This window comes from Mobula birostris, chromosome 6, assembly GCF_030028105.1.
Source record: "Mobula birostris isolate sMobBir1 chromosome 6, sMobBir1.hap1, whole genome shotgun sequence".
Taxonomy (NCBI): domain Eukaryota; kingdom Metazoa; phylum Chordata; class Chondrichthyes; order Myliobatiformes; family Myliobatidae; genus Mobula; species Mobula birostris.
The window spans coordinates 1,211,666-1,468,485 of record NC_092375.1 but is presented as its reverse complement, the minus strand read 5'-3'; the positions used below and the strand labels follow the sequence as shown (position 1 = coordinate 1,468,485).

General features: G+C 44.6%; 3 protein-coding genes across 8 annotated transcripts in view; all 3 read left to right on the top strand.

The window, feature by feature from the left end:
• Nucleotides 1-48,624, top strand: part of hsf2bp (heat shock transcription factor 2 binding protein) — a 98,370-nt gene extending 49,746 nt beyond the window's left edge. The window contains exons 8-11 of the mRNA XM_072262174.1: nucleotides 5,403-5,544; nucleotides 21,706-21,823; nucleotides 28,498-28,601; nucleotides 48,422-48,624. Coding sequence (XP_072118275.1) covers nucleotides 5,403-5,544; nucleotides 21,706-21,823; nucleotides 28,498-28,601; nucleotides 48,422-48,624 — 567 coding nt within the window. The remainder of the gene's footprint in view (nucleotides 1-5,402; nucleotides 5,545-21,705; nucleotides 21,824-28,497; nucleotides 28,602-48,421) is intronic.
• A 64,170-nt stretch (nucleotides 48,625-112,794) lies between these two features.
• sik1 (salt-inducible kinase 1) lies at nucleotides 112,795-140,375 on the top strand. 3 transcript variants are annotated; one of them, XM_072259808.1, is made up of 12 exons: nucleotides 112,797-113,069; nucleotides 113,237-113,353; nucleotides 119,671-119,734; nucleotides 122,397-122,558; nucleotides 123,690-123,814; nucleotides 123,890-124,013; nucleotides 127,544-127,761; nucleotides 129,281-129,433; nucleotides 135,446-136,037; nucleotides 137,970-138,112; nucleotides 138,339-138,412; nucleotides 139,259-140,375. In XM_072259808.1, the coding sequence occupies exons 1-12, from the start codon at nucleotides 112,836-112,838 to the stop codon at nucleotides 139,509-139,511; spliced, it is 2,259 nt and encodes a 752-aa protein (XP_072115909.1). In that variant the 5' UTR covers nucleotides 112,797-112,835; the 3' UTR covers nucleotides 139,512-140,375. The 3 variants fall into 3 exon arrangements, with proteins under 3 accessions (XP_072115911.1, XP_072115910.1, XP_072115909.1); XM_072259809.1 differs by lacking the exon at nucleotides 129,281-129,433 and having other exon boundaries at nucleotides 112,796-113,069; XM_072259810.1 differs by lacking the exons at nucleotides 137,970-138,112; nucleotides 138,339-138,412 and having other exon boundaries at nucleotides 112,795-113,069; nucleotides 139,259-139,435.
• A 14,774-nt stretch (nucleotides 140,376-155,149) lies between these two features.
• u2af1 (U2 small nuclear RNA auxiliary factor 1) lies at nucleotides 155,150-236,928 on the top strand. Of its 4 annotated transcripts, none has more exons than XM_072259805.1 (9): nucleotides 155,150-155,256; nucleotides 178,170-178,257; nucleotides 187,168-187,234; nucleotides 199,276-199,325; nucleotides 202,117-202,215; nucleotides 210,248-210,381; nucleotides 226,223-226,315; nucleotides 229,408-229,491; nucleotides 235,155-236,928. In XM_072259805.1, the coding sequence occupies exons 1-9, from the start codon at nucleotides 155,213-155,215 to the stop codon at nucleotides 235,282-235,284; spliced, it is 789 nt and encodes a 262-aa protein (XP_072115906.1). In that variant the 5' UTR covers nucleotides 155,150-155,212; the 3' UTR covers nucleotides 235,285-236,928. The 4 variants fall into 4 exon arrangements, with proteins under 4 accessions (XP_072115906.1, XP_072115908.1, XP_072115904.1 ...); XM_072259803.1 differs by lacking the exon at nucleotides 187,168-187,234 and adding an exon at nucleotides 188,140-188,206 and having other exon boundaries at nucleotides 155,151-155,256; XM_072259807.1 differs by lacking the exon at nucleotides 229,408-229,491.
• The last annotated feature ends 19,892 nt before the right edge of the window (nucleotides 236,929-256,820 follow it).

Below are 256,820 nucleotides of genomic sequence, written 5' to 3'. Positions count from 1 at the left end.
TGTTTTTTTTCTATATTATGTATTGCATTGAACTGCTGCTGCTAAGTTAACAAATTTCATGACACATGCCAGTAATAATAAACCTAATTCTGATTCTGAAAGGAGTTAACAAAAATGGTCAGCTTAGTACACGTCTACAGTGCAGAGTCTGCATCTTCCAACTACAGTGTATTCCCCAGTATACCCAATTGTGGGAAGTCACTTAAGGACAGGCCTGTGCGAATTGGACAGCATTTTTTGGATTTTGAGTTTAATCATGAATCTGGGGTTTGCCTGAATTTTCTACAACAACACCACCATTATCCTGAAAAAACAACCTGGAAAGTCAAGACTAATCAGCACCTGAGCAGAGAGAAGCAGCTTTCAAATTTTGAAATGATGACCTTCCTTGAGAATCCATCAGCTTCACAGCAGCAATTTCTGGCCTGATGTTTATTGGGAGTGTGGAATGAGCTGATGGCAGAAATAGTGGATGTGGATTCGATTTCAACATTTAATAACATACCCACAGATTTGGCCTCCACTGCAGTCTGCAGCAGAGCATTCCACAGAGTCACCACTCTCTGACTGAAAAAACATCCTCTTTACCTCTGTTCTGAAAGGTCGCCCCCTCAATTTTGAGGCTGTGCCCGCTAGTTCTGGATAGCCCCACCGTAGGAAACATCCTCTCCTCATCCATCGATCTAGTCCTTTCAACATTTGGTAGGTTTCCATGTGATCCCTCCGCATCCTTCTAAATTCCAGTGAGTACGGGCCCAAAGCTGCCAAATGCTTCTCATATGTTTACCCCTTCTTTCCCGGAATCATCCTCGTGAACCTCCTCTGGACTCTCTCCAATCACCACATATCCTTTCTGAGATATGGAGCCCAAAACTGTTGACAATACTCCAAGTGCAGCCTGACTAGTGTCATATAAAGTCTCAACATTATCTCCTTGCTCTTATATTCTATTCCCTTGAAATAAATGGCAACATTGCATTTCCCTTCATTACCACAGACTCAACCTGTAAACTGACTTTCTGGGAGTTTTGCACGAGGACTCCTAAGTCTCTCTGCACCTCTGGTGTTTGAACCTTTCTTCCATTTAGGTAATAGTCTGCACTATTGTTCCTTTTAATGAAATGTGTTTTTATATATTTCCCAACACTGTATTCCATTTGCCACTTTTTTGCCCATTCCTTCAATTTGTCTAAGTCCTGCTGCAATCACATTGCTTCCTCAGCACTACCTACCCCTCCACCTATTTTGTAACATCCACAAACTTTGCCACAAAGCCATCAATTCCATTATCCAAATCATTGACAAACAATGTGAAAAGTAGTGGTCCCAATACCAACTCCTGAGGAACAGTACTAGTCTCTGGCAGCCAACCAGAAAAGGCCACTTTTATTCCTACTCACTGCCTCCTGCCTGTCAGCCATTCTTCTATCCATGCGAGTATCTTTCCTGTAACACCATAGGATCTTATCTTGTTCAGCAGCTTCATGTGTGGCACCTTATCAAATGCCTTCTGAAAATTGAAGTAAATGACATCTACTGCCTCTCCTTTGTCCACCCTGCTTGTTACTTCTTTTCTCAGCACATTACTACATTAAAAGACCCTATTGTATCGGCCTCTACCACCGTCACTGGCAGTGCATTCCACACACCCACCACACTCTGTGTGAAAAACTTACCTCTGGCATCCTCCCTGTACCTACTTGAAGCACCTTAAAACTGTGCCCCTTTGTGGTAGCCATTTCAGCCCTGGGAAAAAGCCTCTGGTTATCAACCTGGTCAATGCCTCTCATCATCTTATACACTTCTATCAGGTCACCTCTCATACTCCGTCGCTCCAAAGAGAAAAGTTCATTCAACCTATTCTCATAAGGCATACTGTCCAATCCAGGCTACATCCTTGTCAACCTCCTCTGCACTCTCACTATAATATCCACATCCTACCTGTAGTGAGGTGACCAGAACTGAACAGAGTACTCCAAGTACTGTCTAACTATGGTCTTATATAGCTGTAACATTAACTCCTGGCTCTTGAACTCAATCTCACAGTTGATGAAGGCCAACACACCATATGCCTTCTTAATAACCCTGTCAACCTGCACAGCAGGTTGTCCAATAGACACAGACCCCAAAATCTTGCTGATCCTCCACACTGCCAAGAGTCTTACCATTAATATTATATCCTGCCTTCAAAATTGACCTACTGAAATGAACCACTTCACACTTACCTGGGTTGAACTCCATCTGACACTTCTCAGCCCAGTTCTGCATCCTATCGATGTTGCACTATAACCTCTGACAACCCCCCAGACTATTCACAACACCCCCAACTTTTGTATCATCAGCAAACTTACTAACCCACCCTTCTACTTCTTCATCCAGGTTATTTATAAAAATCACAAAAAAGAGGGGTCCCAGAACAGATCCCTGTGGAACACCACTGGTCACCATCCTCCATGCAGAATATGTACCATCTGCAACAACTCTATGCCTTCTGTGGCAAGCCAATTCTCGATCCACGCAGCAAGGTCTCCTTGGATCCCATGCCTCAATACTTTCTGAATGAGCCTTGCATGTGGAACCTTATCAAATGCCTTACTGAAATCCATATACACTGCATCCACTGTTCTACCTTCATCAATCTGTTTTGTTACATTCTCAAAGAATTCAATCAGGCTCGTAAGGCACGACCTGCCCTTGACAAAGCCATGCTGACTATCCCTAATCAGGTTATGTCTCTCCAAAATGCTCATAGATCCTGCCTCTTCTCCAACAACTTGCCGACCACTGAAGTAAGACTCCCTGGTCTATAACTTCCTTGGTTATCTCTACTCCAGGGGAACAATGTTTGCAACCTTCCAATCCTCTGGTACTTCTCTCATCCCTATTGATGACGCAAAGATCATCGTCAGAGGCTCAGCAATCTCTTCCCTCGCTTCCCACAGTATAGGCATCCGTTAGTCTCATGAGACCATGGATTTGTGCCTTGGAAGGTTTCCAGGGCGCAGGCCTGGGCAAGGTTGTATGGAAGACCAGCAGTTGCCCATGCTGCAAGTCTCCCCTCTCCACGCCACCGATGTTGTCCAAGAGAAAGGCATTAGGACCCATACAGCTTGGCACTAGTGTTGTTGCAGGGCTATGTGTGGTTAAGTGCCTTGCTCAAGGACACACACGCTGCCTCAGCCAAGGCTAAAACTAGCGACCTTCAATAGACAATAGGTGCAGAAGTAGACCATTCGGCCCTTTGAGCCTGCACCGCTATTCTGAGATCATGGCTGATCATCTACTATCAATACCCAGTTCCTGCCTTGTCCCCATAACCCTTGATTCCCCTATCCATAAGATACCTATCTAGCTCCTTCTTGAAAGCATCCAGAGAATTGGCCTCATTTATTATGTTTTTTTTTCTCTGCTAGATTATGTATTGCATTGAACTGCTGCTGCTAAGTTAACACATTTCACGTCACATGCCGGTGATAATAAATCTGATTCTGATTCTGATTCTGAGACTCTGGAGGTCTCCCAGAATTTCCACACCTTCCACACAGAACAAAGCACAGCCACTGGAGCCATTCTTATTGCTCTATCTATACACTTACAGAAGAATGAGCAAGAAAAAGCTTATCAGATACTTAAGTCGCCCAAGCCTGTTGTCACGTACCCCGTGATGGGTTAAAGAACCAGCAGAAATAGAAAACACTACGGAGTCCAGTATTGCTATTAACTAATAATATTTATTAGTAACTACACAATACAGTAATATAAATGTAGATAAATCAAACAGGTTAGCAATGATTATATATAAGTCAGTGTGGAATATGTATATGAAAACCAAGCTTCTTCAAGTCTAGGGGTAAATAGATAGTCTTATGATGATGAGTAAAGTTCAGTTCAGTTCGTGGTGTTGAGTTGAGTAGTGATGGAGAGAGAGAGAGAGAGAGGGAGAGATTTGAATCTTCAGGTGAGCTGACACCGTCGATCTTCCCGTTGTCCTCCGAAATCCTTTAAAAGTCACCGACTGTGACTTCAACAAAGGGGACCGGTTTTCTGTGGTGGAGCTATCAACTCAGGCAAGTGTGGACACATGGACAACTCCCCACCGGTCAATCCCTTTTCCTCACTGCAAGAGCCACTGATCGATCCTCCAAAAACCCACTTTTCCTGTGGGCACAACAAAGCTCATTCAGTGTCCAAAAAACATGTGCCTGAGGTCTGTATCATCTGACCTCCTAATTATCTCACTGAACTGAGTACCAACTGTCATTCAAATAACTCCTCCTTCCTTTGGCTGTGTAAGAAATGTACAAGCAGGCAAATGTCCTTGGAAGTATAAACATGGCTGCCGAAAAACCATAACATCGATTGTCCATCAAATAACGCCGCCCTCGGTCACCATAGCGACTTACGAGCTGCTTGATGCTCTCTCTCTCTCTAACTCAGCAGAAATCCAAAAGGTCCTCATGCCTTAAAGTGACAGTCCAAAAATTAATCTTCCTCTCTCTCTCTCGCTCTGTATCTCTCTTTTCAAAACAATATATTGGTGTTAACTAACTCTTTCTCTCTCTTCAAAAGCACAGTTCATAGGGGTAATTCAGCACCCCGTCACACTGTCATCGCCCAAAGTCAAAAGTCTCCCACTCTAACACTGGTCCACTCCAACAATGGCCACTCCACTTGCCCCTGCCTCCTTTTTTTGAAAATTGCTAATGAATCCCAAACCCAAACTCCGTTTGGCCCCTGTTCAAGCTCTGAAAAATGGCTATGAAGCGCTGATTTTTAAAGCCCCCTCATGGACCTGTGTGAAGACATTTTTACTTTTCGCCTCCAAGCTCCGATTGGCCGCTGTTGAAGCTCCATACAAAGGGTAGTGGGTTAATGGAACAAGCTGCCAGACGAGGTGGTAGGAATGAGTACAATTAAAATTTTTAAAATGTGTTAATACTGATACTTGGTCTGGGAAGGATGTGGGCAGATGAGTTCAGTGTAGGTAAGCCAACAGGCCCTGAAAGGGCCTGTCTCTGCACTATATGACTCTGTAAGATGCATTTATCTAATTACTTCTCAGTAACTGATAAGACCATAATACTTCACTGGCGACCTTGGTGGCTTTTGTGACATCTTTCTTAGTAAATGACTTGATCATGCCAACAGCCACTAACTGTCTCACATCATGGACAGCAAAGCGACCAAGAGGTGGATGTTCAGAAAAGCTCTCGACACAAATGGGCTTAGTTGGCATTATGTATGCTGTATAAACTGATAATCTCATAAAGATCACGGAAATTATTTTCTGCATTTATGGCACCTTCTTTAAGCTAACTGTAAAACTTTATGAAATATTTTTAAATCATTGGCATTGGTGCAATCTATTGTCTGATCTACATGTTAAACTCTTTCTTGAACAGAATAAAGCAGAGAAGTTTTTCACTATTGTGGCACAGACATTAGAGAGTTTCGTGAAATCTACAGATGAGAATTTCAAGGAAGACTATGATCTGGATACAGATGAAAACCGGTTTGTTCTGGCGTTGGCAGGAATTGTAACAAGTAAGTTTAAATTCTTGGTCCAAATGAATGTGTTGTACACATTTTAAATTCATATTCCAATTTCTTAATTTTCCACTCAGCCAGTAGTTAAAGTACACTAGTGTTGAGATTCCTGGAGAAAAATGATACACGGGCTAGAGGTCTGAATTAGAAACAGAAAAAGGTGGATAATGTACACATGTCACATGTCACAGGTCCCGTTGTAACCTCTGACAGCCCTCCACACTATGCACAACACCCCCAACCTTTGTGCCATCAGCAAATTTACTAACCCATCCCTCCACTTCCTCATCCAGGTCATTTATAAACCACTGACTCACTGGCCTATAATTTCCTGGGCTATCCCTACTCCCTTTCTTGAATAAGGGAACAACATCTGTAACCCTCCAATCCTCTGGAACCTCTCCCGTCCCTATTGATGATGCAAAGATCATCGCTGGAGGCTCAGCAATCTCCTCCCTCGCCTCCCACAGTAGCCTGGGGTCATTGTGGCTATCCCTCGAGGTCAAGGATGATGGTCTTCGTTCTGAAGAAGTGGCCCACAGAGTGAAGACGTCTGTGTGTGTATTATTTAACATGTACTTGATATTGCACTCCAAAAAGCACACGATACTTCACAAATCAACCAACTGATTCCAATGGCATGGAAACCACGATGATTGGAACTGATGGATTTGTTGCAGCCTTCATCCGCCTTCACTGCCATTGAGTTAAAAGTAACTTCGTCTGCCTGTTCCACCATTGAACCTGGGGTACATCTCATCCGGTCCTGGTGACTTATCCAACTTGATGTTTTCCAAAAGCTCCAGCACATCCTCTTTCTTAATATCCACATTCATGGGTTAGGGATGAAATGTGTAAAGTTTCGTAGAAACACGAGGTGTGCCCAAGCTTGAATTCAATGTTTAAGTTTAGATACAGTAGGTACTTAGATGGCAGGGGTATGGAGGGCAAACATCCTGGTCCAGGTTGATGGGATCAGGCAATTTAAATAGCTCAGCATGGATGAGATGAGCTGAAGGGCCTGTTCATGCTGTACTTTTCTATGACTTTAAATAATCATTAAGTCAGGCAGCCACTTGGAAGGGAAAAACAGAACTTGTGTTCCAGATTTATGGCCTTACACAAACTTTTCAGATACTGAGTGACATTGATAGGATGCAAAATGGGCTGAGAAGTGGCAGATGGAGTTCAACCCAGATAAGTGTGAGGTGGTTCATTTTGGTAGGTCAAATATGATGGCAGAATGCAGTATTAATGGTAAGACTCTTGGCAGTGTGGAGGATCAGAGGGATCTTGGGTCCGAGTCCATAGGACACTCAAAGCTGCTATGCAAGTTGACTCTGTGGTTAAGAAGGCATATGGTGCATTGGCCTTCATCAATTGTGGGATTGAGTTTAAGAGCCGAGAGGTAATGTTGCAGCTATATAGGACCCTGGTCAGACCACCCTTGGAGTACTGTGCTCAATTCTGGTCACCACACTATAGGAAGGACTTGAAAACCATAGAAAGGGTGCAGAGGAGATTTACAAGAACGTTGCCTGGATTGGGGAGCATGGCTTATAAGAATAGGTTGAGTGAACTCGTCCTTTTCTCCTTGGAGCGACGGAGGATGACAGATGACCTGATAGAGGTGTACAAGATAGTGAGAGGTATTGATCGTGTGGATAGTCAGAGGCTTTTCCCCAGGGCTGAAATGGCTAGCACGAGAGGGCATAGTTTTAAGGTGCTTGGAAGTAGGTACAGCAGAGATATCAGGGGTATGTTTTTAACGCAGAAAGTGGTGAGCGCATGGAATGGGCTTCTGGCGGCGGAGGTGGAGGCGGAAACGATAGGGTCTTTTAAGAGACTCCTGGATGGCTACATGGAGCTTAGAAAAATAGAAGGCTATGAGTAACCCTAGGTAGTTCTAAGGTAAGGACGTGTTCGGCACAGCTTTGTGGGCCAAAGGGTCTGTATTGTGCTGTATGTTTTCTATGTTTCTATGAGCTCTAGATGTAATCCCACCCAACTTCAGTGGGGGAAAAAACCTGCTTGCAATTACCCGATCTATACCCCTCATAATTTTGTGTACCTCAATCAAATCTCCATTAAAAATTCTACGTTCCAAAGAATAAAGTCCTAACCTGTTCAGTCTTTCCTTGTAACCCCTCTGTCCCAGCAACGTACTTCGAAATTTTCACTGTATTCTTTCAACCTTAAGTCAGTATGGTTTCCTTAAGGGAAAATCTTGCCTGGCAAATCTGTTGGAATTCTTTGAAGAAATAACAACCAGGATAGATAAAGGAGAATCGGTAGATGTTGTGTAATCGAATTTTCAGAAGACCTTTGACAAGGTGCCACACGTGAGGCTGCTATGGTATTACAGGAAAGGTTCTAGCATGGGTAAAGAAGTGATTGATTGGCAGGAGGCAAAGAGTGGGAATAAAGGGAGCCTTTTCTGTTTGGCTGCCTATGACTAGTGGTGTTCCACAGGGGTCTGTGTTGGGACCACTTCTTTTCACATTATATGTCAATGATTTGGATCAAGGCATTGATGGCTTTGTGGCCAGATAAGTGGAGGGGCAGGTAGCATTGAGGAGGAAGAGAGGCTACAAAAGGACTTGGACAGATGAAGTGAATGGTCAAAGAAGTGGCAGATGGAATACAGTGACGGGCAGTGTATGGTCATGCACTTTGGTAGAAGTAAAAGAGCAGATGAAATAAAAGCATAGACAGTTCTCCAAATGGAGAGAAAATTCAAAAAATCAGAGATGGAGGGGTAGGTAGTGCTGAGGAAGTGACTCAATTGCAGCAGGACAGACAAATTGGAAGAATGGACAAAAAAGTGGCAGATGTTATAGTGTCAGGAAATGGAAATGTATGATAATGCATTTTGGTAAAAGGAACTATAATGCTGAGTATTCTCCAAATGAGGAGAACATTCAAACACTGGAGGTGGAGGGACTTAGGAGTCCTTGTGCAAGACCCCCAGAAGGTTAATTCACAGGTTGAGTCTCTGGTAAAGAAGGCAAATGCAATGTTGGCTTTCATTTCAGGGGGAATAGAATATGAAAGTAAGGAGATAATGCTGGCCCTTTATAAGACATTAGTCAGGCCACACTTAGAGTATTGTCATCAGTTTTGGACCCCATGTATCAGAAAGAATGTGTTGTCATTGAATAGAGTCCAGAGGAGGTTCATGAGGAGAGTCCAGAGGATGATTCTGCGAATGAAGGGGTTAACTTACAAGGAGCATTTGGCAGCTTTGGGCCTGTACTCACTGGAATTTAGAAGAATGCAGGGGATTTCATTGAAACCTACTGAATGTTGAAAGGGCTAGATAGGATGGACATGGAGAGGATGTTTCCTTTGCTGAAGGCATAGCTTCAAAATTGAGGGGCGACACTTTAGAACAGAGGTAAGGAGGAATATTTTTAGCCAGAGGGTAGTAAGTCTGTGGAATTCTCCGTCACAGACTGAAGTGGAAGGCAAGTCTATGTGTATATTTAAGGCGGAAGTTGATCATTTCCTGATCAATCAGGGCATCAAAAGATATGGCGAGAGGCAGGTGTATGAGGTTGAGTGGGATCCAGGATCAGCCATGATGGAATGGCGTTGCAGACCCGATGGGCTGAATGGCCTAATTCTGCTTCCATGTCTTATTGACCATAAGATATAGGAGCAGAACTAGGCCATTTAGCCCATTGTGTCCACTCCACCATTTCATCATGGCTAATCCATTTTACTTCTCAGTCCCAATCTCCTGCCTTCCCCCTGTATTCCTTCATGCTCTGAACAACCTATGCCTTAAATATACATGAAGAGTTGGCCTCCACAGCTGCACAGACTTGGCGTCACCATTGCCTTATACATTCTTGCTTTTACATATTAGTCCACTTGAAATGAATGCCTTCCTCACCACAGACTCAACCTGCAAATTAACTTTCAGGGCATCCTGCACGAGTACTCCCAAACCTCCTTTTGCCTCAGATTTTTGTATTTTCTCTCCATTTAGAAAATAATCAGCCCTTTCGTTTTTTCTACCAAAGTGAATGAACATAACTTCCCGACACTGTACTCTATCTACCACTTCTTTGCCTATTCTTCTAATCTGTCTAATTCCTTCTGTGGCCTCTTTCTATTTCCTCAAAACTACCTGCCCCTCCACCTATTTTCATATTTTCTGCAAACTTTACCACAAACCATTAATTCCATCATCCAAATCATTAACATGTAATGTAAAAAGAATCAGTCGCAACACAGACCCTTGTGGAACATCACTAGTCACTGGCAGCCAGCCAGAAAAAGCTGCCTTTATTCCCACTGTTCGCCTCCTGCCAACCAGCCACTGCTTTGTCCATCACAGAATCTTTTCTGTAAAAACCGTGAGCTTGTAGCTTGTTAAGCAACCTCATGTGTGGCACCTTGTCAAAGGCCTTCTGAAAATCAAAGTACACAACATCAACCAACTCTCCTTTGTCTATCCTGTTTGTTCTTTCTTCAAAGAATTCTAACAGATTTGTAGGCAAGATTTTCTCTTGAGGAAACCATGTTATAAACTATAGTCTATTTTATCACCTGCCTCCAAGTACCCAGAAACCACATCCTTAACAATCAATTCCAACATCTTCCCAATCACTGAGGTCAGACTAACTGGCCAATAATTTTCTTTCTTCTGCCGCTCTCCCTTCTTGAAGAGTGGTAACATTTGCAATTTTCCAATCTCCCGGAACCATTCCAGAATCTAGTGATCTTGAAAGATAAAACCATACCATACCATAGAAACCATAGAAACTACAGCACAGAAACAGGCCTTTTGGCCCTTCTTGGCTGTGCCAAACCATTTTCTGCCTAGTCCCACTGACCTGCACACGGACCACATCCCTCCATACACCTCCCATCCGTCCAATCTGTCCAATTTATTCTTAAGTGTTAAAAAAGAACCCGCATTTACCACCTCGTCTGGCAGCTCATTCCATACTCCCACCACTCTCTGTGTGAAGAAGCCCAGCCTAATGTTCCCTTTAAACTTTTCCCCCCTCACCCTAAACCCATGTCCTCTGGCTTTTTTCTCCCCTTGCCTCAGCCTGCTTGCATTCACTCTATCTATACCCATCATAATTTTATATACCTCTATCAAATCTCCCCTCATTCTTCTGCGCTCCAGGGAATAAAGTCCTAACCTATTCAACCTTTCTCTGTAACTGAGTTTCTCAAGTCCCGGCAACGTCCTTGTAAACCTTCTCTGCACTCTTTCAACCTTATTAATATCTTTCCTGTAATTTGGTGACCAAAACTGAACACAATACTCCAGATTCGGCCTCACCAATGCCTTATACAACCTCATCATAACATTCCAGCTCTTATACACAATACTTTGATTAATAAAGGCCAATGTACCAAAAGCTCTCTTTACGACCCTATCTACCTGTGACACCACTTTTAGGGAATTTTGTATCTGTATTCCCAGATCCCTCTGTTCCACTGCACTCCTCAGTGCCTTACCATTAACCCTGTATGTTCTACCTTGGTTTCTCCTTCCAACGTGCAATACCTCACACTTGTCTGTATTAAACTCCATCTGCCATTTTTCAGCCCATTTTTCCAGCTGGTCCAAGTCCCTCTGCAGGCTCTGAAAACCTTCCTCACTGTCTACTACACCTCCAATCTTTGTATCATCAGCAAATTTGCTGATCCAGTTTACCACATTATCATCCAGATCATTGATATAGATGACAAATAACAATGGACCCAGCACTGATACCCGTGGCACACCACTAGTCACAGGCTACCACTCTTTGTCTTCTTCCATTGAGCCAACGTCTAATCCAATTTACCACCTCTCCATGTATACCTAGCAACTGAATTTTCCTAACTAACCTCCCATGCTTACTAATTCCTGTACAGTATCTTCAGCTACTTTTTTCAGAACACTAGGGTCTACACCATCTGGTCCAGGTGACTTATCTACCCTCAGAACTTTCAGTTTCCCATGAACCCATCCCAGGGCAGGTACTCAGGATGTGCACAGCACAGCTGGCAGGTGTGTTTACAGACATTTTTAATTTCTCCCTCTCCCTGCTTCAAAACATCCATCATTGTTCCCGTACCTAAAAGACCGAGGTAACATGTCTGACTGACTGGCATCTTGTTGCACTCACCTCAATAATAAGCAAATGCTTTGAGAGGCTTGTCGAGGACGACATCTGCAGCATGCTACCACCCACACAGCTGATCAACAGATGATACAATAACCACAGCTCTACAAACCGTCCTTGCACATCTGGAGAAGAAGAATAAGTAGAATGCTGTTCTTGGGCTACAGTTCAGCATTCAACACCATAATTCGCTCCAAGCTCAACAAAAAGTTCAGAGGCCTCGGCCTTCACCCTGCCATGTATAGCTGAGTCCTGGACTTCCTGTAAGATCACTGGCAGGTTGTAAGAGTGGGCTCCCTCACCTCTGCCCCTCTGGCCCTCAACACATGTGCCCCTCAGGGCTGTGTCCTAAGTCCCCCCATGACTGTGTTGCCACCCATAGCTCCAATCTGCTAATTAAATTTGCTGATGACACTACTTTGATTGGCCTGATCTCAAATAATAATAACAAAAAATAAGAGACATCTTGGGAATCAAAGTTGGTGGTGAAAACATCAATAATTTCAGATCTCCGGATGACATTGTCTTAATTGCAAGTACGGAGGAAGAACTACAAAACTTAATTGATATAGTCATTGAAGAAAGTGCAAAGATGGGTCTATCTATCAATTGCAAAAAGACAATGTATGGTGATATCCAAAAAGAAGGAGAATCCTATCTGCAGGCTGAAAATAAACGGGGAAGACATAAAACAAGTACAGAGCTTTTGCTCCTTAGGAAGCTGGGTGACATCAGATGGCAGGTGCGACATGAACATCAAGAGAGGAATAGGGATGGCAAAAGACACCCTTACGAGATTGAAGATTATACTGACCCTAACACTAAACTAAGCATGACAACCCGCCTCAGAGTACTGAAATGTTATGTTTATCCAGTTATGTTATATGGCTCAGAATGTTGGACAATATCTAGTAACATGAGGAAACGAATTGTAGCAGCAGAGATGTGGTTTTTGAGGAGAATGCAAAGAATATTGTGGATGAAACAAATATCTAATGAGGATGTCATGAACAGAGAAAACACAAAAAGAGAAATAATGTATGAGATCATGAAAAGGCAACGTAACTTCATCGGACATGTGATTAGGAAAGAGGAGTTAAAAGATTGAAGGGAAGAAAGCAAGAGGAAGGCAAAGACAAATGATGATGGAGACAGCAGCCAGAGAACTGGAAATGAATACTAATGAATTGATCCACTTGACCTGAAACAGGAGTGTGTGGGCCATGGCAGTCAAAGCTCAATCTGAGCATGGCACCTGATGATGATGATGATAATGAATCTCAAGTAATAACGAGGCAGCCTACAGGAAGAAGTCATCACCCAGACACAGTGGTGTCAAGAAAACAACCTCTTCCTCAATGTTGCAAAAACAAAGGAGCTGGTTGTGGACTACAGGAGGAATGGAGACAAGCTAACCCCTATTGACATCAATGGATCTGGGGTTGAGAGGGTAAATAGCTTTAAGTTCGTCGGCATACACATCACCAAAGATCTCACGTGGTCTGTACATACCAACTGTGTGGTGAAAAAGGCACAACAGTGCCTCTTTCACCTCAGACAGTTGAAGAAGTTTCTAAGAAACTTCAAATCCAAAGAACTTTCTACAGGGGCATAACTGAGAGCATCCTGACTGGCTGCATCATTGCCTGGTATGGAAACTGTACTTCCCTCAATCGCAGGTCTCTGCAGGGAGTGGTGCAGACAGCCCTGCACGCCTGTAGATATGAACATCCCACTATTCAGGACATTTACAAAAACAGGTGCATAAAAAGGGCCCGAAGGATCATTGGGGACCTAAGTCACCCCAACTACAAACTGTTCCAGCTACTACCATCTGCAGCATAAAAGCCAGGGCCAACAGGCTCTGAGACAGCTTCTCTCACCAGATTGTCAGACTGATTAATTCACACTGATACAATTGTATTTCTGTGTTATATTGACTGTCCTGTTGTATATACTATTTATTACAAATTACTATAAACTGCACATTGCATATTTAGACGGAGACATAACGTAAAGATTTTTACTCATGTACGTGAAGAATGTAAGAAAGTCAATTCAATTCAATTCAACCTTCTCCCTAATAATGGCAACTTCATATCGTTCATCACTGCTGACCTCTGTAGCTTCCACCATGTTGCTAGTGTCTTCCACAGTGAAGACTGATTCAGTTCTTGTGCCACTTCCTTGTCCCCTAATACTACCTCTCCAGCATCGTTTTCTAGTGGTCCGATATCCACTCTTGCCTCTCTTTTGCACGATGTATCTGTAGAAGCTTTTGGTTTCCTCTTTAATATTATTGGCCTGCCTACTTTCGTATTTCATCTTTAGCTCCTTAATTACTTTTTTAGTTGTCTTCTGTTGCTATTCTAAAGCTTCCCAATCCTTTAAAGTCCCTCGAAGGTTTGGTCTATTATATGGCCTCTCTTTGGCTTTTATGTTGGCTTTGACTTCTCTTGTTAGCCACAGATGTGTCATTTTGCCTTTAGAATACTTTTCCTCTTTGGGATGTTTATATCCTGTGCCTCCTGAATTGCTTCCAGAATTTCCAGCCATTGCTGCTCTGCCGTCATCCCTAACTTCTTCTCAGATTTCAACGTGAATTTGATCATATTAAAAGGTTCTTTTACCTTTAACTCTCTAATCAATTCCGGTTCATTACACAACACCCAATCCAGAATAGCTGATCCCCTAGTAGTCTCAATCATGAGCTACTCTAAAAAGCCACCTTGTAGGCATTTTAGAAATCCCCCCTCTTCGAATCCAGCACCAACCTGATTTTCCAATCTATCTGCATATTGAAATCCCCATGACTATTGTAACATTGCCCTTTTGGCATGCGTTTTCGAACTCCCCTTGTAATTTGTAGACCACATCCTTACTACTGTTTAAGGATCTGTATATAACTCCCATCAGGGTCTTTTTACCCTTGAAATTCCTTAGCTCGATCCACAAAAATTCAACACCTCCTGACCATATGTCACCCCTTTCCACTTATTTGATTTCATTTTTTACCAACAGGGCAGCGCTGCCCCCTCTGCCTTCCTGCCTGTCCTTTCGATACAATGTGTATTCTTGTACATTCAGCTCCCAGCTATAATCTTCTTTCAGCCACATTGTACATGCCAATCTCTAGCTCTATTACAGGTTCATCAATCTTATTCTGAATAATCTTCACATTCAGATATAACACCTTCAGTGCTGTATTCACCCTTTTCAACTTTGTCCGCCTTTCACGTTGCAACTCATCCCGTTGACTGTAATTTTGCCCTATCATCAGCTTCTCCTTGGAAAAGAGTACAGTCGATGTTTTAGGCCAAGACCCTTCAGCAGGACTGGAGAAAAAAAGGTGCATATTTGTACCAGTGACATAGGTAGGAAAAGGGAAGAAGTCCTGAAAAGAGACTACAGGGAGTTAGGAAGGAAGCTGAGAAGCAGGACCACAAAGGTAGTAATCTCGGGTTACTGCCTGTGCCACGCGACAGTGAGTATAGGAATAGAATGAGGTGGAGGATAAATGCGTGGCTGAGAGATTGGAGCAGGGGGCAGGGATTCAGATTTCTGGATCATTGGGACCTCTTTTGGGGCAGGTGTGGCCTGTACAAAAGGGACGGGTTGCACTTGAATCCCAGGGGGATCAATATCCTGGCAGGGAGGTTTACTAAGGCTACTGGGGAGAGTTTAAACTAGAATTGTTGGGGAGTGGGAACCGAACTGAAGAGACTGGGGAAGAGGCGGTTGGCTCACAAGATTAATAAAGGCCAATGTACCAAAAGCTCTCTTTACGACCCTATCTACCTGTGACGCCACTTTTAGGGAATTTTGTATCTGTATTCCCAGATCCCTCTGTTCCACTGCACTCTTCAGTGCCTTACCATTAACCCTGTATGTTCTACCTTGGTTTGCCCTTCCAATGTGCAATACCTCACACTTGTCTGTATTAAACTCCATCTGCCATTTTTCAGCCCATTTCTCCAGCTGGTCCAAGTCCCTCTGCGGGCTCTGAAAACCTTCCTCACTATCTACTACACCTCCAATCTTTGTATCATCAGCAAATTTGCTGATCCAATTTACCACATTATCATCCAGATCATGGATATAGATGACAAATAACAATGGACCCAGCACTGATCCCTGTGGCACACCACTAGTCACAGGCCTCCACTCGGAGAAGCAATTCTCTACTACCACTCTTTGGCTTCTTCCATCGAGCCAATGTCTAATCCAATTTACCACCTCTCCATGTATACCTAGCGACTGAATTTTCCTAACTAACCTCCCATGCGGGACCTTGTCAAAGGCCTTACTGAAGTCCATGTAGACAATATCCACTGCCTTCCCTTCATCCACTTTCCTGGTATCCTCCTCGAAAAACTCCAATAGATTGGTCAAACATGACCTGCCACGCACAAAGCCATGTTAACTCTCCCTAATAAGTCCCTGCCTATCCAAATGCCTGTAGATTCTGTCTCTTGGTACTCCCTCCAATAACTTACCTACTACCAACGTTAAACTTAACAGCCTATAATTTCCTGGATTACTTTTCGATCCTTTTTTAAACAACGGAACAACATGAGCCACTCTCCAATCCTCCGGCACCTCACCTGTAGACAGCGACATTTTAAATATTTCTGCCAGGGCCCCTGCAATTTCAACACCAGTCTCCTTCAAGGTCCGAGGGAACACCCTGTCAGGTCCTGGGGATTTATCCACTTTAATTTTCCTCAAGACAGCAAGGACCTCCTCCTTTTCAATCTGTACAGTTTCCATGATCTCAGTACTTGCTTCCCCTAATTTCATAGACTTCATGCCAGTTTCCTTAGTAAATACAGACGCAAAAAACCTATTTAAGATCTCCGTCATTTCCTTTGGTTCCGCACATAGGCGACCACTCTGATCTACAAGAGGACCAATTTTATCCCTTACAATCCTTTTGCTCTTAATATACCTGTAAAAGCTCTTTGGATTATCCTTCACTTTGACTGCCAATGCAACCTCATGTCTTCTTTTAGCCCTCCTGGTTTCTTTCTTAAGTATTTTCTTGCACTTCTTATACTCCTCAAGCACCTTATTTACTCCCTGCTTCCTATACATGTCATACAACTCCCTCTTCTTCTTTATCAGAGTTGCAATATCCCTTGAGAACCAAGGTTCCTTATTCCTATTCACTTTGCCTTTAATCCTGACAGGAACATACAAATTCTGCACTCTCAAAATTTTTCCTTTGAAGGCTTCCCACCTACCGATCACATCCTTGCCAGAGAACAACCTGTCCCAATCCACGCTTTTTAGATCCTTTCTCATTTCTTCAAATTTGGCCTTCTTCCAGTTCAGAACCTCAACCCTAGGACCAGATCTATCCTTGTCCATGATGAAGTTGAAACTAATGGTGTTATGATCACTGGAACCAAAGTGCTCCCCTACACAGACTTCCGTCACTTGTCCTAACTCATTTCCTAACAGGAGATCCAATATTGCATCCCCTGTAGTTGGTCCCTCTATATATTGATTTAGAAAACTTTCCTGAACACATTTTACAAACTCTAAACCATTTAGACTCCTAACAGTATGGGAGTCCCGATCAATATATGGAAAATTAAAATCCCCTACCACCACAACTTTATGTTTCCTGCAGTTGCTTGCTATTTCCCTGCAGATTTGCTCTTCCAATTCTCGTTGACTATTGGGTGGTCTGTAATACAATCCCACTAATGTGGCCATACCTTTCCTGCTTCTCAGCTCCACCCATAAGGACTCAGTAGACAAGCCCTCTAATCTGTCCTGCCTGAGCACTGCTGTAATATTTTCCCTAACAAGCAATGCTACTCCCCCACCTTTCATTCCTCTGCCTCGATCACATCTGAAACATCGGAACCCTGGAATATTAAGCTGCCAATCCTGCCCCTCCTGTAGCCAAGTTTCAATAATTGCTATAACGTCATAATTCCTCGTGTCAATCCACGCCCTCAACTCATCCGCCTTCCCCGCAATACCCCTAGCATTGAAATATATACAGCTCAGAAGATTTTTACCACCATTCACAACCTTTCTATTAGCGGATTTGCTTGAACTTTTAACAACATTTATTTTCACCCCAGCCACACTGTCAGCTCTGGCACACTGGTTCCCATCCCCCTGCAAATCTAGTTTAAAGCCTCCCCAATAGCACTAACAAACCTCCCACGGTTGTACTATTTAGCTATTTGAGTATTTCTTCATTTTTGGAATACACATGTCCTGCACCTTCCTCATTTTTCCCAGAAACTCACACCATTGCTGCTCTGCTGACATCCCTGCCAGCAGCTCCTTCTAGTTTACTTTGGCCAACTCCTCTCATACCACTGTCATTTCCCTCACCCCACTGAAATACTGCAACATCAGACTTTACTTTCTCCATATAAATTTCAAGTTGAACTGAATCATATTGTGATCACTGGTTCCTAAGGGTTCTTTTACCTCCAACTCCCTAATTGCCACTGGTTCATTACACAACACCCAATCCAGTATAGCTGATCCCCCTAGGAGGCTCAACAATAAACTGCTCTAAAAAGGCATCTCTTAGGCTTTCAACAAACTCACTCTCTTGAGATGCATTACCAACCTGATTTTTCCAATCGATCTGCATGTTAAAATCTCCCAAGACTATCGTAACATTGCCCTTTTGATATGTCTTTTGTATTCCTGTTGTCATCTATGGTCCACCTCCCAGCCACTGTTGGGAGGCCTGTATATTACCGCTGTTGGGGTCCTTTTACCCTTGTAGTTTCTGAACTCAACCCACAAGGATTCAACATCTTCTGATCCTATGTCACATCTTTCTACTGATTTGAAGTCATTACCAGTGGAGCCAAGCCTCCCCCTCTGCCTACCTTCTTATCCCTCTGATGCAATGTGTAACCTTGGACATTCAGCTTCCAACAACAGCTATTCTTCAGCCATGATTCAGTGACGGCCACAACATTGTACCTAGCAACCTAATATTGCAACAAGGTCATCCACCTTATTTCTTATGCTACGCGCATTTAGTTACAACACGAGTACCGTATTTGCTACCCTTTTTGATTTTGGTACTGATACTCACTCTGTTGCCTGTGACCATGTCCCATCATCTGCCTGACCTTCTTGACAGTCTGACTGCACGCTATCTTTACTTTTCTATAGATGCTGCCTGGCCTTCTGAGTTCCTCCAGCATTTCTACTTCTGCTTTTGTGTGTGTTACTTGGATTTCCAGCATCTGCAGATTTTCTCTTGTTTCTGATCAGCCTCTCCTTGCTAGGAGTCTCAGTACATATTGCCTCGGTAAACCAACTACCTCGTCTTCAGCACTATCATTCCAGTTCCCATCCCCCTGCCAAATTAGTTGAAACCCATCCGAACAACTCTAGCAAACCTGGCCATAAGGACATTGGACCCCTTTGGATTCAGGTGTAACACATCTGCTTTGTACAGATCATACCTTCCCCGGAAGAGATCCAAATGATCCTTAAATCTGAATCTCTGCCCTCTGCATCAAGTCCTCAGCCGCACATTCACCTGCCAAAAGAAGGTAGCTTGATGGTTCTGGGTATGCACTCACTGGAATTTAGAAGGATGGGGGGGGGGGGAATCTTATTGAAACCGTTTCAATGTTGAAGGGCCTAGACAGAGTAGATGTGGAACGGATGTTTCCCATAGTGAGAGATGTGGAGAAATTTCTTTAGCCAGAGGGTGGTGAATCTGTGGAATTGATACCACAGGCAACTGTGGAGACCAGGTCATTGGGTGTATTTAAGGTAGAGCTTGATAGGTTCTTGATTGGACATGGCATCAAAGGTTATGGGGAGAGGGGCTAAGAAAGGGAAACAGGATCAGCCATGATTGAATAGCAGAGCAGACTCGATGGGGAAATGATCTAATTCTGCTGGTACGTCTTATGGTCAAATCATCCTATTCTTACCCTCACTGGCACATGGCATAGGCAGCAATCTAGACATTACTACTCTGGAGTAGTAATCTCATCTTTCTACCTAGCTCCCTAAAATCACTCTTCAGGACCTCAGCTTGGCTATCTATATCATTGGTGCCAATTATCAAGACTTCTGGCTGCTCATCCTTGCCCTTGAGAATGCCATGGACACTATCCTGTCAAGGAGGCAACATACCATCTGGGTGTCTCTATTGCTCCCACAGAACCAAGTCTCTTTTCCTCAGACTAAGGAATCTCCTATCAACACTGCAGTCCTCTTCACCGCTCTGCTCTTCTGAGCCACAGCGCTACGCTCAGTGCCAGAGAGCTAGTCACTTTGGTTCCCTCCTGGTCGGTCTTCCCCACTCAACAGTATCATAAGTGGTATAATTATTATCAAGGGGAATGGCCACAGATGTACTCTGGACTGGCTGCGCATCTCCCGTCCTTCTCCTGAAAGTCACCCATTTACCTATCTCCTGCCCCCTAGGGATGACTTCCTCCCTGTAGCTCTGTATGAGTTGAAGGGCATCAAGCTGCAGCTCCAGTTCCTTACTACGTTCTTTCAGGAGCTGCAACTCGGTGCACCTGGTGCAGATGTGTTCATCTGGCTGTCTGCCAGACTTCCCACATCCCACATCCCACAGAGTACAAAGCACTGCCTCTGGAGCCATTCTCAGTATGCCCTAATAGATGAGGGATGAACAAATAAGAATGGAGAGAGAGAGTAACTTACAAGATACATTACCTCACCCAAGCATGATCTCGCCTTAGTCTGGTGAGCCAAAGCCACTCTGAAGACTGGCACACTGCAAAAGAATGGCCGCTCAAAGCTCTGCTTTTCAAATCTTGAACGCGGACCTGACCTAAAGGTAGCTCTTTTTACGCCTGCCTCTTGGTGATTGGTTACTCCTCAACTCAGAGATACTGCATAAAACTCTGCCTTTAAAATCTTGATCACATCCTGATTAAAAGGTAGCTCTTTATACGCACCCCTGACGTGGATTGTCCAACTCATAATTTCATCTACTTGTCCATACCCTGAGCTCATCTGCCTTCCCTACAATACTCCTTGCATTGAAGTATACACAGATTAGGACATTAGTCACTTCATGCTCAATCCTTTGATTCCAGACTTTGAGATCTTAACAACATCTGTCTCCACAACCTCTCCACCATCTGTTCAGGCAATCTGGTTCCCATCCCCCTACATCTGTAGTTTATACCTGCCCCATGCAGCTCTTGCAAACCTTCTCGCTAGGATATTAGTACCCTTCCAGTTCAGGTGCAAACCATCTCTTCTGTATAGGTCTCACCTTCCCTGGAATTGAGCTCAATGATCCAAAAATCTGAAGACCTCCCTTCTGCACCAACTCCTTAGCCACATGTTAAATTCTATGATCTTCCTATTCCTGGCTTCACTCACACATGTCACGGGTCGCAATCCTGAGATCACAACTCTGGAGGTCCTGTCCTTTAAGGTAGCACCTAATTCCATGAACTCACTTTACAAAACCTTGTCATTCTTCCTACCTGTCATTGGTACCTACCTGGACCATGACTTCTGGCTGCATACCCTCCCACTTAAGAATGTTACAGACATTCCAAGATGTCCCAGACCCTGGCACCTGCTGGGCAACATATCATCTGGAGATCTTGTTCTCATCCACAGAAGTGATAATCTATTATATTTTTGAAATTCCCAACCAGTTTGTCACAGAAATGTTGTGTACAGCATCACAGTCAGGTGGAGTTTGGTAACCTGTGGAATGCTTTTGCTGATTTTGACTCCTAATTCCTGCTTGTTAATGAGGATGACTTACAGCCTGATTTTACATTTTCCTCTTATGCCATTTAAAAATTGTACTATTGTCAGTTTTCCTCTGCCACCACCTCTCACCCTTACCCCAGCCCCAGAGTACGATTGGTGGCAAGAGTTCAGGCAGGATCACAGACCTGTGCATGCAAGTACTTCATCTTCCAACATAATTCTGATCGAGACTGAATAGGCAGTTTCTTCTGTTCTGTGTTAATCTGCTTACTGCTGCATGTGAGATTTTGTTTTGTAATTGCAGATATAGCTGCTGTGGCCTATGGCCGGGAGTTCCTGGTTAATTCTTCCCAGATCCTATTGGAGAAACTGCTACAGCTCCTGGCTGAGATGAAAGCTGGTCTCTGCACAAAGCTCAAAGTGTGAGTCTTGGAGAAAAGCAAAGGAACTGACTTCCCAAGCAGAAAAGAAAACCCATCTATTGTGGAAGGGCTCATTCTTATAGAGTTGTACAGCATGGCAGGCCCTATGTCCAACTGCTCCATGCCATCCTAGATTCCCATTTACCCATGTCTGACCTTGTCTCTCTAAACCTGTCCAAATACCTATTAAATATTGTTAATGTGCCTACCTCTAACACTTTATCCATATAGATCACTCATTGGGTAAAACAGTTGTACCTTTACTTCCCATTAAACCTCTCTCTTCTCACCTTAAACCTGTGCCAACGTGAGAAAAAGACTGTGCACATTGAAGTTATACTCATGAATTTATACACCTCTGTAAGATCAATCATAATTCTCCTACACTTAACGTGAGAAAAGTCCCAATCTGCTCAACCTCTCTCCAAAACTCACGTCCCAGAAAAATTCTTGTAAATTTCCTCTGCATTCTTTCCAGCTTAGTTGCAGCTTTCCTACATCAGGGCAAACAAAACTGAACACAATACAAAGTGCAGCCTTATGAGTATTTTGTACAACGGTGACCTAACATCCGAACTTCTATACTCTGATTCCTAAGAATAAGATTGATGACGGCCAGGGTGCCAAAAGCCTTCTTCACCACTCTGTGTACCTGCAAGGCCACTTAGCTGTACTTCTGAGTCCCTCTGTTCCACAACACTCCCCAGGGCCTTGCCGTTCTCTATGAAAGTTGCAGACTCATTAATAGATCGGCTGGTTGTCCACTTTTGAGGAGCCATGTAAGTCAGCATTGCTTCCTTAAGGGGGATTCTTGCTGACAAATCTATTGGAATTCTTTGAAGAAATAACAGCAGGGTAAGCAAAGCACAATCGGGGGATGTTGTGTACTTGATGTTCGAAGGCCTTTGACAAGGTGCTACACATGAGGCTGCTTAACAAGTTAAGAACCATGGTATTACAGGCAGGATATTACCATGGTTAGAGCATTGGCTGATCAGCAGGAGGCAAAGATTGGGACTAAAGAGGGTTTTTTTCTGATTGGCTGCCAGTGACAAATGGCTTTCAACGAGGGTCTGTGTTGGAACAGCTTCTTTTTATGTGATATGTCAAATGATTTGAATGACGGAATTGATGGCTTTGTGGCCAAGTTTGCAGACGATAAGAAGGTAGGTGGAGGGGCAAGTAGTTTTGAGGAAACTGAGAGGCTACAGGACTTAGACAGATTAGGAGAATGGGCAAAGAAGTGGCAGATGGAATAAAGTGTGGAGAAGGGTATGGTCACGTACTCTAGTAGAAGAAATAAAAGACTATTTTCTAAATGAGAATTTTAAAAATCTGAGGTGCAAAGGGACTTGGGAGTCCTCTTGGAGGATTCCCTAAAGGTAAATTTGCAGGTTGAGTCAGTGGTAAGGAAGGCAAATGCAATGTTAGCATTCATTTTGAGTGGACTAGAATATAAAAGCAAGGATATAATGTTGAGAGACTGATTTGTCTTCCCAAAGGTTTTAGGTGTGCTTCACTGTCGAGAAGCTGAATGCAGATCAACCCACAGCTGCAGAATGTTCCTTAGGGGATGGTAACTGCATGACACCAAGTCTTATTGGGCTGAATGTCCAGCCACCATTCACCAACCCGTTACTGGTCAGGAATGTCTGCACCCTGCACTTTTCCCCCAGCCTTACTTATCCTGTCAAACCACTACAGCCAGTGAGCATTTGTGCATGGCGTGGCTCATGGTACCAACCCTTCCCTGCACTGCTCACATCAGCAGCATTTCCCCAGTTCAACATAGAGCATTACAGCATGGTACTGTACAGGTCCTTCTCACATCAGCACCATTTCCCCAGTTCAACATAGAGCATTACAGCACAGTACTGTACAGGTCCTTCAGAACACCACCCCTGGCAGTGTGTTACATGCACCCACCACTCTCTGTTTAAAAAAAGTATACCCCCCGCCCCCCATATTTTCCTTCAATCATAATAAAATTATACTTGCTGGTAAGACCATAAGATATAGGAGGAGAATTAGGCCATTCAGCCCATCGAGTCTGCTCTGCCATTCCATCATGGCTGATCCCAGATCCCACTCAACCCCATACACCTGCCTTCTTGCCATGTCCTTTAATGACCAATCAGGAAGCTATCAACTTCCGCCGTAAGTATACCCACGGACCTGGCCTACACAGCAGTCTGTAGCAGAGCATTCCACAGATTGCCAGCCCTCTATTTTGAGGCTGTGTCCTCTAGTTGTGGATCCCCCCGCCCCCCACCACAAGAAACATCACATCCACCCAACTAGTCCTTTCAACATTTGGTAGGTTTCAATGAGGTTCCCTCGCATTCGGCTAAATTCCCGTGAGTACAGGCCCAAAGCTGCCAAATGCGCCTCCTATGTTAACCCCTTTATTCCTGGAATCACCCTCGTGAACCTCCTCTGGACTGTTTCCAGTGACAACACGTGAGATAGATTGTGAGGTAGGTATATCACATCCGGAATTATTTCCACTTAGCGGACGATTTCCTTCCATGCTGCTCTGACGTTTTGTGAAATCGCGTACGAGGCAAGTTACAACAGTGGTTTGCCATTGCCTCCTGCTGGGTGAGTTTTTTTTAAGAGAACACCAGCTCTTACCGGGAGCCAGCTGGATTCGAACTCGGGACCTCTCGCCCCGAAGTCCAGCACTGATGCCACTATGCCACCATCCGGCCTTTTCTGAGATATGGGGCCCAAAACTGATGAAAATACTCAAGTGTGGCCTGACTGGTGTCTGATAGAGGCTCAGGATTATCTCCTTGTTTTTATGTTCTATTCCCCTTGAAATAAATGCCAATATTGCATTTGCCTTCTTTACCACAGACTCAACCTGTAAATTAACCTATTGGGAGTCTTGCACAAGAACTCCTAAGTCCCTCTGCATCACTGATATTTGAATCTTCTCTCCATTTAGACAACAGTATCACTATTGTTCCTTTTTCCAAAATGCATTATCATACATTTCCCAACACTGTATTCCATCTGCCACTTTTTTTGCCCATTCTTCTAATTTGTCTAAACCCTGCTGCAATTGCATTGCTTCCTCAGCACTACCTACCCCTTCACCTATCTTCATATAATCCACAAACTTTGCCACAAAGCCATTATCTAAATTCCATTATCTAAATCATTGACAAACAATGTGAAAAGCAGTGGTCCCAATACTGTTCTCTGAGATTCACCACTAGTGTCCAGCAGCCAACCAGAAAGGGCCTCTTTTATTCCCACTCGCTGCCTCTTGCCTGTCAGCCATTCATATCCATGCCAGTATCTTTCCTGTAACGCCATAGGATTTTATATTGTTAGGGAGCCTCATGTGTGGTACCTTATCAAATGCCTTCTGAAAATCCAAGTAAATGACATCCATTGACTCTCTTTTGCCCTTGCTACTTGGTACCCCCTCAAAGAATTCTAACAGACATGTCAAGCAAGTTTTCCCTTTACAGAAGCCATGCTGACTTTAACTCAATCTCCAAGTACCTTGAAACCTCACCTTTAATAATAGACTCTAACCAACCACTGAGGTTAAGCTAACTGGCCTATTCTACACTGTTCTTTGCATTTCTGGTTAGATGCTAACTGCATTTCATTGGCTTTGTATCTGTACTTGGCACAATGACAAAGTTGAATCTAATCAATAATTTCCTTTCTTTTGCCTTCCTTCTTAAGGAGTGGAGTGACACTTGCAATCTTCCAGTCCTCCAAGGACCATGCCCGAATCAGGTGATTCTTGAAAGATCATGACAAATACATCCGTTATCTCTTCAGCAACCTCTCTCAGGACTCTGGGATGTAGTCCATGTGACTTATGCATCTTAAGACCTTTGAGTTTGCCTTGCACTCTTTCCTTTGTAATAGCAATAGCATTCACTCCTACTCCCTGACACTCATAGACCTCTGGCACACCATTAGTGTCTTCCACAATGAAGACAGGTGCAAAGTACCCATTAAATTTATCTGCCATTTCCTTGTTTCCCATTACTGAGTTTCCTGAGTGAGGGAATCAATGGAGACAGCAGATTTATAATCTGCTGGAGAAACTCAATGGGTCGAGCAGCATTTGTGAAGGTTTTGTCACATACATCAAGGTACAATGAAAAGCTCTTGTTGCATGTCATCCAGACAGATCATTCCTTACATCAGCACATCAAGACAGTAAAATGAACAACAGATTGTAGCATGGAGTGTTAAGAGTTACTAAGAAAGTGCAGTGCAAGCAAAGAAGGTAGACTGGGAGATGAGAGTGCAAGAGTTCATCCTTTAGCATATAGGGTCCAATCATGTCTGATTACAGGATGATAGAAGATGTCCTTAAATGTCTGTAATCAAAACTCTGCATCAGGACTCCTTAGGGTGATATTTTCAATCAGAATGTCAAACAATACAGCGCAGGAGCAGGTCCTTCAGTCCACAATGATGTGTACCAGCTGAACTAATTAAATTAATCAGATGTCCAACTGAACTAATCCCTCCTGCTTACACAAAATCCATATCCTTCCATTCTCTGCACATTCATGCGCCTATCTAGCCTCTTGTCTGTATTGTATTTGCCTCCACCACCTCCCATAGTAGTGCATTCCAGGCACCCACTATTCTCCATGGAAAAAAACAACTTCCCTACAATTTCCTTTGAAATTACCCCCTCGCCTAAAATGCATGCCCTCTGGTATTAGATACTGTCTGTCTGCTTTATCTCTGCCTCTCATAATCTTATAAACCTCTATCATGTCTCCTCTCAGCCTCCACCACTGCAGAGAAATCAACCCAAGAACACTGAACCTAACCCTAACCTCAGTAAATGACAGAAAAATCTCTTAAAAAGATGATAAATAGATACATTTAGTTCCTTGGTTCCAAAACGGTTTCATCATCAGATATTCGGTTTGCTTTGGGTAACAAAGGCTAGTTCAAGTTCAAGCTAATTGTTGGTCACTCGTACATGAAAACCCATAGATGTAGTCAAACAAAACGGTGTTCCTCTGGGGCCAAAGTGCAAAACGCAGAGCCAATAGTCACACACAACACAGAGCACATATAATTATGATAGCAGTAATCATACAGTCACAAAAGTAATAATAAAGCCCAAGTCCCTGAGTGTTATGTCTTGTAGATTGATGGTGCATGGGATGTTCCATTACTATCAAGAAACTCACTTTCTCAGTAACTCTTAACATTCCATACTAGCAACTTGCTAGTGGGATTGATGTTCTTCATATCGAGGAGTATCTTGCTATCATAAAAAAACTGGTAAAGGACAAACAATTGTACCTTTGACCCAGAGAGGCCACTGCGACCAAGCCCGCTGAAATTGTGTAGAAGGTCTAATAGATACAGTAAATCCTGGCTTGATCTTCCTGTGGCTACAGGGATCCCAACTCCTGAGAAACTTGGGATGCTGGTGCAGGACTGACACAATTATACAAGAAGGAGTAGACCATTTTCCCATCAAACCTGCCCTGACAATAATGTCATGGCTGATCTGTGCTGGCCTCAATTCCCCTTTTGTGTCAGTTCCCTATAACATTCAATTTCACAATATTTAAAATATTTATCTATCTACACTTTCTGGCCTCCAACACACTAAGGACAGAGAGTCACGATCCCAAGAGAAGTTTCTAGGTACCACAGATTTAAATAACTGGTTCCTTGCATCTATGCCTCCTTGTTCACAACTCTCATACACTAATGAAAACACATTAACATTACTTTAGCAAGCCTTAGACTTTTTTATATTTGAACGATGTCACACCTTGAACTTCTAAACTCCAAGTAATACAGACCCACACCATATTACCCCTGTTGAAAGGAGACCCCTATCATCTAGAAACGAGGCTGATGAATCTCCTGGACTGCTGCAGTGCTATTATATCCTCTTTAGGTAAGGGGAGAGAAACAATGAACAGTATTCTGGAAGTGGCCTCACCAATACCCTGTACAACTGTGACAAAACTTACTTCTAAACAACAACTTTGCATTAAAGTTCAAAATGCTGTTTTCCTTTTTAACTGCCTGTTACATGTGCTAACCTTTTTGTGATTCATTCACAAGAACCCCTCAACCCCTCTGAACTTCACTCACTTACAGTCTCTCTCCATTTTGATAATAATCTACCTTTTGTTTCCTCTTGCAATGTTCAGATTGTTCATTAATTCTGGTTCAGATAAACATTTTCCTGTGGATATTGCAGAGACACACATTACCTTGGAAATACTGCTGAGAAGATCTGCATGCCTCTGATGGAGACATAGTCCTGATATAGATGGTGCTTGAGCTACTGAGTTCCTCCAGCAGATTATATCTTGCTCCATATCAGTGAGGTTCCTTGAAGGAAATTTATAGGTGACTCCCTGTGGATAAATGGACCATAAAGGTGTGGCTGGGAGTATAATCCATTGATTCCGCCAATAATAAGAACATCTGCATCCTCATCCTCTCAGGATTCCCAGCCATGCCACCCTACTTCAAGTAGCTGTTCGCTCTTCAAATGGTTGGACTGGGTTCAGCGGTTTTTTTGGTGTGATGTCTGAACTGAAATTTCTTTTGCTGCCTATGAAAGGAGCAGTCAAAAAAAGTACAAAAGGTTACATTGATTAATGTTGTGGATAAGGGTTTAATGGGAAAATCTTGATCTCTCCTAGACTAATATTGATGTGTTTATACAATGTGAGTATTAACCTGAAAGGCCTGCAGTACATCAGCAAGAATCCAGGCTTCATCCCTTTGTTGGCCTGTCTTCTGGAAGGTATGTTTTAGACTTGACTGTAGCCATTCACCATGCAGTTTGGGCTTAACATAAATAGCCAATGTGTAGTCTTCATTTGGTGTGATTACAGTTGGAATGTACTTCAGGGATATTTGATAAGTTGGCAGTTGGCCTATTTGAGACTAAAGAAACTGATTAAAAATATTTTGCCCACAAACACCATTTCGAATGCAGAAAAATTAGCAGCTAGGGTTATACAGTACACAAACGGGCCCTTTGGCCCAACTCATCCATGCTGAGCAAGGTGTCTAGCTTGTGTTTGGCCCGTATCCTTCTAATCCTTTCCGTGCAACACCAATTATCTTTTAAAAATTAACTGTGCTCACCTCTACACCTTCCTGTAGCAGTTCATTCCATTTACCCACCACCCTCTGGTGAAAAAGTTGTCCCTTGGGTCCCCTTTAAATCTGTCTGCTCTCTCCTTCAGTTTCTAGTTTTAGACTCCCCTACATAGGAAAAAGACTGATCATATCACTGACTTTCATCATTTTATAAACCTGTAAGTCTCCTTTGCTCACATAAAAACAGTCCTGACCTATCTGCTCCCTCTTTTCACTTGAACTGCAGGTCTCTTTGTCCTGCGACACTTCCAAGGGTCACTGTCAGTGCTCTGCATTGCCGTAACTTCCCAATTTGCACCACCTCACAGTTTTCTGAGTTAAATTCCACCTGTGATTCCCTTGCCCACTTATCCAAATGATCTAGACCCTGTTGCAGCCTTAGACAATCACAGCCTTATTCACTGTCCATCACACCATCTGCAGACTTACTAATCATGCCATCTACACACTCATGCAAATTGTCAACAATGTTTCTATCATACTCTATTCAAGCCTCGTGCTTATCTTCATTCATCCGCTTTGCCTGTTAGGCTTCTTGCATTAAAACAAATGGTGTGGTTTATCAAACCTTCCACATTTCCTGTCCTGCATTAAAACAAATAGTATGGCCTATCATATCAGACCTTACTCACTCCCTATCCTGTCTACACAACTTGTTTTCTTTAACTGCTTGATTTGCCTCAACATCCTCATCAGCCCCTCTACTTATGTCCACTGCCAGACTACTTTAAACCTTCCTGTGTTGCTCCAGCCAGTCATCTCATCAGGATATTGGTGCCCTCCAGTTCAGGTACAACTTGCTGATGATGCCATCTACATCCTCTTATACAGTTCACCTCCTCTCCAGAAGGGATCCCAAACATTCAAGAACCGGAATCCCTCCCTCCTGCATCAGCTTCTCAGCCACATCCTTCATCTGTGCTTCCCTTATTCTCCATAAGACACAGGAGTAGAACGAGGCCATTCAGCCCTTCAAGTCTGCTCCACCATTTCATCGTGGCTGATCCTAGATCCCACTCAACCAAATACACCTCCCTTAACATAGAAACAGAAACATAGAAAACATACAGCACAATACAGGCCCACTGGCCCACAAAGCTGTGCCAAACATGTCCCTACCTTAGAACTACCTAGGCTTTACCCATAGCCCTCTATTTTTCTAAGCTCCATGTAGCCATCCAGGAGTCTCTTAAAAGACCCTATCGTATCTGCCTCCACCACCGCTGCCAGCAACTCATTCCACGCACTCACCACTCTCTGCGTAAAAAACTTACCCGACATCCTCTGTATCTACTTCCAAGCACATTAAAACTATGCCCTCTCGTGCTAACCATTTCAGCCCCGAGGAAAAGCCTCTGACTATCCACACGATCAATATTTCTCATTATCTATCAAGTCACCTCTCATCCTCCGTCACTCCAAGGAGAAAAGGCCGAGTTCACTCAACCTGTTCTCACAAGGCATGCTCCCCAATCCAGGCAACATCCTTGTAAATCTTCTCTGCACCCTTTCTATGGTTTCCACATCCTTCCTATAGTGAGGTGACCAGAATTGAGCACAGTACTCTCCCCATATCCTTCGACACCCTGACCAATCAGGAAACGATCATCTTCTGCCTTTAGTATATCCATGGACTTGGTCTCCATCACAGTTTGTGGGAAAGCATTCCACAGATTCACCACTCTGGCTAAAAAAATTCCTCCTTTCCTCTGTTCTAAAAGGTTGCCCCTTAATTTTGAGGTTGTACCCTCTAGTTCTGGATACCCCCACCATAGGAAACATCATCTCCACATCCACCCTTTCTAGTCCATTCAACATTTGGTGGGTTTCAATGAGATCCCCACACATTCTGCAAAATTCCAGTAAGTACAGGCCTAAAGCTGCCAAATACTCCTCATATGTTAACCCCTTCTTTCCCAGAATCATCCTCATGAACCCCCTCTGGACTCTGTCCAATGACAACATTCTTTCTGAGATTTGTGGCCCAAAACTGTTGATAATACTCGCCAAGTGTGACCTGACTAGTGTATTATAAAGGCTGTGCATTATCTCCTTGCTTTTATACTCTATTCCTCTTGAAATAAATGCAAACATTGCATTTGCCTTCTTTACCACAGACTCAACCTGTAAATTATCCGTCTGGGAGTATTGCACAGGACTACTAAGTCTCTCTGATGTTTGAACCTTCTCCCCATTTAGACAATAGTCTACAAAATAATTCATTTTATTAACATGCATTATCATACATTTCCCAACACTGTATTCTCTCTGCCACATTTTTGCCTGTTCTTCCAATTTGTCTTAAGTTCTGCTGCAATTGCATTGCTTCCTCAGCACTACCTACCCCTCCACTTATCTTTGTATCATCTGCAAACTTTGCCACAAAGCCATCAATTCCATTACCCAAATCATTGACAAACAATGTGAAAAGTAGTGGTCCCAGTGCTGCCCCTGAGGAGCATGACTAGTCACTGGCAGCCAACCAGAAAAGGCCCCTTTTATTCCCACTAGCTGCCTCCTGCCTGTCAGCCATTCCTCTTATCTATGCCAGTATCTTTCCTGTAATGCCATAAGATTTTATTTTGTTAAGCAGCCTCATCTGTGGTGCCCAACCATAAACTGTTTCATCTGCTTCCGTCTGACAAATAGTACCGCAGCATTAAAGCCAGGACCAACAGGCTGTGGGACAACTTCTTTCTATAAGTCATTAGACATAAATTCACATGTCTGTATATTGTAACAGAATCAATTCAAAAATTCAATTGAATGCCATCTGAAAATCCGGGTAAATCATATCCACTGCCTCTCCTTTACCCACTCTGCTTGTTACTTCCTCGAAGAACTCTAATAGATTTGTCAGCCTAGATTTCTCTTTACAGAAACCTCATCCTTAATAATAGACTCCAATACCTTCCCAAACACTGAGGTTAGGCTAACTGGCCAATAATTTCCTTTCTTTTACCTTCCTCCCTTCTTAAGGAGTGGAGTGACATTTGCCATCTTCCAGTCCTCAAGTGATTCTTGAAAGATCATGACCAATGCATCCATTATCTCTTCAGCAACCTCTTTCAGGAACTGGGATGTAGTCCATCTGGTACAGGTGACATATCCACCTTAAGACCTTTGAGTTTTCCCATCAACTACAACTATTTCCTTTGTAATAGCAATGGCACTCACTCCTGCTCCCTGGCACTCATGGAGCTCTGGCACACTGCTAGTGTCTTCCAGAATGAAGACAGATGCAAAGTACCCATTCAGTTCATCTGCCATTTCTTTGTCCCCCATTACTACCTCACCAGCATCATTTTCCAGTGGTCCAACATAACTGGAAGAATACCTCTGGCTAGTTTGCTCTCATATTTTATCATTCCCCTTCTTATAGCTTTTTTAGTTGTCTTTTGTTCGATTTTAAAAGCTTCCCAATCATCCAGTTTTCCACTCACGTTTGCTACCCTTTCCTAGGCTTTTATGCAGTCCCTAATTTATCTTGTCAGCCACGGTTGCCTACACTGGCCATTTGAGAACTATTTCTGTGGGACATATCTATCCTGCACCTTGTGAACTACTCCCAGAAACTTCAGCCATCTTTGCTCTGCCGTCATCCCTGGCAGTACCCTCCTCCAAACCACTTCGGTAAGCTCTTCTCTCGTGCCTCGGTAATTCCCTTTATTCCATTCTGATACTGTATAAGTGTCTTGTACCTCTCCCTCTCAAATTGCCATATGGATTCAATCATATTATTGCCTCCTAAGGGTTCCTTTACATTAAGCTCCCTAATAAGATCTGGCTTATTACAAACACCCAGTCGAAGATAGCCTTTCCCCAAGTAGGCTCAGGCACAAGCTACTCTACAAAGCCACCTCATTCGCATTCAACAAATTTCCTCTCTTGCGATCCGACACCAACCTGATTTTCCAATCCCCTTCCATATTGAAGTCCCCCATTAGGATTGTGTCATTACCCTTATTACAGTACATGTCCTTTCCAGCTCCCTTTGCAACCTCAACCCTATATCTTGGCTATTTTTTGGAGACCTATATATGACTCCCATACTGGTTTTTTTTTACCCTTGCAGTTTCTTAACTCCACCCACGAAGAGTCAACATTCTCTGACCCTATGTCACTCTTTGTAAAGATGTAATCCTATCTCTTACCAACAGAGCCACACCACCGCTTATGCCTTCCTGCCTGTCCTTTAAATACAAGGTATATTCTTTGATGTTAATCTCCCAACTATGGCCTTTTTCAGCCCACAACATCATACCGACCGACCTCTAATTGTGCCATGAGTTTGTCACCTTTTTCTGAATACTACACACATATAAATACAGCACCTTCAGTCGTGCATTCTTCGCCCTTTTGAATTTTGCCTCTGTGGTACAAATTAACTCTTTGCTCTGTCTGCATTTGTACCCAGTCATTGGCTTGTCCTTCCTTACATTCATGTTACACCCATCATCTACTTGTAAACCTGCTGGCTGATCCTCAGCTCTATCATACTGGTTCCCATCCCCCTGCCATATTAGTTTAAACCATTCCCAACGGCTCTAGTAAACCTGCTCGCAAGAATATCGCACTCCTTGGATTCAAGTGCGACCGATCCTTTTGTATACGTCCCACCTGCTCTAGAAGAGGTCCCAATTATCCAGAAATATGAATCCCTGACCCCTGCTCCAATTCTTCAGCCACACATTTATCTGCCATCTCATTCTATTCCTATCCTCACTGTTGCGTGGCACAAGCAGCAATCCCGAGATTACTCCCCTTGAGGTCCTGCTTCTCAGCTTCGTAACTCCCTGTATTCAACAGCACAACCGCTGTTGCTTCTCCCAGGTAGATTGTCTCACCCAACAGTACTCGGAATACTTATTGTTGAGAGGGACGGCCACAGGGGTGCTCTTCTCTGTCTGATGTTCTCTCATTTATCTGTCCCAGCTATCCTTGGGGTGACTACCTCCCTGTAGCTCCTGCCTATCACTGCTTCACTTTCTTCAACAAGCCAAAGATCACTGAACTGCAGCTCTAGTTCCCTAACACGGTCTCTGAGGAGCTGTAGCTTGATGCAGTTGTGGCCATCGGGAAGGCTGGAAGTCTCCTGGAAATCCCACACCTGACATCCAGAACAGAACACTAGCTCTGTAGACATACCCTCTATTCTCTCAAGATTTAAATAAGAAATAAGGAATGAACTTACCTGCTTACTTTGCCTTTGCCTGTTCTCGCTGAAGCCTTACTACTCTGCCTCGGACTACTCCAATGAGGACCGCTCCCACAATGACCACACCGCTAGGCGGTACCTCTCTTTTATAGAGACTGGGTTTTTAAAGCTCTTTGCCAGACCTGCGTAGGAATACTTCTGCTGTGTCTGCACAGTTCGCCAATCAAGATTAAATTAATTCAAAAGTAGAAATGGGAGTCCAAAATGTGAACCTAATCATCAAGTTTAGTTTGAGCAAGGCTTGCACCTATCACGTGGTAACATGATGATGTATACAATTAACGATTTTTACATGCAACCCTTAATTATTTAAATGAACAAGAATGCTTAGTCAAGCAATATATATACAAAATTACTCAAATATTATTGAAATATCAGATACACAATACTGACCCTCAGCAGTGTGTGGCACTGGTAGTGATCGAGAGATTACAGCCCCCTCCCCGCAGGGTCCTGATTTTGAACCTTCTAACTCCATCTATCAGAATCAGAATCAGGTTTATTATCACCGGCATGTGACGTGAAATCTGTTAACTTAACAGCAGCAGTTCAATGCAATATGTAATCTAGCAGAGAGAAAAATTAATAGTAAGTAAAATAAAACATAATAAATAAACATGGGGACTGGGGAAAGTGGGTGAAGGGGAAGGATCAGAATCAGGTTTATTATCACCGGCATGTGACGTGAAATTTGTTAACTTAACAGCAGCAGTTCAATGCAATATGTAATCTAGCAGAGAGAGAGAAAAATAATAATGGAAACATAGAAAACCTACAGCACAATACAGGCCCTTCGGCCCACAAAGCTGTGCTGAACATGCAGTTAGCATAGAACTACCTAGGCTTACCCAGAGGCCTCTACTTTTCTAAGCTCCATCCAGGAGTGTCTTAAGAGGCCCTATTGTTTCCACCTCCATTACCGCTGCCAGCAGCCCATTCCATGCAGTCACCACTCTCTGCGTAAAAAACTTACCCCTGACATCTCCTCTGTACCTACTTCCAAGCACCTTAAGACTGTGCCCTCTCGTGCTAGCCATTTCAGCCCTGGGAAAAAAGCCTCTGACTATCCACACAATCAATGCCTCTCACTATCTTGTACACCTCTATCAGGTCACCTCTCATCCTCCATAGCTCCAAGGAGAAAAGGCCGAGTTCACTCAACCTATTCTCATAAGGCATGCTCCTCAATCCAGGCAACATCCTTGTAAATCTCCTCTGCACCCTTTCTATGGTTTCCACATCCTTCCTATAGTGAGGTGACCAGGACTGAGCACAGTACTCCAAGTGGGGTCTGACCAGGGTCCTATATAGCTGCAGCATTACCTCTCAGCTCTTAAACTCAATCTCACGATAATACCTGGATAATAATAATAATAAACAAGTAAATCAATTACATATATTGAATAGATTTTTTTAAAACATGCAGAAACAGAAATACTGTATATTAAAAAAAAGTCAGGTAGTGTCCAAAGATTCAATGTCCATTTAGGAATTGGATGGCAGAGGGGAAGAAGCTGTTCCTGAATCGCTGAGTGGGTGCCTTCAGGCTTCTGTACCTCCTACTTGATGGTAACAGTGGGAAAAGGGCATGCCCTGGGTGCTGGAGGTCCTTAATAATGGACGCTGCCTTTCCGAGATATTGCTCCCTAAAGATGTCCATGGTGCTTTGTAGGCTAGTACCCAAGATGGAGCTGACTAGATTTACAACCCTCTGCAGCTTCTTTCGGTCCTTTGCAGTAGCACCCCCCCCCCAATACCAGACAGTGATGCAGCCTGTCAGGATGCTCTCCACGGTACAACCATAGAAGTTTTTGAGTGTATTTGGTGACATACCAAATCTCTTCAAACTCTTAATAAAGTATAGCCAGTGTCTTGCCTTCTTTATAACTACATCGATATGTTGGGACCAGGTTAGATCCTCAGAGATCTTGACACCCAATAACTTGAAACTGCTTACTCTCTCCACTTCTGATCCCTCGATGAGGCATCCCTTTATTCATTCATCCCCATTGCTATTGATGTTGTTGGTACATCTGAAATGTTCCCAAGGGTAAGTTTCTGTACTTGGTTAAAAAGTTTACATCAAACAGGAAGTCAAAGCATTCTGCAGGTGGGGAACACTGCAGAAGTTCAAGCTCAGATTTAATTTCTATTCAACCATGCACATGCATACAGCTAACTGAAAGATTGTTCCTCTGGGGCCAAGATGCGAGACCCAGTACTGTATATAAGAGTCACTCACAGCACACATAATTACAATCCAGCATACACTCACAAAATAATATTAGCAGAAGTCCAAGTGGCATAGCCTGAAGATTGTTGGTTCATGGGATGTTGTCCTGGAGCCACAGTTCTGCAAGAACAAGCATGGAGCCGTCTCATCTGACACTGGGTCAGCCTCAGATGAAGGCAGTCCAGCTTATCTTTCAGGGAGTGACACTGGAGAGCAGCACTGATAAGAGATTCGGCCTGCAGGGTCCATCGCCCCCCCCCCCAACCTAGCACAGATTTCAGTGCGTCCACCATGCTTTCCTTCTCTCCCACACAGCCTCTGGTGCTTCCTCTCCTGGATGTCTGTAACAAGTGATGCTGCAGCATGAGGGCCTGGTCTGTGCCACAACCAAGTCCACGCAGTTACCCTGCTGTCGGTCTTGCCAATGAACTAGACTTGCAGTATTTTCTGTTACCAATATCCAACAGTCTTATTATCACAAGGAAAAAAAAACACTTTAAGACAAACATCTGCGATATTTTTAGAGCCCAAGATGCTGCTGTAAAAAGTATGTCACTGTCTTACCAGAAGAATGTTATTGGGATGAATTTAAAAGTATGGAGTGGAGTAACAAAATGAAGGTTCAGAAGATGGGGTTCATCTTCATTGTGAGACCAAATGAATGTGCTGTGTTCTGCTCCCAACTCTGTTGGGACTTAGTTTAAATGTGCTGAGTGAGCTACGATATGAGTTCTTAACATTTTCAGCAGGGTATTATTTGACAGTAGTAAATGCAGGAAAAGTATTATCAGTTGGTGTGTGAATATTACATAAAGTACGTGCGTAAGTAGCAATCTGTCACCCTAGAAAACAGCTGCAGATAATCCTTTAAGAGCTAATTGTAGGATGATTAAAAAGCCTTTCTGAGACTTGGAAAGGCTGAGTTGTGGTGAAGATTCTGGCTTGTGTAATCTTCTCTCTTCAGCTCCAGTTTGTGTTGACGTCAAACACTGTACTCTGCCACATAATCCACGGTAAAGCAGGAAAGACAAGCTCAGCAGATGACTCAACACATTGTTTATACTTTTATAGCTCTTTCTACTTTCTCAGGCAGTAAAGTCATAGGATAATATCTCCAGTACATTTCATTTTATATTTATTCAAGTAAGGAGTTCATGTCCATAAATAAAAAAGAATCAGGCAGTTTTCTTTTATTTTGTGCCCTGCTTATTCCCATTTTCATTATGCAAGAAAATATGGTCAATATCCAACAATTGTGCTGTACAATTCAGGAGTATGAGACATAGGAACAAGATTAGGCCATTTGGCCCATCAAGTCTGCTCTGCCATCTCATCATGGCTGATCCAATTTTCCTCTCAGCCCTAATCTCCTGCCTTCTCCCCACATCCCTTCATGCCCTGACCAATCAAGAATCTGTTCACCTCTGCCTTAAATATGCATAAAGACTTGGCCTCCACAACTACCTGTGGCAAAGAATTCCACAGATAAGACCTTAAGACATAGGAGCAAAATTAGGCCATTCAGCCCAAGTCTGCTCTGCCATTCCATCATGGCTGATCCCAGATCCCACTCAACCCCATACATATGCCTTCTTGCCATGTCCTTTGATGCCCTGACCAAACAGAAAATGATCAAGTTTCGCATTAAATATATGTACGGACTTGGTTTCCACTGCAGTCTGTAGCAGAGCACTCCACAGATTTACTACTGTCTGGATTTAAAGAAACTTCCTCCTTACCTCTGTTCTGAAGGGTTGCCCCTCAATTTTGAGGCTGTGCCCTCTAGTTCTGGATATCCCCACCACAGGAAACATCCTCTCCACACCAACCCTATCTAATCCTTTCAACATTCGGTAGGTTTCAATGAGATGCCCCCCCCCCACTCTTCTAAATTCCAGTGAGTACAGGCCCAAAGCTGCTCAAACGCTCCTCATATGTTAACCCCTTCATTCCCAGAATCATCCTTGTGAACCTGCTCTGGACTGTCAAATGACAACACATCCTTTCTGAGATATGGGGCCCAAAACTGTTGACAGTACTCTGTGTGGCCTGACTAGTGTCTTATAAAGACTCAGCTTATCTCCTTGCTTTTATATTCTATTCTCTTTGAAATAAATGCCAACATTGCATTTTGCCTTCTTTACCACAGACTCAACCTGTAAATTAACCTGGGTGTCTTGCACGAGGACTCTGAAGTCCCTCTGCATGTCTGATGTTTGAACTTTCTTCCCATTTAGATAATAGTATTGATCCTTTTACAAAACTGCATTATCATACATTCCATTTCCTGACACTATAACATCTGACACTTTTTTTGCTCATATTCATACTTCCAATTTGTCCAAGTCCTGCTGCAGTCACATTGCTTCCTCAGCACTACCTACCCCTCCACCTATCTTCATATTATCCATGAACTTTGCCACAAAGCTATCAGTTCCATTATCCAAATCATTGACAAACAATGTGAAAAGCAGCAGTCTCGATACTGACCCCTGAGGAACACCACTAGTCACTGGCAGCCAACCAGAAAAGGCCCCTTGTATTTCCACTGGCTGTCTCCTGCCTGTCAGCCATTCCTCAATCCATGCCAGTATCTTGCCTGTAACGCCATAGGATGTTATCTTGTAAGCAGTCTCATGTGTGACACCTTATCAAATGCCTTCTGAAAATCCAAGTAAATGACATCCATTGCCTCTCCTTCGTCCACCCTACTTGTTACTGCCTCAAAGAACTTTAACAGATTTGTAAGGCAAGATTTCTCTTGATAGAAACCATGCTGACTTTGACTCATTTCATCATTAGTCTCCAAGTACCCCGAAACCTTATCCTTAATAATATACTCCAGCAACCACTGAGGTTAGGCTAACTGGCCTATAATGTCCTTTCATTTGCCTTCCTCCCTTCTTACAGAGTGGAGTGACACTTGCAATTTTCCAGTTCTCCAGGACCATGCCCGAATCAAATGATGCTTGAAAGATCATGACCAATGCATCTCTCATCTCTTCAGCAACCTCTTTCTGAACTCTTGGATGTATTCCATCTGACCCAGATGACTAATCTACCTTAAGACCTTTGAGTTTGCCTTGCCCTTTTCCCTTTTTAATAGCAATGACACTCACTCCTGCTCTGACACTCAGGGTCCCCTGACACACTGCTAGTATCTTCCACAATGAAGACAGATGCAAAGTACCCATGAAGTTCATCTGCCATTTCTTTGTCCCCCATTACTACCTCACCAGCAATATCTTCCAGTGAACCACTATCAACGCTCACCTCACTTTTACACTTTATAGAGAGATGCACCACTCTATTGCTTTTCCATCAGTCTTCACTGTGGAAGATACTAGCAGTGTGCCAGATGTTGAGGGGTGTGAAGGAAGGGAAATGAGTGCATTACAATTACAATCAGCTCTTTCGCCTTACTGATGTTGAGTGCCAGGTTGTTGCTGATTGTGAACTTCAGGAACGGTAAGACGAAGGAAAACATACCAATCCTCATAGAGGGATCTTGTGGAGAGAGTGAGCAGTTTCAAATTCCTGGGTGTCAAGATCTCTGAGGACCTAACCTGGTCCCAACATATCGCTGCAGATATAAAGAAGGCAAGACAGCGGCTATACTTCATTCGGAACTTGAAGAGATTTGGTCCATCAACAAAACACTCAAAAACTTCTATAGGTGTACCGTGGAGAGCATTCTGACAGGCTGCATCACTTCCTGGTATGGTATGGTGAGGGGTGAGGGGGGCAGTGGATAGTGCTACTGCACAGGACAGAAAGGAGCTGCAGAGGGTCATAAACTTAGCCGGCTCCATTTTGGGTACTAGCCTACAGAAAGGCAGCATCCATTATTAAGGACCCCCAGCACCCAGGGCATACCCTTTTCTCATTGTTACCATCAGATAGGAGGTACAGAAGCCTGAAAGCACACACTCAGCAATTCAGGAACAGCTTCTTCCCCTCTGCCATCCGATTCTGAATCTGATATAGAAACATGGGAAACCTACAGCACAATACAGGCCCTTCAGCCCACAAAGCTGTGCCGAACATGTTCCTACCTTAGAAATTACCTAGTGTTTCCAATAGCCCTCTATTTTTCTAAGCTCCATGTACCTACCTAGGAGTCTCTTAAAAGACCCTATTGTATCTGCCTCGACCACTGTCACCAATAGCCCATTCCATGCACTCACCACTCTCTGTGTAAAAACCTTATCCCTGACATCTCCTCTGTACCTGCTCCAAGCACCTTAAAACTGTGCCCTCTCATGCTGCCATTTCAGCCCTGGGGAAAAAGCCTCTGACTATCCACACGATCAATGCCTGTCATCACCTTATACACCTCTATCAGGTCACCTCTCATCCTCCATCGCCCCAAGGGGAAAAGGTTGAGTTCACTCAACCTATTCTCAAAAGGCATGCTCCCCAATCCAGGCAACATCTTCAAGTACCCTGAGACCTTATCCTTACTTGACTCCAACATCTTCCCAACCACTGAGGCCAGACTAACTGGCCTATAGTTTCCTTTCTTCTGCCCCTCTCCCTACTTGAAGAGTGGAGTGACGTTTGCAATTTCTAGTCTTCCAGAACCATTCCACAATCTAGTGATTCTTGAAAGATCATTTCTAATGCCTCCACAATCTCTTCAGCTATCTCCTTCAGAACTCTGAGGTGTACAACATCTGGTCCAGGTATCTATCTTCAGACTTTTCAGTTTCCCAAGAACCTTTTCTCTCTAGTAATGTTAACTTCACACAGTTCACAAACCCGACACCTGGAACTTCCACCATACTGCTAGTGTCTTCCACAGTGTAGACTAATGCAAAATACTTAGTCAGTTCATTTGCCATTTCCTTGTTCCCTATTACTACCTTTCCAGCATCATTTTCCAGTGGTTTGATATCTGCACTTGCCTCTCGTTTAAACTTCATGTATCTGAAGAAACTTTTGGTATCCACTTTAATATTATTGGCTAGCTTCTCTTTTATGTTCCATCTTTACCTTCTTAATTACTTTTTTAGTTGCCTTCTGTTGGTTTTTAATTGATTCCCAATCCTCTATCTTGCCATTAATTTTTGCTCTATTATATGCCCTCTCTTTGGCTTTTATGTTGATTTTGTCTTCTCTTGTTAGCCACAGTTGTGTCATCTTGCCTTTAAAATACTTTTTCCTCTTTGGGATGTATACAGTATATCAATAGTGCAGATTATTATCAAAATGGGGAGAAGGTTCAAACATCGGGGACTTGGGAGTCCTTGTGCAAGACTCCTAGAAGGTTAATTTACAGGTTGAATCTGTAGTAAAGGCAAATGAAATGTTGGCGTTTATTTCAGGGAGAATAGACTGTAAAAGCAAGGAGATAATGCTGAGTCTTTATAAGACAGAAGTCAGGCCGCATTTAAGAGTATTGTCAACAGCTTTGGGGCCCATATCTCAGAAAGGTTGTATTGTCATTGGAGAGAGTCCAGAGAAGGTTCACAAGGATGATTCTAGGAATGAAGGGGTTAACATATGGAGCATTTGCCAGCTTTGGGCCTGTACTCACTGGAATTTAGAAGAATGTGGGAGGATCTCTTTGAAACTTACCGGATGTTGGAACGACTAGATAAGGTGGCGGTGGTTAGGTTGTTTCCTGTGGTGGGGGTATCCAGAACTAGAGGGCACATTCTCAAAATTGAGGGACGACCCTTTAGAACACAGGTAAGGAGGAATTTTTTTAGCCAGAGAGTAGTGAATCTGTGGAATGCTCTGCCACAGACTGCGGTGGAGGCCAAGTCCGTGGATATATTTAAGGTGAAAGTTGATAGTTTCTTGATCAGTCAGGGCATCAAAGGACATGACGAGAAGCCAGGAATATGGGTTTGAGTGGGATGTGGGATCAGCCATGATGGAATAGCGGAGTAGACTCGATGGGCTGAATGGCCTAATTCTGCTTCTATGTCTTACAGTCTTATGGATGTGAAGCTGAGGCTTTATAAGGCACTGCTGAGGCCTCACCTTGGTATTGTGAACAGTTTTGGGCTTCTTATCAAAGAAAAGATGTGCCTGCATTAGAGAGGGTTCAGAGGAGGTTCACAAGGATGATTCTGGAAATGAAAGTGCATCATATGAGGAACGTTTGATGCCTCTGGGCCAGTACTCACTGAAACTTAGAAGGATGAGGGGGATATCATTGAAACCTTCTGAATGTTGAAAGGCCTAGACAGAGTAGTTATGGATAGGGTGTTTCCCATGGTGGGGGAGACTAGGACAAGAGGGCACAGTTTCCATTTAGAGGGGCATTCATTTAAAACAGAGATGTGGGGAAATTTCTTTAGCCAGAGGGTGGTGAATTTGTGGAATTTGTTCCAACAAGCAGCTGTGGAGGCCGGGTCGTTGGGTGGATTTAAGGTGGAGATTGATAGGTTCTTGATTGGCTACGGTATCAAAGGTTATGGGGAGAAGGGCGGGGAGTGAGGCTGAGGAGGGGAAGAAAGGATCAGCCGTGATTGAATGGTGGAGTAGGTTCAATGGGCCAAATGGCCTCATTCTGCTCCTACGTCTTATGGTACTTAAAAGCTTCCCAATCCACTAACTTCCCGCTAATTTTAGATCTAATATACACCTTCTCTTTGGCTTTTATGTTGGCTTTGACTTCTCTTGTTAGCTATGATTATGTCATCTTGCCTTTAGAATACTTCTTCCTCTTTGGGCTGTATATATCCTTTGCCTTCTGAATTGCTTCCAGAAATCCAGCCACTGCTGTTCTGCCATCATCCTTGCCAGTGTTCTTTACCATTCACTCCACTGTAATACTGATACATTTGACTTTATCTTCTCCTCTAATTTTCAGGGCCAATTTGATCATATTACGGTCACTTGCCCCTCAAGGTTCTTTGACCTTAAGATCTGTAGTCAATTCCAGTTCATTGCACAACACCCAATTCAGAATAGCTGATGCCGTAGTGGGCTCAACCACAAACTGCACTAAAAAGCTATTCGTAGGCACTTTAGAACATCCCCACCAACCTGATTTTCCCAATCTGCCTGCATATTGAAATCCCCCATCACTATTGTAACATTGCTGTTTCGGTATGCATTTTCTTTCTCCCCTTGTAACTTGTAGACCACATCCTTACTACTGATTGGGGTCTGTATATAACTCTCATCAGGATCTCTTAACCCTTGCAGTTCCTTAGCTCTATCCACAAAGTTTCAACACCTTCTGACCCTATGTCACCTTTTTCTAATTATTTGATTTCGTTTTTTTTTACCAAGAGCAACACCATCTCTGCTGCCTTCCTGCATGTCTTTTCGATACAATGTGTATCCTTTGATATGAAGTTCCCAGTTACGTATAATTTTCTTTCAGCCATGATTCAGTGATGCCTACAACATCAAACATGCAAATCTGTAACTGTGCTACAAGTTCATCGACCTTATTCTGTATACTATGCACATTCAAGGGTCAGACACCCTGAGCCAATAGACTGGTCCTGGACTTATTTTCCATCTGGCATAGTTTGCATTTTGTTGTTTGATTGTTTGTGGTTTTTGTATTGATATATTTAGCTCTATTCTTGGTTGGTGCGGCTGTAACGAAACCCAATTTCCCTCGGGATCAATAGAAACATAGAAAATAGGTGCAGGAGTAGGCCATTCGGCCCTTCGAGCCTGCACCGCCATTTATTATGATCATGGCTGATCATCCAACTCAGAACCCCGCCCCAGCCTTCCCTTCATACCCCCTGACCCCCGTAGCCACAAGGGCCATATCTAACTTAAATATAGCCAATGAACTGGCCTCAACTGTTTCCTGTGGCAGAGAATTCCACAGATTCACCACTCTCTATGTGAAGAAGTTTTTCCTAATCTCGGTCCTAAAAGGCTTCCCCTTTATCCTCAAACTGTGACCCCTCGTTCTGGACTTCCCCAACATCGGGAACAATCTTCCTGCATCTAGCCTGTCCAATCCCTTTAGGATTTTATACGTTTCAATCAGATCCCCCCTCAATCTTCTAAATTCCAACGAGTATAAGCCTAGTTCATCCAGTCTTTCATCATATGAAACTCCTGCCATCCCAGGAATCAATCTGGTGAACCTTCTTTGTACTCCCTCTATGGCAAGGATGTCTTTCCTCAGATTAGGGGACCAAAACTGCACACAATACTCCAGGTGTGGTCTCACCAAGGCCTTGTACAACTGCAGTAGTACCTCCCTGCTCCTGTACTCGCATCCTCTTGCTATAAATGCCAGCATACCATTTGTCTTTTTCACCGCCTGCTGTACCTGCATGCCCACTTTCAATGACTGGTGTATAATGACACCCGGGTCTCGTTGCACCTCCCCTTTTCCTAATTGGCCACCATTCAGATAATAATCTGTTTTCCTAGTTTTGCCACCAAAGTGGATAACTTCACATTTATCCACATTAAATTGCATCTGCCATGAATTTGCCCACTCACCGAACCTATCCAAGTCACCCTGCATCCTCTTAGCATCCTCCTGACAGCTAACACTGCCGCCCAGCTTCGTGTCATCCGCAAACTTGGAGATGCTGCATTTAATTCCCTCATCCAAGTCATTAATATATATATTGTAAACAACTGGGGTCCCAGCACTGAGCCTTGCAGTACCCAACTAGTCACTGCCTGCCATTCTGAAAAGGTCCCGTTTATTTCCACTCTTTGTTTCCTGTCTGCCAACCAATTCCCTATCCACATCAATACCTTACCCCCAATACCGTGTGCTTTAAGTTTGCACACTAATCTCCTGTGTGGGACCTTGTCAAAAGCCTTTTGAAAATCCAAATATACCACATCCACTGGTTCTCCCCTATCCACTCTACTAGTTACATCCTCAAAAAATTCTATGAGATTCGTCAGACATGATTTTCCTTTCATAAATCCATGCTGACTTTGTCCGATGATTTCACCACTTTCCAAATGTGCTGTTATCACACCTTTGATAACTGACTCTAGCAGTTTCCCCACCAGCGATGTTAGGCTAACCGGTCTATAATTCCCTGGTTTCTCTCTCCCTCCTTTTTTAAAAAGTGGGGTTACATTAGCCACCCTCCAATCCTCAGGAACTAGTGCAGAATCTAAAGAGTTTTGAAAAATTATCACTAATGCATCCACTATTTCTTGGGCTACTTCCTTAAGCACTCTGGGATGCAGACCATCTGGCCCTGGGGATTTATCTGCCTTTAATCCCTTCAATTTACCTAACACCACTTCCCTACTAACATGTATTTCCCTCAGTTCCTCCATCTCACTGGACCCTCTGTCCCCTACTATTTCCAGAAGATTATTTATGTCCTCCTTAGCGAAGACAGAACCAAAGTAGTTATTCAATTGGTCTACCATGTCCTTGCTCCCCATAATCAATTCACCTGTTTCTGTCTGTAGGGGACCTACATTTGCCTTAACCAATCTTTTTCTTTTCACATATCTATAAAAGCTTTTACTGTCAGTTTTTATGTTCCCTGCCAGTTTTCTCTCATAATCTTTTTTCCCCTTGCTAATTAAGCCCTTTGTCCTCCTCTGCTGAACTCTAAATTTCTCCCAGTCCTCAGGTGAGCCACTTTTTCTGGCTAATTTGTATGCTTCTTCTTTGGAATTGATACTATCCCTAATTTCCCTTGTCAGCCACGGGTGCACTACCTTCCTTGATTTATTCTTTTGCCAAACTGGGATGAACAATTGTTGTAGTTCATCCATGCGATCTTTAAATGCTTGCCATTGCATATCCACCGTCAACCCTTTAAGTGTCATTTGCCAGTCTATCTTAGCTAATTCACGCCTCATACCTTCAAAGTTACCCTTCTTTATGTTCAGAACCTTTGTTTCTGAATTAACTATGTCACTCCCCATCTTAATGAAGAATTCCACTATATTATGGTCACTCTTACCCAAGGGGCCTCTCACGACAAGATTGCTAATTAACCCTTCCTCATTGCTCAATACCCAGTCTAGAATAGCCTGCTCTCTAGTTGGTTCCTCGACATGTTGGTTCAAAAAACCATCCCGCATACATTCCAAGAAATCCTCTTCCTCAGCACCCTTACCAATTTGGTTCAGCCAATCTACATATCGATTGAAGTCACCCATTATAACTGCTGTTCCTTTATTGCACACATTTCTAATTTCCTGTTTAATACCATCCCCAACCTCACTACTACTGTCAGGTGGCCTGTACACAACTCCCACCAGTGTTTTCTGCCCCTTAGTGTTATGCAGCTCCACCCATATCGATTCCACATCCTCCCGACTTATGTCCTTCCTTTCTATTGCGTTAATCTCCTCTCTAACCAGCAACGCCACCCCACCTCCTTTTCTTTCATGTCTATCCCTCCTGAATATTGAATAGCCCTGAATGTTGAGCTCCCATCCTTGGTCACCCTGGAGCCATGTCTCTGTGATCCCAACTATATCATATTCATTAATAACAATCTGCACTTTTAATTCATCCACCTTGTTACGAATGCTCCTGGCATTGACACACAAAGCCTTCAGGCTCGCTTTTACAACTCTCTTAGCCCTTATACCATTATGTTGAAAAGTGGCCCTTTTTGATGCTTGCCCTGGATTTGTCGGCCTGCCACTTTTACTTTTCACCTTACTACTTCTTGCTTCTACCCTCACTTTACACACATCTGCCTCTCTGCACTTGTTCCCATTCCCCTGTTGTGAACTAACCTCCTCTCGCCTAGCCTCTTTAATTTGATTCCCACCCCCCAACCATTCTAGTTTAAAGTCACAGATAAAGTATATCTGTCTATCAAATATAATACTTTCAGTCCTGTATTCACCATTTTCTATTTTGTCCACCTTTTACGTTGCAACTCATCCTGTTGACTGCAATTTTGCCCTATCAACAGCCTTTCCTCACTGCACGTTGCCTCTGTTTATAAACCAGGTACCTCATCTTCAGCACTGTCATCTGCCTTTCCTACGATACTTCTTGCACTGAAATATAAGCAGCTTATACTAGTCGCACCATGCTCAACCTTTTGATTTCTAACTTTGTCTAAGATCTTATCAAAATCTGCCTCCACAACCTCTCCACTAACTGTTCAGGAACTCTGGTTCCCGTCCACCTGCAACTCTCGTTTAAACCCCATTAACGTAAAGCCCCTCTAGTTCAGGTGCAAAGCATCCCTTCTGTACAGGTCCCACCTTCCCTGGAAGAGAGTCAAATCTTATCCCCTCCCTCCTACACCAACTCCTTAGTCACATATTAAACTGTATAACCTTCCTAGTTCTGGCTTCACTAGCACGTGGCACTGGTAGCATTCCTGAGATCACAACCATGGAGGTCCTACCTTTTAATTAGCATCTAACCCCCTGATTTCCCTATGCAGAACCTCGTCACTCATCCTACCCATGTCATTGGTACCTTCATGGACCGCGACTTCTGGCTCACACTTAAGAATGCTGAGGACTTGATCCTGGCACCCAGGAGGCAACATACCATCTGGGAATCTCGTTCTCACCCACAGAACCTCGTGTCAGCTCCCCTAACTAACAAATCCCCTATTAACACAGCGTGCCTCTTCTCCCCACCACCACTCTTCCCTTCTGTTGGTCTGGCAGTCCTGAACTTTATCCTGAAACCAAAACTTTCTCCACACACCTAAAATGCATCCGTAAGTTCCAAATTTACTCCTTGTGTCCAGACTGAGAGCTTACACAGCCAGTCACTGATGAAATTGCCATCATTCCTTATGTTGGCAGGTTTCCTTCTTGGCATCTTTGCTCGGTGATGTTTTAGGTGCTGAGCTTTCTTGTTTGTACCAGAGGACAATTAATCTAACATTGTTAGGGTCTGGAGTCACACATAGATTAAATGGGGTAATACCAGATTTCTCCAGCTAATATTGACAATCTTGAGCTTAAGCAATAGTTGATCAGTTTTGTGGCCAATGTTACTGATGCAAATTTTATTGGCTTGTTTTAACTTTCTTCAGTATTTGCTGTGATGTTACTGTAGTGCAGTATGTGATGTAGTAACCACCCCACTGTTTATTAGATCCAGATGCAGAGGTCTGCCTTCAAGTTCTGCGCCTCATTCAATCTCTGATCCTTGAGCCAGAAATTTTCTCCAAAGTGAAAGCCCAGATTCATCAATCACTACCGCAGCACCGCATTCGAGAACTTACCAATAACCGTAACCCCAATCTCCGCAGCATAGCAAGTGAACTTCTTGAAGACATGAAGATGCTTAACTTTTAAGTACGGATGGTCTTTCTTCTACTAGTGGATTTTGTTGCAGAATTTATTTGTGTTTGAACATGTTATTTTGTGTACGTGAGACAAGAAGAGTGCACCTGAGTTTCATTTGACAGGATGCAAAATTAGGTAATGGTGTCATGAGTAGATGTCATATTGCGTAGCCTAAATAACAATTCCCCAGTCATGCAATGCGGTCTTGGATTACAAGAGTGGTTCCTTTAGATTCCTAACAGTTCCTGTCCTGAATCACATGTTCAGTAATCACTGGATCAGTGGTTTCTACTCTGTAATGGCATTTCTGAGGTACAGGAATATATAAACTGCATTGTTTGTGAAGATGAGAGACATGCAGAGTAACAAATGTATGTTTGACCTGTACAATTGTGCTCTGATAACAAAGAAATTTCCATCCCAGTGAATGACATACTCAAACAGTACAACTGTCCATTTGGACTCTGTATCATCCACTGCAGTGTTTGGTCTTCAGCTTTCTGCTTGTCTGTGATGAGTTGAAGTTTTACAGTAGCAGGGATGTGTATGAAGCCCCTCATTCTTCTGAATGTATCTTTCACTACGGGTGTAGCTAGCTGATGTGTAGCACATCAGTTTTGTAATTCCCCTTTCAGAATTAATTGTGGTTACATTTGTGTGGTTCCTACTGAAGTAATTATAGATTTTTGGTTTCTGTTTGTTTAATAAAAGTTTGAAATAGTTTTTTAATTCGATCTCAATCTCCAATTGATGCTCAAGTACTCGCTCTGGATAAAAGTCAGGCCGGAATGTTGGTCCCAGCAACTGACAAAACTTCATCAAAGTTGCTGGTGAACGCAGCAGGCCAGGCAGCATCTCTAGGAAGAGGTACTGTCGACATTTCAGGCCGAGACCCTTTGTCAGGACTAACTAAACGAAGTCCTGACGAAGGGTCTCGGCCTGAAACGTCGACTGTACCTCTTCCTAGAGATGCTGCCTGGCCTGCTGCGTTCACCAGCTACTTTGATGTGTGTTGCTTGAATTTCCAGCATCTTCAGAATTCCTCGTGTTTGGGTGACAAAACATCAGAAGGATTTGTGCCATTGGAGACACAGGGTTAGAAGCTGTGTGGTTCCAGAGTTCTGCATCATTTGATGTAGCACTGGATGATTCTACCCATTCAGTCACTGGCCTGTTGGAATAACTTACCCACCAACTCCTGCCCTTAGTCTAATACTCTTCCTAGCAGCCTATAGTGTGTTTCAGAATGCATTTATACATTAGTTCACATATTTACCCATCAGGAAGTGGGAGTTCCTCTAGGTGCCACTAAATCTGAATCCATATTTATTAACCATTCCTTTCAACAGTGGTACCTATAGTGTTGATAGAATGTAGAGCAGAGGGTCAGGAGCCCCACTACCACAATCCGCTGCCTCTAAACTTTCACCAGATCCTTCAAGCGGTAGGCAGACCATTTCACGGCAGCTTATAGAGTCACAAAGCACCCTAAATAGACAAAAGGTAGATTCAAGTGACTAAGAGGAAAGAGGATATCTGATAACTTCACATGTCATGGACCACTAAAGCACAGAAAAAAGTTCTTGGTTGAACTGTTATTCTGCCTAGTCCCATTGCCCTGCACCTGGACTGTAGTTCATACCCCTCCCATCCATGTACTTATCCAGATTTCTCCACTTCCACTGGCAGCTTGTTCCATACCCTCACCACCCTCTTGAATGAAGAAGTTCCCTTTTTATCCTTAACCTATGACCTCCAGTTCTAGTCCCACTCAACTTCAGTGGAAAAAGCTTGCTTGCATTTACCCTATCTATATCTCTCATAATTTTGTATACCTTTGTCAAATCTCCCTTCGATTTTCTATGTTCCTGGGAATGAAGTCCGAACCTATTTGACCATTCCCTATAACTCAAGTCATCAAATCCTGGCAACCTCCTTCTAAATTTTCTCTGCATGCTTTCAATCTTATTGATATATTTACTGCAGGTAGGTGACCAGAACTACACACAATACTTCAAATTAGACCTCACCAACATCCTATACAACTTCAGCATAATATCAGTACTTTGATTTCTGAAGGCCAATATGCCAAAAGCTCTCTTTACAACCCTATCTACCTATGGCACCACTTTCAATGAATTATAGACCTGTATTCCCGGATCACATTCCACAGTGCCCTGCTGCTCATTGTGTAAGATCTACCTTGGCTGGCCCTACTGAAATGCAACACTTCACACTTGTCTGCATTATATTCCAACTCCCATTTTTCAGCCCATTTTCCCGGCTGGTCCAGGTCACGCTCCTAGCTTTGGCAGTCTTCCTCACTGTTCACCATCCCCAATCTTGGTGTCATCCCCAAATTTGCAAAATACAAAATACAAAACTGCTATAGAATGGAAATGGAAAAAATCTTTTCTTAGTTTTCTGTCCTTCATTGTATACCAGTGCATTTCCCAATAACATGTTAGAACTTTCTTTAATTTCTTATGTAGCAGCTTAGCATGGACCTTCTATAAGTGCACTATGTTATACAAAGATGCTATTACAGCTCAGGGCATTGGAGATACAGAATTCTGGACCCATCTGTAAGGGGTTTCCTCGTGACCTCTGACAGTCCGAAGGTGTACCAGTTAGTGGGTTAATTGGAATAGGGTTAAAGGTGCAGGTTGCTGGGCAGTGAAGCTCAGTGTGCTGGAAGGTCTTGTTCTGTGCTGTATCTCTAAATTAATAAACAGAACAGCACAGCAACAGCCCCTGTATCAAACATAATGCCAAATTAAACTAACTCCATCTTCTATATATGTTGGTGAGACCCGACGCAGACTGGGAGATCGTTTTGCTGAACACCTATGCTCTATCCGCCAGAGAAAGCAGGATCTCCCAGTGGCCACACATTTTAATTCCACATCCCATTCCCATTCTGATATGTTTGTCCACGACCTCCTCTACTGTCAAGATGAAGCCACACTCAGGTTGGAGGAACAACGCCTTATATTCTGTCTGGGTAGCCTCCAACCTGATGGCATGAACATTGACTTCTCTAACTTCCGCTAATGCCCCACCTGCCCCTTGTACCCCATCCGTTCTTTATTTATATACACACACATTCTTTCTCTCTCTCTTCTTTTTCTACCTCTGTCTATATCCTTTGCCCATCCTCTGTGTTCCCCCCCCTCCCCCTTTTCCTTCTCCCCGGACCTCCTGTCCCATGATCCTCTCATATCCCCTTTGCCAATCACCTATCCAGCTCTTGGCTCCATCCCTCCCTCTCCTGTCTTCTCCTATCATTTTGGATCTCTCCCTCCCCCTCCCACTTCCAAATCTCTTACTAGCTCTTCCTTCAGTTAGTCCTGACGAAGGGTCTCGGCCTGAAACGTCAACTGTACCTCTTCCTAGAGATGCTGCCTGGCCTGCTGCGTTCACCAGCAACTTTGATGTGTGTTGCTTGAATTTCCAGCATCTGCAGAATTCCCCGTGTTTACGTTTTTAACTCCATTTTCCTGCATGTGATTCATATCCCTCCATTCCCAGCATGTACCTCCCTCTGTAATTGGATCCTCGACTTCCTAACCAGAAGACCACAGACCGTGAGGATTGGTGGTAACATATCCTCCTCGCTGACAATCAACACTGGCGCACCTCTGGGGTGTGTGCTTAGCCCACTGCTCTACTCTCTATATACACATGTCTGTGTGGCTAGGCATAGCTCAAACACCATCTACAAATTTGCTGACGATACAACCATTGATGGTAGAATCTCAGGTGGTGACGAGAGGGCGTACAGGAGTGAGATATGCCAACTAATGGAGTGGTGCCGCAGCAACAACCTGGCACTCAATGTCAGTAAGACGAAAGAGCTGATTATGGACTTCAGGAAGGGTAGGATGAAGGAACACATACCAATCCTCATAGAGGGATCAGAAGTGGAGAGAGTGAACAGCTTCAAGTTCCTGGGCGTCAAGATCTCTGAGGATCTAACCTGGTACCAACATATTGATGTAGTCATAAAGAAGGTAAGACAGCGGCTATACTTTATTCGGAGTTTGAAGAGATTTAATATGTCAACAAATACACTCAAAAACTTCTATAGTTGTACCATGGACAGCATTACCATAGAACCATAGAAACTACAGCACATAAACAGGCCCTTTGGCCCTTCTTGGCTGTGCCGAACCATTTTCTGCCTAGTCCCACTGACCAGCACACGGACCATATCCCTCCATACACCTCCCATCCATGTATCTGTCCAATTTATTCTTAAATGTTAAAAAAGAACCCACATTTACCACCTTGTCTGGCAGTTCATTCCATACTCCCACCACTCTCTGTGTGAAGAAGCCCCCCCTAATGTTCCCTTTAAACTTCTCCCCCCTCACCCTTAACCCATGTCCTCTGGTTTTTTTCTCCCCTTGCCTCAGTGGAAAAAGCCTGCTTGCATTCACTCTATCTATACCCATCATAATTTTATATACCTCTATCAAATCTCCCATCATTCTTCTATGCTCCAGGGAATAAAGTCCTAACCTATTCAACCTTTCTCTGTAACTGAGTTTCTCAAGTCCCGGCAACATCCTTGTAAACCTTCTCTGCACTCTTTCAACCTTATTTATATCCTTCCTGTAATTTGGTGACCAAAACTGAACACAATACTCCAGATTCGGCCTCACCAATGCCTTATACAACCTCATCATAATATTCCAGCTCTTATACTCAATACTTTGATTAATAAAGGCCAATGTACCAAAAGCTCTCTTTACGACCCTATCTACCTGTGACGACACTTTTAGGGAATTTTGTATCTGTATTCCCAGATCCCTCTGTTCCACTGCACTCCTCAGTGCCTTACCATTAACCCTGTATGTTCTACGTTGGTTTGTCCTTCCAACGTGCAATACCTCACACTTGTCAGTATTAAACTCCATCTGCCATTTTTCAGCCCATTTTTCTAGCTGGTCCAAGTCCCTCTGCAGGCTCTGAAAACCTTCCTCACTGTCTACTACACCTCCAATCTTTGTATCATCAGCAAACTTGCTGATCCGATTTACCACATTATCATCCAGATCATTGATATAGATGACAAATAACAATGGACCCAGCACTGATCCCTGTGGCACACCACTAGTCACAGGCCTCCACTCAGAGAAGCAATTCTCTACCACCACTCTCTGGCTTCTTCCATCGAGCCAATGTCTAATCCAATTTACCACCTCTCCATGTATACCTAGCGACTGAATTTTCCTAACTAACCTCCCATGCGGGACCTTGTCAAAGGCCTTACTGAAGTCCATGTAGACAATATCCACTGCCTTCCCTTCATCCACTTTCCTGGTAACCTCCTCGAAAAACTCCAACAGATTGGTCAAACATGACCTACCACGCACAAAGCCATGTTGACTCTCCCTAATAAGCCCCTGTCTATCCAAATGCTTGTAGATTCTGTCTCTTAGTACTCCCTCCAATAACTTACCTACTACTGACGTTAAACTCACCGGCCTGTAATTTCCCGGATTACTTTTCGATCCTTTTTTAAACAACGGAACAACATGAGCCACTCTCCAATCCTCCAGTAGACAGCGACATTTTAAATATTTCTGCTAGGGCCCCCACAATTCTGACAGGCTGCATCACTGTCTAGTATGAGGGGCTACTGCACAGGACTGAAAGAAGCTGCAGAAGGTTGTAAATCTAGTCAGCTCCATCTTGGGCACTAGCCTACAAAGTACCAAGGACATCTTTAGGGACTGTTGTCTCAGAAAGGCAGTGTCCATTATTAAGGACCTCCAGCACCCAGGGCATGCCCTTTTCTCACTGTTACCATCAGGTAGGAGGTACAGAAGCCTGAAGGCACAAACTCAGTGATTCAAGAACAGCTTCTTCCTTCTGCCATCCGATTCCTAAATGAACATTGAATCTTTGGACACTACCTCACTTTTTTTAATATACAATATTTCTGTTTTTGCACATTTTTAAAAAATCTATTCAATATACATAATTGATTTACTTGTTTATTTATTATTATTATTTTTCTCTCTCTCTGCTAGATTATGTATGGCATTGAACTGCTGCTGCTAAGTTAACACATTTCACGTCACATGCCAGTGATAGTAAACCTGATTCTGATGTTCACGTGTCTGAATAAATGTCTCTTAAACGATGCCATCGTATCTGCTTCTACCACATCCCCTTGCAACATGTTCCAGGTGCCTATTGCTCATTGTGTGGAAAAAAACCAATCCACACGTCACCTTTAAACTTCCTCCCTCTCACCTTAAACTTATGCCCTCTGGTATCTGACATTTCCACCCTGGGAAAAAGATTCTATCTACCCTGTCTATGTTCCTTGATGTTTATATAGTTGTACCGGGTTGCCCCTCAATCTACGACTCCCCAGAGAAAACAATCCAAATTAGTCCAACTTCTCCTTCTGGCTAATATGCTGTAATACAGTCAGTCTCAGTTCAGTGGTGGGTGCAGGCAGGAGGCAGGAGGCATGAAGGCCGGTAACCGCAGGAAGCAGCAGTCCCATGCTCAGAGGTCTGTGTGGGTCAGGAGGGCAAGGCCCAGCGTTCAAAGCCCTGTGCTTGTTGAGTTTTGGGTCTAGGCCCAAAGGTCAAAATCCCGTAACTGGCGAGGCCCAATGTCTCCATGTCCAGAGACAAAGACTAGGGGGGCAGCCTGTTATGGAGTTGGAGGCATATGGGGGAAGGGCTTGTTTTGCTGATGAACATTGGAACATTATAAGGCATGCTACATTGGCACCATAATGTGATATGTGTGGACACTTGCAGGCTGCCCAGTCTTCGGGTTGTGTTGTTTGCATACTTAAGACCATAAGATAAAGGAGCAGAAGTAGGCCATTCGGCCCATCGAGTCTGCTCTGCCATTTTATCATGAGCTGATCCATTTTCTCCTATTTAGTCCCACTCCCCTGCCTTCTCACCATAACCTTTGATGCCCTGGCTACTCAGATACCTATCAATCTCTGCCTTAAATACACCCAATGACTTGGCCTCCACTGCTGCCCGTGGCAACAAATTCCATAGATTCACCACCCTCTGACTAAAAAAGTTTCTTCGCATTTCTGTTCTGAAAGGGTGCCCTTCAATCCTTAACTCGTGCCCTCTTGTACTAGACTCCCCCATCATGGGAAACAACTTTGCCACATCCACTCTGTCCACGCCTTTTAACATTTGAAATGTTTCTATGAGGTCTCCCTCATTCTTCTAAACTCCAAGGAATACAGTCCAAGAGCGGACAAACATTCCTCATATGTTAACCCTCTCATTCCTGGAATCATTCTAGTGAATCTTCTCTGTACCCTCTCCAACGTCAGCACATCCTTTCTTAAATAAGGACACCAAAACTGCCCACAGTACTCCAAGTGAGGTCTCACCAGCGCCTTATAGAGCCTCAACATCACATCCCTGCTCCTATACTCTATTCCTCTAGAAATGAATGCCAACATTGCATTCGCCTTCTTCACTACTGACTCAACCTGGAGGTTAACTTTAAGGGTATCCTGTACGAGGACTCCCAGGTCTCGTTGCATCTCAGAACTTTGAATTCTTTCCCTATTTAAATAATAGTCTGCCCGTTTATTTTTTCTGCCAAAGTGCATAACTATACACTTTCCAACATTGTACTTCATTTGCCACTTCTCTGCCCATTCTTCCAATCTATCCAAGTCTCTCTGCAGACTCTCCGTTTCCTCAGCACTACCGGCCCCTCCACCTATCTTCGTATCGTCAGCAAACTTAGCCACAAAGCCATCTATTCCATAATCCAAATCGTTGATGTACAATGTAAAAAGAAGCGGCCCCAACACCGATCCCTGCGGAACACCTATGTTGTATATGTAATAAATCTGAATCTGAATCAAGGTAAATGTAAAGCCCCTCCAAAACCTCCACACCCTTCCTGCCATTGGGCGACCAGAAATGAATACAAAACTCCAGATGTGGCCTTACCAAAGCTTCATATGTGCTGAGTACATGATTGATGGAGGCGAGCATGCTGCCCACATTCTTTACCACTCTGTCTACCAGTGCTGCCACTTTAAGGGAACTGTGGATGCACCCCAACATCACTCTGTACATCAATGTTCTTAAGCATCCTGCCATTTACTGTGTATTTTCTTGCATAATTCTTTGAAAGTGGTGTCACAGGGTCATGAAGAGAGCTTTTGGCACATTGGCTTTCATAAATCATAGCACTGAGTACTGGAGATGGGATGTTATGTTGAAGTTATATAATACGTCGGTAAGGCCTAATTTAGAATATTGTATACATTTCTGGTCACCTACCCACAAGAAATATGTAAATAAGATTGAAAGAGTACAGAGAAAATTTACAAGGATGTAGCCAGGAGTTGAGGTTGAATAGGTAAGACTTTATTCCCTGGAGTGTAAGAGAATGGGGGAGATTAGATAGAGTTAACCAAAATTGTGAAGGTTTTTCCCTATGAGGTTGAGTGAGACCACAACAAGAGGTCATGGGTTAAGGATGAAAGGTAAAATATTTAAGGTGAACGTGCGGGAGAACTTCTTCACTCAGGGTGGTGAGAGTGTGAAATGAGCTGTCAACAGAAGTGGTGGGTACAGGTTCAATTTCAAAACTTTAAAAGAAATTTGGATAGATACATGAATGGGAGAGGTATGGAGAGTGCTGGTCCAGGTACAGGTTGAGGGGACGAGGCAGAATAAGTTTGACATGGACGAGATGGGCTGTGGGGCCTGTTTCTGTGCTGTAGTACTCTATGACTCCATTTAACCTCTCAGAATATAACAATGTGCAGCAGGGAGATTTGGAGGGAGTGGCTCTGAGACCCCATCTTCACTATGGATGCTGTGAAATCCTGCTTCAGAAAAACATCCGTCTTGCCACTGGTATCTTCCCCCAGCTCCTTCACGCTCAGCACCATTCAGGAAATGTCACGGCTCATTATCTTGTAATGTCTGTAACCATGGAGGGGTGGAGCTGAGGGAGATGCCACTGTCGGGGCAGTATGGGCTGATAGTGCCATTCTCACAGAAGCAGTACTGAGGGACAACCACACAGTCAGAACAACAATACTGAGATCCTGCCACACTATCAGAGGGGCGGTACTGAATGAAGGTCACATTGTGGGAGGCAGTCCTGAAGGAGGGTCACATTGTGGGAGGGTGGTCCTGAGGGAGGGTCACACTGTGGGAGGAGTGGTCCTGAGGGAAGGTCACATTATGGGAGGGGTGGTACTGAGAGAGGGTCACATTATGGAAGGTGGTGGTACTGAGGGAGGGTCACGCCATGGGAGGGGTGGTACTGAGGGAGGGTCACACTGTGGGAGGGGTGGTACTGAGAGAGGGTCACATTATGGGAGTGGTGGTACTGAGAGAGGGTCACATTGTGGAAGGTGGTGGTACTGAGGGAGGGTGGTACTGAGAGAGGGTCACATTATGGAAGGTGGTGGTACTGAGGGAGGGGTGGTACTGAGGGAGGGTCACATTGTGGGAGGGTCACACTGTGGGAGGGGTGGTACTAAGGGAGGGTCACACTGTGGGAGGGTGGTACTGAGAGAGGGTCACATTATGGAAGGTGGTGGTACTGAGGGAGGGTCACGCCATGGGAGGGGTGGTACTGAGGGAGGGTCACACTGTGGGAGGGGTGGTACTGAGGGAGGGTCACACTGTGGGAGGGGTGGTACTGAGAGAGGGTCACATTGTGGAAGGTGGTGGTACTGAGGGAGGGGTGGTACTGAGGGAGGGTCACACAGTGGGAGGGGTGGTCCTGAGGGAGGGTCACATTATGGAGGGTGGGACTCAGAGACGGACTATACTGAGAGAAGGTCACTGGGAGTTGGTTCTTTTCAATATTTTTATTGATATTATGTAGATTACATGAATACAAATACAAGATTTATAAGGATACAAGTAAATAATACGAATTACATTACATTTAAATCACAGTAATATGATCACAGTATCTCATATTCCAAAACAATCATGTATAAAAAAAGATTGAATTATGAAATGAAATAGAATAAAATAATCGTATTTTATTTAAAAATATCTCCCCCCCCCCATTACCAAAATGAGCTGGTTGGTAAAAAAGGAAAAAGAGAAATACCTTACCATTTGATATTATAATAATAATGGCTCAGATCCATACTTTAATTACAGTTCAAAGATTGTGAAAATAATTCAGAAAGGGTCCCCATAACATTAGAAAATCATGTTTAGAATCAGAAATCGAACAACGAATCTTCTCTAGATCAAGGCACAACATAACGTCAGATAGCCATTGAACATGAGTGGGCGGGGCAGGCTCCTTCCACTTGAGCAAGATCACCCTCCTGGCTATAAGAGACATAAGGGCCAATACCCGCAAATTAGATGGCTTCAACTTTGTAGTACTATCCTCAACATTACCAAACAAGGCAGTCAAACGATTGGGCTTGAAGCTGACATTGAAACGTCCAGAAAATGTTTGAAATACATCTCTCCAGAATTTTTCAAGGCTCAGACATGTCCAAAACATATGAATTACTGTGGCCACTCCATTAGTGCATCTATCATAGTAAGGGGAAATATCTGCGTAGAAACGGGAAAGCTTATCTCTAGATATATGAACTCTATGTACCACTTTGAATTGTAATAAAAAATGACGAGCACATAATGATGAAGAATTAATCAATTTTAAAATAATCTTCCAGCTCTCTTCAGATATAAAAATCTGTAAATCCTTTTCCCAGTCTCCTTTAATTTTATCTAAAGAGACCTTTTTCAGTCCCAACAGTAGACCATAAATGTAAGATATTGAACCATTATCAAAGGGATTCAGATTAAAAATTGTATCTATTATGTTCTGGTCTGGACTTGTAGGAAATGTAAGTAATTGAGCTCTTAAAAAATCTCTAATCTGTAAGTATTGAAAAAAGTGAGTGTTGGAAAGATTAAATTTTGTTGAAAGTTGCACAAAAGAAGAGAGATTCCCTCCATCAAACTAATCTTGAAATCGTTTAATACCCAATCTGTCCCATTCTTTAAAAGATGAGTCAATTATACATGGTTTGAAAAAACAATTAGAAAATATGGGACTTGAGAGGGAGAATCTCAATAAACCAAAATGTTTTCTGAACTGTAACCAAATCCTCAATGTATGTTTAACCACTACATTGTCAATTAGTTTAGTTAGAGATAAAGGATGCGAGGATCCAAGTAAAGAAATAATGGAAATTTTATAACAGATTTGACTTCCAAAGAAACCCATATTGGGCAATTCTCATAGTTAATGTAATATATCCAGAACGTAATATTTTGTATATTAACTGTCCAATAATATAACCTAAAATTGGGTAAGGCAAATCCTCCGTTCTGTTTGGTTTTTTGAAGGTGAGCTTTATTTATAACGAGGTTTTTTATTCTTACATAGATAGGAAGAAAGAATTGAATCCAAAGAGTCAAAAAAAGATTTGGGAATAAAAACAGGCACAGCTTGGAAAAGGTATATAAATTTCGGTAAAATATTCATTTTAATAGAATTGATTCGGCCAATCAGTGATAAAGAGAGAGGCAACCAATTAGAAAGTGTTTTTTTAACATAATTCAATAAACTTAAAAAAATTTCCTTAAATAAATCTTTATAATTCTTAGTAATTGTTACTCCTAAATACGTAACTTGTTTTCTTAGAATTTTAAAAGGAAGGTTAATATCAGTTGGTACTAAATTGTTCAAAGGAAACAGTTCACTCTTCTGCAAATTTAATTTATATCCTGAGAACTGACTAAAATTAGTCAGTAAATGGAACACAAATGGTAAGGAGGTAGTCATCGATGGTCGTGGCGATCCCGCGAGGTCGAGGATGATGGTCTTCATTCTGAAGAAGTGGCCCACAGAGTGAAGATGCCTGTGCGTGTATTTGTTTAACATGTACTTGATGTTGCACTCCAAGAAGCACACGATACTTCACAAATCAACCAACTGATTCCAATGGCATGGAAACCACGATGATTGGAGCTGATGGATTTGTTGCAGCCTTCATCCGCCTTCACAGCCGTTGAGTTCAAAGTAACTTCATCCGCCTGTTCCACCGTTGAGGTCTTGGTTGGATTGTTCTTTGTCAGGGACCTCACCCTCGACCTTACCGCCATGGGTGACCCTACCAGGAGCATAGCTCCAGATGCATTGCTCTCGGGATCACAGGACCACACAAGCTTCTCCACCACGACAAGGTGACAATCCACGGAGAAGAAGGAGGTTGTAACATTAGATATAAAAATCAATAAGTCATCAGCATAGAGTGACACTTTTTGAATAGTACCTCTCCGTAAAATACCAGTGATCTCTTTAGACTCTCGAAAAGCAATTGCTAAGGGTTCTAATACCAAATCAAAAAGCAGAGGGCTCAAATGGCAACCTTGTCTAGTTCCACGTTGAAGTTTAAAGGGTTTAGAATTCTGAAAATTAGGAAGAACCCGAGCGGAGGGAGATAAATAAAGTAATTTAATCCAATGAATAAAATTAGGTCCAAAATTAAATTTTTCTAAGGATGTAAATAGAAAGTTCCATTCAACTCTGTCGAAAGCCTTCTCCGCATCCAAAGATATCACACATTCCGATATTTCCTTAGATAGAGAGTACATAACATTTAACAAACAGCATATATTAAAATGGGAATAGCGATTTTTAATAAATCCTGTCTGATAATCTGAAACTATAGAAGATATAATATTTTCAAGTCTGCGAGCCAACACTTTAGATAAAATTTTAGTATCAAAATTGAGTAAAGAGATAGGTCTGTACGAAGAACGTTCAGTAGGATTCTTATTCCTTTTGAGGATGAGCAAAATGGAAGCTTTGTAAAAAGACTGCGGTAGTCTTCCTACCTTAAAGGAATCTTTAAGGGTAGAACATAACTGTAGTATAATCAAGGAGGAAAACGCCTTATAAAACTCTCCGGAGAATCCTTCGGGTCCTGGGGATTTCCCAGAATGCAATGCTCAAATAGCCTGAGCAATTTCCTCCTGGGAATGGGTTGATCCAATTGCCTACGATCATCTAACGAAAGATCAGGAATATTTAAATGATCTAAACAATTATTCATTGCAATATTATCATTAACAGAGTCAGAACTATACAATTTAGAATAAAATTCCCTAAAAATGTCATTAATTTCAAGGTGGTCAGTTGTCATATCCCCATTAATTTTACGTATTTCTTTAATTTGCCACTTGGCTATAAATGGCTTCAATTGATTAGCCAGTAGCTTACCGGTTTTATCTCCGTGAATATAAAATTGACTTCTTTCTTTTAAAAGTTGGCTTTCAATTGGATACGTTAAAAGATCATATTTAGTTTTAGTTTCAATACATCTCCTATATGTTTCAGGATCATGTACCAAAGCATATTTAAGCTCCAGTTGTTTTAACTGATTGGCTAATTAATTGCTGTCTTTGTTAGTTTTTTTAATGATGTTTGCAGTATAAGAAGGAGTTGGGCTGGACTCGAGGTGGCTGAGTTGGCTTGACTGGAAGCTGGCTGTGTTTTGCTTGATGCGTGAGTGTGTTTTGGAACCTGTTGAGGGAAAGAGAGTGGGGAAGGAACGGAAATTGCTGGGAGGGGGTTGTGTGGGTACGGTAATGGTGGACAAGATAAGAGGCGGGGTTGAGGGAAAGAAAGTGGAGAAGGAGAGGGATAGAGACTTGGGACCAGAGGTAGGCAGCTGGGGAGAGGTGGATTATTGTGAAGGGAAAAATAAAGGGAATAAGGAGGTAGTGAGGGGTTGGATGAATAAAAACCAAGACAAAGGGAATAAAAGAATAAGAAATGATAGTGGAGAAAGCTCTGAAAGAGAGGAAGATGAACAAGCTCAGAGAGGAGGTGTTGTCATAATTAGGTTTAATGAGAAGGCTCAGGGACATATGAAGAAAATTAACCCATTTGTGCTAACAACAACTCTGACAAATAAGATAGGGGAAATAGTATTTGCAAAAGTCCTTAATGATGGCAACTTATTGGTAAGATGTGCGAATGAGGAACAACTTGAGAAAGCACTCAAGCTAAAAGAGATAGGAAAATGCAAGGTGGGATACACTGGGAGGGTGGGAGAACAAATTAGTAGTTGTAAAGGAGTGATCATGGGGATACCAATGAGTATAAATATGGAGGAGATAAAGAGGAATATCAAAGGAGGGAAAGTAATGAATGTTCAAAGACTGAAAACAACAAAGGAGGGAGTGAAAAAGGAAAGTGAATCAGTATTGATTGAATTTGCAGAAGAAAGAGTGCCAAGGAAGGTGTTCCTGGGTTTCATGAGTTACCCAGTAAGGGTGTATGTGCCAAAGCCACTGAGGTGCTATAATTGTCAAAGGTTTGGACACGTGGCTAAAAACTGTAAAAGGCAGAGGAGATGTGCTAGATGTGGGGGTGATCATGAATATGGAAAGTGTGGAACAGGAGTTCAACCAAAATGCTGCAATTGTGGAGGAGCTCATAATGTTGCATATAGTGGGTGTGTGGTTGTGAGACGGGAGACTAAAATTCAAGAAATAAGAGTGAAAAGAAAGATCACTTATGCAGAAGCTGTAAGAATGTCAAGAGAACAGAATAATGTTCCTAATGAACAGGGAGCAATAGGGATACGAGAGATGCAACAAAGAACAAATGACAGGATTTATGTAGACAAAAAGGCTCTAGTAACATTCATTGTAGGAGTGATTAATAGTACTGCTGAGGCAAAATCAAAAAGTGACAAAATTCAGCTGGTGGTAAAAGCAGCAGTAAACCATTTAGGGTTAGTAGGACTGACATGGGAGGAAGTGAGGGAGAACCTCAGTAATCAGTCAAGCCAGGAAGTGTCATGTGTTGGTTAATACTAATTATGGTGATTCTTTTACAATGGAATTCAAGGAGCTTACTGGCCAATAGCCAGGAATTCAAGCACTTTATTAAAGAAATGGTTGTAAAACCGGATGTAGTGTGTATTCAGGAAACTTGGTTGAAACCAACTTTAGATTTTGTGGTATATGGGTATACAATGATAAGGAAAGATAGAAATCTAGGGGGAGGAGGGGGTTGTGCTATGTTAATCAAGCAAGGTATACCATATAGGGTACTGGAAAAAGGAGATGATCAGGAATACATAGTGGTGGAAGTGTGGGAGAGGGGGGAGGGAGTGGTTATAATTAACTACTACAATCCCTGTAAAAGGTTGGATTTGGACAGCCTATTAAAGATACAAGGACAAAACAGACATAAGGTAGTGTGGTGTGCAGATTTCAATGCTCATAGCACAATATGGGGGGATCAGATTACAGATCCAAATGGAAAGGTAATTGAAGATTTGATGGAAGAAAGGGATTTGGTGTGTATGAATGATGGTAGCGGCACAAGGATAGATATAACAACAGGAACTGAGTCAGTGTTAGATATTACGTTAGTGTTTAATACCTTGGCTGGCATTAGTAACTGGGGAGTTTGGACTGCTTCAACAGTAGGCAGTGATCACTACCCAGTTTTGTGTTCAGTGGGTGAAAGAGTTGAAGTAAGACCAGGTGGCGGAACCCCAAAGTGGGTGTTTGAAAAAGCTGATTGGGGTAAGTTCCAGAAGTTGAGTGAAGAAGGGTTGACAAAGATTGATATTTCTGGAAATGTAGATGAATTAAACAGTCAGGTGACTTCAGCAATTATCATGGCAGCAGAAGGATCTATACCTAGGAGTAAAAATAGGATGAATAGAAAACTGGTACCATGGTGGACAGAGGAATGTTGTCAGGCTGTAAAAAACAGAAATAGAGCATTCAGGCTAGTTAAAAGAACCCATAATATGCAGCATTTGGTTCAATATAAGAAAGCACAGGCAGTGGTGAGAAGAACTATACGTCAAGCTAAAAGGGCAAGTTGAAGGAGTTTTTGCGACAAGGTAGGAAGAACAACACCTGTGGGAGAGATATGGGGAATGATTAAGAGGATGGGAGGAGATAGAAGGGAATGGGAATATCCAGTAATGATATCTGAGGAGGAAACTGCAGTCTCCAGTAGGCAAAAGGCTGAGGTCATGGCCAAGTCATTTGTACTGATACACAGTTCAGAAAATTTGTCTGAAGAAGGGAGAAGAAGAAGGGAAAGAATAATGAGCCAACACCCAGGTGTGTTAAGCAGGAGGGAAGGAACAGATGATATAATTGATGATCCATTTACATTAGCAGAAATGGTGAGAGCAATAAAGAGATCGAGACCAACCTCCCCAGGGAAAGATCTGATATGCTCTGTGATGCTAAAAAATCTAGGAGAAGGAGCGCTCTTGAAGTTGCTGTATTTTTATAACAGAGTGTGGGAGGAGGGAAGATTACCAAGTGCATGGAAAGAAGCAGTAGTAATTCCAATAAGGAAGCCTGGCAAGGATCTGTCAAAACCCACTAGCTACAGACCAATTGCATTAACATCAAGTATATGTAAGATAATGGAAAGGATGATAACAGAAAGGTTATCATATGAGCTTGAGAAAAGGGGAATGCTGGCAAGTTATCAGAGTGGTTTTAGAAAGGGAAGGAATTCCATGGACTCAGTGATTATGTTAGAGACTGAAATAAGGAAGGCCCAGGCAAATAGAGAGTCAGTAGTGGCAGTGTTCTTTGACATTGAAAAAGCCTATGATATGATGTGGAAGGAAGGATTATTAATTAAACTGCACAAGATGGGGGTTGGTGGGAGAGTTTTTAATTGGATTAAAGATTTTTTGTTTGGTAGAAAAATTCAAGTTCGGATTGGATCAGAATTATCAAAACAGTACATAGTGGAAAATGGCACACCTCAAGGTAGTGTGATTAGCCCATTACTTTTCATCATTATGATCAATGATGTCTTCACAAAGGTACCAGTGGATATAGGTAGGTCACTGTTTGCGGATGATGGGGCCTTGTGGAAAAGAGGCAGGAACATGGACTATATAATCAGGAAACTACAAGAAGCAATTGATGAAGTGGTGGAGTAGGGTTATGATTGGGGATGTAGATTTTCAGTAGATAAAACTCAAACTGTATTTTTTACCAGGAAAAGGGTTGAGGTAGGGAAGAAGTTAAGGATGTATGGGGTTGAATTAGAAAGGGTTGCATCATTTAAATTTCTGGGAGTTATATTTGATTCATGATTAACATGGGCAGACCATATCAGGAAAGTTGAGGAGAAATGTAAAAAAGTAATAAATGTGATGAGATGTTTGACTGGTAGGGAATGGGGAGCAAGTTGTTCAGCTTTGAAGAGAATGTATGTGGCTTTAGTAAGATCTGTATTGGATTATGGAAATATAGTATATGGATCAGCAGCTAGGTCTGTTATAAGGAAACTAGATGTGATTCAGGCTCAGGCCTTGAGAGTGTGCAGTGGGGCTTTTAAAATGTCACCAGTGTCAGCCCTACAGGTAGAAATGGGAATAATGCCTTTGGAACTAAGAAGGATGCAACTGATGGCAAACTACTGGGCTAACTTGCAGGGGCACAATGATTCTCACCCTACTAAAGGAGTGTTGCAGGGGTGCTGGGAAAATGGGAGGTTTCAGAGGAATACCTTTAGTCGCGTAGGGAATGATATCGCGAAAGAATGTGGAGTATTTGATCTGAGGATAAGTCCTTCAGTAGTTTATCCGGTTATAGCTCCATGGAAGCTTGTATGGCCTGACATAGACTGCCATTTGTTAGAGGTAAAAAGGAAAGAAAGATATATAACAGATTTGGTAAATGCATTTAACTGTCATGTGATGGAAAAGTATAGTGATTATACCCACATTTATACGGATGGTGCAAAGGAACCTGAAATAGGAGTGACAGGGTTTGGGGTGGTAATACCAGCAAAAGAAATTGGAATCAGCAGAAGAACATCTAATAAGTTAGGGGTGTTTACAGTGGAGATGCTGGCAGTGTTGGTTGCGTTGCAATGGGTGCAGAAAGCCAGACAAGCCAAAGCATTGATATGTTCAGATTCATCCTCGGTTCTAGCAAGTTTAAGGTCTTTTCACACAAACAGTCGGCAAGATGTACTTTATGAAGTCCTTCAGTTAGTTACAAGAATTGCAAATCAGGGAGGTCAGGTAAAATTTCTATGGGTTCCAGCACATGTAGGGGTGAAGGGGAATGAGAGGGTGGATGAGTTGGCAAAGAGGGCGTTAAAGAAAGAAAATGTGGAAATGCACATTAGTATCAGTAAAGCAGAGATTAAGTGTGTAATCTGGGAAAAAGTCAACCGAATATGGCAAGAAAGATGGGACAGGGAGGGGAAAGGGAGGCATTTATATCAAATACAAAAGAGTGTTGCAGTTACTAGGGTAGGTAATGGAAACAGAAGAGAGGAAATTGTGAGGACTAGGTTAAGGCTGGGGCATTGTGCATTAAACAAAACATTGAAAATGATAGGGAAACACCAGACAGGATTGTGTGAGGAATGTCAGGAAGAGGAGTCAGTAGAACATGTAGTTTTGTGTTGCAGGAAGTATGGGATACAGAGAGAGATGATGAGAAATAAATTAAGGGAGTTGGGGATGCAGGAATTCACATTAAAAGGGTTGCTGGGCATGGGTGAGAGAGCACAAGTCCGGGTATTTTTAGCGTTTTTATTGGGTACAGGGGTTTTTTATAGAATATGACGAATAAACAGGAATAGGATACTAGGATGGTCAAAGATGGGAAGGTGAAGTGTAGGTTTGTGTGTGTGTGTGTGTGTGTGTGTGTGTGTGTGTGTGTGTGTGTGTGTGATTGGGTGAAGGGATTTAGAATGTATGTATAGTGCACATTCTGGAGCAGAGGGTGGCGGTAATGCACCATTAAGCTGGATGCCAACTGCCGTAAAACAAGATACAGACAGACAGGAGAGTCACACTTGGAGTGGAGTACTTAGAGAGGTTCACACTGTCAGAACTCTCTCCCCTAAAGTTGACAATTTTGCGGCAAAATTTTAAAATAACAGTTTTGGAGACCACCAGAAGGCATTGGGACTGTGGAGTATCATCCTGGTAACACACTAGAACAGTTTCTTTCCTGGAAGGATTCTGTTTTTGAAATTTTTGGTCCATGTCTTTCGAGCACTGAGCAGTGGCTCCAGCTGGCGGATTGCTGAAGTTCAAATCTAAACTTTGTCAGGAGACGGGACAGATTTATTCCGTTTTGTATCAGTGGAAGGCCCCTCCCGTTTGGAGTGCCTTGCCCAGGGTGACTAGGTGAAGAAGATTTTGGACTTTCGAGCACCTGGAGGAAAGGTGCACTGGCCTGGGAGATGCTTTCATTTTTGCAGTTTCATGGGTTTTTTTCACTGTACAGATTTCCTGCCTATCTACTTCCTTTCCCCTCTCCTCTCTGAGCTTTTTCTTTTTCGAGACTATTGCTGGTGTTCCACTGGGTGTAGAACTGTAAGATGCCAACGATGGTGTTGAATTTCGGACTGTGTAGTGGACTATCATGGCAGGCTGCAGCTCTGAGATGTTGGCACTGCACTCGTATGCAGAGGCTGCAGGTTCTGCAGTTACAGCTTGCAAAGAGGATCACCCGTTCAAGTTAATGACTTCAAAAAACACTGTCCCCACTTCAGTCGGTAGGAAGTGCTTTAAAAGCTATGACTAAGACTTGGTGAATGCTTGACTGTGTCTGCGATTTTGAATAGGAAAACCATTTTACATAAGAAATAGGAGCAGGAGTCGGCCATCCGGCCCATCGAGCCTGCCCCGCCATTCAATAAGATCATGGCTGATCTGATCATGGACTCACCTCCACCTACCTGCCTTTTTCCCATAACCTTTAATTTCCCTACCATGCAAAAATAAGACCATAAGATATAGGAACAGAAGTAGGCCATTCGGCCCATCGAGTCTGCACCGCCATTCAATAACAGACTCATCCAATTCTTCCAGTCATCCCCACTCCCCTGCCTTCTCCTCATACTCTTTGATGCCCTGGCTAATCAAGAACCTATCTATCTCTGCTTAAATGCACCAAATGACTTGGCCTCCACAGTTGCTCATGGCAACAAATTCCACAGATTTACCACCCTCTGACTAAAGTAATTTCTCTGCATCTCCGTTCTAAATGGACATCCTTCAATCCTGAAGTCATGTCCTCTTGTCCTAGACTCCCTTACCATGGGAAATAACTTTGCCATATCTAATCTGTTCAGGTCTTTTAACATTCAAAATGTTTCTATGAGATCCCCCCTCCTTCTCCTGAACTCCAAGCAATACAGCCCAAGAGCTGCCAGACATTCCTCATATGGTAACCCAAAAACCTATCCAACCTTCTCTTAAATATAGTTACTGAGGTAGCCTCCACTGCTTCATTGGGTAGAGAATTCCACAGATTCACTAATCTCTGGGAAAAGCACTTCCTCCTCAACTCTGTCCTAAATTTCAAACTTTGCTCAATTGGTGGCATTTGTACTTCAAAATGAACAGTTTTGTGACCTTGCACAGTTGATGGACATTGGGGGAACCTTTCTTGCATCTAGTGCGGACTGTGATCGAGGTTTTAGCCTAATGAATCAACTCAAAAACAAGCTGAGAAACCACTTAAGTGAATATCATTTGGATATGTTAATGAGAATCAAAAGCTATCAATTGGATGGCAGTTCTATTAGTCTAGATAGAGTTTACAAAGAATGGGTAAATGCCAAAGACAGGAGAGAGGAAAAATAACTGAGTGACTTAAATATGTATGCTATTTTGTTGTTATTCTGTGCAGTTTTATGTCAAATATTTTGTAAACCTACATAAACTGTGCCATGTGTGCATTCGGTGTGCACATACTTTTGTCACAGGAAAAGAATTTGCACAACGTAAGATTTTTGCGCACACTGACGACTAAAAATGAGAGGGAACATCGGTGACAAGGGTGGGATGTGGTGAGGGATAAGAGGAGGATTCTTGAAACTGAGGTGTTGGACTTCTTCAACGTCAGCACCGAGTCACGCCCTGTCTCTGTGGAGGAGATGCAGCAGTTCGTGAACAGCTACTGGAGGAGATCTGTTTGGGTCTGCCAGGGGTTATTCAGTCCATCCACACCATCCTCCAAAAGAAGGGGAGGGGAGCTAAAGTGACCCGCAAGGAGAGGTGCCAATTTAAGAGATTCCTAAAGAAGGGTTGTAGGGCAAAGGTGGGAGAGGGCTCTAAAGGGAGCTCTACTTCTTCCTAGGGCTGTGAAAAGGGGACATCATTAAATTTAGTGCAGATGAAGGTGCATCATGAAGTTCAGTGTAGCAACTATTAAGGCCCTAAGATGTAGGAGCAGAATTAGGCCATTTGACCCATCAAGGCTGATCCGCCATTTTGTCATGACTGATCCAATTTTCCTCTCAGCACCAATCTCCTGCCTTCTCCCCGTATCCCTTCATGCCCTGACCAATCAAGAATCTATCAACCTCTGCCTTAAATATACATAAAGACTTGACCTCCACAGCTGCCTGTGGCAAAGAATTCCACAGATTCCCCACTCACAGGCTAAAGAAATTCCTCCTCATGTCTGTTCCAAAAGGACGCCCCTCTATTCTCCCACTATAGGAAATATCCTCTCCACATCCACTCTATCAAGGCCTTTCACCATTCGATAGGTTTCAATGAGGTCACCCCTCATTCTTCAGAATTCTAGTGAAAACAGGCCCAGAACTATCAAATGCTCTTCATATCACAAGCTACTGAATTCTGGAATCATTTTTCAATTGAATTGAATTGACTTTATTTCTTACATCCTTCAAATATGAGGAGTAAAAATCTTTACGTTATGTCTCCGTCTAAATGTGCAATCATAGTAATTTATAATGAATAGAACAGTCAATGTAACATAGAAATACACTCAAATCAATGTGAGTTAATCAGTCTGATGGTCTGGTGGAAGAAGCTGTCCTGGAGCCTGTTGGTACCTCCTTTGAACCCTCCCCAGTTTCAGTACATTCTTTCTGAGATAAGGGGCCCAAACCTGCTCACAATACTCCAAGTGAGGCATCACCAGTGATTTATAAAGTTTCAACATTACATCCTTGCTTTTATATTCTAGTCCGCCTGAAATGAATCCTGACATTGCATCTGCCTTCCACGGGCTCAATCTGCAAATTAAACTTCAGGGAATCCTGCACAAGGACTCCCAAGTCCCTTTGCATCTCAGTTTTTTGTATTTTCTCTCTCCATTTAGAAAATAGTCAACCCTTTCATTTCATCTACCAAAGTGCATGACCATATATTTCCCAACACTGTATCCCATCTCCCACCCTTTGCCCCTTTTCCTAATCTGTCTAAGTCCTGCTGTAGTCTTTCTACTTCCTCAAAACTACCTGCCTCTCCAAATACCTTCATGTCATCTGCAAACTTTGCAACAAAGCTATCAATTCTGTCATCCAAATCATTGACAAGTAACTTAAAAAGAATGAGTCCCTGCACAGACCCCGGTGGAACACCACTACTTGCTGGCAGCCAGTCAGGAAAAGCTCCCTTTATTCCCACTCTTTACCTCCTGTCAATCAGACCCTGCTTTATCCATGCTTGAATCTTCCCTGCAATTTCATGGGCTCTTGTTTGTTAAGCAGCCTCATGTGGGGCACCTTGTCAAAGACCTTCTGGAAGTCCAAATACACAACATCAAATGATTCTCCTTTGTCTATCATGCTTGTTACTTCATCAAAGAATTCCAACAGATTTGTCGGCAAGATTTTCCATTGAGGAAACCGTGCTGACTACAGCCTATTTTATCATGTGCCTCCAAGTACCCTGAGACCTCATCCTTAATAATGGCCTATAGTTTCCTTTCTTCTGCCTCTCTTCCTTCTTGAAGAGTGGAGTGACATTTACAATTTCCAGTCTTCTGGAACCATTCCATAATCTAGTGATTCTTGAAAGATCATAACTAATGCCTCCACGATCTCTTCAGCCACCTCCTTCAGAACTCTGGGGTGTACACCGTCTGGTCCAGGTGACTTACCTACTTTCAGACATTTCAGTTTCCCAAGAATCTCTCTCTAGTTATGGTAACTTCACACAGTTCATGACCCCTGACACCTGGAACTTCCACCATACTGCTAATGTCTTCCACAGTGAAAACTGATGTGAAATACTTGTTCAGTTTGTCTGCTATTTCACTGTCCACCGTTACTACCTCCCCAGCATCGTTTTCCAGAGGTCCAATATTAACTCTCACCTCAGTTTTACACTTTACGTATCTGAAGAAACCTCTTTAATATTATTGGCTAGCTTACTTTTTGTGTTCCATCTTTACCTTCTTAATGACTTTTTTAGTTGCCTTCTGCTGGCTTTTAAACACTTCCCAATCCTCTAACTTCCCACTAATTTTTGCTCTATTATATGCCCTCTCTTTGACTCTTATGTTGGCTTTGACTTCTCTTATTAACCATGGTTGTGTCATCTTTCCTTCAGAATACTTCTTCCTCTTTGGGATGTATATATTTTGTGCCTTCCGAGTTGCTTGCAGAAATTCCAGCTGTTGCTGCTCTGCCATCATCCCTACCAGTGTTCTTTTCCAGTCAATTCTGGCCAAATCCTCTCTCATGACTCAGAAATTCCCTTTACTCCACTGTAATACTGATACACCTGACTTTAGCTTCTCCTTCTCAAATTTCAAGGTGAATCTGATCATCTTATGATCACTTTCCCCTTAAGGTCTCTGAACAATTCTGATTCATTGCACTACACCCAATCCAGATCTCCTACCGGTCTCAACCACGAGCTGCTCTAAAAAGCCATCTCATAGGCACTCTAGAAATTCGCCCTCCTGTAATCCAGAACCAACCTGATTTTCCCAATCTACCTGCATATTGAAATCCCTAATGACTACTATAACATTGCCCTTTTGGCATGCATTTTCAGCCTCCCGTTGTTACTTGTAGACCACATCCTTACTACTGTTTGGGGGGGGGGGTCTGTCTATAACTCCCATCAGGGTCTTTTTACCCTTGCAGTTCCTTAGCTCTACCCATAATGATTCAACACCTTCTGACCCGATGATTCTGGAGGTCCAGTCAGCGTCTGGATCAAAGCACCTCGAAGAGGTTACTCACATGTTGGCAAACCTTGAAAAAAGGAGAGCTTTGCGGGCGTTCGGGCCCAATCAGCGGCAGAAGCAGCGCACTGCGTATTAAATAAAAGTACAGAAGAGGCAAGCGGGGCGGCCATTGTTGGGAGGAGGCCAGCGGTAAGAGGAGAAGCATCAGGCTCTGATGCTAGAGGCTTCGACGAGAAGAGACTGAAGCCAAAGAGATAGGTTAAAAGGATTAGTTTTTTCCTTTCATTATTGCTGATTTGGTGTTGGTAGCCAATTGTACAGGGCAGGCAGGATGGCAGATATGGCAGCGGTAGGCTCCTCCTCTCAGATTTTGGAATTCATGGAGCCTGATAGTCTCCCTGATGACTCCACCTGCAGGAAGTGCAGCCAACTCCAGCTCATGAAGGACCACATTAAGGAGCTGAAGCTGAATTTAGGATCATCCAGGAGGCAGAACAATTGATAGGTGCGACTTTTGAGCAGGTGGTTACACCCAGAATGCAAAGTTTCGGGTGTAGGTGGGTGAACACCGAGAGAGGTAATGGGAGAGAGAAGTCAGCTCAGGGTCCCCCTGTGACCTTTCCCCTCAGCAACAGGTTTACCCCGGTAGATACTGCTGAGGGGGATGACCTATCTGGGCAAGGCAGCAGCAGCAGCCAGACCAATAGCACTGCGGTTGGCTCTGAGCCTCAGAAGGGTGGGGTGAAGTCAGATGGAGCAGTAGTCATAGGGAACTCGATAGTTAGGGGAATACATAGGAGATTCTCTGGCAGCAAAAGAGATTCCAGATTAGGGTGTTGCCTCCTGGGTGCCAGGGTCCAGGACATCTCTGAGCAGTTGTAGGACAGTCTTGAAGGGGAGGGTGAGCAGCTGGAGGTTGTGGTACCTGTTGGTACAAATGACATAGGCAGGATAGGGGGAGAGATCCTGTGCAGTAAGTTTTGGGAGTTCAGAAGGAGGCTGAAGAGTAGGACCTCCAAAGTGGTATAGAATCATAGAAATCTACAGCATATTACAGGCCTTTTGGCCCACAATGTTGTGCCGACCATGTAACCTACTCTAAAAACTGTCTAGAATTACCCTAACGCATAGCCCTCTATTTTTCAACAGTCCATGTGCCTATCTAAAAGTCTCGTAAAAGACCCTATTGTATCGCCTCCACCACTGTAGCCACAGTGCATTGCATGTACCCACCATTCTGTGTGGAAAAACTTACCCCTGACATACCCCTCATATCCACTTCCAAGCACCTTAAAACGATGCCCCCTGGGAAAAAGCCTCTGCCTATCCATACAGTCAATGCCTCTCATCATCTTATACACCTCTATCAGGTCACCTCTCATCCTCCGTCACTCCAAGGAGAAAAGGCCGAGTTCACTCAACCTGCTTTCATAAGGCATGCTCTCCAATCCAGGCAACATCCTTGTAAATCTCCTCTGCACCCTTTCTATGGTTTCCACATCCTTCCTGTAGTGAGGTGACCAGAACTGAGCACAGTAATCCAAGTGGGGTCTGACCAGGGTCCTATGTAGCTGCAACATTACCTCTCGGCTCTTAAACTCAATCCCACGGTTGATGACGGCCACCACACCATACATCTTCTTAATCACAGAGTCAACCTGCGCAGCAGCTTTGAGTGTCCTATGGACACAGACCCCAAGATCCCTCTGATCCTCCACACTGCCAAGAGTCTTGCCATTAATATTATATTCTGAATCAGAATCAGGTTTATTACCACCAGCATGTGCAGTGAAATTTGTTAACTCAGCAGCAGTTCAATGCAATACATAGTATAGAGGAAAAACAAATTTTTAAAAAATCAATCAATCAATTACAGTAGACATATATTGAATAGATTACAAATTGTGCAAAAAACAGAAATATAGATTAAAAATGTGAGGTAGTGTTCAAGGGTCTAATGTCCATAACTGGCGCACCAATCGCCCGAGGCTGCGTGAGTTAGATAAGTGGGTAACTGTCAGGGACGGGATGGGAAGAGCTCAGGTAGTAGAGAGCACCCCTGTGGCCGTCCCCGTCAGTAATCGTTATCTCATTTTGGATGCTGTTGGGGGTGGGGGGAGTGACCTGACAGAGGATGACCATGGTGATCGGGTCTCTGACACTGAGCCTGGTTCCGTGGTGCAGAAGGGAAAGAGAAAGATGAGGAATGCAGTAGTATTAGGGAATTCCATAGTGAGGAGAACAGACAGCCTGATAGAGATACCCGCATAGTGTGTTGCCTCCCAGGTGCCAGGGTACAGGATGTCTCAGATCAAGTGCAGAGTTGTAAACAGGCCTCCAAACAGCATCCGGAATGTGGAGTACAAATTACAGCAGGAGATAGAAAAGGTGTGTCAGAAGGGCAATGTCATGATAATCGTTGGGGATTTCAACATGAAAATGGATTGGGAAAACCAGGCCAGTACTGGACCTCAAGTGAGAGAATTTGAAGAATATCTAAGGGATGGCTTTTTAGAACAGTTTGTTGTTGGGCCTACTAGGGGATCAGCTGTGCTGGATTGGGTGTTGTGCGGTGATCCAGAGGGGGTAAAAGAGCTTAACTTTAAGGTACCCTTAGGGAACAGTGATCACAATATGATCAAGTTCACTTTGAAATGTGAGAGGGAAAAAATAAAATCCAGTGTGTCAGTATTTCAGTGGAGTAAAGGAAATTACAATGGCATGAGAGGGGAAATGGCCCAAGTTGACTGGAAAGGGACACTAGCAGGAAGGACAGCAGAGCAGCAATGGCTGGAGTTTCTGCGAAAAATGAGGGAAGTGCAAGACAGAAATAGTCCAAATAAGAATAAATTTTTGAATGGAAGCAGGATACTACTGTGGCTGACAAGCGAAGTCAGAGCCAAAGTAAAAGCAAAACAGAGGACGTACAAGGAAGCCAAAGCTAGTGGGAAGATAGAGGATTGGGAAGCTTTTAAAAACTTGCAGAAGGAAACCAAGGAGGTCACTAGGAAGGAAAAGATGAATTATGAAAGGAAGCTGGTGAATAATATCAAAGAAGATACTAAAAGCTTTTTTAAATATATAAAGGATAAAAGAGAATCAAGGGTTGATAAAAGACAAATAGAAAATCACACTAGAGATATTGTAATGAGAGATGCAGAGATGACAGAGGAACAGTGCATATTTTGCATCAGTCTTCACAGTGGAAGACATCTGCAGTATACCGGACATTTAACAGTGTCAGGGAAGTGAAGTATGAGCCGTGGAAATTACAACTGAGAAGGTGATCAGGAAGCTTAATGGTCTGAGGGTGGATAAATCTCCTGGACTTGATGTAATGTACCCTTGGGTTCTGAAGGAAGTAGCTGGAGAGATTGTGGAGGCATTAACAAAGATCTTTTAAGAGTTGATAGATTCTGGCATTGTACTGGATGACTGGAAAATTGCAAATGTTGCTCTACTATTTAAGAAGGGTGGGAGGCAGCAGAAAGGAAACTATAGACCTGTAAGCCTTACATCAATGATTGGGAAGTTGTTGGAATTGATTCTTAGAGATGAGATTACAGAGTACCTGGAGGCACATAACAAGATAGGCCAAAGCCAGCATGGTTTCCTGAAAGGAAAATCCTGCCTTACTAACCCACTACAATTTTTTGAGGGAATTACAAGCAGGGTAGCCAAAGGAGATGCAGTGGATGTGGTGTACTTGGATTTTCAGAAGGCCTCTGACAGGGTGTCACACATAGAAACATAGAGAACATAGAAACGTAGGAAACCAACGGCACAATACAGGCCCCTTGGCTGACAAAGCTGTGCCGAACATGTCCCTACCTTAGAATTTACCCAGGGTTACCCATATCCCTCTATTTTTCTAAGTTCTATGTACCTGCTTAGCAAGATAACAGCCCATGGAATTACAGGAAAGTTACTACCATGGGTGGAGCATTGGCTGATCAGCAGAAAACAGAATGGGAATAAAGGATCCTATTCTGGCTGCAGAGAGACTTGGATAGATTGGGAGAATGGGCAAAGAAGTGGCAAATGAAATATAATGTTGGAAAGTGTATGGTCATGCACTTTGGTGGAAGAAATAAACGGGCAGATTATAATTTAGATGGAGAGAGAATTCAAAATGCAGAGATGCAAAGGGACTTGGGAGTCCTTATGCAGGATACCCTAAAGGTTAACCTCCAGGTTGAGGGGTGAAGAAGGCAAATGCAATGCTGGCATTCATTTCTAGAAGTACAGAATATGAGAGCAGGGATGTTCTATATGACATTGAGGATCTATAAGGCACTCGTGAGACCACACTTGGAGTATTGTGTGCAGTTTTGGTTCCTTATTTTGGAAAGGATATACTGACATTGGAGAGGGTTCAGAAAAGATTCATGAGAATGATTCCAGGAATGAAAGGGTTTCCGTATGAGGAATGTCTGGCAGCTCAGCTGGCGTGTGGTCAAGTGGTTAAGGCATTCGTCTGGTGATCTGAAGGTCGCTAGTTCGAGCCTCAGCTGAGGCAGCGTGTTGTATCCTTAAGCAAGGCACTTAACCACACATTGCTCTGCGACGACACCGGTGCCAAGTTGTATCGGCCCTAGTGCCCTTCCCTTGGACAACATCAGTGGTGTGGAGAGGGGAGACTTGCAGCATGGGCAACTGCTGGTCTTCCTCACAACTTTGCCCAGGCCTGCGTCCTGGAAACCTTCCAAAGCGCAAATCCATGATCTAACGGATGCCTCTTGGGCTGTATTCCCCGGAGTTCAGGAGAATGAGGAGGAATCTCACAGAAACATTCTGACTGTTAAAAGGCCTGAACACTTTAGATATTGCAAAGTTATTTCCCATGGTAGGGGAGTCTAGGACAAGAGGGCACAACTGCAGGAATGAAGGATATTCATTTAGAACAGAGATGCAGAGAAATTACTTTAGTCAGAGGGTGGTAAATCTGTGGAATTTGTTGCCACGAGTGGCTGTGGAAGCCAAGTCATTGGGTGCATTTAAGGCAGAGATAGATAGGTTCTTGATTAGCCAGGGCATCAAAGGGTTTGGGGAGAAGGCAGAGGAGTGGGGATGACTGGAAGAATTGGATCAGCTCATGATTGAATGGTGGAGCAGTTTCGATGGACCAAGTGGCCTATTTCTGCTCCTATATTTTATGGTCTTACGGAATTGCATGGTAGAGGGGAAGAAGCTGTTCCAAGATCACTGCGTGAACAGTGAGAAAAGGGCGTGCCCTGGTTGCTGGAGGTCCTTAACGGACACAGCCTTTCTGAGACACTGCTCCTTGAAGATGTCCTGGGTATTTTGTATCCAAGATGGAGCCGACTAAATTTACAACACTCTGTAGCTTCTTTCGGTCCTGTGCTGTAGCCCCTCTCCCCATACCAGACAGTGATGCAGCCTGTCAGATTGCTCTCCACAGTACAACTATAGAAGTTTGTGAGTGTATTTGTTGACATATCAAATCTCTTCAAACTCCTAATGAAGTCTTCAAATCTGACCTTCTGAAATGAACCACTTCACATTTATCTGGGTTGAACTGCATTTGCCACTTCTCAGCCCAGTTCTGCATTCTATTAATGTCATGCTGTCAACCTCTGACAACCCTCCAGACTATCCACAACACGCCCAGCTTTTGTGACACCAGCAAACTTACTAACCCACCCTTCTACTTCCTCATCCAGGTCATTTATAAAAATCAAAGAGGAGGGGTCCCAGAACAGATCCCTGCGGCACACCACTGGTCACCATCCTCCATGAAGAATATGACCCGTCTACAATCACCCTTTGCCTTCTGTGGGCAAGCCAGTTCTGGATCCACAAAGCAATGTCTCCTTGGATCCCATGCCTCATTACATTCTGAATGAGCCTTGCATGGGGAACCTTATCAAATGCCTTACTGAAATCCACATACACTACATCCACTGCTCTATCTTCATCAATGTGTTTTGTCATATCCTCAAAGAATTCAATCAGGCTCGTAAGGCATGACCTGCCCTTGACAAAGCCATGCCGACTATCCCTAATCAGATTATGTCTCTCCAAATGCTCATAAATCCTGCTTCTTGGGATCTTCTCCAACAATTTGCCCACCACTGAAGTAAGACTCACAGATTACTCCAGATTACTCCCAGTGGCATGAGCTGGGGAAGGTCAGAACAGAAAGGTAACGCAGATGAATGAGTGGCTGAGGAGATGGTGCTTGGACAGGGTTTCAAGTTCTTGGATCATTGGAACTTTTTCTGAGGAATGAGTGACCTGTACAAGTGGGGCAGGTTGCACCTGAACTGGAGGGAACCAATATCCTGGGAGTGAGGTTTGCTAATGTTATAGGGGAGGGTTTAAACTAGATTTGCATGGGGGTAGGAACCAAAGTGAAGAGGCAGAGGACAGGGAGGTTGGCGCACAAGTAGTGACAGTTTGTAGGGAGTTTGTGAGGAAGGATATGCAGATTATAGAGCAAAGATGCACACAGTCAGATGGTTTGAGATGTGTCTATTTCAATGCAAGGAGTATCATAAACAAGGCTGATGAACTTACAGCATGGATCAATATGTGGAACTGTGATGTTGTGGCCATTACAGAGACGTGGATGTCTCGGGCAGGAATGGCTGCTGAGTGTGCCAGGCTTTAGATGTTTCAAAAAGGACAGGGAGGGAGGCAAAAGAGGTGGGGGGCTGGTATTGCTAATTAGGGATCATGTCACAGCTACAGAAAAGGAGGAAGTCATGGAGGGATTGTTTACTGACAGATAGGGAGGCAGATTCTGGAAAGGCACAATAATAATATTGTTGTGATGGGTGATTTTAACTTTCCTAATATCGAATGGCATATCCTTAGGGCAAGGGGTTTAGATGGGGTGGGGTTTGTTTGGTGTGTTCAGGAAGGTTTCCTGATGCAATATGTTGATAAGCCAACCAGAGGAAAGGCTGTTCTTGACCTGGTATTGAGAAATGAACCTGCTCAGGTGTCAGACCTCCACCTAATGATTTGATTTCATTTTTCCCAACAGAGCAACACCAACCCCTCTACCTTCCTGCCTGTCCTTTTGAAACAATGTTTATTCTTGGACATTAAGCTCACAGCTATAATCTTCTTTCAGCCACAATTCAGTGAGGCCTCCAATATCATACCTGCTAATCTGCAACTGTGCTACAAGTTCATCTACCTTGTGCCATATACTGAGCACATTCAAATATAACTCCTTAAGTCCTGTGTTGAAGTCCTTTTTTGATTTTTGGGCCTTTTACATTTTAACTCATGCTGTTGACCACAATCTTGCCCTATCCTTTCTACCCATTACCCCTGTTTGGACACCAGCTACCTCATCTTCAGCACTGTTACCCGCCTTTCTTCTGATACTTCTTGCATTGAAATATACGCAGCTCAGGACACTAGTCGCACCATGCTCAACCTTTTGATTCCTAACTTTGTCTGAGGTCTTACCAACATCTTGTCCCCATCCTCTCCTCTAACTGTTCGGGCACCCTGGTTCCTATCCCCCTGCAACTCTAAAACCAAGGTGGTGTCCACATGAGCCACCTCAACTCCACTTCCACCAGGGTGCCTACCTTGTTGGCCCCTTTTTCCAGTCTGAGATATTACAGGTTCAGGAACTTGCACCAGGGTGCCTCTTCACAAAGGAAGTCAAAGTTAATGTAAAAGCAAAAGAGAGGGCATACAACAAAGCAAAAATTAGTGTGAAGACAGAGGATTGGGAAGCTTTTAAAAACCTCACAGAGAGCAACTAAAAGAATCATTAGGAGGGAAAAGGTATAATATGAAAGCAAGTTCACAAACAATACCGAAATGGGCAGTGAAAGCTTTTTCAAGTATGTAAAAAATAAAAGAGAGATGAGAATGGATAGAGGACCACAAGAAAATGAGGCTGGAGGAATAATAACAGGGTCCAGGGACAGATGAGATGAAATAATTGAGTAATTTGCATCAGGCTTCACAGTGGAAGACACTGGCAGTGTGCTAGATGTTGAAGGGTGTGAGGGAAGAGGAGGGTAATTACTATTACAAGGGAGAAGGTGCTCAAAAAGCTGAAAGACCTTAGGGTACTTAAGAGCAAGGATGTGATGTTCAGGTTTGATAAGGCACTGGTGAGGCCGCAGAAACTCCTATCTGCCCCCTAACTATCAACTCCCCTATGACTATTGCTCCACCTGACTTCACCCTACCCTTCTGAAGCTCAGAGCCGACCAGAGTGCTATTGATCCAGCTGCTGCCTTGCCCAGACAGGTCATCCCCCTCATCAGTATCCACAGGGGTAAACCTGTTACTGAGGGGAAAGGTTACTGACTTCTCTCTCCCATTACCTCTCTCGGTGTTCACTCATCTACTCCCCGAATTCTGCATCTGGATGTAACCACCTGCTGAAAAGTCTGATCTATCATTGCTCTTGCCTCCTTAGTTCATCCAGCTCCTTCTCCAGCTCCTTAATGCGGTCTTTCAGAAGCTGGAGTTGGCTGCACTTCCCACAAGTGTAGTCATCAGGGAGACCATCAAATTTCATGAATTCCCATATCTGACAGGAGGAGCATTTTACTGCCATATCTGCCATCCTGCCTGCCCTCTACAATGGGCAACCGAGACCAAATCAGCAATAATGAAAGGGAAAACAAAACTACCCCTTCTAACCTGTTTCTTTGGCCTCAGCCTCTTCTGGTTGAAACCTCTACAGTCAAAGTCTCTAAGTTCCCACTCTGACTCTAGCCCCCACTCGGACAACTAAACTTTATCTCTCTTTTATAGGTTAAAAAAGTAAGAAAAACCCCCACACAAGGAGAAAGAATCACCGTGTTTGATGGTGCTCCGGCAACCTTCCACTGCCGCTGATGCGTCCCATGCCTGCGCACTGGCTACTGTTTTGAAGAAAAAGAGCTTGCTGTGTTTGGTGGCACTCCGCCAGCTGCCGATGCCTCTGGCGCTTCCCACGCTTGCAAGTTAACCTTCAGGGTGTTCTGTACAAGGAGTCCTTTTGCATATCAGATTTTTGGATTTTCTCCCCATTTAGAAAATAGTCTGCACATTTATTTCTACAAATTGTGCAGAAGATATGAGAAGTCTGCAGAGAGATATAGATAGGGTAATTGAATGGGCAAGGGTCTGGCAGATGGAGTACAATGTTGGTAAATACGAGGTCGTCCACTTTGGAAGGAAAAATGAAAGCAGATTATTATTTAAATGGTAAAAAATTGCAGCATGCTGCCCTTCAGAAGGACTTGAGAGCGGTTGTGCATGAATCACAAAAGGTTGGTTTGCAGGTGCAGCAGGCTGTCAAGAAGGCAAATGGAATATTGTCCTTCATTGCTAGAGGGATTGAATTCAAGAGCAGGGAGGTTATGCTGCAACTGTACAGGGTACTGGTGAGGCCGCATCAGGAGTACTGCGTGCAGTTCTGGTCTCCTTATTTGAGGAAGGATATACTGGCTTTGGAGGAGGTGCAGAGGAGGTTCACCAGGTTGATTCCAGAGATGAGGGGGTTAGACTATGAGGAGAGACTGAGTTGCCTGGGACTGTATTCATTGGAATTCAGAAGAATGAGAAGAGATCTCATAGAAGCATATAAAATTATGAAAGGGATAGATAAGATAGAGGCAGGAAAGTTGTTTCCACTGGTAGGTGAGACTAGAACTAGGGGACATAACCTCAAGATTCGAGAGAGTAGATTTAGGACGGAGATGAGGAGGAACTGCTTTTCCCAGAGGTGAATCTGTAGGATTCCCTGCCCAATGAAGCAGTGGAGAATATCTCAATGAATATATTTCAGACAAGGTTGGATAGATTTTTGCATACTAGGGAAATGAAAGGTTATGGGGAAAAGGCAGGAAGGGGGAGATGGCCAGATCAACCATGATCTTACTGAATGGCGGAGCAGACTCGATGGGCCAGATGGCCGACTCCTGCTCCTATTTCTTATGTTCTTATTTTCTTACTACCAATGTGCATGACCATGCATTTTCCCACATCGCATTTCATCACTCTCTTAGTCATAGTCATAGTCATACTTTATTGATCCCGGGGGAAATTGGTTTTCGTTACAGTTGCTCCATAAATAATAAATAGTAATAGAACCATAAATAGTTAAATAGTAATATGTAAATTATGCCAGTAAGTTATGAAATAAGTCCAGGACCAGCCTATTGGCTCAGGGTGTCTGACCCTCCAAGGGAGGAGTTGTAAAGTTTGATGGCCACAGGCAGGAATGACTTCCTATGACGCTCAGTGCTGCATCTCAGTGGAATGAGTCTCTGGCTGAATGTACTCCTGTGCCCACCCAGTACATTATGTAGTGGATGGGAGACATTGACCAAGATGGCATGCAACTTAGACAGCATCCTCTTTTCAGACACCACCATCAGAGAGTCCAGTTCCATCCCCACAACATCACTGGCCTTATGAATGAGCTTGTTGATTCTGTTGGTGTCTGCCACCCTCAGCCTGCTGCCCCAGCACACAACAGCAAACATGATAGCACTGGCCACCACAGACTCGTAGAACATCCTCAGCATCGTCTGGTAGATGTTAAAGGCTCAGTCTCCTCAGGAAATAGAGACGGCTCTGACCCTTCTTGTAGACAGCCTCAGTGTTCTTTGACCAGTCCAGTTTATTGTCAATTTGTATCCCCAGGTATCTGTAATCCTCCACCATGTCCACACTGATCCCCTGGATGGAAACAGGGGTCACCGGTACCTTAGCTCTCCTCAGGTCTACCACCAGCTCCTTAGTCTTTTTCACATTAAGCTGCAGATAATTCAGCTCACACCATGTGACAAAGTTTCCTACCATAGCCCTGTTCTCAGCCTCATCTCCCTTGCTGATGCATCCAACTATGGCAGAGTCATCAGAAAACTTCTGAAGATGACAAGACTCTGTGCAGTAGTTGAAGTCCGAGGTGTAAATGGTGAAGAGAAAGGGAGACAAGACAGTCCCCTGTGGAGCCCCAGTGCTGCTGATCACTCTGTCGGACACACAGTATTGCAAGCACACGTACTGTGGTCTGCCAGTCAGGTAATCAAGAATCCATGATACCAGGGAAGCATCCATCTTGCCCATTCTCCTAATCTGCCTAAGTCCTTCTGCGGCCTAACTCCACCAATCTTCGTATCATCTGCAAACTTGGCAATAAAGCCATCTCTTCCATTATCCAAATCATTTATATACAGCAAAAAAGAAGTGGTCCCAACACTGACCCCTGCGGAACACCACTAGTCACTGGCAACCAACCAGAAAAGGGTCCCTTTACTCCTACCAATCAGCCAATGCTCTAACTATGCCAGTAACTTTCCTGTAATACCATGGGCTCTTAACTTGGTAAGCAACCTCATGTGTGGCACCTTGTCAAAAGCCTCCTGAAAGTCAAAAATATACAACATCCACAGTATCCCCTTTATCTATCCTACGTGTAATTTCCTCAAAGAATTCCAGCAAGTTTGTCAGGCAGGATTTTCCCTTAAGAAAACTATGTTGACTTTGTCCCATCTTGTCCTGTGTCACCAAGTACTCCATCACCTCATCCTTAACAATTAACCAAATTCCTTTTTCTGCCTTCCTCCTTTCTGAAAGAGTGGAGTGACTTTGCAATGTTCCAGACCTCTGGCACCATGCCAGAGTCCAATAATTTTTGAAAGATGATTACTAATGCCTCCACAATCTCTACTGCTCCCTCTTTCAGAACCCTAGGGTGCAGTTCATCTGGTCCAGGTGACTTATGTATCCTTAGGTCTTTCAGATTTTTGGGCACCTTCTCCTTTGTCTTCCCACTAATTTTTGCGTTGTTATATGCACTCTCTTTTGCTTTTACGTTAACTTTGACTTCCCTTGTCAGCCACGGCTGTACTATTATACCATTTGAGTATTCCTTTGATTTTCAAATACGTCTATCCTGCACCTTCCTCATTGTCCTCAGAAGCTCACACCACTGCTACTCTGCTGTCATCCCTGCCAACAGCTCCTTCCAATTTACTTTGGCCAACTCCTCTCTCATACCACTGTCATTTTCTTTACTTCACTGAAAAACTGCTACGTCAGACTTTACTTTCTCCCTATCAAATTTCAAGTTGAACTTAATCATATTGTGATCACTGCCTCCTAAGGGTTCTTCTACCTTAAGCTCTCTAATCACCTCCAGTGCATTACATATCACTCAGTCCAGTATAGATGATTCCCGAGTAAGCTCGACAACAAACTGCTCTGAAAAGCCACCTCATCGGCATTCAACAAACTCACTCCCTTTGGATCCTTTCCATCCTGATTTTCCCAATTGACCCGCATGTTGAAATCTCCTAATACTATCATTAGATTGCCCTTTTGACTCGCCTTTTCTGTTTCCTGTTGTAATCTGTGGTCCACATCCCAGCTTGTTAGGACTATATATTACTGCCATTAGGGTCCATAAGACATAGGAGCAGAATTAGGTCATCTGGCCCATCGAGTCTGCTCCACCATTCAATCATGAATAATCCCTTTTTTTTCTCCTCCTTAACCACAGTTCGCTGCCTTCTCCTCGTAACCTTCGATGCCATGTCTAATCAAGAACCTATCAATCTCTGCCTTACATACACCCAATGACCTGGTCTCCACAGCTGCTTGTGGCAACAAATTCCACAAATTCACCACCTTTTGGCAAAAGAAATTTCTCCACATCTCTGTTTTGAAAGGGTGCCTCTCTAACCTGAGGCTGTGCCCTCTTGTCCTGGACTCTCCCACCATGGGAAACATCTTTTCCACATCTACTCTGTCTAGGCCTTTCAACATTGGAAAGGTTTCATTGAGATCCCCCCTCATCCTTCTGAAATCCAGTGAGTACAGAACCAGAGCCATCAAACGTTCCTCATATGATAACCCTTTCATTCCTGGAATCATCCTTGTGAACCTCCTCTGGACCCTCTCCAATGCCAGCACATCTTTTCTATGATGGGGGGACCAAAACTGTTCACAATACTCAAGGTGAGACCTCACCAGTGCCTTATAAATCCTCAGCATCACATCTTTGCTCTTGTATTCTAGACCTCTTGAAATGAATGCCAACATGGCATTTGCCTTCCTCACCACCGACTCAACCTGCAAGTTAACCTTCAGGGTGTTCTGCACAAGGACTCCCAAGTCCCTTTGCATTTCAGATTCCTGGATTTTCTCCCCATTTAGAAAATAGTCCACACATTTATTTCTATTACCAAAGTGCAAGACCATGCATTTGCCAACATTGTATTTCATTTGCCACTTTCTTGCCCATTCTCCTAATCTGTCTAAGTCCTTCTGTATCCTACCTGTTTCCTCAACACTACCTGCCCCTCCACCAATCTTCATATCATCTGCAAACTTGGCAACAAAGCCATCTATTCCATCATCTAAATCAATTATATACAGCATAAAAAGAAGTGGTCCCAACATCGACCCCTGTGGAACACCACTAGTCACTGGCAGTCAGCCATATAAGGATCCTTTTATTCCTACTTGCTGCCTCCTACCAATCAGCCAATGCTCTAACCATGTTAGTAACTTTCCTGTAATACCATGGGCTCATAACTTGTTAAGCAGCCTCATGTGTGGCACCTTGTCAAAGGCTTTCTGAAAGTCCAAATATACAACATCCACTGCATCCCCTTTATCTATCCTACTTGTAATCTCCTCAAAGAATTCCAACAGGTTTATCAGGCAGGATTTTGCCTGAAGGAAACCATGCTGACTTTGTCCTATCTTGTCCTGTGTCACCAAGTACTCCATCACCTCATCCTTCACAATTGATTCTAACATCTTCCTGACCACTGAGGTCAGTGTGACTGGTCTATAATTTCCTTTCTGCTGCCTTCCTCCTTTCTTAAAGAGTGGAGTGACACTTGCAATTTTCTAGTCCTCTGGCACCATGCCAGAGTCCAATGATTTTTGAAAGATCATTCTTAATGCCACCACCATTTCTAACGCTACCTCTTTCAGAACCCTAGGGTGCAGTTCATCTGGTCCGGGTGACTTATGTACCTTTAGGTCTTTCAGCTTTTTGAGCACCTTCTCCCTTGTAATAGTAACTGCACCCACTTCCCTTCCTTCACACATGACAAAATCAGGCATGTTGCTAGTGTCTTCCACTGTGAAAACTGATGCAAAATACTCACTTAGTTCATCAGCCATCTCCTTGTCCCCCATTATCATTTCTCTTGCCTCATTTTCTAGCAGTCCTCTATCCACTCTCATTTCTCTTTTATTTTTAACATACTTGAAAAAAGTTTTACTATCCACTTTTTGATACTATTTGCTAGCTTGCTTTCATGTTTTCCCTTCTAGTGCTTTTTTTAGTTACTCTCTGTAAAAACTTCCCAATCCTCTATCTTCCCACTAATATTTGTTTTGTTGCCTGCCCTTTTACAATAGCTTTGACTTCCCTTGACAGCCACAGTTGTACTATTTTATCACTTGAGTATTTCTTCATTTTGGAATACACGTGTCCTGCACCTTCCTCATTTTTCCCAGAAACTCACACCATTGCTGCTCTGCTTTTATCCTTGCCAGCAGCTCCTTCCAATTAACTTTGGCCAACTCCTCTCTCGTACCACTGTACTTTCCCTTACTCCACTGAAATACCGCTACATCAGACTTTACTTTCTCCCTATCAAATTTCAATTTGAACACAATCAAATTGTGATCACTGGTTTCTAAGGGTTCTTTTATCTTCAGCTCTCTTATCGCCTCTGGTTCATTACATAACACCCAATCCAGTATAGCTGATCCCCAGTAGGCTCAACGACAAACTGCTCTTAAAAACTATCTCTTAGGCATTCAACAAACTCACTGTCTTGAGATCCATCACCAACCTGATTTTCCCAATTGACCTGCACGTTAAAATCTCCCGTGACTACCATAACATTGCCCTTTTGATTCACCTTCTCTATTTCCTGTTGTAACCTGTGGTCCACCTCCCAGCCACTGTTGGGAGGCCTGTATATAACTGCCATCAGGGTCCTTTTACCCTTGCCGTTTCTTAACTCAACCCACAAGGATTCAACATCTTCTGATCCTATGTCACATCTTCCTACTGATTTGATGCCATTCTTTACCAGTAGAGCCACACCAACCACCTCTGCCTACCTTCCTATCCCTCCGATATAACATGTAACCTTGGACATTCAGTTCCCAACTAAAAACATCTTTCAGCCTCAATTCAGTGATGGCCACATCATCATACCTGGCAATCTGTAATAGTGCAACAAGATCATCCACCTTACTTCTTATAGTTTGTACATTTAGATACAACACCATGAGTACCATATTTACTGTCCTTTCTGATTCTGCATCCCTAATGATTTGATAGTCAGCCTGTTGGCTGCAACTAAGTCCCATCACCTGAATGCACTCTATCCTTACTTTTTTACCATCTGTCCTTTCCTGGATCCCTTCATTCCAGTTCCCACTCCCCTGCCAAATTAGTTTAAACCCTCCCCAACAGCTCTAACAAACCTGCCCGGGAGAATATTGGTCCCCCTCGGGTTCAGGTGCAGCCCGTCACTGTTGAACAGGTCATACCTCCCCCGGAAGAGATTCTAATGATCCAAGAACCTGAAGCCCTGCCCCCTGCACCAGCTTCTCCTCAGCCACACATTAATCTGCCAAATCATCCTAGGTTTCTACCCTCACTGGCTTGTGGTACAGTCAGCAATCCAGAAATTACTACCTGGGAGGTCCTGCGTCTCTGCTTTCTACCTAGCTCTCTAAATTCTCTTTTTGGGACCTCACTGCTTTTCCTGACCCTGGCACCTGGGAGGCAACATACCATCCGGGTGTCCTGTTGACGTCCACAGAATCTCCTGTCTGTTCCCCTCACTATCGAGTCCCTTATCACTACCGCTCCCTTCTTCTCTTCTCAAGGTCCTTTTATCTTTGCAGTTTCTTAACTCAACCCACAAGGATTCAACATCTTCCAATCCTCTGTCACATCTTTCTACTGATTTGATGCCATTCTTTACCAGCAAAGCCATGTCACCTCCTCTACCTACCTTCCTATCCCTCCGACATGGACATTCAGCTCCCAACTACAACCATCTTTCAGTCACGATTCAGTGATGGACACAACATCATTCCTGATCTGTAATAGTCTGACAAGATCTCCCACCTTATTTCTTATACTCCCACTGAGATATAACACTTTAAGTACCGTATCTGCTCCACGTTTTGATTCTGCATCCTTACTGCACTGATATTCACCCTGCTGGCTGCAATTTTGTCCTACCATCCGCTTGCCCTTCCTGACAGTCTGACTGCATGCTATCTTTGCTTTTTTACCATCCATCCTATCCTGAGTCCCATCACTCCATTTCCCACCCCGTTGCCAAATGAGTTTAAGCTGTTCCCAACAGCTCTAACAAACCTGCCCGTGAGGATATTGGTCCCCCTCGGGTTCAGGTGCAACCCGTCACTTTTGAACTGGTCATACCTCCCCCAGAAGAGATCCCAATGATCCGAGAACCTAAAGCCCTGCCCCCAGCACCAGTTATTCAGCCATGCATTAATCTGCCAGATCATCCTGTTTCTACCCTCACTGGCGTGTGGCACAGTCAGCAATCCTGAAATTACTACCCGGGAGGTCCTGCTTCTCAGCTTCCTACCTAGCTCTCTAAATTCTCTTTTCAGGACCTCATTGCTTTTCCTTCCTATGTCATGGGTACCGATATGTACCAGACATCTGGCTGCTCCCCCTCCCTCTCCAAAGTGTTGTGGATATGATCTGAGATCCCTGACCCCGGCACCTGGGAGGCAACATACCATCCGGGTGTCCCTTTCACGTCCACTGAATCTCCTGTCTGTCCCCCTCACTATCGAGTCCCCTCTCACTACCGCTCCCTTCTTCTCCCTCTTTCCCTTCTGCACCACGGACCATGCTCAGTGCCAGTAACCTGGTCGCCATGCCACTCCCCTGGGAGCTCATCCCCCACAATGGTATCCAAAACGGTATACTTATTATCGAGGGGAATGGCCACAGGGGTGCTTTGTGCTAACTGCCCATTCACATTTCTGTTTGTTCTGGCAGTCACCCAGCTAGTCACCTGCTGGGATTTTGGGGTGACTACCTCCCTGTAACTCTGTTCGATTCTCTGGCTCATCTGTCACAGATCTGCTGAGAGTTATTGCAGAGGACCGTTTCGTTTATGATTCTGTTCTCGCTGAGTCTGTACAATGAGGATGCATGCATGTCTCTGTGGGAGGACTTAACAAGGGTTAGCTCTGGGGCTGCTGAGCAGTTAGATGCCCCGCTGTCTATGGAGAAACTGACCAGAGCCCTCACCCCTCTGCAGAGAGGCAAGTCCCTGGGATTAGACAGTAGCATTTCTCCAGGCCCTCTGGAGGCTGATTATACCAGGGTATTGGGGGAAAGCCTGGTGATCAGTGAGATGCCTCTCTCTTGGCACAGAGCAGCTGTAGCCCTGCAGCCAAAAAAAGTGGGATCTCTGTTGCCTAAAGAATTGGTGGCCAGTATCAATCTTCAGTGCAGAGTATAAGATATTTCCCCAGATAGTTGCCAATCATCTGGGTTCCATGTTCTCGAGTGGTCCCCCCGATCAGTCCTGCATGGTCCCAGGGCTTTCCCACCTTCTCCGTGATCTGATTCACCCATGCTGAGAGGCTGGTCTGACAGTCACCTTTCTCTCCCTCAGCCAAGAGAAGGCGTTTAGCAGGGTGGACCACGAGTACCTTTTGTGAGACTCTGCAGTTGGTTAGGCTCGGACCACATTTTGTGGCCCGCATCTGACTTTAACTTTAAATGGGTCCTTGACAGCATCCTTGTTCTTATCGCACCACTGCTTTTATCTCCAGGACCCAGAAGAGACTGATAGACTTCTTCTGGGGCAATAAGAGGCACTGGGTCTTTGCTGCGGTCCTGAGCTTTCTGATTGTGAAGGGTGGCCTCAGGACCCTGCAGAGATACCTGAACGCTGGCCACCTTCTGAAATGGCACGCACGGGGAACATTGCATGTAGGAGGAACATGGCCTCCAGTGGACAGCATTGGCTGCGTCGCTTCGTGGGAGCTCTCCCAGTTTAATGGAGAGTGGCTGTGGGTATGGGGTTTAGACTCCTGCACCGCTGGGGGACGGCACTCTGGCTGTAAGAAGGATGGTTCATATCCCATCATGGTGGGTGTGGAGGTGTCCCAGTCAGCTGGAATTGCCCATCGGACCCAGGACTCGAGATAGCTTGTAGGAGAGGGAACCACAAAAAGTGAGCTGTCTTGCTGGGATGCCCACCATGCCCCTTCTGTACTAGGCCCAAGTGGTTCTAGTACGAGCTGCTCCTGCACACCAGTCACTTCCTGCACTCTGTCGACCATTCGCACTGTGGCAGTCTGTTCTGGCGGTGGGGGAGGTTCCAGTGGAAGTCTCTTTATTCTGGAGTCCTGAACATTGGGGACCTGGGGTGAGAGGTGCTGCACAGGGCAGTACTGTGCAGCAGCTTCGTTATCAGGCCATCCACCTGTCCATTCAGAGGCCAGGAGCAGTCAGTGTACCACGTGTGAGAGGTTGTAGCCCCTGGCTGAATAACTGAAGCAGCTGCTCATCAGGTTTTGGTGGCACTTCAGCCTCATGCTCCTGATATAGGGGCACCTCGTACAGGAGGGGCGGGTGGCCCTGACGATTTATCGGTGAGCTCGCTCCCGATATAGGGGCACCTCGTACAGGAGGGGGCGGGTGGCCCTGAGGACTTATCGGTGAGCTCGCTCCCGATATAGGGGCACCTTGTACAGGAGGGGGCGGGTGGCCCTGAGGACTTATCGGTGAGCTCGCTCCCGATATAGGGCCACCTCGTACAGGAGGGGGCGGGTGGCCCTGAGGACTTATCGGTGAGCTCGCTCCCGATATAGGGGCACCTCGTACAGGAGGGGGCGGGTGGCCCTGAGGACTTATCGGTGAGATTGTTACTGGGCCTGGCCAAGACAGTCATCCACAGGTCCTGGTGGGAGAGAGTCGAGGGCTTTGCCTGCCTCTATTACAAGGAGGCATCCATGCCGAGGTGTCCTTGGAGAAAGAGCATGAGGTCATGATTTGTACAGTGGAAGTTTTCTGGAAACAGTGGGCCCCCCAGGGAATTGACTGTTTTATAGACAGTAATTATCATATTTTATTTTGAATTTGTTCACTGTCTTGAAAATACTTGACGTTTGTGCTTTGTGTATTTTTCATGTAAATAAACTTAGTAGTTTTGTGAAAAAAGGGGGTGGTACTGAGGGACAGTTGATGATAGTTTTTTTGCATAGCAGGGGAACTAAGGGTTCTGGGGAAAAGGCCAGTAGCTGGAGCTGAGTTCATGGCCAAAGTAGCCGTGATCTTATTGAATGGTAGGGCAGGCACAATGGCCCAGATGGCAAACTCCTGCTCCTCATTTTTCTGTTCTTATGAAGGATCACTGCTCATCATATACCCAGATAAAAATAGAGTGCCTATGGAAAGTATTCATCCCCCTTGGAACTTTTCATGTTTTATTGTTGTACAACGTTGAATCACAGTGGATCAGATATGGCTTTTTTGACACTGATCAACAGAAAAAGACTTTTGTGTCAAAGTGAAAACGGATCTCTACAAAGCAATCTAGATTAATTACGAACATAAAACACAAAATAATTGATTGCATAAGTATTCACCCCTTTAATATGATACACCAAATAAATCATCACTGGTGCAGCCAATTGGTTTTAGAAGTCACATAATGAGTTAAATGGAGATCTGTGTGCAGTCAATGTGTTTCAATTGATTGTAGTAAAAATACACCTGTATCTGGAAGGTCCAACTGCTTGTGAGTCAGATTCCTGGCAAATTCTACACCACAAAAGACAGAAATTGAATTGACTTTTTTTCTTACAGCCTTCACATACGTGAGGAGTAAAAATCTTTCATTACTTCTCCATCTGAATGTGCAATAGGCAAATTATAGTAATTTGTAATCAATAGCATGCACGGTAAGATGTACAACAGAACAGTCAATGTAGCTCAGAAATACAGTTGCGTCAGCGTGAACTAATCAGTCTGATGGCCTGGCGGAAGAAGCTGTTCCGAAGTCTGTTGGTCCTGGCTTTTATGCTGCGGTACCGTTTCCCAGATGGTAGCAGCTGGAATAGATTGTGATTGGGGTGACTCGGGTCCCCAATGATCCTTCAGGCCTTTTTTACACACCTGTCTTTGTAAATGTCCTGAATCATGGGAAGTTCACAACTACAGATGTGCTGGGCTGTCAACACCACTCTCTACAGAGTCCTGCAATTAAGGGAGGTACAGTTCCCACACCAGGCAGTGATGCAGCCAGTCAGGATGCTCTCAATTGTGCCCCTGTAGAAAGTTCTTAGAATTTGGGGGCCCATGCCAAACTTCTTTAACCATTTGAGGTGAAAGAGGCACTGTTATGCCTTTTTTACCACACAGCTGGTGTGTACAGACCATGTGAGATCCTTGGTGACTTGTATGCCAAGGAACTTAAAGCTGTTCACCCTCTCAATCCCAGATCCACTGATGTCAATGGTCTCCTGCAGTCCACAACCAGCTCCTTTGTTTTTGTGACATTGAGGGACAGGTTGTTTTCTTGACACCACTGTGTCAGAGAGATGATTTCTTCTCTGTGGGCTGCCTCATTATTATTTGAAATAAGACCAATCAATGTAGTATCATCTGCAAATTTAATCAGCAGATTGGAGCTGTGGGTGGCGACAAAGTCATGTGTATACAGAGAGTAAAGGAAGGGGCTTAGAACATACCCCGGGTGGGGCTCCTGTGTTGAGAGTCAGAGGGGCAATGGTGAGGGAGCCCACTCTTACCACCATCCGGTGATCTGACAGAAATTCCAGGATCCAGCTACACAAGGCAAGGTGAAGGCCGAAGTCTCTGAGCTTCTTGCCGAGCTTGGAGGGAATTATGGTGTTGAATGCTGAACTGTAGTCCAAGAACAGCATTCTCACATAAGCATCCTTCTTTTCCAGACAGAAACATAGAAACATGGAAAACCTACAGCACAATACAGGCCCTGCGGCCCACAAAGCTGTGCTGAACATGTCCTTACCTTAGAAATTACTTAGTGTTACCCATAGCCCTCTATTTTTCTAAGCTCCATGTACCTATCCAGGAGTCTCTTAAAAGACCCTATTGTATCCGCCTCCACCACCGTCGCTGGCAGCCCATTCCACACACTCACCACTCTCTGAGTAAAAAACTTACCCCGATATCTCCTCTGTACCTACTTCCAAGCACCTTAAAGCTATGCCCTCTCGTGCTAGCCATTTCAGCCCTGGGAAAAAGCCTCTGACTATCCACACGATCAATGCCTGTCATTACCTTGTACACCTCTATCAGGTCACCTCTCATCCTCCGTCGCTCCAAGGAGAAAAGGCCAAGTTCACTCTACCTAGTCTCATAATGCATGCTCCCCAATCCAGGTAACATCCTTGTAAATCTCCTCTGCACCCTTTCTATAGTTTCCACATCCTTCCTGCAGCGAGGCGACCAGAACTGAGCACAGTACTCCAAGTTTGGTCTGAGCAGGGTCCTATATAGCTGCAACATTACTTCTCGGCTCTTAAACTCAATCCCATGATTGATGAAGGCCAATGCACCGTATGCCTTCTTATCCACAGAGTCAACCTGCGTAACAGCTTTGAGCATCCTATGGACTCGGACCCCAAGATCCCTCTGATCCTCCACACTGCCAAGAGTCTTACCATTAATGCTATATTCTGCCATCATATTTGACCTACCAAAATGAACCACCTCACACTTATCTGGGTTGAACTTCATCTGCCACTTCTCAGCCCAGTTTTGCATCCTATCAATGTCCCATTCTAACCTCTGACAGCCCTCCACACTATCCACAACACCAACTTTTGTGTCATCAGCAAATTTGCTAACCCATCTGTCCACTTCCTCATCCAGGTCATTTATAAAAATCACAAAGAGTAAGGGTCCCAGAACAGATCCCTGAGGCACACCACTGGTCACCACCCTCTATGCAGAATATGACCCATCTGCAACCACTCTTTGTGTCAGGACGGTGTGTAGAGCTGTGGCTGTTGTGTCGGTAGGTGAATTGTAGAGGGTCCAGTGTGGGTGGTAGCATGCTGCAGATATAGTCCTCGATCATCATCTCAAAGCATTTGCTTATAATTGACACAAACATGAGGAAATCTGCATATGCTGGAATTTCAAGCAACACACATCAAAGTTGCTGGTGAACGCAGCAGGCCAGGCAGCATCTCTAGGAAGAGGTACAGTCGACGTTTCAGCCCAAAACATCGACTGTACCTCTTCCTAGAGATGCTGCGTTCACCAGCAACTTTTATGTTTGTTGCTTATTATTGAGGTGAGTGCGACAGGACGCCAGTCATTCAGACATGCTACCTTGGTCTTTTTAGGTACAGGAACAATGGTGGATGTTTTGAAGCAGGAGGGAACTCTACACTGGGAGAGGGAGAGATTAAAAATGTCTGTAAATGCACCAGCCAGTTGTGCCACACACATCCTGAGTACTCGCCCTGGGATGCCGTCTGGTCCCACAGCCTTGCGACTGTCCACTCATTGGAAACACTTGTGTACCTCAGCCTCAGAGATGACCAAGGTGCAGGTCGCTTCAACAGCTCTCCTCAGGGGCTCAGTGTTGGTGACATCAAACTGAGTGTAAAAAAGATTTAGCTCATCTGGGAGAGAGCAGTGGTGTTGGCAGCACCACTGCATTTAGCTTTGAAGTCTGAGATGGTGTGCAGACCTTGCCATAAGCTGCGTGTGTTGCTGGATCTTGTCTCTGTATTGTCATTTCACTGTCTTGATGACTTTGTGTAGATCATAGCTGAATACCCTGAGTTCCTGGTGGTTACCGATGGTGAAAGCTCTGTCTCGTGTGGTGAGTGCAGCGCGCAGAACTGTTGATCTAGAGTTTCTGGTTTGGAGAGACCCTGACCGATTTTGGGGGGACAATGTCCTTGATGCACTTCTAGATGAAGCTCATGACTCCTTCCGTGAACTGAGAGACATCCTCATCATGAAAGACATTGCAGTTGACGTCATCAAAGCAGTCCTGTAACATGCAGACTGTTTGGTCAGACTAACAGTGGACAGTTTTAGTCTCTTGTTTCAGCTTCTGCCTGTACACGGGCAGCGGCAAGATGTAGAAGTGGTCAGTTTTCCCAAATGGTGGATGGAGGAGCGCTTTGTAAGCGTTGTGGAAGGGAAAGTAGCTGTGGTCGAGTATGCTATCTCCCCGTGTGCTCACCTGGATGTGTTGACAAAACTTTGGAGAGACTTTAGTCAGTAATGCTTGATGAAAGTCTCCAGCTACAATGAAAGCAGCCCCCGGGTGTACAGCAGCTCCAGGGTGCTGACAGTGTTGTACAGTTCCTTGAGAGCCAGGTCAGTATCAGCTGCGGCGGAGTATACACAACTTTGATAATAACAGCTGTGAACTCCCTACACAGCCAGGAGGGTCTGCACAGCAGCACCAGGTAATCCAGGTCTGGGGTACAAAAAGATTTGAGTGCACGCACATTCTGGGGGTTGCACCAAGTATTGTTGACCATGAAGCATACCCATCCTCCTTTACTCTTCCCAGTGAGGTTTTTACACCTGTCTGCCCAAAACAGGGAGAACCCAGAGGGTTCGATGGGATGATCCGGTATCTCCTCTGTCAGCCAGGTCTCCACAAAGCACAAAACATTGCATTCCTCTGTTTCCTGCTGATTGGAGATGCTGGCTCTCAGTTCACAAAGCTTGCTATCCAGGGACTGAACATTAGCCGGGAGTATGTGAGGGAGTGGCAGCCAATTAGCACGCCACCTCAACCTCACCAGGACGCCAGCCCTTCTCCCACACCTCTGGCGCCGCTTCCGAGGTAGTGACAGTGTAGTAAAAGAGCCCCCCATGGATCACGTGAACAGCGGTTCCCAATGTAGAAAAGGCATCAAATTGTGGTTAAATGCCGTCTTCCTGATGATCAGAAGAGTCGGTTGATCATATCTGATGTGACTGCCGGATTCTTGAACAAGAAATGCGAAGGAATGGGCCGGCTGTTGGAGCAACGACATCAGCGCCGGACCTGGGAGCGGAGGTTCCCAGGTTCAAAACTAGTCAGGTCTGCTCCCAAGTACGCTTTCCATCCGCGCCGGGTTGAGTGTCGAGATTGCAACTCGACTTCGGAAAATAAAGGGGAAAAATACTGCGAAAACGTCTGTGTGAGGAGTGGCGCGCCACACAGTCTCTCTTTCGCTCCGCGCCTTGTAAAAGCCATGAAAAATCCATCATCACGGACGCAGACGCACACACAGAGACGTGCACGCACACAGGCGCACCCCAAAAAAAAAGAAATGTGAAGAAAATTGCATAAATTAGCAAAACACTGTAAAGTTGGTACGGAAACAACAGGGATTCTGCAGATGCTGGAAATTCAAGCAACACACATCAAAGTTGCTGGTGAACGCAGCAGGCCAGGCAGCATCTGTAGGAAGAGGTGCAGTCGACGTTTCAGGCCGAGACCCTTGGTATGGAGCTCGCAACACGGTTGCTGGACGCGGCACCATCTTGGCAGCAACTCCAAAAACACTTCAAGCAACTCTGCGAAAAGGTTATTGAAAAGCACAAGTCAGGAGATGGATACAAGAAAATTGCCAAGTCACTGAATATCCCTTGGAGTACGGTTAAGTCAGTCATCAAGAAATGGAAATAATCTGGCATGGCTGTAAATCTGCCCAGAGCAGGCCATCATCAGAAACTGAGTGACCATGCAGGAATGGGACTAGTGAGGGAGGCCACCAAAAGACCTATGACAACTCTGGAGGAGTTACAAGCTTCAGTGGCTGAGATGGGAGAGACTGCACATACAACAATTGTTGCCTGGGTGCTTCATGGTAGTGATCATAATATGATTGAGTTCAGTTTCAAATTTGAAAAGGAGAAGCTGGTATCAGGTGTATCGATATTTCAGTGGAACAAAGAAAATTACAGTGGTATGAGAGAGGAACTGGCCCAAGTCGATTGGAAAAGTAAGCTAGACGGAGGGATGGTAAAGCAGAATTGGATGAAATTCCTGCAAGAAATAAGGAAAGTGCAGGAAAAATATATTCCAAGAAAAAGGAAAATTATGAATAGAAAAACGGCACAAATGTGGCTAATGAGAGAGTTAAGGCTAAAATAAAAGCAAAAGAGACGGCGTACAAAGAAGCAAAAGTTATTGGGAAAACTGAGTGGGAGGACTGTATGACTTTTAAAAACTTACAGAAGGAAACTAAGAAAGTCATTAGGAAGAAAAGATGAATTATGAAAGGAAGTTGACAATTAACATAAAAACGGATACTAAGTTTTTTTAAAAATATGAAGAGTAAAAGAGTGACACGGGTTGATAGAGGACCGATTGAAAATGATGCTGGAGAAATTATAATGGGTAACAAAGAGATGGCAGAGGAACTAAATGAGTATTTTGCATCAGTCTTCACAGTGGAAGACATTAGCAACGTACCTGATAGCCAGAGGTCTTTGGGAACAGAATTAGGTACAGTCAAGATTACTAGAGAGAAAGTGCTTGGGAAGCTAAATGGACTAAGAATAGATAAGTCTCCTGGACCGGATGAGGTGCACCCAAGGGTTCTGAAGGAGGTGGCTTTGGAGATTGTGGAGGCATTGGAAATGATCTTCCAGGAATCAATAGACTCTGGCATGGTTCCGGAGGACTGGAAGGTCGCAAGTGTAGTTCCACTGTTTAAGAAAGGAGGAGGCAGCAAAAAGAAAATTACAGACCTATTAGTCTGACATCGGTAGTTGGAAAGTTATTGGAGTTGATGCTCAAGGACGAGGTTATGAAATACCTTGAGGTGCATGACAAGATAGGCCCAAGCAAGCATGGTTTCATGAAGGGAAGATCCTGCCTCACCAACCTATTGGAATTTTTTGAGGTAATCTCAAATAAGGTTGACAAGGGAGAGGCTGTGGATGTTGTGTATTTGGATTTTCAAAAGGCCTTCGATAAGGTGCCGCATAAGAGGCTGCTTAATAAGATGAGACCCCATGGAATTACAGGAAAGATATTGGAATGGGTGGAGCATTGGCTGATGGGCAGAAAGCAAAGGGTGGGAATAAAGAGATCCTATTCTGATTGGTTGCCGGTTACTAGTGGTGTTCCGCAGAGGTTGGTGTTGGGGCCGCTTCTTTTTACAATGTATACTGATGATTTAGATTATGGATTAAATGGTTTTGTGGCTAAGTTTGCGGATGACACCAAGATAGGTGGAGGAGCAGGAAGTGTTGAAAAAAACCGAAAGGTTGCAGAGAGACTTGGTCAGTTTAGGAGAGTAGGCAAAGAAATGGCAGATGAGATACAATGTTGAGAAATGTACAGTTGTACATTTTGGAAGAAGAAATAATCGGGCAGATTATTATTTAGATGGGGAGAAAATTCAAAAATCGGAAGTGCAAAGGGACTTGGGGGTCCTCGTGCAGGATACCCTAAAGGTTAACCACCAAGTTGGATAGGCAGTAAGGAAAGCGAATGCTATGTTGGCATTCATTTCAAGAGGAATAGTGTAGAAGAATAAGGAGGTGTTGATGAGGCTCTGTGGGGCACTGGTGAGACCTCATTTGGAATACTGTGTGCAGTTTTGGGCCCCCTATCTTAGAAGGGACGCACTGATGTTGGAGAGAGTTCAGAGAAGATTTACGAGGATGATTCCTGGAACGCAGGGGCTAACATATGAGGAGCGTTTGCCGGCTCTTGGACTGTATTCATTAGAGTATAGAAGAATGAGAGAGGAGATCTCATAGAAACATTTTGAATGTTGAAAGGGTTGGACAGAGTAGATGTGGAAAGGCTGTTTCCCTTGGTGGATGAGTCCAGGACAAGAGGCCACAGTCTTAGAATTAGAGGGTACCCATTTAAAACAGATATGAGGAGAAATTCTTTTAGCCAGAGGGTCGTGGATTTATGGAATTCGTTGCCACATACAGCTGTGGAGGCCCAATCATTGAGGGTGTTTAAGGAGGAGATTGATAGGTATCTAATTAGTCAGGGTATCAAGGGATATGGGGAAAAGCCAGAAATTGAAACTAGATGGGAGAATAGTTTAGCTCATGGTGGAGTGGTGGAGCAGACTCGATGGGCCGAATGGCCTGCTTCTGCTCCTTTGTCTTGTGTGATCCTGTGTGTGTGTGTGTGCTTCACTACTTGCAGCTTTATGGGAGAGTGGCAAAGAGAAAGCCATTGTTAAAAAAAAACTCACATGGAATCTTGGCTAGAGTTGCCAGAGTTGCAAGTTGGTGTGGGATAAACACCTTTCCACTATTTCAAACAAGGCTGGACAAAGGCTTGGAGCACTGCGGAAAGTAGCATCCAAACGAGACAAAGAGGTCAGAGCCACGGTTTACAAAGCCCAGATACGAAGCATCATGGAGTATGCCTGCTTATCGTGGTTGAATGTCTCACTGAGTGTCCTCAGCCAGCTTGATTCCATTCAAAGAAAGGCTCTCGGGATTATAGCTGTAGATGAAGCCACAGCTCGTGAGAAGCTAGCCATCAGTAGCTTACACCACGACGACAGGTTGCTGCAGCTACTGTGCTATACAAAATGCATACCAGCCACAGCCCTGCAGACCTTCACACCATGCTGCCTTCATCTTGTGAGAGACGGCGCACCACACGATCAAGTTTATCTATGCCTGCTCATGCTGTTTCTATGCCTGATGTGAGAACCTACACACTGGATAGAAGCTTCCTTCACTGTGCTATCAGAATTTGGAACAGCCTCCCAGATGCTGTGGTTGGAAACATCTGCAACGATGGGGTCCAAGCCTTCAAGAGTCGAGTGCACAAACACCCATCATCTCTGGGAGGGAAGTCACATGCTTCTTCATAAGCTGTCATGAAGGAGACCAGGATGGCAATGCTTGGTTGTTGGTAGGTAGGGTTAATACCTGACTTTCAAGAGCACTTGTGAGTTATGTTCTGACTGGACTTAGTCCTTAAACTGCTGGAGAACAGTGCAGAAAGAACAGGTGTTGTTTTCTCCCGGTAGGGATTAGTTTTTAGTTCCAAGTGCTCCTGCCATGTTTTGTCACCCTGCAACCTTATCCTTCAATCTCTTTGAATTATGGAGGACAGCATGTGTATAAATGTGTTTCTCCACCAGACTTCATCATGATCATCATGACTCCAGTATTTCTATTTTTTAATGTTTCTTAATTGTACATATGATTTTTTTGTGTTCTATCGCTGAGCAGCAGTGAACCATCTGATTGGCCTATCGGAGTTCTCTTTGGGAACCAGTTGAGTTGATCAGCATTTCTGATCTGGCTATTGTTCACGTTTGCATTTAATAAAAAAAAGGCATGTGGGAGACTCTGAAGTCAGCTGGAAGAAAGTTCTATGGTCTGATGAAATCAAAATTGAGCTTTTTGGCCATTAGACTAAACACTATGGGTGGTGTAAGCCAAACACCGCACATCATCCCTACCATGAAGCATCGTGGTGGTAAGACAATGACATCAAGCATAAAGCAAAAGCTACACAGGAATGGCTTAAAAACAGCAAGTTAATGACCTACTGGCCAAGTCAGAGTCCAGACCTCAGTCCAATTGAGAATTTGTGGCTGAACTTGAAAAATTCTGTTCACTCACAATCCCCATATGATCTGACAGAGCTTGAGCAGTTTTGTAAAGAAGAATGGGGAAACACTGCAGTGTCCAGATGTGCAAAGCTGATAGAGACCTACCAGCACAAACTTATGGCTGTAATTGCTGCCAAAGATGCATGTATTAAATACTAACTATGCAATCAACTATTTTGTGTTTAATAATAATTGTAATAAATTTAGACCAATTTGTAGAAATTTTTTTTCACTTTGATTTGAAGTAGTCTTTTCCGTTGATCAGTGTCATAAATGCCAAATTAAATCCACTTTGATTTAATATTGTAAAACAATAAAACATAAAAATTTCCAAGAGGGTGAATACTTTTTATTGGCACTGTACTTGTAATGATGTTATCAGCATAATTACTTAAATTACACTGGGCTCACGTTCGTTCAGATTGAAAACTACGTAACAGACCTTATATCTATCATTTATTCAGGCAGACTTTCGCAGTGCAGTTTATACTAAAGGTCAAACAGAAGGGAGAATACACATCATAATCAGTCAGCTGGAATCAGCCGTCAGCAAAATCAGTCTCTGAGACCACCCAGGCAAAAAAAAAAGATGCTTAGCACAGGCTGGTGCGTTTACGTCAAGTGTATGTAAAAGCTCTGAGCCAGCAGATGTACCAAACGTCACTGACCCTCCTGGGGACTGCCGTGAGAAATCTGTCAGGTATGTAATCTGCCAGTATGTTGTAATGGGAAGATTGTGGATCTGTTGTTCAGTAAAGTCTCTGATACTCAGAATATTCAGAACTATTAAAAATAACCATGTCATTAAAATTGCAGCAGAATTAAACATACTAAAGATTATTAAAGGTTTTGAAAAAGGACATTTTGGAGTGACTGTAGAACATTCTGAGGGAGGTGGGCTGGAGACAGAAGACATGGAACTGGATTGTGTGGACTGGAGCTGGAATACATACTGCATTTTGTAAGAACAGGGTTACAGTCGTGATGTCTAGGGAGAGAAGATCAAAAGTAAGAATGTGGAATAAACCGGAATCATAGAGCCTTGCACTGCAGAGAATAACAATGGAAGGAGGTGGCTGATCAGTGTCAACAGGAAAGATTAGGAAGGAGGAAGCAGCTGGCTCCTGGGCCTCTGTGACAACCTGAAATGAGAGGGTCCCAGACGATGGGGGTGGGGGATCAACAGCACACAACTGAGACCCTTGTGCTCACAGGAAAGCGTAATGTCAAACATCGCTGCTCGGTGGACCATTTCACATTAAGGAAAAGGACCAAAGAACGTCAACATTAAAGATGATCAATATTAACAGCAAAGATGGTTAACCCTAGTTATTTTTCTCTGACATGTTCCCTGACCTTCCAAATGTGAGAACATCTTCTGTTCTGATGGACGTGAGCATGGTAATACTATTGAATTTCAATTGGTTGCTTCTCAGTGGAGATCATCACCTGCTACGTGTAAAGTGCAAATATTTAAGATGTCAAAATGGTGATGTTATTGACCATTGTTAACAAAGGAAATGAAAGGTTTGATCAGAGGAATGAAGAAAGTATGTGTTGGGTATAGGAAATGAAGTATCAGAAGGGTCCTTTGAAGTTTATAGGCAATAAGAGAGAACATAAGAAAAAAGTTATGAACCTTGTTAAAAAAGATTAAAGAGAATCTCAAAACCTTTTGTATGTATATTAGGAACATTAGACCACTCATTGGAGATGTACAGTATATGTGTGGAGCCAGGACTATGAGGCAGAGGCAGTGAATAAGTACTTCTCATTTGTATCCACTAGGAGAGTGTGGGGGGTGGGGGAAGATACTGAACTTCAGGAACAAAGCTGTGTTGCAAACAAAGAAGTATTAGAGACACTGGCACACATTAAAGTGGATAAGTCCCCAGGGCCAGACAGGACACTGAGAAATAAAAGAAGAGATTACTTCGGCTCTGAGGTAGATTTTTGCATCTTTGGAGTTTTGGGTGAAGTACCAAATAACTTGTGGTGAGCTAATATTGTTCTGTTGTTCAATAAAGGCAGTGGGAATAAGCCAGAAAACTATGGGTGGAGGAGGTTACATCAGTGGCAGGGGTAATCATTGTGAACATTTCGAAGGATTTCTGTTCACTTGGAAAGGTGGGTCTGATTAGGGGTAGGCAGTGTGGTCTTGTGCAGGAGAAATCCCATCTCACAAATCTGAGAGTTGATGGAGACAGATGATAAACTTTACATGGACCTTATCAAGGCTTTTGACAAGGCCCTACTTGGGAGACTGGTCCAGAAGGTTAAAGCATGTGGTATTCAAGGTGTCTTGACAAACTGGATCGAAAACTGGCAGAGGGTAGTGATGGAGTGTTATTTCTCTGACTGCAACCAGTGGTGTTCCACAGGGACCGGTGCTGGCACTTTCGTCATATTTAAATGACTTTGATAAGAATGTAGCTGGTCGGATTGGTGAATTTTCCAGTGACATGAGAATTAATGGAGTCATATATAGTAAGGAAGGTTGTCCAAGGTTACAAAGGGACACAGAACAGCTGGGAAGTGGGGAAGATTGAATTTAATAGAGTTCGGTTAGGACATTGATAAGGTCTGACACGGTAGGCTGTAACGGAATGTTAGATTGCATGGAATCCCAGGAGAACTAGTGAACTGGATACAGAATTGGCTTGACTGAAGCAGAGAGTGATGGTGGGAGATTGTTTCTTCAGACTGCAGGCTGATGACTAGTGGTGTTCTCCAGGGGTCAGTGCTAGACCCATTGCTGTTTGTCATCCAGATCAACAATTTGGATGAAACTGTACAGGTGATATTTAGTGAGTTTGCAAAATACACTAAAATAGGTGATGTTGTTGGCAGTGACAATGGTTATCAGGACTTACAGAGGGATCTTGATCAATTGGGTAAGCAGGCTGAGGAATGACAAATGGAGTTTAATTCAAATTCATTTGTGAGATGAGAAGCAAAACGCGAGGTGGTGTGTTTTGGGGAAATAGATGAGTGCAGGACTTTCACAGTGAATCGTTGGGGCCCTGGGGAATGGTGAAGAACAGAGGGATTTACATGGTTCCCTGAAAGTGCTCTACAGGTAGACAGAGTGGTGAGGAAGACTTTGGGCATGCTGACCACATCAGTAAGGGTATAGAAGCCAGGGTGTTAAGTTACAGTTGACCAAGGGATTAGTGAGGCCACTTCTAGACTATTGTGTTTGGTTTTGGTAACCATGGCTGTAGGAAGAATGCCATTGAACCAGAGAGTACAGGGGAGACTTACCAGAATGTTGCTGGGACACAAGGGACTGAGTTATGTTGAGAGGTTGAGCTACTTCACCCAGAGAGTAGTCAGAGAATGGAACGGTCTGGCAGAGAATGGAACGGTCTGCCAGAGAACGGAACAGTCTACCAGAGAACGGAACGGTCTGCCAGAGAACGGAACGGTCTGGCAGAGAACGGAACGGTCTGGCAGAGAATGCGTCTGAAGCAGGTACAGTGTTTAATAGGCACTTGGACAAGTACATGGAGAGAAAAGGTTTAGAGGGATATGGGTCAAATTTGAGCAAACGGGACTATTTTGGATGTAACTATTTATCAGCGTGGATCAGGTGAGCCAAAGGGCGTGTTCCTCTGTTGTAGTGTGAGTAATGTTGTAGTGTTCCTCTGTTGTAGTGTGAGTAATGTTGTAGTGTGAGTCATGTTGTAGTGTTGCTCTGTTGTAGTGTGAGTACACTCTGGGAAAACAAGAGTAAGTGGGACATAGAGAGTAAGCAGCTCACTGTTGGGAGTGTTGATGTACAGAGAGACCTTGGGGGTGCAAGTACATTATTCACTGAAAATGGGGACACGGGTGGAAAAGGTGGTGAAGAATGAATTCAGCATGCTCACTCACATAAGGAGGCATTGAGTGCAAGTGTTGGGAGGTCAGTCTGCAGCTGTACAAGATGTTGATCAGCCCGCAAAGTGTTGTATTGTGGTGATTACACAGGAAGGAAGTGGTAGTATCAGAAAGAATGCACAAGAGTTCACCAGGATGTGAGCACAGGGTAGTGTAAACTAGGGGTGCACATTTCAGATCAGAATGCAGACATTTAAAGGTCTAAGCTTTTCACACAAAGGCTGGCGGATATGTGGAATGAATTGCCAGAGGAAGTAGGTACAGTTACAACATTTAAAAGACAGTTGGGTAGGTACTGATGTCAATATTGGCCTATTATTGTCACATTTACGGAAATATAATGAAAAGCTTTTGTTTGTGTGTCATCCAGCCAAATCATTGTATGTAAGTACATTGACGTAAAAAGAGAACAGAATGCAGAAACATAATGTAACAATTTCAGAGAAAGTTCAATGCAGCTAGACAATATAAAATGCAAGGGCCATAATGTGGGAGACTGATAGATCAAGAGTTCATCTTTCCGAGTGTGACATGTCCACTCACTCAGGAGTCTAATAACTGCAGGATAGAAGCTGTCCTTGATTCTGGTGATTAGGCATTGAGATCTGGGCCCACTGCTGGCAAATGGACTTCACAGTCGGCATTGAGGAGGTGGATTCTTAGGGTCCATTTCTGCTGTCAACAAGTCTGATTATCCAGTATAGGACCAGGCTCTTTGACCCACAATGTCTGTGCCAATCATGATGCCAAATTAAACCAATCTCTTCTGCATGCATATGATCCATATCCCTGCATTTGCAACATCCGAATACCACTTACAGCACAGAACTGCCAGACTGGGTCACTGCTTCTTGCCTCAGATGTGAGACTAGTGAATACCCTCGCGCCACTGAGGTCTCATCACTAGGACACTGAGCTGTTCACTGTTTAGTCTACTGTTTATGTGTGCTGCACTTTACAACATGCATTCTGAATTATATTTTATTAGACCATAAGATAAAGGAGCAGAATTAGGCCATTTGGCCCATCGAGTCTCCTCTGCCATTTCATTATGGCTGATCAATTTTGCCTCTCAGCCCCAATCTCCTTTCTCCACCACCCCCCACCCCATATCCCTTCATACCTTGACCAATCAAGAACATGTCAACCTCTTCCTTAATATTCTTAAAGGTTTGGCCTCCACAGCTGCTTGTTGCAAAGAATTCCACAGATTCACCACTGTCTGGCTAAAGAAATTCCTCTCATCTCCATTCTAAATGAACACCCCTCTATTCTGAGGCTGTACCCTCTGGTCTTAGACACTCCCTCCAAAGGAATCATCCTTGTCACACCCACTCTATCAAACTCTTTCACCATGCGTTAGGTTTCAATGAGGTCATCCTTCATTGTTCTGAATTCTAATGAATACAAACCCAGAGCTATCAGATGGTCTTCATGTGATAATCCATTCAATCCTGGAAACATTTTCCTGAAGCTCCTTTCAACCCTCTGCAGTTTCAGAATCTCCTCTATAAGATAAGGGACCCAAAACTGCTCACAGTACTCCAAGTGAAGCATCGCCAATGCTTTATAAAGTCTCAACATTACATCCTTGCATTTATATTCTAGTCCTCTTGAAATGAATACTAACATTGCATTTGCCTTCCTCACTACCGACTCAACTGCAAATTGACCTTCAGAGAATCCCTTTGCACCTCAGTTATTTGTATTTTCTCTCCATTGAGAAGAACAGTCTATCCTTTCATTTCTTCTACCAAAGTGCTTGACCGTACACTTCCTGACACTCTATTCCATCTGCTGCTTCTTTGCTCATTCTCCCAATCAAAGTCCTTCTGTAGCCTCTCTACTTCCTCAGAACTACCTGCCACTCCACCTTTCTTTGTATCATCTGCAAACTTTGCCACAAAGCCATCAATTCCAGCATCCAAATGATTGACATACAACAGAAAAAGAATCAGTCCCAACACAGACCCCTGTGGGATACCACTAGTCACTGGCAGCCACCCAGAGTGGGCTCCCTTTATTCCCAGTCTTTGCCTCCTGCCAATCAGACACTGCTTTATCCATGCTAGAATTCCCCCCTCCTTCCCCCTTCATCCCTCCTCCCCTCCTCCCACCTTACTGTGTTCCTTCCCCTTACCCCACTCCCCCCTCCCCTTCCCCTCCTCCTTCCTCCTCCCCACTCCCCTCCCCCCTCCTCCCCCACTCCCCTCCCCCTTCTCCATTCCAATCTTCCCTCCAATCACTTTTAAAATGATCCCTTCTTATTTTAGCCATTGCCACGCTGGGACAAAGACGCTGGCTGTCCATTCTATCTATGCCTCTTATCATCGTGTACACCTTTAAATGACAAACGTCTAGAGATGTGTGGTGGGGAGTATACTAACGGGCTGCTTCACAGGCTGCTATGGAAATACCAATGCTCTTCAATAAAAAATCCTACAGAAAGTAGTGGATAAGGCCCAGTCCATCACGAGTAAAGCCCACACCCCCAACCCCAGCACTGAGCACAGCTACACAGAACATTGTCATAGGAAAGCAGCATTCGATATCAGGGACCCCCACCACCAAGGTTACACTCTCTTCTCGCTGCTGCATCAAGAAAGATGTACAAGTACCTCAGGTCCCACACCACCAGGTTAAGGAACAGTTACTCCCCTCAGCAGTCAGGCTCTTGAACCAGTGGAGATAACTTTGTTCAAATTCACTCGCCCATCACTGAACTGTTCCCACGACCTATGGCCTCACTTTCAAGAATTCTTCATTTCATGTTCTCGAAAGCTACTGCTTATTTATTATTATTTTTTCTTATTTATTTTTAAATTTGCTGTTTTTTGTCTTTGGCACACTGGTTGTAAGCCCAGTTGGTGCACCCTTTCAATGATTCTGTTATGGTTATTGGATTTACAGAGTATCCCACAAGAAAATGAATCTCAGGGTTGTATTTGGTAAGCATAAATGTACTTTGATAATAAATTTACTTTGAATGCTCATTCTTCTTTGTATGAAAGAGAAAAGCTATAATTTGCTCAACCTATCCTGATAAGGCGTGCTCTCTAATCCAGGCAGCATCTTAGTATATCTCCTCTGCACCCTCTCTAAAGCTTCCACATCCTTCCTATACTGTGGGGCTCAGAATTGAATACAACAATCCAAGTGTGGTCCAACTGAGTTTTATAGAGCTGCAACATTTGCAGTGGGGGACTTCAATATGCAAGGGGATTGGGGAAATCAGGTTGGTGTTGGATCGCAAGAGAGGGAATTTGTTGAATGCCTGTGAAATGGCTTTTTGGATCAGCTTGTTCTTGAGCATACTCGGAGAAAAGGCTATCTTAGATTGGGTGTTGTGTAATAACCCAGATCTTATTAGGGAGCTGAATGGAAAGGAGCCCTTAGGAGACAGTGAGCATAATATGATTGAATTCATACTGCAGTTTGAGAGGGAGGAGCACAAGTCACATGCATCAGTATCGCAATGGAATGAAGGGAATTATCAAGGCATGAGAGAGGAGCTTGCCCAGGTGGATTGGAGGAGGATACTGACGGCAGAGCAGAGATGGTAGAAGTTTCTGGCAATAGTTCACAAGGCACAGGATAGATATGTCCCAAAGAGGAAGAAGTTCTCAAATGGCAGGGGTAGTCAACTGTGGCTGACAAGGGAAGTTAAGGACTGCATAAAAGCTAAGGGCAGACAAGGTAGCAAAAGTGAGTGGGAAGTTGAATGATGGGGAATTTTTTTTAAATCCAACGAAAGGCAACTAAAAATCTATAAGAAACGAAAAGATGAAATATGAGGGCAAACTAGCCAATAATATAAAGCAGGATACCAAAAGTTCTTTCAGTTGTATAAAGAGTAAAAGGGAGGTGAGAGTTGATATTGGACCACTGGAAAATGATGTTGGTGAGTAATGGGGGACAAAGAAATGGCAGATGAACTTATGGGTACTTTGCAAGGGGAGGAGAAGATGGCAGTGCGACGCAGTGCGCGCGGCTGCTCCAAACTGATATCGTATTTGTTAAATACGTACCGTGCACAATCCTGATTTGATGGAGACGGACGTGAGTGCCATTGCTATTACAAGGGGAAAAGCACTCAGCAAACTCAAAGGTCTTAAGGGGGATAAGTCACCCGGACCAGATGGACTACATCCCAGAGTCCTGAGAGAGGTTGCTGAAGAGATAACGGATGCATTGGTCATGATCTTTCAAGAATTTTCTTCCATGGTCCCGGAGGACTGGAAGATTACAAATGTCACTCCACTCTTTAAGAAGGGAGGAAGGCAAAAGAAGGGAAATTATAGGCCAGTTAGCCTAACCTCAGTGGTTGGGAAAGTGTTGGAGTCTATTATTAAGGATGAGGTTTCGGGTACTTGGAAACTAATGATAAAATAAGTCAAAGTCAGCATGGTTTCTTTGAAGGGAAATCTTGCCTGACAAATCTGTTAGAGTTTTTCGATGAAGTAACAAGCAGTGTGGACAAAGGAGAGGCAGTGGATGTCATTTACTAGGATTTTCAGAAGGCATTTGGTAAGGTGCCTCACGTGAGGCTGCCTAACACGATAAAATCATACAGTGTTACAAGAAAGATGGATAGAGGAATAGCTGACAGGCAGGAAGTAGCGAGTTGAAATAAAAGGGGCCTTTTCTGGTTGGCTGCCGGTGACTAGTGGTGTTCCTCAGGGGTCAGTATTGGGACCACTACTTTTCACATTGTTTGTCAGTGATTTGGATAATGGAATTTATGGCTTTGTGGCAAAGTTTGCAGATGATACAAAGATAGCTGGAGGAGTAGGTAGTGCTGAGGAAGCAATGCGATTGCAGCAGGACTTATACAGATTGGAAGAACGGGCAAAAAAGAGGCAGGTGGTTTACAGTGTTGGGAAATATATGATAATGTATTTTGGTAAAAGGAACAATAGTGCGGACTATTATCTAAATGGGGAGAAGGTTCAAACATCAGAGGTGCAGAAGGATTTAGGAGTCCCCGTGCAAGATTCCCAGAAGGTTAATTTACAGGTTGAGTCTGTGGTAAAGAAGGCAAATGCAATATTGGTATTTATTTCAAGGGGAATAGAATATAAGAGCAAGGAGGTAATGCTGAGTCTTTATAAGACACTAGTCAGGCCGCACTTGGAGTATTGTCAACAATTTTGGGCCCTATATCTCAGGAAGTATGTGTTGTCATTGGAGAGAGTTCAGAGGAGGTTCCCGAGAATGATTCTGGGAATGAAGGGGTTAACACATGAGCATTTGGCAGCTTTGGCCTGTACTCACTGGAATTTGAAAGTATACAGGGGGATGTCATTGAAACCTACAGAATGTTGAAAAGATTAGATAGGGTGGATGTGGAGATGAAGTTTCCTATGGTGGGGGTATCCAGAACTAGAGGGCACAACCTCAAAATTGAGGGGCAACCTTTTAGAACAGAGGTAAGGAGGAATTTTTTTTGCCAGAGAGTAGTAAATCTGTGGAATGCTCTGCCACAGACTGCAGAGGCCAACTCTGTGGTTATACTTAAGGTGGAAGTTGATCATTTCCTGATCGGTTAGGGCATCAAAGAATATGGCAAGAAGGCAGGTGTATGGAGTTGAGTGGGATCTGGGATCAGTCATGATGGAATGCCTGAGCAGACTCAATGGGCTGAATGGCCTAATGCTGGTCCTACGTCTTGTGAATTTGTTCGCTTGTAACTCATGAACTGAATCCCCCTACTAACGAAGGCCATCACACTATACGCCCTCTTAACCACCCGATCAACTGCACAGCAACTTTGAGGGATCTATGGATCTCTCTGTACCTCCACACTGCTAAAAATCCTGCCACTAACCCTGTGTTTTGCCTCCTAAAGTATATCACTTCACACTTTTTTAAGGTTGAACTCCATCTGTCACTTCTCAGTCCAGTTCTGCATTCTATCAACGTCATCTGCAAACTTACTAACTCACCCTTACACACCCTCATCGGAGTGGTTTAAAAAAACATTGGGGGGGTGTCTCAGAACAGACCTCCATTGAAACCACTTGACACCGACTTCCAGGCAGCTTCCATGGACAAGGCAATCCTGCATATCTCCCCGGGATCCCCAGGTTAATATTGGTCTGACAAACAACAGGCCATTTAGAACAGGGGTGCAGAGAAATTACTTTAGTCAGAGGGTGGCAAATCTGTGCAATTTGTTATCACGAGTGGCTGTGGAGGCTGAGTCATTGGGTGTATTTAAGGCAGAGATAGATAGGTTCTTGATTAGCCAGGGCATCAAAGGGTATGGCTAGTTGGCAGGGGAGTGGGGATGACTGGAAGAGTTGGATCAGCCCATGATTGAATGGTGGAGCAGACTCAATGGGCCGAATGGCCTACTTCTGCTCCTGTACCTTATGGTGTTATGGTCTTATGCTGGAAATTCAAGCAACACACATCAAAGTTGCTGGTGAACGCAGCAGGCCAGGCAGCATCTCTAGGAAGAGGTACAGTCGACGTTTCAGGCTGAGACCCTTCATCAGAACTAACTGAAGGAAAGGCTAGTAAGAGATTTGAAAGTGGGAGGGGGAGGGGGAGATCCAAAATGATAGGAGAAGACAGGAGGGGGAGGGATGGAGCCAAGAGCTGGACAGGTGAATGGCAAAGGGGATATGAGAGGATCATGGGACAGGAGGTCCAGGGAGAATGACAAGGGCGGGGGGGGCGGGAAACCAGAGGATGGGCAAGGGGTATAGTCAGAGGGACAGAGGGAGAAAAAGGAGAGAGAGAGAAAGAATGTGTGTATATAAATAAATAACGGATGGGGTACGAGGGGGAGGTGGGGCATTAGCGGAAGTTAGAGAAGTTGATATTCATGCCATCAGGTTGGAGGCTACCCAGATGGAATATAATTCCACATCCCATTCTGACATGTCTATCCACAGCCTCCTCGACTGTAAAGATGAAGCCACACTCAGATTGGAGGAACAACACCTTATATTCCGTCTGGGTAGCCTCCAACCTGATGGCATGAACATTGACTTCTCAAACTTCCGCTAATGCCCCACCTCCCCCTCGTACCCCATCCGTTATTTATTTTTATACACACATTCTTTCTCTCTCCCCTTTTTATCCCTCTGTCCCTCTGACTATACCCCTTGCCCATCCTCTGGGTCCCCCCCCCTTGTCTTTCTCCCCGGACCTCCTGTCCCATGAGCCTCTCATATCCCCTTTGCCAATCACCTGTCCAGCTCTTGGCTCCATCCCTCCCCCCCAACTGTCTTCTCCTATCATTTTGGATCTCCCCCTCCCCCTCCCACTTTCAAATCTCTTACTAACTCTTCCTTCAGTTAGTCCTGACGAAGGGTCTCGGCCCGAAACGTCGACTGTTCCTCTTCCTAGAGATGCTGCCTGGCCTGCTGCGTTCACTAGCAACTTTGATGTGTGTTGTTAATATTGGTCTGGTCCTGTTCCTGAGCGAGGCAATGGCAAAGGTCAGGGAGTGGTCACTTCGGCCAGCTCCTCCGTACTCCACTGCTCTTAGCGTCACCCCGATCACTACCCGGAGGGTGCTTCCCGTCCGGCGGCGCCCCGCCCTTCCGCCATGCGATTGGACAAAGCCGCATTGACGTCAGGCCTGTGTTCGTCATGGCAACCCAAGCTGCTAGGACGTCAGGCACGTTACCATGGTGAGAGTGTCTGTCATTCTCCAGCTGTTTACGCGCAGTCCTCGTCCCTTTGACGTCAGAGTGACGACAATGGTGGGGGGCTCGGGCGCGCGCGGGGATTCCGGTTCAATCAGAGCGGAGCCGGGGGATGGTGTTGGCGGGGTCGGACCAGAGCCTCGGGATAGAACCGGCCCACGGCCTGGGGATGCTGCTGCCCGAGTCGGACCAGGAGCGGGGCTCGGCCCCGGACCGGGACCCGGTCCCTGCCCCCGCCCCCCTACGCCGTGCGCTCAGGGTCGGCTTCTACGATATCGAGGGGACGCTGGGCAAAGGCAATTTCGCGGTGGTGAAGCTGGCGCGACATCGGGTGACCAGGAGCCGGGTGAGCAGCGGGGAGCTGAGGGCTTTGAAGGGGACAGGTCGGTGGGAGTAGATATGCTCCGGGTGGAGGGGGAGTGATGGGACGCTGGTTGGGGGGCAGATGGCTAGGTGGCAGTGGGTTAGTGCAGGAGGTGGGAGTCCTGTCTGACTCTTGCCCTCTCGCTCCAGGTGGCCATCAAGATCATCGATAAGAGGCGGCTGCAGACGCGGGAGTTACAAAGAGTTCACCGGGAGGTGCTCATCATGAAATTCCTTAACCACCCACACATAATCAGACTCTACCAGGTACGTCCCGGGAACCTGCGGGAGGGTGGGTTGGGTGTGGAGCTTTCGAGGGGTGGTTGTGATGAATGTTATGTGGGAGCACTGTGGTCTGGAGGAACTGTTGTTTCCTTTCTTCAGTCAAATGACAATAAATTAGGACTTGAAATGTTTGCCATCCATAGACGAGTAAAGACCTAGTCATGTCTTCAATACATGGACTCCCACCTGAGTTTGAGTTCAAGAGCAGGGAGGTAATGTTACAGCTATAGTTAGACCCCACTTGGAGAACTGTGTTCAGTTCTGGTCACCTCACTACAGGGATACTATAAAGAGAGTGCAAAGGAGATTTACTACCGTGATGGAAGCAGATACGATAGGGTCTTTTAAGAGACTCCTGGATAGGTACATGGAGCTTAGAAAAATAGAGGGCTATGTGGTAGGGAAATTCTAGGCAGCTTCTAGAGTAGGTTACATGGTCAGCACAACATTGTGGGCCAAAGGACCTGTAATGTGCTGTAGATTTCTATATTAAATGAATCAGTTAATTCATCATTTACCACATAAACACATGAGGTTCTGAAGATACTGGAAATTCAGAGCAATAGAATGTTGGAGGAACTTAGCAGCATCTATGGAGAGGAATAAACAAACCATGTTTCTGGCCAAGACAGTATAGATAAACACAGGCAGACAAATGACCCCTGCACAAAAAAAACAAATTGTGCAAATAAATAACACTGAGAATGTTTGTTGTGACTTCACTGAGAGTGTGCCTGTAGGTTGTGCAATCCATTCAGAATTGAGTTCAGGAACCTCTCTCCTGAATGGTCGGTCACACACACACACACACACTTCTTCTGCCACGTCTTACATTTTTAACTGATGTGACTGTTTAGCAGTGAAGTAGGGAAGTTACACTTGGAGTGTGGAAAATGTTTAGCACAGAGCTACAGACACTCAGAGAAGGCAGACATTGGTAGCTGTTTGGACTTGGAGAATCTGTGTACGAGTTGATACAAAGAGTGGTGAGTGTCTGGGACACACCGGGGAGGTGATACAGGGTGTGGTGAGTGTCTTTGACACACTAGGGAGGTGATACAGGGAGTGGTGAGTGTCTGTGACACACTGGGGAGGTGATACGGGGTGTGGCGACTGTCTGTGACACACTGGGGAGGTGATACGGGGTGTGGTGAGTCACTGGGACACACCGGGGAGGTGATACGGGGAGTGGTGAGTGTCTGTGACACACTGGGGAGGTGATACGGGGTGTGGCGAGTGTCTGTGACACACTGGGGAGGTGATACGGGGTGTGGTGAGTCTCTGGGACACACCGGGGAGGTGATACGGGGAGTGGTGAGTGTCTGTGACACACTGGGGAGGTGATACAGGGTGTGGTGAGTCTCTGTGACACACTGGGGAGGTGATACGGGGAGTGGTGAGTGTCTGTGACATACCGGAGAGGTGATACGGGGAGTGGTGAGTGTCTGTGACACACCGGGGAGGTGATATGGGGTGTGGTGAGTGTGTGTGACACACCGGGGAGGTGATACGATGAGTGGTGACTGTCTGTGACACACCGGGAAGGTGATACGGGGAGGGGTGACTGTCTGTGACACACTGGGGAGGTGATACGATGAGTGGTGAGTGTCTGTGACACACTGGGGAGGTGATACGGGGTATGGTGACTCTCTGGGACACACCGGGGAGGTGGTACGGGGAGTGGTGAGTGTCTATGACACACCGGGGAGGTGATACGGGGTGTGGTGAGTCTCTGGGACACACCGGGGAGGTGATATGGGGAGTGGTGAGTGTCTGTGACACACCGGGGAGGTGATACGGGGAGTGGTGAGTGTGTGTGACACACTGGGGAGGTGATACGAGGTGTGGTGAGTGTCTGTGACACACTGGGGAGGTGATACGGGGTGTGGTGAGTGTCTGTGACACACTGGGGAGGTGATACGGGGTGTGGTGAGTGACTGTGACACACTGGGGAGGTGATACGGGGTGTGGTTAGTGTCTGTGACACACTGGGGAGGTGATACGGGGTGTGGTGAGTGTCTGTGACACACTGGGGAGGTGATACGGGGTGTGGTGAGTGTCTGTGACACACTAGGGAGGTGATACAGGGAGTGGTGAGTGTCTGGGACACACTGGGGAGGTGATACAGGGTGTGGTGAGTGACTGTGACACACTGGGGAGTGGTGAGTGTCTGTGACACACCGGGGAGGTGATACGGGGTGTGGTGAGTGTCTGGGACACACCGGGGAGGTGATACAGGGTGTGGTGAGTGTCTGTGACACACTGGGGAGGTGATACTGGGTGTGGTAAGTGTCTGTGACACACTGGGGAGGTGATACAGGGAGTGGTGAGTGTCTGTGACACACTGGGGAGGTGATACGGGGTGTGGTGAGTGTCTGTGACACACTGGGGAGGTGATACAGGGTGTGGTGAGTGTCTGTGACACACTGGGGAGGTGATACAGGGAGTGGTGAGTGTCTGTGACACACCGGGGAGGTGATACAGGGTGTGGTGAGTGTCTGTGACACACTGGGGAGGTGATACAGGGAGTGGTGAGCACCCTTCTGGCAGTTCCCTTCAAGAATAAGTATACGGCTTTGGATACTGTCCTAGGGGAATGCCATGAAGACAACGTTCCTGGCATGAAGTATAGGTCCATGGTGCAGAAGGGAAAGAGGGACAAGAGGGAAGTGGTGGTGATAGGGGACTCGGTATTGAGGGGAACAGACAGGAGATTCTGTGGACGTGAATGGGGCACCCGGATGGTATGTTACCTCCCAGGTACTAAGGTCATAGAGATCTTGTATTGCATCCACAGCATTTTGGAGAGGGAGGGGAGCAGCTATATGTCTTGGTACATATTGGTACCAATGACATAGGAAGGAAAAGCAATGAGGTCCTGAAAAGAGAATTTGGAGAACTAGGTAGGAAGCTGAGAAGCAGGACCTCCCGGGTAGTAATTTCTGGATTGCTGACTGTGCCATGTGCCAGTGAGGGTAGAAACAGGATGAGTTGGCAGATTAATGCGTGGCTGAGAAGCTGGTGCCGGGGGCAGGGCTTCAGGTTCTCGGATCATTAGAATCTCCTCCGGGGGAGGTATGACATGTCCAAAAGTGACGGGCTGCACCTGAACCCGAGGGGGACCAATATTCTCCCGGGCAAGTTTGTTAGAGCTGTTGGGGAGGACTTAAATTAATTTGGCAGGGGGTTGGGAACCTGAGTGAAGAGACTCAGAAAAGGATCGATGATAATAATCAAAGATAGCATGCAGTTAGACTGTCAGGAAGGGCAAGCAGATAATTGCAGCCAGCAGAGTGAGTATCAGTGCATTAGGGATGCAGAAACAAAAAGGGTAGGAAATACAGTACTCGGTGTGTTATGTCTCGATGCATGGAGTATAGGGAGTAAGGTGGATGATCTTGTTGGACTATTACAGATTGCCAGGTATGATGTTGTGGCCATCACTGAATCGTGGCTGAAGGACGGTTGTAGTTGGGAGCTGAACGTCCAAGGTTACACATTGTATCAGAGGCAGGCAGAGGGGAGGTGTGGCTCTGCTGGTAAAGCATGGCATCAAACCAGTGGATTGTTGAATCCTTGCGGGTTGAGTTAAGAAACTGCAAGGGTAGAAGGACCCTGATGGTGTATAGGGTTCCATTCAGTCGCTGGGATGTGGACCACAGATTACAATGGGACATAGAAAAGGTAAGTCAGAAAGGCAATGTTATGATAGTCATGGGGGATTAAAATTCAACTGGGGAAAATCAGGTTGGTAATGGATCTCAAGAGAGTGAGCTTGTTGAATGCCTACGAGATTGCTTTTTAGAGCAGTTTGTCATTGAGCCTCTCAGGGGAACAGTTATACTGGATTGGCTGTTATGTAATGAACTGGAGGTGATTGGGAAGCTGAAGGTAAAAGAACCCTTGGGAACCCGTGATCACAATTTGATTGCGTGCAACTTGAAATTTGATAGGGAGAAAATAAAGTCTGATGTAGCAATGTTTCAGTGGAGTAAGGGAAATTACAGTGGAATTAGAGAGGTGTTGGCCAAAGAAATTTGGAAGGAGATGATGGCAGGGATGACAGCAGAGCAGCAATGGCGTGAGTTTCTTGGAAAAAACGAGAAAGGTGCAGCATAAATGTATTCCAAAAACAAGGAAACACCCAAATGGCAAAATAGTACAACCGTGGCTGACACGGGAAGTCAAAGCTCATGTAGAGAGCATACAACAACGCAAAGATAGTGGCAGAACAGGATTGGGAAGCTTTTAAAAACCTACAGAGAGCAACTTAAAAATTCATTAGGAGGGAATAGATGAAATATGAAAGCAAGCTAGCAAACAATATCAAAGTTTTAAAAGCTTGTTCAAGTACTTAATAAAAAATATATAAGAGAGATGAAAGTGGATATAGGACTGCTAGAAAATTAGGCAGGAGAAATAATAACGGGGGACAAGGAGATGGCAGATGAACTAAATAAGTATTTTGCATCAGTCTTCACTGTAGACGACACTAGCAGTATGTCAGATGTTGTAGTGTGTGAAGGAAGAGAAGTGGGTGCAGTTACTGTTACAAGAGAGAAGGTGCTCAAAAAGCTGAAAGACCTCAGGGTACATAAGTCACCCAGACCAGATGAACTGCACCCGAGGGTTCTGAAAGAGGTAGCAGTAGAGATTGTGGAGGCATTTGTAATGATCTTTCAAAAATCATTGGACTCTGGCATGGTGCAGGAGGACTGGAAAGTTGCAAATGTTACTCTACTCTTTAAGAAAGGAGGAAGGCACCAAAAAGAAAATGGTAGACCAGTTAGCCTGACCTCAGTGATTGAGGAGATATTGGATTCAGTTGTTAAGAATGAGGTTATGGAGTATTTGGTGACACAGAACAAGATAGGACAAAGTCCGCATGGTTTTTTCTTGCCCGACAAACTTGTTGGAATTCTTTGAGGAGTTTACAAGTAGGATAGATAAAGGGGATGCAGTGGATGTTGTATATTTGGACTTTCAGAAGGCCTTTGACAAGGTGCCACACATGAGGCTTCTTACCAAGTTATGAGCCCATGGTATTACAGGAAAGTTACTAACATGCTAACATGGTTAGTATATTGGCTGATTGACAGGAGGCAGCAAGTGGGAATAAAAGGATCCTTGTCTGGTTGGCTGCCAGTGATTAGTGGTGTTCTGCAGGGGTCGGTGTTGGGACCACTTCTTTTTATGCTGTATATAAATGATTTAGATGATGGAATAGATAGCTTTGTTGCCAAGTTTGCAGATGATACAAAGATTGGTGCAGGGGCAGGTAGTGTTGAGGAAACAGATAGGATGCGGAAGGACTTGGACAGATTAGGAGAATGGGCAAGAAAGTGGCAAATGAAATACAATGTTGGAAAATGCATGTCATGCACTTTGGTAGTAGAAATAAATGTGCAGACTATTTTCTAAACAGGGAGAAAATCCAGGAATCTGAGATGCAGAGGGACTTGGGGCTCCTTGTACAGACAACTTGCAGGTGGTGTCAGTGGTATTGAATACAAATGCCATGTTAGCATTCATTTCAAGAGGTCTAGAATACAAGAGCAGGGATGTGATGCTGAGGCTTTATAAGGCACTGGTGAGGTCTCACCTTGAGTATTGTGAACAATTTTGGGCCCCTCATCTTAGAAGCATGTGTTGGTATTGGAGAGGGTCCAGGGGAGGTTCACAAGGATGATTCCAGGAATGAAAGGGTTATCATACGAGGAATATTTGATATCTTTGGGTCTGTACTCGCTGGAATTCAGAAGGCCGAGGGGGGATCTCATTGAAGCCTTTCCAATGTTGAAAGGACTGGACAGAGTAGATGTGGAAAGGATGGTGGGAGAGTCTAGGACAAGAGGGCACAGCCTCAGGATAGAGGGGCATCCTTTCAAAACAGAAATGCGGAGAAATTTCTTTCGCCAAAGGGTGGTGAATTGTGGAATTAGTTGCCACATGCAGCTGTGGAGGCCAGGTCGTTGGGTGTATTTAAGGCAGAGATTGACAGGTTATTGATTGGACATGGCATCAAAGGTTATGGGGAGAAGGCCAAGAGCTGGGGTTGAGGAGAAAAAAAAGATCAGCCATGATTGAATGGCAGAGCAGACTTGATGGGCCAGTGAGGGTCCGTGTGTGCGCGAGCGCTGAGGGTATGTGTGTACGTGTGCGTGAACACTGAGGGTCAGTACGTGTGTGTGTGTGTGTGTGTGTGTGTGTGTGCGTGTGCACGAGTGCGGGTGTGTGAACATTGTACTGGTGTACTGGGCAGTATATAAATGGCAGCCGGGACTGTGTCTGTGTTACAGGTGATGGAGACTCGGGACATGCTGTACATAGTTACCGAGTTTGCCCAGAATGGCGAGATGTTTGGTGAGTGTCTCTGCTCTTGCTCACTGGTGGGCGGGGGGAGTGGCTGCTGGGTAGTGAAGTACTGGTAGTTCTGCCCTTGTTGGCGGAGAGCATTCACAGAGGGGCAGGAGACTGCTCAGTGGGGAGATGGCACAGTCTGACGGTGGGGGGTATTTCCAACTGTCTGTCACTAGTAGTAATGGATCCATAAGACCATGAAATATAGGAGGCCATTTGGCCTATCGAATCTGCTCTGCCATTTCATCATGGCTGATCCTTTTTCCCTTTCAGCCCGAACGGAATATAGAACAGTACAGCACAGAAGGCCATTTGGCTCACAATATTGTTCCAAACAAGCGAAAAAGTAAATCAAAAACACCCAACCACTCATACCACTACTTACATGTGTCTATATTCTTCCACCTTCCTTGCATCCGTGTGCCTATCCAAATGTATCTTAACAGCTTCCAAACTATTTGCCTCTACCGCCATATCAGGTTGCGCATTCCAGGTACCCACCACTCTGAGTAAAAAAAAACTTACCCCTCACATCCCTCTTGAACCTACCCCTCTCACTTTTACTGGCTGCCCTCTGTTATTATACATTTAAATGCTCTCTGTCCACTCTGTCTATGCCTTTCTGCCATTTCTTGGCCTGCCTGTCCTCCTGTAGCTTCTCTATTTACTCAACACTACCTGCCCCTCCACCTTTCTTCATATCATAGGCAAACTTGGCCACAAAGCCGTCAATTCCAGCATCCAAGTCATTGCCATACAACATAAAAAGAAGTGGTCCGAACACAGACCCCTGTGGAACTCCACTCATCATCAGCTGCCAGCCAGAAAAGGCTCCCTTTATAAACAAGAGAAAATCTGCAGGTGCTGGAAATCTGAGCAACACACACAAAATGCTGGAGGAACTCAGCTGGCCAGGCAGCATCTATGGAACAGAGTACTGTCAACGTTTCAGGCCAGGACCCTTCTGCAGGACTGCAGAAAAAAAGATGAGGAGGCTTCCTTTATTCCCACTCTTTGCCTCCAGCTTTATCGATGATAGTACCTTTCCTGTAATACCATGGGCTCTAAACTTGTTAAGCAGCCAATTGTGGAGCATCTAATCAAAGGCCCTCTGAAATCTAAGTACACAACATCAGCCAATTCTTCTTTGTCTATCTTGCTTGTTATTTCTTCAAAGAATTCTAACAGATCTTCCTTTGAGGAAACCATGCTGACTTTGGCCTATTTTATCATGTGGCTCCAAGTACTCTGAGACCTCATCCTTAATTTACTCCAGCATCTTCCCAAACACTGAGGTCAGAGTAACTGGCCTACTGTATAATTTCTCTTCTTCTGCTTCTCTCCCTTCTTGAAGAGTGGACTGACATTTGCAATTTTCCCGTCTTCCAGGACCATTCCAGAATCTAGTGATTCATGAAAGATCACTATTAATGCCTCCATAATCTCTTTTGCCACCTCTTTCACAATCCTGGGGTGTGCACTATCAGATCCAAATGGCTTATCTACCTTCAGACCTTTCAGTTTCCCACAAACCTTCTTCCTAGTGATGGCAACTTCACACACTTCTGTACCCTGACACTCTCGAACTTCCAGTATTCTGTTAGTGCCTTCCACAGTGAAGAATGATGCAAAATACTTATTCAGTTCATCTGCCATTTCCTGGTCGCCCATTGCTAGCTCTCCAGCGTTGCTTTCCAGTAGTCCAATATTCACTCTCACCTCTTTTAGTATCTGAAGAAACTGCTGGTATCCTCTTTAATATTATTGGCTTGCTTATCTTTGTATCCCTTCCTTTCCTTAATGACTTTATTAGTTGCCTTCTGTTGGTTTTTAAATGTTTCCCAATCTTCTAACTTCCCACTGTCCACACCGTCATACATGCCAATCTGTAACTGTGCCGCAGTTCATTAACATTGCATATACTGTGTGCATTATATATATATATATATACAATACCTTCAGTCCTGTATTCACCCTTTTTGATTTTGTCCACCTTTTACTTTGCGACTCATCCTGTTGACTGCAATTGTACTCGAGCATCAGCCTCTCCTTGCCAGGCGTCTTACTACTCAGTGTCACTGTTTGCAAACCAACTACCCCATCCTCAGCACTATCACTCTGATTCCCACCCCCTGCCAAATTCGTTTAAACCCCCCCCCCCGAACAACTCTGGCAAATTTGCCCACAATGATATTTGTCCACCTTGGGTTCAGGTGTAACCTATCCCTTTTGTATATGTTATACCTTCCCCAGAAGAGATCCCTCTCCCTTGCACCAGTTCCTCAGCCACAAATTCACCTGCCAAATCGCCCTATTCTTACCCTCACTGGCACATAGGCTGGCAGCAACCCAGAGATTACTACGTACCCTGTTTCTCAGCTTTCCACCAACTCCCTAAAGTCTCTCCTCACCTTTTCTACACCCACATCCCGGTCAGTGAGGGGGGAGTATTTACCCTGTAAATACTCCCCCCTCACCATCACGTTTGCCCACAGAACACCATTCCGAACGGGGAGGGTGGGGTCAGTCAGTGAGGGGGGAGTATTTTCCCTGGGCCCTCACCATCACGTTTGCTCACAGAACACCATTCGGAACGGGGAGGGTGGGGTCAGTCAGTGAGGGGGGAGTATTTTCCCTGGGCCCTCACCATCATGTTTGCACGCAGAACACCTGTCGGAACGGGGGCCGCTGAGTGAGCGGGAAGCTCGAGACAAATTTGGTCAGCTGTTGTCGGCGGTGGAATACTGTCACCGTCACCACATCGTTCACCGTGACCTGAAGACTGAGAACATGCTGCTTGATGCTGACATGAACATTAAACTTGCAGGTACGTTCCACCTGTCTGCACATAGCCTCATCTGTCTGTCTCCCTTCCGCACCCAGCTCTGTTGGTCTGTGCCTGTCGTGGTGACTACCATTTGCTGTGGCCCACCTGGTGTGTAACCCTGGGGGACTGGCAGATGCTGCCTGACCCACTGAGTCAGATTCAGATTAACTTATTTGCCAAGTACATCGAAACATCCAGTGCAATGTGCCATTTGTGTCACTGACCAACACAGCCTGAGGGTGAGCTGGGGGCAGCCTGCAGGTGGCAGCACACATTCTGGCAACAACATCACGCGCCCACAATGTTAGAAACATAGAAAACCTACAGCACAATACAGGCCCTTCAGCCCACAATGCTGTGCCAAACATGTACTTTCTTCAGAAAATACCCAGGGTTACCCATAGCCCTCTATTTTACTAAGCTCCATGTACCTGTCCACAAGTCTTGTAAAAGACACTATTGTTTCCACCTCCACCACTGTCGCCAGCAGCCCACTCCACACACTCACCACTCTCTGCGTAAAATAAAAAAACTTACCCCTGACATCTCCTCTGTACCTACTTCCAAGCACCTTAAAACTATGCCCTCTCGTGAGAGCCATTTCAGCCCTGGGAAAAAGCCTCTGACTATCCACACGATCAATGCCTCTCATCATCTTATACGCCTCTATCAGGTCACCTCTCATCCTCCGTCACTCCAAGGAGAAAAGGCCGATTTCACTCAACCTGTTCTCATATGGCATGCTCTCGAATCCAGGCAACGTCAATGTAAATCTCCTCTGCACCCTTTCTATAGTTTCCACATCCTTCCTGTAGTGAGATGACCAGAACTGAGCACAGTACTCCGAGTGGGGTCTGACCACAGTCCTATATAGCTGCAACATTACCTCTCAGCTCTTAAACTCAATCCCACGGTTGACGAAGGCCAATGCACCATATGCTTTCTTAACCACAGAGTCAATCTGCGCAGCAGCTTTGAGTATCCTATGGACTCGGACCCAAGATCCCTCTGATCCTCCACACTGCCGAGAGTCTTACCATTAATACTGTATTCTGTCATCATATTTGACCTACCAAAATGAACCACCTCACACTTGTTACTGTGGTTAAAATGTCGCCTTTCTGTTGACAGACTTTGGTTTCGGGAACTTCTACAGGCATGGTGAAATGTTGTCCACCTGGTGTGGATCACCTCCCTATGCTGCGCCCGAAGTCTTCGAAGGCAAGGACTACGAGGGCCCCCACCTTGACGTCTGGGTAGGTGGACTGACAGCAGCCTGTTTATACCCAGTGCTGGCAGTGCACAGTCTAAAGAAACTTCTGTCCTCACAGAGTCTAGGTGTTGTGCTGTACGTCCTCGTCTGTGGGAGCTTCCCGTTCGACGGGCCGACACTGCCAGTCCTGAGGCAACGGGTGATCGAGGGCCACTTCCGCGTCCCCTTCTTCCTTTCCGAAGGTACGTCTGCACCCTCGTCCCTCCCTTGTGGTAATGTGACCTTCAATTCCTCACCCTGGCTTCTCACCTCTCCTCTTCTGCCGGTGTCCTCCCTCTTTCCCTTTCTCCCTTGTCCTCTCTGATCTCCTAGCAGACTCCCTCTTCTCCAGCCCTTACCTTTTCCACCCGTCACCTCCCAGCTTCTCACTCCATCATCCCTCCTCACCCACCCGGCCTCACCCGTCACCTCCCAGCTTCTCCATCATCCCCACCCACCCGGCTTCACCCGTCACCTCCCAGCTTCTCACTCCATCATCCCTCCCCACCGACCCGGCTTCACCCATCACCTCCCAGCTTCTCCATCGTCCCCACCCACCTGGCTTCACCCGTCACCTCCCAGCTTCTCCATCGTCCCCACCCACCTGGTTTCACCCGTCACCTCCCAGCTTCTCCATCGTCCCCACCCACCCGGTTTCACCCATCACCTCCCAGCTTCTCCATCGTCCCCATTCACCCGTCACATCCCAGCTTCTCACTCCATCATCTCTCCTCACCCACCCGGCTTCACCCATCACCTCCCAGCTTCTCACTCCCATCGTCCCCACCCACCCGGCCTCACCCATCACCTCCCAGCTTCTCCATCGTCCCCACCCACCTGGCTACACCTGTCACCTCCCAGCTTCTCACTGCATCATCTCTCCTCACCCACCCAGCTTCACCCCTCACCTCCCAGCTTCTCACTCCATCATTCGTCCCCACCCACCCGGCCTCACCCATCACCTCCCAGCTTCTCACTGCATCATCCCTCCTCACCCACCTGGCTTCACCCGTCAACTCCCAGCTTCTCCATCGTTCCCACCCACCCGGCTTCACCCGTCACCTCCCAGCTTCTCCATCGTTCCCACCCACCCGGCTTCACCCATCACCTCCCAGCTTCTCCATCGTCCCCACCCACCCGGCTTCACCCATCACCTCCCAGCTTCTCCATCGTCCCCACCCACCCGGCTTCACCCATCACCTCCCAGCTTCTCACTCCATCATCTCTCCTCACCCACCCGGCCTCACCCATCACCTCCCAGCTTCTCCATCAAACCACCCACCCGGTTTCACCCGTCACCTCCCAGCTTCTCCATCGTCTCCACCCACCCGGCCTCACCCATCACCTCCCAGCTTCTCACTCCATCATCTCTCCTCACCCACCCGGCTTCATCCATCACCTCCCAGCTTCTCCATCGTCCCCACCCACCTGGCTACACCCGTCACCTCCCAGCTTCTCACTGCATCATCTCTCCTCACCCACCCAGCTTCACCCCTCACCTCCCAGCTTCTCACTCCATCATTCGTCCCCACCCACCCGGCCTCACCCATCACCTCCCAGCTTCTCACTGCATCATCCCTCCTCACCCACCCGGCTTCACCCGTCAACTCCCAGCTTCTCCATCGTTCCCACCCACCCGGCTTCACCCGTCATCTCCCAGCTTCTCCATCGTTCCCACCCACCCGGCTTCACTCATCACCTCCCAGCTTCTCACTCCATCATCCCTCCTCACCCACCCTGCTTCACCCGTCAACTCCCAGCTTCTCCATCGTCCCCACCCACCCGGCTTCACCCATCACCTCCCAGCTTCTCCATCGTCCCCACCCATCCCGCTTCACCTGTCACCTCCCAGCTTCTCTATCGTCCCTCCTCACCCATCACCTCCCAGCTTCTCCATCGTCCCCACCCACCCAGCTTCTCCATCGTCCCCACCCATCCCTCCTCACCCATCACCTCCCAACTTCTCCATCGTCCCCATCCACCCGGCTTCAACCATCACCTCCCAGCTTCTCCATCGTCCCCACCCACCCGGCCTCACCCATCACCTCCCAGCTTCTCCATCGTCCCCACCCAGCCAGCTTCTCCATCGTCCCCACCCATCCCGCTTCACCCGTCACCTCCCAGCTTCTCTATCGTCCCTCCTCACCCACCCGGCTTCACCCGTCACCTCCCAGCTTTTCACTCCATCATTCCTCCCCACCCACCCGGCTTCACCCATCACCTCCCAGCTTCTCCAGCGTCCTCACCTACCCGGCCTCACCCATCACCTCCCAGCTTCTCACTCCATTGTCCCTCTCCACCCACCCGGCTTCACCCATCACCTCCCAGCTTCTCCATTGTCCCCACCCACCTGGCTTCTCCATCGTCCCCACCCACCCGGCTTCACCCATCACCTCCCAGCTTCTCACTCCATCATCTCTCCTCACCCACCCAGCTTCACCCATCACCTCCCAGCTTCTCCATCGTCCCCACCCACCCGGCTTCACCCATCACCTCCCAGCTTCTCACTCCATCATCTCTCCTCACCCACCCGGCTTCACCCATCACCTCCCAGCTTCTCCATCGTCCCCACCCACCCGCCTTCACCCATCACCTCCCAGCTTCTCCATCGTCCCTCCCCACCCACCCGGCCTCACCCATTACCTCCCAGCTTCTCCATCGTCCCCACCCACCCGGCCTCACCCATCACCTCCCAGCTTCTCCATCGTCCCCACCCACCCGGCTTCACCCATCACCTCCCAGCTTCTCACTCCATCATCTCTCCTCAGCCATCACCTCCCAGCTTCTCCATCGTCTCCACCCACCCGGCTTCTCCATTGTCCCCACCAACCCGGCTTCACCTGTCACGTCCCGGCTTCTCACTCCATCATCCCTCCTCACCCACCCGGCCTCACCCATCACCTCCCAACTTCTCCATCGTCCCCATCCACCTGGCTTCACCCATCACCTCCCGGCTTCTCCATCGTCCCCACCCACCCAGCTTCACCCATCACCACCCAGCTTCTCCATCGTCCCTACCCACCCGGCTTCACCCGTCACCTCCCAGCTTCTCACTCCATCATCCCTCCTCACCCACCCGGCTTCACCCATCACCTCCCAGATTCTCACTCCATCATCCCTCCTCACCCACCCAGCTTCACCCGTCACCTCCCAGCTTCTCCATCGTCCCCACCCACCCCGCTTCACCCGTCACCTCCCAGCTTTTCACTCCATCATCCCTCCCCACCCACCCGGCTTCACCCGTCACCTCCCAGCTTCTCACTCCATCATCCCTCCTCACCCACCCAGCTTCACCCGTCACCTCCCAGCTTCTCCATCGTCCCCACCCACCCCGCTTCACCCGTCACCTCCCAGCTTTTCACTCCATCATTTCTCCTCACCCAACCGGCTTCACCCATCACCTCCCAGCTTCTCCATCGTCCTCACCTACCCGGCCTCACCCATCACCCTCCAGCTTCTCACTCCATTGTCCCTCCCCACCCACCCAGCTTCACCCATCACCTCCCAGCTTCTCACTCCATCCCTCCCCACCTTCGAGCATCTTCTCCTTCCCTTTCCAGACCCAATGAAGAGTTTCGGCCTGAAGTGTTAACTGTTTGTTCATTTCCATAGATACTGCCTGACCTGCTGAGTTCCTCCAGCATTTTGTGCATGTATGTGTTGCTGTGGATTTCCCTGTCCTGTGTTGATGCTCCTGTGTGAATCCCCACTGACGGGTTAATTTCTCTGACAGACTGTGAAGATTTAATCCGGAGGATGTTGACTGTGGACCCTCTGAAACGAATCACTATCCCAGAGATCAAACTCCACTGCTGGCTGACAGGGCACGGTGTCCCACACCAACCGCCAGCTCTTCCCATCCGTGGTGAAACTGTCAACGTGTGCTGTTATAACTACCAGGTGCTTAGTGTGATGCAGACCCTGGGCATAGACCGGCACAAGACTGTCGAGGTAATTGGCAGCTCGCTGGCGCGAGGGAGGGGGGCCAGCAAACAAGTGAACGTAGAACACAGAACAGAATTGCTCAGGAACAGGCCTGCACCAAACCAATTACATTTGTAATTAAATGCCAACTAAGCTAATCCTTCTGCCCACATACTGTCCATATATATCCATTTCCCTCACGTTCATGTGCCTGTCTAAATGTCTGTTATGCATAGTCCTCTACCACCACCCCAGGTAGCAGATTCCATGCACCCATCACTTTCTATGTAATACCAACTTGCCCCTCACATCTTCTTTGACATTACTCCCTCTCGCCTTCAACGTCTGCCCTCTGATATTAGGCATTTCAGACCTGAGAAAAATATACTGTCCGCTGTGCTATCTGTGCTTCTCATAATCTTATAAACCTCTATCAGATCTCCCCTCAGCCTCCACCACTGCAGGGAAACGAACCCAAGTCTGTCCAGCCTCGTGACATATCACATGCCCTCTAATCCAGGCAGCATCCTGGTAAACCTCTTGTACACTTTCTCCGAAACCTCGACACTCTTCCGATAATGGGGTGACCAGAACTCTATGCAATACTTCAGATGCGGTCTGACTAGAATTCTGTAAAGCTGCAACATAACTTCCTGACTTTTCAACTCAGTGCCTCGACTAATTAAGGCAAGCCCACCAGAAGCCTTCTTAACCACCCTGTGTATTCCAGGAGCTGTGAGCCTGACCTCAAGATCCCTCTGCTCATCAACACTGTTAATTATCTTGCCCCTAACAATGTTTTGTCTCTACATTTGACCTACCAAAGTTCAACACTTCACATTTGGTGGAGTTAAACTCCATTTGCTATTTCTCTGCCCATACCTGCAACTGATCTAATTCCTGCTGCTTTCTTTGCCAATCTTCTACACTATCCACAACCCCACCACTCTTCACGTTGTTTGCAAGTGTAGAGTGGAAGGTTTTCCTGAAGTGCTTCAGTGTTGTGGTACTGAATGTGAACAATATCTGGGATTAGATGTTGGAGTGAACAGACTAAATCAGCAAGGCACAGCAAATTTCCAAAGAGCTCAGCAGTTCAGTGTGTCGAGCAGCTACTGAGTCCTGGTGAAGGCTTTTAGCCTGAAACGTAGACGTTCATTCCTCTTCATAGATGCTGTCTGACCTGCTGAGTTCCTCCAGCATTGACAGTGTGTGTGTGTTTCTGTGGATTAACAGCATTCGCAGAACCGCCCGTGTGTAGACTGGATGAGTTTTATTTGTCACGTGTACATTGAAATGCATCATTAGCATCAGTAGCCAATGCCATGCTTCCGGTGCCAACGGAGCTTGCTCACAACTTACGACCCGAACGCGTACATCTTTGGGGCGTGGATGGAAACCGGAGTACCCAGAGGAAATCCACGCGGTAACGGAGAATGTGCAAACTCCTTACAGACAGGAGCAAGAATTGATCCTGGTCACTGATGCTGAAAAGTGTTACATTACTGTGCCACCCTGCGCTGACGTTTGGAACTTGTGCCCACAGTCCCTACAGAACAACAGCTACAACCACTTTTCCGCCATCTACTACCTGCTGCTGGAGAGGATTAAGGAGCACAGACAGGCACAGGCAGGGATCCGGTCGCCTTCGGCTCTGTGCCCACATCCCCAAGCACGTGGAGGACATTCCCAGACAATGGTGAGTTGTGTTTCCGTGAGGTGACGTAGACTGTCTTTGACTAGGGGGCAGTAACGGGCGGGAACTGTGTACCAGCTCCCGTAGTGTCCCTCAGCACTGCCCACTGACACCTGTTCCTCAGGTTGGCAAGGAGTAGTGACCCCGTACCTGCCCATCGCACTCTTCTCCCTTTCTGTGTCACAGCCTTGGGTGAGGTGTGAGCTCAGTCCACAGGCAGTGCTCCTACGCAACGGACGGATGAATTTGGGTGTTTCCCGGAGGCTGCCCAACACATTATGTAGGTGGTCTAACTAACCTGTGAAGGAGCCATATTTAACCTTGTTGAATATCAGCCTGGTCATTCAGTGGGGGGGGTGGGGGGGAGGATTTTGTGATCAGTGAAGATAACACAGTATGTCTTCACGGATGCTGCCTGACCTGCTGGTGTCTGTTGCTCTGGATTTGCAACATCTGCAGAATCTCCTGTGTTGAAGTTTTCATGGAGGTATGGATCCAGATAAGATTGGAGCTCGAGTGGGGGGAATGGGCCCGACCATTAACGGGGCCCTTAACAGCATTGATGTACACAGGTGCTGGCACCCAAATCCAAACTTCACAACAGAGAGGGTGGTGAAGAAGTTGTAGTCTGTACTTGCCTTCATTGTTCGGGGTGTCGACCGTAGAGTCAGAAAGTTGTGTTGCAGCTGTAGAAAACTCTGGTTTTGCCATGTTGGGAGTCGAGTCTTACATCATGGCAACAGTCTCTTTGGCTCAACTTGTTCCCGAAAACTGTGCCCAATGAACCAGTACCATCTGTCGGTGTATACCCATAGCCCTAAAAACTTCTCCTATACACATACCTACATGCCTTTTCTATGTTGCCAATGCACCCACCTCAACCAAAATCTCTAACAATTCGTTCCAAAAACGCACCACTCTTTGCGTGTAAAAGTAGCCCCCGATGTTCCTTTTAAACCTCCCACCTCTGATGTGAAACCTATGCCCCTTTGTTTATAGCATGCCTTCCTTGGGAAAAAGACCATGTCTTTTCACCCTGTCTATGCTCCTCGTGATCTGAAATACGTCTATCATATTACCCCTTGTCATAAGGGCAGTGGCTGTGAGCGGACCCAAGTGCAAGACACAGACACTGAAGTACTAGGGACAGGACTAGGATACAGGGTGATGGCAAGGAAAACCGGGAACCTGGAACAGGACTGAACAAGGGAGCTAGGAGCCCGGGCTTCGACTCCGAGCCAGACACTGGACAAGGACCCAGTACCTGGGTCTTGCCTCTGGCTCGGGCCCCAGAACTAGGCAAGGACGAGGCTTGGCAGGCAGGCACGACGAGACAGAAAGCTACAGGCTTGAAGCTTGAGGCAAGAGGCTAGAGACTTGGCTTGGCAAGAGGCTAGAGGCTGGAGTCTTCAGGCTCGAGGCTTGGCTGGAGGCTGGAGACTTGAGGCGCGGCTGGATACTGGGCTCCTCCTGGGCAGGGCGTGGATCACCACCTGACAGAGGCAAGGGACAGAACCAACCCCAGGTAATGGCAAATTGGCCTGGCTTACCTGGGCAGAGGCAAGGGACAGGAAGGGACAGAACCAACCCCAGGTAACAGCAAGATGGCCTGGCTTACCTGGGCGGAGGCAAGGGACAGGAAGGGACAGAACCAACCCCAGGTAACGGCAAGACGGCCTGACTTACCTGGGCGGAGGCAAGGGGTAGGAAAGGAGCTAGGTACAGGGTGGCTCCAGGACCAGACAGCAAGACAAGGCAAGGCTACTGGCAAAGCAAGGCAAGACGAGAACTTCAGGTGAGGCGAGAGTTACCGGCAAGACAAGGCAGGGCTTCAGGTGAGGAAACAGAAGGCAGAGGAAGGGATCCAAGGACTAAGGACAAGAACAATCCAGTGGCTACACCCTGGTTTCTGGAGGTATTTATGCAGCCAGCCCCAACTAGCATCAGCTGACTCAATTAGTTCAACAAGGACAGAAACAGGGTAGATAGGAAAACCTGGAACAAGGGTCGATGGACCAAACCGTGAACTGGAATACGGACTTCACGGACCGGACTATGACACCCCTCAGTCTTCTGTATTCCAGGGAATAAAGTCCGAGTATACACAACCTCTCCTTGTCGCTTAGGCCCCCATGTTCATGCAGCAGCCTAACAAACTGCATCCTTTGTATTTTAATAACGTTTCCTATAACAGGTTGACTAAACTCTCCACAATTCTCCAAGTGAAGCCTCACCAGTGTCTTGTATAACAGCACACAATTTCCCAACTCCTATACTCGGTGCCCAAACAGATAAAGGCCAGTGTGCCAAACACCACCTTTCCACCCTGTTTAACACCATAAGATATAGGAGCAGAAGTAGGCCATTCGGCCCATTAAGTCTGCTCCGCCATTCAATCATGAGCTGAGCCAATTCTTCCAGTCATCCCCACTCCCCTGCCTTCTCCCCATACCCTTTGATACCCTGGCTAATCAAGAACCTATCTGTCTCTGCCTTAAATTTGGCCTCCACAGCCGCTTGGGGCAACAAATTCCACTGATTTACCACACTCTGACTAAAGTAATTTCTCGTCATCTCCCTTCTAAATGGACGTCCTTCAATCCTGAAGTCATGCCCTCTTGTACAAGAATCCCCTACCAGAGGAAATAACTTTGCCATATCTAATCTGTTCAGGCCTTTTAACATTCGGAATGTTTCTATGAGATCCCCCCTCATTCTCCTGAACTCCAGGCAATACAGCCCAAGAGCTGCCAGACATTCCTCATACGGTAACCCTCTCATTCCTGGATCATTCTTGTGAATCTTCTCTGAACTCTTCTCTGAATGTCAGTATATCCTTTCTAAAATAAGGAGCCCAAAATTGCACACAATACCAAGTGTGGTCTCACGAGTGCCTTATACAGCCTCAACGTCACATCCCTGCTCTTATATTCTATGCCTCAAGAAATGAATGCCAACATTGCATTCGCCTTCTTCACAACCGACTCCACCTGGAGGTTAACCTTTAGGGTACCCTGCACAAGGACTCCCAAGTCCCTTTGCATCTCTGCATTTTGAATTCTCTCTCCATCTAAATAATAGTCTGCCCATTTATTTCTTCCACCAAAGTGCATGACCATACACTTTCCAAAATTGTATTTCATTTGCCACTTCTTTGCCCATTCCCCTAAACTATCCAAGTCTCTCAGCAGGCTCTTTGTTTCCTCAATACTACCTGCTCCTCCACCTATCTTTGTATCATCAGCAAATTAACCACAAATCCATTAGTCCCATAGTCCAAATCATTGACATATATTGTAAAAAGCAGCAGTCCCAACACGACCCCTGTGGAACTCCACTGGTAACCAGCAGCAAGCCAGAATAGGATCCCTTTATTCCTACTTTCTGTTTCCTGCCAATCAGCCAATGCTCCTCCCATGCTAGTGACTTCTCTGTAATTCCATTGGCTCTAAATCTGTGGCATCTTCTCAAAGGCCTTCTGAAAATCCAAGTACACCATGTCCACTGCATCTCTTTTGTCTACCCTGCTTGTAAATTCCTCAAAAAATTGCAGTAGATTAGTCAGGTAGGATTTTCCTTTCAGGAAACCATGCTGGCTTTGGCCTGTCTTGTCATGTGCCTCCAGGTACTCTGTAATCTCATCCCTAACAATTGATTCTAACAAGCTGTCAACCACTGATGTCAGGCTAACAGGTCTATAGTTTCCTTTCTGCTGCCTCCCACCCTTCTTAAGTAGCAGAGCAACCTTTGTAATTTTCCAGTCATCCAGTACAGTGCCGGAATCTATCGATTCTTGAAAGATCATTGTTAATGCCTCCACAATTTCTCTAGCTACTTCCTTCAGAACCCCAGGGTGCACTCCATCAGCTCCAGGAGATTTATCCACCCTCAGACCATTAAGCTTCCTGAGCACCTTCTCAGTTGTAATTTTCACTGCACATACTTCACTTCCCTGACACTCTTGAATGTCCGGTATACTACAAACGTCTTCCACTGTGAAGACTGAAGCAAAATACGCATTCAGTTCCTCTACCATCTCTGCGTCTCTTATTACAATATCTCCAGCATCATTTTGTATTGGTCCTATATCTACCCTCAACTCTCTTTTATCCTTTAAATACTTAAAAAAGCTTTTAGTATCTTCTTTGATATTAGTCACCAGCTTCCTCTCATAATTCATCTTTTCCTTCCTAATGGCCTTAGTTTCTTTCTGCAAGTTTTTAAAAGCCTCCCAATCCTCTATATTTCCACTAGCTTTGGCTTCCTTGTGTGCCCTCTCTTTTGCTTTTACTTTGGCTCTGACTTCACTTGTCAGCCACGGTAATGTCCTTCTTTCATTCGAAAATTCCTTCTTATTTGGACTATATCTGTCTTGCACTTCTCTCATTTTTCACAGAAACTCCAACCATTGCTGCTCTGCTGTCCTTCCTGCTAGTGTCCCTTTCCAGTCAACTTCGGCCAGTTCCCCTCTCATGCCATTGTAATTTCCTTTATCCTACTGAAATACCGACACACTGGATTTTAGTTTCTCCTTCTCAAATTTCAAAGTGAACTTGATCATATTGTGATCACTGTTTCCTAAGAGTTCCTTCACCTTAAGCTCTCCTATCACCTCCGGATCATTGCACAACACCAACTCCAGCACAGCCAATCCCCTCGTGGACTCAACAAGCTGTTCTAAAAAGCCATCCCATAGACATTCTACAAATTCTCTCCTTGAGGTCCACTACTGACCTGGTTTTCCCAATCCATTTTCATGCTAAAATCCCCAACGATTATCATGACATTGCCTTTCTGACGTGCCTTTTCTATCTCCTGTTGTAATTTGTAATCCATGACCTGGCTGCTGTTTGGAGGCCTGTATACAACTGCCATTAGGGTCCTTTTACCCTTACCAATTCTTAACTCAACCCTTAGAGACTCTATGCCTTACGATCCTATATCATCTCTTTCTAATGATTTAATATTATTTCTTATACACAGAGCCACACCATCTCCTCTGCCTACTAACCTATCTTTCTGATACACCATTTATCCTTGGACCATCTTTTAGTCAAGTTTCAGAGATGGCCACAATGTCATACTTGCCAATCTGTAGCTAAATTTCAAGATTGTCCATTTTATTTCTTATGCTGTGTGCATTCAAATATAACCCTTTAATTCCAGTATTTGTTGCTTTCTGTTTTAACTGCACCATGCCTCTAATGCCCTGTAACTCATGCCGCTGGCTGTGATTATGCCTCATCTCCTGCCCGTTCTTTCTATCATCTCTGTTGCACGCTATCTTTGAATTATTTCTGTTTTCCCCTCCCTCAGCCCTATCACTCCGGTTCCCATTCCCCTGCCAAAATTAGTTTAAGTCCTCCCTAACAGCTCTATTAAATGTGCCCGCTAGGATATTGGACCCCTTTGGGTTCAGGTGTAACCCGTCATTTTTGTACAGGTTGTACCTCCCCAAGAAGAGGCCCCAATGATCCAGGAACCTGAAGTTTACCTGTGCTGCTTTCTGTGAGCTATGTACTTGCACTCCTCGGTCCCTCTATTCCAAAATACTCCTCAGGCCCAACCATTCACTGTACCAGTTTGACTCTGATTTGTGCGCAGCTCTGGTCATTGCATTATAGGAAGGCTGCAGAAGAGGTTTACCAGGATGCTGCCTGGATTAGAGGGCACGTGCTATCATGAGAGGCTGGACAAACTTGGGTTGGTTTCCCTGGAGCAGCGGAGGTTGAGGGGAGATCTGATATAAGATAGTAAGAGGTATAGATAGAGTCGGTGGTAAGTCTATTTCCCAGGGTGAATGTGTTAGATACTGTTTTAAGGTGAGGTGGGTGCCTGGAATGCACTGCTGGAGGTGGTGATCTTGTACAGGACTTCCCCGGGCTGGGTGGAGGCTACAGGATTGGTTTGTCCTTGTGCTCAGCATAGAAAAGGGTTTGTTCCTGTTTATAATGACTGTGTGAGGTGCTGGATTTTACTGGATGTGCATCTGACACTCTCCTACTCTTTGAGCAGGCCTTGTCTCCCGCTGCGGAACTCTCGGTGGTAAGCAGGGATCAATCCATGTCTCCTGGAATGGAATGCTCGGAGCTCAGTGATCGATCCATGTCTCCCGGAATGGAACGCTCGGAGCTCAGCGATCGATCCGTGTCTCCCGGAATGGAACACTCGGAGCTCAGGGGTCGATCCGTGTCTCCCGAAATGGAATGCTCAGAGCTCAGGGATCGATCCGTGTCTCCCAGAATGGAATGTTTGGTGGAGCTCAGGGATCAATCCGAGTCTCCTGGAATGGAACGTTTGGTGGAGCTCAGGGATCGATCCGTGTCTCCCGGAATGGAACACTCGGAGCTCAGGGATCAATCTGTGTCTCCCAGAATGGAATGCTCGGAGCTCAGGGATCAATCCATGTCTCCCGGAATGGAATGCTCGGTGGAGCTCAGGAAGCCATCTGCGTCCCCCAGTGGAGTGGAAGTGTCCATCGCTCGGGAAAGGGGGCTGCGGCTCAAGGACAATAGCACAGGGTCAGTGATGAGACCCCAGAGTGCTGACAGCCGGCAACACACTGTGGCTGAAGGGTTGTTCACACCTGGACAGCACTCCACTCCTGGTGAGTGCCAGCCCACCCCTGGTGTGGCTGAGGCCAGTGGGGAGGGGATGGGAGGTTGTGGGGGGGGGGGGGGGTTGTTGCCATGTGTGGAACACATTGGGAGATGGGTAACTGGTGGATGTGTGGAGGGGCAACAGGGATGTCAGACTGATGGGGATGGCAATGATTTACTCCTGGCAGTATAGGTTCGAGATTCAGGGTACATCCCTCATCTCCCTCCCCCACCCCACCACAGTGAAGTCAGAGGTGATGTTGGGAGTAAGTTCTCTCACTGGGGTTAGTGATGGGGTCAATGCTGACCTCTCCCTCCCCACACACTTCCACCCTCCATTCAGCCGGCCTCCCACTTTCCCCTCAGCACCTTCCAGCAGGGCAGGGGGCAGGAGCTCATCAGACACCAGCCTGAACACAGGTGAGTCCCGGCTGGGGGACGGAGGGTCTGGCGTTTGTGATGACTTGTGCTCCCCACCAGTGTGCACACGGGTTTGTTACGGTTTCCTCGCACAGTCCGGAGACGTCCTGGTCGGTAGGTTAATTCCTTATTTACTTATGGCCCATTGCACCGCTGGCATGTCGAGCAGCAGTGAAGCGCCTCCATCGCTGGCAGGGTTCAGGGCTTCCTTCATCGTGTCCGTAGCTTCCTCTCGGTTTTCACTACTGTCAGTCACGCAAGTCCCGGGTGGAGACTCAGGAATACTGTCACACTCAGATGTTGAGGGATTCCTCATTTCTGTTTCCGTAACAGTTTTGTTTTAGCGGTCAGGGTTGGTAGCCCTGAGTTGAATCACCGAACCCAAAGGACCGGTAGACCACTCTTAGTCTGAACTCTACCCTTTGACCTATATGGTATGGGTGACCCTACCAAGAGCCAAATCATAAAACCCTGATTCCAGCCAACTTAGGTCTCCGGCTTATTGAAGCACGCAAGCCTTCAACCCTTATGACAAGGTTGTGGTCCCCTTGGAGGCGTAGGTGAATTGGTCATTGTAAATTGTCCCGTGATGAGGCTATGGTTAATAGGTGGGTTACTGGCAGATGGTCCCAAGGGCCAGAAGGGCTTTTTCTACACTGTATCTCTAAATTAAAAACAAATCAATTGATGCAATTGCCCTCTAAAAATGTTTTCTCCCCATGTCCCACTGCCCACCTGCTCTTGCAGCTTGCATAATGCACTCTGGTTTTGGACTTCACCACCCTGAAAAACAAAACAGTCTCCCTCTTACCTAAACACCTCGTGATCTTATACAGGCACTGCACACCCAACTGCCTTCACTCCATCACTCTGGGGAAAAGAGATTTTCTTTATCAGTCACACTCTGCAGTCCCGGCAGCATCTCTGTAAATCTTTGCAGCAACGCCTCTACCTTAATAACATGCTTCCTATAGCTCACGATTGAAGATAGTCATTTCCTGTAAACAAGTGCAAAAGAGAACAAAATAATTGTTACTCCGGATCTGTAGCAGCACAAAAAAACCACAATAAGATAAAAGAAAATAATAATAAGGAAAAACACAATAAATATTCTTTGGGTGCGTTCCCACACAATGACTTGTACAGCACAAATACGTCTCAACTCCTGTACTCGGTGACGTGACCGATAAAGTCAAGCGTACCAAACACCATCACAGTGAGGGCACTAGAGATGGCAGATGCTGAAGGAACTCAGCAGGTCGGGCAGCATCTGTGGAGGAAGATGGACAGTCGATGTTTCATGCTGGTAACAGGTGAAGGGTCTCACTCTGAAATGTTGAGTATCTGCTCCCTCCGCAGAGTCTGCCTGACCTGTTGGCTTCCCCAGCAGTCTGTCTTGCGCGCTTACCAACAAGTCTGCCTGTGTCTGCACTCAGAACAGGAGGGGGTATTCTGTAGGGTAGTGTCTCTTTTGGAGGGTCTCCCCTTCTCACGGCCTCTCTCTGCCCCCACCCCTACAGGACAAAGGCTTCCACGTTTTCTGTGCCAAAGCTTCCGGGCAAGAGCAGGCCTCAGACTGTGGCGGAGCAGGGAGCTGCCCTGGCACCTCTGCCCTCCTCCCTACCGCCTCGCCCCGTGGGATCGGCCTGCACAACTGCTGCCTGTAAGTCTCGGTCCTTCCTTCCCTACTCCTCCTCCCCTGTTACTCCCCCCCATTACTCCCCCCGTTACTCTCCCCCCCCATTACTCTTCCCCCCCCCCCCCCCGTTACACTCTCCCCTCCCACCGTTACTCTCTTACTCCACCCCACCGTTACCGGGAACCCTAACACTTCCAGTGATTGACCCCTCCCCGTTCTTGGCCTGCTCATTCTGCTCTTTCTGCTTCAGGAATGGAGGCACAGCCAGAGCCCGGGATGGCACGAACGGCCCCACCAGCCACACCGTGTACAGTGGCAGTACCGGTGAGTGTGGCTTCAGCTCCCAGGGGGGAGGGAGGTCACATCGCTGACGCACAGGGGAGGGGTCTGTGCATCAGATAGGGGGTGTCAGTGATGGGTCCCACTCACCACAGTTGGGGGGCGGAGAGGGGGAGGTGGGTAGGAGGAAGATGGAGGGGAGGGAGGCATTGGGTGGTTTGGCTGTTGAGGGGAGGGAGTGGGAATGGAGAGAGGATGAGGAGGTTTCGATTTCGAAGGGATGGAGAGAAAGCGCAGAGGTTTGGATGTCGAGGGGACAGAGGGAGAGTGTAGAGGTTCAGATGTTGAGGGTTGGAGGGAGGGAGAGGGTGGAGGTTTGGATTTTGAGGGGATGGAGGGTAGAAGTTCAGATGTTAAGAGTCCTGAAGGAAGGAGAGGGTGGAGTTTTGAATTTCGAGGGTCCTGAAGGAAGGAGAGGGTGGAGTTTTGAATTTCGAGGGTCTGGAAGGAAGAAGAGGGTGGAGATTTGAATTTCAAGGGTCTGGGAGGAAGGAGAGGGTGGAGATTTGGGTGTCAAGGGTCTGGAAGGAGAGGGTGGAGATTTGAATTTCGAGGGTCTGGAAGGAAGAAGAGGGTGGAGATTTGAATTTCGAGGGTCTGGAAGGAAGAGGGTGGAGATTTGAATTTCAAGGGTCTGGAAGGAAGGAGAGGGTGGAGATTTGGATGTCGAGGGTCTGGAAGGAAGGAGAGGGTGGAGATTTGGATGTCGAGGGTCTGGAAGGAAGGAGAGGGTGGGGTTTTGAATTTCGAGGGTCGGGAAGGAAGGGGAGAGTGGATATTTGGGTGTCGAGGGGCTGGTGTTCTTATACATATGTTTCTTTCTCTTGGCAGGGAGCTGCAGTTGGCGTTCGTCAGAGAGCAGGAAGCCCCACTCTGTGGAGCTGGGGCTCCTGTGTTGCAGAAGGCAGTAGGGTCTGTTCTGCTCCCACAGACTGTCCCATCTCCCCTCAGCTGTTCTCTGGCTGCTTTCCATGTCCCCTCGCTGCTCTCGGAGCTTCTCCAATGGCAACAAAGGCTGCAAGCAGACTGTGAAATGGAGGATTTTGCCGCACCATGCCTCAGCAAGGTCGTGTTGGTGAACTAAATGTCTTCAGCTCAGTGACGTCTGCCCCCAGTAATCTCCAGCATTAATACCAGCCAGTGCACAGTAATCTCCAACATTAATACCAGCCGATGCACAGTAATCTCCAGCATTAATACCAGCTGGTGCACAGTAATCTCCAGCATTAATACCAGCTGGTGCACAGTAATTGCCAGCATTAATACCAGCCGGTACACAGTAATCTCCAGCGTTAATACCAGCCGCTGCACAGTAATCTCCAGCGTTAATACCAGCCGCTGCACAGTAATCTCCAGCATTAATAGCAGCCGCTGCACTGTATCTGTGGAAGTTCCCTCGCCAAAGAGCTCACTACCCTTTGCAAACTATGGATTTAAGCTTTAGGCATTGAACTCCGCTGCACCAAGGGAACTTGCAGCCTCCTGAAAGTACTTGTTTGGAAATCTGTTGGACAACAGGCAATGAGATGGGGTTGACGCTCAGACTTGCCAACCCACAGTTCATGCCCAACTGCAGCTCTGCTGCAGTGGGAGGCTGATCTGTGGAACCAGCCTATGAAGCCAGAGTTGCTGCTAAATTCCAGGAACAGTTTGCAGAGAGGTCCTCGCCTCTGACCTCTCCTTCCCTCTGCAATGTGACTCAGGGGACCTAGGATTCCTTAGTTCTCAGTCTGAAATTGCTGGAATTGCCGTTGCTGAATGGAAAAGGCAGTGGAATGGGTGGAAAACAGACTCGCTGTTGCTGCTGTTAACCTTTGGGTTGGATCAGTGATTGACTCACTGAGAGACATGCAATAACCTCTTTCAATTTGTATCCAATGTTAAATGGACTTTCTCGAATATAAGAGAAGGCACTGTATTTGTATAAAATGCTCTTTGTGAATTTTAATATTGTTTCTGTTCTCAGAGGGTGGGCTGGAGAACACAAAACGTGCTGGGGTCGGTGCGGAGGGGCAGAAGTGGTACGTGGGGCAGGTGGGAAGGGTTTGGGCGGAGGGATGTTGCCGGTATAGTTCCCACAAAGGGTCCTGGGTGTGGTCAGTGCCAATGGTCAGCCATTGGTGAGTCCCATCTGTCAGAGAGTGCAATGGGTTAATAAATACAGCTGTTCTTCAGTACGCTGGGATTTCTGACAGAATACGGTCAGTACAGAGAAGGGTCTCCCTGCTGTTATTACTGACTGATGGTGAACGTGAAGCGATCAGTTACTGTAAGACCATAAGGCATTGGAGCTGGATTCCATTATGGCTGATTTATTATCCCTCTTAACCTCATTCTCCTGCCGTCTTCTCATAATCTTTGACACCCTGACTAACCAAGAACCTACCAGCCTCAGCTTTAAATGTATCCAATGACTTGGCTTCCACAGCTGTCCATGGCAATGAATTCCACAGGTTCACTAGAAATTCCCCTTCATCTCTGTTCTATTCTGAGGTTGTGCTCTCTGGTTGGAGACTCTGTCACTATAGGAAATATCCTCTCCACATCTATTCTTTCTAGGCCTTTCAATATTCATCAGGCTTCAATGAAATCCCTCCCTCATCTAAACTCAGAGCCATCAAACACTCCTCATACATTAAACTGAGAGGAGAGCAGGGAACAGTGGGTGTGGGTTACAGTGGGGGTAGGAACACAAGGGGATCACAAGAGTATGAATGGTAAGGCAGAAGAACCGGGATATTGCTCAGCAACAATATCACACTCCCGTGTGCTATCAGACAGTGAACGTCAATTGAATATTCTAAGGCATAGAATCATCACATGTAACAGGGATTTTTGGAAAAAAATGACATTATACACAATGGAGCTCATTTCAGCAGTAATGAGGTAGGAGATGGTAGACCACAGGAAGGACTAGGGTAGTCACTTTGCTAAGGATATACTACCAGCTTCCAACCAGTCAGCATCAGATAGAGGAGCAGATTTGGTCTGGATGATGCAGTGTCTGTTACAACCTAAGGACAGTGAATGCAATGTTAGCATTTATTTCAAGAGGACTAGAATACAAGAGCAAGGATGTAATGTTGAGGATTTATAAGACACTGGTCAGACTGCACTTGGAGTACTGAGAGCTGGCATTGGAGAGAGTCCAGAGGAGGTTCACGAGAGCAATTCCAGGAATGAAAGGGTTAACCCTCTCACTCCTGTTTCATTCGCTTCACATCATTGTATTAATCAATGTTTTATGCAGAACCTAGTGCGCGGCCAAGTGGTTAAGGTGTTTGTCTGCTGATCTGAAGGTTGCTAGTTCAAGCCTTGGCTGAGGCAGCATGTTGTGTCCTTGAGCAAGGCACTTAACCACACAATGCTCTGCGACGACACTGGTCCAAGCTGTATGGGTCCTAATGCCCTTCCCTTGGACAACATCGGTGGCATGGAGAGGAGAGACTTGCAGCATGGGCAACTGCTGGTCTTCCATACAACCTTGCCCAGGCCTGCGCCCTGGAAACCTTCCAAGGTGCAAATCCATGATCTCACGAGACTAACGGATGCCTATATATAATGCAGAACCTACAGCCAGGGAGCACAGAGTAAAATGTTTATTGAAGATTTTTATGTATATTCTTGATAAAATCAGTATTAAGAGACGGGTGAGTAGTAGGCTGAGGGTCCCCTGTGCCTCTGACATCACCACTTCCCCAGCTCATGGCTCAGCTCTGTTCTCGGCCTCTGGGCTCTGGTTCTCCTGAGTCATAGCAATGAGCTGTTCTTCTTGCTTTGGGTTGCTTGCAATGTGCAGCTTGGGGCAGCAGAGGGTCAGTAACCCTTGGCCGGACAGTGGGCAGGTGAACACTGCCAGGTCCAGATTTCTGGGGAGCCAGTGACTGCTGTAAAACTCTAGGGAAAACCATCCTACTCTTCCTGATGGGATAGAATCATTGGTCAGACAATCTATGAAGATCAAAACCAAACTTCCCCCCACGTTCTTCATTGTGTCCATGAGAGAGATATATATATATCCATCCTCATCCTACCATACAGTCTAACCCTGACTACTCTGTTCAAACATTTTCCTCAGTTAAACTCTCACCAATTACCTTTGTTCTAAAGGTCCTTGACAAAAGGTTCTAGACAATTCTCTGCCAACTCTATCAGATCCACACTCAACTTCATCTAATTCAAGGAGGACAACAACTTCTTCGTCCACCAACAGAATGGAATCACTTAAGTAATCTCAAAATTCAAAGTAAATTTATTATCAAAGTATCTGTATGTCACCAGAGACAACTTTCAGATTCATTTTCTTGAGGGCATTCAGAGTACATACAATAGAATTAATGAAAAACTACATGTGACAGATGAACAAACAACCAATGTGCAAAAATATCTCCTGTTAGATACTACTCCACCTTTGTGTGATCCATGCACTGGAACCACTCCATCATTCAGAAATTCTCTCTCCTGTTAGATACTAATCCACCAGAGATTAGGGTAGAAGAACAAGGGCATGATGCAATGTGTTCTGCGTTGGTGAGGAAGGACAGGCAGTGGACAAAACATAAATGTAGCCAGTTAGAGGGGTTGAAATGTGTCCATTTCAACGCTAGGAGTATTAGGAATAAAGGGGACAAACTTTGAGCATGGATCAGTACGTGGAACTACGATGTTGTGGCTGTTACTGAAACTTGGCTGGAGGAAGGGCAGGATTGGCTGATGCAGGTACCGGGGTTTAGGTGTTTAAAAGGAATAGGATGGGAGGTAGAAAAGTGGGGGGAGTAGCATTACTGGTCAGGGATAGTATCACGGCGATAGAAAGGGAGGAGGCTGCAGAGGGAGTGTCCACTGAGTCGGTGTGGGTGGAAGTCAGAAATAGGAAGTAATGGGAGTAGTCTATTGGCCTCTAAATAGCCCTCGGGACACCGAGGAGCAGACAAGCAGGAAGATTTTAGAATGATGCAGGAAATACAGGGTTGTAGTTATAGGTGATTTCAACTTCCCTCATATTGACTGGCACCTCCTGACTGCAAGGGGGATAGATGGGGCTGAATTTGTCAGGTGTGTTCAAGAAGGATTCCTGACACAGTATGTGGACCGGCCGCTGAGACGAGAGGCCATACTGGATCTAGTTCTGAGTAATGAACCTGGTCTTGGTGGGGGAGCATTTTGGTGAGAGTGACCACAACTCCCTGAGCTTCAGCACAGCTATGGAAAAGGATAAAAACAGACAAAATGGGAAAGTGCTTAACTGGGGAAGGGCTAACTATGAAGGGATGAGGCAGGAACTAGCAAGGGTAAATTGGAAACAGATGTTCAACGGTGAAAGCACAGAAGTAATGTGGTGGAAGTTTAGGGACCACTTGGGCTGGGTTCAGGATAGGTTTGTCCCACTGAGACAAGGAAAAAATGGTAGGAAAAGGGAACCGTGGCTGATGAAACACGTGAGGCAACTCGTCAAGAGGAAGAAGGAAGCATATGTTAGATATAAGAAGCAGGAAGCAGGAGGGGCTCATGAGAAATATAGGATAGCCAGGAAGGAGCTTAAGAAAGGATTTAGGAGAGCTCGAAGGGGGTATGAGAAGGCCTTGGCATGTAGGATTAAGGAGAACCCCAAGGCACTCTATGCGTATGTGAAGAACAGAAGGATGACAAGAATGAGGGTGGGGCTGCTAAAGGATAAAGAAGGCAACATGTGCCTGGAGGCGGAGGAGGTTGGGGAGGTCCTAAATGAATACTTGGCTTCAGTATTCACAAGTGAAAAGGACCTCGATCAGGGTGAGGTCAAAACAGAACAGGCCTGTGTGCTGGACAATGTGGAGATTAAGGAAGAAGTAGTACTGGATCTTCTTAAAAACATCAAGATTGATAAGTCCCCAGGGCTGGACATGATATACCCCAGGTTGCTGTGGGAAGTGAGAGAAGAGATTGCTGCAGCAGTAGCTATGATCTTTGAATCCTCTTTGGCTGCAGGGGAGGGGCCGGAGGATTGGAGAACGGCAAATGTAGTTCCCTTGTTTAAAAAACGTAATAGGGAGAATCCTGGGAACTATAGACCAGTGACTCTTACGTCAGAGGTCTGCAAACTATTGGAAAGGATTCTTAAGGATAGGATCTCCGAGCATTTGGAGAAGTACAGTCTACTCAAGGATCGTCAACATGGCTTTGTGGAGGGAAGGTCGTGCCTCACGAGCCTAATTGAGTTTTTTGAAGAGGTAACAAAAGAAATTGATGAGGGTAGGGCGGTAGATGTGGTCTACATGGATTTTAGCAAGCCATTTGACATGGTTCCCCATGAGAGACTCATCCAGAAAGTCATGAGGCATGGGATCAGTGGAACCTTGGCAGTTTGGATAAAAAATTGGCTTACAGGAAGAAAGCAGAGAGTAGTAGTGGAAGGAAAGTATTCTGCCTAGAGGTCAGTGACTAGTGGAGTGCCACAAGGATCTGTCCTGGGACCCCTGTTCTTTGTGGTTTTTATCAATGACCTGGATGAAGAGGCGGAAGGATGGGTGAGTAAGTTTGCAGATGACACGAAGATTGGAGGAGTTGTGGATGGAGCTATAAGTTGTCGAAGGTTACAAGAGGATAGAGACAGGATGCAGAGTTGGGCAGAAAAGTGGCAGATGGAGTTCAATCTGGATAAGTGTGAGGTGATGCATTTTGGAAGGACAAACCAGAAGGCTGAGTACAGGGTTCATGGTCGATTACTTGAGTGTGGATGAACAGAGGGACCTTGGGGTTCAAATCCATACATCCCTCAAGGTCGCTGCACAGGTTGATAGGATAGTTAAGAAGGTCTATGGGATGCTAGGCTTCATTAATAGGGGGGTTGAGTTCAAGACTAGAGAGGTCATGTTGCAACTCTACAAATCTTTGGTGAGACCACACTTAGAATATTGTGTTCAGTTCTGGTCACCTCATTATAGGTAGGATGTGAAAGCTATGGAGAAGGTGCAGAGGAGATTTACCAGGACATTGCCTGGATTGAAAAACAAGTCTTATGATGCAAGGTTAGCAGAGCTGGGACTTTTCTCTTTGGAGTGTAGAAGGATGACAGGGGACTTGATAGAAGTCTACAAGATTATGAGAGGCATAGATAGGGTGGATAGCCAGTACCTGTTTCCCAGGGCACGAACAGCAAACACTAGAGGGCATATGTACAAAGTTCAGGGAGGGAAGTTTAGGGGAGACATCAGGGGTAAGTTTTTTTACACAGAGGGTTGTGGGTGCCTGGAGTGACTTGCCAGGGATGGTGGTGGAGGCTAAAACAGGGGTATTTAAGAGCCTCTTGGACAGGCACATGGATGAAAGAAATATAGAGGGTTACGAGGTAGTGTGGGTTTAGTACTTTTTTTCTTAAAGGAATATATGGGTCAGCACAACATTGAGGGCTGAAGGGCCTGTACTGTGCTGTAGTATTCTGGTGTCTAGTGTCACCTTTGTGTGATCCATGCACTGGAACCGCCTGATCCTTCAGAACTTCACTCTCCTGTTAGATACTAATCCACCTTTTAATTTCACCTCGGACTTCCCGACATTAAGCTCCACTGCCATTTGCCCAACCAGTCTATCTCTGGCACCATGTAGAATGACAGCTTCCTTAGTTTTGATCCATCATATCATCAGCAAATATGGCACCTTGCACACTGTCCCTTCCTGCTGGTCATGTAAATGATGAGCCAAGAACAGAATCCTGATGGTACCTCAAGCGTCACCTCCAAGGAACCATTTTCTCCAGCTCTCTGTTTTTCTATGAAGCAGCCAGTTTCTGTCGATCCTAACACACTCCCTTCGATACCATGGGCTTTGAAGTTATGCACCTGTCCTCTCTGTGCACCTTGTGGAGTACTTCTTACATATCTAAACGCACCAGAGCTACAATTTCCCCTCTATCAACCCACCCTGGCACATCCTCAAAGAATTATTAGGAGGAAATTTCATTTCAAGAGGACTAGAGAATAAAAGCAAGGATATAATGTTGAAACTTTATAAGCACTGGTGAGGCCTCACCCGGAGTGTTGTGTGCAGGTTTGGGCCCCTTATCTTAGAAAGGATGTGCTGAAACTGGTTCTAGAAAATGATTCTAGGATTGAATGGCTTGTCATATGAAGAGCTCTGGCCTGTGTTCATGAGAATTCAGGAGAATGAAGGATGACCTCCTCGTTGAAACCTATCAAACAGTGAAAGGCCCCGATAGGGTGGATGTGGAGAAGATGTTTCCTATGGTGGGAGAGTCTGAGACCAGTGGACACAGCCTTAGAACAGAGGGGTGGCCTTTTAGAATGGAGATGAAGAGGAATTTCTTTAGCCAGAGAGTAGTGAATCTGGAATTTGTTGCCACAGGTGGCTGTGGAGGCCAAGTCAGTGGGATTATTTAAGGTAGAGCTTGATAGATTCTTGATGGGTCAGCACATGAAGGTACACGGGGAAACAAGGTGAAGGCAGGAGATTGGGTCTAAGAGGAAAATTGGTTCAGACATGATGAAATGGCAGAGCAGACTCGATGGGCTAAATAGTCTAATTCTGCTCCTATGCCTTATGGTTTTTCATGGAAAGTGTGTGGAGACAAGATGTAATGATAATTGGAGAGACTGAGAAGTGGTATAGCAGAGGAGCTGAATTCAGTACTGATTAGCCATGATTATGTCAAGTGGTGGGCAAGTCCAGTCCCCCAGCTCCTGCCGATGTAGAAGGGCCACAGAGGGAGCAGCCATACCAGGACAGGTCTCTTACTGGCAGGAAAGCCACCTATTGGCAAATATATTTCTAGGGAAATTACCCAAACGGTGAAGCTGGATCGTTGGATCTAAATTGTGATTAAAAAATCAAACTTAGCTTGAATAATCTCTTACATGGCTGCACAAGGACCAAGGGCTGGGAAATGAATAACACAAACAACAGGAATTCTGCAGATTCTGGAAATTCAAGCAACACACATCAAAGTTGCTCGTAAATGCAGCAGGCCAGGCAGCATCTCTAGGAAGAGGTGCAGTCGACGTTTCAGGCCGAGACCCTTCTTCAGGACTAACTGAAGTAAGAGTTAGTAAGAGATTTGAAAGTGGGAGGGGGAGGGGGAGATCCAAAATGATAGGGAGGAGACAGGAGGGGGAGGGATGGAGCCAAGAGCTGGACAGGTGATTGGCAAAGGGGATATGAGAGGCTCATGGGACAGGAGGTCTGGAGAGAAAGACAAGGGGGGGAACCCAGAGGATGGGCAAGGGGTATAGTCAGAGGGACAGAGGGAGAAAAAGGAGAGTGAGAGAAAGAATGTGTGTATAAAAATAAATAACGGATGGAGTATGAAGGGGAGGTGGGGCATTAGCGGAAGTTTGAGAAGTCAATGTTCATGCCATCAGGTTGGAGGCTACCCAGACGGAATATAAGGTGTTGTTCCTCCAACCTGAGTGTGGCTTCATCTTTACAGTAGAGGAGGCCATGGATAGACATGTCAGAATGGGAATGGGATGTGGAATTAAAATGTGTGGCCACTGGGAGATCCTGTTTTCTCTGGTGGACAGGGCGTAGGTGTTCAGCAAAGCGGTCTCCCAGTCTGCATCGGGTCTCGCCAATATATAGAAGGCCACATCGGGAGCACCGGACGCGGTATATGACCCCAGTCAACTCACAGGTGAAGTGTCGCCTCACCTGGAAGGACTGTTTGGGGCCCTGAATGGTGGTAAGGAAGGAAGTGTAAGGGCATGTGTAGCACTTCTTCCACTTACAAGGATAAATGCCAGGAGGGAGATCAGTGGGGAGGGATGGGGGGGACGAATGGACAAAGGAGTCGTGTAGGGAGCGATCCCTGCGGAAAGCAGTGGCGGGGGGAGGGAAAGATGTGCTTAGTGGTGGGATCCCGTTGGAGGTGGCGGAAGTTACGGAGCTGGGAAATGAATATTCAGGGATATACATCCTATCGAAAAGACAGACAGGTTGGCAGAGGAGGTGGGGTGGCTCTGATGGTGAAGAATGAAATTCAGTCACTTGCGAGGGGGGGACATAGAATCAGGAAATGTGGAGTCAGTGTGGACAGAACTGAGAAACTGTAAGGGCAAAAAAACCCTAATGGGAGTTACCTACAAGCCCCCAAACAGTAGCCTGTAAATAGGGTGTAAGTTGAATCAAGAGTTAAAATTGGCATGTCACAAAGGTAATTCTACGATTGTTATGGGGGATTTCAACATGCAGGTAGACTGGGAAAATCAGGTTGGTACTGGACCCCAAGAAAGGGAGTTTGTGGAGTGCCTCCAAGATGGATTCTTAGAGCAGCTTGTATTAGAGCCTAACAGGGAGAAGGCAATTCTAGATTTAGTGTTGTGTAATGAGCCAGATTTGATAAGGGAACTCGAGGTAAAGGAGCCATTAGGAGGTAGTGACCATTATATGATAAGTTTTAATCTACAATTTGAGAGGGAGAAGGGAAGATCTGTACTGATCAATGACCTTGCCCGATGTCACAGGGTTGGATGTGTCACACCTGCATTACTCACCCTGCCCCTACCCCACCCCACCCCTGGAACTCTGCACTCTTTCTCTACTACTTGACCTACATCCCTCCCATGGTGCTCCACCCTCACCATTCCCAACATCCTTTTCTCCTGCCAGATTTACACACTTGTTCTCTGCTCCACATTGACTAACACAGTATTGTGCAAAAGTCTTAGGCACCCAACCTATATATATCTGCCAAAGACTTTTGCACCCTCCCTTTAGGAATCAGTGAACATACACAGCAAAATCCTTCTGTTGTTGCCTTGGATTATTCTTCCAAAAGCATTATTTATGTTTCACAGGACTGAGTGCCATATTTTCTCTCCATTTGACAAATTCATTGATATCTTCTTGAAAATCATTAACTTTCTTTTCACTTTCAATCATATTCCAGAATTGGTGTCATCTGCTGACTTCTTAGTCATGATCCATCCCACCTTTAAATCATTTCATTAAGCTGAACAATGGAAACTTTATACTGAAGTCCAGACACCTTTCTGGACACAGGCATGTAGTCACTCAAGCTCCTGATAACTACTACCCTTTCCTTTCTTCATTGAAGATCATTTTGGATCTAACTTGCCAATTCCCTTTAGATTTCTTGGGCTATTACATTTTTTCATGAAGATAAAATAAAAAGTTGTAGGGTAACATTGTTGGTGGAATTGTACATAATCCATAACTACCGGCATTGAGTTGAGGTTTCACTTTCAGAGGCTGGTCTGACATGATGATGCTGTTATGTAAAAGGCTTTTAGTGCACTTTGTGTTCAGTTTTTTTGATGCTCATTAATTGAGTTGCTACAGCTTTTCTGAATCATAAAATGCCTCCGACGTCTTACTTGTAAAAACCTATATTGGTGATCCTGTTGCTGTAGGATGATTCCAGGGTTATTGAACGTGGCAGCCAATGCAGTTGCTTTGAAACTGCCATCACTTGGTTTGTATAAGCTGAGGCCCAGTTTGCCTTGCAAGAAACCTCCGCCGACAACACCAAGTGTTCCTATGTAGTAGAGGCACTTAGTAATTCCATGGCTACTAAAGTCGTGAGTCTACTAGAACACCTTCCTGAATACAATAAATACTGATCCCTTAATATGATAAATACTCACCTTTTACAGGCTTTTATACTACTGGAGCCCAAGTGTCCCCAACAGTTGCTCTCCTTAACCAGTTTCAGCGATGCAAAGCCTTCCAGAACTAATGGACCACTTGCTGTCTCTCCTGGGAGATCACCATCCTTGTTTTATTTTTAAAGATCTCTTCATGCAGCAAGTGCCTGATCACATTTGCAAAGCCCTTGCTAATGCATCCATGATGAACCATTGGGAGCTTGCTAAAATGGCTGGCAGTCTACACTCATCTAGGTAGCAGACCTCATTCCTCCTCCATTCTCTACCTCAGAAAACTCAGTCAGCAAAGCCCTCAACATAAGCATGGATGCCTAGCCTGTGTTTTTACCATGCTCGCTTTCATATGAATGCTAGGAAATGCCGGCTGCGTTGCATCTTCAACAATGCCAGTACATTGGGACATCAAAAGTTTGTGAACACCATGGTTCCAGCTGCCAGGGTCATCTGCTGTTCATTCTGGACACCCTTTCAGGGCGACATTTCCTATATGACAGAGGTGCTCAAGTGAGTGTGTGACCAACATCGCCCTATTGATGAGAAGGCAAAGATCGACAAAACTTCACTAGAGGCCACCAACAGCAGCAGGATCCAGACTTGTGGGCTCTGCTTCAGTGGGACACATTACACTCAAAGTGAATATTAATCCCCACTGAATCTCTCTCTCTCTGGATTCATGCATATACTGACATCATTTAAATCTCTTGATGACTTCTTTGAAACTTTTCAAATATTGAAAGGCCTAGACAGAGTAGATGTGGGAGGGACATTTCCCATGGTGGGGAAGTCTAGGACAAGAAGGCACAGCCTCAGGATAGATGGGTATCCATTTAAAATAGAGATGCAGAGACATTTCCTTAGCCAGAGGATGGTGAATTTTTGGAATTTGTTACCACAGGCAGCTGTGGAGACCAGGTCGTTGGGTGTATTTAAGGCAAAGCTTGATAGGTTCTTGATTGGCCATGGCATCAAAAGTTACAGGGGAGAAGGTTGGGGAGTGGAGCTGAGGAGGGGAAAGAGGATCAGCCATGATTGAATGGCAGAGCAAATTTGATGGGCCACATGGCCTAATTCTGCTCCTATGTCTTATGATCTTATTACAATTGAACAAAGGGGACTATGGACCCATGAGGGAAGAGCTGGCCAAAGTTGACTGGAAAGATACCCTAGCAGGGATGACAGTGGAACAACAATGGCAGATATTTCTGGGAATAATACAGAAGGTGCAGGATCAGTTCATTCCAAAGAGGAAGAAAAACTCTAAGGGGAGTAAGGGGCAACTGTGGCTGACAAGGGAAGTCAAGGACAGTATAAAAATAAAAGAGAGGAAGTATAACATAGCAAGGATGAGCGGGAAGCCAGAGGATTGGGAGACTTTTAAGGAGCAACAGAAGATAACTAAAAAGGCAATACAGGGGGAAAAGATGAGGTACGAAGGTAAGCTAGCCAAGAATATAAAGGAGGATAGTAAAAGCTTCTTTAGGTATGTGAAGAGGAAAAAATTAGTTAAGACCAAAGTTGGGCCTTTGAAGACAGAAACGGGTGAAATTATTATGGGGAACAAGGAAATGGCAGGCGAGCTGAACAGGTACTTTGGATCTGTCTGTCTTCACTACGGAAGACACAAACAATCTCCCAGATGTAATAGTGGCCGGAGGACCTAGGGTAACGGAGGAACTGAAGGAAATACGCATCAAGCACAAAATAGTGTTGGGTAAACTGATGGGACTGAAGGCTGATAAATCCCCAGGGCCTGATGGTCTGCATCCCAAGGTACTTAAGGAGGTGGCTCTAGAAATCGTGGACGTATTGGTAATCATTTTCCAATGTTCTATAGATTCAGGATCAGTTCCTGTGGATTGGAGGGTAGTTAATGTTATCCCACTTTTTAAGAAAGGAGGAAGGGAGAAAACAGGAAATTATAGACCAGTTAGTCTGACATCAGTGGTGGGGAAGATGCTGGAATCAATTATAAAAGATGAAATAGCAGCATATTTGGATAGCAGTAGCAGGATAGGTCCGAGTCAGCATAGATTTACGAAGGGGAAATAATGCTTGACTAATCTTCTGGAATTTTTTGAGAATGTTACTATGAAAATGGACATGGGAAAGCCAGGGGATGTAGTGTACCTGGACTTTCAGAAAGCCTTTGATAAGGTCCCACATAGGAGATTAGTGGGCAAAATTGGAGCACATGATATTGGGGGTAGGGTACTGACATGGATAGAAAATTGGTTGGCAGACAGGAAACAAAGAGTAGGGATTAACGGGTCCCTTTCGGAATGGCAGGCGGTGACTAGTGAGGTACCGCAAGGCTCGGTGCTGGGACTGCAGCTATTTACAATATACATTAATGATTTAGATGATGGGATTAAAAGTAACATTAGCAAATTTGCAGATGACACAAAGCTGGGTGGCAGTGTGAAATGTGAGGAGGATGTTATGAGAATGCAGGGTGATTTGGACAGGTTGAGTGAGTGGGCAGATGCAGTTTAATGTGGATGAATGTGAGGTTATCCACTTTGGTGGCAAGATCAGGAAGGCAGATTACTACCTGAATGGTGTCAAGTTAGGAAAAGGGGAAGTACAATGAGATCTAAGTGTCCTTGTTCATCAGTCACTGAAAGTAAGCATGCAGGTACATCAGGCAGTGAAGAAAGCTAATGGCATGTTGGCCTTCATCACAAGGGGAGTTGAGTATAGGAGCAAATAGGTCATTCTGCAGCTGTACAGGGCCCTGGTGAGACCACACCTGGAGTACTGTGTGCAGTTTTGGTCTCCAAATTTGAGGAAGAACATTCTTGCTATTGAGGGAGTGCAGCATAAGTTCACAAGGTTAATTCCCAGGATGGCGAGAATGTCATATGTTGAAAGATTGGAGCGACTAGGCTTGTATACACTGGAATTTAGAAGGATGAGAGGGAATCTGATTGAAACATAAGATTATTAAGGGATTGGATATGCTAGAGGCAGGAAACATGTTCCTGATGTTGGGGGAGTCCAAAACCAGAGGTTACAGTGTAACAATAAGAGGTAGGCCATTTAGAACGGAGTTGAGAAAAGACTTCTTCACCCAGAGAGTTGTGGATCTGTGGAATGCTCTGCCTCAGAAGGCAGTGGAGGCCAAGTCAGCTACGTGGAGTACTTTGCCATATCTTCAACTTGAGCCTGAGGCTCCGGAGGGTTCCTGTGCTGTGGAAGACGTCCTGCCTCGTCCCTGTGGCGAAGACACTGCACCCCAGCGGCCTCAATGACTACAGACCGGTGGCATTGACCTCCCACATCATGAGGACCCTGGAGAGACTTGTTCTGGAGCTGCTCCGGCCTACGGTCAGGCCACACTTAGATCCCCTGCAGTTCACCTACCAGCCCTGACTAGGAGTTGAGGATGCCGTCGTCTACCTGCTGAACCGTGTCTACGCCCACCTGGACAAGCCAGCGAGCACTGTGAGGGTCATGTTTTCTGACTTCTCCAGTGTGTTCAACACCATCCACCCTGCTCTGCTGGGGGAGAAGCTTACAGCGATGCAAGTGGATGCTTTCCTGGTGTCATGGATTCTTGATTACCTGACTGGCAGACCACAGTACGTGTGCTTGCAACACTGTGTGTCCGACAGAGTGATCAGCAGCACTGGGGCTCCACAGGGGACTGTCTTGTCTCCCTTTCTCTTCACTATTTACACCTCGGACTCGGACTTCGGACTTCAACTACTGCACAAAGTCTTGTCATCTTCAGAAGTTTTCTGATGACTCTGCCATAGTTGGATGCATCAGCAAGGGAGATGAGGCTGAGAACAGGGCTATGGTAGGAAACTTGGTCACATGGTGTGAGCTGAATTATCTGCAGCTTAATGTGAAAAAGACTAAGGAGCTGGTGGTAGACCTGAGGAGAGCTAAGGTACCGGTGACCCCTGTTTCCATCCAGGGGATCAGTGTGCACATGGTGGAGGATTACAGATACCTGGGGATACAAATTGACAATAAACTGAACTGGTCAAAGAACATTGAGGCTGTCTACAAGAAGGGTTAGAGCCGTCTCTATTTCCTGAGGAGACTGAGGTCCTTCAACATCTGCCGGACGATGCTGAGGATGTTCTACGAGTCTGTGGTGGCCAGTGCTATCATGTTTGCTGTTGTGTGCTGGGGCAGCAGGCTGAGGGTAGCAGACACCAACAGAATCAACAAACTCATTCATAAGGCCAGTGATGTTGTGGGGATGGAACTGAACTCTCTGACGGTGGTGTCTGAAAAGAGGATGCTGTCCAAGTTACATGCCATCTTGGACGATGTCTCCTATCCACTACATAATGTACTGGGTGGGCACAGGAGTACATTCAGCCAGAGACTCATTCCACCGAGATGCAACACTGAGCGTCATAGGAAGTCATTCCTGCCTGTGGCCATCAAACTTTACAACTCCTCCCTTGGAGGGTCAGACACCCTGAGCCGATAGGCTGGTCCTGGACATTTCATAATTTACTGGCATAATTTTACATATTACTATTTAATTATTTATGCTTTTATTACTACTTAATTATTTATGGTGCAGCTGTAACGAAAACCAATTTTCCCTGGTATCAATAAAGTATGACTATGACTATTTCTCTGGATGCTTTAAAGAAAGAGTTAGATAGAGCTGTTAAAGATAGTGGAGTTAAGGGATACGGGGAGAAGGCGGGAACTGGATACTGATTGTGGATGATCAGCCATGATCACAGTGAAATGTGGTACTGGCTCGAAAGGCTGAATGGCCTACTCCCGCACCTATTGTCTTACTGAAATTACCAATAACATTTAATTTATTCAATGTAAAATTGGGTTACATTGCCATGCAAAAGAACTCAAAATTGACAGGTCCATTCAGAACACGCTCACCGCGCACACTGCTCTCAGACCTGAACTAACCCCGTGGCCTCGCCTCGCTTCCCGGGCGAGCGGAATCGAGAAAAGTCGGTGCGCTCCGAGGCTGAGGCCCATCGCGCCATCGCAGGAACCCGCTACCCGACCAATCAACGCGAGAGAAGAAGCAGGGTCGGCTGCTATAGGTTGTTCAAGGGCACGTGACCGGTTCCCGCCGGGCCGTCACAGACACGTGACGCATATCAGCGCGCGCTCTGGGCTAGTACGTCACGTGAGTTGAGGAGGGTGACGTAGGCGAGGGGCGCTGAAGATGGCGGAGTATCTGGCGTCGATATTCGGTACCGAGAAGGACAAGTGAGTGAGGGGGAGCGATTCGCTCAGGCCCTCGGTAACCCGTCGCCTCGTCGCAGGGAGCTCGGGATCCTTATCTGGGGCTGGTAGCATGTCTGCGTTTCAGCGCTCGGCCACCGTGCGGCGGACTAGGCCGTGCGCCTCGCTCTCGGCAGCGAGGCCCCATGGCCACGGGGCGGGGGGGGGGTGGTGGGGGGAGAGGAGTGCGGGTGGCTAGCCGGCGGCTGGGGGCCGGGGGCTGGGGGCTGGGGGCTGTGGGGATTTCGGTAGCTGGGCCGCGCAGTCCCACACGCGCTTCTCCCATTGCTCCGTCCGTGCGTTCATGGAGTTCCATGAGGGCTTTTCTCGTGGTTCTGATCAGGAAAAGCAGTGTTAGAAACGTTTACTCGTATTTTTTTCAAATATGTGGTCTCTGGGAGCTACTTACTTACACCCCAGCACCCCTACTGGGCATTGGGGGTCGACAGCAGTTCGCCAGAGTCCTCTGTCCTGTGTCAGGTTGAGCCCATCTCCGAAGATGAGGTTTTTGGAGGTTCTGTTGACGTTTCTGGAGCTTTGGGTTTTTACGAGATGGGGTTGCTTGACCCAAGCCCAACCTTTCTCCTTTTGCAGCCGGGTTTGGGACTGTCATGGGAGTTAGAAAGTTGAAAATGTTCTGAAATACATTTTAAACTGGTGGAGAAACATCTACAAAGGGCAAGTTGTAATTACTTGGAGAGCGTGGATTGATAAATAAAGGCACCATGGAGTTGTTGGATATAAAACATCGTGAGATATTTTTAAGTAGTAGATGTTGAATGAGAGATGCAGGTGATATTGTAAATTTGGACTTCCAGGAGACGTTTGATGAAGTACACATAATAGATTTGTCACTATGTTAGAATAAATGAGTTCATAAGCAGCTTTGATAGAGCAATGGACTACATATGTAAAAGATAGGAGTAAAAGAATTTTCAGATGGGAGCGAAGTGTGCAGTGGAGTTTCCCAGTGGCCTGTATAGATAGATATTGATTCCAAAGGAAATTACAGTGTCACAGTACCATTTCAAGTGCACAGGTATACAAACATTAGAAGATAAAAGATAAGTCACCTCAAGCGGTCTAACGGGGGGGGGGGGGGGGTCATCACTTCCTTGTCTGTGGGTTGACTCCTTATAGAGGTTAGTGGCCAAAGGGAAGAATGACCTCATATAGTGCCTTTGGTTATATGAGAGCTCTGTACTATTCAAGTAGTAAGTGTTTCCATATTCAAGAAGGGCAGTGTGTATAAGCCAGAAAAGGGACCAGTAAGTCTTACCTCAATGGTGCTTAATGTACATTTATTATCAATATATGTCACAATATACAACTGAGTTTAATTTTCTTGTGGGCATACTCAATAAATCCAAGAACTATAATAAAATCAGTGAAAGACCACATCCAACAGTGTGGACAAGCAACCAATGTGCAAGACAATGAATTGTGCATGTACAATAGAAAAAAAACAATAGCAAAGAGAAAAGGAATAAATATTGAGATTGTGAGATGAAGAATCCATGAAAGTGAGTCCAGAGGTTGTGGGAATAGTTCAATGATGGGGCAAGTGAAGTTGACCCACTGGTTCAAGAACCTGATGGTTATGGGGTAATAACGTACTGATCCTGATGGTTTTGAGTTCTGAGGCCCCTGTGCTTTCTTCCTGATGGCAGCAGCGTGGCCTGGGTGGTAGGTGGTCCCTGGTGATGGTTGCAGCTTTCCTGTGACACCGCTTCGTGGGGAAGGCTTTACCCATGATGGACTGGGCCGTATCCACTACTTTTTGTAGGATATTCCATTCATGGGCATTGGTGTTTCCATACCATGCTCTGTCAATATATTCGTCACCACAATTACATAGAAGTTTGTCAATGTTTCAGATCTCATGCCAATTCTTCGCAAATTTTTAAGGAAGTAGAGGCCCTCAGTGCTTTCTTCGTAATTGCACATCTCCTGTCTTCTCCCCATAACCTTAAATGCCACGACTAATTGAAACCTATCAACCTCAGCTTTAAATATACTCAGTGACTTGGTCTTCACAGCTCTCTGTGGTAATAAATTCCACAGGTTCACTCTGTTCTAAATGCACGTCCCTCTATTCTGAGGCTGTGCTCTGTGGTCCTAAATTCCCCCACTATGGGAGATATCTTCACTATGTCTACTTTAGGAGAGACAGTAGATGTTGTTTACTTGGATTTTCAGAAGGCATTTGATAAGGCGCCACACATGAGGCTGCTTAACAAGATAAAATTCTATGGTATGACAAGAAAGATGCTAGCATGGATAGCAGGATGGCTAACAGGCAGGAGGCAGCAAGTGAGAATAAAGGGGGCCTTTTTTGTTTGGCTGATAGTGACCAGCGGTGTTCCTCAGGGGTCGGTGTTGGGACCGCTGCTTTTTACATTATTTGGTTAATGGAATTGATCGCTTTGTGGCAAAGTTTGCGGATGATGCAAAGATAGGTGGAGGGCTAGGTGGTGCTGATGGAGCAATGCAATTGAAGCAGGACTTCTGGAAATCGGAAGAATTTACAAAAAAGTGGCAGATGGAATTCAGTGTTGGGAAATGTATGATAATGCATTTTGGTAAAAGGAACAATTCGTGTGAACTATTATCCAAATGGGGAGAAGGTTCAAACATCAGAGGTGCAGAGGGACTTAGGAGTCCTCGTGCAAGACTCCCAGAAGATTAATTTACAGGTTGAGCCTGTGGTAAAGAAGGCAACTGCAATGTTGGCATTTATTTCAAGGGGAATAGACTATGAAAGCAAGGAGATAATGCTGTTTATTTCAAGGGGAATAGACTATGAAAGCAAGGAGATAATGCTGTGAATTTATAAGACACTAGTCAGGCTGCACTTGGAGTATTGTTGTCAGTTTTGGGCACCGTATATCAGAAAGGATGTGTTGTCATTGGAGTGTGTTCAGAGGAGGTTCACGAGGGTGATTCAGGTAATGAAGGGGTTAACACATGAGGATTTGGCAACTTTGGGCCTGTACTCACTGGAATTTAGAAGACTGCTGGGGGTGGGGTGGAATCTCATTGAAATCTACCGAACATTAGAGCTGTTGGGAAGGGTTTAAACTAATATGACTGTGGGGTGGGAACCGGAGTGAAGGGACTCAGGATAGGATAGATGATAAAAAAGCAAAGATTATGTACAATCAGACTGTAAGGAAGGGCAGGCAGATTATAGGATTATAGCCAGCAGGGTGAGTATCAGTGCATTAGGGATATAGGTGGCAATACTGTAGTTGAAATGTTCTACAGGTCAACGTTCACTAATCTGGCACCACTGGGACCTGAGGAGTGCCGGATTAGTGAAAATGCCGAATTACAGAAGGATCACATTAGGCATAGTCAGTGCCAGATATCGAAGGAACTGGATTACAGGTAGTCGGATTAGTGAAGGTCGACTGTATCCTAATGCATGAAGTAAAAGAAATATGGTGGATGATCTTGTTGCGCTATTACTATTCAGGTAGGATGTTGTAGATAGGAGCTGAATGTCCAAAGTTGCACATTGTATCAGAAGGATAGAGGGGAAGGCTTGGCTCTGCTGGTAAAGAATAGCATCAAATCAAGTGGAAAGATGTAATTTAGGATTGGAAGATGTTGAATCCTTGTGGGTTGAGTTAAGAAACTGCAAGGGTAAAAGGACCTTGATGGCAGTTATATACAGACCTCCCAAAAGTAGCTGGGATGTGGACCACAGATTACAACAGGAAATAGGAAAGGTGAGCCAAAAGGGCAATGTTATGGTAGTCATGGGAGATTTCAACATGCAGGTCAATTGGGAAAATCAGGTTGGTAATGGAGCTCAAGAGAGTGAGTTTGTTGAGTAGCTCTTTCCAGAGCAGTTTGTCATTGAGCCTGCTAGAGATTCAGCTGGACTGCATTGGGTGTTATTCATGAACCAGAGGCGATTAGGAAGCTGAAGGTAAAACAAACCCATAGGAACCTGTGATCACAATATGATTCAGTTCAACTTGAAATTTGATAGGGAGAAAGTAAAGTCTGATGTTGCAGTGTTTCAGTGCAGTAAGGGAAAATTACAGTGGTATTAGAGGAGTTGACCAGAGTAAATTGGAAGGAGCTGCAGGCAGGGATGACAGCAGAGTAGCAATGGTGTGAGTTCTGGGGAAAAATGAGGAAGGTTCTGGATAGATGTATTCCAAAAAACAAAGAGATATTTTAATGGCAAAATAGTACAACTGTGGCTGACAAGGGAAGTCAAAGCTAATGTAAAAGCAAAACAGAGGTCATATAACAATATGAAAATTAGTGGCAAGACAGAGGATTGTGAAGCTTCTAAAGACCTCCTACAGAGAGCAACTAAAAGAATCATGAGGAGGGAACCAAGGAGATATGAAAGCAAGCTAGCAAACAAAATCAAAGTAGATAATAAAAGCTTTTTCAAGTATGTAAAAACAGATATGAGTGGATATAGGACTGCTAGCAAATGAAGCTGGAGAAATAATGGGAGCCAAGGAGATGGCAGATGAACTAAATGAGTATTTTGCATCAGTCTTCACTGTGGAAGACACTGACAGTATGCCAAATGTTGAAGGGCACGAGGAAAGAGAAGTGAGTGTGGTTACTATAGCAAGGGGGAAGGTGCACGAAAAGCTGAAAGACCTAAGGCTATATAAGTTACCGGGACCAGATAAACTGCACCCCAGGGTTCTGAAAGAGGTAATGATAGCGATGGTGGAGGCATTAGAAATGATCTTTCAAATTTCATTGGACTCTGGCATGGCGTCAGAGGACTGGAAAGTTGCAAATGTCACTCCAAACTTTAAGAAAGGAGAAAGGCAGCAGAAAGGAAATGATAGACCAGTTAGCCTGACCTCAGTGGTTGGGAAGCTGTTAGAGTCAATAGTTGAGGACGAGGTGATTGAATACTTGGTGACACAGGACATGATAGGACAAAGTCAGCATGGTTTCCTTGTAGGGAAAATCTTGCCTGACAAACCTGTTGGAGTTCTTTGAGGAGATTACAAGTAGGATAGATAAAAGGGGATGCAGTGGATGTTGTATATTTGGATTTTCAGAAGACCTTTGACAAGGTGCTAACGTCTGCTGCTTACCAAGTTAAGAGCCCATGGTATTACAGGAAGTTTACTGGTATGGTTAGAGTATTAGCTGAGAATAAAGGGTAGGCCATTTAAAACGGAGTTGAGGAAAAACTTTTTCACCCAGAGAGTTGTGGATCTGTGGAATGCTCTGCCTCAGAAGGCAGTGGAGGCCAATTCTCTGGATGCTTTCAAGAAAGAGCGCTTCATGATAGCGCAGTCAAGGGATATGGGGAGAAGGCAGGAACAGGGTACTGATTGTGGACGTTCAGCCATGGTCATAGTGAATGGTGGTGCTGGCTCAAAGGGCCGAATGGCCTAGTGCTGCACCTATTGTCTATTGTTAGAAAATGCATTGTCATATACTTTGGTATAAGAAATAAATCTGCAGACTACTTTCTAAATGGGGAGAAAATCCAAAAATCTGGGATGCAAAGGGATTTGGGAGTCCTTGTGCAGAACACCCTAAAGATTAACTTGCAGGTTGAGTCAGTGGTGAGGAAGGCAAATGTTATGTTAGCATTCATTTCAAGAGGTCTAGAATAGGAGAGCAGGAACATGATGCTGAGGCTCTATAAGGCATTGGTGAGGCCTCACCTTGAGTGTTGTGAACAGTTTTGGGCTCCTCATCTGAAAAAAGGATGTGCTGGCATTGGATAGGGTCCAGAGCAGGTTCACAAGGATGATTCTGGCAATGAAAGGGTTATCATATGAAGAACGTTTGATAGCTCTGGTCTGTACTCGCTGGAATTTAGAAGGATGTTGGGGAGGGATCTCATTGAAACCTTTTGAATATTGCGAGGCCTAGACAGAGTAGATGTGGAGGTGTCTTAGACAAGAGGGCACAGTCTCAGGATAGAGGGGCATCCATTTAAAACAGGTGCAGAGACATTTCTTTTGCCAGAGGGCAGTGAATTTGTGGAATTTGTTACCATATGCAGCTGTGGAGGACAGGTCCTTGGGTGTATTTAAAGCAGAGTTTGATAGGACCTCCAGGGTTTTAATCCCAGGATTGCTACCCGTGCCACATGCTTGTGAGGCTAGAAATAGGAAGATAATGTGCTAAATACGTGGCTAAGGAGTTGGTGCAGGAGGGAGGGCTTCATATTTCTGGACAATTGGGCCTTGTTCCAGGGAAGGTGGGACCTGTTCCGAGGGGACGGGTTGCGCCTGAACTGGAGGGGGACTAACATTCTTGCAGGAAGGTTTGCTAGTGCTGCTCTGGGGTGGGGGGGGGGAGTGGTTTAAACTAGATTTACAGGGGGAGGGGGACCAGAGTGTTGGAGCAGATAGTGAGGTGGAGGAGGATAAAGGTCATGCGAGAACTGCAAGTATAGTGCATGGAGTAAAGCCGGATCTAACAGATAAAGAGGGTTTGAGAAAAGAGAAGCAGAATAAAGGGTGTGAAGGTAGTAAGGTAGAAGGGCTAAAGTGCGTGTACTTCAATGCAAGAGGCATCAGGAAGAAAGGTGATGAACTGAGAGCTTGGATACATACATGGAATTATGATGTAGTGGCCATTACAGAGACTTGGCTGGCACCAGGGCAGGAATGGATTCTCAATATTCCTGGATTTCAGTGCTTTAAAAGGGATATAGAGAGGGGGGAAAAGGGGAGGAGGGTGGCATTACTGGTCAGAGATACTATTATAGCTACAGAAAGGGTGGGTAATGTAGCAGGATCCTCTTTTGAGTCAGTATGGGTGGAAGTCAGAAACAGGAAGGGAGCAGTTACTCTACTGGGGGTATTCTATAGACGCCCTGGTAGCAGCAGAGATACAGAGGAGCAGATTGGGAGGCAGATTTTGGAAAGGTGTAAATATAACAGGGTTGTTATCATGGGTGACTTTAACTTCCCTAATATTGATTGGCACCTGATTATTTCCAAGGATTTAGATGGGGCAGAGTTTGTTAAGTATGTCCAGAACGGATTCTTGTCACAGTATGTGGACAGGCTGACTAGGGGAAATGCCATACTAGATCTAGTACTAGGTAATGAACCGGGTCAGGTCACAGATCTCTCAGGTGAGCACCTGGGAGACAGTGACCACTGCTCCCTGACCTTTAGCATTATCATGGAAAAGGATAGAATCAGAGAGGACAGAAAAATTTTTAATTGGGGAAGGGCAAATTATGAGGCTATAAGGCTAGAACTTGTGGGTGTGAATTGGGATGATGTTTTTGCAGGGAAATGTACTAAGGACATGTTGTCGATGTTTAGGGATCTCTTGCAGGGTGTTAGGGATAAATTTGTCTTGGTGAGAAAGATAAAGAATGGTTGGGTGAAGGAACCATGGGTGACAAGTGATGTGGAAAATCTAGTCAGGTGGAAGAAGGCGGCATACATGAGGTTTAGGAAGCAAGGATCAGATGGTTCTATTGAGGAATATAGGGTAGCAAGAAAGGAGCTTAAGGGGCTGAGGAGAGCAAGAAGGGGGCATGAGAAGGCCTTGACAAGTAGGGTAAAGGAAAACCCCAAGGCATTCTTCAATTATGTGAAGAACAAAAGGATGACAGGAGTGAAGGTAGGACTGATTAGAGATAAAGGTGGGAAGATGTGCCTGGAGGCTGTGGAAGTGAGCGAGGTCCTCAATGAATACTTCTCTTCGGTATTCACCATTGAGTGGGAACTTGATGATGGTGAGGACAATATGAGTGAGGTTGATGTTCTGGAGCATGTTGATATTAAGGGAGAGGAGGTGTTCCTCCAACCTGAGTGTGGCTTCATCTTTACAGTAGAGGAGGCCGTGGATAGACATGTCAGAATGGGAATGGGACGTGGGCCGTGGATAGACATATATGTGTTGGTTTAATGAGTCAAGTCTGTGCCAGATTATACTGGAATGGGCTTTGTCATCCAGCAAGGAAACGCACACAGTATCTCGAGTACCCCAATTATTGGCGAGACCCGACGCAGACTGGGAGACCGCTTTGCTGACAATCTACGCTCTGTCCGCCAGAGAAAGCAGGATCTCCCAGTGACCACACATTTTAATTCCACATCCCATTCCCATTCTGACATGTCTATCACGGCCTCCTCTACTGTAAAGATGAAGCCACACTCAGGTTGGAGGAACAACACCTTATATTCCGTCTGGGTAGCCTCCAACCTGATGGCATGAACATCGACTTCTCTAACTTCCGCTAGGCCCCACCTCCCCCTCGTACCCATCTGTTACTTATTTTTATGCACACATTCTTTCTCTCACTCTCCTTTTTCTCCCTCTGTCCCTCTGAATATACCTCTTGCCCATCCTCTGGGTCCCCCCCCCCCCCCCATCTTTCTTCCCGGACCTCCTGTCCCATGATCCTCTCGTATCCCCTTTTGCCAATCACCTGTCCAGCTCTTGGCTCCATCCCTCCCCCTCCTGTCTTCTCCTATCATTTTGGATCTCCCCCTCCCCCTCCAACTTTCAAATCCCTTACTCACTCTTCCTTCAGTTAGTCCTGACGAAGGGTCTCGGCCTGAAACGTCGACTGTACCTCTTCCTAGAGATGCTGCCTGGCCTGCTGCGTTCACCAGCAACTTTGATGTGTGTTGCTTGAATTTCCAGCATCTGCAGAATTCCTGTTGTTTGTAACTTGTGTAAAAGTTTTCTTCCCTCTGCCTCTCTCCCTTCTCGAACAGTGGACTGACATTTGCGGATTTTCAGTCTTCTGGAACCATTCCAGAGTCTCGTGATTCTTAAAAGATCATTATTAATGTTTCCACAGTCTCTTTAGCCACTTCTTTCAGAACTCTCGGGTGCACGCCATCGGGTCCAGGTAACTTATCTACCTTCAGACCTTTCAGTTTCTCAAGCACCTTCTCTCTAGTTATGGTAACTTCACACAGTTCATGACTTCTGACACCTTGAACTTCCACTATATTGCTAGTGTCTTCCACAGTGAAGACTAATACAAAATACTTATTCAGTTTGACCACTATTTTGTTGTTCCCCCATTACTACCTCTCCAGTATCGTTTTCCAGTGGTCCACTCTCGCCTCTTTTTTACACCTTATGTATCAGAAGAAATTTTTGGTCTCCTCTTTAATATTATTTGCTAGCTTACTTTTGAATTCCACCTTTACCTTAATGACATTTTTAGTTGCCTGCTGTTGGTGTTTAAATGCTTCCCAATTCTCTAACTTCCACTAATCTTTGCTCTACTGTATGTTAATCCTAAATTCTAGTCCTCTTGAAATGAATGCCAATATCGCATTTACTTTCCTTACCACTAACTGGATCTGCAAGTTAACTTTTATGGAATCCTGCACGAGGACTCCCACCTCTACTTTTTGATAGAAAACAGTCCACACTAAAAACATTCCTTCTACCAAAGTACATGACTATACCCTTCTCTACTCTGTATTCCAGCTGCTACTACTTTGCCTATTCTGTCGATCTGTTCTTCTGCAGACCTACTGCTTCCTCAACACTACCTGCCCCTCCACCTATTTTTGTATTGTCCGCAAACTTGGACACACAGTCATCAATTCCGTTATCCAAATTGTTGACATAGAACGTGAAAAGAAGTTGTCTGGATACCAAGCCATGCAGAACACCGCTAGTCACCAGCAGCCTCTCAGAAAAGGCCCCCTTTGTTCCCAGTGTTTGCCTCCTGACAGTCAGTCAATCTTCTATCCATGCTAGTATATTTCCTGTTATACTCTGGGCTCTTGTTCAGCAGCCTCAAGTGCGACACCTTGTCAGAGGCTTTCTGAAAATCCAAGTGAGCATCATCCTCTGATTCTCCTTTGCCTATCTCGTCAAAGGATTCCAACAGGTCTGTCAGGCAAAAATCTCCTGAAGGAAACCATGCTGACATTGGTCTATTTTCAGGTGCTTCCAAGTAAACAGGAACCTTTAAAAATGGCCTCAAACAACTTCCTAACCACTGAAGTCAGGTTAACTGGCTTGTAATTTCCTTTCTTCTGCCTTTCTCCCTTCTTGAAGAGTACAGTGACATTTATCAACTTTCTATTCCTCCGGACCATGTCAAAATCAATTAATTCTTGAAAAATCATTACTAATAGAACATAGAAATCTATAGCGCATTACAGGCCCTTCAGCCCACAATGTTGTGCCGACCATGTAACCTACTCTAGAAACTGCCTAGAATTTCCCTAACACATAGCCTCTATTTTACTAAGCTCCGTGTACCTAAGGGGCTCTTAAAAAGACCCTCTAATGCCTTTACAATCTCTCAGCCCATAGAGTGTATACCATTTGGTCTAGCTGACCTATTTACCTAATGGCAACCACACAATTCTGCACCCTGACACTCGAATTTCTGGCATACTGCTAGAGTCTTCCACGCTGAAGACTGATGTAAAATGCTTATTAAGTTTTATCCTCATTTCTTTGTTCCCCATTATTACTTCTCCAGTGTCATTTTCCAGCAATTCCACTCTATCCTCTTTTTATACAGTGGCATGCAAAAGTTTGGGCACCCCTGGTCAAAATTTCTGTTATGTGAATAGCTAAGCGTGTAAAAGATGAACTGATTTTCCAAAAGGCATAAAGTTAAAGATGACACATTTCTTTGATATTTTAATCAAGAAAACCTTTTTATTTCCATCTTTTACAGGTTCAAAATAACAAAAACGGAAAAGAGCCGGAAGCAAAAGTTTGGGCACCCTGCATGGCAGTACTTAGTACCACCCCCCTTGGCAAGAATCACAGCTGGTAAACGCTTTTGCAGCCAGCTGACAGTCTTTCAATTGTTTGGGGGATTTTCACCCATTCTTCCTTGCAAAAGGCTTCTAGTTCTGTGAGATTCTTGGGCCGTCTTGCATGCACTGCTCTTTTAAGGTCTATCCACAGATTCTTGATTTTGTTTAGGTCAGGGGATTGTGAGGGCCATGGCAAAACCTTCAGCTTGCGCCTCTTGAGGTAGTCCATTGTGGATTTTGAGGTGTGTTTAGGTTCATTATCCTGTTGTAGAAGCCATCCTCTTTTCATCTTCGGTTTTTTTACAGATGGTGTAATGTTTGCTTCCAGAATTTGCTGGTATTTAGTTGAATTCATTCTTCCCTCTACCAGTAAATGTTCCCTGTGCCACTGGCTGCAACACAAGCCCAAAGCATGATCGATCCACCCCAGTGTTTAACAGTTGGAGAAGGGTTCTTTTCATGAAATTCTGCACCCTTTTTTCTTCAAACATACCTTTGCTCATTGTGGCCATAAAGTTCTATTTTAACTTAATCAGTCCACAGGATTTGTTTCCAAAATGCATCAGGCTTGTTTAGATGTTCCTTTGAACCCTTTGAATAGAACTTTTTGGCTGCAATGAGCAAAGGTATGTTTAGAGAAAAAAGGGTGCAGAATTTCATGAAAAGAACCCCCCTCCAATTGTTAAGCATGGGGGTGGATCAATCATGCTTTGGGCTTGTGTTGCAACCAGTGGCATGGGGAACATTTACTGGTAGAGGGAAGGGGAAGGGAAATGTCAACTCAGACCAGGAGAGGCCTGTGTTGGGCATTTTCATGCCTTACAAGGCGCAGATTGGAAGCATGTGTGGGGCGCCACTCACACAGACACCAGAGCAATGTGTGGTTAAGTGCCTTGCTCAAGGACACAAACACGCTGCCACAGCTGAGGCTCGAACTAGCGACCTTCAGATCACTAGATGAACGCCTTAATTGCTTGGCCACGTGCCCAACACTTGGTAGAGGGAAGAATGAATTCAATTAAATACCAGCAAATTCTGGAAGCAAGCATCACACCATCTATAAAAAAGCCAAAGATGAAAAGAGGATGGCTTCTACAACAGGATAATGGACCTAAACACACCTCAAAATCCACAATGGACTACCTCAAGAGGCTCACGCTGAAGGTCTTGCCATGGCCCTCACAATCCCCCGACCTAAACATCATCGAAAATCTGTGGAAAGAGCAGTGCATGCAAGACGACCCAAGAATCTCACAGAACTAGAAGCCTTTTGCAAGGAAGAATGGGTGAAAATCCCCCAAACAAGAATTGAAAGACTCTTAGTTGGCTACAAAAAGTGTTTACAAGCTGTGATACTTGCCAAAGGTGGTGGTACTAGGTACTGCCATGTAGGGTGCCCAAACATTTGTTTCGGGCCCTTTTCCTTTTTTGTTATTTTGAAACTGTAAAAGATGGAAATAAAAAGGTTTTCTTGATTAAAATAATCAAAGAAATGTGTCATCTTTAACTTTATGCCTTTTGGAAATCAGTTCATCTTTTACTCGCTTAACTATTCACAGTAACAGAAATTTTGACCAGGGGTGCACAGACTTTTGCATGCCACTGTATATCTTTTTTAAAAATTGGTGTCCTGTGTTAATATTTTTGGCTAGTTTATATCTTTATCTTTTCGTCTTTTTTCTCCTTATGGCTTTTTTAGTCGCCTTCTGTTCATTTTTGAAAGTTCAGAATCAAAATCAGGTTTATTAGCACCAGCATGTGACGTGAAATTTGTTAACTTAGCAGCAGCAGTTCAATGCAATACATAATATAGAAGAGAAAACCAAATAATAATAAATAAGTAAATCAGTTACAGTATATGTGTATTGAATAGATTAAAAATCATGCAAAAAACAGCAATACTGTATACTAAAAAAGTGAGGTAGTATCCAAGGGTTCGATGTCCATTTAGGAATCCGATGCCAGAGGGGAAGAAGCTGTTCCTGAATCGCTGAGTGTGTGCCTTCAGGCGTCTGTACCTCCTACCTGATGGTAACAGTGAGAAAAGGGCATGCCCTGGGTGCTGAAGGTCCTTAATAATGGACGCTGCTTTTCTGAGACATCATTCCCTAAAGGTGTCCTGGGTACTTTGTAGGCTAGTACCCAAGACGGAGCTCACTAGATTTACAACCCTCTGCAGCTTCTTTTGGTCCTGTGCAGTAGCACCCTCCCCCCCCATACCAGACAGTGATGCAGCTTGTCAGAATGTTCTCCATGGCACTTCTATAGAAGTTTTTGAGTGTATTTGTTGACATGCCAAATCTCTTCAAACTCCAAATGAAGTATAGTCGCTGTCTTGCCTTCTTTATAACTGCATCGATATGACCAGGTTAGATCCTCAGAGATCTTGACACCCAGGAACTTGAAGCTTCTCACTCTCTCCACTTCTGATCCCTCTATGAGGATTGGTATATGTGCCTTCGTCTTACCCTTCCTGAAGTTCACAATCAACTCTTTCGTCTTACTGACGTTGAATGTCAGGTTGTTTCTGCGGCCCCACTCTACTAGTTGGCATATCTTGCTCCTGTATGCCTTCTTGTCACCACCTGAGATTAACCATATATAACCATATAACAATTACAGCACGGAAACAGGCCATCTTGGCCCTTCTAGTCTGTGCCGAATTCTTACCCTATCCTATTCCCACCGACCTGCAGTCAGCCCATAACCCTCCATTCCTTTCCTGTCCATATATCTATCTAACTTAACTTTAAATGACAACATAGAACATTGATTCTATCAACAATGGTTGTATCATCAGCAAATTTATCGATGGTGTTTCAGCTGTGCCTAGCCACACAGTCATGTGTATACAGAGAGTAGAGCAGTGGGCTAAGCACATACCCCTGAGGTGCGCCAGTGTTGATCATCAGTGAAGAGGATATGTTATTATCAATTTGCACAGATTTTGGTCTTCCGGTTTGGAAGTAGAGATACAGAGGCCCAGATTCTGCAACTTCTCAATCAGGATTGTGGGAATGATGGTATTAAATGCTGAGCTGTAGTCGATGAACAGCATCCTGAGCAAGGTGTTTGTGTTGTCCGTTTGGTCTAAAGCCATGTGGAGAGCCATTGAGATTGCGTCTGCCGTTGACCTATTGTGGCAATAGGCAAATTGCAATGGGTCCAGGTCCTTGCTGAGGCAGGAGTTCAGTCTAGTCATGAACAACCTCTCAAAGCATTTCATAACTGTAGATGTGAGTGCTACCAGGTGATAGTCATTAAGGCAGCTCACATTATTCTTCTCAGACACAGGTATAATTGTTGCCTTTTTGAAGCATGTGGGAACTTCCACCCGTAACAGTGAGAGGTTGAAAATGTCCTTGAATACTCCACTAGTTGGTAGGCACAGGTTTTCAGAGCCTTACCAGGTACTCCATCAGGTCCTTCCACCTTGCGAGGGTTCACTCTCTTTAAAGACAACCTAACATCAGTCTCTGAGACAGAAATCACAGGGTCATCAGGTGCAGCAGGAATCTTCACAGCTGTAGTTGTGTTCGCCTTTTCAAAGCGGGCATAGAGGACATTGAGTTCTTCTGGTGGTGAAGCATCACTGCCATTCATGCTATTGGGTTTTACATAGAACATAGAATAGTACAGCACAGTACAGGCTCTTCAGCCCACAATGTTGTGCCAACCCTCAAACCCTGCCTCCCATATAAGCCTCCACCTTAAATCCACTTCTCACTTTGTAGGAAGTAATGTCTTGCAAATCATCTCAATCCTCTAACTTCCCACTAGTTTTTGCTATATTGTGTGCCTGGCTCTTTTGCTTTTCTGCTGTATTTTTGACTTGACTTGTCAGCCACAGTTGCCTCATCCACTATTTAGAATATTCTTTGCAGTGTACTTATCCTGTGCCTTTCTGAATTGTCCCCAGAAACTCTAGCCATTGTTTTTCTGCTCTCACCCCTGTTAGTGTCCCCTTCCAATCAATTCTGGCCAGCTCCCCTCTCATGTCTCTGTAATTCCCTTTACTCCACAGTAATCTGACTTTATCTTCTCCCTTTCAAATTGCAGGGTGAATTCCAACATATTATGATCTTTGCCTCTTAATGGTTTCTTTACTTTCTGCTCCCTAATCAAATGCTGTTCATTACACAGCACCCAATCCAGAGCAGCTGATTCCCCAGTGGCCTCAACCATGCTGCTGTAAAAAAGAAATCTCATAGGCATTCTACAAATTCCCCCTCTAGGGATCCTGCACGAACCTGATATTCCCAATCTACCTACATATTGAAATCCCCCATGGCCATCATAAAATTGCCTTTTTGACATACATTTTCTATCTCCCGTTGTAATTTATATCCCTCATTCTGGCTACTGTTCTGAGGTTTGTATATAACTCCCATCAGTGTCTTTATTTTTAACCTTTTTTAAAACTTTACCCACAAATATTCTACATCTTCCAATCCTACGCCATCTCTTTCTAAGGATTTTGTTTCATTTATTACCAAGAGCCACACCACCCTCTCTGCCTACCTGCCTGTGCTTTCTATACAAGTGTACCCTTGGATATTAAACTCCCAACAATGATTTTCTTTCAGCTACAACTCAGTGATGTATGCACCAATCTCTAATTGCACTACAAGGTCATCTACATTATTCTGTATACAGCAAGCATTCAAATACAACACTTTCAGCTGTGCATTCATCACCTTTTTGATTTTGTCCCCACGGTACACTTCAGTTCATCCCTCTGACTGCAATTTTGCCTGTCATCTGCCTGTCCTTCCTCATAGTCCTTACTACACACTGCACCTAGTTGTATACCAACTTCATCATCCTTAACCCCATCATTCCGGTTACAAATTGCCCTGCCAAATCAGATGTACCTGCTGGATTGCTGCTGTCTTTTGTTACGTGCACAAGTAGGATATATGTGAAAGTTGAGGATATATTATGCATATTAATGCTGTAGTTGGTAATGAGGCATCTCCAAGGCAGGATATAAATCAGCTGCTATGTTAGGTGGAGTTATTGCTGACTTGGAAACATAGAAAATCTACAGCAAGTTACAGGCCAATGTTGTGCCGACCATGTAACCTATGCTAGAAACTCCCTAGAATTTCCCTAGTGCCTAGCCCTCTATTTTTCTAAGCTCCTTGTACCTATCTAAGAGTCTCTTAAAAGACCCTATTGTATCCACCTCTACCACCTTCGCTGGCAGTGCATTCCACGCACTCACTACTCTCTCTGTGGAAAACCTGCCTCAGACATCCCCCTTGTACCTACTTCCAAGCACCTTAAAACTACGCCCCCTCGTGTTAGCCATTTCAACCCTGGAGAAAAGCCTCTGGCTATCCACACGATCAATGCCTCTCATCATCTTATACACCTTTATCAGGTCACCTCTCATCCTCCGTCACTCCAAGGTGAAAAGACCAATTTCACTCAATCTATTCTTAGGTATGCTCTCCAGTCCAGGCAATATCCTTGTAAATCTCCTTTGTACTCTCTCTATAGTATCCACATCATTCCTTTAATGAGGTGACCAGAACCAAACACAGTACTCCCAAGTGAGATCTAACTAGGATCTTCTATAGCTTAACATTACCTCCCGGTTTTTGAACTCAATCCCATGGTTGATGAAGGCCAGCATACCATACGCCTTCTTAACAACGCTGTCAACCCGCGCAGGAGCTTGAGTGTCCTATGGACATGGACCCTAAGATGTTGCTGGTCCTCCACACTGCCAAGAGTCTTGCCATTAATATTATTGAATTGACTTTATTTCTTACATCCTTCACATACATGAGGAGTAAAAATCTTTACGTTATGTCTACATCTAAATGTGCAATCATAGTAATTTATAATAAATAGAACAGTCAATGTAATATAGAGTACACTCAAATCACGCAGCATGAGTTAATCGGTCTGATGGCCTGGTGGAAGAAGCTGTCCCGGAGCCTGTTGGTCCTGGCTTTTATGCTGCGGTACCATTTCTCGGATGGTAGCAGCTGGAATAGATTGTGGTTGAGGTGACTCAGGGTCCCCAGTGATCCTACATGCCCTTTTTACGCAAATTTGACCTGCCAAAATGAACCACTTCACACTTATCTAGGTCCAAAAATGCTCTCCCACCAAGCGATCTGACACCTGCCCAGATTCTTTCCCAATACCAGGTCAAGTACAGCTTCTCTTGTTGGCTTATCTACATGTTGTGTCAGGAAACCTTTTTGAACACGCCTAACAAACTCCACCCCATCTAAACCCCTTGCTGTAAGGAGATTCCAGTTAGATTATGAGAACATTCAGTCCTCTTTTATTGTCATTTAAAAATGCATACATGCATTAAGAAATGATACAATGTTTCTCTGGAGTGATATCACAGAAAACAGGACAAATCAATGACTAACACTGACAGAACCACATAATTATAACATATAGTTACAGCAGTGCAAAGCAATACCATAATTTGATGAAGACCAAAGCATGGGCATGGTAAAAAAAAAAAAGTCTCAGAAGTCCCCGATAGCAGGTGGCAAAAGGGAGAAACTCCCTGCCATAAACCTCCAGGTGTGGTCAACTTGCCGGTGCCTTGGAAGCAGCCGATACTGAGTCCATCCGTCCGAAAACTTCAAGCCTCCGGCCAGCCCCTCTGATACAGCCTCCCGAGCACCTTCGACTTGGCCCTGACCGCTGACATAAGCAAAGCCAAGGATTCGGGGCCTTTTGCTCTGGAGATTCCGGTTACCACACAGTAGCAGCGGCAGCGAAGCGGGCATTTCAGAAGTTTTCCAGATGTTCCTCCGTACTCTCACATCTGTATCCATCAAATCAGAATTGTGCACGGTCCCCTACTTGACAGATTACAGATATCATTCACCAGAGAGGCTGCGCGCGCTGCCATCTTCTCCTTAGTATTAGTATTAGGAAAATTAAAATGGCCCATACAACAACTCTATTATTATTATTATTATTATTATTATTATTACACTGTTGCAGAATCTGCCTCCCTATCTGCTCCTCGATGTCTGCTACTTTTGGGTCTCTATAAAAACACCCAGTAGAGTTATTGCCCCTTTCCTCTTTCTGACTTCCACCCATGATGACTCAGACAATCTCTCCATGACTTCCTCTTTTGCCTTCCTGCCAGTCCTTTTTGAAACATCTAAACCCTGGCACACTAGCAGCCATTCCTGCCCCTGAGACATCCAAGTCTCTGTAATGGCCACAACATCACAGTTCCACATATTGATCCACACTCTTAAGTTCATCTACCTTGCCCGTGATACTCCTCGCATTAAAATAGACAATTCTCAAACCATCTGGCTGAGTGCTTCTTTGTCCTATCCTTCTCCATAAATTCCTTACAAGCAGTCACTAGTTGTGCACCAACCACCCCATCTATTTCAACCCAGATCCAAGATGATAGGAGAAGACAGGATCTCCCCCTCCCACTTTCAAATCTCTTACTAGCGCTTCTTTCAGTTAGTCCTGACGAAGGGTCTCGGCCCGAAACGTCGACTGTACCTCTTGCTAGAGACGCTGCCTGGCCTGCTGCATTCTCCGGCAATTTTGATGTGTGTTGCTTGAATTTCCAGCATCTGCATAATTCCCCGTGTTTGCGTTTTTAAATGGACTGATTAAGGATAGTCAGCATGACTTCGTGCATAGTAGGTCATGTCTGACCAATCCTGGAGTTTTTCAAAGAAGTTACCAGGAAAGTGGATGAAGGCAAGGCAGTGGATGTTGTGTAAATGAACATTTGACAGAGTCCCCCATCGGAGGCAGGTCAACGAGGTTCAGTCGCTCTGCATTCAAGATAAGGTAGTAAATTGGATTAGACATTGACTTTGTGTGAGAGGCCAGAGAATGATAGTGGGTAGTTGCCTCTCTGACTAGTGGAATGCTGCAGGCATCGGTGCCAGGTCTGTTGTTATTGTCATCGATATGAATAATCTAGATGATGTGTTTAACTGGATTAGTAAATTTGTGGAATGCACCAAGATTAGGGGTGTATTGGACAGCAAGGAAGGCTATCATGGCTTGCAGATGATCTGCATCAGCTGGAATAATAGACTCAAAAATGGCAGATGGTATTTAATACACTCTAGTGCAAGTATTGCACTTCAGAAGACCAACCAGCACACACAAAATGCTGGAGGAACTCAGCAGTCCAGGCTGCATCTATGGAAAAAAGTACAGTCCTGCCGAAGGGTCTCGACCGGAAACGTCGGCTGTACTTTTTTCTATACATGCTGTCTGGCCTGCTGAATTCCTCCAGCATTTTGTGTGTGTTGCTTGGGTTTCCAGCATCTGCAGATTTTCTTTTGTTTGTAGGATACCAACAAGGGTAGGTCTTACACAGTGAACAGTAGGGCATTCAGGAGTGCGGTAGAATAAAGAGATCTGGGAATACAGTTCCATAATTCATTGAAAGTGGCATCATATGTAGATAAGGTTGTAAAGAAAACTTTTGGCACATTGGCCTTCATAAATTCAAATACTGAGTACAGGAGATGGGATGTTATGTTGAAGTTGTATGAGACGTTGGTGAGGCCTGTTTTGGAGCATTATATGCCGTTTTGACCGCCTATCTACAGGAAAGATATAAATAAGGTACAGAGAATATTTACAAGGATAATGCCGGGTCTGGACAACCTGACATAGAAGGAAAAATTGAATAGGTTTGAGAGCAGGTTTAGTAGAGGTATACGATATTATGAGGAGTATAGATAGGGTAAATGCAAGCAGGCTTTTCCCACTGAGGTTAGGTGGGACTACAACCAGGGGTTAAGGGTGAAAGGTGAAAAGTTTAAGGGGAACATGAGGGGAAATCTCCTCACTCAGAGAGTCGTGCGAGTGTGGAATGAGCTGCCAGCACAAGTGGTCCATGCGAGCTCAATTTCCACATTTAAGAGAAGTTTGTATAGGTACATGAATAGTAGGTGTACAGAAAGTTATGGTCGCAGTGCAGGTCGATGGGAGCTGGCAGTTTTAATGGTTTCAGCATGGATTCGATAGGCCGAAGGGTCTGTTTCTGTGTTATACTTCTCTTATGACTATGAGAGAGTGTAATGAACTATCTACAAAGTTTAACTGGTTAGAAGGTTTTAATGTAAAATGGTAGAAAGATTAGCAGGTTCCCAGCATGAAAAGTGCAGTTAACACTTCAGATCAAAGGCCCTTCATCAGAACAAGGCAAATTCCAGTTGCAAATATTCAATGTTCTAACTCGTATGGACACTGACTACAGGCTTTTTGGACGCGATTACTTCTGCCAAGACCAAATTTATGGTTACTGACTACAGACTGTCCAGGTTGGAAGTGAGGGAACTTCTTGTTACTGGGACTTCACCCACACAAAGAATAAAAAATCACAACTGTAAGATTTAAAGAGGGGAGAAGCAGCTAGAACTTGAATTTGGTTCTTTAATAGCGACAATATTAGATATTCAACCAAAGAGATAGGATGTGGTCTTTCTGTTCCAGATATGGTTACATTGTTCCAAACTTTACCATTTAAAATTAGTAATTTTTATATAAATGGAAAGAAGCAAATATAAGACTTAACTTGCACTAGGATTGTCCATGATGCTGTGTTTGCTAAGGGAGACTCAGGATACTGAGGCTGCACGTTGCTTAAAGGAATGGTTTTCTGCTTTACATGATCAATGAGGCAGAATCTGGCTTATTATGTAATTATTGAGATACAGTGCAGAGAAGGCCCTTCTGGCCCTTTAAAATTTGTTTTTTTAGCAGCAGTACATTAATGTACAATATATTAAATATTACTCAGTTACAATAGAAATATAAAAATATAGTGCAAAAAGAGAGCAAAATTTGTAATGGTAGTTAACCCATCGTATCAAGTCTTGCACAAAAGAAAGCCCATGAAACTGGAGGGGTGGCAGCATTGTGTTTAGGACATTGACTTTCTGTCATGTGGCATTGGGCTCTGGTATATCAGTTCTTAGGCTATGTCCACACTATACCGGATAATTTTGAAAACGCCGGTTTCGCGTAAAAACGATAGGCGTCCACACCAGGTGATTCTGAAAATACTTCCATCCACATTAAAACAGATATTTGGGCGAATCTCCTCCTACTGGGCATGTGCAGGACATACAGAAAACAAGTGAAGAGGAAACGGTATACTTGGTGCGCGTTTGTCCAGTTACAGACTAGGAAAGCTTAAAAGGAAATTGTCAAACGGAAGACTTGGTGCGCGTTTGTCCAGAAACATTTCCTACAGCCATGGTCTCTTCACCGATGAAAGGGACAACAGCTACAAATAAATGCAATAAGGCTTGTTACTGGGCAAAAGTGAAAGTTGCTGTTACCTCATTTGTTTGCCTTTACATTTGCCATGTCTTTGTATTATTTTGCTGTATTTAACATGTGCAATAAAACAAGTTACTGGGAAAAAGTGACAATTGCATCTATTGAATGTTTGCACAAGCAATACATTAATAAAGCACCTTGTTAAATGTATAAAAGATGTCTGCATCAGTGTTGTCTTGTATTTCCATACAATGTTACATTAGGATGTTACACATCTACTGTCAGTTATTGTTGTGGTGTTGGAGGTTGCGTTTAAGAAAACAATGAAATGCTGTGCTGCCGCCACCATTTGTTCCAGCACGTCATGACAGCGGTTTTAAAATTAGCCGGTTACCCCGTACGTACGATAACGGCCAATGGCATTTTCAGATTTAAACACTCTGGAGAGTGTTTTAGAAAAGCTCCGTTTTTGGGGGAGGAAAACGCCGTTTTAGTGTGGACGGAGGGTCAAAACGAAGAGAAGAAGCTTCGGTTACAGATTTATCCAGTCTAGTGTGGATGTAGCCTCAGACTAGAGGATAGCAGATGGTGGTGGTGCTCCCCAGGGAACAGTGACTATGATTATCCGTGTTGTCTAGTAGTGATAAGTGATAGGACAACATTTATTAATTTCATGGCATAGATCTTTACCCCAGGTGGCATACTCTTCTCTCTTAGAATTCCCCATCCATCTAGAACCCTCCCTTTCACCTCACTCTCCAATTGTATTCAACCTGATACTGATTGTCAGCTGTCCTTCAGTCAGTCAGACCTACTCATTGCTCACTAAGGACTGAGCCCTCGTTGTCCTCAAACCTGCACGTTAAAGGCTGTGAGCTGGAGAAGAACTTGACTTTAGAAAACATGTTAAGCAGGAGCATGAATGGGCTAGTTTTGTCCTTAAATAAATTATTTAATTAATCATTCAATGAGATCACACTTGAATCCAATCTGGGTCTAATCACTATCCTGCCTACTTTGGCCTAATACTGCTCAACTCCGATGTCCTTTAAACCTTGTGCTAAGCCTTTGACAAAATCCCACATGTGGGGGAGGGGGGTGCTGGTCACAAAGGTTCAGAGTGAGGTAGTAATTGTAATTTGGATTCTATATTGGCTTTGTGGGAGAAGCCGGAGAGTGGTAGTAGATGGTTAACTGGTTCGGTGGATGACAACCAAGATGTGGGCATAGCAGCAGGGAAGGGGGCTATTATGGCTTGCAATGGGATCTGGACCAGCTGGAATGTGATGGATGGAATTTAATGTGGACAAGTGTGAGGTCTTAAAAGTGGCAACACAGGTAGATAGGATTGTAAAGGAAGCTTTTGGCACATTGGCCTTCATAGATCTAAAGTGTTAAGTGCAGGAGTTGGGATGTTCTGTTCAAGTTGCATAAGACGTTTGGGGTATTGTATACTGTTCTGGTCACCCACCGACAGCAAAAATCAATAAGACTGAAAGAATACAGAGTTGTTGCTGGGTCTTGAGGGCCCGAGTTTCCAAAGATCCAGAATGCATCAGGAAAAATTTTTCATTTTGATCAGTGATCTGTAATTTTAAGATAATGGACCTTTCTCCAGGTACTCCCTTCACCTTGTGGCCAATTCCCTACATGTGTGTGTCAATCAGGTCACATCTGTATTCCAGTTAGTACAGGCTCAGCCTGCTTAGCCTTTCTTCCTCTCGAGCCACCTCTATCTCTAGTGTTAAAAGAGCTTGATGTCAGCATAGACTCAGGGGGCTGAAGGGCCACGCTGAATGGCATGAGCTTCTGAGCTTATTCTAAATGAGTGAGAAGGTACAGCCAGACATTTAGACCTGCTGCATTGATTGGTGTGCTTACCAGCTGTGTCCTCTTCAACAGGGTCAACTGTTCATTTTACTTTAAAATTGGAGCCTGTCGTCATGGAGACAGATGTTCTCGTTTGCACAACAAGCCCACATTCAGTCAGGTAAGCCTGCCATGTCAGCTTGTGATGTAAACCTGTCAGTATTTAACTCTACCAGAGCTGTTAAGCGTGCTAGCTGTTCACTCAGCTGTCCATAAAAAATACATTGTTAGCACTGTTCACTTTTACAAAAGATTTTCATATCTTTTGGATGTATACTATTAGAACCCTGGGTTGGTGTATCTCTGGGACCTTGAGTTGTCATTGCAGAGTGCTGAGCTTGTGTAAAAACTGTCTTTCTAATTATCTGGCTCGAAGCTTTTGACTATCTGTGGCTAATTTGCCTTTGTCAATCCAGTGGTAACTTCAAAAGAGCAACTGAACACTTCACATGGTGTCCACTTCCAAGATTGTGCTTCAACTATGGTGAACCCATCAATTAGCCAAAATTAGTATTATAAAACATTGCTGCAGGGACCGAGAGTTGCCCAAGCTTCCCTGCTTTGCCCACTTTACCCACTGGACACGTAGCTTCTGCTTTCTCACCTTTCAGTATTGCCTTATTCCCAGTCAGTCCTCTGTTTCTTTAAATAGAGAGATGTAAGTCTTGATCAATTTGTTGCTTCAACTGGTCTGCCTTTGAATTAATATATTCATCTGCTTCTGTCACTAAGTAGTTTTGAGGTCATCTCTCCGTTTTGTCAGTGGACTACTGACTTTTTTGTTGGACCATCGAACAGTACATCACAAGAACAGACCTTTCGGCCCAAATGTTGTGCTGAAACAATTACATTAGTAATTAAATGCCTGACTAAACTAATCTCTTCTGCCTACATATTCTTAAATTTTCCTCACATTCATGTGCCTATCGAAGCATCTATTGAAAGTCTCTAATGTATCTGTCTCTACCACCACCTGAGGCAGCACATTCCAGGCACCCCTCGCTTCCTGTGTAAAAACAAATTGCCCTCGCGTCTCCTTTGAAATTACACCTTCAATGCATGCCCGTTGGTATTAGACATTTCAACCCTGGGACAAAGATGCTGTCTGTCTATTCTATCTCTGCCTCTCATAATCTTATAAACCTCTATCAGATCTCCCCTCAGCCTCCACCACTGCAGAGAAAACAGCCCGTTTATCCAACCTCTCGTTATAGCACATGCCCTGTAATCGAGGTAATACCGTGCCACTTCTCTGCCTATATCTGTAACTGATCTATATCCCGCTGTATTCTTTGCCAGTATTCTACACTATCCACAACACCAATCTTCATATCATCTGCAAACTTACTAGCCCATCCATCTACATTTAACTTCTGTGATGGCTGTTTAAATGCTCAACACCCAGGAAGGACCTCATATTTCCCCTTCTCATGTGTTGTTAAACTTGTTGGGTTTTTACTGAACTGGTAGTACAGGTTCTAATGATGTGCATTTGTGCACATCCAGTTTGTTTTCTGAGGTATTCGTAGTGAAAAGATCATGGATATTCTCAAACATTAGAAGTGCAACTTTTGATTCTGAAGAGCAGTTTCATTGTATACATACCAAGAAACCACATTTAGTGTTGTCCTGCTTGCGACTGAGAGTTGGTGTGCTGATGAATTAGGGTTCTGTAGGATAGATGTCATGTAGATTTCCTGGGCATAGAACATAGAACAGTACACAGTTTCCAAACTAATTCCTTCTGCCTACACGTGGTACATTTTTTTCCATATCCTGCCTGTTCATATACCTGTCTAAATGCCTGTTAAGCAGCTCCCCACACCTACCATTCTGTGTAAATCTACCTCATAATATTACCCGTTAGCCTCTGATGCTCCAGGATAAAGAATCCATGTAGGCTCATGCACTACAATCCAGGCAACATCATAGTGAACCTCTTCTTTGCCCAGTTTAAAGCTCCTCAATATCAAACATCTCTGTTAAAACAGTAGCAGGTTCCTCCCTCAGATCTGTTATACCCTCAGTATTCTGGGTCAGGTCATGTCATGCCCTGGAGACTTATCCATCTTGATGTTTTTCAAGACACCCAAAAGCACCTCAATAATGTAACATGCCCCTCCCTAATTTCCATGTGCTTTTCCTTGTGGATGATTGTATTCTCTGTAAGATTATTATCTTCAGGGGTAATTCCACTGTGAAGTAGGTGGATGTTGAAGTCACACATTGTCACTAGATTGTGACATTCTTGGGTGTCTTGGGCTTTCCTCTGGCTTTCAGGCAATGCTGTGCACCACAGCTCATGTCAACATTTGTTTTCCAACCTTTTAGTCTTGCATAATCTGATGCGGGTGTTGAATGGCTCCATTTGGTGATCCATGAAGCCTTCAGCTGTTGCCATCATACAAGAAGTGGTTTACATTCACTTCCTGTTATCATTAATTACCCTCGTTGAATGCTGATACGTTTTATGAGAGACTGGTCCAAAGGGTGATAGCTGTGCAGGGGTGAATTGTACCACATGAATTGAGACATACTGCATGAAGTTACTGTGAGGGAAATGGTTATTTCTTTGGAAGGATCTGGAGATATTACTGATGGAAAACCTGAGTCCTACCTGGACTCCCCACTAAACCTTTATATTTTTGCAACAACTGCTTTCATATAAAGAATATTAATTCATTTTGTTTTTTTTCCTGTTTTCATTTTATTTTGCTTTGCCCTTTCTCAAGTTTATAAACACCAGAAAGCTTGGGATTTGAATCACTGATTTCCATGTCGTGTCTGACATACAGTGGGCATATGCCTGTTTGGCAACTACCCCATCAGAATGCATGGACATTACCCCTCCCACCACATTACTGGAGTCGTAGGGTGTCTGTTGTTACCCATCGCACTACATTCACTGATCAAACAGCTGGAGTGGGGGGGGGGGGGGAGTTCTGTTTTTGCTATCTAAATTCACTGTTACTGATTAACTATTGACTTGCCTTTTTTTTCCAGACAGCGGTTTTAAGAAGAGTACTAATTAATGTATGTTCTCATTCTGGGATGCTGCTGCTTTACAATGACTGGGTTCAGGGCTGCATCAGCTGGATAAGGGAACACGGTTAGATTGGTGATGTGTGTGATTTACAAAGTTGCTCTTTACTGCAAGCAGAATACATTCCAAATCTGTCATTCCAATCAGTAGCATGTCCCTGTATCCACTTTTCTGTACTCATGTCATCTCTCCACAGATTCTGCCAATTATAATGTCTTTTCCTTTTTTGGCCTTTCAGCTTTTTTTTGCATATAAGCCCCAGACCAACAGTGAGTCTGATTATAGCTTGTCAAGTTGTTGGCTCTGAAATAACTGCAGCAGTTGCTGATCTATCAATGATGACTTTTCAGGCCACAGTATACTTTAGTTTTTATCTATTAAGTTGGAACTGAAATTTTTGTCCTGGTTACATGTTTCTAGAATCTTGCCCTTGTGCTTTGAAAGGATTTTACAGGAATGACACTTCAGAGCAAACACAACACTGAACGATCGACTGTTTCTCACCTTTATAACCTCTGATAACACTGAACTATTGACTGTATCTCACCTTTACAACTCCTGATAACACTGAACTATCGACTGTATCTCACCTGTACAACTCCTGATAACACTGAACTATCGCCTGTATCTCACCTTTACAACTCCTAATAACACTGAACTATCGACTGTATCTCACCTTTACAACTCCTGATCTGTGATGATTTATTCTGTAGCTGTGTTGGTTTTATTTTTTCATTACTTGTTCTTTTCAGCGCACAGGCAGAGATGCTGCCCTATTAACAGCTGTGTCCTTTTAATTAGAAAGCTCAAATTATGCCTTTGGATTCTGAATGCCAATCAATTACCATTCTTTCCAAAGATCCCTAAATTCCCTTGAACAGGGTGGGTTACTGGGCTATTACAGAGGGCAGTAAGTGACATGACGTGACCATAAGATCAGAAGTTTTTGGCCCATTGTGTCTACTTGACCAAATATGGTTCTAGACTCGAGCAGAGCAGGCTGGGCAAGAGATGATATCCTTTCTGCCCAGAAGAGCATCGGTGAACCAGTTAGTGGTTTTATGAGAATCTGGTAGTTTTATCATCAACAACACTAATGGCCATGAACTGACACAGTGATCAAATAACTAGACTTGTATCCAGAGGTCTGCAATGTGGATTTGGCTGATAGGGTATAAAAGCAGGGAGGCTGTAGTACAGTGCCGTTCTATTTGTCACTAAAGGAGCTGCAGCTGGGGCTGAGACTTTTCTCAGGATGTTGCCTAAAATGGAATATTTCAGTTATGAGAAGGGACTGACTAGAGTTAGAGCAGCTTCGTCGTTGAGTCCTCTAAAGGATCACCTATTCTGAATTGGGTGTTGTGCAATGAATTGGAACTGATTAGAGAGCTTAAGGTAAAGGAGACGGTGATCATAATATGATAGAATTCACCCTGCAATTTGAGAGGAAAATGTTAAAGTGAGATGTATCGGTATTACAGTGGAGTATAGGGAACTACAAAGACGTGAGAGAGGAGTTGGCCATAATTGATTGGAACACTAGCAGGGATGATGGCAGAGGGGCAATGGCTGGACTTTCTGGGAGCAATTCGGAAGACAGGATAGATACATCCCAAAGAAGAAAGGATGACAAGGAAAGTCAAAGCCAACATAAAAGCCAGAGAGAGGGCATATAATAGAACAAAAATTCGTGGGAATTTAGAGGATTGGGAAGCTTTTAAAAACCAACAGAAGGCAACTAAAAAAAAAAAGCCATAACGAAGGAAATGGTGGAATACAAAGGTAAACTAACTAATAATATTAAAGAGGTTATCAACAGTTTCTTCAAATGCATAAAGTGTAAAAGAGGTGAGAGTGGATATCAGACTGCTGGAGAGGTAGTATTGGAGGGCAAGGAAATGGTGGACACATTGAATAAGTATTTTGCATCAGTCTTCACTATGGAAGACACAAGCAGTATGGTGGAAGTTGGAGAGTGTCAGGGGTCAGAACTGTGTGAAGCTACCATTACTAGGAAGAAGGTTCTTGGGAAACTGAAAGATCTAAGGGTAAATAATTCACCTGGACCAGATGGTGTACACGTCATGGTTCTGAAAGAGATGGCTGAAGAGATAGTGGAGACATTAGGTTCTGCCATGGTTCTGGAGGACAGGAAAATTGCAAATGTTACTCCATTCTTCAAGAAAAGAGAGAGGCAGAAGAAAGGAAATTAAAAGGCCAGTTAGTCTGGCCTCAGTGATTGGTTGTTAAGGATGTGGTTTAGGGGTATTTGGAAGCACATGATGGAATACACTGAAATCGCCATGGTTTCCTTAAGGGAAAATCTTGCCTGACCAATCTGATGGAATTCTTTGAAGAAATAACGAGCAGGATAAACAAAGGAGAATTGGTGGATTTTGTGTATTTGGATTTTCTTAAGGCCTTTGACAAGTTGCCACACATCAGGCTGTCCATGGTATTACATGGACGTTACTAGCATGGATAGAGCATTAGCTGATTGGCAGGAGGCAGAGTGAGAATATAGGGAGACTTTTATGATTGGTTGCCAGTGACTAGTGGTGTTCCACAGAGGTTGGTGTGAGACCACTTTTTAAAGTTATATGTCAGTGATTTGGATAACGATATTAACGGCTTTGTGAACAAGTTTGCAGCTAATACAAAGATAGATGGCGGAGGAGGTAGTGTTTAAACTAATGTGGTAGGGGGATGGGAGCCAGTAGGTTTACAAGTAGATGATGTAATATGAATGTAGGAAAGGACAAGCCAGTGAGGGAAATGGATGTGCCATGATCAAATGACGGAGCAGACTCGATGAGCCAAATGGTCTAATTCTCCTTTAGCTTATAGACTTATGGATGGGACCTGTGGGGGATCCTTAGAGTTATCAGGGATATGGAGTAAATAATATAATTTACCTCACTGCAGAGACCTGCAACTAGAGAGCATCAGTTTGGGGTAAGAAGACAGAGGTCTAACAAGGAGGCTTTTATTTTCCAGACTGGTTGAAAGGTGAAACACAGCTGAGGTGACCTGAGTGGTCAAGAGCACTTGAATAGCCAGGGCAGAGAAGACTTGTAAAAGGGGATTAGCATAGACCAACAACCCAGTTGATGGGTGGCATGGACATGGTGGAGTGAAGGTTGTGTTTCTGTGCTGTATCTTTTGACCTGTGTGATGTGAGTTTGAATCCCACCTCAAATATGGAATCAATAGTTGGTACGAGTGTGCTCAATAGTTAATCTAAAACGAATCAAGGTCGTTATCGTCTTACACAATCTGTGTCTCTACCTCGTCTGGCCGTATGTGACTACACCACTGTTCATTTTTAAATGTCCTTTGATGACCCAGAAAGCCACTCTGTTCTGAAAGGAGAATAAATGTAATTTTCCTGCTAATTCCAAAGCCCACAAACAAGTAATGACAAAACTACCCAATGCCCCCTAGCGATTTGTAGAATCTTTGATTGTACACCATATCATATTAGTCTAACATCAAGAGCCATATTATTTTGGCATTGGTAATGAGAATTACTGGAATCCACTTCTGAACCTCTGCCTCTATGCATTTTGTCTGCATTTTCATCTTGATGCTGCTCATAAAATGTTGCTTTTCTAAATGTGTGTTTCTGTGCCCAGGACTTCTGTATGGGAGACATATGTGGGAAATGCTTGATTATTGAAGTCAATGCTTAAAGATACGCCGAATTATATTTTAGCCAAGTAGAAAGATGCGCTTGAACTGTTTCAGATGGGATGCACACTTAAAAATTTCTTATCGATTATGGGGACTTAATTGAATGGCTTGTAAATTCTACAGAAATTATCCATTTAAAACGCAGCTTCTACTGCTGGGGGAATTATGAATTTTTATATTTTTGTGCTAATTTTTGTCACTTATGTACAAGGGAATCATCATCTAGATATAATTACAGTGGATTCTGGTTAATCGGGACATATTGGGACCAATACATTTTGACCCAATTAAGCGCCTGCCCCAATTAGCCAGAGTTTCATGGAAATAGTTAAAAAGGTATAAAAAAGGACAAACTACCATTTAACTGAGTAACAAATTACATATTTAAATAAAGTACAGAACAAATTAGAACACCACCAATACTACTACAGTACTATAAAACTGTATTAGTTTTTAATAGTTATTGATGGAGGAATTCATCCAGTGTATGCTGCTGTATTCTTTTGACTGTAAATGAACAAAATTATCGCAGTCTCCTCGTGCAATTAATTGGCTGTCTTTGTAGTTCCTGACTTTTGAAGTAGTGAAATTATTTCATTTTCATTCCCCTTCATTTCTGACGTCTCCAAGCTTAAAGAAGTCACTGCTTTTTAAATACAAACACACACAACTGATGCTATTTGAAGACTTTTTTTCTGAGCGCAGTGCCTTGTATAACGGTCACACAAGTGCAAGCGACTGCAGCTAGTGAGAAACTGTTGGGCGACAGACTCCGGTCCCAAATAAGTGGCTGCCTCAATTAGATGATGGCCTAATTAACTGAAATCCACTGCAGCTACAAGGATATTTCCAAATGTCATCATTTTTGGCACTGTTAGCTACAGCCATGGTTGAAGAATGGTATAGTTTGCTGTTAATGTGGAAGTTAGGTTTGGGATTGGTGGAGTTTTAAACTGGAGGTGTACAAGTTCAGGAAGCCTTTTAAAAGTTCTGAAGTATCTTAGGAAACTGGTCCATGTTAGATCTTTAACCTCTGGTGTACAATGATGTAGCCATGCACATAGGATGGAGATGTTGATGATGGAAAATGATACACACAGTGCTAGAATAACCACACGGAGTTGGTGAGTTGGAGTTGCGATGAAAAAGAGATTTATTCAAACTTCGCGGCCTGCTTTAAAGCCTTCCCGTTCCCACTCTCCCTGGGCTGGACTACTGTGGGGAATGCATATTCCCAGACCCTTTCCGCGCGCGGGATTTTCCCCCTGCTGGTGAAGATGGCCTGGCACCCTTTTTGGGGCCGCCGGCCCTCTGCCTGCGCGCGTTGTTGTGAGCCGGTTCGTGTGTGCCAGAAAGTGGGTCGCCACAATCAGCACCTGATGATGGGACAATGTGATGATTTGTTGGAGTCTTGTGGGGAAAATTTTGGCCAGGGTTAAGGTTGTGATCCTTGTCCCATCAGTCTTTCTAGAAGGTGGGTTGTTCTGGCGATGTGGGCAAGGATGAAAGTAGAAATTGGGTAGCCATGGCAGCCGTACTCTCTGCAAAATACTGACCTTGTGCATTCTGTCCCTGGAGAATAAGATGTTTCTACTTAAACTGATCATCACGATTTCCACGTTCATTTTCAGATGAGACTGGATCCTGTTGGATCCTCAATCTGAAATGCATCAGGCTGCAAGGAAAGAGGAGCAGTCAGCTTCCCTGTACAGTAAATTGTATAATAATTGGAAAACGGAGCCCATCTCCCTCACCTCCCTCCAATACATACATACATACATACACACACTCGTGCCACACCCTCAAGGTTTTGAAAGCGTGGTCCTTCTGATGGCAGGTTGAGTAGTTTGGGAAGATTGATATCAATTGACAGAACAACTTTTGCAATGTACGTATAGACACTGCCTGTCCAACCTGCACATTTTACGTTATGGGTTGTAGAAAGATTGATGTCATTCCTTTCACTACTGCTTCTGTTTATACATTTAGAGCTGATTTCAGTTCAGATGTTTTTGATTTTTGTTCCATTGCTTGCAAGGCTAGCACAACGTGGTCATTCAAGGGAGCACAATGCTTATGCAAACCGGCTATTTTCAATTCATTGAAAGGTTTCTGACCGCCTCCCTGACTCTTGCTGCACCTTTTTCTCTCTACTGCCCTATTGCATTGAGCTGTGTGCTGGGTAGCAGCCTCATGAATGTAGCGTTGTTTGTGATCATGTCAGAGTTCTCTCCACACCGCAGTCCTCACCATTATGTGCAGAAGCCAATGGGATTTCCTTTTTTTCTTCTGCAGACCATCTTGATTCAAAACATCTACCGTAATCCCCAAAATAGTGCGCAGACGGCAGACGGCTCACACTGTAAGTCCCGCCATCGGAGATCTGGGGGTTTGGCCGTTTTGTAGAGCAGTAGTTATTGGTCTCACCTAAACTGAGACCAGTTAAAACAAAGGTGAAGAGTAGCCATTAAGCTGGTGATGATCCAGGGCTTGATGTTCCATTCCCAACCAGCACAAATATTGAAGTCTCCCTGTCTGTGTAAGTTGTTACCATCTTTATGGCACCTGTAAGTCCTGTTCCAAGTCTCCAGAGTTGGGAAAACTGAAAAAGATCAATTTGACATTAATGAAATGTCTCAGAAAACATCAACCCCTGGCTAGTGATTGCTAAAAGGCAGTGGCATCTAGGCACCAGTGTGGTGCACGAGGTGGTTCAATAATATGAACACACAAGGTAAGTAGAGACTTTTCAGTATCATGCTTTGCTGAGATATGCCAACAACTCAAGACCAGTATTTTGATTCCGCATAACCTCAATTCTCCTCAAATTTGTGGGGATCTCATGGTATAAAATTACAAGTAGGACATTTGTTACTGTATTGACTGAACATGAGGCCCTATGCCCAGTGCAAGAGTCTGCCATGTTAACGTGGTCCTGTGGCTACACTTCCTGACCTGTTTAAAAATGAAATGCATTAGAAAGGCAAATGGTTTTGTAGATGCTGCACACTATAAAGTGTTGGGCAAATTTACCATTCTTTCAGATATGAGTTAGTGGTCCTGCTGCTGTTATATCATGATATCTCCATATCTTCACAGCTTTGTCAGACAAGTTCTGATGAAAAGGAAGACTCATCACTGAAGGGATTAACATTTTCTTTTCAGCTCCCCATGCTGTCTACCCTCAAGTAAAAGGGTGTGAAATAGGTTTTAAGTTGAATTTTTTTAGAGATGTGGTGTCAAAACTTGTTACGTTTTGTATTTCAGACCATTGCGCTCTTGAACTTATACCGTAACCCTCAAAACTGTACCCAGACAGCAGACGGTTTCCACTGTAAGTTAACAAACGCCTTTGCAGGTTGTCGAGTTGTATTTACAGTCAGGAGGATGTGTGTTTTGTCATCCTATTCAGTACTTGTAATAATATAGTTTGAGAAAAGTTTAGTATGTGTGAACTTACAACTTTCTCAACCCGCTGGGTGAGAGTAAAGATGATGTGGGGGAGGAGGGTGTATTTTGTCGGCAAAGACTGGAGCAGGAGACTCAAGACATGGAAGAGCAATTTATGACTAGTTCAAAACCCTTCCAGGTTGTGGGCTTATGTTTTGACTAAACTTGATCCAGGGGCTAGAACGTTGCACCAGATATCTTCGGGTTGTGGTGCTGTCTGAGCCTTGGACCAGGGGTCACAACAGAGCATTCAACGCAGAAGTGGTCCAGTTACTCGCCTGAAAGCTTTCTGTACTTTGGCTTACTATTGGTAGGGAGCAGGAAGCTTGATTGCTGTGATGAGTCAGAAATTCTTTATTTGAATTGAAGAGGTTTTGGAGGGAGGGCAACATAGAGATTGGGTAGGGGCTTCAACAACCATAGACTTCTAAATAATTAGTAATAAAGATGAGAAGTTCTCTCTCCTGCTCACTGCAGTCTGAAATACTAATAAACTATAATTTTTTTTAATATGTACAGTTAAAGGCAGATAGTAGAGATGAGAATCCCTTCAAAGTATATAGTATGTTTTATGAAACATATTTCAATGATATTCTGCAATTTAACAGATGTACCACATATCAGCATAGCAGTACAGATTTTGATGTTTTCCCAAAGCCACGGTCTGCTTTCATAATGAAAATGGGAAACTGAACAGAAGTGTTTCAGATTTTCATGTTAAGTGCAATTCAGCTGTTTAATGTAGCACTGAACATTCAGGGAAGGTGAGATCCTCAACAGAGTGGAAAACTCAAAGGTTAAATATCAGGCCCTCTGTGTTTGACTGTCAGTTGTGCTTTATATGTTCACTTTGTTGGTGTTCCACAGTAAGATTGGGAGACCATTGCTTCCATGAGTAATACGATAGCAGAATAACTTGCTCTTTAGAATATTGGTGAATTTTACACCCAGTCTTGCTGGCTTCCAGTTTGCCAGATATTCTTCATAGGGTCTTGATGTGGCAATGTCAAGTTCACAGAGCTGGAGGGATTGGCTCTTCTATACGTGGAAGAATGAGGTAATTGTCTGTTACTACTGGGCAAGCTCAGGGATGAGCTGAATGAATTGGGCCTTGTTCATGCATGCAAATGGTGGTTTATGCGATTATGCACAGGTTCATTGGGGTTCGGACTTGGTACGTCTATAGCTGTAAATGCATCTCAGGATCCCGGTACATACTAAAATATCTAATTATCTATTCTGGCATGGGATTAAGGCCCCATTCACAGTGTAATTAGTGCAGTAGTTCAGCTGCTCTGTCTGAACAGTTGGTCACATAGCAGCTGTTGATGGGTCTGATGTTGGGAATCCATCTCCTCCTCAATAGCTAATTACTTATGGGCTGTTTCCCATTGAATGAATTTCTGATCCTTGGGTTTCTAGTCAGAGCAGTAGCTGGTATATGGTGCAAGTGCTTCAGTGAGTTAACAATCTGCTCCATGAATTTTCTTTATGAAGCAAGAGATTGTTGGTGAAAGGGAAACTCAGATTAGAGTTGCCATTTTCTAGGATGGCATTTCCCAATAGATTACATGTCCGACCAGAGCTGGTGCTGGACACAAACAGAACTGGTCTGATCTTGCCTCCTGTCCACGTGGAGTGTCAACTCATGATTGCAGGCAGGATGTGATGATAACCAATTAATACAGAAGCTGCAGTGTCCTCGATTGACTGAGTCCATTTCAGTTTGATGTGACTTGTACTAATTGGGTGGGTGATGTCCCATTGCATCATGAAGATGCATATTATAACACAAACTGGTCTTGTGTGGTAGGCTTTTATTGTGTGTTTCCATTGTCTTTTTGCTACTTTGATGTAAGTTTTAAAATTTAGAAACCTTGGTGTATTTATGCCATTACCTGCCCCCCACTCTGACGTTTGCAATAGGAGGCTGGAGAGTCTTGAGCAGTCGTCAACACATGCTCATGTGTACATGGCCGTAACTGAGATGTCTTCATTTGGGCACTTGTTCTCATTACTACATTTGAGAACAGAAGACAGTGTGTGGCTGTCATGCAACAGCAGGTTGTTACAGACCTGTAGAATTGGTTAACGTGGGATCATAGGGATAAGGCAATGCAGGAGAGCATTCAGCGTCTAATTCACACCATCTGAAAAAGTGCAACACACCCTGATCTCACTTTCCATCATTCGGTTTATATGCACATAGTTATAACAACTAAAGTTGAATATATAAATATTTTCCTAATGAGTTGAGGGCTTTTATTTTTGCTACCTTTTCAGGTGTTTCTGGACTCCTGTCATTCTCAATAAAGAAGATGGTTCCCAAACTTTGGTTTAGTTTATCTAGCAATTGGGATAAATTCTGTATCCCTTGTCCATTGGCCTGGCCAGTTGATGGTACAGTGGCATCCACACCGAACTTCGAGGCAAGTGGCCTTGGCCTCGAATACTGCTGGCCCCTTGCACACTTTCCATCCGTGTTAGATTGAGCTTGGGCTAGCAACTTGGCCTTGTAAAAACGGACAAGTGCTAAAGAAACGGCAGGGTTTCCACCTGATGCGGAGAGGAACCACAATGTCCATGTGCCTGCTTTTCTGACCATTCATTTTGGCTGAGATAGTTTGATTCTCCTTCTCAGACAAATGAGACAACTGACCACACTACCTAAACACAAAATACTCTGCAGATGCTGGGGTCAAAGCAACACTCACAACACGCTGGAGGAACTCAGGTCGGGCAGCATCCGTGGAAACGATCAGTCGACGTATCGGGCTGGAACCCTTGGTCAGGATTGAAGAGGGAAGGGGCAGAGGCCCTATAAAGAAGGTGGGGGGAGGGTGGGAAGGAGAAGGCTGGTAGGTTCCAGGTGAAAAACCAGTAAGGGGAAAGATAAAGGGGTGGGGGAGAGGAAGCAGGGAGGGGATAGGTAGGAAAGGTGAAGAAGGAATCAGGGAAAACACAATGGGTAGTAGAAGGAGGCAGAACCACGAGGGAGGTGATAGGCAGCTGGGGGAGGGGGCAGAGTGAAATAGGGTTGGGGGAGGGAATTACTGGAAGTTGGAGAATTCTATGTTCATACCAAGGGGCTGTAGACTACCTAGACGGTATATGAGGATCTCCTGGTTGCCACCCACTTCAACACTGCTTCCCATTCCCATTTGGATATTTCTATACATGGCCTCCTCTACTGCCATGATGAGGCTAAACTCAGGTTGGAGGAGCAACACCTCATATACCATCTAGATAGTCTCCAGCCCCTTGGTATGAACATAGAGTTCTCCAACTTCCGGTAATTCCCTCCCCCTCCCTTCCTCTATCCCTATGTCACTCTGCCCCCTCCCCCAGCTGCCTACCACCTCCCTCTTGGTTCCGCCTCCTTCTGCTACCCATTGCGTTGTCCTTTATTCCTCCTTCACCTTTCCTGCCTATCACCTCCCTGCTTCCCCTCCCCTACCCCTTTATCTTTCCCCTTACTGGTTTTTCACCTGGAACCTACCAGCCTTCTCCTTCCCACCCTTCCCCCACCTTTTTAGGGCCCCTGCCCCCTCCCTCTTCAGTCCTGACGAAGGGTTCCAGCCGGAAACGTTGATTGATCGTTTCCACGGATGCTGCCCGACCTGCTGAGTTCCTCCAGCGTGTTGTGAGTGACCACACTACCCCATGTATATCAGCCAAATTTCTCAACAACCTCATACATTTCTGTACCTTCTCTGATGCAGTTTTCTTGCTGTATATTAATGCCAAGTTAGCTGTCACTATGGTGAAATGGCTGGTGTTTCACAATTTACATAACCTCCCTCTTGCACTTGCTCTCAACAAAGAAAGGGAAAGCACAAAGGCGGTAGACCATTTGCTCCCCCTTGACTGCTTCTTCATCCCTTAATATTCAAAATATGCTTGGTGACTCAGCCTCCACCACTGAGTTAGAGAATTCTGAATTCCTGACTGAAGACATTTCTTCTCATGACCATATTGAACATTTGATTCCTTATTTTAGATGTGTATCTTAAGCCAAAAATGTTATGACATCTATCCTGCTGAACCGTCTAAGAATTTTGTATGCCCCATGGGGTAACTTCAGGCTCAATTTAGACCAGGGGTTCCCAAACTTTTTAATGTTTTGGACCCCACCGTTAACCAAGGGGTTCTGGCCTCCTAGATTGGGAACCGCTGGTTTAGAGCCACTGTTAATCTTTCCACAAAGGAGAATTCAATCTGATGGACGATTATCATACTCCCTCTTCACAAATCCTATTCTTGTATAACATTCCAGATGATGTTACGTAATCAGATTAAGACATAGAACACTATAGCACAGGGGAGTCCCTTTGGCCCAAGATGCTGTGCCAACCCTTTAACGTACTCTAAGATCAATCTAACCCTTCTCCCTGTTCCATTTCGGCTTGAGATAATTTTATGCCCTCAATTGATGCTGTTTTCAGACATATACCACAGCTGACCACACAATCTCAAGGTTCTTCTTTGATCTCCATTGTTTTGTGTGGAACTACATATCCTGGTGGATGTTTCTGCAGCCATTCACATCGTCTGTCTCCTTGAAGTTTCTCTGTTCTTTTCACAACTTCTGCTCTTGAGACATGAGGGGTTTTGCCACCACCACCATCCTTTTGGGCAGGTAGGGGTGACAGAAGAATGGAAGTTATAGGCCAGTCAACCTCACTTCTGTGGTTCGGAAGATGCTGGAGCCCATTATTAAGGAGAGGTTTCTGGGTACCTGGAAGTGTATGATAAAATAGGCCAAAGTCAGCATAGCTTTCTCAAGGGGAAACCTTGCCTGACAAATCTGTTGGAACTCCGAGAAAATAACAGGCAGGATAGACAAAGGAGTGTCAGTTGATGTTGTTTAATTAGATTTTCAGAAGGCTTTTAACAAGGTACCACACATGTGGCTACTTGACAAAATAAGAACCCATGGAATTACAGGAAAGATGCTAGCATGGTTAGGATATTGGCTAACTAGCAGAAGGCAAAGAGTGGGCATAAAGGGAGCCTTTTCTGGTTGGCTGCTGTTGACTAGTGGTGTTCCACAAGGATTTGTGGGGCCGTTTCTTTTTACATTACATGTCAGTGATTTGGATGAACGAATTGATGGCTTTGTTGCAAAGTTTGTGGACAATATGAAGATAGTTCAGGGGCAGGTAGTGTTGAGGAAGCAGGGAGTATGCAGAAGGACTTAGATTGTGAGAATGGGCAAAGATGTGGCAGAATATAGTGTAGGGAAGTGTATAGTCTTGCCCTTTGGTAGCATGAATAAAGGTGTAGACTATTTTCTAAATGGGGAGAAAATTTAAAAATCAGGGGTGCAAAAGGACTTGTGCAGGATTCCCTAAAGCAGGGCTAGGCAACCTTAAGCACAAAATGATTTTCTAGTATGCGTTATTCATTAATTTGAGGCAAAACATAACTAGATGTATTTAAATGGATAATTCCCATATTTCAAGTTTTTTTTGTGGCATTTATCTGGCCCACTATCCGCTCATTAATACGCGATCCGGCCCACAGAGGCAAAAAGGTTGCCGACCCCTGCCCTAAAGGTTAACTTGCAGGTTGAGTTGGTGGTAAGGAAGGCAAATATAATGTTAGCATTCATTATGAGAGGACTAGACTATAACAGCAAGAATGTAATGCTGAGGCTTTATAAGGTATTTGTGTGACCACACTAGGAGTATTGAGAGTCGTTTTGGGTTTGTTATTTAAGAAGTGCTGGCATGAGAGAGGGTCCAGAGGGGGTTTACAAGAATGATTCTGAAAGTGATAAGGGTTAATATATGAGGAGCATTTGATGGCTCTGGGCCTGTTCTTGCTAGAGTTTAAAAGAATAGTGGGTGATCTCATTGAAACCCATCGAATATTGAAAGGCCTAGATGGAGTGGATGTGGAGAGGATGTTTCCTATAGTGGGTGAATCCAGGACCAGAGTGCACCTCAGAATAGATGAATGTCCATTTAGAACAGGGATGAGGAAGAATTTCTTTTAGCTAGACTGAGCAAGAGGGCTGGTGAATCTGTGGAATTCAACAGCATGGACAGCTGTGGAGGCCAAGTCACTGAGTATATTTAAAGCTGAGGTTGATAGGTTCTTGATTAGTAAGGCCGTCAAAGGTTACGGGGAGAAGGCAGGAGAATGGGGTTGAGAGGGTTAATAAATCAGCCATGATGGAATGATGGAGCAGACTTGATGGGCTGAGTAGCCTGCATCTCATGTGGGGCATAGATTGTAGAAGGTTTTCTCCATGGCAGAGGTGTCTAAGACTAGAAGGTATAGTTTTAACGTGGGTAGTACAAAATTTAGAGGGATCTTGATTACAGTTGTTTCACACAGAGTGTGGCTGTAGTCTGGAATACACTGCTTCAGGCTATGCACTTAACTGGCCCATTGAACAGTCGGGGCATCCGAGATTACAGACCAAGTGCTGGTAAATGAGATTAGTATAGTTTGGGTCCCTAATGTGTTAGCGTGCACATATGAGTGGGAGGGTCTATGTGACACTGGCCATTCAGTCATTATCTTTTGGTACTTGCTACTGTATCACTGTTGTTTCAGTTTGCTATTTTCCCATAATCTCTACTCTGTGGAGCAGGGTCAAGCCACGTAAATATTCCTTAGGTATGCTCTTCCTAACTCCCCTTTAACTAGACTAATTTTATGCAGTAGTAGGTGTTCTTTCCAGCCCTCAATAGGTCATTACGAAAGGAGCAGGAGAAACCCAAGTTCAAATTTAATTGTCAGTCACCCGTACCATGAATACAGCTAAACAAAACCACCCATTTCAGTCTTTTCAGTTCTTCAGTAAAATCTGTTATCCCAGTTTTTTTCTCAGACATTAATTGATCTTGGACTTCTACTCAGTCTGATCATTTCTGACCATCTTTGTGGTAATTGTCAAACTTTCCACACGGCATATTGCCCATTAGTTCCAGATTCCAGCCTGTGAAATCTTGGCACCTCCCACAGAATCATAGAGAAGTACAGCATGGAAATAGTATTTTTGGCCCATCTAGTCCATGCTGTAACCATTTAAACTCCCATTGACCTACACTGAGACCATAGCCATTCAAACTTTGCTTAAGTTTTGAAATCGAGCTTGTATTCACCACTTGTGCTGGCAGCTTATTCCACACTCTCACGGCCCTTTGAGTGAAGTTGTTTTCCCTTATGTTCCTCTTAAACTTCTCACATTGTGTCCTCTTGAAATATAAAGGTATCAGTGATTTTCAGACTAAGACACTATCGTTCAATCCTACGTATTCTTTGGAATCAGTTCACTGAGTTAAAACTACTGCTTCCAAAGCAAGAGTAATGTTGGGTACAGAGTACAGACAAAATGTGTTCTCTGGGCCTATTCCCATTCAAGTTCTCCGGGATTTTAGAAAACTTTCCTTGTATTTATATTCCAGTCCTTTTGCACAAATATACAAATGTATTACCTTAATAAATAATTACCATAAGACCGTAAGATATAGTAGCAGAATTAGGCCATTTGGCCCATCGAATCTACTCCGCCATTTCATTGTGGCTGATCGAATTTTCTCAGCCCCATCTCTGCCTTCTCCGCATATCCCTTCATCCACTGACCGATCAAGAATCTATCAACCTCTGCCTTAAATATACATAAAGACTTGGCCTCCACAGCTGCCTGTGGCAAAGAATTCCATAGATTCACCACTTCTCTGTCTGAACAAATTCCTCCTCATCTCCATTCTAAAAGGATGTCCCTCTATTCTGAGGCTGTGTCCTCTGGTCTTAGACTCTCCCACCATAGGAAACATACCCTCCACATTCAGTCTATCAAGGCCTTTCACCATTCGATAGGTTTCAATGAGGTTACCCATCATTTTTCTGAATTGCAGTGAATACAGACCTACAAAATACAGAGCCATCGAATGCTCTTCATATGACAAGCCATTCAATCCTGAAATCGTTTTCATGAACCTCCTTTGAACCTTCTCCAGTTTCAGCACATCCTTTCTAAGATGAGGGACCCAAACTGCTCACAATACTCCAAGTGAGGCCTCACCAGTGCTTTCTAAATCTCAACATTACATCCTTGCTTTTATATTCTTTCCTTAATTTTTATTACTTAATAATTAATTATTTGCTCAATGTGCATGTTAACTTCCTCCATTTCATAAACCTACACAGCTGGAGGGAAGGTGGGCATGGCATTGTTGGCTTTTGGTCCCTGTAATTTCCTCTTAGTTAATGTGCCTTCGTAAACTCAAGTCAGTTTAATTCAATTGAATTCAAGTTTAATTGTTGTTCAACCATACTTGAATACAGCCAAATGAATGTGTTTCAAGGGCCAAGGTGCAAAACACTGTACCAACAGTCACACACAAGATCACCATCATGGGATAAAATAGTTCCAACATCCTGTGACTTAGAAAATACAAGGATGCAGAATATGAATGTACATAATCCAGGACTCCCCGCACACACCCCCCCCCCCCCCCCCATACCCTGGATCATCTGTCAACCAGTTTTCACCCCCCTAGGCAGCATCACGGCTTTGAGGCCCCATCCTTCATTATACAAGCACATATAGGATATTAGTAAAAACACAGCCACACAAGTATATCTGATTATTGTCCAGAACCCTCGGTCCATCAACTACAACTGTGCTACACTGCTTCTAGTAGTGTGTGCTGGCTTGGGCGCCTCTCCGCTGGCGGCTGAAAAGCAAGTGCCCCCCGCAGCTTGAGGCCCGAGTCCATTGAGTACAGCCCAAAAAAAATCTGCAATTGACCACAGCAGAGCTTCTCTTCCACCGAGTGAAACTCTGGGAGGGCAGTGCCAGCTTCCGGGCGACTGCAAACAGACAACACTGTGGCTTCAGGTCTAGTTCTCGCTATGACCGAGGCCAGGCAGCTCCCCCGTCATCCGCACCTGCTCTCATCCAATAAATCAGTGAATCGAGCTTGAGGCATACCAGATTAACAATGTCCTAAAGGGTCTTGCAATCGCAAGAAGAGCGACCATGACTGCTCTTGACTGTGAGCCTCCACTGGCTAGGCAGCAGCACAATGCACAGCTTCTTCATTATTTTCCGCCAGCAAGCAACTCGTTGATGGAGTAGACCTGCAGTACTTAATGTGTAGCAGGACCTTGTGATCATTGGAAGTATGTTTAAGTAGAATAGTGGCACCTTCTGTTGACCTTGTAGAAGCCACTGTGACCAGTCGTGACACCATCTTGCCAGAAGACTTAATTTTGTTCTTCAGGTTTTGCTCTGATGATTCAGCATGTGCCATTCTCTCTGATTATTTTTTTTTGAAAAGCAGTACTATGTTACCACAAGAGATTCTGAAGATGCCTGATTTGCTCCAGCATTTTGTGTGTGATTCTCCGTCAACAATTATCCATGCCTTCAGTGGTGTACCTGTGGCCAGAGGGATCACAAAACGGTGCCTGGAGCTGCCTTATTTTCCCTTTCCTTGCTCATTGATATTTCTCATTACCTGAGCCTGGAAATTATCAACTTTCAAATAAATGAAACTTAGTATCACCTCTGGTTCTCATTTTTAATCCCAGTGCTTCCTCACAGGTTACCCACTGTGGTTCCTCAGAACCACCACTCATTGTTAGTCTTTTGCTCATTAATTATTCAAGGAAATTTTTATTCTTTTACTTGTTTTCATTTTATTTGTACTTCTAAGTTTTAACTACACACCTTTGCTTTCTATAATCCAAAGACCTAGAAACCTGAAAATGTTTAATGTTTAAATCACATAATAATTAGGAATTTAAATTCAGTTAAGTAAACAAGTCTGTAACTGCAGCTAGTCTCAATAATGGTGATTATGAAACTTTTCTAACCAGATCCTTTAGCCCTCTACTCGCTTCAACAAAGAAACTGCTTCTCCAGCCCACTGGTTAATGTACCAGTAATTGTCCCCATCAAGCCATTTCAACTTATCTGAAACAATTATTTCCCTTGTTTGACATAATCATGCAGGATATCCCTGCTGTTTGTGCCTCTCTCTTTCCCGGTTCTGATGAAGAGTTGCAGACTGTTGACTGTTCCAACTCCCGCACTCACTGATGAAGGCAAGTGTGCCCAACAGCACCAATTCCACATTGTTTACCTGTGTTCCTGCTTTCAAGGATTCCTGTACCTATACCTGACGAGTCTCTCCAAGGTACTGCCATTCACTGTGAATGTGCTCCCTCGGCTTAACTTGCCAAAATGCAACTTCTCACACTTGTCTGAATTAAATTGGGCCTGCCATCCCTTAAGTGATTTATGATCACTTCCACAAAAATTGTGCTTGTGTCTTGAGAAATATCTGTCAGTGCCTTCTCCACACAACCTCCCTCCCAAAAAAACTGAGTATCATAGCACTATCTTTAGTGACCTGACGCAATCCTGTCCAGCCCTGCATATCTAAATCACTCACTGCTTTTGTACTCAGAACCCCTTATCTTTCCTCTACACTTGATTAATGTTGGGCTTTAATTGGAGCTGATATTGTAACATACTATTGCTGTAACTTGACACAGCTGGTGGAAGGAATGTACCAATATGAATTCCACGCTGAATGCCTTGCAGTGCTTGTACTCGTGAGAATTCAATGTTGAATGAACATTTTGGAGTGTTCGAGTGATGATGTGTCTCCAACACAGGTGATCTCTCTTGGAGTTACGGGCCAGTGAAAACTGAGCACCTAAATACAGACAGTGTCTGTCAGGAGTGCTGGAATCACTGCAAAGTCAGTTGGAAATTTCATGGGCACAGGAAGAGCTTTAAGACCTTAGTGGGATATGCATATTAGGATGAAAGGGTTCTTGTATTTCAATATTTAATGTAGAGTGATGTATTTAACAAGTATATGTATTTTTAATTTTTGAGGTCAATCGGATACTGCAGCTTTAAATCTTTGGTATGGCATTAATTGCAACTGTCTAACTCTTGTTAATTTGTCTTGTTAGGTGCTGTTGGTGATGTTGAAATGCAGGAACATTATGATGAGTTCTTTGAGGTAAGCAACCTCTGCTTTGAATAGTGGATGGTATGGAAGGCATAAGCTATTCTGCAGTGGTCCATCTGTCATTTTATCCTCCAACTTTGGTCTTTTTTTTTTATTAACCTAGTAAAATCTCATGGTGGTACATTGCACAACCAGGCCCTTCAGCCATCACATTAATGCTGACCATTGTACCATAAATTCAGACAAACAGATTAAAATGTTTTGTCTGTGCATAGAAATTCTGGCACAAGAGTACTAATTCAGTCAAGATACCCCATATGAATCTTAACACTCCTCTTGTCCCCCCATTTACCCACCCTCACCTTTTCCCCTTTTTCCAGCTATCTGCCTTATCCTAAATCCTGTGCTTTACTTGCCTATATGAACACCGCCCAGTGAATCTCTGCTGGCTCCTAGTTCCTCAGAATTGTTCCTGCATTTCACAATGATGCCCAGTTAAAGTATAGATCGTAGAATTGTTATAGCAAGAAGATGACTATTTAATCCACTGAGTTTTGGCTAGTTCTGTGGTACACAATTCCACACTCCCATTCCCTTTTCCTATAGACATTGTCCCCTCTAAAAAGTCATTAAAATCATGAAGTCATACTCCGGACAGTAAGTGACTGTGTAAATCTATCCATTACAGAAGTTTTGAGTTGTGTCCTGTTGAGAGAGTTTAAACTGAAATTTATGATTCGTGAAAAGATCCTTGATTGGTCAGGGCATGAAGAGACATGGGGGACGGCAGGAGATTGGGGCTGAGAGGAAAAATGGATCAACAGTGATGAAATGGCAGAGCAGACTTGATGGGCCAAGTAGCTTAATTTTGTTCCTACATCTTATACTCTTATGTAATTATTTAAATTTAAATTTTCCAGCTGCCATGGTTGGAGAATAACTTACGCAATAACATTGAATTAATGGTTCAGTACTTTGTAGCTTAAATCTTTCTTTAAAAGTGACTTCACAGGTAGACAGAGTCGTAAAGAAAGCTTTTGGCACATTGGCCTTCATAGTTCAAAGTTTTGAGTACAGAAGATGGGAGGTTATGTTGAAGTTCTATAAGATGTTGGTTAGGCTGAATTTTGAGTATTGTGAGCATTTCCGGTCACCTACCTACAACAAAGATAACAATAGGCTTGAAAGAGAGCAGCAAAAAATTACAAGAATGCTACCAGGACTTGAGGACCTGAGAACTACAGAAAGGTTTCAATAGGTTAGGATTTTATTCCATGGAGTGGAGGAGAATGAGGGGAGATCTGATAGAGGTATACAGAATTACGAGGGGTGTAGATAGGGTAAATGCTTGTAAGTTTTCCCTCGGGTTGGGTGGGACTACAACTAGGGGTCAGGTTAAGAGTGAAAGATGAAACATTCAAGGGGAAATCTGAAAGAGAGCTTCTTTACTCAGAACTGCTGATACAAGTGGTAGATGTGGGTTTGATTTCAACATTTAGGGGAAGTTTCATTTGGTACATGGATGAGAGAGGTATGGTCCAGGTGCAGGTAGATGAGACTAGGCTGCCATAGGAGCTATTTCTGTGCTATACTGCTCAATGACTATTTCCAAATCATTCATTTTGTTCACCATTATTAAATCGCCCTTCAAACAACTTTACTCTAAGAGTAACCCCAGCTTCTCCAAACTAACCATGTATTTCTTCTGTAGAACTATCCCCAGAAATCTTTCTGCAAGTTCTCTAGGACCATCAAATTATTCCTTCTATTCCTGTCCGAACTATTTAGTATAGGGACAGCGTAGCCCTTTGGAGTTGGTTCTGAACATGATGACAAGTTAAACTAGTCCCTTTTGCCTCTCCATGACCCATATCGCTCTATTTCCTGCGTATCCATTTGTCTGCTTCTGTTGTCATCCTGGCAGTGCGTTCCAAAAGGTTACTATTGTCTGGATAAAAACAAATTGTACATCTTTAAATTTTACCCCCTTAAATGCATAACCTCAGTATCTGACATTTCTGCCGTGTGGAAAAAGATTCTTTTTATGCACCCTATCAATGCATGTCATGAATTTTTAAACTTCCATCAGGTTCCTCAGCCTCCAGTGCTCCATGTTTGTCCAACCTCTCCTCATAGCTAGTAACCTCTAACCAGATAACCCTCTCCACATTCTCTCTGTAATGGGGTGACTGGAACTGCACACAATACTCCAGCTGGGGCCTAATAGTTTTATGCAGGTGCAGCATGACTTCCTGTAACTGTATGTTCCCTGTCATTTGACATTTCAAAGTGCAGCACTTCACATTTGCCTGGATTCAACTCCATAGCTACACATGGTCTGTTATTCTACTCTATCCTTTGACATTTTTCTTCGGTAGCTATAACTGCAGGTCTCTTATCGTATGCAAACTTACTAACCCATCCATTTACATTTTTGATCAAATTATTTTTGTGTGTCACAAACAACAGAGGATCCAGTACTGGTCCCTGAGGAACACTCACAGGCAGGCCAACACTTATCACAACCCACTGTCATCTATAACAAGCTAATTTGTACAGGCTGTTTTACATTTTAACCGTTAACTCTAAAGCTATGATGGAGGTTGTTGAATGAACAGACAATGTGATTATTATCACATCATAGGATATTTCTCTCATTGCTTAGTTCTGGTATCTCTTGGTACATGTTAGAGAATTATGCAACAGGATTGATGGTCATCAGTCTCCACCTGACTCCAGTTGATGCCTGAATCGAGAGGATGTACCACCCTCTGTTAGGGATTATTATGCCACTCTCTCTCCATGCTGAACGGTTAACTATTGTGCTTTGCTGTATCTGTAGGAGGTCTTCACAGAAATGGAGGAAAAGTATGGTGAAATTGAAGAGATGAACGTGTGTGACAATCTGGGTGATCACCTGGTTGGAAATGTCTATGTAAAGGTGAGAATTTTGAAATTTTTAAATCCCATTTTCCGATCATGAAAGTCCAGTAGTGCTTGAATTGAATTGACTTTATTTCTTACATCCTTCACATACATGAGTAAAAATCATTATGATACGTCTGTCTAAATATCTTTAGGCCTACCATGCTGTGCCCTCTGGTCCTAAACTCTCAAACTATAGGAGATATCCTCCTCACATACGCTTTATCTAGGCCTTTCAATATTCAATTGGTTTCAATGAGATCCCCCCCCTCATTCTTCTGAACTCCAGCAAGTGCAGGCCCAGAACCATCAAATGCTCCTCATACATTAACCCCTTCATTACTGAAATCATTCTCATGATCCTATCCAATGCCAGCACACCTTTTCTTTGATAAGTTACATCCTCAGCGATTCAGAAACAACTTCTTTCCCTCTGCCATCCAATTTCTGAATGAACATTGAACCTATGAACACAACCTCACTACTTTTTTTACTTTTGTTTATTTTTTGCACAACTTATTTCAACTGTTTACTAGGCACATATATACTTCCTATAATTCAGTATTTTTCTCTGTATTTAGCATGCATTTTCCTTCTTCTTTATTTCTGCTCAGCTAGGTAGAGATGACAGGCAGGATGATGCCATGCTCCTCTTGCAGGATGTGGGAAGGCAGAGAGACCTCCAGTATCCCTGACCACTACAACTGCGAGAAGTGCATTCAGCTGCAGCTTCTAACAATTCATGTTAAGGAGCTGGAGATCGAACTGGATAAATTCTGGAGGCTGAAGGGGTGATAGATAGTTACACCCAAGGTTAGGACACAGGAAACTGGGTGACAGTCAGGAAGGGGAAGGGGGTGAAGGAGGCAGTGCAGAGTACCCCTGTGGCCATCCCCCTCAATAGCACTTTGGATACTGTCAGGTGGGGGTGAGCTAACAAGAAAGTCACAGTGGTCATGTCTCTGGCACTGAGTGTGCCTCTGTGACTCGGATGGGAAGGAGTAAGAAGAGGCATACTGAGGTGATAGAGATTTGTTAGTTGGGGGAATGGACAGGAGGTTCTGTCGGCCAGATCGAGATTTCTGCAGGGTATATTGCCTCCCGGGTGACACGGTCTGGAATATTGGAGATCGAGTCCGCAGTGGGAAGGTGAACAGCCAGAAGTCGCGGTCCATGTAGATACCATTAACATGGTAGGACAAGTGATGAGGTTCTGCTTGGGGAGTTCAGAGAGTTAGGTGTTAGGTTACAGGCAGGACTTCCAGGGTTGTGATCGCAGGATTGCTACCCGTGTCACGTGCTAGAACTAGACTATGTAGTTTATTATGTGGCTAAGCAGTTGATGTGGGAGGGAGGGCATAAGATTTTTGGGCTGTCTTCCAGAGAAGGTAGGACGTTTGCACCCGAACTGGAGGGGGCTAATGTACTAGCGGGAAGGTTTGTTAATGTTACGTGGAGGGGTTTAAACAAGAATTGTAGAGGAATGGGAACCAAAGTGTCAGAACAATTGGTGGAGAGGTTGTGGAGGCAGATGCTGACAAGACCTCAGACAAAGTTAGGAATTAAAAGGTTGAGCATGGTGCGACAATATCAAAAAGGGTGATTGTAAGACTGAAGGTGTTGAATCTGAATGCAGAATAAAGTAGGTAAATGCGCTATGAGGTTATCTATTTTGTATACTGTGTGCACTCAAATATAACCTCTTCAGTCTTGCTTTCATTATCCTTTTCGATTTTGTCCCCATGTTAGACTTCAACTGCCTGCAATTTTTCCCTATCACCTGCCTGACCTTCCTGGCAGTCTCTCTGCACACTCTTATCTAGACCGTAAGACATAGCAGAATTGGGCCATTCAGCCCATTGAGTCTGCTCCGCCATTCCATCATGGCTGATCCTGGATCCCACTCAACCCCATACACCTGCCCTCTCATCATATCCTTTGATTCCCTGACCGATGGGGAAACTATTAACTTCTACCTTAAATATACCCCGGGACTTGGCCTCCGGCACAGTCTGTGGCAGAGCATTTCACAGATTTACTACTCTGACAAAAAAAAATTCCTCCTTACCTCTGTTCTAAAAGGTCACCTCTCAGTTTGAGGCTGTGCCATCTAGTTCTGGATACGCCCAATATAGGAAACATCCTCTCCACATGCACCCTATCTAGTCCTTTCAACATTCAGTAGGTTTCAATGAGATCTCCCCACACTCTTCTAAATTCCAGTGAGTACAGGCTCAAAGCTGCCAAATGCTCCTCATAGGTTAACCACTTCAATCCTAGAATCATCCTCATGAACCTCATCTGGACCCTGTAATGACAACATATCCATTCTAAGAAAGGGGCACAAGACTGTTGATAATACTTCAAGTGCAGTACATGGAGCTTAGAAAACTACAGGGCTATGGGTAACCGGAGGTAATTTCTAAAGTAAGTACGTGTTCGGCACAGCATTGTCAGCCAAAGGGCTTGTATTGTGCTGTAGGTTTTCTGTGTTTCTATGCAGACTAACTAGTGTCTTATAAAGGCTCAGCATTATCTCCTTGCTTTCATATTCTATTCTCCTTGAAATAAATGCCAACATTGCATTTGCCTTCTTTACCACAGACTCAACCTGTAAATTAACCTTCTGGGAGTCTTGCACGAGAACCATCTTGCTTGTTACTTACTCGAAGGATTCTTAACAGATTTGTCAGGCAAGATTTCCCTTCACAGAAACCATGCTGACTTTGACTTGTTTTATCATTAGACTCCTAATACCTTAAAACCTCATCCTTAACAATAGACTCCAACACTTTCCCAGCCACTGAGGTTAGGCTAACTGACCTATAGTTTCCTTTCTTTTGCCTTCCTCACTTCTTAAAGAATGAGGTGACATTTGCAATCTTCCAGTCTTCCTGGACAATGCCAGAATCAAGTGAATCTTGAAACATCATGACCAATGCATCCAATGAATCTTCAGCAACCTCTCTCAGGACTCTGGGATGTAGTCCATCTGGTCCAGGTGACTTATCCACGCTAAGACCTTTGAATTTGTGTAGCATTTTTTCCTTTGTAATAACAATAGTACTCACTCCTGCTCCCTGACACTCACTCTGGTGCACTGCTAGTGTCTTCCACTGAAGACAGATTCAAAGTACATATTAAGTTTTATCTTTCATTTCTTTGTCTCCCTTTACTACCTCACCAGCATCATTTTCCAATGGTCTAATATCAACTCACCTCCCTTTTACTCTTTATATAACTGAAAAAACTTCTGGTATCCTTTATAGTTTTGGGGCTAGTTTGCCCTCATATTTCATCTTTTCCCTTATAGCTTTTTTTAGTTGCCTTTTGTTGGATTTTAAAAGCGTCCCAATCACTCAATTTTGCTACCTTGTTTGCCCTTTCCTTGGCTTTTATGCTGTCCTTAACCTCCCTTATCAGCCACAGTTGCCTACCCCTGCCTTTTGAGAACAACTTCGTCTATGAGACATGTCTATCCTGCGCCTTGTGAACTATTCCCAGAAACTTCAGTCATCCCTGCCAGAATCCTCCTCCAATCCACCTGGGCAGTCTCCTCTCTCGTGCTTCTGTACTTCCCATTATTCCATTGTGATACTGATATTTATGACTTATACTTCTTCCTCTCAAACTGCAGTATGAATTCAATCATATTGTGATCACTACCTCCTCAGGGTTCCTTTACATTAAGCTGACTAATAAGTTCTGGGTTATGACACTCAATCTCAGATAGCCTTTCCCCGAGTAGACTCAAACACAAGCTACTCTAAAATACCATCTTGTAGGCATTCAACAAATTTCTTCTCTTGTGATCCAACACCAAGCCAATGATCTCAATCCCCTTCCATATTGAAGTCCCCTATTACAATTGTGTCATTACCCTCATTACGGGCCTTCGCAATCTCAACGCCACATGTGTGGGCAGGTAAGAAGATGTCAGAGAGGAAACTGGGAATGTGGTTGGTGAAGGTGGATAAATGGATATTCATGCCATCAGGGTGGAGGTTACCGAGATGTAATATAAGGCTTTGCTCCTCCTCCAACCTGAGTGTGGCCTTATTGTGGCAGTAGAGGAGTCCATGGACTGACATCTCGGAATGGGAAGCAGAATTGAAATGGGTGGCCACTGGGAGATCCCTTTTTTCTGGTAAATGGAGCTCGGCAAAGCAATCTCCCAGTCTACATTGGATCGCACTAATATACAGGACGCCACACGTCGAGCATCGGATACAGTAGATTTTTTTTAGTGTGGCGCACCAGGCTGTCAGCCATTCTTGTCTGGCGCGTGGTGTCAGGATTTCTTTCGGATTAACTGGGTCACGATATGAACGTTCCTGACTTGACCCTATTTTTTTTACGAGGCTGAGTGGCTAGCTCGATGCTTAACCCGGCATGGATGGAAAGTGTGCTCGGGGGGTGGCCCGACTGAGTTTCAAAGGTACATTTAATGTCAGAGAAATGTATACAATATACATCCCAAAATGCTTTTTCTTTGCAACTATCCACGAAAAGAGGAGTGTCCCAAAGAATGAGTGACAGTTAAATGTTAGAACCCCAAAGTACCGGCTCCCCTCCCTCCTGTGCGTAAGCGACAGCAAGCAACAATCTCCCTTCCCCCACCAGCAAAAAAAAAATGCATTGGCACCCACCACCAAGCACTCAAGTGTGCAGCAAATCAACAACAAAGAAACAGACTTGCAGTACTCCAAAGACTTCGTGTTTCACACAGTAGGCAACATATCGCAGGCTTTCTCCCTAATAAGGGTGAAAGAGGTGTCTCCATTTCACAGCAAGAGAGGAGACATAACAAGGAACTGGCCGGTTTATGATGTTAAAAGTCCGTTGCGTCGCTTTTTCTGAGCTCTGTGCCCAAAGATCTCAGGTCTCCGGGCACATAGCCAAAGATCTTCCAGCCCCCACAACACACTGGTCTGGAACACCAACCTTCGATCCGCCCATCTCCAGAGCCCCGAGATCCTAGGCTTCCAAAGGTGAACGAAATTCTTAGGCCGTGCCCTTGGCATGTCAGATAACGGCCAGTCATGATAGCCTGGGTCCCGTTCCTACAAAGAACCAAAGTCAGCATGTAACTCCAAGTCAGGGTCTTCAAAAGAACCCAGAGAGGGGAAAATAGAGATGGAAATAGATCTGTTTCCAAAGATGCAAGCAAAGGAGGTCGCCGTTTAGTGCCATCTTGACTAAGCTTCGCCTTCCTTATACACTTCTATCAAATCGCCTCGCCCTCCTTCACTCCAAAGCCAAAAGCCTTAGCTCACTCAACGTTTCCGCATAAAACATGCTGTCTAATCTAGATGGGGTTCAACCCGGAGAAGTGTGAGGTGGTATACTTTGGAAGGACAAACTCTAAGGCAGAGTACAAAGTAAATGGCAGGATACTTGGTAGTGTGGAGGAGCAGAGGGATCTCGGGGTACATGTCCACAGATCCCTGAAAGTTGCCTCACAGGTGGATAGGGTAGTTAAGAAAGCTTATGGGGTGTTAGCTTTCATAAGTCGAGGGATAGAGTTTAAGAGTCGCGATTTAATGATGCAGCTCTATAGAACTCTGGTTAGGCCACACTTGGAGTACTGTGTCCAGTTCTGGTCGCCTCGCTATAGGAAGGATGTGGAAACATTGGAAAGGGTACAGAGATTAACCAGGAGGATGCCTGGTTTAGAGAGTATGGATTATGATCAGAGATTAAGGGAGCTAGGGCTTTACTGTTTGGAGAGAAGGAGAATGAGAGGAGACATGATAGAGGTGTACAAGATAATAGGAATAGATAGAGTGGATAGCCAGCGCCTCTTCCCCAGGGCACCACTGCTCAGTACAAGAGGACATGGCTTTAAGGTAAGTGGTGGGAAGTTCAAGGGGGATATTAGAGGAAGGTATTTTACTGTGCTGTACTATTCTATTCTAGGCGGTATCCTGGTAAATCTCCTCTGCACCCTCTCTGAGGTTTCTATATCCTCCCTGTAACGAGGCAACCAGAATTTAATGCAGTATTCCAAGAGTGGTATCACCAGGGTTTTGTCGAGCAGTGACATTTATTTATTTAGCGATACAGCATGGAGTAGGCCCTTTTGGACTTTCAAGCCACGCTGCCCCAGCAACTCCCAGCAAACAGAATTAACCCTAACCTAATCATGGGACAATTGACATTGACTAATTAACCTACCCAGTATGTCTTTGGACTGTGGGAGGAAACCAGAGCACATTGGGGGAAACCCATGCATTCCACAGGAAGGACATACAGACACTCTTTACAGAACAGCGCTGGAACTGAACTCCAAACTCTACAACACCCGGATCTGTAATACCATTGTGCTAACTTAGTCCCCCGAATAATGAAGGCCAACATCCTGATTACAGTTTTAACCATCCTATCAACTTGTATGGCAACTTTGAGGGATCTACAGACTGGCAACACAAAATCTCTCTGTTCCTCTGTAGTTAAGAATTCTGCTATTAACCCTGTATTCTGCCTTCCAAAGTGCATCACTTCATACTTTTCCTTATAGGGGTATATAAAATCATGAGGGGCAGATGAAGAGTGGATTGCATAGTCTTTTACCCCAGAGTAGAGGGAATCAAAAACAAGAGAGGTGAGAGGGGAGAGATTGAGTAGAAACCCAATGGGCAACTTTTTCCATGCGTGGTTTGTTAACTATGGAACCAGCTGCCAGAAGAGGTTGAGGCAATTATTCATTTAATAGGTACTTGGATAGGAAAGGTTTAGGGGCATTTTAGCCAAACACAGGCAAATGGGAATAGCTTACAATTATCTTCATTGGCACAGATCATTTGGGTTGAAGGGCTGTTTCCGTGCTGATGACTAATTAGACCACGCGGTCATAAGCTATAGGAACAGAATTAGGCCATTTGGTCCATCAAGTCTGCTTCACCATTTCATCATGGCTGATCCATTTTTCCATTCAGCCCCAATCTTCTACCTTCCCTACTACCATATCCTTTCCTGCCCTCACCAATCAAGAACCTCCGCCTCTGCCTTAAATATACATAATGACTTGACCTCCATAGCTGGCTATGGCAATGAATGCCACAGATTTGCCACTCTCAGGCTAAAGAAATTCCTCCACATCTCCGTTCTAAAAGGACACCCTTCTATTCTGAGGCTGTCCCCTCTGGTCTTAGACTCCCCCACCATAGGAAACATCACATCCACTCAATCAAGGCCTTTTGCTATTTGATAGGTTTCAATTAGGTCACCCCTCATTCTTCTGAATTCTAGTGAATACAGGCCCAGAGCCATCAAACTCTCTTCATATGACAAGTTGTTCCATCCAGGAATCATTTTTGTGAACTTTCTTTGAACCCTCTCCAGTTTCAGCACATTCTTTCTAAGATAATGCACCCATACCTGTTCACAATACCTCAACTGAGGCCTCACTAGTGCTTTCTAAATCTCAACATTACATCCTTGCTTTTATAGTCTAGTCCACTTGAAATGAATGCTAAGATCACATTTGCCTTCAAACTAACCTGCAAGCTAACCTTCAAGGAATCCTGCACAAGGACTTCCAAGTACCTTTGCACCTCTGTTATTTGTATTTTTTCTCTATTTTTTCCTCTTTTCATTTCTTTGCCCATTCTCCTAATCCATCTAAGTCTTCTGTAGCCTGTCTACTTGCAGGTACTCAAAACTACCTCCCCCTCACCTATCTTCATATTGTTCATGAACTTTGCAACAAAGCCATCAATTCTGTCATCCAAGTCATTGACATATAGCATAAAAAGCAGCCCCAACACAGACTCCTGTGGAATACCACTAGTCACTGGCAGCCAACCAGAACAAGCTCCCTTTATTCTCACTCTTTGCCTCCTGCCAATCAGCCACTGCTTCAATGCCAGGATCTTTCCTGTAATACCATGGTATCATAACTTGCTAAGCAGCCTACTGTGTGGCACCTTGTCAAAGACCTACTGAAAATCCAAGTACACAAAATCAACCGATTCTCCTTTGTCGATCCTGCTTGTTATTTCTTCAAAGATTCCCGATGTGAGTCCCATTCTCCCACTCTGTTTTAGTTTCGCCATGAAGAAGATGCAGAAAAGGCGGTGAATGATCTAAACAACCGCTGGTTTAATGGACAGCCTATCCATGCAGAGCTCTCACCCGTGACTGATTTCAGAGAAGCCTGTTGCAGACAGTATGAAATGGGGTGAGTATTCAATTCTGTTACACAGCTCTAAATTTTGTCTCCCAAAAATAAGTTGAAATGCAGTGATTCAGTAACATACTAGGCAGTAACCAGCAAGAGGGGTTCTAACTGTGACACTCAAATGCATTGTTAAATTGGTTTATTATTGTCACATGTACAGTGAAAATCATTGTTTTACATGTCATCCACACACTTATTTCATTGCAGTACAATTAGCAATAAGGCGTGATCAGGAGTGTGGTGCACTGGTCTCCTCAGCAGGAAGATAGAGAGCCTATCAACATGGTGTCATGACAGCAATCTTTCCTTGTGTCAACAAATCAAAAAGTGCAGGAAGGGGCGGTGCACATGCTCCTGTTTACATCATCTTCACTAAGAATTCCACCATCTCTCAGTTATTATGTGTGGGAAAAATAATGCTGTTCCTTTACCATCACTGGGTCTAAACCTTGAACTGCTTCTCCAACAACATCGTGGCGGCATCTTCACCAGGAGGACTGTAGTAATAGAAGGCAGAAGCTCACTCCCACCTTCTCAAGGGCATTAAATGTAGGTCATGCCGTTGAAGTCCAGATCACCAGAAGTGTTTGTGTCAAAAATCAAATGGCAGCATCAAAACCCTTCCTTGTACCTGCAGATGATCCCAATCTCCTCTGTATGGTGGTGTGAACAATTTGCAGAAACATAGTATGGTTCAAACTCTAGATAGCAGCACCTGCGAGCTGCTGCCTTTGTTTAGATTGTCAAGATGGACTTTAAAAACTGTACCATCAATGTAACATCTGCCATGAAAGAGTTAGCTCTGTGCCTGTACGTGCGATAAGATATGCCTGTTCCAGAGTGCTTCCAGTTCTGCAGACTGATTGCAGTGTCACTGGTATTGGCGTTACGTTAATGCACTGCTTCTTGCTGGACTGTTAATCCAGTCAAGAGACAGATGCTCAGATCCCACAGAGCAGCTGCAGAATTTAAATTCTGGTAAATGAAAGAAAGCTAGTCTTGGCACTGGAAAACAAACTGCCACGTGATTGTAAAATCTAATCGGTTTGTGCTCGTGACTCCAGAATCATCAGTGTTGTTCATTCTTATGAGTTCAAAGGTGATGTAATTCAGTCCAAAACTAGGGTTCGAAATGTAAGAAGACATAACTATAATAGAATTAGAAGAAATATGGCTGTGATTGGTTGGGGTGGAACATTGAATAAGTAGTGGTTAGAACATAGAATAGTACAGCACAGTACAGGCCCTTCGGCCCACAATGTTGTGCTGACCCTCAAACCCTGCCTCCCATATAAGCCCCCACCTTGGATTCCTCCATATACCTGTCTAATAGCCTCTTAAACTTCACTAGTGTGTCTGCCTCCACCACTGACTCAGGCAGTGCATTCCACGCACCAACCACTCTCTGAGTAAAAAAACCTTCCTCTAATATCCCCCTTGAACTTCCCAGCCCTTACCTTAAAGCCATGTCCTCTTGTATTGAGCAGTGGTGCCCTGGGGAAGAGGCGCTGGCTATCCACTCTATCTATTCCTCTTATTATCTTGTACATCTCTATCATGTCTCCTCTCATCATCCTCCTCTCCAAAGAGTAAAGCCCTAGCTCCCTTAATCTCTGATCATAATGCATACTTTCTAAACCAGGCAGCATCCTGGTAAATCTCCTCTGTACCCTTTCCAATGCTTCCACATCCTTCCTATAGTGAGGTGACCAGAAATAGACACAGTACTCCAAGTGTGGCCTAACCAGAGTTTTATAACTGCATCATTACATCGCGACTCTTAAACTCTATCCCTCAACTAATGAAAGCTAACACCCCATAAGCTTTCTTAACTACCCTATCCACCTGTGAGGCAACTTTCAGGGATCTGTGGACAAAAAGTTGCATTATTGGCAAAAATCTCCCTAAACCCACAAGAGGACACGTGGGCTGTCCATGGCTGCAGGACGTCAAAGATAGTATTAAATACAGTTGCTGGAAATAACAATGTGGCTGCTGATTGTGAGCATTAGAACCTGGCAAAGGAGAACCAAGAGCTTGATGACACTAAAGAGTAAAATGGCAGCAGTGGATGGAAAAGGAAGCAGATTGGAGAGAAAGATGGCAGGAGGAATTAAGCAACAGCATCAATAAGTACTGAAATGGAGAAGGAGGCAGAGGAATTAAACAATGACTTGTGCCTTCAGAGACAAAAACAGCTGCAGGAACAACAGAGCCATGGGTCCAGTGAGGATGAGGAACTGGAGAAATGATTACTGAAACTCCAGTAACACTCAGGCTTCTCCCCACATTTCCCACATATCATAACACACATGAATTGGGATTTGTGAATAGTTTTATGGAGTTTGACTATGTTAAATAGAGTACCAGCATGCTGATGAAATCTGATGAATTGCATCCCAGAGTTGTGGAAAAGATGGTTATAGAGGTAGTGAACATTATCTTCATCTCAAATTCTGAGCTGTTCTTGTGATTGGAGGGCAGAAAATAATGCTTTTTGAATTCCATCATTCTGTTGATACTCAGGAACTTGAAGTTGCTTGGCCTTTCTACTGCTTGCCCCTTAATGAGGACGTGTGTGTTCTCCCCACTTTCTCTTCAGTGGCTGATGGTGCAATACTCTCACAGCATTTTGAAGGCTACAATTGAGAACTATTCATTTAAGATCTTGCCTACATTCTTTGACTCCAAGTGCAGTTTGATGCCTTGATCCCTATTAAATGGTTCTCTCTTTTTCTCTGGTTATCCTCTGTGTGTAAGATACTTTGAGATTTTCCTCGGTCCTGTCTGCCAGTGGCCCCATATTGCTCTTCTGAGATCCCCATGTCCTCCTATACTTCAGAATCAGGTTTATTATCGCTGGCATGTGTCGTGGAATTTGTTAACTTGGCAGCAGCAAGTTCAGTGACATGGTACTGACATGGATAGAAAATTGGTTGGCAGACAGGAAATAAAGAATAGGGATTAATAGGTCCCTTTCAGAATGGCAGGCAGTGACTAGTGGGGTACCACAAGGCTCGGTGCTGGGACCGCAGCTATTTACAATATACATTACTGATTTAGATGAAGGGATTAAAAGTAACTTTAACAAATTTGCAGATGACACAAAGCTGGGTGGTAGTGTGAAATGTGAGGAGGATGTTATGAGAATGCAGGGTGACTTGGACAGGTTGGGTGAGTGGCAGATGCATGGCTGATGCAGTTTAATGTGGATAAATGTGAGGTTATCCACTTTGGTGGCAAGAACAGGAAGGGAGATTACTATCTGAATGATGTCAAGTTAGGAAAAGGGGAAGTACAACAAGATCTAGGTGTCCTTGTTCATCAGTCACTGAAAGTAAGCATGCAGGAACAGCAGGCAGTGAAGAAAGCTAATGGCATGTTAGCCTTCATAATAAGGACAGTTGAGTATAGGAGCAAAGAGGTCCTTATGTAGTTGTACAGGGCCCTGGTGAGACCACACCTGGAGTATTGTGTGTAGTTTTGGTCTCCAAATTTGAGGAAGGACATTCTTGCTATTGAGGGAGTGCAGTGTAGGTTTACAAGGTTAATTCCTGGGATGGTGGGACTGTCATATGTTGAAAGATTGGAGCGACTGGGCTTGTATACACTGGAATTTAGAAAAATGAGAGGGGATCTGATTGAAACATACAAGATTATTAAGGGATTTTTACACGCTAGAGGCAGGAAACATGTTCCTGATGTTGGGGAAGTCCAGAATCAGAGGCCACAGTTTAAGAATAAGGGGTGGGCCATTTAGAACAGAGTTGAGGAAAAACCTTTTCACCCAGAGAGTTGTGGATCTGTGGAATGCTCTGCCTCAGAACGCAGTGGAGGCCAATTCTCTGGATGCTTTCAAGAAAGTTAGATGCAGCTCTTAAAGATAGTGGAGTCAAGGGATATGGGGAGAAGGCAGGAACGGGGTACTGATTGTGGATGATCAGCCATGATCACAGTGAATGGCGGTGCTGGCTCGAAGGGCTAAATGGCCGACTCCTGCACCTATTGTCTATTGTCATTGCAATACATATATAGAAGAGAGAAAAAAAAATAAGTAAAAATGTAAATCAGTTACAATATAAGTATATTGAATAGATTAAAAGTCATGCAGAAATGGAAATAATATATATTTAAACAGTATATATTTAAACAGTAAGCTAGTGTTCACGGGTTCAATGTCCATTTAGGAATCAGGTAGCAGAGGGGAAGAAGCTGTTCTTGAATCGCTGAGTGTGTGCCTTCAGGCTTTTGTACCTCCTACTGATGATAATAGTGAGAAAAAGGCATGTCCTGGGTGCTGGAGGTCCTTAATAATGGATGCTGCCTTTCTGAGACACTGCCTGGTGCTTAGCCACTCAATAGTAGGCTAGTACCCAAGATGGAGTTGACTAAATTTACGACCCTCTGCAACTTCTTTCAGTCCTGTTCAGTAGCTACCCCCCCCCCATACCAGACAGTGATGCAGCCTATCAGAATGCTCTACACGGTAAATCTATAGATGTTTTTGAGTGTTTTTGTTGACGTACCAAATCCCTTCAACCACCTGATGAAGTATAGTCACTGTCTTGCCTTCTTTATAGCTGCATTGATATTTTGGGACCAGGTTAGGTCCTCAGAGATCTTGACACCTAGGAACTAGAAACTGCTCACTCTCTCCACTTCTGATCTCTCTATGAGGATTGGTATGTGTTCCTTCGTCTTACCCTTCCTGAAGTCCACAGTCAGCTCTTTTGTCTTACTGACGTTGAGTGCCAGGTTGTTGCTGCGACACCATTCCACTAGTTGGCATATCTGGCTCCCGTACACCCTTTTATCTCCACCTAAGATTCTACCAACCAATGGTTGTGTCATTAGCAAATTTATAGATGGTATTTGAGCTATGCCTAGCCACACAGTCATGGTTATAGAGAGTAGAGCAGTAGGCTGAGCACACACCCCAGAGGTGCACCAGTGTTGATCATCAGCGAGGAGAAGACATTGTCACGAATCTGCACAATTTGTGGTTTTCCATTTAGGAAGTTGAGGATCCAATTGCAGAGGGAGGTACAGAGGCCTGGGTGCTGTAACTTCTCAATCAGGATTGTGGGAATGATGGTGTTAAATGCTGAGCTATAGATGATGAACAGCATCCTGACATAGGTGTTTGTGTTGTCCAGGTGGTCCAAAGCCATGTGAAGAGCCATTGAGATTGCATCTGCGGTTGACCTATTGTGGTAATAGGCAAATTGCAATGAGTCCAAATCTTTGCTGAGGCAGGAGTTCAGTCTAGTCATGACCAACCTCTCAAAGCATTTCATCACTGTAGATGTGAGTGCTACCAGGCGATAGTCCTTAAGGCAGCTCACATCAGCCTCTGAGACAGAGATCACAGGGTCACCAGGTGCAGCAGGGATCTTCACAGCTGTAGTTGTATTCTCCCTTTCAAAGCAGGCATGGAAGGCGTTGAGTTCATCAGGTAGAGAAGCATCGCTGCCATTCATGCTATTGGGTTTCGCGTTGCAGGAGGTAATGTCTTGCAAACCTTTGTCGTACATCCGATGTCACCTCAAACTTCATTCAAAATTGTCTCTTCGCCCTTGAAAAGGTCCTCCACAAGTCATACCTGGCTTTCTAGTACGGACCTGGGTCCACAGGTTTTAATGAAGTCAGTAACAACTGCAGCATACTCATCCAGATTCGAAGATGAATCCCTGAATATGGTCCAGTCCACCGATTCAAAGCAGTCCTGTAAGTGCTCCTGTGCCTCCCTTGTCCATACCTTCTTGTCTCACTGCTGGTGCTACAGTCTTCAGTCTCTGCCTATACTCAGGGAGTAGAAGTGCAGCCAGGTGATCAGACTTTCTGAAGTGAGGACGTGGAATAGCACGGTAGGCATTCTTGATAGTGGTCTAGCAATGGTCCAGTGTGTTGTTTTCTCTGGTATTGCACGTGATCTGTTTATGGTACTTGTTTAGTGGGGTTTTTTTTTTCCAGACTGGCTTGGTTAAAATCTCCCAAAACGATGGTGAAGGTGTTAGGGTGTGCTGTTTTGTACATGTTGATCCCATTGCTCAAATCATCTAAAGCCTGATTGACATTGGCCTGAGGTGGAATGTATACCACTACCAAAATGATCCCGGAAATCTCCTGTGGTAGTTAAAGTGGGCGGCACTTAACTGCGAGATACTCTAGGTCTGGTGAGTAGAATTGAGACAGTATTGATATATTTGTGCACCAATAGGAGTTGATCATGAGGCATACTCCTCCACCTCTGCTTTTGAGAGACTCTATAGATCTATCCTGACAGTGTGTAGTAAACCGGTACGGAAGCGGTTAACCAGGATTCTGTGAAACAAAGGACACACGCGGTCTTAGGTTTGATTCAGCACCCTAGCTCTGAGATTATTGATTTTATTCACCAGAGATTTCATGTTTGCCAGCAAGATGGTCGGTATTGGGAGTTTAAAATGCGTTTCCTTAAACGCACTCGTATCCCTGACCTGCAGCCATGCTTCCTCTGTGGAATCCTATGAGGGTGCATTTGTCCACAATCAGTATTGTTTCCATCTGTTTTAAGCAGCAATAGTTTATTTAAATGCATTAAGACATCCTTTAAAAAAGGATCAAAAAGTAATCCGGGAAATTATAGGCCGGTAAGTTTAACGTCGGTAGTAAGTAAGTTATTGGAGGAAGTACTGAGAGACAGAATCTACAAGCATTTGGATAGACAGGAACTTATTAGGGAGAGTCAACATGGCTTTGTGCATGGTAGGTCATGTTTGACCAATCTGTTGGAGTTTTTCGAGCAGGTTACCAGGAAAGTGGATGAAGGGAAGGCAGTGGATATTGTCTACATGGACTTCAGTAAGGCCTTTGACAAGATCCCGCATGGGAGGAAAATTCAGTCGCTAAGTATACATGGAGAGGTGGTAAATTGGATCAGACATTGGCTCAATGGAAGAAGCCAAAGAGTGGTAGTAGAGAATTGCTTCTCCGAGTGGAGGCCTGTGACTAGTGGTGTGCCACTGTTATTTGTCATCTATATCAATGATCTGGATGATAATGTGGTAAATTGGATCAGCAAATTTGCTGATGATACAAAGATTGGAGGTGTAGTAGACAGTGAGAAAGGTTTTCAGAGCCTGCAGAGGGACTTGGACCAGCTGGAAAAATGGGCTGAAAAATGGCAGGTGGAGTTTAATACAGACAAGTGTGAGGTATTGCACATTGGAAGGAGAAACCAAAGTAGAACATACAGGGTTAATGGTAAGGCACTGAGGAGTGCAGTGGAACAGAGAGGTCTGGGAATACAGATACAAAATTCCCTAAAAGTGGTGTCACAGGTAGATAGGGTCGTAAAGAGAGCTTTTGGTACATTGGCTTCTAATAATCAAAGTATTGAGTATAAGAGCTGGAATGTTATGAGGTTGTATAAGGCATTGGTGAGGCCGAATCTGGAGTATTGTGTTCAGTTTTAGTCACCAAATTACAGGAAGGATATAAATAAGGTTGAAAGAGTGCAGAGAAGGTTTACAAGGATGTTGCCGGGACTTGAGAAACTCAGTTACAGAGAAAGGTTGAATAGGTTGGGACTTTTCTTCATTCCTGGACCATTCTGCCCCTATCAAGAACTACCTTAAAATTTGGCGTCTATGAAGTGCTGTCCCTCTGACATTTGCCTGCCTTCATTTTCCAAGATTAGCTCCAGTTCTGCCCCCTTCTCTCATCGGTTTATCTCTGAACCTGTTCATAGGCGTCGTTTGAAAATTTCACCCTCAGCCTTTCACACCAAAATAGTTCCAGTGAATCCTGGGAAAGTTGAAATCCCCACCTGCTCTGCTTTTGTGTCTCTCTATGATCTTTGTTTACATATCGCCTCTGTTCAGAGCCTTGTGTGTGTGTGTGTACACAGCAAAGAGATTGCCCCTTTCTCCTTAGCTTCTATCCATAAGCTTTCATTAGATGAGTTTTCTAGGATATTCTCCCTCTGTACTGCCACAGTGGCAGCCTCAATCAGTAATGCAAGGCTGCTGCCTCCGTCTTCAGAGATTCGGTACCCTGCCAGCCCAGCAGCAGTATCATGTTTCTGTGTGTTGATCAGTTGTCACAAGGGGATTGGGTGTTGTGCAGGTGATAAGAGAGCTTGGGGTTAAGAAACCCTAAGGGAACAGTGATCACAATATGATCAAGTTCACATTGAAATTTGAGAGGATGTGACGAAACACATTGATGAAGGTAAAGCAGTAGATGTAGTGTATATGGATTTTAGCAAGGCATTAAGGTACCCCATGAAAGGCTTATTGAGATAGTAAGGAGGCATGAGATCCAAGGGGACCTTGCTTTGTGGATCCAGAATAGGCTTACGCACAAAAGGCAAAGAGTGATTGCAGACGGGTCATATTCTGCATGGAGATTGGTGACCAGTGGTGTGCCTCAGGGATCTGTTCTGGGACCCTTACTCTGTGAGTTTTATAAATGACCTGGATGAGGAAGTGGAGGGATGGGTTAGTAACTTGCTGATGACACAAAGGTTGGAGGTATTGTGGATAGTGTGGAGGGCTGTCAGAGGTTACAGCGGGATGTCGATAGGATTCAAAACTGAGCTGAGAAGTGACAGATGGAGTTCAACCCAGATAAGTGTGAGGTGGATGCTGCCTGTATTGGGGAGCATGCCTTACGAGAATAGGTTGAGTGAACTCGGCCTTTTCTCCTTGGAGCGACAGAATATGAAAGGTGACCCTGATAGAGGTGTATAAGATGATGAGAGGCATTGATCGTGTGGATACTCAGGCTTTTTCCCAGGGCTGAAATGACTAACATGAGAGAGCAGTTTTAAGGTGCTTGGAAGTAGATACAGAGGAGATGTCAGGGTGAAGTCACATCCTCAAAAAAAAAAATTATTCAATCAGGCTCGTAAGGCATGACCTGCCTTTGACAAAGCCATGCTAACTATTTCTAATCATATTATGCCTCTCTAAATGTTCATAAATCCTGCCTGTCAGGATCTTCTCCATCAACTTACCAACCATGGAAGAAAGACTCACTGGTCTATAATTTCCTGGGCTGTCTCTACTCCCTTTCTTGAATAAGGGAACAACGTTTGCAACCCTCCGATCCTCCGGAACCTCTCCCGTCCCCATTCATGATGCACAGCATGAGGCCCGTATATTCTTGACCACTGCTACACCGCAGTCAAGGATGCCTACCGTTCCATCCCACGACCTCACTTCGGAAAATTGGACCATCAGGCCGTACTCCTCCTCCCAGCTTACAAACAGAAACTGAAGCGGGAGGTCACGGTGTCAAAAGTAGTGTCACATTGGACGGAGGAAACAGATGAGGTCCTCCGTGACTGCTTTGTATCGGTGGACTGGTTAGTATTCAAGGACTCGGCATCTAACCTCGATGAGTATGCCTCAGCTGTCATGGACTTTATTTGGAAATGCACGGAGGACTGTGTGTCTCGCAAGACGATCCAGGTATTCCCTAACCGGAAACCTTGGAGGAATTATGAGGTCAAGTCCCTTTTAAAGGCTAGAGCTGCGACTTTTAGGTCCGGGGATATCAGTCGCTACACAGAATCCAGGAGTGAGCTCCGGAAAGCCATTAAGGACGCCAAGAGGCAATATCGAGCCAAATTGGAAGCCCAGGCTAACCAAAAGGATGCCAGTAGACTATGGCAGGATCTAAATGAGATCACTGGGTGCAAAGAAAAGGCTGGGAATATCAATAACTGTGGCGCTTCTCTCTCTGATGATCTTAACGTATTCTTCGCAAGATTCGAACAGAAGAGGAGCGTCCTGCTCCCTCTGGATGACCCGGACCTGGTGGCGTCGAGATTCATTGTCACCGAGGAGGACGTTAGAAAGGCGTTCCTGAAGATAAATCCAAGGAAGGCGACGGGCCTAGATGGCGTCCTGGGACGGGTTCTCCGGACCTGTGCAAGCGAGCTAGCTGGAGTGTTTGCTGACATCTTCAACTGCTCCTTGCTTCAGGTTAAGATCCCGTCGTGTTTTAAGAAGGCAACGATAATCCCAGTGCCAAAGAAGAGCAAGGTGGCATGCCTGAATCATCCTGTGGCTCTGACATCAATTACTATGAAGTGCTTTGAGTGATTGGTTATGGCACACATCAACCAGAGCCTACCGGTCAACCTCGATGCTTTGCAGTTTGCCTACCAGAGCAACAGGTCAACGGCAGATGCCATCTCTCTGGCCCTACATTCCTCCTTAGAACACTTGGAGAATAAAGACGCATACATAAGGCTCCTTTTCATTGACTACAGCTCTGCCTTTAATACCATCATTCCAAATAAACTGATTCCTAAGCTCCGGAACCTGGGCCTTAGCGCTCAGATCTGCAGCTGGATCTTCAACTTCCTCACAGGACCCAGGCTGTAAAAATAGGGGACAAGCTCTCCTCTACAATCACTGTGAGCACCGGTGCCCCACAAGGCTGTGTACTCAGCCCCCTGCTGTACTCACTGTACACCCATGATTGTGTAGCCAAGTTTCCATCAAACTCAATATATAAGTTTGCTGATGACACAACAATTGTGGGCCGTATCTCGTGTAACGATGAGTTTGAGTACAGAGAGGAAATTAAGAACCTGGTGGCATGGTGTGAAGACAATAACCTATCCCTCAACGTCAGCAAGACGAAGGATCGGTTGTTGACTTCAGAAGGAGTAGCGGACCGCACGACCCAATTTACATCAGAGGTGCGCAAGTGGAACAGGTCAAAAGATTTAAGTTCCTCGGGGTCAATATCACAAATGACCTGACTTGGTCCAACCAAGCAGAGTCCACTACCAAGAAGGCCCACCAGTGCCTTTACTTCCTGAGGAAACTAAAGAAATTTGGCCTGTCTCCTAAAACTCTCACTAATTTTTATAGATGCACTGTAGAAAGCATTCCTTTAGGGTGCATCACAACCTGGTATGGAAGTTGTCCTGTCCAAGACCGAAAGAAGCTGCAGAAGATCGTGAACACGGCGCAGCACATCACACAAACCAATCTTCCATCTGTGGACTCACTTTACACTGCATGCTGTCAGAGCAGTGCTGCCAGGATAATCAAGGACACGACCCACCCAGCCAACAGACTTTTCGTCCCTCTTCCCTCCGGGAGAAAGCTTAGGAGCTTGAAGACTCGTATGGCCAGATTTGGGAACAGCTTCTTTCCAACTGTGATAAGACTGCTGAACGGATCCTGACCCGGATCTGGGCCGTACCCTCCAAATATCCGGACCTGCCTCTTGGTTTTTTTTTGCACTACCTTGCTTTCCATTTTTCTATTTTCTATTTATGATTTATAATTTAAATTAATATTTACTCTTACTATTTTTAATATTTAATATTTGTAATCCAGGGAGTGGGAAGCGCAGAATCAAATATCGCTGTGATGATTGTACATTCTAGTATCAACTGTTTGGCGACAATAAAGTATAAAGTATGTAGATGTGCTCAACGATGGGGAAGGCTTTACCCATGATGGACTGGGCCATACCCACTACATTTTGTAGAACTTTTTGTTCAAGGGCTTTGGTGTTTCCACACCAGGCTGTGATCTAGCCAGTCAATATATTCTCCACGACACATCTATAGACGTTTGACAAAGTTTTAGATGTCATGCCGAATACTCACAACTCCTGAGGAAATAGGGGTGCTAACGTGCTTTATTCGGCATTGCATTTGTGTGCTGTGCCCAGGACAGGTCCTCTGAAATGATAACACGGGGGAATTTAAAGTTGCTGATTCTCTCCACCTCTTATCCTCTGATGAGGTCTTGCTCATGGACCTCTGGTTTGCTCCTCTGGAAAGCAATAGTCATCTCCTTGGTCTTGCTGACGTGGAGTAAAAGGTTGTTGTTGGTGTGTTCTTTGTTAAACCTGAGGTAGTTTTCAATATTGAGTCTATCTCTCAATTAGTACAGCCTGAGCTGGACATGCCCACTGTCTTCTCATTAACAACATAACAGCATGGCTCACAGCCTTTCCATTAACAACACGGCACCTGGTTCCATAAAAACGTAAGAATTAGGCCATTTGGTCCATTAAGTCTGCTTCGCCATTTCATCATGGCCAATCAGCTCCAATGTCCTGCCTCAACCTCCCCCCGCCAGTATCCCTTCATGCCTGACCAATCAACAATCTATTAACCTCTCCCTTAATTGACTCGGCCTCCACAGCTCTCTGCAGCAACAAATTCCTCTTCATCTCCATTCTAAAACGACGCTCCCCTATTCTGAGGCTGTGTCCACTGGTCTTAGACTCTCCCACCATAGGAAACATCCTCTCATCCACTCTATCAAGGCCTTTCACCATTCAACAGGTTTCAATGAGGTCACCCATCATTCTTCTGAATTCTAGTGAATACAGGTCCTGAGCCATCAGACGTTCTTCATATGACAAGCCATTCAAATCTGGAATTTTCATGAACCTCCTTTAAACTCTCCAGTTTCACCACATCCTTTCTAAGGGGCCCAAACCTGCTCACATTACTCCAAGTGAGACCTCACAAATGCTTCATGAAGTTTCAAGATTACATCCTTTTGTATTACCCTCTTCAAGTGAACACTTAACATTGCATTTGCCATCCACCAACTCAATCTGCAAATCTGCAAGAGGACTCCCAAATCCCTTTGTGCCTTAGATTTTTGAATTTTCTCTCCATTTAGAACACAGTCTGCACCTTTATTTCTTCTACCATACACATATGGGGCACTGGTGAGACCTCATTTGGAACACTGTGTGCAGTTTTGGGCCCCCTATCTTAGAAAGGATATACTGATGTTGGAGAGAGTTCAGAGATTTTCAAGGATGATTCCTGGAATGCAGGGGCTAACATATGAGGAGCGTCTGTCGGCTCTTGGATTGTATTCATTAGAGTATAGAAGAATGAGAGGGGATCTCGTAGAAACGTTTCAAATGTTGAAAGGGTTGGACAGAGTAGATGTGGAAAGGCTGTTTCCCTTGGTGGGTGAATCCAGGACAAGAGGCCATAGTCTTAGAATTAGAGGGTACCCAGTTAAAACAGATGAGGAGAAATTTTTTTAGCTAGAGGGTCATGGATTTGTGGAATTCGTTGCCACGTATGGCTGTGGAGGCCCGATCATTGAGGGTGTTTAAGGAGGAGATTGACAGGTACTTATTAGTCAGGGTATCAAGGGATATGGGGAAAAAGCCAGAAATTGGAACTAGATGGGTGAATAGTTTAGCTCATGGGGGAGCTGCGGAGCAGACTCAATGGGCCGAATGGCCTACTTCTGCTCTTTTATCTTGTGATCTCAACACCGTATTCCATCTGCCACTTTTTTGCCCATTCTCATAATATGTCTAAATCCTTCTGCAGCCTCTTTGCTTCCTCAACACTACCTGTTCCTCCACCTATTTTCGTATCATCCAAATATACCTTTGCTCATTGCGGCCAAAAAGTTCTATTCAAAAGGTTCAAAGGAACATCTGAACAAGCCTGATGCGTTTTGGAAACAAGTCCTGTGGACTGATGAAGTTAAAATAGAACTTTTTGGCCACAATGAGCAAAGGTATGTTTGGAGAAAAAAGGGTGCAGAATTTCATGAAAAGAACACTTCTCCAATTGTTAAGCATGGGGGTGGATCGATCATGCTTTGGGCTTGTGTTGCAGCCAGTGGTATGGGGAACATTTACTGGTAGAGGGAAGAATGAATTCAATTAAATACCAGCAAATTCTGGAAATAAACATCACATCATCTGTAAAAAAGCCAAAAATGAAAAGAGGATGGCTTCTACAACAGGATAATGAACCTAAACACACCTCCAGATCCACAATGGACTACCTCAAGAGGCGCAAGCTAAAGGTTTTGCCATGGCCCTCACAATCCCCTGACCTGAACATCATCAAGAATCTGTGGATAGACCTCAAGAGAGCAGTGCATGCAAGACGGCCCAAGAATCTCAAAGAACTAGATGCCTGAAAAAGTTTTCTTGCTTAAAAAATTAAAGAAATATGTCATCTTTAACTTTATGCCTTTTGGAAATCAGTTCATCTTTTATTTGCTTAGCTATTCACAGTAACAGAAATTTTGACCAGGGATGCCCAAACTTTTGCATGCCACTGTATGTGTGACTTCAGAGCTATGTGTCAGACATGGCTATAAGCAGCACTGGGGCCCCACAGGGTACTGTATTGGCTCCCTTCCTGTTTACCATGTATACCTCACTGAGTCATGTCATCTGCAGAAATTCTGTGATGACTCCCGCAATAGTTGGGTATTTAGATTAGATTATGAGGACACACAGTCCTCTTTTATTGTCATTTAGTAATGTATGCATTAAGAAATGATACAATGTTCCCCCAGTATGATATCACAGAAACACAAGACAGACCAAGACTGAAAAACTGACAAAAACCACATAATTATAACATATATTTACAAAAGTGCAAAGCAATACCGTAATTTGATAAAGAACAGACCATGGGCACAGTAAAAAAAAAAAGTCTCAAAGTCTCTCGAAAGTCCCATCATCTCACGCAGACGGTAGAAGGAAGAAAACTCTCCCTGCCATGATCCTCCAGCGCCGCAAACTTGCCGATGCAGCATCCTGGAAGCACCCGACCACAGCCAGCTCTTGAGTCCATCTGAAAACTTCGAGCCTCTGACACCGAGCACCATCTCTGTCGAGCGCTTCGACCCCGACCCCGGTCGCCAAGCAACAGGCAAAGCTGAGGATTTGGGGCCTTCCCTCTGGAGATTCTCAATTGCACAGTAGCAGCGGCAGCGAAGTGGGCATTTCGGATGTTTCTCCAGATGTTCCTCTGTGCTTCTTACGTCCATCTCCATCAAATCAGGATTTGATGGTGAGCTGGGGCAATGGTATCAACACAGTGAATGCCAACAGGCTCAATAAACTGATTAGAAAGGTTGTCTCTGTTATAGGAGTCAAACTGGACACACTGGAGGCTGGGGTAGAACAAAGGACCCTGTGGAAAATCCTGATCCTGACAATTCCAGACAATGTTTCTCACCCTCTGCATACCACCTTAGCTGAACAGGGGAGCACTTAGCACTTTTACTAATAGACTAAGACAATTGCGCTATATGAGGTCATTCTTACCCTCGGCTATTAGGCTCTATAATGAGTCAACCTATATCCAGGAAAGTGATGACGACCCCCCCCCCCCCCCCCCCCCGGGTTAGACTTTGTAGTAATTTATTTGTATTCTTTCTACTTCTTTCCTAATATTTATATTTGTGCACTTGTAATGCTACTGTGACACTGTAATTTCCTTTGAGATCAATAAAGTACCTCTCCATCTAGTGTTTTCCACAGAGAAGACTGATGCAAAATACTTATTCAGCTCATCTGCTATTTTGTTATTCCCCCATTAATACCTCTCCAGCATCGTTTCTCGGTGGTCCAATATCCACTCTCGCTTCTCTTTTATGCTTTGTGTATCTGAAGAAACTTTTGGTATCCTCTTTAATATTATTGGCTTGCTTACTTCCATATTCCATCTTTACCTTCATGACTTTTTTAGTTGCCACTGCCCTTCCCATTAATAACACGGTACCACCTTCCAGATGACCCCTGGAAACCAGCTGACCTAGCAACTGGTGCAGGCAGTGTTTAACAAGTGTTTAGGTGAGCTCCTTGGTTGTGGAGGCATAGAAGGCTACAGGCTTCTATTGGGAGCTGGGTGCCAACTGATTGGCATGGATTTGTTGGGCTGAATGGCCTCTCTGCTGGGTATGAATTAGATGGAAAAGCAGGAGGTGGCAGGATAAAGTGAATGGGATTGGAGCATGATGGAATGAAGGGCTGAAGGGATCTGACTATGCGTGCCTTGATTTTGCTGAGCCATGCAATGTTTGTTTTACAGGGAATGCACCCGGGGGGGCTTCTGTAACTTCATGCACCTGAAGCCGATTTCACGGGAGTTACGCCGTGAGCTTTATGGACGCCGTCGCAAGAGGTCAGTTTTATGTTTTTTTTTTCCGTGGCCACTCGTGCATGTGAATGCTGCAAGTGCAGCTTTGGCAGTAGTGCATGTGTGACAGGAGTCTTTGAATCACGTGCAGACACAGTCGGAGTCCCTGCAGTCTGCAGTGGGCACATAAGAGGATATAACCATTTAACCCTTTCCTCCCCCTATGCACAAACTGCAGACAGATATGCTGAATGTGTGGAACTGGTTCAATAAACTCAGTATGAATAGCAGTGTGGGAACAATCCAATCTGATAGCCAGTGTTTAACTTTCTGACCAAATAGTCCACATCCATTCATTAGTCACTTTCCCACATTCCTTTGGCCACCCGCCAGCTGCATCCTCTGCAGGAGACTCCTTTCCTCTGAGCTCCAAAGACAGTGGAGCTCTCCTGCATTTAAAGTTCATTCTGAAGCCATTGTAAATTATCTGCTAACTGTTTCAGTGTTGTCATTTCTTTGTCATATTGCCTCAATCTGCATTCCAAGCAACATTGCAGCCCCTCCCATACCCTCTCTACCTCCAATTCAATACTGAAGTATCTGGTGCCTAAGGATTTAAATTAAGATGTTGCTATCATCAGTATTAGTCTGTCTTGCACTAAATTCACAGTTGTATCAGCTGAATGAGCAGCCCCTTGAAGATAATAGCCATGGCCACTCTATTCAGGCAGTATCTGATCAAATGTGACCTTCCTCTAAAACAGGAAACCCCTCCGAGTTAAATGTTTGAAGTGAGGGAACGGAATAACTTCATGGTGGATGACTGGATAGGCAGTGTGTGGGAACGTTAAATGTACAAAGGGATGGTGTAATGGGATAGAAGGAACTGGAATGAATTTGGGAATGTAAATAGGACTCAGAGTCACAGAAAAGTACGGTGCTGAGGCAAGTCTTTCGACCCATCTAGTCCATGGTAAACCATTTAACCTGCCTAGTCCCATCAACCTGCGCCCAGAGATCATAGCACTCCATTCCCCTGCCATCCATGTACCTATACAAACTTCTCTTGAATGTTGAAATCAAGCTCATATACACCACTTGCCACTGGCAGTTTGTTCCACACTCACAGCCCCCTAAGTGAAGAAGATTCCTCTCAAGTTTCCCTTAAACATATGTATCTTTCACCCTTTACCCATGACCTCTAGCTGTAGTCCTACCCAACCTCTGTAGAAAAAGCCTGCTTGTATTTTCCCCATTTATACCCCTCATAATTCTCTATATCTCTATGAAATCTCCTCAGTTTTCCACATTTCAGGGGATAAAGTCCTAACCGACTAACTTCAGTCTTTTTCTGTCCTCTTTCAACCTTGTCTACATCTTTCCTGTGACCAAAACTGCACACTATACTCAAAGTTAGGCCTCACCAACATCTTATACAACATCAACATAACATCCCATACACTCAATACATTGATTTATGAAGGCCAATGTGCCAGAAGTTTTCATTAGGGCCCTATCTTCTGTGGCACCACTTTCATCAAACAAATGACCTGTATTCCCAGTTGCCTTTGTTCTGCCACACTCCTCAGTGCCCTATCATTCACTGTGTAAGACCTACCCTGATTGGTCGTATCAGAGTGCAACCCCTTACACTTTTCTGCATTAAATTCCATCTGCCCTTTTCCAGCTGATCCAAATCCCACTGCAAGCCGTGATAGCCTCCCTCACTGTCCAGTACACCCCCAATCTTGGTGTCATCCACAAATTTGCTGATTCACTTAACCACATTATTGTCCAGATCATCGATTATAGATGTCAAAACAATGGATCCAGCACCAATCCTTGTGGCACTCCACTAGTCACAGGCCTCTAGTCACGCTTTACTACCACTCTCTGGCTTCTCCCAAAAAGCCAATGTCTAATCCATTTTACTACCTCATTTTGAATGCCGATCAACTGAACCTTCTTGACCAGTCTCTGATGCAGGACCTTGTCAAGTGGCCTTGCTAACGTCCATGTAGACTTCATCTGCCTTGCCTTCATCAACTTTCTTGGTAACTTTCTCGAAAAGCTCTATTGGTTAGATGTGACCTACCGTGGTCTTGTATTGACAACCATTGTTAAATGGTTTAGTCAAGCTTGCGTTGAGAGGTTGTGAGGTGCAGAGTGGGTGGAATTTTAGTGATGAGCAACTGGAAGCTTGGTTCTGTTCGTGCACTAAACGTGTTCTGCAGACTGGATACCAAATCCCCATTTGGTCTCAGTAATGTAGAAAATACCACATTGTGAGCAGAGTCAAATAAAATCACTGAATGAGGAAGAAAGGTGGGTTTTAGATGCCTGTATTTGTTTCTAGAGGTGCGATGGGATTTGGGGTGACTGTGTACACCAGGGTATTGTAAAAGGAACTGCTCTACAGAACATGGGGTGATGAAGGAAAGGTGTGCCTACTAGTACTGTAGATTGGTAGTGGTTGGTGATAACACTGACAGTGAAGAATATTGGATGGAGAACCCTGTTATGTTTCATTGAGGGAAGCGCAGTGGTGAAAGTGCACGTGGAAGTAGGCAGATGTGGTCAGTGATGGGGAAAGGAAGACCTCTAGAATAATATTGCTTAAGGAGAGCAGGCTAACTCAGAATGGACTGGCATCGTGGCATGTTCTGAAAGTTTCTGGAGATGGAGGGAGGAGGGAGAGACCAGTCAAGGGGGAGATGGTGCCAGTAAAGTTGAAAAGTTTTTAGTTCTGATAGAGAGAAGAAAGCAACCATAAAGCCCACGGGTCCTTTAGATAAAAAGAAGGGATACAATGTTTCACCGACCCACGGGGCATTGCTTGTGCTCATCTGGGGTGAATAGTGTTTACTTTGAGGCAGGTGGAGGAAGGTGATGGGTGAGGATCAGATCAAGGAAGAAGCGGAGACCCGCAGACTGTCCTGATGAGAGGGCAGCTGTAGGCCTGGGTGTCCGTGGTGGAAGTCAGATACTTGGACTGGAAAACCATTAAGTCTTTATAGATAGTGAGTCTGCCTCTGGCCCCTCTGCTCTCCCACTCATCGAGGCTACCTCCATTCCAAGTGTAATTACTGATGTTATGTTCTAACCAACAATGCATCACCATTTCCCATGTATTTCAGCCAGCAGCACGGTAGCCGTGTGACCTCGTCTGGGGACAAACGGCTGCTAACCATCACCCCAAAGCACTTAATGGCTGCCATCAGGTGAGTAAGATCCTTCTTCAGTCTGAGTGGCAATGACATGCATCAGACTAATTCCATTCTAGTTAAGTACTTGGGAGGAAGGGAGATGAGTGCCCCTAAAGTGGGTTGGAGGTGACTGGGAAGCGGACAGTGATCCTGGCTAGCACACCACTCACACTCAGTATGGAGATGCCCATAGAATCCCTCATGCCCAATCTTGTCCCAATTTCAGTGATTACTCCCAACTCTGCTGTGTTATGTGTCAGCGAGCATGGCACCGGCCTGTCTCGGGACCGGTGCTGTGTTGTGCTGAATTACACGCTTACTGTGGTCCCCTGCTCCACTCTGCTGAGACTATAGGGCGGCGGCTGAAGAGTAGACAGTGAGTGTCTGGGGCTGAAGGGCGGACGGCGAGTGGGGCTGAAGGGCGGACGGCGAGTGGGGCTGAAGGGCGGACGGCGAGTGGGGCTGAAGGGCGGATGTCGAGTGTCTGGGGCTGAAGGACGGACGGCGAGTGTCTGGGACTGAAGGGCGGACGGCGAGTGTCTGGGGCTGAAGGGCGGACGGCGAGTGTCTGGGGCTGAAGGGCGGACGGCGAGTGGGACTGAAGGGCGGACGGCGAGCGCCTGGGGCTGAGGGGCGGACGGCAAGCGTCTGGGGCTGAGGGGCGGACGGCGAGCGTCTGGGGCTGAAGGACGGCCGAAGAGTGTCTTGGGCTGAAGGGTTGGTAGTGACAGTGGTCCTTTGCTGTGCCAGTGCATTGTGTGGGTGAAAGCTTAAGGGTGACTTTGATTCCCCTGACTTCATTGTGAATAAGGACTAGCAATAATGTCCTTGCCTGCCTGTAAGGCTGAGATTCCTGTATCTGAATCATCCATTGAGCATCAGGGAAGCCAATGTGTCTGCTCACTAACATGATTGAGAGTCATGATCAGATTCCCAGGTTCTTCAAATCATCAGTGATGGCCTCTGTTGTGGGAGGCAGTGGTGTGGTCTGTTCAGGGGCTTAGAGATTAGTCTTCTGGGCAGTTGTGATTTGGGAGTGTGTTCTGGCACTAGCACGACTGAAAGCAATTTTCATCTCCCCCTTTCCTCCATTATCAAAAGGATATTTCAGCTATATGGGATGGTACAGAGTAGTGTTACCAAGGTGTTAGCAATAATGCAACACTAGAAAAGTTTGAAATCAGTTGAAGCAGATGGGAAGAAATTGAATCAATTCTTGACTGATGTTCTGGAGATGAGGTACTTCCACTGAAGGAATTTGGTAGATATCTTGTAAGTAGTGTTAGAGATATCCTTGTTCAGAGGTATTGTGGGCTGTGAAGCTGCTGATAAAATGAGTGTGCTTTTCGGTGCAGAGAATGATAGTTGAACCAGGGGGAAATGTGGCCTTGTGCTTGTCCGCAGGGAAAGTACAATGGCATCAGTTTGGGCTGTGGATCTCAGGCTGAGATGGAAATATTGGAGAGCAGGATGCTGGTTCACCAGTATGCTGTTGCGATGAGAGACAGCTGTAAGGTGGGGTTGGCCAAATTTGAATAGTTTTCTCTGGAGCTTCAAATGCTGGTGGGAGACCTGATATTTAATGCAATGCTGAATGAAGAAAACATTGGCTGGTGTTTTCTGGGACGTCCAGGTGTGGAGCTGTAAGCGTGCTGCCTTGCTGTCTGTCCTTGTAGTTCAGGTGATAAAGGTGGCAGATTGTGCCTGTGCTACGGGCTGTCAGCTGGTGGGCACAGTGGAAGGACAAGGTGCTGTCCTACCTCAAACTGTGGAATATTTCTGCCGTCTAACCAGGAAATTGGAATTTGTTCACTATTGTTAAGTACTGAGATCCAGTGAAAGGCATGTCTTGCATACTGTTCATAAGATCAGTTCATACACAGAGCAATGGGGGGGGGGGGGGTAGTACAAGGTAAAACAATAAAAATGCAGAATAAAGTGTAACCGCTACAGAGAAAGTGCAGGTCAACAATAAGGTGCAAAATCATAAAGGGGTGTGGCACATGGATGAAAAAAAAACAGAGCTATGTTGGCGGTAAGTGTTAGAGTAGGTTATAGATCATGGGACGAAAGGCCTGTTCTGTGAGGTAGATTGTGAGGTCAAAAGTCCAGCTTATACTCGGGAATTATTTAATAGTGTTATAAGCTGTCCTTCAGCCTGGTGTATGTGCTTTCAGGCTTTTGTTTCTGCTCTGCGCACTGGGAGAGAAGAGAGCAGAGAATGTCTGGGATGATTGAGGTCTTCAATCATACTGGCTGCTTTATTGATAATAGAAGTATAGACTGTGCCCGTGTAGGGAAGTATAGACTGTGCCCATGTTGGGAAGGCTAGGTGATGTGCTGAGCTGTATCTACAATTCTCTGCAGTTTCTTGTGGTCACTAACCAAGCAGATACCATCCCAAGCCATGATGCATCTGGATAGAATACTTTCTGTGGTGCATTGACAAAAATTGGAGAGGGTTGACAGGGACAAGCCAAATTTCTGAGGAAGTAGAGGCACTGATGAGCTTTCTTGGCCGTGGTTGGACCAGGAACCAGGACAGGCTGTTGGCAGATGTTCACTGCTCGGAATTTTATAGCCTAACATGGGCCGTGGCCGTGTCCTTCTGGCCACTGCTTTCCGTTCACTAACCGCATACCCCATTTCTCTGAGAAATGTCACTTGTAGAGCATACCACATCCATATTGGCCATCCGTCTGTGCATTACCTTCGCAGTCCAAGTGCCTGTTTAGATCTTTCATAGATGTGAGAGTTCCTGCCTCCACCCAACCAGGCAATACGTTGCAGACTACAATCACCCACTGAGGAATTATTCCTTAGCTGCCCAATGATCCTCTTCCTCATTGCCATTTAGTTTTAGCTGCTTTTACAGTAAGAATGCTTCCTATATTTACATTATTCATTTCCATTCTCATTCTTCATACAGTACTGTGCAAAGGTCTCTGGCACATCTATAAATGTGCCTTATAGAGTAGAACTTTGTCATTGCTCAAGACAAGATTGGTGCCAGGGTCTCTAAGACTTTTGCATAGTATTGTATTTGTCAATGTGGAGTGGAGAGTGAGTTGTAAATCTGGTGGGAGCGAAGGATGTTGGGAATGGCGAGGAGAGGTGTGTGACAGCTGGCAGAAAAGGAGTGCCAGCGATTGGGAGTGGCACAGAGGCAGATACACTCAGCCCTGAAACACCAGACAAGCTCATTTGATTCCAAGCAATTGGTTTATTGATCATTACAGAATGTCTCTCTGGTGCTTCTGCTCCCTCTGCTCTCCATTTCCTACTTTCCCAAATATGATTTCCCTCTCTCGGCCCCTTCCTACTCTTCGGTCCATAATAGAGACCCCTATCTAAACCAGGTTTATCATCACTCACATATGTCATGAAAGTAGTTTTTTTTTTATGGCAGTAATACAGCAGCCAGAGAACTGGAAATGAATACCAATGAATTGATCCACTTGACCTGAAACAGGAGTGTGTGGGCCCTGCCGTCAAAGTTCAAACTGGGCATGGCACCTGATGATGATAATGAATATAGTTAAGATACAAAAAAGTCACTACAGTACTGTGAAACTGTCTTGGGCACCCTAGCTATATACAGTTGCATAAAAAAGTTACCTGGTTTTCTGCATTAATTACACGTAAAATGTGGTCTGATCTTCATCTAAGTTCAGACAAACACAATCTGCCTAACAATTGTACTTTTCATGTCTTTATTGAACACATTGTTTACTCATTCGCAGTCCAGACTGGAAAAAGTATGGTTACCCTTGTGTTTAATAACTGGTAGAACCTCCTTTAGCAGCAATAACCACCACCAAACGCCTCCTGTAGCTGGTGATCAGACTTGCACAATGCCAATGAGGAATCTTAGACCATTCTTCCACAGAAAACCATCTCAGTTCATTGATATTTCTGGGATACCTTGCATGAACAGCCCTTTTCAGGTTGTGCCACAGCATTAGAGTTGGCTTGAGGTCTGGATTCTGCCTTAGTCAGTCCAAAACACAAACTTTCTTCTTTTTAAACCATTTTGGTTTTGATTTACGCTTGTGTTTCAGCTCATTGTCTTGTGGCATCATCCAAATTATATTAAGCTTCAGCTGATGGACCACTACCCTGACATTCTCCTGTAAAATGTACTGTTCCCTCAATGATTGCAAGCTGTCCAAGCCCCGAAGCAGCAAGCAGCCCCAAACCATGACACTCCTTCCACCGTGCTTCACAGTTGGGATGAGGTTTCGGTGTTGGTGTGCACTGCCCTTTTTCTATCAAACATAGTGGTGTGCGTTTCTGCCAAGAAGTTCAACCTTGTCCCATCTGTCCACAGAACATTGCCCCAGAATTGTTGTGGAACATCCAGGTGGTGTTTTGCAAACTTGAGACATTGCAGCAGTGTTTTTTTTTTGGAGAGCAGTGGTTTTCTCTGTGGTGTATTTTCATGAACACCACTCTTTTTCAGTGTTTTTCTTATAGTAGACACATGAACAGAGATTTTAGCAAGTTCTAAAGATTTCTGCAGGTCTTCTGTTACCCGTAAGTTCATTTTCACCTCCTTCAGCATTGCACATTGTGTTGTTGGTGTGATCTTTGCAGGATGCGCACTCCCAACAGTACAGAATTTCTGCCATTTGTAGACAATTTCCCTGACTGTGGACTGATGAGGACTCGGGTCTTTAGAAATGTTTCGTAGCCTTCTCCAGTTTCATGCATCTCTACAATTCTTCTAAGATCCTCTGGAAGTTGTTGTGATCGAAGCATTGTGCACATAAACAGATCTTTCTTGAAGAGCAGGCTCTGTCAGTAACCTGACTTGACGTGTCTTTTTTATAGGACAGTGTGCCTCGACAACCCACACCTCCAATCTCATCTCATTGATTGAAACACCCGACTCCAAATAGCTTTTGTAGAAGGCCTTACCCCAGAGCTTCACATCCTTTTTTGAACCTAGACTGCGATTGTTTGAATGGTGTACTCAGTGTTGAAAAGAAGTACAATTATTTATGTGTTATTAGTTTAGGCAGATTATATTTGTCTATTATTGTTACTTAGATGAAGGTCAGACCACATTTTATGATTAATTAATGTAGAAAACCAGGTAATTGCAAAGGTTTCACAAATTTTTTCTTGCAACTGTATGTATGCCTGAGACGTTTGAATAGTACTGTACCTGGCTGGTTCCCTCTCAGCTCCATTCCAAGTATAACAAACCCAACCTATCCATCCTAACTGAAATGCTCCACCTAAAGCAACAATCTTCTCTGCACCCTCTTCAGTGCAGTCACATCCTTCCTTTGGTGTGGTGACCAGAATTGTCCACATTTTGCTTTATATAATTGTATTATATTCTGTGCTCCAGATAATGAAGCCAACTATTTTGTATGCCTTCAACAACACCCTATGTATCTTGCCAACTTTAGAAATGGCTGGGTTTGTGTTCCTTGGTGCTCCTCAGGACCCAATCCATTATTATGTCTCTCCTGCCATTACTATTCTTACTCGACTTTGTCATCTCAATCATCAAAATTAATTTTAATTTGCCATTGCTCTGCCCACCAGGGCAAGCATAAGCACTGTTACTGTTTCCAGTTGGTGACTTTTAAGCATAGTGACCAGAGTACTTTCAGCATTTTCTGCTTGTTTTGATGTTGTTTTAATGGCTTTGTACTTTGTAATAGACACAGATCAAGATCAAGATCTCGTGAGCGCAAGCGCTCTAGGTCACGTGAGCGTGGAGGCCGTGGTGGCCGGGATCGAGACCGTGATCGTAGGCGTTCCAAGGATCGTGAACGATCTGGGAGGTTCTGAGCATCTGACAGCAGTCTGCATGACAGCTCATATAGAAGGACCACAAACCAAGATGTGATTGGAATTTAATACTTTTTATGTTTCAGTTTAACATAAACCTCAGTTCGTTTCTTTTTGATGTCCAATAAACCTTTTTAAAATAAAAACGGAGCTGATGCTAGCTGATTTGCAATACCAGTTCAGCTTTTTGCTAATAATCTGGTTTTATGTCTGAATGGATCTCTAACCCCTCCTCTCTTGTCTTGTTCTCCCTCCTCAAACTCACCTCCTGTCATTTCTCCCCCTCCCCTCCAGCCATCTTGTCTCTCCACTTCTGCCGTCTCTTTCTGTCTCTCCCCTCCTTTCTTTCTCTCTCTTTTCTTTCCCTCCCTTGTTTCTCTCCCTCATTTCTCATTCCCTCCTTTCTCTCCCCCCCCCCCCCCCATCCACTCCCATGCCCTCACCATTAACTGATTGCCTAAACAGGTTCAGGAGAAAGTTTCCTGTTTTCTTGGCCTTGCACAAAAAGGTCATCCTGCTGAGTGGTGGGGCCTGGTTTGGAAGGTGTGTAACTACTACATCCTGACACCAGTCCTCTAATTTTGATACCTGTACCATTTCAGTAATTAGATGGTGCAAAATGTATCCATGCAGGTAATGTAGTCCTGGCAACACACACAAAATGCTGCAGAAACTCAGGACGTCAGGCAGCATCTGCGGAGGGAATGAACTGTCGATGTTTTGGGCCAAGACCCTTCAACATGCCTTCCTTCAGATGCTTGAATAGATACTTGAAGACACTTGTTGAAGCAATATGTCAGAATTGGAGCTTGAAGTCCAAAGCAGCTTGGATCTGGGGTTTGGCAGTCTACTCACTATATCCCTCTGAATCTGTGTGCACACATCCAAGCCAGAGTATCTTGGAGTCACATTAACTGGCAATTGATATACTGACATCTTAAATGCAAGAATCCTGGGTGAATATTGTACTGAAATTAACACAAACAATATGGAGGGGGGGAACGTACATGATCCCACCAAATACTGGATGTGCTGACAGTGTAAGTAACGGGTTACCGTTCAGCAGTGCTGCAATGAGAATCACTGCTTCTCATTGAGGTGTCTATACAGTCAGCCCATGAGCGACTCCGTTGCTTCTCTCTGATTGAGGTGTTGAGCAAGGTCGAAGTCGCTGAGGACGGGCAGGTGTTTGACACCATCTGCCTGCATTTCACAAGCCTTCCTCTTGCTTTTGCAGGGAAGTGCATAAGTCTTGGGATCTACGTTTCCAGGATTGATCGGCGAGTCTGTGGATTTGTTCTGGGGAACTTTGAGGTTTATGTTGCACATGTTTCTGGATTCTGGTTACTTTTTGTTGTTGAGCAGTTTGATCAGGGCAATGGATGTAGAGTGGGGTGCTTCGGCAAAGAATAGCCCTACATTGGCTAACAGCACAGTGCTGAACTGAATATTACTGGTTTGATGTTTGATATTCGTGTTCCCTTTTTGCTGTTTGGGCAACTTGTTCCTTTTTTCATGTTGGTGTTTGACGATTTCTTTATGGGTTCCGTGGTGTTTATTTGTTTCAATCCTGCCTGCAGGAGGACGAATTTCAGCGTTGTATTCTGCATACATACTTTAACAATAAATATACTTTGACGTTGACTTCACTCACTAGCAGTTCTTTCCAACATTCGACACAGATCCGTGAGGTGTCACCATTCTTTGCACGTCAGCTCAGCACACCAGGGCACCAAGAGTCTGAAGTCCTGCAAAACGTGGCAGATGCAGACAGGCTCTCCTAGTCCAGAATAATGGTAGTGGAGTGAAGATTGGCTCACCACTGAAAGGCATCCAGTAGAGGAGGTGTCTAGCTTCAGTTTTGATGCACCACTTTGTTCTGTCCAATCACTTTAGAACTGACTGGATTAGGACCTGGCAATGAACCAGATCAGGTGATACCTCTCAGTGGGAGACTATTTCAGAGACAGTTTCAACTCCCTGACCTTTACTATAGCCTTGGAGAGGGATAGGAAAGGCCAGATGGGAAAATGTTGTGTTGCTGAAGTCGGGCAGAGGGAGCATGTAGGGTCCTCTCCATACCACTGGCTGAGATTCATGGGAGACCGCAAGACATCATAGGCAGCCCTGATGGTGAAGCTCGCTCTGAATGTCCCCATCTCCCACAGCTCTTTCCAGGAGATCTTTTCTCCACTCTCTCCCATCTCATCCATTGCCCTTGCCTTGCCTGAACGACGGCCTTTGCGCACCTTGCTGCCACCTCCTGCTGACATATTTCCTGCATCACGAGCCTGAGACAGAGCAGCCTTGTTCCAGGCTGGTGGACTGTCCCCAAGGCCAAGACCGCTCCTCCCTTGCTGCACTCGGCCCACGATGTCCCTGTGCTTGAGTGCGGCCTCTGCTTGCTCGGTTGCTTCTGATGGAGTCCATTTCCTCCCAGTACCCAGGATGTGGGCAGCTTGTGCTACAAATGGATCACTCGCCTCTGTTAACATCATCTCCAGTCTTACTTTGGCGCACCTGTACTCCTCTGAGAGACTGGAAATGGGTAGCTCTAGGACTCCTTTGCCATAGAGCCCTGTGCTGCTGAGGCACCTGGGAAGACCAAGCCACTTCCTTATGTATGAGCTGATCAGTCTCTCCAGCTTTTCCACCTTCGAGATTGGAACTTCATACAGGGTTAGTGGCCACATGCGGCATGGAAGGAGCCCAAATTGCAATCACCAGAGCTTCAACTTGCCAGGGAGTGTGGTTCTATCGATGCTCTCGAGGCCACTGACAGCATCCTTCCTGAGCTGATCTACCTGCTCTGTGTCTTTGAGGGATGCGTTATACCACCGACCTAGGCTCTTCACAGGCTTCTCGAAGACTGTTGGAATCGTCTCATCGCCCATGTAGAAGTGTTGGTCTACCAGCTTCCCCTTGACGATAGAGATACTTCTGGACTTGCTCAGTTTGACCTTCAGTCGAACCTGCTCGATGTTCTCTTGAACTTTTCTCAACAGGTGTATAGTACAAGCCTTGGTCGTGGTGCGTATTGTGAGATCGTCCATGTATGCTCTGATAGGCGGCAGCCTCAGGCCAGGTCTTATGCGCTGTCCTCCAACCACCAATCAAGATGCTCTAATGATCACCTCCATGGCCATGGTGAAGGCTAGCGGGGAGATGGTACAACCGGCCATGATCCCCACTTCCAGATGTTGCCACACTGTGGTGTTATCTGCTGTTGTCAAACATAGCTGCACGTCCTGGAAGTAGGCCTTAACGAGGCTTGTGAGGGCCATTGGGACCCTGAAGAAGTTGAAAACAGTTGAAGGCATTGGCAAGGTCCAGGAACACCACGTGAAGATCTGTTCCCTCCTTGGCAACCTGGATCTGATGCCAGATGGTGCAAGCGTGTTCCAGACAGCCAGAGATGCCTGTTTTCCGGATTGATGTATCAATCAGATGGTTTCTTTGCAGATATTTTAACAGCCTAAGAGCCACCACACTAAAGAAGACTTTGCTCCTAATGTTTAGGAGACTAATCTGGCGGAATTGGCTGATTTCTGATTAACCCTTTTCTTTTTTTGGATCAGGATTCCTCCGGCTCTCTGCCAGGATGTTGGTATCTCCTGCTTACACCATACCACCTTTATGAGCCTCCAGAGGAACCGCAGGACACCTGGTGCATTTTTGTGGAGCCTGTATGCACTCCATTGGGACCTGGGGCTAATGCGGCCCTTGCTCTATGCACAATGTTCTCCACCTCACTCCACCTAGGTGGGCTGATATCTATTTGGTGTTCCAGTGGATGGATTGGTGGCATGTCAGGTGGGAGGGTGACCTCTTCGTGGCATTGGTTGTCTGTGTATTACTTTTCCAGGTGTTTTTCCAGTTCCACCTTTGACACTGAGAGACTTCCACTCTTCTCCCCTGTGAAGAGACCCTTCACAAACTTGAAGGGATCTTTATAGAAGCTTGTTCTTGTCCGCTCCTCCTTCCTGTGCTTCCTTACCAGGTTCTCAGCTCTCCTCATTGCCGTGAGCCTGCTCCAGACATCTGCTTGCAACAGGTTTATGCCTTCCTTTTGCTCCTCTGTGGCCTTCCTCCATTGTTTCTTCAGCTGCCTCCTCTCTCTGACTGGACAATCTATTTCCTTCTGCCTCCTGGACATAGTGGGGATCGTCGATGTAGTTTTCTTCCTCTCTAGCACTCCAAAACGTCCCACTCCATAGCTATAGATTAATCCCCCCATTCTTTCCAACTTCTTCATGGTGGTGCCTCTGAGCGTCTCTTAGATGTTGGAGAGGTCAACATTGTCTTCTCGCAGGATTTTGGCCACTTGATCCATGGTTTCTGCCCCTGGATCTTCTTTTCCATTGCAGGTCGAAATGGGCTGGGTTCGGGTTGCTCTCCTGTGTCTTACTCTTCCTCCGCTGGGACGGGGTATCGATACAGTATCCTGCTGACTTTGGGTTTTGTCCTGCTGAACTTCAGTCGACTGACTCGACCTGCTTCTCAAAAAGTAGCTGTCCATGCGAGGTCCCTGTTGCCCCTTCTTCAGGCATCCTTTCCTGCCCTGATGTATTTTCAGGCCTGTAGTGGAAGTAACCTTTGTCCAGCCACATATGCAACTTTGGAGCTTGTGTCTTACTACAGCCTCAGGTATGCTGATCATCCAACTCATTGTCTGTTCCGTTCCTGTATCGGTTGCCGGGTTGTCTGCCGATGAAGTCATCTTCTGCCCCCGCTCTCACTGACTCGGGGTATCTTCTCCTTACAAGTTTTCGTAGCCAAGCTGGATCCCGCTGCTGCAGGTAGCTAGCCCATGGAAGCCCCAGTGGGGTCTGTTCCCTCCTGTCAGCTGTCTTTCCCTAGTTGTCAGCTGCTCTTTCACAGTAGTCACTGGTTCACCAGATGATCAGGTATGTTATGTGGGACTAGATGTTGATATCCCTTCTTTGCAGTCCTGAGACCTGCTGTCTAGACTCCGTGGGGTGGCCAAGTGAGTGATGGAGTCTTCTGGGTTATCAAGTGGGCGCCCTCTTTCCTCAGTGTTTTGCTGATAGGCCCACGGCACCTCTGGAGAATTCAGCAGTGATTCCCAGCGTCCCAGGCTCACCCCCTAGATGCCTTTCACTCACTTGGGGGCCCAGATGGAATCCTTTCTCTTCATCCAGAGCCACTGACTACCCTCTTCAACGCTCTCCCTCCCCCTTCATCCCGCTGGCTGTTAACAGCGCTTGAGTGGGAAGGTGAGGGTCAAGCCAGACTCGATACATTGAGAGTAGACACTGGCAGTTAGGTGGGACACGTGATTGGAAGATGCTGGCAGCCTTAGGCCAGAGGCTCTGCTTCCCAACTAAAATTGTGGAAACCACCCTCAGACCAGACCTAGTGCTATGGTCGACCTCACTCTATCTCGTTACATTATTGAGCTTACAGTGCCCTGGGAGGATGCAGTGGAGGAGGCCTACGAGCACAAGAAGCTGAGGTATGCTGAGCTTGCAGTCGATGCACAACAATGTGGTTGGAAAGCAAGGGTCCAACCGGTCGAAGTAGGCCGCAGAGGATTTGTAGCCACATCAACATCAATGCTACTCTAGGAGTTGAGAGTGCGAGGGAAGACACACCGACAAGCAGTCAAAGACCTCTCCAGAGTGGCTGAATAGGGTTACCCATAGCCCTCTATTTTTCAGAGCTCCATGTACCTATCCAGGAGCCTCTTAAAAGACCCTATTGTATCCGCCTCCACCACCGTTGCCAGCAGCCCATTCCACTCACTCACCACTCTCTGTGTAAAAACCTACCCCTGACATCTCTGTAACTACTTCCAAGCACCTTAAAACTGTGCCCTCCCGTGCTAGCCAGTTCAGCCCTGGGAAGAAGCCTCTGACTATCCACATGATCAATGCCTCTCATCATCTTGTACTCCTCTACCAGTTCACCTCTCATCCTCTGTCGCTCCAAGGAGAAAAGGCTGAGTTCACTCAACCTATTCTCAAAAGGCATGCTCCCCAATCCAGGCAACATATATATAAATCCAGGAGATAGATAGATAGAGATATATAAAAAAAATATATATATATATAAATAAAAATATCCATAAATGTGTGTGTGGATACAAAAATAATAGTCCAGGAGTTAGATGCCAGTCTTACGGTGTCAGGTAAGTTTAAGCAGTTCAGTTCACTTTGTGTTGTGTCGAGTTGAATTGATGGGGAGAGAGAGAGAGAGAGAGTTAATTGAGTTGATGTTCAAGTTGGCAGCTTTAGTTGTTGTTGCTTCCAAAGTCTTCAGAGTCACTTTGTGTGACCCCCACACAGACACAGATGGAGAGAGCCCCTTCTAGGGAATGGTCTACTAACCCATGGCACGGGTTCACCACCAGCAGACCCCCACAGGCAAGCTCTTACCCGCACTGGTAATCATGGATCGAAATTAATCGGTCCGTCACCTCTACCCTCGTGGTGGTCTTAAACTCCACCAGAGTTTCTCCGGGTGGCTTCCCCAGTTCTCTCGTGTCGTGTCTCCTCTGCCGTTATCAGACCGAAGGATCAACTTTTTATAATCCATCCAAAATTCCAGCATCTGTTAGCTCAACCGCTCTGAGCTGTTACCATGGTGACTTCCCAGCTCGTGTCTCAGCTCGCGCCATACTCTCTCTCTCTCTTAATTGCCTCCTTGTTCATTAGACTGCTGAACTTTCTAGCAGTTTCTCAACTGTGTGACACTTACCATAAATACTATATTCTGCCATCATATTTGACCTACCAAAATGAATCACCTCACACTTATCTGGGTTGAACTCCATCTGCCACTTCTCAGCCAAGTTTTGCATCCTATAAATGTCCTGCTGTAACTTCTGACAGCCCTCCACACTATCCACAACACCCCCACCTTTGTGTCATCAGCAAATTTACTAACCCATCCCTCCACTTCCTCATCCAGGTCATTTATAAAAATCACGAAGAGTAAGGGTCCCAGAACAGATCCCTGAGGCACACCACTGGTCACTAATCTCCATGCAGAATATGACCAGTCGACAACCACTCTGTCTTTTGTGGGCAAGCCAGTTCTGGATCCACATACCTCCTCACTTTCTCAATAAGCCTGGCGTGGGTTACCTTATCAAATGCCTTCCTGAAATACGTATACACTACATCTACTACTGTACATTCATCAATGTGTTTAGTCACATCAAAAATTCAAACAGGCTCATAAGGCATGACCTGCCTTTGACAAAGTTATGCTGACTATTCATAATCATATTATGCCTCTCCAAATGTTCATAAATCCTGCCTCTCAGGATCTTCTCCATCAACTTACCAACTGTGGAAGTAAGAATCACTGGTCTATAATTTCCTGGGCTATCTCTACTCCCTTTCTTGAATAAGAGAACAACATCCGCAACTCTTTTAATCCTCTGGAACCTCTCCCAGAGGATGCAAAGATCATTGCCAGATGCTCAGCAATCACCCTCCCTTGCCTTCCACAGTAACCTGAGGTACATCTCGTCTGGTCCCGGTGACCTATCCAACTTGATGCTTTCCAAAACCTCCAGCACATCATCTTCCTTAATATCTACATGCTCAAGCTTTTCAGTCCACTGTAAGTCATCCCTACAATCGCCAAGATCCTTTTCTGTAGTGAATACGGAAGCAAAGTATTCATTAAGTACCTCTGCTATCTCCTCTGGTTCCGTACACTTTTCCATTGTCACACTTGATTGGTCCTATTCTCTCACGTCTTATCCTCTTGCTCTTCACATACTTGTAGAGTGCCTTGGAGTTTTCCTTAATCCTGTCCACCAGGGCCTTCTCATGGCCCCTTCTGGCTCTCCTAATTTCATTCTTAAGCTCCTTCCTGTTAGCCTTATAGTCTTCTAGATTTCTATTATTACCTAGTTTTTTGAACCTTTCTTAAGCTCTTCTTTCCTTCTTGACTAGAAATTCGTCTTTGTACACCATGGTACCTGTAGATTATGAGAACACTCAGTCCTCTTCTAATGTCATTTAGAAATGCATACATGCATTAAGAAATGATACAATGTTTCTCTGGAGTGATATCACAGAAAACAGGACAAATCAAAGACTAACACTGACAGAACTACATAATTATAACATATAGTTACAGCAGTGCAAAGCAATACCATAATTTGATAAAGAACAAACCATGGACACAGTTAAAAAAAAACTCTCAAAGTCCCCGAGTCGATCGACTCCCGAGTCCCCGATAACAGGCGGCAAAAGGGAGAAACTCCCTGCCATAAACCTCCAGGCACCGTCAACTTGCCGATGCCTTGGAAGCAGCCGACACTGAGTCCATCCATCCAAAAACTTCGAGCTTTCTGATACCACCTCCCGAGCGCCATCATCTGATGAGCGCCTTCAACCTCTCCCCGGCCACTGAAACACGCAAAGCCGAGGATTTCGGGTCCTTCAGCTCCGGAGATTCCGGTTACCACACAGTAGCAGCGGCAGCGAAACGACATTTCAGAAGTTTTCCAGATGTTCCGCTGTGCTCTTACGCCTGTCTCCATCAAATCAGGATTGTGCACGGTCCCCCTACTTGACAGATAACAGATATTCATCACTGAAGTGGCCACACGCTACCATCTTTGATATTATTCGCCAGCTTTCTATCAAAATTTATCTTTTCTTTCCTAATGACCTTCTTTATAAGCTTTATAAGCTCAACCTTCCTCTTTTTTATAAGCTCTACCAATCCTCTACCTTCCCACTAGCTTTGACTTCCTTGTATGCCCTCTCTTTTGCTTTTACTTTGGCTCTGACTTCACTTGTCAGCCACGGTAGTGTCCTTCCTCCATTCAAAAAATATTTCTTATTTGGAAAATATCTGTCTTGCACTTCCGACATTTTTCGCAGAAACTCCAACCATTGCTGCTCTGCTGTCCTTCCTGCTAGTGTCCCTTTCCAGTCAACCTTGACCAGTTCCCCTCTCATGTCATTGTAATTTCCTTTATTCCATTGAAATACTGACACATTGGATTTTAGTTTCTCCTTTTCAAATTTCAAAGTGAACTGTTCCCTAAGAGTTCCAGGAATGAAAGGGTTACTGTATGAGGAACATCTGGCAGCTCTTGGGCTGTATTCCCTGGAGTTCAGGAGAATGAGGGGGAGATCTCATTGAAACATTCCAAATATTAAAAGGCCTGAAAAGATTAGATATGGCAAAATTATTTCCCATGGTAGGGGAATCTAGGACGAGAGGGCACGATTTCAGGATTGAAGGACGTCCATTTAGAACTGAGATGTGGAGAAATTACTTTAGTCAGAGGGTGATAAATCTGTGGAATTTGTTGTTACAAACGGCTGTGGAGGCCAAGTCATTGAATGCACTTAAGGCAGAGGTGTATGGGGTGTCAGGGAGGGGTAGCACCTCTGGTGGGGGAACATGTCGCGTCCTTTTCAGGGCAGTTAGTCCACCTTTGGTCCCCATCTGGCACTCAGCTCTCACCTGTGGCTCCCCGTAGCTGTTTGCATGCGACAGCGGCCACACCCCGGGCAATGGCTTCGACAAGCCGGCTAAACCAGGTGAGGGTAGCCGACAGGTCTCAAACCCTCGGTGAGATAGGGAGTTGTCTATCCCAGCATGTGAAGACAGACTCCGGCGGATTGAGCGGACGAGACCAATGGAAGGTCCAACGGTCAAGAAGGCAGTCTCTGCAAGTGTTGTGGAACGTGTAGAGCAGGACAAGACACAGAAGACGTCCCGGTCATCCACTGCGCCTAGTCCCATCTCCAGCCGTCTTGACTCTGTCTTGCCACTGGATCCAGATGGGAATTGGGAAGAGAGAGTGAGGCTGACGCTGCGCAACTCTCCCTCACTTAAATCCAAATCACACGCTAGTCTTGACACCATAATGGTGTCGAGGTCCTCATCAACGTCAACGATGGATGAACAACCAACTTAAGGCAGAGATAGATAGGTTCTTGATTAGCCAGGGCATCAAAGGGTGAGGAGAGGAGATGACTGGAAGAATTGGATTAGTCCATGATTGAATGGCAGAGCAAACTCAATGGGCCAAATGGCCTACTTCTGCTCCTATATCTTAACCTTAGGCTCTCTCATCACCTCCGGATCATTGCACAACATCCACTCCAGCACAGCCGATCCCCTAGTGAGCTCAACAACAAGCTGTTGTAAAAAGCCATCTCTTAGACATTCTACAAATTCTCTCTCTTGAGGTCTAGCACTGGCCTGGTTTTCCCAATCCACTTTCATGTTAAAATCCCCAACAATGATCATGACATTGCCTTTCTGACATGCCTTTTCTATCTCCTGCTGTAATTTGTAATCCACATCCCGGCTGCTGTTTGGAGGCCTGTATACAACTGCCATTAGGGTCCTTTTACCCTTACCATTTCTTAACTCAACCCATAGAGACTTTATACCTTCTAATCCTATGTCATCCCTTTCTAGTGATTTAATATTATTTCTTATACACAGAGCCACACCACCCCCTCTGCCTACTAACCTATCTTTCCGATACACTGTATGTCCTTGGACGTTCAGATCCTAATGGCAGCCATCCTTTAGCCAAGATTCAGAGATGGCTACAATATTACATACCTCGTGGGTATCTTGTGACTGTCTTAAGACCATGATGTAATTGAGTATCTTGTGAGCCTGATGTAATGGTCTTGTGATGGTGGGATGATGTGATTTTCCCGCCAGTGTGAGGTCACGTGATGACATGTTCTCAACAGGTATATAACGGGAAACCCCTGTTGTTACGCAGTTCGTCAGTAATTCGACAGTTACCCCGTTATGCTGCGTATTTGTCTCATGCCGCAGTTTCGTTTTAAAGTGGAATTTTACTTTCTATTGTAAGTCTAGTATTGGAGAATGAAGACCTTACTAAAGTACGGGAGCCTGAAGGATTGAGTAAAGTTGATGTCATTTGGTGGTTTAATACAGGATCGACCTTACGGGATCTTCTTTCAGAAATAGTGACCTGTATCTGAGATAACTCCTGCAAGATCAGGAAGGTTTGTGCAGTGTTCACTCGCCAGAAAAAGGTCAGTTCCCTTAAGCCGTTATATTTCCTTCGTCGTGAATCCTTTGGACGGAATCAGCAGTAACGTCACGTCTTCAAAGAAATCTGTTTCCAGAGAAGTCTCTCCTTATTGACTGTGTAAATCACTTGGACTTTCGAATTTACCACTTTAAGAACTGCTTCCGAATTTACCATTTTATATATATATATATATATATATATATATAGAGAGAGAGAGAGAGAGACATATAGATGAGGGTAGTGAGGTGGATGTGATCTATATGGATTTTAGTAAGGCATTTGACAAGGTTCCACACGGTAGGCTTATTCAGAAAGTCAGAAGGCATGGGATCCAGGGATGTTTGGCCAGGTGGATTCAGAATTGGCTTGCCTGCAGAAGGCAGAGGGTCGTGGTGGAGGGAGTACATTCAGATTGGAGGGTTGTGACTAGCAGTGTCCCACAAGGATATGTTCTGGGACCTTTACTCTTCGTTAGAGTTAGATATGGCCCTTGTGGCTACGGGGGTCAGGGGGTATGGAGGGAAGGCTGGGGCGGGGTTCTGAGTTGGATGATCAGCCATGATCATAATAAATGGTGGTGCAGGCTCGAAGGGCCGAATGGCCTACTCCTGCACCTATTTTCTATGTTTCTATGTTATTTTTATTAACGACCTGGATGTGGGGGTAGAAGGGTGGGTTGGCAAGTTTGCAGACAACACAAAGGTTGGTGGTGTTGTGGATAGTGTAGGGGATTGTTGAGGATTGCAGAGAGACATTGATAGGTTGCAGAAGTGGGCTGAGAAGTGGCAGATGGAGTTCAACCTAGAGAAGTGTGAGGTGGTACACTTTGGAAGGACAAACTCCAAGGCAGAGTACAAGTAAATGGCAGGATACTTGGTAGCGTGGAGGAGCAGGGGGATCTGGGGGTACATGTCCACAGATCCCTGAAAGTTGCCTCACAGGTAGATAGGGTAGTTAAGAAAGCTCATGGGGCATTAGCTTTCATAAGTCGAGGGATAGAGTTTGAGAGTCGCGATGTAATGATGCAGCTCTATTGTTACGTAACCGGCAACAATGAATATCAATTGAGACAGGTTATATAAAAACAACCAAACGTTTATTAAACACGGATAAACAATAAAAAAATGAAAACTTTAACTGGAAGTTAACCGCTATGCAGCCGTTCAACAAATCGTCACTCGGTACTGGTTCTTAAAGCGTTAAATGCGGAAACAGTTCTTAAAGCGGTAAAGTCAGATATAGTTCTTAAAATGGTAAATTCGGAAGTCCAACAGATTTATACGTTCAATTGGGAGAGACTTCTCTGGAGAAGGATTTCTCCATAGACGTGACTTTCCTGTTGGTTCTGTCCAAAGGATTCAAGATGCAGTAAATAAACAATTTAAAACAACTGACCTTAAATTCTAGAGAGCAAACCTTGCATGAACTCATTTCTCTTTTGGCAAGAGTTACCTTCGATGTAGGTCGCTACTCCTTCAACGAAGACTCAATAAAGTCGATCCTTTGTTAAACTGCCGAACTATACCGACTCCTCTCAATCCTTCGGGTCCTGTACTTCGATAAAGTCTTCACTTTCCCTTCTACTGCTGGAATAAGATGCATCAACACATCTAGCAAAAATTGCCAATCCAGCACTATCGTACCTTGCAACAGAATGTACACTCCGTTTTAAAAATGAAACTGTGTCATAAAAACAAATATGCAACAGAAACGGAGACACAGTACGTTCCAGCTGGAAATCTAAAAACTAAAAACTAACTGCGTCATCTGGGGTCTTCCTTTATATACCCGTGGTGCACATGTCATCACGTCACCTCACATCAGCGGGAAAATTACATCAGGTGACCTCCAAAAGACCATTACAGCATTCTCACGAAAAAACAAATCACAGATCTCCTTGTGCTATATAACACTATAAAACTCTGGTTAGGCCACACTTGGAGTACTGTGTCCAGTTCTGGTCACCTCACTATAGGAAGGATGTGGAAGCATTGGAAAGGGTACAGAGGAGATTTACCAGGTTGCTGCCTTGTTTAGAAAGTGTGGATTATGATCAGAGATTAAGGGAGCTAGGGCTTTACTCTTTGGAGAGAAGGAGGATGACAGGAGACATGATAGAGGTGTACAAGATATTAAGAGGAATAGATAGAGTGGACAGCCAGCACCTCTTCCCCAGGGCACCACTGCTCAATACAAGAGGACATGGCTTTAAGGTAAGGGGTGGGAAGTTCAAGGGGCATATTAGAGGAAGGTTTTTACTCAGAGAGTGGTTGGTGCGTAGAATGCACTGCCTGAGTCAGTGGTGGAGGCAGATACACTAGTGAAGTTTAAGAGACTACTAGACAGGTATATGGAGGAATTTAAGGTGGGGGGTTATATGGGAGGCAGGATTTGAGGGTTGGCACAACATTGTGGGCTGAAGGGCCTGTAATGTGCTGTACTATTCTAAGAATTGTTCCAGAGTTGCTGTATAGCAGTTAACTTCTGGTTAAGTTAGTCGTTTGAATACTTTTCGCTATTGTTGAGCAGAGTTTAATAAATGTTTATATTTGTTTATAAAACTTGACTCAGTTATATATTCATTGTTGCTGGTCACATGACAAAGTTGGGGGCTCATCCTGAATTGTTCCGATTTTGAGCTGAAGTGGTTGTTTAATTATCAATCTGATTTGGAAAAGGGAAATACTCAATTCTTTTGTTTGATTGGTCTGTGGGTGGTATTCGGCAGCAATGAATATTGACGACTTTATGGCATCGCCAAACCAGGAGGTATTAGCGAAGGTGAAAAAGGGTGATGTATCCGAGATTGCTAGAAGGTTGGACCTTAAAGGAATTACGAAGGTTACGACAAAGCCAGTAATTCAGAGAAAAATCGTGGCACACTATAAAGAGTCAGGTGTTTTTGATGAAGAAGTGTTAGACATGTTTCCATTGAGTAATCTAGAGATGCAGTTACTTATTGAACAAATAAAGTTAAAGCAATTAGAAGCTGATTTGGAATGAAGTCAGTTAGAAGCTGCAAATGAACAGAAGGAATTTGAATCTAGAGAAGCAGATAAACAAAAGGTCTTCGAAGCTAGAGAAGCCCATAGGAATGGGGAATTTGAAGAAAGAAGCAGAGAAACAGAGGAAATTAGATCTAGAGATGGAGAAATTAAAGTCCGAGAATCTGTCCTCTGGTTCTAGGAAACAGTTTGTTGCTAGTTGGGAAGTTATTTTGGCTCATCCATTTAATGAAACAGAAGTGGACAAATATTTCCAACATTTTGAAATTGCTCTGATTTCAGGTTGGCCGAAAGATAAATGGCCAGTGATGTTACAAAGTGTAATTAGAGGTAAAGCACAACAAGTTTATACAGCTTTAACTGCTGAGGAAGCACTTGATTGTGATATTGTGAAGCAGCATATATTGAAAGCGTATGAACTGGTTCCAGAAGCTTATAGAGAAAGATTCAGAAGTTTGAAGAAATCCATGGAAAAAAACATACATGGAATTTGCCTATGATAAATCTGTGTGTTTTGAGAGATGGATTTCCTCTTTAAAAAAAAAATGTGAATGGGGAGTATAAAAAATTAAAAGAGCTGATTTTATTGGAGGAATTTAAAAGGAGCATTCCTGTTGAAGTAAGGACATACTTAAATGAGAGGGACACTGCTACATTGCAGAAGTCTGCTAAATTAGCAGATGAGTATGCTTTAATCCATAAGAGTAAATTTCTTCCAGGTAGAACTTTTGAAAAGAAAAATAGCACAGAGTCTAGGTAAACCAGAAATTAAATGAGAAGTTAGCGAGAAAGGTAAGGATGAAGGGAAACATGTGAAGGAAAGACATTTTGCTCCTATTTGTAATTATTGTAAGAAACCTGGTCACGTAATAGTTAACTGTTTCCGATTGAAGAAGAAGGTGGAGGAAGCAATCCCAGATGCTTGTGTGCAACATATTGAAACACCTGTAAATCCACAGGGTTCGATAAATACAAATGAAGCTTTCTCAGAGTTTGAACAAGTTAGGAGGGGATGTGATCATTTTATAACTGAAGGATTTGTATCCTTGAAAGAGGGATCCACTCCAGTGCCAATAAAAATCCTTAGGGTTACCGGAGCTTCTCAGTCACTTATGTTAGACAGTGTTCTAAAGTTTAGTGTTGAGTCTGACATTGGTGAGGTAAACTATATTCGTGGTGTTGGGAGTGCCCTTATGCCTGTACATTTGCATAAAGTAAATTTAAGGTCAGGGTTAGTACAGGACTTGTTAAAGTAGGACTACAACCCAGTTTACCAGTGAATGATGTTTCTCTATTGTTAGGAAACGACTGAGCCCATGAACAAGTTTTTCCTTAAGGGCATTTGAAAATAAAGCCTATTTCTGAGGAACCAAAGATGGATTCTAACACAGATTTCTCCTGTGTTGTAACCTGAGCTATGGCTAAAAAGTTTGATGTGCAAAATGGGTCTGTTACCCATGACTTTTCAACTGGGGATTCGAATTTTGAGGATGTGTCAGAAATTTTCTTACCTTCATTGTTTGATCAAGATTCTTGTAGTAAGTCTGACCATGACGATTTGTCTCTGTCTCGGAAGGAGATGATAGCAGAGCAGAGTAGAGACCTTGAGGCTCTTCTGGATAGTGAAATTGAGAAGGTGTCAGTAGGATATTATTTTGAGAAGGGAGTATTAATGAGGAAGTGGAGATCACCTACAATTCCTGCAAGTGAAGAATGGGAAGTTAATCACCAGGTAGTAGTTCCTAAAGTTTATCAGAATGAGATTTTAACTATGGCTCATAGTATGCCTTTGGGTGGCCATCAAGGTGCGAAGAAAACTGAAAACATGGTTTTTAAACATTTTTACTGGCCTAGTTTAAGAAAAGATGCGTGACATTTTGCAGAACATGTCATACTTGTCAAATTGTGGGTAAACCTAATCAAGTTACTCCAGTGGCCCCATTGCAATCTATTCCCTCATTTGGTGAACCGTTTTCAAAAATTATTACAGATTGTGTAGGCCCATTGCCAAGAAACAAAACTGGCCATCAATATTTGCTGACCATCATGTGCACAGCGTCTAGGTTTCCAGAGGCAATACCACTTAGGAAGATAACGGCTAAAACTGTAATAAAGGTTCTTATAAAATTCTTTACTTACTTTGGGTTGCCTGAGGAAATACAATCTGATCAAGGTAGTAATTTTATATCTGGATTGTTTCAGCAGATAGCTTATAAACTGGGAACAAAACAGACCTTGTCTGCATATATCCAGAATCGCAAGGAGCCTTGGAGAGGTTCCATTCTACCCTCAAAACTATGATTAGGACGTATTGTGTGGAAAATGAAAATGATTGGGATGAGGGCGTACATTTACTTCTATTTGCAGTACAGGAGTCAGTGCAGGGATCCCTAGGTTTTAGTCCTTTTGAACTTGTGTTTGGGCACAGAGTTAGAGGACCTTTGGCCTTGTTAAAAGAACAGTGGATTAATAAGGAGGTACATACTAATTTGCTGGATTATGTTTTGAAATTTAAGGAAAGATTGCCTAAAGCTTGTAGCTTAGCCAGGGAAAATTTAAAATCGGCTCAGGAGAAATTCAAAACTTGGTATGATAAGGAAGTTAGAATGAGGTCATTTAAGCCTAGAGATAAGGCGTTGGTTCTTTTCCCAGTGCAAGTGAACCCATTACAAGCTATATTTCATGGTCCTTATGAGGTTATATCTAAAGTTAATGATGTGGATTATGTGATAAAAACACCAGACTGAAGAAGGCCAACACGGTTTTGCCATGTAAATATGATAAAACCACATTATGAGAAACAGTCCGCTACTATGACTGTTGTGGTCAGTAATAATGAGTCTGATCCCACTGGGAATTTAATGGATGATTCATCTGAAACTCATTTTAAACCCAACATTATTTCCGCCAGGTTACCAAACTCAACAATTCTGGAATATATTGATGAGAAATTAGCTCATTTACAGCCAGGGCAGAGGCAGCAGATGAAGCAGTTAATTTTTAAATATAAGGGATTTATTTCCAGATGTTCCTAAAAGAACCACTGTAGCTTCACATTATGTAGATGTCGGAGATGCCAAACTCATAAAGCGACATCCATATCGGATGGACATGGAAAAAGGTGAACTTGCTGAACAAAAAATTAAGTACATGTTAGAGAATAATATTATTAGACATTCTAATTTGAACTGGAGTTCACCGTGTGTTATGGTGCCTTAGCCACACAGTGTTCGATTTTATACTGATTACAGGAAGGTGAATGCTGTGACAAAGACTGATGCATATCCAATCCCTAGAGTGGATGATTGTGTGGATAAAGTGGGAAAAGCAAAGTTCCTTACAAAGATTGATTTGTTAAAAGGTTACTGGTGTGTTCCATTGACCGATAGAGGCAGAGAGATTTTTGCATTTGTAACCCCATCCGGGTTATATGAATATAATGTTCTTCCCTTTGTGATGAAGAATGCACCAGGTACTTTTCAGTGGATGATTAATTCTGTAATTCATGGGTTAAAAGATACAGATGCCTATATTGATGATTTAGTTACAGGAAATGACGCTCGGAAAACACATAATACTGCAGTGGAGAAACTATTTGAAAGGCTTTCAAAAGCTAACTTAACTATTAACTTAGCTAAAAGTGAAATTGGACATGCTACTGTGACTTATCTTGGTTATGTTGTGGGTCAAGGTAAGTTAGCTCCTGTTCAGGCAATTTTAGAATACCCACTCCAACTGGTAAAAAGACTCTTAGGAGATTCTTGGGAATGGTAGGTTATTACCGCAAATTTTGCTGACATTGCCCTTCCATTAACTAACCTCCTGAAGAAAAGTGAAAAGTTTGTTTGGACACAGCCTTGTCAGGAGGCATTTGATAAATTGAAAACTATGCTATGTCATAGTTACAAGGTAGCAAGGAGGAGGCTGAAGAATGCACTAAGGAGAGCTAGAAGGAGCATAAGAAGGCCTTGGTAAATAGGATTAAGGAAAACCTTAGGGCAAAGAACAGGATGACTAGACTGAGGGACAGGGATAAAAGTGGAAATGTGCCTGGAGTTGGAGGACGTAGGGGAGATCTGTAATGAATACTTTGCTTTAGCACTCACCAGTGAGAGGGACCTTGACGTTTCTGAGGACAGCGTAAAACAGACTGATACACAAGAACAGGATAAACATAGAACACAGAAGTTTACAGCACATCACAAGCCCTTCAGCCCACAACCTTGCGCCGACTTTCCGAATTGCCTAGAATTTCCCTAGTGCCTAGCCCCCTATTTTTCTGAGCTCCATCATCGTAGTGGTCTGAGTCAGAGTGGTAGGGCTTTGGTGAAGTTATTGGGCTCCATCTAAGAGGGTCTTAAAAGACCCTATTGTATCCACTTCCATCGCGGCCGGCAGCCCGTCCCAACACTCTCCCTGTGAAAAAATTTTCCCTGACATCCCCCCGGTACCTTTTTCCAAGCACCTTAAAACTATGTTTCCTCATGTTAGTCATTTCAGCCTCGTTGATGGAGTGATCTGAGGCAGCGTGGTCATTCAGGTTTCGGCAATAACGGGTCGAGGCGAGGAACCAGTGAGGAATAGAAACAGGAAGTAAGGCTGGTGTTTTGCACTTGGTGTCAGATGTGGGAAGTCCGGGACACTCCCAGCCTCTCCGACGGCCACCTCTGCACCAGGTACAACGAGCTGCTGCGTCTTAGGGGCCAGGTTAGGGAACTGGAGATGCAGCTCGATGACCTTTGTCTGGTCAGGGAGAGTGAGCAGGTGATAGAGAGGAGCTAGAGGCAGGTAGTCACACCGGGGCCTCAGGAGACAGATAAGTGGGTAACAGTCAGGAGAGTGAAGGGCAAGAGTCAGAAACTAGAGAGTACCCGTGTCCCCCTTAACAATAAGTACTCCTGTTTGAGTACCGTTGGGGGGTTGGCCGACCTGGGGGAAGCTACAGTGGCCGTGCCTGTGGCACAGAGTCTGGCCCTGTGGCTCAGAAGGGTAGGGAAAGGAAGAGGATGGCAGCAGTGATAGGGGACTCGATAGTTAGGGGATCAGGCAGGTGATTCTGTGGACGCAGGAAAGAAACTCGGATGGTAGTTTGCCTCCCGGGTGCCAGGGTCCGGGATGTTTCTGATCACGTCCAAGATATCCTGCAGTGGGAGGGAGAACAGCCAGAGGTCGAGGGTAGAAGCAAAAAGTAGTAAGGTGAAAAGTAAAAGTGGCAGGCCGACAAATCCAGGACAAGCATCAAAAAGGGGCACTTTTCAACATAATTGTATAAGGGCTAAGAGAGTTGTAAAAGCGAGCCTGAAGGCTTTTGAGTCAATGCAAGGAGCATTCGTAACAAGGTGGATGAATTAAAAGTGCAGATTGTTATTAATGAATATGATATAGTTGGGATCACAGAGACATGGCTCCAGGGTGACCGAGGATGGGAGCTCAACATTCAGGGATATTCAATATTCAGGAGGGATAGGCATGAAAGAAAAGGAGGTGGGGTGGCGTTGCTGGTTAGAGAGGAGATTAACGCAATAGAAAGGAAGGACATAAGCCGGGAGGATGTGGAATCGATATGGGTAGAGCTGCGTAACACTAAGGGGCAGAAAACACTGGTGGGAGTTGTGTACAGGCCACCTACCAGTAGTAGTGAGTTTGGGGATGGTATTAAACAGGAAATTAAAAATGTGTGCAATAAAGGAACAGCAGTTATAATGGGTGACTTCAATCTACATGTAGATTGGGTGAACCAAATTGGTAAGGGTGCTGAGGAAGAGGATTTCTTGGAATGTATGCGGGATGGTTTTTTGAACCAACATTTCGAGGAATCAACTAGAGAGCAGGCTATTCTAGACTGGGTATTGAGCAATGAGGAAGGGTTAATTAACAATCTTGTCGTGAGAGGCCCCTTGGGTAAGAGTGACCATAATATGGTGGAATTCTTCATTAAGATGGAGAGTGACATAATTAATTCAGAAACAAAGGTTCTGAACTTAAAGAAGGGTAAATTTGAAGGTATGAGACGTGAATTAGCTAAGATAGACTGGCAAATGACACTTAAAAGGGTTGACGGTGGATATGCAATGGCAAGCATTTAAAGATCGCATGGATGAACTACAACAATTGTTCATCCCAGTTTGGCAAAAGAATAAATCAAGGAAGGTAGTGCACCCGTGGCTGACAAGGGAAATTAGGGATAGTATCAATTCTAAAGAAGAAGCATACAAATTAGCCAGAAAAAGTGGCTCACCTGAGGACTGGAGAAATTCAGAGTTCAGCAGAGGAGGACAAAGGGCTTAATTAGGAAAGGGAAAAAGATTATGAGAGAAAACTGGCAGGGAACATAAAAACTGACTGTAAAAGCTTTTATAGATATGTGAAAAGAAAAAGACTGGTTAAGACAAATGTAGGTCCCCTACAGACAGAAACAGGTGAATTGATTATGGGGAGCAAGGACATGGTAGACCAATTGAATAATTACTTTGGTTCTGTCTTCGTTAAGGAGGACATAAATAATCTTCCAGAAATAGTAGGGGACAGAGGGTCCAGTGAGATGGAGGAGCTGAGCGAAATACATGTTAGTAGGGAAGTGGTGTTAGGTAAATTGAAGGGATTAAGTGCAGATAAATCCCCAGGACCAGATGGTCTGCATCCCAGAGTGCTTAAGGAAGTAGCCCAAGAAAATAGTGGATGCATTAGTGATAATTTTTCAAAACTCTTTAGATTCTGGACTAGCTCCTGAGGATTGGTGGGTGGCTAATGTAACCCCACTTTTTAAAAAAGGAGGGAGAGAGAAACCAAGGAATTATAGACCAGTTAGCCTAACATCGCTGGTGGGGAAACTGCTAGAGTCAGTTATCAAAGATGTAATAACAGCACATTTGGAAAGCGGTGAAATCATCGGACAAAGTCAGCATGGATTTGTGAAAGGAAAATCATGTCTGACGAATCTCATAGAATTTTTTGAGGATGTAACTAGTAGTAGAGTGGATAGGGGGAGAACCAGTGGATGTGGTATATTTGGATTTTCAAAAGGCTTTTGACAAGGTCCCACACAGGAGATTAGTGTGCAAACTTAAAGCACACGGTATTGGGGGGTAAGGTATTGATGTGGATAGAGAATTGGTTGGCAGACAGGAAGCAAAGAGTGGGAATAAACGGGACCTTTTCAGAATGGCAGGCAGTGACTAGTGGGGTACCGCAAGGCTCAGTGCTGGGACCCCAGTTGTTTACAATATATATTAATGACTTGGATGAGGGAATTAAATGCAGCATGTCCAAGTTTGCGGATGACACGAAGCTGGGCGGCAGTGTTAGCTGTGAGGAGGATGCTAAGAGGATGCAGGGTGACTTGGATAGGTTAGGTGAGTGGGCAATTTCATGGCAGATGCAATTTAATGTGGATAAATGTGAGCACCACACCTGCAGTATTGTGTGCAGTTTTGTTCCCCTATTCTGAGGAAAGACATTCTTGCCATAGAGGGAGTACAAAGAAGGTTCACCAGATTGATTCCTGG

Excerpts from the sequence above, each read along its gene's own strand:
- u2af1 (XM_072259805.1), top strand. The coding sequence starts at position 155,213 with ATGGCGGAGTATCTGGCGTCGATATTCGGTACCGAGAAGGACAA. Across the intron at positions 178,258-187,167 it reads ACAAGCCCACATTCAGTCAG|ACCATCTTGATTCAAAACAT; the intron begins GTAAGCCTGCCA and ends TTTCTTCTGCAG. Across the intron at positions 202,216-210,247 it reads TTGGAAATGTCTATGTAAAG|TTTCGCCATGAAGAAGATGC; the intron begins GTGAGAATTTTG and ends ACTCTGTTTTAG.
- sik1 (XM_072259808.1), top strand. The coding sequence starts at position 112,836 with ATGGTGTTGGCGGGGTCGGACCAGAGCCTCGGGATAGAACCGGCCCAC. Across the intron at positions 127,762-129,280 it reads ACCGGCACAAGACTGTCGAG|TCCCTACAGAACAACAGCTA; the intron begins GTAATTGGCAGC and ends TTGTGCCCACAG. Across the intron at positions 136,038-137,969 it reads TGGACAGCACTCCACTCCTG|GACAAAGGCTTCCACGTTTT; the intron begins GTGAGTGCCAGC and ends CCACCCCTACAG.